This window comes from Pseudochaenichthys georgianus, chromosome 24 (genome assembly GCF_902827115.2).
Source record: "Pseudochaenichthys georgianus chromosome 24, fPseGeo1.2, whole genome shotgun sequence".
In the NCBI taxonomy this organism is placed as follows: domain Eukaryota; kingdom Metazoa; phylum Chordata; class Actinopteri; order Perciformes; family Channichthyidae; genus Pseudochaenichthys; species Pseudochaenichthys georgianus.
In genome coordinates this window covers 23,835,552-24,052,918 of record NC_047526.1, presented here as the reverse complement: position 1 = coordinate 24,052,918, position 217,367 = coordinate 23,835,552, and the positions used below count along the sequence as shown (strand labels likewise).

Genomic DNA, 217,367 nt, shown 5'->3' with positions numbered 1-217,367 from the left:
TAAAAAAAAAATGAAGTTGCTGTCAATGGTTTAGTTGGCTTTACTTTTTGTTGAGGCTTTTCCTCATGATTAACAATAGAGTTAAAGATGCATGCAGCTGGAAATATGTGCTAAACACTATGCAGTATTGGAGATTTAGTGCCATCAATTATTGTTTTTGTGGGAATGGGAAAACAATCAGAGCAAATGAGCCACTGTGTGAGAGATTGTATTATTGCATTGATCCTGTTTGTATTAATTGCTGTTTGTTGTGTGTACAAGCTCCTGCAGGCTCACGCACAGTGCAGTGTGTGTGTGTATCTGTATGTGCACAGCATAGTGGATAGACTAAGCGGCAGAAAATAGAAAAGCTAATCCCCAGAGAAGCTGACTGAATAGATGAAGTCTATTCCTTGATGTGGACAGTCAATTCCTCAGCCTGCTATACATTTGTGGCAATACAACTGGCATTAATTACAACTGGCGTTGTTAACATTTGGCAAATTAAAATGTGCAATAATTGTTTTCTTATCTTATCACTGCTCTCACTTTGCAGCAGATATCAACATGTATCCAGTCTTTTCCCCTTCCTAGAAGTCAAATCATGTGGGTGTATTTTATTTCTAGTGTTTCATAAGCTGTTAAACAGTGTATCACTGTGTGGCAAAGTCACACGTCCCTGACTGACAGGATCAGATTAATGATACTTGCAAAGTAGCAGGAAAGTCAGGTGACACCAGAGCTTGGATCCAATATGGCTGCTCCCTGTGTGGCTTCTGAGGTGGCAGTTTCTGTGGAGGCAGAGAACAGCATCACCGGCCACGTGGCTCCACTGCATCACTGTGTGTGCAGGTGTGTGGGGGCACACTTTGAATCACAATTGAACTCTGAGTTATCTAATTTTAGAAGCTTCCTCTTTAGTCTCTCCAGTGCAGGGACCTGTGATGTATTAGTAGATATTTAAAAAACAGAATTGCTGCATTGTGTATGTTTAAGGAAACAATTAATTTCTCAAATAAATACTTGTTTTTGGAAGATGACTAATATTGTATTTATCGACACTAAAGAATTGGCACTTTAAAAATATGTAGCTATTAGGGACTTGTTGCTGTAGCTACATTTAGGACTCTTATTTAACACTTCAAGGCAGTAATGACATGAGCTGTAAATAATGCAGCTTTGTCCAAAGTGTGGCTTGCTCCAAAAATACTCTTCTGACAGGATCCTGGGGTTGGGGGTGTATCTACATTATCTAATTACACCAAACAGTCCTTTTACCAACAATACTTTATTGTTGATGTATCGTTGCTTGCAATCATCTCAGATAAGATGGGTCTGTGGCTATCCCTTTAAATAGACTGAGGCTTTGTGGAAACAATACTACCTTAACCTTGGCCCTAACCACAGAAACACACATATTGTGAATGGATCCTGAACTACCCAGTGTGTCGACTGGAACTGGAAAGATGAATCCATCAGTTGTCAACTAATTAATTGATTATTGATTATTCTGTTGAAGAATGATAAGTCACATTTCTTTAAATCTTTAATCTTACCCATTGTGGAAATTGTACTCTTAAATTGAGTTGAAGACGCCATCTTTGGGAGATTTGCATTTTTATCATTGGTTGACGCCCTTGTGTCTTCAACAAAATGATATGCTATACATGTTCTCTCCTCATGAGTATACAACCATAATAGCTTATTTAAAGGGGGCACGTGGAATCTCATTTGACGCGACATTTTATTTGATGTTTTCTGGATGGGATCAATCTCCTGGGAGACGAGCTGAATCTGTGATGATATCATCAAGAGGTTTTGAAAGAATCAAAGAGGAGCACTTTATTAGTCTGAACTCTGAACATAAAACAGCTCAACCCATAAGCATGGGTTCATTGTCTTTGGTATTATGCAGTTTTTCTATAGGTAGAGTCCCATATTACAGGTCTAAATGAAATCAATGTAACCTTGGTTCAGGCCTTTCTTTTCATTTCTCAAGGTTGCAGCAATTGTGTCTCTTCAGTGGGATAAGTGTTCACATATTGGCTTTATTGATATGTGATGTTCTCATGTTACTGGCAAAAACTTGATTGATTTGTTTGCCACCTGAGAGTTAAATATAGCTAATCCAATACAATGTGTATGCCTTTTTAATCATAGTTAAATTAACACATTTTATTTCTCCTCTCAAGAGAAGACAATGTTCTCAAATTAGCCGTTCCCCAATCACCAGATACCATGAAATTAACTATAGTCCCTTTAGGCTCAATTTGGAAGCTTTTAGTAACCACATCAAAACTATCGAAACTTTTGCCCCAGTTTTGGGTCTGTGTTTTCCTTCTTTCAACCGTCTCTTTTGGTGTACCTCTCTGTCGCAGTGAAAAATCAGCAATTAGTGACACCATATGGCAGCGAACGGTGAGTCCGCTTTGAACACCTCCCAGCCTGAACTCCTCCATATGCTGTGGAATTTGCCTGTTTGTTGTCTTTCGTTAATGAGAAATGCGATGCACTGTTTTTCCTATTTGAATTTCTCACCTGTTTCCTCCGTCGTGGGTGGCAGAGGCCGGCATTCCTGCCTACGCCTCCAGGTTTTACCGTCTGCTAGATTATCAAGCGGACAAGTTTGCGAAGTCTCTTTGTGCTGGGAGCACCTGGAGTTTTCTGTGCGTGGGCTGTGTGTTATCCTCAACTGGCAGTTTGTTTGTGATCAGATAATACAGAAGGAGATGCTGCAGATTAGGTTTCTCAATCAAACGCCTGCTAATGTCATTTTATAGAGGACAATGTGAGCTAGAAGAAAAATGAAGATTGGGGTAAAGGTCAAAGGCAACAGAGGTCAGCATGTGTGGAAGACACTAAGCCACACTAAGCCACACTAAGCGTGTCTGACGGATGAAATAAGGTCGAGAAAGGCAGCGGGGAAAACAAGAAAATGAGGCTGGACAAGCAGTAGGGAAGAGAGAGAGAGACGCACACACACCAGTTTTTAAGCTCCTGATTGCTGGTGGGACTGGCACAGATCCTCCGGTTGGCACAGGGCCAGGGTGACATCCTGTTGCCAGGGGCGACATTATGGCTCGGCCGCAGCCAAGGAAGGAGCAAGCAGACGGTCACCTTGAGCCATGCCAGCCTCCTGTTTAGTTCTGACACCAACATTTATCGTCTGCACGCTCTGGATACCACGGCTTCACACACACATGTGCCCACGCTCCCACACTGAGTCCGAAACACACACTTGCTGTTAAAAATAGCTGTGGTGCATCTTTTTTTCACACCACTGACAGTCAGCAGTTTAGAGTGGTAAGACAGACACAGAATGAATCTTCAAGGCCATGAACCATTACTCTGTAGTGGCCTGCATACTGTGGCAGTAAGGCCAGTGTGGGATAAGGCTGCAGCGTGAGTTGTTATTTATTCGGCTGATCCTTCTACTTGTCTTTCCAGATTGTGTTTATGACTCCTTGCCATAGCAGCAGTCACATGACAGCCAGCACAGGGTTTTATGCCCTGTGGGCTTATTGGCCATGTCTTGTTCAGCTTCTGCTTCTGTAACAAGACATTATGTTTGACAAAATGGAAATGTGTGTGTTTGGTCTCTGTTTGTGTGTCTGTTTACTAAGAGGTATTTAGCATGTCAAGTCCATGCTGGTTTCTCAGTGACAGGTTCTATTGCAGATCAGATTATAATCTATTTTGACCTGACAGTCAGTGAGGGTTTGAGTGACATATCACAAGATTAGGTCACTGGGAGTCACACCCATACAATATGAAGGCGCCCTCTTTCATCTACTCTAAAACCTCTTTCAAAGATCACACTGTCGTGAGGGTCGCAGTGTATTACATTACATAAGTTAATAAGTTCAAACCAGGAGGGAAGAAACTGATAAAATCTCTGGTAGTATTGATACAAAGAATTCTACACATGCTTTTGGCATTTCTGTGTCAGTGTTAGCAAACAAAGCAGCATTTAAACAAAGATGACCATACAAGACTCTCCACAGATGTTATGAAAAGAACATTGACTTGCATTCCACACTGATTCACTGATATAGTTCCTTTAGCATTTCTAAAACATCTCTGATTCAGTCAGATTGAGGAATCAGATAGCTTTGATGGACGTACAGAACAATGTCCTTACAGATAAAATCCTGGGGCCTCAGCTTGTGCCCTCAAGACACATTCGGCCACTTTCATACTTTGAGTCTCCTGCATGCTCTTATCTTTTACCCACAGACTCCTCTGTCCCTTTTTTTCACCTGTCACAATGTGATTGGATAGTGAAAAATGTGGCCTCTGGCAGTCCATTTAGCACTCAAAGGTGTTAAAACAGAGGTCAGATAGTGATGTCTTGACCTCTAAAAGGTCAAATGCCCAGTTAATGTGATGATTCCCGCTTACCCAAGTTAATAGTAATAACTAAATCCAAGCTTTTATTCTAATCTGCTTGGAGCACCGGATGTGTCTATCACAGCAGTAGATATTTCAAATAGCCTTTCTCCTACAGTAAAGGGCATCAACATTCAAGACCAAAGCTAACCTGAAGCTTTAAACACATATTCTATTATTGTGTTTACCAAGTCTATTTCTGTCCCTGTTTTCCTGCTTTTCATAATTCAGGAATGCTAAGTGAGAATTCAGGCAATATTAAGGGAATTTGAAGGTAAAGAATAATACCTGAACAGAATGACATTACTAGCTGGACAGAGAGTTGTAAAACAAAAGGAATACATCTGCTGCATTCACTTTCAATAAGAAAGAAAACGTCCCCAGCTGGATGAGAATAATTACGCTCAAGTGGTTGTTTGTGACAGGATTTTGTCGATGGTTCTGGCTCTGTTCCAGTTAATGTTTTTATTTCACAGCAAAGATGGGACTTATAACTGAATTTACTGCTCTGTCCACAGAGATTTATTTAGTGTGCTGACGCCAGTGCTTTCACTTTACTCGTCCATGTAATGTGTGGCGGGCACTGAACCTGGATAAAGAGCTTAGACTGTCTGACCCACTCCTGCACACACACACACACACACACACACACACACACACACACACACACACACACACACACACACACACACACACACACACACACACACACACACACACACACACACACACACACCACACACACCCACACAAACAAAACCAACACACATACAGTCATAGAGAGCCACATAGTAACATCAAGCAGAAATATATTTTTCAAAGCCAAATTGAGTCTTTCTAATGCTCTTAGTGCCACTGAGTGGCTTTTCAATATGACCCCTGGAGCCTCCAGTGGAAAAGATGCTTTGAATCAGCTGTGTGTTCATTCTGTTTGTGTATAGTGTTAAAATGTGGTTTTGTTCAGCTGAATGCATTTGCCTTATTTAAGAGCCCCTGCAAAATCGGAAAACATTTGTAGCTCAAATCAATTAAGGCACAGTGTCACACATACACAATGCATAGTATTTGATTTCCTGCAGAATCCCTGTCAAAACTAAATCAATATGACTAATTTCTTCATTTATTGGTTTCAACTTTATATTATATTTTTGTAAGAATTTTAACTTACAATTTTGAAATACCTTTACTGTTCCACTTGATTCTTTGGCATGCTAATTTGTTTCATGTGTGTGTGTGTGTGTGTGTGTGTGTGTGTGTGTGTGTGTGTGTGTGTGTGTGTGTGTGTGTGTGTGTGTGTGTGTGTGTGTGTGTGTGTGTGTGTGTGTGTGTGTGTGTGTGTGTGTGTGTGTGTGTGTGTGTGTGTGTGTGTGTGTGTGTGTGTGTGTGTGTGTGTGTGTGTGTGTGTGTGTGTGTGTGTGTGTGTGTGTGTGTGTGTGTGTGTGTGTGTGTGTGTGGGGGTTGCAGGTGCAGTAATTACTGTATCAATGGCCTGGCTTTAATGAACACTGTGATATTTGGACTTTTTTGTTAGCGACAAAGTGCCTTTTCTGCGCATCTGGTGCTGAAAAGGGAGTGATGGTGCTTGAAAGAGGAAAGGGGTTGTTTTGATAATCACTTTGACTTGTTCCCCCTTCTTTCTCTCTTTAATGTGGTGTCATTATTGCTGAAACGTAATTAGCTATGCTAATAGATGGCATTTGGACTTCCGTCTCAGCACTTATGTTGTGGCTGGTAAAAATGTGCTATAAATGAAGTGGGATGGCGAATGGAGAGGCTGAATGGGCATGTGAGGGTTGAGTGGATGTGTTGAGGGTGTGATCGAGGGTGTTATTGAATGTGAGGGCGAAAGTACTCCGGCGGAAGTGAAGAGAAGGGTTTTTTTTATTAGGAATTGTTGGGTTGAAAGAGAAGAGCTGGATCAGGAAGTGGATAAAGAAGCTGGTGGGAGGGGGCAGAAAAACCACCAAAAACTATTAAATCACTTAGTGTGGTGGATTATAAATGTGTGTGTTTTAGCATGTGTGTGTGGGTAGTAATGAGCAATTACAGGCTCCTCTCGTATTACACCACAAAGCCATCCTTTTAGCACATTAAAGCTTTAACAGGCATGTTCCATTAATGTGCACTGCTGAAGAAAATGGATTATCTCTATAGAATTCAAACAGACTCCTGTACGGCAGCATGGTATCAACAATGTCATTGTGACAATCACTAGAGCTTTTCATGCTCCACTGCTTCATTCAAAGTCCACCAGCTTGAATGATATTATGATATTATAATTAAATGAATGCATTACTTGATTAATACCAGAGTGTGTAACCTTTTTCAGTGAGTGTGGAGCGCCTGTCCATATCTGACAGACCATAATCTTATTCCCTAACAGAGTCATTAATAGATTAAGAGAGATCAGAGATGCTCAGAGCAGGGTCATCCCGGAGGCTGCATTTAAAACGCTGAGCTTATGCCGACACTTTTCTTCTTTTTCCTATAATGTCTTTTCTTTGTACTGCACTTCTTCAGACCAGACAAGTACAAAGAGAACTTCAAGCTTCAATGGTCCACTAGGTGGCGCTGTGTCTCTTTAATACTCCTGATACGGCTAAACAAGAAGCCTTGGCTGCTTAGAGAGGAAACCCAAATATCCCTGGGGTGAATAGATTACAATATGAGCAGAATCAGACAATCCCCCCCCCCCCCCCCCGCGGGAGGATGTTTGTTTTTCCTTTAATGGCTGAAAAGAGGCTGTTCCTTCTCTCCTCAGGAAGCCTTGCAGCCCGCAGACATACCTGTGTGAGCGCCGGGCGATGACCCACGCCCGACCTCCACAACCTCAGAGAGGGATCTGGTGTTTCTGTATAGGGCTGCCAGGGGCAACGTCAGGGATGCAGACCAGCTGAGGTTCAGTCTGTTTTACCCCTCCCTCCACACCCCCCTCCACACCCTTCTCTCTCTAGGAACACTCCTGAGGTCTGCAGCCTAAAGGAGTCTCTAGGTTTATTCCTACACATACAGTAGACGAGAAAATTATTCTGTCTCCATTTAGCTTATTTGATCGTGTGTGTGTGTGTGTGTGTGTGTGTGTGTGTGTGTGTGTGTGTGTGTGTGTGTGTGTGTGTGTGTGTGTGTGTGTGTGTGTGTGTGTGTGTGTGTGTGTGTGTGTGTGTGTGTGTGTGTGTGATTGCACCTGCTCGCCCTGTCTTTCTTTGAACTCCCATGGTGAAACATAATAAGTCCCATGATTCCTCACCGTCTTGTTTTGATTTTGTCCCGGGGTTGTTTTTTTTAAACAGTTTAACTCTCCAGGGAAGTTCAGCGCTCTCATTTTCTGCCATACGGCGGATAACTGGAAGAATTCTTTGAAAACATACCGACAAAATTAAACATTTTGTGATTTAATAGAGAGTTTTGAGTTTCATCATGTGTATAATTGGTACTTATTTTATGTTGTTTCCTTGTTCATTCATTGTCAGGATATAAGGATTCTCATTGACACATTCAGCACCTTGGATAGTTCCATTACGGTTCTGAATTGAAGTGTAGCTCGCTGAGACTGATTTATCGGACACCAAAACACATTGAAATTGGCAGACAGACATAAATAAAAACAAATTGTGCTGGGCTTAACAGTCAATAAAGTCTGCTCCATTATTTACATCATTGCTATTGTGTGGGTTGCAGAAACTACAGTAAGAACAATAGATTTCTTTCTGTCTGGCTGCAGTTTGGGTCTTGCAGTCATATTATGGAGTAGGGATTGTTAGTGTTGCTATGTAAATGTCTCCTTTGGATTCTGCTTTCCACTGGCGTAAAATTCAGTTTTTATAGTACAAACGTAAAGGCACTGTATATGTAAATAGGTATTACTGTCTAGCTACAGTATAATACCTCTTTGCACATAAACACACTCAGGAAAATGCACCGTAATTGTACTGTATATAAAATAATGTAAAACAGGCACTCTTTTCAAAGGCAGGTCTGTGGAATAGGCTCATGATGTGCTCATGATGGCACTGTGACGGCCAGTTTCAGGGCTGTTAATGGAGGAGTGTCAGCAGTGTGATTATCAGCAGACAGATAGCGGATGACAGCTGTCATTGGTTATTGATGACTTTCATAATTAAAATCCCTTATGGGGGGAATCCAAAGAACAAAAGGGAAAATCACACAAGTGATGAATGGTCCTTTAATCTTTAAGGCTGATATAAGACCCACCAGGCTATTCTGCATGGATATTGCTTTCCAAAAAAACTCTCTGAATATGGTTTCAAAGAAGAGCCTAGTGTCTTTAATATTGCCAGAGCTGTGTGTGTGTGTGAGTGTGTGTGAGAGAGAGAGAATGTAATAAGAGACCAAATATAAGGAAAATAGAGTAGTAGAGAGCACAGGTCAGACAGACACAGAGATTTAAATCAGTGAAAAGGAGAAGAGGTCAACGTACTGCAACATTTGTATTTTATGCTTTCATTTTACAGCAGCAGTCGAGGGGGTTCGGGTAATTTTGGCTCTACAACACATAATATTGCTTCTGATCCAGTTCCTAGTATCAGCTCTAGTCACCCCTGCTGTTGGAGAGTGTCTCTTTAAAGCCTGAATTCAGAATAGTTGAACAACACTAACATTTTCTGCAGTGTTGCTTGTTTTTCCCTGGTTTAATGCTGGCATTTTTTATTTCCACTGCAATACAGATAACAGAGTGAATGTTTAAAACAAGCTTGTTTCCTTTGTTCTGGACTAATGTAAAACTGAGATTCGTATTCTGCTAAATATAGTACCCCCTCCCTGGGCAGAGCAAACAGACAGATGTACTGTGTGTGACTGTGGTTTAGATGCAAGCTGATCCTGTTTGAAGGTGGTGCAGCTGCAGATCAGATCAGACAGGACGACTGCCAGTGATAGTCTGCTTCAGGCTGCATCCTCACTACTGCATGGTGAGAGAGAGAGAGAGAGAGAGAGGAGAGAGAGAGAGAGAAGAGAGAGAGAGAGAGAGAGAGAGAGAGAGGAGAGAGAGAGATGAGAGAGAGAGAGAGAGAGAGAGAAACACACACAAACACACACACAAACACACACACACAGGAAATTCCTGCACATCTGTCCTGGTGCTGTGTTTGAACATGTGTTGGATGCTGTCAGAGTAAAGCTCACACCTCCTACCCTCCTACCCTGCTAAACTGTCTCCCTACTACACCCTCCTATCCACTCACTTCTCCCTCTACAGGGCTGCTGTGACATCACTCATTCCCACGCACTCCGATTGGCTGGCCGGTGGATTGTTCTCGCAGCCTACAGGGAGAAATTAAGAGGGAGAGAGAACGTGGGAGGGAAAGACAGAGGTGCAGAGTGTGAGAGGGAAAGAGAGAGAGAGAGAGAGTGAGGGAGAAAGAGACTGAGCAAGAAAGATTGATGCTGAGGCAAGCCGACACTGCACTGCTCTAACTCTAGACATGCACACACAGACACACACACACACACACACACACACACACACACACACACACACACACACACACACACACACACACACACACACACACACACACACACACACACACACACACACACACACACACACACACACACACACACACACACACACACACACACACACACAACCAAGCTGCTTAACAGGCAGGAAAAACACCGAGTCTGCAGCCGGGCAGCTACTGCAGGACAGGACAGAGGACAGCAAGACGAGGAGAGAACAGGAGGGTCAAACCTTCTCCCTGCTTTGCCACAGAGCAACAGTTTCACCACGCTGTCATCTCTGGAGGTAAAGTGCTCCAGGGAGCTCTTTAAAGACACCTCCCCAAAAAAGGGAGAAAGGCAGCAAGGGCAGGAGCAAGGGCAAGTGTAGCCCTACCGGGTTGCCGTGGATGTCCTCTCATCAGCCCCATGACAACAGGCTGGATTCAAGGTGTAGTCTGGGGTACAATATGGCACGACGAGCAGGGGGCGAAGGCTCCCCGAAAAAGAACACATCGCTCAACCTGGTGACGGGCTTCTTCCACTACCTCCGTGGTAAGTGGGACAGAGTTTGTATGAATGTGAGTCGAGAGTGTGAGAAAAAGAAGTACGTACTGGCAGTGTGTGTTTCTATTGCATGTGTGGTAGGGTATACTGTGTGTGTTTTAGCATGGCACTGCAGTATGGACTGTGTGTGCGTGCTGTATGTGAGCTTTTGCATTTTGCAGTGTTATTTCATTACTATGTGTTCCCTGCAGGGGAGATTTTGTTAGCTGTGTACAGGGTTTGTGTTAAGCAAAATGTGCAGACATTTCAAGGGGGCGTTTCCACTATGGCAGAGTGTGTGTCTGTCTGTCTGTGTGTGTACGGAGGTCGCTGAGCTCTGAGCCTACAGCAGGTGAAGCAGACATACCCAGCAGACGAGTACCAGTTCACTGCGTGTGTCACAGCTCAGCGGGCAGACTGTCATAACGTTAGATTTCTTATCTCTCTGCTTGACCCTGTGGCAGTGCGCCTGTCTGCCCATCTGTACATGGATACCTTGCATTTAGCATTCTCTCTCAATGCCTCACTGTCATGATAGATTAGATTGCACTAGATATTACCATAATGTGTCTTTGAATTTTGCTCCTGTCACATAAGCTATCTATTCTATGAGCAAAACTGTGAATGCCTTAGAATGGTTGCTTTATGTCTTGGCACAGCCTCTGAGATAACAAACTAGATTTTAATGATATTTCATTATGGTCATCTTCACTGTGGGGGGTCAAAGTGGGAACTCCGGGGCTGCGGATGAGACTAATGATGATACAGGCCAACAGTAGTCAAGTGTGTTAAAATGCTGTTGCGAGGCTCGGTTTTTGAGGACGGCTGTTTCCCCCTTTGTGATATTGAAAGAATGTGAAAGTGTGTGTGCTTAAGTGCGATTGTGTGTGTGTGGTTCAAAGTCACCTCGTCCCTGAGACTGAGAGACTGGCACCACACTCCTGCAGACATGATCACCGTCACACACACATGCTCCTGCTCCAGGATGTCGGGGCTAAATCTTTCTCATTCTCATCCAATATCACCTCCCATCAATATTTGATACCTCCTGGACCCAATCAAAAGATTAATTTATCGAGCCGGGATCTGCTCAGTGGCACGTATGACTTTGCGTGAATGTATCTGCATTATGTATGAAACCCCCCCCTCACACACCTCTCTGTTGCACCCCCTCCCTCACTGTTCACATCTGCCCACAGTACCTAGTGGCACACTAACCAACTTGCGTGCAATCAGAACGTCAGCATATTTCATTAAGGTGGAGGAAAGCACTGCGTCAGACGTCCTCTCTCGCTGATAACATGCTTATCTCGAGGATATTGCTCTGTTGCGCAGATGGGTCAGAAAAAAACACATTGTCACACGGGCCAGTCACTGTAAATGATTGGATCCTTGGAGTCCCAGGCAGACTATACATTTTGTCCGTGCACATGCTAATGGGATTCATGTGGCAGCTGCACATCAATTTGTTGATTACATATGTAACCGTTGCAGAAGTCCCAATTGTTATTGCATGGGTTGCAAGCAACAATATATCTCGCTGTCAAAAGGGAATCAGGAAGAAAATATTACAGCAGTAAAGCAGTGGTTGCTTCTAAAAAACCTGCAGAACATATACAATATTAAAACTATCTCTATACTGTGTTTGCCTTTGTGTGTTTGTATGAACCAAATGTTTGCTTGAGCACATGTGCGAGACAAGGTTTGATTTATATCTAGTCCTCATTTAAGTTAAGTGGCTTTTTAGGGAACATGGTCAGCAGATATCTATGTTATTGATTGTGCCTTAGCTAAATGGGCTTTATCGCTGTAGCGACCACAAACAATGTCCTTCCACCAATGTAGGTTAACCAGTACATTTGGGTAGACATTATATAAACTGATTCCATGTTTGAACTGTAGAGCAGAAATTGAATATACCCTCTTGTAGATCGTGGCAGAGGTACATGTCATCATATGTGATGGAGCACAGCCCTTTTATCATCTAAAGGGCACTTTTGAGAGCCGGATTTTGTTTCCACTGTAAAAGGAGTCCAGCTAGCAGAAATGTCATCTTTAAATGTCAAATGCCTTCTCTTACCATATCTTTGTATGGTATGATGCGGTGCGACTAGGTTCAGACACATTAGACGGACTGTAAAATTATCAAAGTTAATTAGAGTCACCATCCAGCGCTGCAAACCCAAAATGAACTGTAAACAATAGACAATGAGAAGATTGTGTTCTAATCCCGTCTTTGTTTATTATTGCATGTGACTGATAGTGATGCTCTGGGCTCTGATTTACAGATGAGCAGGAGGCTGTGCAGAAAAGGACATTCACAAAATGGATCAATTCCCACTTGGCAAAGGTAAGAGAGTCTGGTTTATTCCCACTGCTGCTGCCAGCATTGTGTGTCCCTTTACCCAAACACTGGGGCTGGAGTGTGGATTGAAAACATCTCATTGCTTTTCCACTTCCACTCACTTTGCTCTTCTCTTCTCTGTCCACTGTTCTCGCTGTGACATTTGCTCCATGTTCCCATAACACGCATTGGAGCTGGTCATGGGACTGACTGTGCTAAGACCACACACACACACACACACACACACACACACACACACACACACACACACACACACACACACACACACACACACACACACACACACACACACACACACACACACACACACACACACACACACACACACACACACACACACACACACACACACACACACACACACACACACTCACACACCCCACTCTCACTTGCATGCCTTTCATATTTCTTTTTATTCCTCCAATCTCTTGTAGCTTGTAGCAAGGATTTACTCTCACTCTAATTACCACTTTCACATGACAGCATTTCATACCCGGCATATCTTTTTTTCCTTCAAGCTACTGTCAATAATTTCAGTCTTCGTAACCTGTAAGCTCTCTATCTCAATATGGGCTAATTTAGATGGTTCAGGATAAGGGTTTTTAGTCAAAGACTGTCCTTCATTTGCCTCTTCAATGAGCGTAGATAGCACTATATCTGTCACTTTTACTAAACAATTACACTTGATGCAGCTGGATGCCGAGGGCCCACCGCACGCGTGTAATTATTGTATTATACTGCATTAGGCTCCTCAATTTAACCCATTACTGCTTGAATAGTGTGTCAGGAACGGGTGGACAAGGCAAATATGGCACAGTGCAACACAATTAGGTGCTATTTTAATCTGCAACGCTCCTTTCAAGGCTTCCTATTTGATTACGACAGCCATGGAGGCCTTGGACCGCGGTGACGTGGAGCAGAACATTCATTTGAAATGCACTCTGGAGGGAATAAACCTTGACGTAATATTAAATATCAAGTCCCAAAACCGTGCCGGCAGAAAATTACAAACAGTCCAATACTTGAATTTTTTATAGCGTTGAGGTAAGCACATAGTTTATTTATTGTATCATTTTTACGCAATAGAGAAGAGCCAAAGTCCAATTGCATGGTTGTTGAACATGTTGGGATTTGAGTGATTAGGGGATGACAGTATTCAGAGGGACACCAGGCAGTGGGATCTCCAAACTGTCTGGATTAAAAAGTGTTGAGGAATATTCCAACATTTAGCAAAATGCACCTAATTGCTACTGCCCAGAGTTTAATGAGGAGATTATCACCACTCTTACTTTTAATGGTAAATATAAAGATGGCTTCTGGGTCGTAGTTTAGCATATTAAGACAAATTTAACAGATTACATCTTAATGAATCCACCCAAAAGCAGAAGTGGAAAATACGACAATTTATAGAAGAGGTTATCGGCCAAACTATTTATTTGCTGTGATTGGTGACCTCCCGGAGTCACATGCTGTAGAATATCGAAATGTTAAATTTGCACATACGTTTTTTAAACTTGTTAAACAAACAGGAACGTGTGTGTGTTATTGTTTCAGCTTAAGAAGTGCAGGGGATTGTGTTACCTTCAGCTCCCCATCCTGTTTCTAGTGTGTGTGCTAACCATACAATCTACTCGTCTCAGCTTCATATTGACCTGACAGACATTGGCATCGATCCTCTCAACTAATTCTCAGCAAGAAAGCAAAACAGCATACTACTGAATGTCCAACGCTTCTATTATTTTAACCTGAAGTTTTGTAGGACCAGTAGACCTTAGACTGAAGCCCAACTCCTGCAACAAAGTCCCTATAAGCTGGTTTGACAAAGATTCGGCAAATTACATTTAAATGTCCTAAAATGAACAGATTCAGCTAATCAATAGATTACTGATACTATCACACTGGCCAATCAGAGGAGATAACAGTATTTGTTCCCCTCTTCTCCCTCTGATCAAATTAGTCGCTCTCCTCCTCCCCACCATTATGAAACTGCTTACCCTTTCACCTGATGCCTGATGTTGCCATAGTGACACTGATTGGCCCACATTTGTCTTAAAAAATGTCTGGGTAGTCACAGCAGCTTGGTAAATGTTCGGAGAGCTTTGTGATGAGTAGCGGTTAAAAGTCAAATCGGCAGGTGCGGAGGATCTGCTGAAATAAGAAGCTGCATTCTTTAACATTTATTTTTGTTAACCAATACAGATGAAATGGCATCTTTTGGGCTTGTCTCACATGTGTTGCTTATCTACAAAGACCCATTTAAAGAGAGCGAAACTGTGTGAGAGAGACAGACAGAAGCTTTAACAGTTGGTTTTGCTTTGCTCTCAGAAGGATAGATCATGCCCTCGGCTATGTAGATGATTAGGCCACTCCAGTTATCACAGGTCTTTTAATTCAGCGCCTAAAGGTATGTGATTAATCGTTAGGTGAGTTGAGACGTGGCATGAGGGGCTTCCTTTCACTTTCACTCCCCTCCCCCTTACGTTTCCACTCCACAGGTATAACAAAAGAAATATTTTGAGCTCTGACAAAGAGTTTCTATGAGAGGACATATTGGAGCTGGTAATTTATACAGAAGATTAATGACTCTCATTACCCGGGAGTAGTTCATCAGATTAAGCCACCAGTTTTAGACCAAATATATAAGCTCTAAAAGAGCAGCACTACATTTGAAGGTTTTTTATTTCGTTTTAAATAGAAGGTGAAGCTGTTAGACCCCGCAATTGAACAGTTTATTAAATAATACTGCTTCAATATTGCCCAGAATGGTAGAATTTTGGTTCACTGGCTTTAAAGTCACATTCTGCACTGTAGTAAAGTGACAAAGGGGGTGAATTCAGAGAGAAGGCCCCCAAGTTTTCATTTTGACAAATCCTTTCTGAGAAGGTGAAAGCTTAATTACTGAGTGACCGGTGTGAGCGGCTGAGGTCTCATCTGCACCCACTCGTTTTCCACCAGTAGAGTAATCAGTGAACCAAGTGTTCTTAGAGATTACCGCAGCAGTAAAGTAAAGCTCCCCGCTCCTCTATCACTATTTACTTCCCTGCTCCCCTTTTTTTCTTTGGTGAGGGAAGAGGGGGATTGAGTGGCTGACATACTCTGTGCTCACTCAATTCAAGCCCAACTCGTCATGATACATGGTGTGTGCCTCAGCCAATTTACTGTAGCTGCATGGATGTTTTCCATAATTGTTTCATTCTCCACCTGCAAACTATCCTTTCAGCCTCTTTTTATTTTGATGGGTAAAAATGTGGTACAGACATTCATGGTTCCCAGATGGTTCCCAATCCTAATGACTTTAAAGATCATCTGGCTTTTGTTCTAGCATCACCATGAAGGAGACATTTCTTATGAATGATATTTCTCCACTGTTGTGACATTTTGTACGGAAATGAATGTTCCCATCATGATGAAATGCAATAACTCCAACCTTTTGGTTTATTACTAAATAAAAAACATTCCCATCAGTGTCATCTGTATATTGTGTTTAGGGCTAATTACCACTAAACTAAAAGACTAATATCGCTGTGTTTTATTACCCATCAAAAACAAGAAATTATGTCAAATTGGATGTAGGACCCATAATGGTAATTATAGAATAACTTATATATTGTTTTGCATATTGGTAGGAGTGGTCTTTTAATGACATATGTATTATGAAATAGCTGTTAGGCTGTGTGTTACACCACTCGGACTGCAAAAGCATTTTAGGTGTAGAAAAACCTTCATTTATTTACTTTGCGAAAAGACACATAGGCATCTACAGCAGCATACAACACACTCCTTCTTTTGTCCTCAATAACTTGTTTATTGAGGACAAAAGAAGGAGCATGACCTACCCCCCTTGTAGAATAAACAGTCATGTTCAGGTTGACAATTAAACTTATGGATGCAACATATGTTTTGTACATTTTCCAGTATTTTCCACATGGCTTGTATCTAAATCTTAAAGTAAAGGTACATTTTTTTTTCATAAAATGTTTTTGTTGTTGACATTTTGAGTCTAGTCATCCCTTGCTGCAGCATTTGACTGCAGCCATTTCCACAGGATGGCTTTCTTGTTAAATGCCAAAGTATTGTAAAGATCCATTCATCCTGTGCAAAAAGTTTATATGGGTTTTTTTCCCCAAAGGATAATGTCACTATGATTCTTAAAGTTATAATTAGTTTTTTGCTTTTGCATTCATATAATGCCATTTGAGAAGCTGGCAAATACATTACCCATACATTCAAGATAATTGGACGATAGGGAGCTGGTGTCAATACTCCTTTCAAATTGTATGTATTGCAGTTCAGAGTGAAACCCTTCAGTCTCTCTTTGTGTCTGAACCATGCTGTTGATCTTTTGGAATCCACTGAGTCCGTCGTACCAGGGGAACAACATGAGAGCGCAGACAGACGTCCTGAAACTCCTCTCCTCACGATCAATTATGGCCCAGACACACACATATGTAATTAGCTCATTAAGGCCTTGATTCATTTTTTTTTAGCTCATGTGGCTGAGCAGAGGAAATGGATATTACTTTCTTATTTTGTAATTAGTCCGAAATTTCCTCATTAGCTTTGGGATTATAATGAACAAATAGGTACATTTAACTTCAATTAGCTCATGGTATAATCTATCCCTTTGAAGGAGTCTTTGTAAGTGTTTCTTCTGACAGTTTATGATATGGGCACAAGTGCTGTCTGCATATTCTAATATCCAAATCCATGAAATGACATTAGACGAGGAATTAGCGAGAAAAGCTACTGTATTTGCTAATTAATTTTGAAAGACGTGAGGTTAGTGTCTCTTCTTTCTTTGGCTTCCATCATTTTTCTCGCTGCCACTCTTTTCTACTCAATTATTCCCCCTTCGCGGACCCACGTTGGGGGTTATATATTTTTCTCCACTCGTTCATCTCTGCTTTAGCCGTTTCTCTCTTTCTCCTTTGCTGTTAATCTCCCTGTGAAGGGCTCACTCGTCTGAACGCCCCCCCCCCCCCTAAACCTCTCCTCAGCCCCGGCATGTGACTGTACTTTAAGAGAAATCCTTGATGTGGCGCCTGCAAGAAACAGAGATATGTGGATTTCCCCGAGTCTAGAAGTCTGTGTCAGGTCAGGGAGGAAGTCAATGAGCAGGATGCAGTTTGAAATCATCAGCATATTTTAGGATTTGAGGACCCCATTCAGAGCCTGCTGAGCCCCTGCTTTACGCTTGAGTATAGCTGTCAGTAATACTCGGCACAGCCAAACTCTTTTGGGGCTTCGAGTACATTTCATGAGGATTTCCTTTATCCATGTTTCACAAGTTCAAATGAATGTCTTACAATGTAATATATTTATGGTATTCTGGTTTATTTATGCGCTGTGCCATTTAGGATCATGTTCGGAAAAACACTTCTTGCCTCATAGTTTCATGTACATTGCGAGAGCTATTAAGTTTTAAATCCCAGATTTTAGCATTCCTGGAAAACTGAGAAACCTTTCTTTGGGTTTATGCCATGCAATGTTTACATAAACAACAAAAACAGTTTAACTTGTTAAGCCCGGGCAGCAGACCTTTTATTTATAACTGTCTATTGCAAACATAAACATTGTTTTTTTCTTCTTTTATAGCTTTTAAATGTAAAAAACCAAAACCTCGAACATTACCCCAGGCATTACATCATTATCGTATTTGTTGTTTTAGCATATTGTTTGAACAGATTAAAGTAAAAAACGTTTTTACAATAAAGTCTCATGGGTATGCTTGTTTTGTGATGCAGCGTGTCCCGCCTCTGGTGGTGACGGACCTGTTTGATGACATAAAGGATGGCGTGATGCTGCTGGCCCTGCTGGAAGTCCTCTCTGGACAAACACTGGTGAGTCTCACAATCATTTCTACAGCATGTGATTTGGCCACAGAATTATAACACTTCATTTCCACTGATCTCCTTGGATTACTGTTAATGTGAGCTGATATAACACGGAACAGATTATATTTGATTGTTTTTCCTAAAATAATGAAAGTCAGGGCACCTGCTATATTGCACACGGCATCTCTTGCACGTCTGTCCGTCCTGGGAGAGGGATCCCTCCTCTGTTGCTCTCCCTGAGGTTTCTCCCATTTTCCCCTTTAAACTGTGGGTTTTCTCCGGAAGTTTTTCCTTCATTTCATTTCATTTCAAACCTTTATTTATACAGATAAAATCCCATTGAGATCATTGATCTCTTTTCCAAGGGAGACCTGGAGTCCTTGTACGATGTGAGGGTCTAAGGACAGAGGGTGTCGTATTGTCATACTGATATTCTGTACAAACTGTGAAGTCCACTGAGACAAATGTAACATTTGTGATATTGGGCTATATAAATAAACATTGATTGATTGATTGCAAGTGTTTTAAACAAAGCCACATACTGAATGCAGTGCATGTGAACTGGCCACAATAACATGGAAATGTCCATTGATCGGCTTTTATTAGTTTGAATTGAATAGAAAAACCCAGATTAACAAGGACGGATCAGAGTTCACAGCACAGACAAATACACACACACACACACACACACACACACACACACACACACACACACACACACACACACACACACACACACACACACACACACACACACACACACACACACACACACACACACACACACACCGCCTGAGGATTTTACCCGACCAATATTGCCTAAGGTCTAAGCCGTCTGTCGTATTGATCCGAATCTTTATAGTCAAACACTGCTCTGATTGAAACTCTTGTTCCTTCTCATTGTCTTAGCAAACACAAATAAAAGAATTAATGAGAAAATCTGGAATAATGTCTGTGCTTCCCAACCGTTATTCCCACTGAGCTTATCTTCTTTCATCCGCACAATATCATTTTTTTTTCTTTCCCTCTCTGTTTCTCTATTTCCAATTCCCATTGTTCTCCTTTTTCCTTCCAGCCATGCGAGCCAGGCAAGAAGCTGAAGAGGATCCACTGGGTCGCCAACATCGGTACAGCGCTAAACTTCCTCGAGGGTAGGAAGGTAAGAGTTCAGGGTCTCTTTTTATGTTTTTTTCTTCTTCAATGCTTCCCCCCTCCTGCTCAGCTGTTGCCCTGTGGATGCAAACACTGCATCCTGACCCTGTGTGACCCGTTTCCCCTTCATCCCCGCTTCTTCGTTTCTCCATCTTACCACAGCCCGCATTTATCCCGAAAGCAACATTCTCTGTTTTTCAAGGTTTTAAAATGTAAATAAATAAGCAGAATTCTGAAACTCAAACAAAGACCTTGCTATATTATGGCTGTTAATAATTTGTCATGTATTTGCTTGGCTGCCTTAATAAAATATATAAAAAAAGGAATTATTGGACTTTTTAATCCACATATTTTGCTAGACATCCCACACTGCTTTGATTTAAGTATTTTCAGAGCCTTACTTACAGAATTACTTTCCTAAATGCTCAATATGGTTTTGGATGTAATCATTTAACTGCATCTACTGCCCCTCTGTGAGATTAGGGACATATTTTCCAAGCTCTCACCAGCTATTCCTTAAATATGCATAAATAAAGCCATAAGTATGAGCTGCTGCAGGGATATTGATTTGTCTTCCTCAAGTGTGACAGGGTTAAAACCGTAAATCCTACACCATTAATCTGCAGTCTGGAGATGAGACGTCAGTGGGCACTCTGTGTGTGTTTGACTGTCTAATTCTCTGTGTGTAGAAAAAATGAAATGTAAATATGCTCAGTATAAATCTGATGTATGTCTAGACCATATTTACATTTTGCTTTAGAGGGCGAATCACTTTACTGCCTTGTTGACTGTAATATAATCTGGGAGTTTTAAACACCTAAGAATAATGTTTATTGGAGATGAACGTATTTTGGATTAATATGTAAACCATAAAATCTCAGAAAATACTGAAAAATCTATATTTTGTCTGACTACTTTCTCTTTCTCCTGATATAAACCAAAGAAAATCAGACCAATTCTGGTCTAAATCTTCATCTTTGAGAAGCGCGGACCATCAAATGGTTTGCATCTTAGTTTTACAATCGACTCAAACCATTCGTTAGCATAAATGTTTGTAAATAAAGTCAACTATCCGACTTCCATTCATTCATAAGCCACAAACTGTAACAATAAGAGCTGCATGCTGTGACGTCAACTGGATGTTTTTTTGTGTTGTTGGTGCAGATGTTTTCGAAAATGCTCTGCATGTGTTGTCAAGAGATTACAGAGCTGCAGTATGTCCACCAGAGCAGCTTCAATTATACGGGTTCACTCTGCAAAACTGCTTTTGCTTAGACAGCTTTTTCCTGTGAGAGGAATTTGCTGATCACTTGACATTTGGTCCAAACTTCCACATTTTAAAGACAGTTACCAAATCCACTTTAATTTAGCTACAAACCTGTACTTGTGCCTGAAAATGAATCTCCTCGCTGTTTCAGTATCTTTTCATAAAATCCCTTCTAAGGACTGGGGTTGCAAAAAAGCATTGGCTGTAAACACTGTGATACTGGCTTCAGATAGCTGTTTGTAGTTACCATGTATAGTCTATGTGTCCCTATTGAATAAACCTTGAGTAGATAAATCAGTTGGTGAAGATGTTTTTTGAATTATTCACATGCGTTGTCTAAATGGTAAAGATGTTTAACAAACAGTTTGTTTGCATGTGCATTTTATTTTGTATTGAGCTTTCAGGGCCACCATACAAACACTTCTATTAACCATTCCACTTCACATTGCTGTGTCGAGGTGCTGGGATGACCTGCTGTGTTTTCTAATATAACATCATGTATTGCATGTATTCTTATCAGCCACTATCCCACGCTGCCCTTTCTGCCCCCAATCTCCTCTCCCATGTCTGTCCACATATACACGGAGGGGCTTGCATTACCACATGATGACCTGTTGTGCTGCACGACACAGTAATACAACCCTCAGTATGATCATATAGAATAATTCATCATATCAGTAGATACAGCCCTCTCTTTCTCCCTTTTCTTGCCTCTCTCTATGTCAATCTCTGCTGGATATAATCCCTGTTGCCTGCGTAGGGGCGATATATCTCTCCTCCCAGCTAACCACTCAAGTTATCTCACCTCAGAGATGCTCTGTATGTTTTGAATCAAATGCATCTAAATAATCTCTCTCTCTTTCCATCTTCCCCTTTCCTTATCTGCCCTCCAGTCTGCCTACAGAGGATCTCCGGTCAGTGTTCATTACATTACTGCACTGGTTTGTTCAGGACATGGCATAGATAGGGTTAAGATAATAAAAGTTACCAGATAGATAGGGCAATGTTGTGTAATGAATCCTTATGTATGAGATTAAAGTAAAATGTAAGCAGATATACTGGAATTGATTACAATCTGTAATTAAAAAGGTCCTGTTGTGAGATATTGAACTATTGGATATCTTGTTTTGACACAGATCAAGCTTGTGAACATCAACTCTACAGACATTGTCGATGGACGGCCGTCAATTGTATTGGGGTTGATGTGGACAATCATCCTCTATTTCCAGGTAAAATAGACTTTTAGTTAGTTATGTTATAAATCAGATAATTGAATGCAATGTATATCATTTAGGATTACACAAAATGAAAGAATAAGACAAAACAAGGAGAAGGAAAGTGTTGGTAGCCACATTTTGTGTTGTGAATGTCTATTTGAAATCACCACAAAAAGCTCTAGAACTTCATTACTGCCAATATTTAATGGGCATGTTAATGGAACATCCTCAAACCACCATCCAATATAAAATATGCAGAAAATGTAATTAGTTTTGTAAACTGGTAGTGCTTATTAGGAAAGCAGGCTGCATGCCATCTTTTCCTATCAAGTTATATGTATAAATGTTATTTATCCATCAAGACATTTAAGATGAGAAAATCAATCTTCTGAAGCTCCACTGAAATCGAGCAGTTGCTACCTCAGGCATTACAGACATGATCAGATCAACAAAAACGTAATCACAACACGACAGTCACTAAGCAGCATCAGCACAGAGCTCTCTGCTGTACCAGCTAACATACAGATATTAAATAAAGGAAATGTACAACTGTCGAAAATGACCTACTGACATGTTGATGTATTTCATTTCCTACTGATGTTTATGGATTTTCTAAGTTACGAGCAGCCTCAGTTTTGGCAGTGTGAGAGAAGCTGAGAAGTAGATTATGTGTGGAAAGCAATACATCTTTACCAATTGAACGTCTGGCTAGGCTGAAGTTTAATAATACCCTTTGTGTTTGTTGTCCCATTTTACACGTGTTTAGTAATGTTTTTTTGCCACACATGGATGGTACCATCAAGGATGTTGGTTATTATGTCATTATTTGTCAACCAAATTGATATTCTGTTCAATAATAGCTACATCAAATAAGAAGCCACTTGATGACTAATGTGTATGTTTATACATGCTGTGTATTATTGAAGGACGTGAGCTGCATGAATTGCTTAAACCAAACAAAGACAATAATTACGTCCCTGCAATCACAATAATTGAGCTTAAGTGTGCCTTAGGCAGGCATTATAATGAATAAACTAAAGATATAAAATGATTCTGGAGAAATTGTGCACTTATGTTGGCCTGATTTCTGTACGGTTTCCCATCTTTTCAGATTGAGGAGCTAACCTGTAGCTTACCAGCATTACAGGCCGTGTCCAGCAGCACTTCTTCAATGGACAGCTCCACCAGCAGCACTGAGACCCACAGCCCACCGGTCAAAAGAAAACCCCTCCCACCTGTGCAGGGCGGAGTCAGAAAGGCCCTGCTAAAATGGGTCCAGCACACAGCCACCAAGTATGTCACCTCCCTTATTTAAGTGTCCTATTTTCAGAACTAAATATGCAAAAGAACCATTTTGTGCTTTTTTCCATCTGCTTTCATGTTGTGATTCTCTGCTCTTTGTAGACGTTTGGGCTTGGAGGTGAAGGACTTCGGGCCAAGTTGGCGCACAGGGTTAGCATTTTTTGCCGTTATCAATGCCCTTCGACCCAATCTAGTCGACATGGAGCACGTATGGAGGAGGCCCAACCGAGAAAATCTACAGGAAGCTTTCTCATTGGCTGAGAAAGAGCTGGGTGTCCCTCAACTTCTCGACCCAGAGGGTAAATTAATCGCATTTCTTACTAACTTTGTCTTTGGAAATGAACTGAACAGCTAACAATATGTCCACAGCATCATGGGGTTAAATACATTGAAGTAATTTGCCTATATTGCCTTTTCCTTTGTCTTTGCTATGTTGTATTTATAGGAAAACAACGTCATAATTTGTGTTACCTACTCAAATAATAAGACCGTACTTATCTTACACATCATTTCAATCCCTGCCTTTTCATCATATAGAGCTGTTTGTCCCCCAGACTACAGAAATACATTAGCAGGCATGTATCACAGGATCAGATGTGCACCTCAGTTTACTTCCAAACACCAGCTGTGCCCCGCCACGCCTGCCCTTCAGAATGAACTCTAACAAATCAAGCTTGACATCAATATAATTAAGGTCCATTTGGCCATGACATTCAGCATGGTGGGAAACCTACAAACATTACTTGGCCGCTGATCTCATGCTCAAGGTTGTTTTCATTTGAGGTGGCAGCTATTTGTGAAGAGATGTCTGTGAAACATATTTTAATCAATTACAGTTATTTTCCCCTTTGAGAAAAACTGTGGAATGAATGAATGAACAGCTGGCCTTAGCTTGATATGACTTCTGATGAAATGAATTTGGTTCCCTCCTTAGATGTTGACGTAGACAAGCCAGATGAGAAGTCCATTATGACATACGTAGCTCAGTTCCTGAAGCATCATCCTGACAGAGAGCAGAGCGACGCAGACGGACAGCCAGACGAAGAGGTAACCAGCTGTCACATTTATCTCAGTCTGAATACGTCTTTCATTCTTATCCTTCATACTGCATCCTGTTTGTTTTGTCTTTCCCTTCAGATGTCACAGTTAGTGTAGAAAACTAGGATTATACTGTTTACTATCAACTGTTAGTGTTGGCGTCACAATCTGCAATGAAAATACTATATCCTCCCATCCATAAATGATGGTAAGGCTTTTTTATAGTAACATTTCAGAAAGTGAATTACACTTTGGTATAGTTACTTAATATTTTCTACAATGCAGGAACCAGGACTTATCTGCTTTTTACAGAAGGTTAAAACTAATAGTAATTTGACTTGTCATGTGACTCAGGTCAGGCAGTGTCTAGCCTATTTTGTGTCTTTCCGTGTTGCACATCTCTCTCTTCGTGTCTCTCCTTGTCTTTGTCTCTCTGGTGTTTTTGTGTGGTGACTTATTTCCTGTGGTTGTTGTGCGGGCCTCTGTCCTACAGCAGGGTCTTGCTCCTCGCGATATAGAGGATATGTTGCAGGTAGGTTAAAAGAGTAACTTCGAGGTCCCAGGGGCAGGTTTTCCATCATATTATGCAGCTCAAGGCAATTAGCACCCATGCCCGTTCATGGTTTCCATATAAACGTGATTATGGTTTATTTCTTTGGCTCTGCTATTGGATTACAGTATCACTGCCTACTGTACAGTTTATGGATGAGATTAAACATTGTTTTTTCCCCATGTCAAAGCAGAGCCTTTGTAGCTAATATCGGCTCTTTATCTTACCTGATGTGATATTCCTGCTGAGGGGTTTCCGTGCCCTGATAACAAAAGGAAGTCCGGTATAATAAGACATGATATTACCATTTATTAATGTTACCTCCCGCTATGGCTCCTGGTTCCCATTAGCATGACAATGAAAGCCTCTGGCATTGGCAGTGTGCATTGATACAGCATATTTGATGGAAAGCTTGCGAAAAGAGGTTGCCTCTTTTAAGGTGCTGGGAACAGTGATGCCACTAACCACTCACTTTCTGTGTTACAATGTGTTTTGTTGTTTTTCATCACTGTTTATGCTTTTTGTGGTTGTTGTGTCTCACACCTGCTTTGGTATTTGTTGGCAGTTTTTGCTAACATGCTAATATGTGTCCTGAATATTCTCTTGTATTGAATGAAGGTCAACTGGCTCTTGTGATATAAAAACGACAAAATTGAAGATAAACAAACCTGGTTGTAAAATGATTTGCATAAATTGAAAAAAATGTACCAGAAAAAAGTCTGTTACCCTTAAGTATCAGCTTGATTATTTCAATGCTGTCCAAAAGAATAACGTTTGATATCCTTACAGCAGCAAGTATTATACCTGAATAGAGTGAAAAGGAAAAGCTCTCACACTCAATAGACAATCTGGCAAGCTTTTGAGCAGCATAGTATTATCGTCATGGTAACTTAAAATCCAATGAAATGTTGGTAGGGGGTCTCCGACAAAGTACCCTGTTTAAGCTGAGTGTTTTTGGCAGCTGTGGACTTTTGACATTTTGTCCTACAGGGAGAAGCAGAGGATTAGGAGAACATGTTTAACAGCACATGCCCTCTCTTTTACCCTCTTCCTTTCATCAATCCCTCAAAAATCTATTTGGTTTACTACTTTTGCCACTCCATCTTTCTGGTTTACCCTCCGTCTTTTTTTGGTTTTCATTTCCCCTTTGCACTTCCTAATTTCCATGTGTATCTTTCCACCCGTTGTTCACCCAACCACCCCTCACCCATCCCGGCCTCCTAGAGAGAGCAGCGAAAGAGCCTGAGGGAGCTCAAAATGTGGCTCAACCAGCTGGAGAGAGACGCTATACAGGCTCAGGAGACTGAGGGCAATCTCGCTCAACAGTACCAGGTTAGTGTGTGTGTGTGTGTGTGTGTGTGTGTGTGTGTGTGTGTGTGTGTGTGTGTGTGTGTGTGTGTGTGTGTGTGTGTGTGTGTGTGTGTGTGTGTGTGTGTGTGTGTGTGTGTGTGTGTGTGTGTGTGTGTGTGTGTGTGTGTGTGTGTGTGTGTGTGTGTGTGTGTGTGTGTGTGTGTGTGTCTGTGTGTGCATGTCTGTGTGTGCATGTCTGTGTGTGCACTGTTTAAACTGGGCACACTGGGCACAGACGCTCCTATTATTAGCTTAATCAGTGGCATTACACTGTGGGGATCAGACGGCAGCCGTCATATTTTCAGTCAATCTGGCTTATGCCGCCAAGCCTCGGGATACTTTCCATATTGAGCAGCATGTGGGATACCCCCATTTTCATTGCACATTATTCAGAGGAGTCTGGCAACCTGAAGCCAGCAAGAAGGACAAACAGAGGCAGTTAGCCACATATTTTATGAGGGTCTGAAGCCAATGTGACTCCTATAGGAAGCACTTAGTTTCGATGTCTGTATTCTGTAACATAAATATTTGTGGATCTGCAAATCAAACACAGACTACACTTTTACTTTTTTTCAGTTGTTCAAGAGTCTGCATGTCCAGGTGGAGATGAGGAGGAAGCAGGTGGAGGGGGCTCTGCAGTCCACTCAGAAGGATGGGATGCTGACTGTGGATCAGGCTCTGGTCAAACAGGCCTGGGAAAGAGCCTCTAATAGGGTGAGAGCAGCCGGAGAGTACAAACCTCCTCAAAAGTTTCCAGCCAGAACTGAACCAAGAATGTCACTGCTGCATGTGTTTTATCATGTTGTTATTGTTGTGCCATGAACTGTACATTCGCAATCCACTCAGTGTTCCTCTGATTGTATCTTCAACTCCTTATTTCAGCTCTTGGACTGGCACCTGCAGCTGGACAGGTCTCTGCCGGCTCCTCTGGATTCGGTGGGGGCGTGGCTGCATGAGGCGGAGGGAGCTCTGCGACAAGAGATCATCGTCCATCAGGCGCACGACGTGACAGCTGCCACTGTCCACAGGGCTCTGGAGCAGCACAAGGTTAGCATGCAGACATAGACAGAGGCCAAATGCAACACAAACAAATGATAGGTTCCCTGTTCATTTCATATTTTATGTTCACTCTTGTGAGCAGTACACCACTAGCTTCTAAAATGTACTTATCAGAAACCTTTTTGTTTAGTCTCTATAAGTATTTGTTATTCAGTGTGCATGTGTATTTACACTGTGCAGGATGTGTTGAAGAGCCTGGAAACACACCAGCAGGTATTTCAGAGGATCCATAAAGACAGAAGTGTTGATGGAGTCCCTATTTCCCCAGACCAGCTCCAAGACATGGCCGAGAGGTAATTAAGACGCCTGTCGATCTTATTTGGTATGGTTTTACAGTCTGTAGTGTAAAGTAGAATTTGAGGGTCAAGCCATAGGTCTAATATCTTTGTGAATATTGTCTTTTTTAGGATGAACTTTGTTTCTACATCTTCTAGCATCCACTTGTCTCAAATGGAGTTCCTGGAGAACAAACACCACATGCAGGGCTTCCTCATTCTAACCGAGTCCAAGCTCAAGTCCTGGATCATCAAATATGGCCGACAAGAGTCCGTGGCAGTGATGCTCCACAACTACATCGTAAGCTCCGGCTTTGGTTCACTCTATACATTTTGTGCTGACATTTTAAATGACTCTTTAGGGTTCTTATGCTGATCTTTAAAGTTAAGAAAATCATGAAAAGTATATTCCTCTATTGTGTAATTGTAATATATTATTGGATAAAAGTCAAATGTGAAAACAATATTTCATGCTAAATAACTTTCCCTGCTACAGTGTATAATGTATGATTACCAGTTATGCTGTATATCTATTATGTTGTTACTGTCGGCTGTGTCTCCTCATATGTATTTATATAGATGTTCTATTTGTTTCTGTCTTCATCAGTCATTTGTGGAGAAGCAACATTTCTTTGAAAATTATGAGGCATTGTTCCAGTCCCTCAAACTGTCTGCTGAGGCCTTTGTCAATGCTGACAGCTCAGGTGAGAAATCACCACTGATACATACATTATTTTTAACAGCTAGCTTTCTCTTTTTTTTAACTTATAACTGTTAAATATTTTCCTTTTAGGAACTGCTGATATCTATTATGATCGAGCTATATTTTAATAATAATTTTTTCTTTATATCTTGATCTTGAATGCATCAAAATGAAACTTAAACTCCTTTTCATGCACTAGATACAGGAATGTCTGTGACTGGCTTGCAAATTAAATACTTGGCAAGTGAAGGTATTTAATCATTTCGATGCCAAATTTACTTATAAATCCAATATTTCAGTGAAACAGTGCTGCTCAGTGATGCAGTGATTAAAGGCACGTGATTGCCCACATTGGTGCAATGCAATTAGAGATATAGCAGGGATAGATATCACAGTATGAATGTTATGGTTGTTCTACACAATCTAGATAAATGTCAACTTTATTCTCCCTTGTCAACTACTCAAACACCAGTGAAGCTTTCTCTTCCAGCAGCTCGGTCTGCCCCTGTCTGGTTTTTCAGCTCGGTAGAGGGGGAGAGTGTGCAGGCTACAGCTAAATGAGGTTCCTCCACTCGCAGCTCTCAGTGGGGAATACGACCCCATTTGCTAGTTAGGGGCTGCTCCACTTCTGCAGGTCTCTGGGCGCAAACTGAGCTTGCCTGTTGGTTTATTAAGTTTCAGGGTTGTGCTGCTTTAGGGTATGCAGAGCGGAGAAGTGAGGTATGGAGAGAAATCAGGACATCTGAGGCTTGATTGGTCAACCCCCACACATGAAGCGCCCCCCACCAACAGCATACCCGCAAGAGCCCTGCTGGTAGTTTGCAATTTCTGCTCTGATTGGCTGGATAACAGATCATTCAGATATTTTAAAGGGGCCCGGTTTGAGGTTAAAGCAAACTGATGCAGGAGAGCAGGATAAGGGGATTTGTATATAACGGCTTAAAGGTGTGAACATATCTGATTCATGTGTACTTGAAACTGGATATCTATATTTGGTGAAGTGATTCATTTTCACCACACTGGCTGATGATATTTTGTGGTAAAGATCTTGTACTACTTTAATGTGTCTAGTGTACCTTGAAATGGAAAGACATCTCCCTAAAGAGGAAGTTTTTGAGGTCAGCGATTTGTCTGCATGTAGCTCCATCAGTCTTCATGTGCTTTTTCCCTGAATGTGTACCATATGTTTGACGCTCCGTACCATATGCCCCCAAATCTCAAAGTTATAGTATATAGTCGTGTGAGCTTAACAGAAGTGACCACAAGTCATCAAATTAACTTCATTAAAACAGTTACACAGCAATATCTATAAACATAAGCTACTGTATATTAGCCTTCATGTACCACTTATCAAACCAGGGTTATAAAAAAGAACCGTATTGAAAGAAAAGAAGTCACTGATATATGAAGATGCTAGATTATGCAAAATTTAGGAAATTAGTTTGTTTTGAGATTCGGGGTGATGTGAACTCTACTTTCTGTATTGGTCAACATCTGGTCCACAGTATTCTAAATGAACTGTAATTCTCAAAAATACTTTTTAGGGAGTTAGAACAGCAACAATCTGAACTGTTTGTAATAAAAAAACATGCATCTGAATGTCAGCATTGTCTTGAACAAATAGAACATTTGATTTGATGTCATTGTTGACATTGTAGTTGATGTTTTATCTCTCCTCCAGTGGATGAGGGTGAGATGGGAGTGCGCAGGTTCATGCGGGAGGTGGTGGCGCAGTGGAGGAGTCTGTCCATGGAGGTGCGCAGCGTGAGGAGCATGCTGGAGGAGGTGCTGTCCAACTGGGAGAGGTACAGCTCCACCGTGGCCTCCTTACAGGCCTGGCTTGAGGACGCAGAGGCAGCCCTGAGCCAGCCGGAAAACACTAAACGGGTATGAGATTCACTCTGAATGATGTAGGAAACCCCACCACTCTTAAAGTTTTTTTTTTAAAGAGATTAGGGGTCCTGTCAGACTATATATTAATTTATTAGATGGGCTCAGAGTAGTAGCAATCACATCCACGTCAGCCCAATTTCAAGCATTTGGCCTTCTAAGTGGAATCCTATTAGCAGTCTCCACTCGAGTATCAAATGATCTCCTTGACTTACAACAAGCCACTAAGGATATACCAGTTGTCGCATCACCATGGTTACCTCAGATTCCCATCCCCACCAAGGATTAGACGGCTAATTACCCCAGTTTTTCTTTATTGTCCTTTTGTGTTTCTCCTTATGAATTCATTTCTTTGTCCATTTCTTTGATTAGCTTTCTTTGTTTCCTCTCTGACACTCGTTTTTTGTGTGGTTCTTTGTTCCTCTTAGTCTCAGTTTCTTTTTTGTCTTTCTAACGAGTCTGTCTCTCATCCAGGAGTTTTTTAGGGATCTCAGCCACTGGATGGATCAACATGCAGCCATGAACGACGCGGGGAATTTTCTCATTGAAACATGTGATGAGACCGTATCACTGGATCTCAAGCAGCAGCTTCTTCTTTTGAATGGACGATGGAGAGACCTCTTCCTCAAAGTCCAACAAGTAACAAACAACAACAATTCAACAACACAACTTTAAATACTGTTTATCAGATAACAAACTAAACTTGGTTAAATAACATTTCTAGGTGGATTTAATGTTTTACATAAATTACAAGTTGGCAGTTTGAAGAGTTACATTTTTTCCCAGGTCTGATAAACAAAGATACTTCTCTTGATAAAATCAATCCTACAGGTTGTATTTTCTCTCCTTTGTTGCAGTATGCCCATGCAGACGAGTTGGAGAAGTGGAGAAAAGACCACCTAAAGGCCGTGTTGGCCCTCAAAGAGCTGCTGGACACAGCCGAGGTCAAGCTCAATGTTCCTGTCCAGATATCTTTCCTCAACGTTAGAGCCTTTCTGCAGGACGTGGAGGTGAGAAAAGCAAGAACCGTCAGAATAGCGCAATAATAAGAAAATAGCACTAATAAGCAGGGATTGTGGTTGATTCAGCTTATACGATTACATTATAACTATTACATTTTCTAAAAGCGTGTTTTATGTGCATAGACTATCAGTATATGATCCCAACTTCCTAACTTGTTTCCTAACTGTGATTTGTACTGTCTAAGTCTAATCCGTAGTCAGCTCTTTAGTGACAACTGAGATGATTTAGGATAATTTCCTCATCCTCCCCAGTCAACTTCCTTGTGAACTTGCTTTCTGAAGCTGTTGCTGAAGAGTTACTGCTTGCTTTATGTCCCTGCTGTTTTTAAACTAAGATCTTCAGACAACCTCGTTGCAGGTTGTTATTGTTATTGCCAAAAGCTGTTTTGATGAAATCGCATTCAATTTAAGGATGTCTAAGTTGACCCTTTGCCTCCACGTCTCATCTCAGAATACCAAGCAAAAGGTAGTTGCCATGGAGACACAATATAAATTGGCTGCCCGCAGTGCTCAGCTCCTTGCCAAGGATGCGCCACAGGATGAGGCTGCCAGGGTCATGGCAATTATGGCAACAGCCAAAAGTCAGCTGAGTAAGGTTGGTATCATTTACGTCAAAAAAACGTATTTATTTCAAAGGAATTCAATTACCCTTACTCCTCCTTTAACATTCTCAACACCCCTTGTTGTCACTTTTCGTGTCACTATTTAAAGGCCCTAATTGTTTTTTTTGCCTCCAGGTGAGAGAGCGGTGTCCTTCCCTTGTGAGGGAGTGTCATGTTCTCCTGCCATTGTTGGAGGAGATGGAGAAACACATCACCGCTTTTTACCAAGCTCTGGAGCGGGCCAGTCGCATCACCTCTGCCGACAGAGAAGCAGACACACAGACCCAGCAAAAACAAAAGTGGCAGGTAAGATATGATGACAATGAAAGGATTTACTTTAAATGGTTACCAGGTAAAAGCCTGACTGGTATGTAGGAAGATTAGGTTTTTCTTATTTTAGTAGTTTTGCATCAGTTTAATAGTTAAACAACATAAATCATGGATACATATTTCTGGTACATTTATAATCATTTATTTTATCCAGCAAGTGGTTAAAATAATCAGTTTATAGGTGTCTTCTGACTTGTGGCTAAAATGTGTGTGTGTATTAAAAGGAATGAAGGCAACATATAGAAAGAGAGCCTGGCTGTAAAAATGTACAATGAAATATAATCATCTATTTTAGCCATTACATTACCATTTCCCAGTTATTTCTATCACATTTATCTTACAACTTTACAACCTTGTTTTACTGTAACCTTTTTGTCCAATTAAAATACAATTGTTGATTTAAAAGAAGATCTTTTAATATTTAAATACACCGTTATTGACGCATATCCATATTTTTCCTTTCCACATTTCCTTCAGGATTTGTTAAACCAGCAGCAGAGCTGTAAACGCTGTCTGTCGGTGATCGAGAGGAACCACCACGCTCTGCAGAGGGCGCTCTCCTCCAGTAAGGTGCTCCGAAATTTCGACCTGTCCCTGCTTCAGAAGAGAGTGTCTGAAATACAGAACTCGACGCAGGTAAATGTGAAACAGACATGTTCGCACACCAGAGTGCCACACAGACACTGCATTACCCACAATGCTGATTACATTAATGAGATTACAAGAACATCAAAACACCCAGGAGGCAACAGTGCAGATATGACTTACTCATGTGTCTCACTGCGACATAAGACAAATAATGTAATTACACTGTATTACCGAAGAGACCCGTTACAATCACCTACTGTCCATCCTCCCAGGCTTTGCTGAAGGAGGTGGGGGAATGGAGGAGGCAGGAGGAGGCCAACAACTGCCTGAGGAGGAGGTTTGAGGAATCGAGACAAGAGTTGGAGAGAGTGTTGAAAAAAGCTCAGGGCTGCCTGAGAGAGACTGGAGATGCTGAGGAATTACTGAAGAAGCACAGCGTAAGATCAAAACATCTGCTGTAAATAAAGGCAAACATGAAGCTAATATGTACAAAAACAATATTGGCTGCTAAATCTTCTCTGGACCACAAAGACGCACAGTTACAGTAGCAAAACGTACAGAAAATACTCTGCAAGTCACTCTGTTTTTAGACCTAGCAAACAATAGAAACTTAATGAATGCTTCTCTCTCTTTTATCTTTTTTTGTTTTCTGGACAGGACTTCTTTGGGCAGCTGGACCAGCGGTTGCTGAGCATGTTCTTGAAGGCGTGTGATGAGCTGACGGACATCCTTCCACAGGAGGAGCAACAGGGTCTGCAAGAAACTGTCCGCAGGCTGCACAAACACTGGAAGGTCAGGGGTCACCGTGCTTTAACACTCTCACTAATTACTGTACATCTCTGGAGGCGCTTAGCCGATACTTCATTAACTTAACCAGGAAGACCTTTGGCTTTGATAGAGTTCCCTCCAGTCTGTTTCCAATTAACCTGTACTAGTTAGATTAAAATGCAACCCTCTCAGTCTCTCTGGAGGATATCTTGTGTCTGAAGAGGATACAATATGAGACTGAAACTCATGTTTATTATACTGTATATCTTATCTACCATGTCTGTCCTACTCTGTCTTTTCCACAGGACATCCAGAGCGAGGTACCGTCTCATCTGCTCCGTCTAAAAGTGGAAGTGGAGTGGAGCAGAGTGGCTGTGATTATAAAAGACTGCAGATCAGAGCTGGACAGAGAAATGCAAGCTCTGTCAGGCACCTGCACCAGTGAGCGAGTGATCAAAGAGCACAGAGTGAGCCTTGGATTTAAAACTTAAAGTAGATTAAACCAGGAGTGAAATGAAACAAAGATAAAATCACTTAACGTCAGCTTCACCATCACTTTGGAGCCTCCTACATGTAACATTCCCTTCTCTCTTATCTCCAGACTTTTTTCAGGGAACGCAAACCTGTGACTCTGTGTGAGAAGAGGATTAGAAACATGGAGGATCTGTGTCACAAGTTACCTGACAACGACCCAGTTTATCGAACGCTAGACTCCACCAGGAGGACTGTAGAGGAGGTTACAGAACAAATCAAGAGCACCTATCTCAAACTGGAGCATCACCCTGATAAATGGAAAGAGTGGAATGATAGGTAAAGCTCGACAAAAACTCAAAGACATGACGGTATCTGCAACATTTTAAAGTCTGACATTTTGATTACTGGAGGTGCTTTAAAGTAGTTCCTTTCTCTAGGTTTTGTGAGATCTCTGATTGGCTCTCATCCCAGAGGAGGCAGGTGAGGCTTTTGAGAGAAACAGCAAGGAATTCCAGCCATCAGGAACAAGTGGATGCTGCTGTTCAGGTTAGGAAGCACATTATATATCCTGCTGTCGGCACAGAGATGATGTGATGATTCATTAGTGCTCAGTCTTAGTAAACCTGCATTCCCTTAACTATTTTCAGACTCTGCAGGAAGCAGTAGATGCCCGAGAGGAGAGCCTGTTGTGGCTTGAGAGCCGTCTTGCTGGGCTTTCTGAGGTTAGCTCTGATCTGGAGGTCCAGAGACAGAGAACAACCTTGGCTAAACTCTCAACTGACCTGCGGGCACTCTTTTCTTCACTCTGCCAGGTATTCTGAGATATTCTGAGATATTCCAAATACTAAGATGTATCTCTTGTATTTCCTTCTTTCTGTCTGATCCTCTGTTTCCCCCATTCACAGTGGGGTGAGGAGGGCTCTGCTATGTTCCAGTACGAGGAGCTGAGGGAGGAGGTGTGTGGCGCTCTCGAGGAGGTCCTGAGGGTGAGAAGGGAGGCTGAGGAGCAGATCAGCAGCATCCTGGATGCTGAGGGGCTGGAGGAGGCCAAACAACTTTATCTTATTCACCAGGTGTGTGTAATGTGGAGGCAGTAAAGTGGTGATGTGTAAAGATATTTTTAAAACAATACTTAAACTTCACTCCCCACTGCTTCAAAACTATTTGTTTTCTCCTCTGACATTTTGTTTTATGTTTATTATAGCACCACCTTAAGCGCCTGCATACTAACAGGAGAGAGGCGGAGCTTCTGGTGGCCCACTGCCGCCAGCTGCAGAAAGGCGAGGGTCTCAGTCAGTCTCTACATCAGCTGGAGGGAGCTTTCAGAGATGTCGACCACAAATCAGGGGCAAAGGAGCACAACCTGCAGGTATATTGAGCCTGGTGTTTTCTATCGTGTAAGTCTGCTAATGTTAGCATGTGTGAGAGTCCAACACTCCCCTGCAGTCATCATTGATTGGTCCAAGTATTGATTTTTAAATTGCATGCTAATTTGTTAATGTGTATTTTATCGTCATTTGTTTAAACACTTCTATCACTGTCCTCAAATTGATTAGAAAATCAACACGTGTATCCAAAAACATATGTGTCTGCAAGATACCTGGAGTAGAAACTTTTATGAAGAAAACATGTAAAAAACGTAAAATAAATACTCCAAACATCACAGATAAATGTTAAATGTTTGTGTGTCTAAAATATTCACAATTAAACTCTTGAGTTAAGTTAGATTTTGAAATGGAGCTATGTTCATTACATAGAGAGAGATTTATGATTTACCCAGTGATTTTATTCTGATATTTCTTCATAACCTCAAGGAAACTCTGAGCACCTGGCAGCATTTTGAAGCAGAGAGAGAAACAGTATGGAGGTTTATCAGTAACACCAACAATGAGCTGCACAAAGAACTTATTTTCAACAGCGTGGACAGCCTGAAAGCTGAACTGGAGCATACCAAGGTGTGTATGTGCAGTACATGTGTATTTGCATGCATCGTGTTTGTTCTGCATTCACTCATATAAGACATTGGCTTCTCTCATCCGTAGGAGCTCCTCACAAAGGTTGAGGAGTGTTCTGTGCGAGCGGATCTCCTCCTGGAAAAGGCAGCAGACATTCAGCTCGGTCCAAAAAACCAAACTCTTCTTCTGCAGCACGCCCAGACCACCAGAGAAGCAGTCGCACAACTTCAAGACCACCTCAACAAGAAGTATGTCCCATCCTTATCCAAAGCCTCCCACCCCCTTAAATGATATGGACTACGCTGTATTCTCCTCAAACATATTTTCAACATTCTCTTGCACTATTTTATTTCTATTCTGTTATTTGTTGCGCTATTTTATTTGTTTTATTTGTTTTATATCCTATATATATAATGTTGCATTGTTGGAGGGGCTTAAATATTTCATTGCCTACACTGCTACTGTGCACATGACAATAAAGCCTTGAAATTGAAAATGTAAATTGAACTTAGATAAAGACAAGATTAATTGATTACAAATTCACGATGCTCAATTGTTGTGTGCTTGTCTGTTTTCAGCCCTCTATGTATACAACATGTCTTATCTTTTGTCTGCCAGTGTTGTCCAGGTGGAGATGGTGTGTATGTGGTGGGAGCGCTTCAGCAGTGAATCAGAGAGTTTCTCTCAGTGGATCAATGAGACAGAGAAAGAGCTTGAGGCTGTCAGCTCCACCTCCTCCTTAGATCCTCTGGACAAACACATCATCACAGTGGAGGTAGGACTGACTGCAGCCTTTAGAGCCCCTTATTTTTCACTACTTCTTCGATCATCTTCTGGTATTTGCAAAAAAAAAATCAAAACACTTTTTAGTACCTCACGGGTTACCACTTTATTATAAGACTACCCTTATAAAGGATTCATAAAGGGTTTATAATTAGGTTATTAATTAGGTTGTAAACACTTTATTAATCATTAAGAACCATTTATAAACCAGTTCTAACGTAGTTTTCATACATCAACACAGGCTCACTATTTGGCAAGATGACTAAGCCTTATAGAAAAAGACGAAGTAAGCTAGGTAGCCAATATAAGGCTAAGCAGTACAGATAAATGTGGGCTCACTATTTGGCAAGCAACCGGTCACAGTTGCCCTGTTTATCTCATGTCTTATAAAAGCTTATTAATGATTTATAAAGTGTTCACAACCTAATTAATAAACGAATTACAAACTATTCGTAAACCCTTTTATAAGGGTAGTCTTATTATAAAGTGGTACGCATCACGGTAAAAAAGATAGCTTTCTGGCCGTGTGCATAGTGTTTTGGGGTGCCCTGAGGGTTATTAAGATTAAGATAAAATACGATTTTATTTTAATGAAACCCTAGGGGAAAATTGGGTCAGAGCTGCAGTGAAGACTAAGATACAGAAAATAAAGTGATCATATTGAATGAAATATAATCTAATTTGACAGACCACAGCCTTGTCTTTCTCCCGGAAAACATTATAGATAACAGGATTTAAGAAGTCCTGCAGCTGCTATTTGGTTATTTGTGAGTAAAAAACTCATGCATCCAGAAACAGCACTGTTGGTTATTTTTTGTTCCATCACCTTGAATTTTTCTGGAACTTTACGAACCTGACACATTTTGTATTGGTGAAAGACACAGGAATCTGTTGAGATAAAACATAGCAAAGTCTCATCACATGTTTTTTCTCCTACTGTTTTTCGGTGTATCTTGTTTATTGTATTTCTCCCAAAACAAGCCTCTTTTACTTCCTTCCTGATCAGCATTCCTCTGCCGTTGCATCCCTACAGGCTGTGGCAGACGGTTTAGAGGAGAGGAGGGCAGCTCTGGCCCACATGGAGGCAGACTGTGAGGCTCTCTCTAGGTTTGTGACCCCTGGAGAGGCCGGACGTATCCGGACACGACTCGCACAGATGAGGCGCTGCTGGGAAGAGTTGAAGGGGAGAGCAGAGCAGCTGGGAGGGCAGCTCATCCAGAGCGCCTCCTACTGGCAGAGATACAATGATAACTTTGAGCAGGTATGCAGCAGCACAATAGAGAGGTGCAGAAATTGTGAATTAAGGTACATTTTTGAGTAAGTGCATTTTTTGTCATTGTCAGTGCAAGAAGGCAACGAGTGACCTTAAAGAGAAGCTCGACTGTCCTCTCACATACTGTTCATCATCATCTGAGACATACAAAAGCCTCCAGGATCATATGGTGAGATGAAACTTAATGTATGCCTGAATGTGAATATTTGGAATTATTTGTGTTAAATGTGAGGTTGACTAACAACTAACTAACTAATCTGAAGGGATTACATTTTCTTTATTTTTTTTTTTTTTTTCAAACCTAAACTATATTAACATTTCTTACCTGTAATCTATAGTTTGAAACTGTATTCAAGAGTTTACTTGTTAGTCCGCAGAGCTGATGACAAGCACATATCTGTTTCCTCCAGGATGTCTGCCAGGCGGTTGAGCAGCTGAACCCCAGGCTGATGGCTCTGTGTTCAGCCATGAAGAGGCTTGCAGAGGGCAGCCAGCTGGAGGGAGAGGTGGCTAACCTCCAGAAGCAACAGGGAGAATTTTTGGAAAAGGCAGCAGAAAAGCAATCTACATTAGAGAGCCTTCTGTCATTGTGGCAAAGGTAGGGCAAACAGTTATGTGAGCCTATGTTAATGCATTTTTTAGAAGGTTGGGGAAGTTGCCAAAAAAACGATGTTACTAAAATTATGAAAAAAAAACCTTCACATGCATATTTATCTGAAAGTGTCTCTTATTGTGTAACAAGTCCTCTGTTTAGTCGTCATGAGCTTACCTAAGACTGTATCCAGGATGTTTTGCCAGCTGCTGCGATGCCTAGCTGTGCGGACAGTCGTGCTCTCTACCTCGTGTGTGTCCCTTAAACACTTACAAGAGGAGTGTTTGACAATTGAGGAGTTTGTCACATTGCACAAACAAATGTTATCTGGCTCAAAAAGGATTTCATTTTGATAAAATAATGTCTGTCAGGTTTTGTTTCTTTAACACATGTATCTTATTCTGATTGTATAAACATTGCGGTTTCCCTTTTATTGTGCCTCTGCTCTTTTTGCTGAATTCGACTTTCTATGCCAATTTCCTCTTTTATTCCCTTATCTTCGTGTGGTGTAGGGAAGCGAGATCCTGTCTTTGACTCAATCTGTCTGTCTCAGTCAGCCTTTCTATTCTAATAATATGCTTCTCTCATCGCTTTTTTTGATCAGACAATAGACTTGGAGAATAGATTGGAGCAATTGTTTCTCTCTCTTCTGTCTCAGCAGTCACGTTGTAGCTGTTTAGAGAGTTAAAGCTTGGTGCTTGTTTTATTTTATTAAGTCAGTGACTTTTGTTATAATAACCATTTACATGTTTGCTGCTTAACTTCAGCTGAGTGTATACAGTATGTGTCTGTGTGTGTATCTGGGTGATCCTCAATCTTCTCCCCTGCAGGTGTTTTTATGAGGGATTACTTACAGCTCTGGGTGCTCTGGCAAGATATGGTTGCCCTATTATGACCCTGTCAATGATACTGAGGCTTGGTCAGATAATAACAGAAAAACCACACACTGTACTGTGTGTGTGCACGTGTGTAAACAGAATGCTACTATCAATCTATTGTTAGATCAGCTTTTATTATAATAATTTTCAAAATGGTGCTGCATAAATTGTATTTGATTTGAATTCATTTGTCTGTTATGTATTGTCTCTGCAGATTTGAAAAGGAGAGTTCGTCCATGAAAAACTGGCTGAACAGGTGTGAGTCTGTCTGCTGTCCAGACACTGACCTGCTTTCTGCAGACAAAGAAAAACTCAGGAATGAACTACTCAACGTGCAGGTGAATCATTTTTATATTTCTTGCTTGTTATTCACTGAACATTAAATGAGCATTTTGCATTTGTGTTTTTTCTTCCCTTTTTTCAGTTTTGCTAATTCAGAGTGTTTCCTGCTGTTTTTGTGTTTCCTCATCTTTGAATAATGATTCACCCATCCAGGAAATGCAGGGGGAGACGGCATCGTATGAGGCTCTTCTGCAGGGGCTTGTGAATCTCGCTCTGTGTCTGTACCCCACAGCATCTGAAACTCGTGTGGAAGTGCTCAGCTACGATCTCACTCAACTGGAGGAAAGATGCACTTCTGTGAAGAACAGCATATCACATCGGTATCTCTCGTTTAACTTTTCATACAAATGTTTTATTATTTTACTTTATCCCTCCATAATTCGACCTGCGAAATGTTGTGGTTCAATGTTGTTTGTTTTGTTAAGATAAACTACTATTGTAACAAAAGTAATTATCTTAATCTAAACTGCCTGTCTCCACTCTATTAGACTTGAGCTGCTGCAGTGTCAGTTGTCAAAGCTGGAACAATTTGATCAGGCACTGCTGACTCTGACCCAAAGGAGTGAACACTTCCTGTCTGGCTTGAGAAGCTCTTCCCAGGTTGATATTGCTGATCTTGAGGCTGCAATTAGTCAGCTGAAGGTGAGAAATCAATACTTTGCTGTCAACAAAGATGTTCTTCATAGGTTTTGTATATGAGAGTAGTTAGAGTAAGCACGTTTGTATTGGATCAGGGAGTCACAGGTTCAAACCCCACTGCAGTCAGCATGTCGTTGTGTCCCTGGGCAAGACACTTCACCCCAAATTGCTCCTGTGGGGATTGCCCACAGTATTGAGTATGTAAGTCGCTTTGGATAAAAGCGTCTAACAAGTGACATTGAATGTAATGTAATGTATTGATTGCTGTAGGAGCTAATGCAAATGTGTCTAATTGAACCATCTTGTTGCAGGAGCATGAGGTGCAGCTACAGGCACATGCATCACTGAGAGAGACTCTTCAGCAAAGAGAGTCCTCCCTGCTTCACTGCTCCACCTCGGAGGCCCAACAGCAGCTCCAAGGCTGGAGAGAGGACTGCCTGCAGCCCCTCAGTGAATCCCAGCGCCTCCTGCTCCTCCGTAAAGAGTGCCTGAATCAGTTGAAGACTTTCCTTGAGAAGCATAAAGCTGCAGTTCGTACTGTGCGCTGCCTTCATGAGGCAGTGGAGGGCCGGGGCAGCTGGGACCGCGCCAAAGCTGAAGAGCTGCACCGTGGAATAGGGGAAGTGGCTAAAGACGTGGCCAGGCTAGAGGCGGAGGCAGTCGGGTTGGATGGGCAGCTGAGCAAGGCACACCTTCACCTGAGTGGGGCAGAGTGGCAGGCTCACAGAGACCTGAGCCACCCTCAGGGAAGAACCTCCTGCAGGGGACAGGCAGTGGCCCTGATGATGGCTCTAGAGGAGGTGCAGAGGGGGGTGGGGTGGAGGCAGAGCGAAGCAGACGCTTTAGGAGCATTATGGACCTCTTTCAGGGAGAGGAAGGAGGAGGTGATGAAGAATTTGAACAAACTGGACAATGAAGCGAGGCAAGAGGGGGCCAGAGAGATCACTGTACATGCCTTTCAAAAAAGGTTTGTAAATGGTTATCAACACAATTCAGGCCCCTAAATATATATATATATATATTGTTGTAGCAAATAATGATCATAACTTTAAGTTTACCAACAACTTAAAGAGTTTTTGTAAGTCATCCATATTGTTGAATATACTTTGTCATTTTCAAGTGCACCCTCTAAGCCAGTGGTTCTCAACTGGTGGGTCGCGACCCAAAAGTGGGTCGCGGACCCGTTTGGAGTGGGTCGCGGATGTGTGAGTGAAGAAAAAAAAATTTGGGGGGAAAAAGTCAAACTTTTATTTTGAAGGCCCGATTTTCTAACGCTGTGCATGCGGTTGGCGTTGGACTGGAAGTACTGGAGACCATAAACGGTTTTGAAAATTTCTGTCACGTAGTGATCATCTTCTCAATAAGTATCTTTGCTGATGTTTTTTCGAGTCTTCTGGCCAATCAGAATCAAGATTGTTGCCGGAAGTCCCCACGGAGAATAACTTGCGGTAGGACTCTTCTTTATACATCCATGGGTACAACTTCAGATACAAATGGACACATAATGAAATATGAACCCCGGTTTGATGATTGACAGGTCACAGAACAATGGGAGCTATCTCCACAATTTAAAGTAATTCACACAGACTCTCTCCTCTTTGCTCTTCTCTCTGTGAGGAGCAGCAAGCTGTCAGAACAAAGTGAAAAACAAATAATGGCATAAAATATTATTAATATGTCGGGTAGTAATAGATTTATTTATTTTCTTCTCAGAGTGTACCAGAATGCATAGTTTGTTAGTATTTCTAAAAATCTCCTGGGGGAGAATCCCCCCAGACCCCCCTGCTGGGGTTGGGTTTTCAGCATGTGTGCCTTTTTTTATAGTTCAGCTTTGATTCCATCATCTCATTAAACCTTTTTTAAAAGCATACTTTAGTTTTGTGAAGGGATATAAGGGATACAGTATATGCACTATACTTCACTTTTATTAATATTGTATGCTGAAAAGCGTATATATTACAGCACGTTTTTTTGTTGAATAGATTTGAGTGCTTCAAAATGTTGGGTCGCGATGTATTGACCAAGTAAAAAGTGGGTCCCGAGGCCTGACCAGTTGAGAACCACTGCTCTAAGCTATTCATTCACACACCTACTGTAAGCCAAACTGCGAATATTCCTTTATATAAATGGAGCCAAAATATCATTTTAAATGTGAAAAAATGTGTATAATATGTTGGAATCAGGGTAGTAATCCCCATTGTTGTGTCCTGCATCTATTTCTCCCAGGCTGCGTTTTTTCGTCCAGCTGGAGGATGAGCTCCAGTCCCTGCAGCATTCCCAGCGGTGGTTAGAGGAGAAGGGAAGCCAGCTGGCCCTCAGAGACAGTGAGATGGCTGGGGAGGCTCTCAGGGAGGTAGCGCTGGTGAAGACTGCCTGGGAGGACGTCAGGACTCTGATCAACAATGGGTGAGGACGGGGGAAGGCAGAGAGGGATTTTAACTCATACTGTACATCTTGTCTATGTTTGTTTTTGGTCCTACTGTGCAGAATATTTTATAATTTAAATATAGAAACACAATAGTTAAACAGCAGTTGCAAAGTATGTTGTATTTTCCTTTTATATCTAGTACAAATTGTTATGTTAAGTAATAGTCTTGACCTTATTACTCTCTTTTCTAATGCAGTCAGGAACAGAGTGGAGTTGTGGTTGATCTTCTACGCCAGTTCCACCACCTGAAGTCAATCCTCACCACTGTGGTGGAGAATGCTCAGGCTGTTGCTCACAATCTGCCCGACCACAACCACAATGCTCAGGAGGCCAAAAGGACTTTTACACGAGTTAGTACTTTTTTTCATGAGAAAATTATGAATTGTTTTGGATATTTCTTTCAGATTATGCAGTTATTGCACAAGATGTATAGATATGATTCATACATCAAAACAAATGGGTGTCAAGGTCAACCAAGGTATGTCAGGACAGATATTCCAATCTTCAAATCTTTGTTATATTGTGTATAACTAGTCTATATCTTTCCTGACATACCAACTGAGCATTAACAATTCGTTTTTTCCCAAACGTCTGCACTATGTAATTATGCAGTTATTGATTTAGACGTCTCAGAATGTAATATGCAGATTTTTCCTGCAAACTCTCATCAATAGAACTGCATTTCAACAACAAACCCCTTATACTGTACCCTCCCTGTTCATACAGTATCTCTCCCTCTAGTGGCGGCCTGTTGTCATTCCCTCTGCACTCTTCCCTGTCTCTTTAGCATGACACGGTGCAAGCCGAGCTGAGAGAAAAACAGGAAGACATGGACCAGCTCATCTGCACAGTGGAGGACCTGCAGAGAGAGCTGGAGAAGGTTCCCAACTCTGATGCAAGCTCCCTCCAGAGAGACATGGAGATGTTAAGGGACCAGTGGCTGGAGGTGAGTGGCAGTCAATAACACATGCACCTGTTTGAGGAAAGAGGGCCTGACAGCGGAAGTCACTGGGCTGTTTTTTTATTGAGGGAAAGCATGATACATCCTCTATCTACCTGGTCAGTCATGGTGAAATAATACTTTTTGACATTAATGAATTCTCCTCATCCACACACTTGGTCCTTCATGAATTCTCCCTGTGCCGAAACATGATAATGACTATGAAGAGTATAAAGAGATTTGTGGTGTTGTTTTGATTTGACTATAGAGGGGGGAAATCAATTATGTCTTCCAGATTACAGCTCTGCCAAACACTTGTGCTTCGCTTCTTTAAATGATATTTATTTCAGTTTTTCTCTTTTTCCATGTTCTCCTCTTGAGGGATTTAGTTTAAGGGGCTGCTCAGCTGTCACAAATGAGACAGAAATACAAACACGTCTAGGCGTGTTATCTGCCTTTCTGTCTCCCCCTCTCTCCCTTTCTCTCTCTCACTTCTCATCACCACATCTGTCAAACCAATTAGGCCTTGTTTTCCTTCCATCTCCCAGTAAAGCATACCGTCCCTTGTTAAAGAGAGGGTAAACTAAACACAAGAGGGAGGGAGATCTTACCTCTCCTGTTGATTGAGACGTGTTCTGTGCTGTACTCAGATACAATTCTGGTCTCTGTTCCTTTAGGTCTCAGAGAAAATACAAACCAACACAGAGAGACTGGGCTACTGTGTATCTCTGTGGGACGACCTGAAATCCATGGAGCAGGATATTAACCAATGGGCCGCCAACTCCATCGCTGATCTCAATGACAGTGTGACCAATCTCAGTGATAAAGAGCAGACAGAGACCCATCTTGCCACCTTTCAGGTCAGAGCCCACTGGACAGAATGCATAAAAGGATGATGGTGTGATAATATTCAGAATGAGTTCTTAGCAGGCGTGATTTAATTGAATTCTTTGGTAATTTGATCTGAAGGCTGAGGTTGAGAAGAGGGAGCAGAGGCTGGACACCCTGCAGGAGAGAGTGGCAGAGCTGAAGGAGTGGGCCAAACTGCAGGAAACCCCGTTACAAATGCAGGTATGGAAGACACATTTGGGAGGATTTTTCTGACATTTTTACGAGAAATAATTCTTTTCCAATTGTCTACTAAGCCTGATGTGGAAATACAAACACAAATACTAATTACATGTACCTAAAATGAATATAGAAATATATTTATATGGATTTTTGGTTTTGTAACCAGGTCCTGGAGTCAGACCTGAGGAAGAAGATGGCCCATGCACATGAAGTGTACAACCAGGCCAAACACACTTTGACCTACTTCAGTTTCCAAAAGCAGCGACTGGAGGACCTCATGTCCCAGATGTCCGAGCGGCTGGTGGCGGTCGAGGGTTCCTTATCTGACCTCACTGAAGCTACTTCTCCTGAAGACATTGGTACAGTTAAGGTATGACACCTTCAATGTGATACAAGAACACAATAATTCCAGACCTATCCATATTATACAGTATATAGAAAAGTAATACTTCTGATAAAAAAGTGACAACACAGTCTCCCTCTATGTTTAACTATTTCTATCGCTATCCCTGTAACTTCACACTACTATCGACCATCCATTAACAAGGCAGAGATGGTTTATAATAATCATAACTATGTTTTTTATGAGTGTATTATCACATGAAACTAAGTATTGTAGTTTTTTGTTAACATATCTACAGTACATAGGGGGCGAGTTCTTTCCCACTAAGAACCCATGTTGCACCACCATGTTACTACAGTAGCCCATAATGAATAAACCAAACACTAGCTGTCGTCAGGCACTTCAGGTTTTTACATAACCTGAAGACCCTAGTAGGTTCCCCGAAAGATTTGTGAGGGGAGATGGATTAAGTTAGTTGCGATCTTCCACCTTTTCATGTACAGGACCTGCAGAGCGTGGTGCAGCAACAGAGGGCAGACATGGACTCGGCTAGAGATTCTCTGAGTGCCCTGTGCAGATCTCACCCCTCTCAGGAGCTCTCATTCCTCTCCTCTGACCTCACCTCCATCGCCAAGCGAACAGAGGCTGTCGCCCAGCGCTGTGCCAAGACCAGAGGCAGCCTGCAGGACGGGCTACAGCTCCACTTCAACGGTAAGAGATAGGAATGTGGAATTATGGGGACACTGATGTATTTAAACAATAAAAAGAGGAGACAAAATATTATAGACTGTTATTTTCTTTTGTTTTCTGTGCTTCAAGACATATAAGTACTACCGCAACATCACACAATGAGCACAGTCAGGACTGGGAGTAACTTACTTATTTCAGTTACATTTATCTGACTATAAGAAATGAGTTGATACTTTGGCTCGACTATATAAGTGTTTCATATTATGAAACATTAAAAAAAACTGTTTTTCCTCCAAGTAGGAGTACACATTTTTAATAGCACTTAAAATCTCATAATCATCCATTGAAATAGTGCACAACTCATGATGCATTGTCATTCGTTCATGTTAGTGGTGCAACAGATTTAGTGTTGATTATCCTACATCTTTCCCCAGGGCTCACTCAATCCGCCCACTACACTCACACTCATTGACACACACTGTCTGGTACGCTCCCATTGCTCAGACACACACCTGTGCCACGGAGAGTAATGTTGCTCTCGTCACATCTGCTCTCGAGGGACTCATTTTGGGCTTGTTGCCAAGGTAACCCAGCGCTGCACAGCGTAGACACACCCACACTTCCCATCTGCCTCAACACATCGCCTCTCCTCACTCTCCTCCCTTCTTTGCTGTTAAATACTTAACCATACATCAGTTTTTCTCAACTTGTCACCATTTTTATTTAGCTTTAAGCTTACCTGTTGTTTCTGTTCCTCCGAGCAGAGCTCGTCCAAGACTTCCACTCCCGGCTCACATATGTGAAGTCGGAGCTGAAAGACTGCTCTAACCAATCAGGAGATGATGCCATCCTTCATGCCAAGTTGCAAAGACTAAAGGTAACGTTGAACTTTAATGTCATACTTTTAAATGTATTTTTCTTGGAGCAGTAAACCAAAAGCATATACAGGGCAGGCCTCTTAGGTTTAAATAACTTCTTGATGTTATCAGGTGATGTCAAACTTTGACACACCTAATAAAGTTGTATTGTCAGTTAACAGATATAAGTAATTAATGTAACAATGAATTTCGTATCCTCAACATTATTTACCATGTGTCGTTAATGCTTCATTGGGTGAAACTTAATCTGGGCTTGAATTTAACAAACATTTGGGAATTTATGGGAGTTGAAATGGAAGTACAAATACTCCCATAGTCAGACTTGAGAGTTATAACTCTGTGTAGCTTCTTAGGGAGGTATGTGTTACCTACTCAAAGATTGTTATACATCTATTTCTGATGGCTCTTTCTTTAATTGAAATGTGCAGGGACATACACGTTTTTATCAGCTACATATTCCTCCTCCTACATCCACAGGGGTCAGTGGAGCGGGCATCAGAGGGTGAGGAGCATCTCTCTAAGGTCTGTGAGGAGGCCGGGAGGCTCCAGCTCCACCTGCCTAAAGCTGGAGCGGCACAGATCCAGGATCATCTCGCCTCCTGTCAGAGGGAGTGGAGAAACTACCTGGACAGCTGCTCTCAGAGCCGACGTGACTTGGAAGAGAGCATTGACCTTCTCAAACAGTAAGTCATCACTCTTGTTGTGTTGTGTGTCAAAGTAAAGGAATTTGAATTAAATAGAAAATGCATCCACTCCTTTTCAGCTTTAATGACTATGTGGAGGGTGTAAGAGACTGGCTGAAGCAGATGGATCTCAGCCTCAAGAGAGAGCGTGTTTTTGGAGTGGAGTGTCAGCAAGGAACCCCAGACACCGCAGAAGAGCTGGAGAGGATGGAAAACCTCCATAAGGAGCTGCATGCAAGAAGGTATGTATATAGTATGTGGGTGTTTGAGGCCAAATGTTATACATGCCATAGCGTGGGCTGTTAAATGTTCTTCATAAAATATCACTGTCTCTTGCAAGGGAGTCCATGGAGCGTCTCTGCCAGGAGGCCCAGTCTCTGTCTGAAGCAGGCCGCGGGTCAGGAGGAGAGGTCAGAGTGACAGGCCAGCTCCAGATGGAGCACCAGGCCCTCCTAAAGACATCCAGGGAGAAGCTGCGGGGCTGCCAAGAGAGCCAGGCCTTCGCAGAGACCCTCCAAGCGGTTTGGGCCTGGCTGGAGGAGATCCAAGAGAGGCTGGGGACAGTAGACAGCACCATGGGGACCAAAGAGGAGTTAGAGCAGAGGCTGGAGACTGTGCAGGTGAGAGGTGTTGTTTTCTTGCTAGTAGACTATTTCATATCTGTAATTTCCATGGAATATTTAATATATTAAAATGCGTGAAGTTGTTGGAGTCTTTCTTTCCCTAATTAATCCATTTGAAATGTATTTCGGTGTATTGATTTCTTGTTTCTGGTAAAGGATATACAACTACAACAAATTAACAATACAACATAAAAAAATACCACAATCGTATTTTTTAACTAATAATTTCACAAATAATCACACGTCAGCTTTAAAACTGAACAAATTATTCTTTGTTGACCAGAATTGATCTAATCTTTAAAACGAAAAGTAACGTAACAAGGCTGCACTGCATCCTCTTAAAGCTTTTTCATGCTTTTACTATTAGTATGATGGGAATAATTTGGAGGACTTAGCTGTTGAATCATACCTATTATTTCAAAAGTGGATGACATGCTCAGCTGTAATATAATGTTACGTTTCTTTTTTTAGTTTGCTATTACAGTCTACAGTTGTTCTGGTTAACACAAGAGGGGGCTGTTTGCTTGAGAAAGTTTCCAAACAACTGATTTCTTAATCAAGTCCAATCTGACCCCGCTTTGTTTGCACAGGACATCCTGCTTTTGAAGGGGGAGGGGGAGGTCAAGCTGAATATGGCGATGGGTAAGGGTGAGTTGGCCCTGCGCAGCTATGGAGCCCCTGGACAGGAAGTGGTCCGCTCTCAGCTACAGGAAGTGGAGGATGCTTGGGCCACGCTGCTTGTGACTGCCATGAGCTGCCACAGGTAGACGGCTCCTTTTGTTTCCTCACCGAGAGTTCAATGTGATAGCCTGCTCTGTGTGTGTGTGCAATAAAAGCCATTTACACATTCTAAAGAAGTGGGCTCGCCTTTAACGTAATAGTCTGTCACCAATACATTTTATAATTGCACTAACAGAAACTGGAGAAAACTGTGAAACACATTTTTATCAACCACTTTTTATTCTTTACTTTTTAAATATGCTATTAAAATGCACCCCTGGACATTTCAGAAGCCATTTACATGTGTGCCAAAAAATCCTCTCTATCAGGATCAGGTCATTTTAATCACGATAGATTGATGTCTCTGTCATTAATTACCATTAGGTTAAATTCATAATGAGAAGTATTTGTCTCTTTTTGTAACTCTGATTGATGTATCTGATTTAGAAGGTTATTTTCCGTGTGTATATGGGAGAGTTAGTGTGTGTGAGTCTGTGTGTGTGTGTGGGGGGGGGGGTGTGTGTGTGGGGGGGGGGGGGGGTGTGTATCTGCATACTGTATAGCTCACAGATAAGAGTATTCAGATCAACAAAAGTTCAGCAGTCTCAAAATTGTTTTAGGGTTATAAAAAAACAACTCTCCAGATGTTGGGTACTCCTCATATTTATTCATATGTTCTCTGTTTATTCAAAAACTCTAATTCCCATATGTGGCAGTTACACACTAACACAGAGATCTGTTGTCTTTCCTCCAGTCGCCTAGAGTGGACCGTGACGCAGTGGGGGGGTTACCTGGAGGGTGCTTCCCAGCTGCGCTGCTGGATGGAGGCTGTAGAGAGGGAGGTGCGCGCCCCTCTCACCCCCCAGCCAGGGCCCAGAGAGAAGGCCTCGCAGCTGGAGAGACTCAGAGCCCTGCTGGCTGACCTGGAGGACCATCAGGTGGCGCTGTCCAGCCTGGAAGAAAAAGCCAGAGAACTGTTCAAAAAGACTGGCGATGCTAGTTTTAATCATGGCGCCCGCACCCAACTGCAGATGCAGTTTGATGACCTCACAGCGTTGGTGGAGGTGCGATGTTACTTCATATTATATTGCATTTTTCAAAAAAGCTGAATCTCCTAAGTTAACCTATACTTTTAATAATACTAATAAGTGCATTGATAACTGTTTCTGTCTTTGTTTGTAGGAGAGAGTACGTCTAGCACAGGCCGTGGTGTTGGAACACCAAGCGTACCTGGAGGCTGTGAGGGAGCTCACTGATTGGCTGATGACTGCCGGCGAGGAGCTGCATCACTGGTCTGATACATCAGGAGACTCTGCCTCCATCAAAAAGAAGCTGTCAGAAGTGAGGGTAAGGCATGGTGTCTGTCCACATACAAATAAATCCCCTTGTGGATGCCGGCTGACGCTCCTTTTGTTTGCTTTGTATGCGCTATTGTCAAGGGAAAAAAAGTAAATAAAACAATCCTGAAAATGTTTTTCTGATCCACATGTTGACAGATAATAGTATGCCAAATCTGACAGGAGACAAGCCTATTGTGCTTCAGAGTGGACATAGATGAGCTGTAATTTCATTACTTTGACGTTGTTGTCAAACAAAGGAGACTGTTTTATTTGAACTTAATGTATTTTAAATCAAATGTGTCTCTCCGTGTAAAAATTGTTTGGACCATTTGAGTAAACAGTCTCATCTCAAGGTCTATTGAGTGGAGGTTTTAATCGTTTCACAAAAAAATATATATAATCAGAAGGATCTTGCACAGTTGTCATGGAATTGCAGATGTTCAGATAAAAAAAAAGAGCAAACACTTCAAGGTCTAAAGTTTTTGTGATTACTCTAGCAATTTAAGCAGTCGCTAATTACTTGTGTAATTATAATAGTCTTACCCTCAGTATTCTACACAAGGGTACATAATGTAATAATCCAACCCAGTGATTTGTACAGCATTGTTTTATTTTATTGTCTTTAAATGGAGAAAGAAATGTTTTTTCTGAATTGAAACTGCTATCAGGATAAGTCTTCCACATGCTTCAAGTATATGTTCTAGTAGAAAACTTCACCCTGTTAGAAGGTATAGTCTGTTGCTAAGGTAACTAATTGCTGAATTATCTGAACCCATCTAATCTTAATGGACTCCCGCTATGACGGAAGGCAAACTATGTAGGGAATTGGAATTGGTTTTCAATTTGTTCCCATATCACAGCCAAGTATCTCAATCTCTCTCGGCACATTTTACAGACACTGAGTCGGTCTATTACCATGTAAAACGGTACAACGGAAGAGCAGTGCAATTAATGCCTAAGCTTCTCCCTGTTCTATAATTCTGCAATTACGGAGGTGAGAAAATATGTGAGGAGATATTGATTTTCATATCAATTTCACACAGGGGCCCTAATTATCACATTATATATATATATCTGTGTTTGTAAAGCCGCGGTGTGAAGCATTTCAGTAGAAGAGCAAATATAATTTGTTGTCTATATAAGCTAGTTGTGCCGTTTGCATTTTCCATTCATGGTCTCAAGGTTAATGTTTTTTATTTCTTCTCACACACAAAAATGATCAGCTGCTGTTTTTTTCCCTCCCTTTTAATCCATCAGTTCAATGCTATCACATCACACTCAAGTGTTTTCTCTTCCCACCCTCTTCCTCTGAAGTGCTACCTTTCACACAGAATGAGAGACGGGGAGGGAGTGTGATACAGGCGTTGGATGAAATTAGTTATTGTGAGAGAATACTCTGATGGCAAATAAAAATACAGGACATCAGAAGTGAAGCTTCAAAGGCACTTTCAAAGAGCAGAAAGGGATGGAGCAGGAGATATGTGAAGTCTATGTAGGCAGTTTTAAATAGAATCGGAGGTTGCTGTTTCCGTAGCCACAGTTTCCGTAGCAACTTTGTCTCATATCTCCCATCTCCTCAGGAGCGCGTTGAGTGTCGGCTGCTGGAGGGCCGAGAGCGCCTCAGCCGGGTTCGTAGGAGTGCTGCGTCCACGGCGGAGCACACGGCGGCGGGCGGCTGCGAGGCCATGGACCGCCAACTGGGGGCGCTGTCCCAGGCTCTGGAACAGTGGGAGGGGGCCGCTCTGAGGGCCAGGGATGGCCTGGAGGGGGCCCTGGCCTCTGCTGCAGCCTCAGAGGAGGAATATGAGCGTCTGACCGCCCAGCTGGAGGAAGAGCTGAAGGAACTGGATGGACGTCTGGGGGGGTGGAGCCAGGAGCTGATCACAGCTGAGGGGCGGAGCAACGGAGAGGAGGCAGTGGAGGGATGGCGGCTGGCTAAGGTATGGTAACATGAGATTTAAATAAATGTCAGCTTAACGTTTTAATTATTCACTGTTGTTTACTCGTATTCACTGCTAACAATAGTTTATTAAAAAGTATTAATTATAAAAACTCTGTTCGACTGAGATTGGGGTTGGCGAGCTGTGATGTATAAAAAGCTGACAGTGTCCAATGTGCATGCACCGTACTATGTTAATTTTAGAGAAGGTGATTAGCATTGTTTAATGGAAAATACTCACAGGCAAACACATTTACACACACTTACACACTGCAGACATACATCCTCTGCATTTAGCTCTGCTTTCAGTAATTATCCATTCTATTTGTAAATCCTTAAAACAGATTAGTTTGTAAATCAGCTTTACTGGGATGACGAAAGAGTGACAGCTTCCCATCAATTTCCCTTGTTTTCTCCTCAATCTGTCTTCTGTCCTCTCTACCCCTCCCCCTTTTGTTTATTTTGTGCCATTATTTTCCACTATCTCTCCCTCCCAAGCATTCCCGCCTTTCAATTCCTTCCCTTTCCCCTTACTTGTTTGAAGTGTACAGTGATGTCTCTCTCGACCGCAGGGGTTATTTCTTAGATGCCCTCACTCCTCACCTCCCCTGCTGCTCTATTTCTAACCTCCACAGGATGTTTACAGTGGGACAATTTCTCTGTATTGTCAAGGCCATACCAGCATGCACACCCTCACTCTCCTCGGCGGGTTCCTTCAGCCATGCCTTTCTCTGGTTTCCCTCAATTTGGGGCTGTCAAAGAGCAGAGGAGGAGTCTCCCCCCTCCTCCGTTTCTCTCTCTCTCCTCCTCCTCCAGCCGGTTTCCTGTGTCCAGCCTTGTTTTCGTTACGCGCTCGTTTGTGTGCGTTTGAACCAATCGCGCATCTGTGACGGCTGACAGCTGAATTCCACTGGGAGAGAGCGTGAGAGAGTGAGAAGGAGGAAAAATGTGTGAGAGGCAATGAGTGCAAGGAGTGGGAGGAGGGAGCGAGAAAGAGGAGAGAGGAAGGAAGAGAAAGTAGAAGAGGAGGGAAGGAGAAGAGAGCAACGGTTACAGGAGAACAGGGGAGGAGGGAGAGTTGTGTGTATTGGTCATACGTCAGAAAGAGAACAAGCGAGCGAGAGTCATACACAGAGAGAGAGAGAGAGAGAGAGAGAGAGAGAGAGAGAGAGAGAGAGAGAGAGAGCTTTTACATATTTCATGGGACAGGATTTCATGACTGTGTGAGTGCAGAATGTGAGGCACGCTGAGGAGAGCGGGAGAACGTTATCCAAGGCTCCTTCCTGCCACACTGCGCGAAGAACAGAAATGCTATTGTACAAGCAACACTGTGAGTATGTGTTGGAGCGTGTGTGTGTGTGACAAGAGCTAAAAAGACGAAGACAGGGTATGAATAGGAATGCGAGTGCACTTATTGAAGGGTGTCATGCAGATCCGTTGGGTGCTTGTCTCTCCTTGTTACACACACACACACACACACACACACACACACACACACACACACACACACACACACACACACACTGAGCCAGCTGGTGTGTGTTTTGTGTTGTTTAGGATATACTGGAGGGCTTGCAGAGCGCCGAGCCGATGGCAGAGAAGTTGAAAGGACAACTCAACGACCTGGTGCGGTACTCCAGAGACCTGGGCTCACACTCTGACCGAGTCACTGCACTTATCAAACAGCACAACAGGTGAGAGGACATTTTTCTACTTAAGTGAACAGCGTGTTGTGGAAAATACTTTGGTGTTTGTTTTCCTTATGTGGATTTGAAATGAAACTGAGATGTGTTGGCTAAAGCTGGGTGATAACTTTATATTGCCATCTATGGAATGCATAACAGAAGAACATTGCTGCTTTGCATAAGGTTTTCACTTATATTTGCCATATCTTGCACGTAATGAGACCATGCATAACACATGTATTCATTCATTACCAAAACCACGGTAGAAGAAGCGCAGAGTCCTCCCCCAAAAAACACTGCTCACATGTCAGAGTGGGCAGGGCTTATTTGTATGAGAAGAGTGTGCTTGTGTGTGTGTGACCATCTCGCACAGAGAGTTGTTGTGACATGTATGTCAGCCAGACGAAGGCTAAAGGTGACAGAGAACAACCGAGCCACCAGTTGCTATGCGACATCCAAGCACCTTCCTTCACCTCTGCTTGTTCACGGTGTTTGTTAGTTTTTGTCCTTCTCCAGTTTAATTTTATGGAAGGCTGAGTGTAATTTGAGGGAAATATCATTTGGATGATTTTTTTCATGCCCTCTAATTGCCTGCTATTGTTCATTTGGTTTAACGCTTGCTTGTGAAACACGCCATGCCAAAAAAGACATGTGTGCACAAGTATAAACATGCTGTAGCATGAATTATTTATTTATTACATTTTCTCGAAATTTTGTAGATTACTGGGACAAAGCACTGTTACAAAAACATATTGGCAGACAACCTGAGTGAGGTCAACATGTTGGAGATGTTTTGGCGGGTAATTGGCTTTGGCTGCTGATTGGCAAAAACAGCACCCTTCCTCATTCAGACTTGGCCTGTGTGCTCTTAGCACCTGTCCTGCATTAAGCACTGTGGAAAGAAGAGCAAGGGGAAAGAGGTAGCACAAAAGTAGGGGGAAAGGAGATGGAGGTGGAAAAGGCAGTTTCAGAGCTCATGCCAGATTTTTGCCCATCACAGCAGAAAAAACTGCTTCTTCCAATCACATGCCAACCTCACTGTAATACCCTTTCGTGCTCTTATCGCATCATTAAAACTCAAGGGTGTTTGTGTGTGTTAGTGTGTTTAAATAGAAGGTTGTGTGGGTTTTTTCTTGTTTTTTTCATGCCTCCCTTGGGACAGTAACTCCTGCTCAAACAGCTGAGCACCTTGTAATCCTTTCCATCACTTCCAGACCCCCCCCCTTTAACCTTCACCCACTGCCCAATATGTATGAAACCCAACGACTCTTTTCCCTTTGTTGTCCTACTTGTGCAGATTTTGCATACTCTTAACAGTAAATACGTTTTGTTGGTGCAATTGAGGTTATATTTTTGCCTGTAGTATAAAGAAAAGGATGTTCCATATAGCGTCTGAGTTGTGGAGGTGGATGGATAGTAACGCATTTTATTGATGTCTTATCACAGACATTTCAAGCTTTCAATGTTTTCTAATAATTCCCTTACCTTTGCCATGCTGTAGTTGCCATGTACAAATAAAACAGCAAGTGAGAATTAAAACACTGACATGAGAAATGTTGCATTGAACTTAATAACAGGTTTGTCGCAAACGTCCAATATCAATGTTCTGTACTGTGTAGTTCTAGCTTTATACTCTGAGGGATATACTGTATAAACAATATAAATAATTCTGGACCCTGGTAACAACCAACTAAAATGTCAAAGTGTCCCTTTTAATATATAATTTTACTTCATTCTAACCTTTCCCTCACACACTGTATCCCTGCCATATCCCTTCATGCTCACCCTTTTTCTTAAAGCATCAATCTGTCAACCCCAGTTTTCTCTGTCTTGTCACCCCTGTGAACTCTTGCCCCACTCATATGTTGCCTCTCAACCACCTCCTACGCACCACCATCCCCCACCCCATTTGCCCCAATGCTCATTCCTTCCACTCCACCCGCTTTGCCATTTCTCCACCTGCCCGTTCTCAGCCCTGTTCATCTCCCAGGCTTCCCATTCGCCTCCTCCATGTACATGTACAGTATGTTAGCATCTGCACATGTCCTCTTTGTTTTGATGAGCACGTGGACAGTAGACGGCAAACACATCCTCTGGACCTAACCCCTTTCTTTCTTTGTTCATTTCTACTTGGACTTCAACTTGTGAACAACATGTTAAATCTTCTCTCTTGTCCTGCAGCCTCAGTCTACGGGCATCCAGGGAGTGTCAAAATAAGGAGCGTTTGTTGGAGCAGAGGTTCCGCGCAGCATTGAGAGACTTCCAACAGTGGCTGGTCAACGCCAAAATCAGCACCGCCAAATGCTTTGATGTTCCACAAAGTGTTGCCGAAGCCTCCACCGCTCTGCTCAGGATCCAAGTAAGAGATATATTTTTGTGGACATCTGTTCAATTCCTACTACGTTCTTAAAATAATGTTAACATAGAATTATGGTAAGGTGCCGTCCTTTTGGTCTGCACATTGCAGGTATCATTTTGAAGTCACACTGTTGTTCAGCCTGTGAGCTCCTACTGCTCTTCCCAGTTTTGATTCTCTTTATTGCTGCTTGAAATATAACGTGCATCACCTCCTGTTTCCCCAGGAAGGACAAACTAGACACAGAGCAGAAAATATACAAATTGAATCACATTTTGTATTCAGGGATAGAAAGTGGAAGACTTGATATTTATTTGCATGTCACTGAATATTGCTTGCAATCTATCCTTTAGAGAAAGACCTGCATTTTTAATAACTTGGGTTGCACAAAATATAATAAAACTCATTCATACTCGCATGTCTGACTGCCACCCAGAACCCAGAATGGCTTTATTGTCACACACTATTGCCCATTAGCTAGCTGAAATGAAGCAGTACGGATTTCAAATCAAGTTGCTGTATAGTGAATACGTTTAATTGATCCACTTACATAAACTAGTTGTTCTGTATTGATTGTTCACCTGTTGAAAGATATAAATCAACCCTTTTTTAATCAAAAATATTTGTGTTTGCTGCCACTGTTGCTTGTGAAGCTTTAAATCCTCAGTTCGGTTTACTCTAAATCGACTGTGACAAACCAGGGTTCATTTTAGTATCCTAGCATGGATTGAGCAGGCTTAGTAAAGATTGCTACTACAAAGGAGATTGCTGAAAGTGAAATGATGTAATAGTTAAAAAATCAATCCACTTTCAAGGGGGATTGCTCAAGGGGATGTCTGTATTGACATGCCCACTGTTGAGTGTCCTCTGGTGGGCTTGTCGGAGTGGCAGGACCTGCCAAAGGCTGCATAAGCTAAAAGTGGGCACAAAGCCAAGAGGGATAAGAGAAAGCTCCACAGCGGGGTCTCTGTGCCATTCTCTTTAAAATATCTGTGTGTTTCTCGTTCTGAGAAGACTGTGTCTTTCTATGAGAAGCTGGCAGGTGTATCAGTCTGGCAGACTCTTAAGAGCACCCCAGGGTCCTGGCCACGAGTCAGGTGCTGTCGTTTAAGGTGGTCCCCACATCCCTGCACCAGACCGTTAATTACCTCTCACACACCTGACCATGTACATCACTACATCACCACTAAGGAATTATGGTTATTGCTTTGAGCTGAGCTTAAATAGTAAGAGTAATTCAACATTAATAATGTGCAGAAACTGATTTAATTGCAACATATGTTATTCAGTGTGAGCAGTACTTTATCATGTAATCAACAGTCACACAAAGAGGGAGTTCAGAATGTCAAAATAACATACGGTTACTTTTAGAAATAATTTGACAAAAGCATATGTGCTCCTTCAGAAGTTTCTTGTGTAGCCTTAAGGATGAGCGGGAATGTCATAGGGTACATGGCAGTGAAGGAGAGAGGAATATTGAAGCGGAGCATGTTTTATTTATTATTGACTTGGAGAGGAATGTGGAACAATGTTTCCACATGGCTGACCTCCAGGAGGGCAAGCATGGGAGGGGCGGGGGCATCCATTGTGTCACTCTTAATTGGTAGTATACAGATACATTGGCAAGGGGAGAATGGTAAGTGTGAAGAAAACTGAATGAAAAGAGAAGAGAGAATGAAAATAAAGGGAAAGAGAGATAAAGAAATTGACTTTCTATGCCTGTTTTTGGCTGCACTGTACTAAGTGTGTGTGTGTGTGTGTGTGTGTGTGTGTGTGTGTGTGTGTGTGTGTGTGTGTGTGTGTGTGTGTGTGTGTGTGTGTGTGTGTGTGTGTGTGTGTGTGTGTGTGTGTGTGTGTGTGTGTGTGTGTGTGTGTGTGTGTGTGTGTGTGTGTGTGTGTGTGTGTGTGTGTGTGTGTGTGTGTGTGTGTGTGTGTGTGTGTGTGTGTGTGTGTGTGTGTGTGTGTGTGTGTGCGTGCGGAGTGCACAGATGGTGGAGTGGTCCCTGCTGCGCTACTGTCATCGACTCAGCTCTGAAGGAGGGGGTGTGTGTGTGGGTGTGTGTGTACATTTTATGTGGGTGGGTACAAGGAGCTATGCAAAAACCAACACATTTCAGCCTGGCTGTACTGTCCTAATCTGTGATAGCCTCCCCGGGTCAGCCCCCTCCTTCTGCCCACGCATATGGCTCAGTCTAATTACTGCTTTTGACAGTGTAAAGTGAGATCCCAGGACACAGGGGAAACAAATCTATTGGCCATGTAGAAAATGGCCATATTGATTTCAGTTAGCCATCAACTGTAGCATCAAAAGCGGAAGAAAAAACAAGTTGTCATTCAGTCCATTTTTCCCCTTTCACTGTCACACTCTCCTCCCTTTGTGTGTGTGTGTTTGTGTTAAATAGTCACAGTTCCTTTGTCTTTGTCTGTGTATCCCCACAGGAGTTTCTGAGTGACAGGGAGCATGGCCAGGCCAGGCTGAGTACAGTGGGGGCCAGCGGGGAGCTGCTGATGGCTGTGGTGTCCAAAGACAGGGTGGAGGGAATCAAGGCCAAGGTGGCAAACACCAGAGAAGACTGGACGAGCCTGATGAATAACCTGCAGCTGAGGGAGGATGCACTCAAGGTTAGTTCAAATGCAGCTTTGTTTGCATGCTGCTTTTTTGTCTCGTCTACTTTAAAAAAAGAAAAGACAATCTGCATCTCAAGGTTTCTATATCTTTAAGTATTGGTTAACAGTACAGAATTGGTGATGTAATGCATACAGATTGAACAATGTCTACATATTTGTTTACAGTTTGTGTCTTCTTCCTGTTGACCTTTTTACTCACTTTTTTTTATTTTGACTATCCACATAGAGAGATTTGGCTTGATATCGTATATCTATTGTCAGAGGACATACACACTAAACAAATGTCAACATGCTTTCTTGAATGGAGTTGTTTCAGTCTGTGTACAGGTAGTTTATTTAAGAAATTCTCTAGTAGTTTTTGACAACTTATGTGTACCATTTGTAGAACCTGCAGTCCCAGATGACGGAGTTTGAGGCCAGTGCTGAGCCTCTGCAGGACTGGCTGAACAGCACAGAGGTCAGAGTTCAGGAGAGCAGCGCCCGGCTACACGACCTTCCAGCCAAGAAACAGGAGCTCAGCAAACTGCAGGTATTGTGGAGCCAGAAGGCATGCAGTCACACTAGACTTGACGCCGTCTAGGCTCTTTAAACAGCAGATATCCTCACAATATTCTTCACAGCTGATCATTGCAGCCCTCTTAAAATGATATTACCCCTGTAATTATAGTGTAAATGAATGGGTCTATCTCCTACAGTAGCTTTACAGTTTTATTATAGCCACTCCTTAAAGCAATATATTTTTATGATGTATGATCGAATTCTGTTAAAATGCATTATGTCACACTGAGAGTGTGCCTTTTACACATTCCCAGTGTAATTTCTCTAATTTCCTCTCGTCACTGAAGTAAACCATTATTACACCAGAAATTGAATATTAAGTAGATTTCCCCAGGATGCTAAATAGTTGTAGTTCTCCATCAGATATGCATCCCTAAAGTGCAATCTCAAATCAGCTGGGAAAAGAGAAAGACCTAATTACATTTGTCGAGCACCACTGGATCAAAATAGAGCCTCGTCTTGACACAATAGTCGGAGGAAAAGTCCAGAAATCTAATTAATTCTCCGCCTGTCACAGCTGAAGCGCTGCGTGGCTAAAAGGCCCTTTTCAGGATGCGATAACAGTCTCTTCCATGTCTGGCAGAGACAAAAAAAAGAGAAACACGGAGCGTTCAAAAGATAAAACTGACAATAGAGAAAAAAACATATCAAGCCCATCTCAGAGCTCTGCCCTTATCTTTGTTGCTATTTTTGTATTTACTCGTCCCCCACTGTAGCACTTCTCCTTGCTGTCTTTTGTCAGGCCCTGCAAGCAATTACATTTTTCCCTCAGCACCTGAAGTGCAATACAATACAATACACGCAGGCTTCATTGTCTGAACCTGTGTTGGCCAAATCCTCCTTACCTTTTTCATATAAATACCCCATTTCCTTTTCAGTATTTTATCAGCCTTGTCCGCTTCCCCTCTGTTCTGAGCTGAAGTGTCTCACCAGATTACAGCATTTTCTTTTCAAAGATGAACATCAAGAGAAATACTTCTTTATCCATGTATTCCGATGTGTTCTTGTTTCTCTGTCTTTTCTTGTGACATGTTAACTGAACCATGTGTCCCTCCTCTGTGCCTCTCCCACCTCCCTGTCATCGCTTTCATGGTTTTTGTTGTTTTATTTTGTCCTTGACTTTATGCGGCCAACACACAACCATCCTCTCCTGTGTGCTCCATTTCGTCTCCCTCCAAACTGTGCTTACCCACATCCTATTGCTCCTTCATCTTTATTTCTCCAATTCCACCATCTCTTTTTCTCCTCCCGCTTCCTGCTGGTCCAGTGTGTTCTGGAGGAGAAGGCGGGTCGGGAGGCAGAGCTGGGCGGTCTCAGGGAAAGAGCTCATCGTCTCTGGGAGGGACAAGCAGCTGGAAAGGGCTTCGTCCACCGTGTATCCCAGCTGTCAGCACAGTACCTAGCCCTCAGCAACTTAACCAAGGTAACTCCTGGCCTTTACACTCCTTCCTTGTCGTTATACTGAGCTTCGGTCTAAAAAGAATGCTGCAGCATGCCGAAATGTGCTTGGCTTGATTCATGTGCTAAAAAACGATGGATCTTTCTGTCCAGCCACGTTGTTTACTGTTCTCTGCTATTTGCTGTGTCATGCATTATTCCCAGGTTTCTCATCAGTCACATATTCTGTAATCAGCTTGCCTTGGGGTAAAATATTGCACCCAGGAAAGTCATGGCATCTTCGGTAATTTACCTGAGCAGGACAATCCATTTTTCAACTCCGAAAGGTCCTCACAGCCTCATCAACATAAAAAAGACTAAGACTGTGGAGCTCGCCTTTTATCCACTGAAGCACTTTTAAAATGCCAGGGCTGAAATGTGTCAGTGCTTCAGAATCTGACCTTTTCACTTTTCACTGTCTTTTCTATAATTGTATACCGTGTAGTACAAAACATAACGGACCGCAGAGCACCATTGTCCTTCCTGAGGAAAATGGTGCTCTGTGGTCAGAAAATGAGAGTGCTCCATGATGAATGAGATGTATTTACTTTTCCAGCTAGCTAGAGTGGGGCTATTGTTAGGTCCTCTTCTCTGCCTGACATGGAAACAGGAATGAAATCTGTTTAAATTGCCACTTGTAGATTGTTATTGCCCCACTTTACGGATGTTAAAGATTTATGAGTGATTACTTCGAGCAAAATACATTGTGTTGATGCTGTAATTTTGGGGTGGGGAAGTCTCTGGAGATTTCAGTGAGTAAAAATAAGAGTGTAATCCCAAAAGCAAACAGAAATATATGAACACACTGTCGCAAATCAATTGTTTGTTTTCAACTTACCCGTTTCTCAGAACAGTTATTAGAAGAGTGTGTTTACAGTATTGTGCTCTGGTCTCTGAAGGATAAGGCCTCCAGGATTGAACGTATTGTCGGAGAGCACCGCCTCTTCTCTCAGGGCCTCAAAGAGCTCCAGGATTGGGTGTGTGAAGCCCAGAGGGTCCTCCACACCTGCAACACCACCACCACCACGGACAAGAGTGTGTTAGAGGACCGGATGTTACAGCTGGAAGTAAGGAGGGACAAGAAGGGTGGGGGAATATAACTCAGTTTTTAGAGATTAGACTATTGTTAAAATGTACAGCCCATAAAGACTGTTGATGTTTCCCCAGCAATACGCTTCCTTCAGAACATTTTCAGTGATGAAACATTTCAATTCCAAGCCCCAACTAGCTTTCCCAAGTGGTGTGATTGTTAGTATCGCTGTTGCAAACACAACATATTGCTTTCTGTTTTCCTTCAAGCCTAGGGACTTCTAACAATACAGGACACTGAAATTGGTTTTACTATACTTTGGTTTTCCCACTGACTGCCATTTCAACAACTGGGGACAGAAACTACAAAAAAAGTTTCATTGATTTTCTTCTTTTTTGGTTTAATGATGAGAGCTATCGATAGTTTCTGGGGAAAACAAAAGTGCTATCCCTTCCCTGTTTTATTCACACCATGGTTGCATTTAATTTGTGAGTTTAATCGGGCCTTCATCTTTCTGTGAAATCGTCCCAGTGGCAGATCAAATTGCATGGTGATATGAAAGGTTTACAGGGTACAAATCTAAACACTAATCATTTCGTCATTCTATTGCCGTTACATTGTGCATCAACATGAACAGATTTACCACTTGATACCAGGATTATCATTCCACTAGTATCTTGACACAGATAATTCAGTTTGAGACCGATGCATCAGACTAAATGATGTCAAGGATTCGTGCTGAGATTATAACTACTTGAAAATCCTCTTGCAATGCTTTGATGGTAAAAAGGTTTAGACTATAGATAGTTATTTTCTGTCTGATCACTCCCCTCTTTCTGCAGGCCTTGCTGGCTGCTCGTCAGGAGAGGGAGATCCAGCTAAAGATGCTCCTGACGCGGGGAGAAGCAGTCCAGAGGAACACTTCGGCTGAGGGGGTCCCGGTGATTCGCAAACAGATCCAGGACCTCAAAGACTCCTGGGACTCCCTGCTCTCTGCCTCCATTCAGTGTAAAAGGTTGTGATCATAAAGCAATCAACCTCTCAGTCAGTTGATAAATGGGACTGGGAACTGTCTAGTTTCACTTGATTGATTTCAGTTAGTTGAAAGGTTACGGGACAATTAGATTTAAATGCATGTGCATGTTTTGTGTTATGTTTGTTCCCTGTGTGTTAACTGCATTATGTTGATTTAACAGCCAGCTGGAGGGCGCTTTGTCGCAGTGGACCAGCTATCAGGAGGACGTGGGTCAGTTTGTGCTGTGGATGGACCGAGTCGAGGAAACACTTAGCTGCTCTGATAGACAGTACTCTGAGATGAGAGACAAGACCGCTAACCTGGGAAAGACCAAGGTATCCCATCGTGCTTTTAATGCCTAGCCTTAAAAAGCCAATTCTAGCAACAAGTCTGTTGTCCTGTTCTGTTTGTTCCTGGGCTTTCAAATTTCTTATTTTATCATATCTTGTTTTTATTCAGTCTTATGTGTGTGCAAATAAATGAAAAAACGTTTAACTCTACGAAACATTCACTACATCAGCAACTGTTTCGCCTGTTTCTTCAATTTTCAGCAGGATATTTTATTGTATAGAGCAGATGTAATGTTTGTTTCTAGTTAATATTTTTTCGGATAATTCGAAATGTGAAAAATCACTTTTATTTATTGAACTTCCTCCTCTAAACTCATGCAGTTACACCTATCATTCTCCAGAGCCTCCCGATGGAATTTCATGTAGTAAACTGAGTGTATTTTTGTGTTCTCATTTCATTCCAGCTTCTCTATGAAGAAGTACTGAGTCACAGCAGTCCTCTGGAGACCATTGCCACGAAGGGATCCAATATGGCTGAACACTACACTACCAAGCAGGAGGTGCAGCAGCTGCAATGTAGATACAATGCCCTCAAAGAAAAGGCCAAGGTACTCACGAAACAAAACAAATCATTATTTTTATTTTCCTCTGAAGGCATTTGAATAATATATTGATCCTGTTGTTTCATAAATATCAATAACATTCCCACAAATGACTTAGTTCAATCATTGAGTTTCAAAAAATTAAAGCCAGTAGTCATGGAATTATTCTTACAAATATCTACTATTGCTGTGTTTGAACAGATGTAACTCTTCTTTCCACCAATTTCTTCAACCTGTTTTGCAGAATGCAGTCGGTAAGGCCAAAGGGCTGGTGCTGGTCCATCAGGAATATCAGAGGGGCTTACATGTGTTTGAGGACTGGCTGGAGCAGGAACAGGCCACTCTGGCCTCGTTGTCCCACCCTGAGGGAAACGTGGAAACACTAGAGAAGACACTGCGAGAGCTACGGGTACAGACATCATGGAGTGTTGTGCAAGACCCTTGACCTTTAATGTCAAACTCTTCAATCACACTGTTTCTTACCTTTTTTATTTCTCATGTAGCTCCTGCAGGAACACTGCTCAAACGGCCAGTCTTTGCTCTCCTCTGTGCTGAGCAGCAGAGAGAGGGTAATCCCCTGGGGTATACCTCAGATCGAGGACCGAGCGCTGGACACCGCTCAGAGGGAGTGGGGGGCCTACCAGGGTCGCCTGGAGGAGACCCAGACCCAGCTGAGCTCCACGCTGACCAGACTGAGGCAGATGGGCCAAAGGTTCCTGAGCCTGGCCCAGTGGCTGCAGGAGATGGAGAAGGTGGCAAACCTCAGAGGTCATCGGAGGTCAGACAGAGGCACCAAAGAGACTCAGCTGAAGAAACTCAAGGTCAGAGAAAGATTTCAAGTCCATGCTATGTGATATGCTGTTTTTAATAATTTGTGCAATTGTCAGTGGTTTAATTATATTTTAACAAAGCACTTTCAGTTGATGTATTGTTTCACGCCAACTTTTTAGTCTTTATTTTTTTACTTTGAAGCCCTTTCCTCATAAAGGCACAATATGTAGGAATTCACCCTAGAAACAATGTATATACAACACGTACAATGTTCTAGCTTGTATCTGGTGTTTCTGCAGAGATCTTGCCTGCATTTTTGTCTTTTCATTCATTGCTAAAAAATTGTTTCAGATTTTTCTTTGACTAGCAGTGACACCATGTCAGTTCATTCAACATTACATCAATTTATTCTACAAAAAATCTCTAAAAGATAGGATCTTGCCTTTCAAAATCCCAGGGCCTTCCAGTAATATACATCACATTTCCTGCTTAGACACACACTCCACTGACAACAACATTTGAAAGAAAAGAAAACAGCAGGGGGGGAATATTTCCCTACAGGGTCACCTCCCTTTGGAGCTTCCTGTCTGTCAGGATTTTCCTGCCCTGCATTTAGTGGACACACACACACACACACACACACACACACACACACACACACACACGCACGCACACACACACACACACACACACACACACACACACACACACACACACACACACACACACACACACACACACACACTCACACAACAACATCACACGCACGCACACACATACCCCTTGACCCCATGTCTTTTTTGGGGTGTGATGTGTTATTTCTTGTTTGCCCTTTTATTTCACTCAAAAAAACCTAATTTACATTTAAATCATGAATATTGTTGTCTGTATTTCACTATTATCACACTAATTATATATTGTTCTCCTTGTCCCATTTGAACAGGGGAGTCTTGAGGCGGTGCTTTCGCGGCAGGGAGAAGTCGACGGCCTCTCCTCTCTGGCTCAGCAGGTTCTGGAGGAAACCTACATCAGTAGTCGTGTCAGCGTTACTGCCACCCAGCTCACTGCCCGCTACCATTCCCTGCTGTTCAACATACAGGTTAGGCATCGTCTGTTGTCTATAAATTGTGCGTATTTAAGTATATATTTATACATCATATATATACTCTGTAGAGTTTGAAAAAAATCATCTTTTTCCTGAGAATATTAATATAGAAGTTTGACTTTCTGTCCAGTTCTTCCTTGTTATTTCAACGCGACTATGATTTAGCAGTGATATGTAGTTGTACAATGTGATTTATGGTATGTAAGGCAATATCTATAAGTCACTGTGACCTATATCAACAGCTTATATCAACACCCTTATAGAATACATGATGATTACTATTTTCTTTTAATACCCTTTTATTATTAACAATGACTGTATATTGGGTCTTAAAAATGAACTGGTGGACAGGAAGTCCAAACTTGTGCAATCTTTAATTTCCTGTCCACAAGAACTTTTTCCTGGAAGATACTACCTGCCATTATAAGTAAAAAATAGCTAAACATAAAGCCAACATATAGTCATTATGGGCTGGGTATAGGTTTAATCCCTTTTGCAATATACTCTCTCAATGGTAAAGATAAGAGGAATGTGAGCTGTGTGTGTTGCCACTGGGGTCTCTGCCCACAGTGGGATCTCACACATGGTTATCTCTCACCATGGAACTTGCTCCAGTGAGGGTATGGAGTCTTTGTTTCTGTAACACCCTATTGAAGTAGCTTTGAGAGTTATGCCTCTGAGCCCAGCCTGTGTTGCTCTGTATACTCAGATCCGGCCTCTCTATTTGTCTGCTCCTCTGGGGGGGGGGGGGCTAAAGGAAAATCAATGGGGCTTCTCTGGTCTGGGGCTAAGGCTGTAATCAAACGCTACAGAAGGCAATCTCACACTTGGCACCAGGAGTGGAAAAGCTTTGCCTTCACTCCATCGATTTTTACACCTTCACTAACACATCTGAGTTTTGGGGTGTGTGTGTGTCTCCCCCCTCACTCTGTGATACCCACACCCCTTCCTTCCTCTCTCAAAATTGACTCAAGCATGCATATACTTACATTCAGTGCCAGTGTATGCAGACACATGACATCCCTCTCATACCAAGGATGCTTGTAATTATCCTCTGTGAAGTGGGGGGCAGATAGGCTTGAGGTAGGAAGCTGTTACCTCTGTCTATTCAGAAAAGGTGTGCACTCAGCACTATATGCTAATTGGGGCTTCTCGCCACAGGATTTGCAAGTTGAGTGAATAATGTGTCAAACCTGCTAGAAACCCTCTCCGTTCTCATGCTGCTATTGACTCAACATCTCAGTCAAGTGGATAATATGTCAAAAACATAAAAACCCCTCTTCACCTTGTATGGATGCTATTGACATTCTGCAGATGAATGGAGAGAGAAGTGGATATTTTCTGTTTTGATAGAGGATCAGAGAGCTTTTGGTCCTTTGTGGCCAAGATAAAACAGCCCACAACTTAAAAGAAAGAAACTCAGACCATGTTTCCTGAATTTCCCCCTGACCAAATACAGTCTGAAGAGTCTCACAAACAATTCTAACGTGTGAAACAAAATGCGAAATACTTTCTAAGGGTATCAAACTATGTCTATTCAATTGTTCTAAAAAAAATGTATTGGTGTTGTCTCTTTTTTTTTTTTTTACATTTGTTACGCTTTATTTCTGACTTCTCATCAAATGTATTTCAGGACACCATCAAGCAGCTTCAGGAGGAGCTGAAGAGCATCGAAGAGGCTGAAAATCTCTGCATATCCTTCACTGACTGGCTCAGCTCCACGCAGAACAGCTTCACAGCGTTAACTAACAGTTCTGAATCTCTGGACCGGGTCGCCATGGACAAGAAGATGAAAAAAATAGAGGTATTGATAAACCCACATCTGTTCTTGCGTGGATACAGTAGAGTGTTTCATTGTCACAGTTCTGAAACCTGATATGCCAGTTAAGTATTTGGATACAATGTGCAGAGTAGTGCTTAATACACCTCCCTGAACAGGTTGCAATAAATCAGCACAGACGTTGGATGATAAATTGATGAGTTAGCAAGACTCCAGGCTGTAGTGGAGAATTTGAGCACCAACTCATATGAGTCGATTATCCAAGCCAGCAAAAATGTCCTTGTGCAATCTTGTTTTCTGCCAAGCAACATACGGTACCTGTTAGAGTCATCAAGGGTCCAGATTTCTTTGGCAGATCAAATGTGCTTACCCAGTAAAAATATGCATGAAGCTCTCAAAGCATTCAGTATACCTATAATATGTGGGTAGATCTCTAGAAACTCACTCTAGTGGCATCATTTTAACAGTTTGTCTTTGTGCTCTTTTTGTGGCATAGCCAGTGGTGGAGAGTAGCCCTGCACAAACATGCAATAAATAGAAAATCCACACTATGGTTTTGCTTGGCATAGTTCCTATCGAGTGTGTAAAGGATTGGAAGAGTATGTGTGTATCGATCCGCTCTTTATGAAGACAAAGCGAGTGCCGCTTTAGAGGAAGTGTGGTAGCAGGGAAGAGACCTCCCACGGTGAAGAAGAGGAAGAAGAAGCGCCAGTGTCAGGAGCCTGCTGGCACAGACACTGTAATTGATGCAGGGCCCTTACCGCTTCACATAACACACACACACGCACACATCACCAAACCTATCCAAAGTGCTAACTAACAAGCTGCAGCAAACTCTGAAACCCGTGAATCCTCAGTGATTTCACACGTTTTTCCACTGCTTTTCTTCTACATCTCATCTCTCTTTGTCTTCTTCACACGCATACACACACATCAGAAACACATCAATACACATTTACAATACATCATCTGGTATGGGCTTTGCAGTGATCCTTGTCTGGGATCGATGCTCTGTCTCTGCAGAGGGACTGAAGACATGCTGTCGCCACATGTGTCCATCCAGCACTGCAGATAATGCGCCGGTGCTTCATCACTTACTCATTCGCCCGTGGTGAGAGCTTTTCAGAGAGCTGCCTGTGATGATTATACATTGACTCAAAGACCAGTAGTCAATAGCTGTGTTAAGGACCATTGGCTGGATTTAGACTCTGAGTTGCAAAAATATGAATCATATAGTATTGTTGCCCACTGCTTGGCTCTGAAAATGAACATGTAATGATATAGTATATATATATATTAGGGCTGTCAAACGATTACAATTTTTTAATCAGATTAATCACAGCTTAAAAATTAATTAATCATGATTAATCACCATTCGAACTATGTCCAAAATATGCCATTTATTTATGTATATTGTTGTGGGAATGGAAAGATAAATGAAAGAAGGCGGATATATCCATTTAACATACAGTAGGCCTATCTATCTGCATGTCAAAATGAAAGACAACCCACACACCTATCAATCATCAAACCGTGGGGTCTTAATTCATTACGTGTTGATTTCTATCAACGGGGGAGTACTTCAGGAAAGTCGACAGGGGGGGGGGGTCTAGTGGAGTACTTCGTGACCACAGAGTGTGAACGTTGTGATCAGCTGTTTTAGCGCAGTTCTCCAGTAAAGGGGGGAGTCTCCCTCCGCAGCCGGTTGGCGTAGTTTTGGCACAGTTCCGTTGTACAGACCGACGTTAACAGCAGCCCTGTCTGTGCACACGGAGACCGACTCTGTCGTCCGGTGATCTAACCGCCTTCTGGAAAAGCTTCACAAGTACGTCGGTACGCAAATGCGCTTTGTGACACAAGTGACGGTACGCATTTCAGATTACGCACATAACCTGCGTACCAGTTATGTGCACCCCTGTACTCCAGAGCCATTTAATAGAAGAGTTACGACATCTCCGTTCACTCCAATGGACCACTTTTTTACAGCAATGGCGGATCGTGGAGCCTCTCAATCGTTCCCCGGAAGTTAGCGCCAAGGCTGGCAGAGCTGTGGAGTTGCTGCATAATAGACCGTTCGTGACGGACTTTTAAAGGTAAGAAGAAGTTTAAAGATTTATATTGCGGATATTATCAGTACATCTGATTCAAATGAACATGTGTATTAAAGGATGTCAGTGGATTATCCCTAAATTAGTAGATTTAGGGAACGTTTACAGATAACAGATCAAGCTAGCATACCGAAGCAAGTTAGCAACACACGTTGAACAGCCTTTTAATTGTAAATTCCGTTCTCTCTGTCATTTCGTCCAACATGTTGAATTAGAGAAGAGGGGCTTCTAAACGGGATTGTATGCGGGGGTGGAGGGAGTTAAATATTAGATAAATATAACTTTGGTGCGTGTAAGAGTGAGTGTTTTTAGCAGAGCCATATTGTGTCCTTGTGATTCTGTTGATTATTACCTGTCTGTATAATGTTACAGCACAGCTGATTTTGGATTGATGGCAAAGGGAGAGGGACTTAAGTGAGAGTGAAAACACAAGGTACGTTTAATACTACTGTTTTATATAAGTAAACACGTTATCTCCCCAAGGCAATAGGTGTGCTATATAGGTGTGTATAACCCTTTCTCCTGTCTGTTACTCCCTCTCTCAGCACAATAACCAGAGGGGGGTTCAATGGAGCCTGAATACCTGCACTGAGACCCTCACCCTGCACCCTGAGTCTCAACTCTCAGTGTTTTTCAAGCCTTTCCCTGTTTTTTTGTATTAAACAAAACATTAAGCTTTCCCAATGGTGTGGTTTTCGTTTTGTGAAAAAGTGCAAATGCAGTGTTTGTATATAAATCACATATTTTGGTGCTGTTGGTCGTGAAATTGCTCCTGCTGACTTGAGCCAGCCATTTTTTCCTCCGCTCTGTGTCAGTGGGGAAGCCGTACATTCGTACTCCTTTCTCTGAGCGATTTGAGCATCCCCAGGCAGCACAGCAAACCATGGTGGCGACTAGGAGGCAGCACAGCAAACCAGGTCAACACGGAGGAAAAGGCACCGACAAACTGCATGATATGCTATTCAATGTTTATTGAATTCCATGTATTTGCAATGGATGTTCCTAAAGCAACACATTTAACATCATCATCATATCCTGTCGGTCTCCTGTCCTTTCTGAAAGCCATAAAGACGACATTAGTCATTTAGATAACTTGTGTCCTCAATTACCAGGGGATTACTGAAACTACCATGAATTTAAGAAAATGGTAGAAATGAATCCAATCTGAATTTTAAAGCATTACTTTAGATCCCCTCCCTCTAAATGTATCAATAAACATTAGAAAGTGATCCTCCTGACTACCATACAAGTTTAAGAAGATAATATTGGTTTGAAAGAATTCAAAGCTATAAATAAACAGCAACAGGCTCTTTAACCAAGGCACTGTTAGTAACATGTAAACTAGTTGTTCACACTAATCCTAATATTATCACTTAATATTAGCAAATTCGATTTTATTTTTGAAAACATATTGATGTAAATACATACACATATCGATTTGTTGTATAAATATTGCAAATCAAAACCTTTATTCACTAATAATTAACAAAAATCGTAGTTCTATCTCCTGTTTTCAATGCATTCACATTGCCCGCCATGAACTTCCGGGGATCGATCCTCGTCTACATGAACCACGTGACGATAACCGTTTTTGGACTTCCGGTGTCGTAACTCTTCTATTAAATAGCTCTGGCTACACCCATACCAAGAAATGGCTTAGCCCCACCATGAAAAATGATGTTAAAGTAAGCAAAATAAAGTCTGCCAACTCGCGCGGAGTAAATTGCACAGACAGCAGTTAGTAAGATTGATTTCAGTAGCCACGGTTTTGAAAACTTTTGTCACGTAGTGATCGTCTTCTCAATAGAACATCTTTGGCGTGGTGTTGTTGCAGGAAGTCCCGACGGAGAATACTTTTGCTGGAGTACAGCAGCGCCATATAGATAGAAGAGTTATGACACCGGAAGTCCAAAAACGGTTATCGTCACGTGGTTCATGTAGAGCAATGTGAATGCATTGATAACAGGAGATAGAACTACGATTTTTGTTAATTATTAGTGAATAAAGGTTTTGATTTGCAATATTTATACAACAAATCGATATGTGTATGTATTTACATCAATATGTTTTAAAAAATAAAATCGAATTTGCTAATATTAAGTGATAATATTAGGATTAGTGTGAACAACTAGTTTACATGTTACTAACAGTGCCTTGTTAAAGAGCCTGTTGCTGTTTATTTATAGCTTTGAATTCTTTCAAACCAATATTATCTTCTTAAACTTGTATGGTAGTCAGGAGCATCACTTTCTAATGTTTATTGATACATTTAGAGGGAGGGGATCTAAAGTAATGCTTTAAAATCCAGATTGGATTCATTTCTACCATTTTCTTAAATTCATGGTAGTTTCAGTAATCCCCTGGTAATTGAGGACACAAGTTATCTAAATGACTAATGTCATCTTTATGGCTTTCAGAATGGACAGGAGACCGACAGGTGACTATCAAAGGACTAGCAGCAGCAGCATGATGATGATGATGATGTTAAATGTGTTGTTTTAGGAACATCCATTGCAAATACATGGAATTCAATAAACATTGAATAGCATATCATGCAGTTTGTCGGTGCCTTTTCCTCCGTGTTGTCCTGGTTTGCTGTGCTGCCTCCTAGTAGCCACCATGGTTTGCTGTGCTGCCTGGGGATGCTCAAATCGCTCAGAGAAAGGAGTACGAATGTACGGCTTCCCCACTGACACAGAGCGGAGGAAGAAATGGCTGGCTCAAGTCAGCAGGAGCAATTTCACGACCAACAGCAACAAAATATGTGATGTAATTATATACAAACACTGCATTTGCACTTTTTCACCAAACGAAAACCACACCATTGGGAAAGCTTAATGTTTTGTTTAATACAAAAAAACAGGGAAAGGCTTGAAAAACACTGAGAGTTGAGACTCATGGTGCGGGGTGAGGGTCTCAGTGCAGGTATTCAGGCTCCATTGAATCCCCCTCTGGTTCTTGTGCTGAAAGAGGGAGTAACAGACAGGAGAAAGGGTTATACACACACAGCACACCTATTGGATGGGAAATGCCTTGGGGAGATAAGGTGTTTACTTATATAAAACAGTATTAAACTTACCTTGTGTTTTCACTCTCACTTAAGTCCCTCTCCCTTTGCCACCAATCCAGAATCAGCTGAGCTGCAACATTATACAGACAGGTAATAATCAACAGAATCACAAGGACACAATATGGCTCTGCTAAAAACACTCACTCTTACACGCACCAAAGTTATATTTATCTAATATTTAACTCCCTCCACCCCCCCGCATACAATCCCGTTTAGAAGCCCCTCTTCTCTAATTCAACATGTTGGACGAAATGACATAGAGAGAACGGAATTTACAATTGAAAGGCTGTTCAACGTGTGTTGCTAACTTGCTTCGGTATGCTAGCTTAATCTGTTATCTGTAAACGTTCCCTAAATCTACTAATTTAGGGATAATCCACTGACATCCTTTAATACACATGTTCATTTGAATCAGATGTACTGATAATATCCGCAATATAAATCTTTAAACTTCTTCTTACCTTTAAAAGTCCGTCACGAACGGTCTATTATGCTGCAACTCCACAGCTCTGCCAGCCATGGCGCTAACTTCCGGGGAACGATTGAGAGGCTCCACGATCCGCCATTGCTGTAGAAAAGTGGTCCATTGGAGTGAACGGAGATGTCGTAACTCTTCTATTAAATAGCTCTGGGTGTAGCCAGCGCCAGCGCCATATAGATAGAAGAGTTACGACACCGGAAGTCCAAAAACGGTTATCGTCACGTGGTTCATGTAGAGCAATGTGAATGCATTGATAACAGGAGATAGAACTACGATTTTTGTTAATTATTAGTGAATAAAGGTTTTGATTTGCAATATTTATACAACAAATCGATATGTGTATGTATTTACATCAATATGTTTTAAAAAATAAAATCGAATTTGCTAATATTAAGTGATAATATTAGGATTAGTGTGAACAACTAGTTTACATGTTACTAACAGTGCCTTGTTAAAGAGCCTGTTGCTGTTTATTTATAGCTTTGAATTCTTTCAAACCAATATTATCTTCTTAAACTTGTATGGTAGTCAGGAGCATCACTTTCTAATGTTTATTGATACATTTAGAGGGAGGGGATCTAAAGTAATGCTTTAAAATTCAGATTGGATTCATTTCTACCATTTTCTTAAATTCATGGTAGTTTCAGTAATCCCCTGGTAACTGAGGACACAATCTAAATGACTAATGTCATCTTTATGGCTTTCAGAATGGACAGGAGACCGACAGGTGACTATCAAAGGACTAGCAGCAGCATATGATGATAATGATGATGTTAAATGTGTTGTTTTAGGAACATCCATTGCAAATACATGGAATTCAATAAACATTGAATAGCATATCATGCAGTTTGTCGGTGCCTTTTCCTCCGTGTTGTCCTGGTTTGCTGTGCTGCCTCCTAGTAGCCACCATGGTTTGATGCGCTGCCTCCTAGTAGCCACCATGGTTTGCTGTGCTGCCTGGGGATGCTCAAATCGCTCAGAGAAAGGAGTACGAATGTACGGCTTCCCCACTGACACAGAGCGGAGGAAAAAATGGCTGGCTCAAGTCAGCAGGAGCAATTTCACGACCAACAGCAACAAAATATGTGATGTAATTATATACAAACACTGCATTTGCACTTTTTCACAAAACGAAAACCACACCATTGGGAAAGCTTAATGTTTTGTTTAATACAAAAAAACAGGGAAAGGCTTGAAAAACACTGAGAGTTGAGACTCATGGTGCAGGGTGAGGGTCTCAGTGCAGGTATTCAGGCTCCATTGAATCCCCCTCTGGTTCTTGTGCTGAAAGAGGGAGTAACAGACAGGAGAAAGGGTTATACACACACAGCACACCTATTGGATGGGAAATGCCTTGGGGAGATAAGGTGTTTACTTATATAAAACAGTATTAAACTTACCTTGTGTTTTCACTCTAGCCTACCCCAGCCATACCCTGGCGCTGCCACTGGTGGCACGTATGGGTCGGGCCATTCTGCACATGCGTTAAATGCGTTAAATATTTTAACGCAATTAATTCAAAAAAATAATTACCGCCGTTAACGCGATCATTTTGACAGCACTAATATATATATATAGTAGTAGATTTTTCAGAAGGCTGAACAGAATCATGTTTCAACTTGAAGAGGGCAATATTGTAGTTTTGTGCATTTTAATTGCAACATTGTTACGTATTTCCCATATTCTGTGCCAACTCATTGAATATTCATATTTTCACTTTTTTTCAATGTAGTTGTTTTATTTTTTGCTTTATAGAGTAGTTTCTTCCCTAGAGTGCTCCGTAGAGCGTCCTACACTCACTGTCTTCTACAGAAATTGTGCACAGGGCAAAATGCAAAAAAGGGTGTCTCTTCCTAATTAAGCCCCCCTGACGCCTTCCCCTTTCATATTTTTCATAAATGTTCAAGGTCATTTCCCCCTTAAGATTTCTGCCTTATGCATAATACAATATTCTCTGTGCTGCATACAGTACCATACATTCAAAACAGAGACACAGTGACAGCAGAGCTAAATGCTGCTCACAGGGTCACCTTAGTAATGTTTTTCCTCTGTTAATATTAGAGTGTTTACTGATGAGCATGGTTGTCAGTGCCAAAGTATATGTATTACAGTAGATAATGAAGCCTGAGAACTGATGCAGAATAAGAAACAGAATCACTATCGCTCATCATTTACACCGAGTGCAAGAGACACTTGACATAAATAATTGGTGGTGACAGTTTACAGCATTAAGGGCACACACTGTTCAGGATCTCAGTTCACCAGATCTACAGTCGACTGCTGTATCATAGTATTATCACCGTTCAATTAGTATGAGTTTAAGCAGCTTTCCAGCTTATGTTTGTAGAAAATTGATAAATATTTCTTGAATATTTAACATTTTAAAGGAAGATTTTGCGCAACCTACATTTTAAAACATTAATTTCAATAGTCAACTTAGAAAACCCATACATATGCAGGAAATGAGTAAAATTAGATTTCTCTGCAGCATGCATCGTGCATGCTCCGGTCACATGTGCAGCCAATGTACCTGCCAACACTACTGCACTGTCTGAGCCTAAGGACTACATCCATTCAGGGAAGTTTTGGTTTTATTACTTTAGTGAACATCTAACTAAATCTATGATATCATTTAGTTAATAAGGAGATTATAGCCAAGAGACAAGTACACTCTTTATATCTTCTAAACATCTACTGCTAGTTTTTGTTAGCTGTTAGCATGTGGGGTGTAGCTTGATTGAGCATGCTAACTAAGGAGTTTTAAATAATTTAAAGATTTGAATTAATTAATTATTATAAAAAAGTTCTCTTTATAACTTAGGTGGTGTATTCTAATTGAAAAATTCCTTACAACCCATATTTAAATGTTTAAAGTTCGCACAGACATTTTCAGCTAAAAGTGCTTCTCCCCTTATGGGTAGTGGTTGTTGATGGTTAGCTAACCATGGATTTATTTAGCAAATTATGGAATTGTGTCTATTTGATATGGTAGTTATTTCGTGCTGAAATATGACATGGTTAATAGAGCCTGAGCAGATAACCCCTTTATTTCCATTGAATTCCTTTAAAGTTTTTCCATTTATTATTTCCCGGATTGTGCAACTATATTAAGGTGACCAGATTTTCAGAATTAAAACCGGGGACATTTTGAGTTTTGTGGTCAATAACATATCCAATTTTCTTCACTGTTAAAGAAAAAAGGGGGATAATTCTGGTTCAAAGTAATTCGAACATTTGAACTGTTGGATACAAACAGAAGGAAGATAGCTCATATGAGACTTCAAAGGTCTTTTATTTTGAAACTATACATCAGATTGTCCAGATTCTCTCTGAGTGACTAGATGGGGTGTCCTGCTATCACCCTGGAGTGAAATAAGTCTTTGATACTGGATAGATTTTGTTTTATTCTTATCTAAAAACAGAGGGATGATAGCTAATATATGAGACTTCAAAGGTCTTTTATTTTGAAACTCTACATCAGATTGTCCTGATTCTCTCTGAGTGACTAGATGGGGTGTCCTGCTATCACCCTGGAGTGAAATAAGTCTTTGATAATTTGACAGTTTTTTATTTATTCTTGTACAAAAACAGAAGGAAGTTAAATAAGTATTTTATTGAAGTGAAATAAGTATTTTATTGAATTCGAATGACTCTTTGATTATGGACGATTTACATTAAATAATAATCAAAATATAGATGGACAATAGATCTAATTTGATATTTTAAACAGCATACATTTTAAATTGTGCTTCAGAAAGTAATGTTATTTTAGGAGTGTTGTGAGATGGTGTCAACATCAATTGAAATTAGTCACCCAGTGGAAATGTCAGATATGTCTTCATAACTGTATCCTTACATTAATTACATTCACTCAGTTATAATGTGGTAGTTTATACGTAGTTTTTTTTTATTATTATTGATCACATTATATAGTACATATTTCTTAATTTAAGCTCCAGTATATATTAATATGTTTGGTGTGTTTTTTAGGTATATTTGTTATTGACCGAGTAAACGCTTACATTTTCAAGGCCTCTACCGTAATGCATCGGATATTCGCGCACCGCAATACAACGTGCGGGCTGGCTTGAGTGTGTTTTCCGAAGTGGGGGCTGGCTCGACCACAGTCTGTTTACCCAGTGTTTCCTGACATGACACGTTTTATTTCACCTTGCGATGTGTTTTTAACGTATATTAAAAAACGGGGACATTTCCGGGGACAGTTTCAACCGGGGACAGGCCAATACAAACGGGGACTGTCCCCGGAAAACGGGGACGTCTGGTCACCCTAAACTATATTGCAGCTTCCTTCAGTTTCTTTTTTCATCCAAAGACAGATGGTGAGAACAAGCTGTGAAAGGTATTTTAAGCCAAGTAAATTATTATTTTGTCCTTTCTGGGAAAGTTATATTTGTTGATGATTCCTCAAACATACTTGGATTTTAATGCAGAGTATTGTCACTAAAAAGGATTCTTGATGAGAGCAGTGGTTTCAATATAATGTGGAGGTAATGAGTCAAACAGAGTTAAATCTACTATAAGTGGCAATTACCGCCGACTTCCTTGTTTAAGCTCACATGCATAATTGTGAGATAATATTGAGTCTCTCCTATTAAGGTCAAATATTAAGCAAGCGATATCGGTGACTAGAAATATGAACATGCCTGGAGCTTCATATTAAGCAGCAAACATGGACGTGCGTGTGCAGACGAAGGTCTTGTTATATCGTATTATCTTCGTCAGTAGCTGAAGGTCTGGGGCGGTTGCAGTGGGAAGCTACTCAAGCAATAATAGACTGATGATGAAAGCTAGATGGCGTCCCATTGAGTGGAGGTGTGTGTGTGTGTGTGTGTGTGTGTGTGTGTGTGTGTGTGTGTGTGTGTGTGTGTGTGTGTGTGTGTGTGTGTGTGTGTGTGTGTGTGTGTGTGTGTGTGTGTGTGTGTGTGTGTGTGTGTGTGTGTGTGTGTGTGTGGTGTGTTGTGGTTGCCCTGGAAACCCCTGCAGCTACTGCTGCCTGTTAAGGGTCCTTATAATTGGGTCCTCCTTTCATATTATTCACTGTGGTTTCTCCACAACATGAACTCCAAGTCTTCACATTTCCCTGTGCAGGTGTCAGCCTACCTGATGGGTTCAAAGCATTTCAAACACACTGCGGGCTGGTCTGAGAGACTGGTGCAGCTCTATAGGTGAAGGACAAAGACATCGGTGATATTGTGTTTGAATGTTGAACTCAAAGTAGTCCTAGAGCATAACCTGTATGCTACAATTTTGGTATACCATTACAGAAAAGCAGTATTTTTTAAGTCCACAGTATGTAAAATGCCCAGGTTGAATGTGTTTTTGCAGTATTGCTGTTAAAACTATAGCAGCAGCCATGCTGAGATGTATTTCTCCTCATTTTCACCCAGACTCTCCAGTCTGAACTCCAACATGGTCACCGTGTCCTGAAATCACTGAGGGAGCGAGCGGAGAAGGCAGCAGGCTTCCTGGACGAGGCGGGCGCTGAGAGTTTAGGAGGGGAGGTGGAGGCTCGCCTTGCCCAGCTGGAGGAGCTCGCCGGTGGGCTGAGGACGGAGCACAGCTTCCTGCAGCGGTCGCTACTGCTGGCGAAGGAGTTCCAGGACCGCTATAAGGCTCAGGCCCAGTGGCTGCTGGAGACCAGGGCTATGCTCAGCTCCCCTGTGGAGCCCAAAGCTGAGCTGTACCAACGGAGAGCACTGCTGGCTAAGTATAAGGTAAAGCAGTAACTACTGTATGGACTCATTTCAGTCAAACTGTATTTGAATTGAAATCATGAGTATAATATGTAAATGTGTCCTTGTGGGGCCAAATTGCAGCAAGACCTTGAATATATAATTAGTGTAATGGGCCACATTAATGTTTCTCCATAACTGCTGACCATGTTTTCTCAGTATAGCAAGGATTTAATAATGATTAATGCCTATGGTATGTTTCAGAAAATGATTTTCCGTAGACTAGAACCCATTGGTATTCTATGAGCTAAGAAATGCAAGAAAAGCTGGTGGGATCCTTTCAATATTGAGCAATGATCCAATACAACAATGTTAGCTCCACATAAGATACTCACATGTTTTGAATTAGTTCTTTACTGTATATTAGACTAGGATACTAAAGAAGATTCATCATGTCTGTCTGTGTCCCCAGGCTCTGTTGCAAACGGTTCAGTCCCGTGACGGATCCATCAGGTCGGTGGTGGAGAAAGGAGACGCTCTGCTGTCTTCCGTCCACTACCCCTCCATCAGAGAGAAAATGAACAGAATGCAAAGGGACTACACTGAACACTGTCATTCTGCCATGGTGAGAACCGGTCTTCAGACAAAAGTAGTTTTCATGTACATTGAATCCATTCCTACACCCATCAATTACATGCATTCACATCTCGATGGAGACAGGATTGAGAAGGATCTTTCCTCTTTAGAGCACTTCTGACAATGAAAGAGGGCCTGAACTCAGTCTTTAAGAAGGTGGTTGTGATGATTTGTTGCATATGCTTTTTGTAATCATTATAATTTGTCTGTGTTTCCAGGCGCATGTGGAGAATCTAGAGGTCCAGGTGAAGGAACAGGAGGCTTACCACAACGAGCTCCAAGATGTGGAGCGCTGGCTGCTCCAGATGTCCAGCCGGATGGTGACTCCTGATCCAGCTGTGGGCGGCAGCCTGGATGCAGCAACGCAACAGCTGTCCAGGCACAAGGTGACCAATCACATGTCTTGATTTTGTTGTTGTCGTTTGTCGGGTTTGTAGCATATGATTGGAAAGCATTCGCTCTTTTTAGGAAACTCCAAATATTCAGACTTCAGCTATTTGGTATTTTCTGAACAATTGGGGTCAAAGTATCCTCTTGGTGTTCTTTTAAGGAATGAACACCTCTTAAATCTAGTCAAACTTAACTTTGCTTCTAATGTGAGAATGCTATAGTTTTTTTGCTCATTAAACATTTCTGTATGACCAACTCGGAGCTGAAATCATACAGTATGAGTGTCATCATTACCAATTGTATCATTTCTGCTGCTGAATTGAATAATGTACTTCCATATAATTCTGTTACACACAGCCAGGGTCGTTGATGAGTGGACCGTCTCCACTTGAGACTCTTCGTAACATGATCCAATATTGTTACTTTGTCCTCCACAGGCCATCATGGAGGAAATAGCACGCTTTGAGGATCGCTTGGTGGGCCTGAAGGAGCGAGGAGACCACCTGGTACAAGGCTGCAGCGATCGTGTGCAGAGCAGGCTGAGACAGCAGGTCCAGGCTCACCAGCAAGGCGCCAAAGACAGCTACTCTGCCATCTGTAGCACAGCACAGAGAGTGAGTGAGGAGGAGGAGAGGGAAAGAGGGAGGGAGGGGAAGCTGAGATGTAATCTGTATTTGAATTAATGAAATGTTCTCACACATTTATAATGTATGACAAATTGGTGCATTGGATGCATGCTTATTTGCACATGCATCCCTGGATGATTCCACATGCGGCCACTGAGAACAATTATATCAACATCATGCGCATTATTACTTTCAATATCATGCGCAATAATCCTCTATTGTATTTTACTAAATGGATTTTGCTTTATTGTTCTTTCTATTTGGCAATGGTATTACTTTTTATTCACTTTATATTAATTGCTTATTGTTTTTCATGCTTATGTTGCATTCTCTGGCTCAAGACTTTCCTTCAGGATTAATAAAGTCCTATCTAATTTTATCTAACCTTATCTTATATGCATGAACAGACACACACGTTCTTCATATCAGTGAGTTTAATATTCCAACAGCCTAGGCATCCACTTAATCCTAACCCATTCTGACACTTAAACCCATCTCTCAAGACAGCCCTTCACTGCCAGTGTAGAGGGCATGACCAATTAAGGCTGCCAAAGTGGCGCCCAGCAGCAGCCATATTCAGCCAAATCACTAACTCAATCTCACCATATTAATCTCTGAATATCCCCTGTCAACTCCACTTTTTCATGGCTAAACCAAAAATGGTCACACACCACTATTCAGTAGATCTGGCAAGCCCCCTAATCCAGGCCCACTCTGTCATTTTGGCAACCTCTACTCTGTCATCATAGCTCACCTCCCAAGACACCACCTCCACCAGCACTCGCAGATCCAATCTGGCATTGTGTGATCCAGCCACACTTAACCACAACGCTGCTGGCTTCTCTACAACTGCGCCTCCAGTGTTACAATGGCTGCCAACTGTGTCCCAGCACAACACTGCTCTAATATCCCGCCTGCCACTTGCCACCATGCCAGCTTTCTAGCCTTTGCCAAATACACTGGGCGGTTTGCCAATAAATGCCCCCCTTCTTTCCCGCTTTCGGACTCTCATATTAACACTGTCAATCAGACCTGGCTGTTTCGCTCTCCCCTGGGGGGCATGGACGCCTCCACATTCAACACCTGTCGATTTCAACACTGCTTAACTGCCTACTTGTTCAGCTTTTATCATTTAATTTGTCTTTTGGTTTGGCCATGCTATGCTGGCTTCAAAGCTACTTTTACCTACAGCATTTACAGTTTATATTTGTTTTATTGCACAATTGAGTTTTAGTTTTTTCTTTTTTTTTTAAGTTTTAGTTCTTGCTTGATTTCCTGAAGGCTTCTACAATATGAGAGTGTTCACTCCAGGCGTATAGTATTGACATATTTGTCCGTGTCTTATAGGTGTATCAAAGCCTGGATCATGAGTTACAGAGACATGTGAGTCTCCATGACACTCTGCTGCAGTGCCAGGCCTGGTTGACTACAGTCTCAGAGGAACCAGAACCTCCTGCACACCCCCCTCTCAGCCTGGAGATGGCCCTACAGCAGGTCAGTGAGCCACTTCCTAAGAGTTTGTTATTTTAATAAGACTTGAATTAATAACTTCAAAGATCTTTATGAATATAAATGTCTTTGGTTTTTACATTGTGATCAGTCAATAAAACCTTATAATCATTAACATACTCTAAACTTTTGTGGCAGGTGAAGCATGAGCGGGCTCTCCAGGAACAGGCCGGCACTTACCTCCAGCTTCTGTGCTCAGCATGTGACCTGTCTGAGCTGAGGGTCAGAGGAACAGCTGCAGCTATCCAGCAGGTCAAACTGCAGGTCAGTTAGCTTCAGCAAACCTCTAAAGGGGACATGTCATGAAAAACCTCATTTCCAGTGATGTGTATATACTGTACATTTGTGTGGCTCAACATCCAATAAACTGTAAAATAAGATACATGCTCACTTTTTGTAGGCTGCCTCAGTCAGATAAAATGTGATTCAACAACCAAGTCAGATTTGTATTCCCTTTCTATTTCACTTTCTATTTCATTGAAATAATTTGAATAACTCATCTGGGTCCCACGCCTTTCGGATCCACCTTTGCAAAGGTTTGCCATACTATTCTCTGAATTTATTCAAAGCATGCAAGACTGAGCCTTTTTGTTAGGGTGGCTTGAATAGAAAAGAAGAAAACATGTCCTAGTAGAAGCCATAATAGAAGTATAAACATGAAAATGAGCATCATTTGTCCAATTTAATTGAAAAATATAATATATTATTTTGAAAAATACTTGGTCTCAAATAGATTTCTTTGTGTTTTTGTGTCTAGATTGAGGAGCGTATGCTGCTTTGTGAGGAGGTGGCCGACAGCTGGAGGGACATTGAGGAGCAGAAGGCAGATCTGGATGTCCAGCTGAGAGAGACAGAGCAGCATCTTCAGAACCTCATCAGGAGACCCGCAGAGCTGGAGCCTAAGATCGCACAGAACCAGCTGGACAAGGCACAGGTCTGTGATTGGCCTGTTTGTGTGATTCTCAAAGATTCTTGTTACATACGTTTATTTTCCAACAACAATGTATGTCATTGTCTATGCAAACTTTTAGACTTATAAAGTAATCAAACTGTGAAAATCAATTATCTTTCCAACAGGAATTCCTCCAGCAGATTAGGGAGAAACAGTCTGAGGTAACGCATCTGAGTGAAGTGGTTGGTCGGCTGTCAGACGGACAGGTCTCTTCTGCCCTGGAGGAGATAAGGAGACTGAGGAGGAGCTGGATGGATCTGGGCCAGCAGGCAGAAGAACTGGAGTCCCAGCGCGGGGAGGACATGCAGCGCAGCGTGGAGTACCAGGAGATTGTTGTCACTGTGGAGGAACTCTTCCACCAAGTCTCCAGGGAATGGGACTATCTCGCCAGGTATCCAGCTGTGATGTTTCAGTTTTGTGAACGTTTAAACATATTGTACTTATATTTCCGAGTGGTGTATTTATTTATTGACACCGCTAGTATTTACTATATGTACAGTAGTATTATTTGTGCGAGAAATGCTTTTTTATTCTAAGTGCTGTGTCAAATGTCCTTGTTAGTTTCTATACTATTTAGTTAACCTTATTGATTTAATTTCCCCAAGGTTTATTTGCCTAAAGTTGTGTCCATTGTAGGCTTATGTTAATCAACAAAAGTGTTATTCAAAACAATAAAAAACTTTTTTTTTTTTTTTATCATCAAATTATATTGAATATTGAATTAAATGCATATTATATATATGTAAACGACTATACTACTGTATAGACTGGATGTCTTTCAACCCATGCCTGTGTGTACGTAGGGCTGACACGGAGAGTACAAGTGAGCATCTAGAGGCTTTGAGGAAACTCTCCAGTGACCTCGAGGAGCAGAGAGCAACTCTAGAAGACCTCAGAGAACAGAGACAAGCCATTCTGCCTCGACTCAGCCTGCTAGACAAGGAGCTGGTCAAGCAACAGGTGGAGCTCCTTTCTCATTCTCCTTCTTCAGACCGAAACATATGATAGTGTTATAATTAGGTCCCTATTTATACCACATTTTCCTTTCACTAGGTTGGTCATCTGGAGCAGCGCTGGTCCCAGCTTGAAACCCTGATTCAGCAAAAGATCCAGGACTCTGCTCAGACACTAGAGGATCTGTCGCGGGTTGAAACCCAGCTGAGGGATGCCCGGGAGTGGGTGGAGGAGCAGCGGCCTGCTTTTACCTCTGTGCTGAAAACCAGCCCACCCCCCGACCAGGCCCAGAGTTTCCTGTTTGACCACCTGAGTGTGTGCGTGGAGCTGGAGGCCCGTCAGCAGCTGCTGGGCCAGGCAGTGAGTGAGGCCCAGGCTGTGGCTTCCAGGCTGGGGCTGAGTGAGAAGAGGTTCCTGCAGGAGCTCGTTGAACAAGCCCAGACTGAGGTGGAGGCTCTGGGGGCTCGAGTGGCCCAGAGGAGGAAGTACCTCAGCAAGGTAAACAGCTGGATTTTGGTATTATATATTGGATGCAAGTGGAATTTGTATTATCTCCTAAAGGATCTAAGTTTCCTCTGATCTGTTGAAGACATATTTATCCAACATGTTAAACTGAGGGTATACAGTCAGCACAAAATGGTAAATTCCGTTTCTCCTGAATTGATTTTTAAGAAGGGGAAAAATAAAAAGGGGTCAAATAGAGGATGTAAGTAAAGAGAAGGTAAACGTAGAATGAGGATCATAGTAGGTTTAAAAGAAGTTGGAAAATTATTTATAATAATCCGTGATACTTTTTTTTTTGGAGGAGTTAGCTAAAATGTTCTCTTCGTAGGTGCTCCTCTGTATTCATATATTTTTGAAATTGAAATTCATTCCATATCACTATGTTCTAAGTAAATTAATTTGCATATATAATGCATAATTGATTACCTTAGTGAATAGATGTATATGTGTTATGCACAATATTTCTTGATATATGTATATGGTCTCCTCTATAAGGAATGCAAAAGGGGGGAAATGTATAACAATGTAAATTTGATCAGTTGATAATTAAATGTTTGATATTTCCCTTATAGGCCTTCACAGAGAGGACACAGTTTCTTCAAGGCCTGGGCCGAGCCCTGTCTTGGGTGCAGCAGCAGGAGAGGAGGGCTTTGATAGATGACCACATTGCTCTTCTCCCTGAGGACCTAGCTAAACAGGTCGCTGCCTGTCGGGGCGTCCAGAGTGGTTTACGAGCATACCAGAGAGAGCTGGCATCTCTGTGGGTACAAGGGCGGGAGTTAGAGAGAGATGCCAGTGACAAAGAGAGATCGGAAACCCTGTCGACACTTGAGAAGCTGCAGGCAGTGTTTGAAACCGCCCTCCAGAGGACAACCCAGCGTGTCACAGGCTTGGAGAAAGCCTTGACCTCCAGGAAGTACTTCCAGGTCGACCTGGATAAGATTTGCCACTGGTTGAGACGAGCAGATGTCGTCACTTTCCCTGAAATCAATTTAAGCAACATTGAAGAAAACTCGGAGTTGCAAACACAACTGTCGAGCTTTCAGAATGTCCTCGAACAAGCTTCAGAGTACGAAAACCTTCTTCTAATCGTCCAAAGAATAGGCCAGGAGATCCTCCCTACTCTGAACGGGATCGATCATTGCTACCTAGATGAGAGGCTCAACGCTCTGCCTCAGCAGTACAACGCCATCCTAGCTCTAGCCAAAGAGAAAAAAGACAGAGTCCAGCAGATAATCTTAGAGCGAAAAGAGTTCAGCACTTTCTTCGATATCACTGGTAATGCACTGGAGGAGCTTCAGGAGCAGTTTGACAATCTGGAGAAGCAGACTATCAGTATTAGAGAGGAGAAACTTGTCTTACGTCTCATTAATGAATACAGGAACATTAATGAGAGTATGTTCCATATTACCCCTGCTGTGAGAGAGCTTCATGGTAAATGTGAGGGGTTTCTCAGCAGGGGTCAGCAATACAGAGCTGAAGAGACATTGCACCTGGTCAGTCTCCACAACAAACTAAAACGGATGATTGAAGAGAAACTTAAACACTTTGATGATTGCTTGAAACCACTCGTTGAACACAACAGAGTATCAAACAAGATGGAATCAGAGTTTGAATCTGTGAAAGAGAAGCTGGAAGGCCTTAAGTCAGACGAAGAACTAGGTGCCATGGATCAAATCACAAGCCTTTATTCGCTGCTTGAATGTCTGGATCATGTGAGATATCAGGCCGAAGAATGTAACCAACAAACTAAAGACCTCGGAGGTCTGACGTTTGATCCTGTTGCCTTTCAGGAAACTACACTGCAGCTTGAATCATTGCAGTCCTTACGGAGTGGAGTAAAGAGTTGTGTGGATGAAAGTGAAACGAAGGTCAGAAAGAATGACGGTTTTAAAAAGGAGACGGAGAAAATGTTGGATTGGCTGAGGACTACCAAGGACAAATTGGAAGAGCCTTTGACTCTATCAGAAGTTAGAATTGAGAAAGTACATGAGGAAGTGTGGAAAATGAAGAGCGTAGAAGAGCAAGTGAAAAGTAAAAGTAGGATAATAGATGCCTTAGGTAGCAGAGAGAAGCAAAGTTATAGTAGTAGAAAGAACCCCGTTCCTGCCCACATAGAAGAGAAACTACAGGAGCTGGAAAATCTGGGAGCTGAAGTTCATCAAGGAATTAATAAAAAACAGGTTTGTGTGTTTAAATGACTCAATCATAGGGACATTTTATATCCCTTTATTTTTCCTATTTATACAAATCCAACCACTTAATGCCCCAGCCAAGGTAATATCCTGAACTCCTCATTCAAGACTGGAACCTGCTAAATATTATTTTTCATCTCCTGTTCGCCCATACTATCAATATTAATAAGCCCAGGGAAGCTACAATATTTAAAATATTCAAGAAAGTTTTAATAAGTACTTTAGTTATTATTAATGCATTACTCTTGTGCTAACCTTTACAATTTAGAGAAAAAACTGTTAAATTCCTGGCAACTTGAATATCTAAATTGGACATCCAACATGAGACCATAACTTTTATTGGACAATTAAACATGTAAACATTTGCAGGTTTTGACTCATCTTCAGACAATGTATGCACACACAGGTCCATGCTTGTTGTAGCGATTAAGGCCTGTATTTCTAACTTCACTTGTGTGTAGAAACTCATGTAGAAAGAAGTAAAAACTGAATGTAATGACATATCCTTCTTCTTATTGTAGCTGGCTGTGGATCAAGCTCTCTCCCTCGTCCAGAGGCACGCCTTATCTCTGCAGTCCATGCAGAAATGCCTGGACTCTGCTGCAGATTTGCTCCAGAAGGCCAGCGTGGGGGTGGATCTTGAGAACCAGACAGACTGTGTTCGGGACCTGGAAGACCTTTCAGCCCAGGAAAATAACTTCACAGCTGGTCTAGAGGAGCTGGGGACTTTGGATCCTCTGCTGGAGGATATTATCGAAGCAGAGGCCATGGGTGATCTTCGAGAAAAAGTTGAGGGAATGCAGCTGAGAAACACAGAATTCAAACAACACCTGGATGCTTACAGAGAGGTCCTGCAGAGGTGTGTGTTACTGTTAAAGCCAAGTAATATAAACATCTGGCATGTGCAGTCCATGTGATGCATATTTGAATAATAAATCACACTAAATCTCGGTTTGTAATTTTCGATAATTTTTTCAGTTGTGAAGCTCTATGGGCCTCCTTCCAACATGAGAAGGAAACACTAGTTGAACAGATGAATGACGCAGAGAGCAAGCTGGCCATGTTCACAACAGCCAAAGCTGTTAGTATCCAGCAGGCGGAGGAAAAGTGCCAGAGATACAAGGTGGGACACTTTCTTACAAAACTGAGAAAATATAGAAAAGATCATCTGATGTTTACGTGCTGTTTCCAACATGACTGTTATATTATATTCCAACATTTGCTCTTGTCACGGCAGCAGATGCACATTAATATTTATAACAGTGAAATGTTTGTGCATTGTTCCTTGTTTCCTTGTACATCTGCATGTTTTGTGTCTTTTTTGTACCTCTGTTGTGAATGTTTCAGTAGAAGGCATTAATGGAATGACTTTTGTGCATGTTTTGTCATCTTTGGTCCGTAGTCCCTCGCTGCTCACATCGACCTGCTAGAGCTGCCTCTGAATGCTATGAGAGAGAACGCATCAGAGTTGGAACAGATCATCTCCGAGTCCTGCAAAGCCGTCATCAGCCACTCTGTATCGTCACTGTGGCAACGGTGGACCCGGCTCCGCAGTGTGGCCCGAGCTCAGGAGAGGGCACTGGAGGACACGGCGAGGGAGTGGAGGAACTTCACTGACAAGGTAAGAGGAGATAAGGCACACGTTGTTTCCAATAGTTAAAACCTCATACAAAACTTTGACATTCAAAATTCTGTGCAGATTCTTAAGAAATTAGTTTGACACTTGCAACTTGTGCTTGTGGAAAAAGTTGTTAAGACATGGTTGGTATTAAGTTATTTTTTTGGCAGACAAAGCTTGATTCAAACACTAGCTTGTTTGGCCCTCAGTCCACAGTAGCTATTTATAGCCTCATAACTTGCTGTACAGTGAACAAACACTTAACGTGTTCTTGCTCCTGCAGATTTAGGTCAAACTCAGAAACTGAATATCAGTTGGTGTGCCGTGATGTAACTCCAGGCTTCAGGCCAGTTGTTTCCTTCTTCCAAAACACGGTGTCATGAACCGTTTTCCCACCTTCCAACCTATTTCAAGTGTGAACGCTGTCAGCTCCCAAGAATTCACACAAAGCAGTGCTCCAAAAAAGGGAATCAGGTCAAACTGAGAGTAATGGCAGTCACTTCCTTATACAGTATGTGGCATATTTCCTGTTGTCCGTTGGTTTTCTATGGCCCCTTTGTTCAACTGGACATGATGTCATTCTCTGCACTTGAATCACCAGACTCTTTTATACGCCTTTCACTGTCACAGGGAATACTTTGTACAGTGGGAAAATGTACCACAAAGATTATTTGTTAAAGAAGTAATCTCACAGGTGGGTAGGTCTGAAGATCCAGTATTTCCAGTATTCATTATCCAAATATAAATGATTTATTTCTAAGATGTATGTGTCTAAAGGTTTCTTGTCGTTTTACACTATAATTCATGAAACATTATGTATTCTTATAAACTGGCTCACTGGTCCATGGAGAATACAAAGCTATGTTCAAGTTCTGTGTGTCTCATCAAACACATTTTCTGTACATTTAGAACAAGTAATGAATGCGTTTACTTATGGTTTACCTCCTCTTAAAGCATTTGAGAAGCTAATCCATCTGTTATTTGTTCCATTCAACATTGCTTACATCCATGGTCCCTAGCTAGTCAAAAGTGAATTTTTAACACTAAGTCTGCTGCATCAACTTAATCCGAATCTTTGCACATAAACTTCCCTCAGATGGAGAAGGTGCGCTCTGTGTCCCAAGACCTCCACAGCCGAGTCCCAGACGGCACAGTTGAGAAAGCTGCCACCAGGGCGGCGCTGCAGAGCCTGCTGGAGTACCACGACTCCTTCAGCCTGGAGGTGGAGAGGGAGCAGTCCATCCTGGCCCTGCTGGGGCAACACACCCGCAGCCTCAGAGGAGAGGAGGAGGCCACGGAGAAAAAGACAGAGAACGGACACGAAGAGACACCCTGCCTGCAAGAGATCAGAAGCATGCAGGAGCAATATGACAGGTGAGAGACCCAGTAAAAAACTGGATTAACCAGCATGCAAAAATGCATGATAGACTCCTGGAAAAATACCTGGAAAGCAGTTTTTGATGCAAGTTACAGATCATTTAGTAAAAGCAGTGATTAAGATTTAAATATTTCCCCCCCACTGTGTCTTGTCCAGTCTCGTGTGTCGGGTACGAGGCAGCAGGGCTCAGGTACACCAGGAGTTGAGGGAGAGGGAGGAGGTTGAGAAGGAGCTGGGTTTGGTCAAAGGCTGGATCCAAGATACTCGGGGCTTACTGCTGAGTCCCACTGCAGACCTGGACTCACTGCTGCAGGAGCTAGAGGTAGGCTGCTGTTTGTACACCAACACCTTACACAAATGGACATATTTGTACACCTTTAATATTCTTAGACCTTTATGGAACAGAGGGCATGAGTGGTAAGTCTTAGTTTTTTGTGTGATAATTGTTTGATTTTAGGTCTATTTGTTTTACACTAATTGTAGGAGCTGTCATGTTAGACTTTAGCGCAGCTTTCGATGTAATCGATCATAGTCTGCTGCTGAACAAACTCAAATGGGAACTTTTTTGAAAGTAAGGTGTTGCAGTGTGGGGTCCCACAGGGGAGTTCGCTTGGGCCTTTGTTGTATTCTATATTCACAAATGACCTTCCTTACGTATTAAATAAGTCCAGAGTAATAATGTATGCTGATGATTCCACAATGTACAGTACAGCATCAACATGCAGTGAGTTAAACAATCTGGCTGCCAGTGGAACAGGTAAACGAGACTAAGTTGCTTGGCATTGTTCTTGATTCTGGTTTACAGTGGTCAAAGCAAATAGACAGTATCGTAACTAAAATGGGAAGGAGCATAGCTGTGACGAGAAAATGTACAAAATATGTAACACCAACCACTTTGAAACAAGTCATTCAGTCTCTGGTTTTGTCACATCTTGAGTACTGTCCGGTCATATGGTCATCAGCAGCAAAAACACATATACAGAAATTACAAACAGCTCAAAACAAGGCTGCCAGACTAGCTCTCCACTGTTCGAAGCGCACTCATATTGGAGTTATGCATAGAAACCTATCATGGCTTCCGGTTGAGAAACGTCTGCAATCTCGTGTTATCACTTTTCTAAAAAAAATCCAATTTAGCAAAAGACCACTGTATTTTTATGATCAAATAGTTTACACAAGAGATGAGCATGACCATAAGACTAGACAAGCTACATCAGGCCATCTACTGGCACCTAAACCCAGGACACATCTTCTGAAATCTTCTGTGACTTATAGAGTTATAATGGAATGGAACTCATTGCCAAACTACCTTGCTGAAATAGAGTCCAGAGCCTCTTTCAAGAAGAGATTGAAGGGCCCTAATTTAATTGTATCTCATGCTTTGTACTGGTGGGTGTCGAGTGCACTCATCCTTGGCTGAAATTGATATTGAAAGTGGATGAGATTGTTGATGATGTTGGAAATTGTTAATGATATTGGTGATGTTGTTAATGATGTCAGGAATTATTAGGGATGGGTATCGTTAAGGTTTTAACGGTACTATTACTTTTATCGATACCGCTTATCGGTCCGGTCTTTTAACGATACTCTTATCGGTTCTTTTGGAGAAAAAAAAAGGTAAACTAACTAAACAAATTGTGAACAAAACTAACATGGCTTTTTATTTAAATTAAATACAAAATATTTCACATCAAAAGAAACAACAACGTTTTAACAAATCGTATTAAATAATCTGATGACAGAACAGAATAGCTGAAACTTTAACATAATAAATAACTCAGTTACCTCTAATCATTAACCCATGTTTGTATCATTGAGTTAACTCCGTGTGTTGCTGCTAGCATACATAACACCTGACGTGGAAACGTTACTCATGGATGGGGTTACAGAGCTACTAGAAAGACAGTCGAACCCGGTGCATTCCTCCGTCTGAATGTGGAGCACTTTTGCTAAATGTTTAGACAAATTGCTCGTGTTACCGCCCTTACATGCTAAACTCTTATTGCACTTTAGGCAACGAGCATCGAGACGGGTAAAGTTTAACCAAACCTCACAGCGCGTTCGCTCCGCCATCTCCTCCGTGTGTGTGTGTTGCTGCATGTAGCAGCTGCGTGTGTGTAAACTGCCCCACCCCATCGCAAGCAGGCGGGGGAGAGAGATCGAAAATACTAAAAATAATCATAGAAGCATTTTGTAGTCTTTTTGCATATTAGAAACGGAGTTGGTGACACTAAAACTGCAATATAATGTTTGTGTAGCAATAATACATATGACATATATTTTGTACATGTCTCCAGTACCGATAAAAAGACCGCTAACGTCGGAGCTTAACGGTACCTCGGTCTTTAATAATTCAGCCCCGGGGCCCGTTTAATACCGGGGCTCGGTACCCATCCCTAGGAATTATGTCTTGAATGTTGTTGTATTATTGTTGTATTATTGTTGTATTGTTTTAAGTGTCGGACCCCAGGAAGAGTAGCTTTTGTCAAGAGCAAAAGCTAATGGGGATCCTTAATAAACATAAACATAGGCATTTTAAAGTTTGATGGCATAAAAAATGGCTTGAAATTATTTTCCAGAAAATCCTTAAAATCCTTATGAAAGACTCTCTGAAATACTTATATATTGATTGGTCTATGTATTACATATATATTGGGTTATGAATTGATAATAACTATAAAGTTGTAATTATTATTTTTGGTTTGTTTTCATCTTATATTAAAATAATTCTTAGACTTTTTGTTAGATATGTTAAACAATGATAATGCTTGTCTTTTGAAGCTGTTTAATAAATATAAAGAATATATATACTGTAACAAAAGACACTGTGATAAGCATAAGCAGTCTGTCATGTGATGTTGTTTGCGTTGCAGACCGCACATGGTGAGGTCATCAGCAGGCGACAGAGTGTGGAGCGCATGACAGAGCTGCAGCAGTCCAAATACCAGGACCTGCAGGCCGGGCTGCCCTCTGAGCTCAGCATGCAGCTGGCCGAGGTGGCGCTGGCTCTGGGCTCCGCTGAAGACCAGGTGACCTCTCTCGGCTGGAGTTGAACATTTTATTACTGTTGTCATTTCATTAGCTGATTAGCGCTGTCCGATTGGTTAATAGGTTAATTGTGTGACTGTACTACTCTTCTGTTCTTCTGCAGATTTATTCTTGACCACTTACCATTATTAAAAGGCGTTTATTTATTTGTGACAGTTAAGTGAAATGTTTCTCTGTCATCTTTAGGTCCAGGCGAGAGAAAGGGAAGTGCAGCAGACCAGAGATGTGAAAGAAGACTTTAGCTTCAGACTCCAGGACATCGAGGCGAAGCTGAAGTCCATCGCTCTGAAGTTGGAAGACAAGGCTGCCGACCTGGAGGAGGCCAAAGAAGAGACCAAAGTAATCAACCTGACAGATTGACTAATTAACAAGCAATTAACCCCTGTTAAATTGGCTATTCATTGTGCAGCTGTTGGGGTTAATGAGTGTATTAGAGTTGGTATGGCATGAACTGAATTCTGCCTTCAAGAGTGACCCACTTCTGAGAGAAGTGTCCCCAATGGGAGTCTAAGCCCCTTCCCTCCTGTTCTCTTTCTTGTTGCCCCAACTTTATTCCTTCTCTTACGGCCCGTCCACACTACAGCTTCAAAAAAAGCTTGGAGCTGGGCGTGTCTGAAGCTCGACCAACAACCAATCACATGAATCTCCCGCCCCTGACACACAAGCAGCGGTTTGATTGGCTCGAGCTTATACTGGCATATGATTTGATTGGCTGACGCTTCCACCGAAAGCTTCAGAAGCTTCAAAAGTTGAACATTGCTCAACTTTTGCAGCCTGAAACACCAGGAAAGCTCCGCTCTGCTTCCCACAATGCAGTTCGGCGAAAAGTGACGTCACCCCATTCAAAGTGAATGGGCAGACGCGTTGGAAACCGTTTTTGAAGCTGTCGAAGCTGTAGTGTGGACGGGCCGTAACTCCTCTTCCCATCCGTAGATCCACAAGCCATGTGTAGTGAAAGGATTAGTTTGTCTTTTCTTTTTTGAACTATTCTGCTTACCAGCACCTACAGTTTGAGGCTAGCTATTTAATCACTACTTTATTTTAAGCTTGTCAACCCTAAAACGTGTTTTTTGCACATTTTACAAACAAGATATTATGTGTTTAATTAGGGAGCCTTAGAGATGCTGGTAGGCCGATGTGTTACCTATGGACAGAGCCATTCTACTCCTAATGCTAAATACACCTGCTGCTGACTGTTGATTTGTATTTATCATACAAATATAAGAATGGTATCAATTGTCTTATCTTCCATGTGCCTATAATGTGATTTCTTTGCTCACCTTATTATCATGTCTTTTCCTAAACAGGCTAGTTGTGAAGAGTGTGAATGCTGCGGGCGCTCTCTGGCAGAGCTAGGAGCAGCGGTGCAGGAGTTTGGGGAGCAGAACCCTCTGCTGTGTAAGCAGCTGGGCGATGCTGTGGCCAAACTTTCAGAGGTGCAGCGCAACACAGCGCAGCAGGTCCAGGACAGAGCCAACAGACTGAAGAAGGTGAAGTGTGCATTAAGTTCAGCATGTCATGTAGACCTCCCTAAAGAGAAACAGAGAAAATGTCAAAGAATTGGTCTGGTGTTTCTTAGATATCGAGAAAAAACTGGACAAACAGGAAGAAGATCAAGGCATTCCAAAATATAAGAACAAGTGACAGAGGGGACTGACATTTTAAAAAAGTCTTAATTGTTGTGGCTATTTAATAAAACAAACAAAACATGTTCTTCAAGGCTGATATCAAAACCTTCAGTGGTTGAAATGTGTTTTTCTAAGGATTAATCCACTACAAGTTGTCCATTATCAGGTCATTCTCTTTGATAATACAATTTTGATTGATTGATTCATTTTGCTATCTTGTATTTCTCATGTGAGCAGGCACAGAGACAGGTGGAGGAATATCACAGTATGAAGGCGTTCATTTTGGGCTGGACAAAAAAGGCAGAAGATCTGGTCACCGGCTGTATCATCTGGGGCTCTGCGTCTCAGCTGCAGGAGCAAATTCGAGCTCACCAGGTGAGTCGAGCAGCAGGGAGAGGGTCTGAATACTGTTGCAACAGAAATTGGATTCTAATGTTTTCCACAAAAATAAATATTATTATTGCCTGTATTAAAGGTAGGATATGCAAGTTTGAGAAACCGGCTCGAGATCGCTAGAATTTGAAAATACACGACCGGAGAAAATCTGCCACTTCCTTACAGAGCCCCTCCTCCAACACACACAAATGCGCACATGACCAATGAGGGCACGAGGTAAGTTTGTGCACAGATGGAAGGCTGACAGGCAGGTAGGCCATCCAGTTATTTTTGCCGGGCCGGCTCAAATGATTGGTCGTACTTTTTACAGCGCTACAGCTTCCACAGATGACATTTTTTGTCAAAGCACTTAAGATATTCATTGCTATCGGGATGTTAAGAGCATTCCATGGAATATAACAAAAAGTGTATCTCGAGCCGGTTTCTCAAATTTACATACCCTACCTTTAACATACTAAATCTGAAGAGACCAGACAGATTAACAGCTAATTAATTTCTCCCTCTGGATTTTCACCGACATGTCATGTACTGTACAGTGTGTTGGCCGGCCTTAATTAGTATAATTGCTCAGCACAAAAGGCTCCTCTCTTTGACTTGTAATTTATTTTCCTATGGTGACAGGCATTGCTGCGGGAATGTCGGGGTCTCCATGGTGACTTGGAGGCAATGGGGGAGAGGGAGAGGCAGCTGGGGGAGGTGTTGCAGACGGAGGGGTGGATCCAGCAGGTGAAACAGCTCAGCAGGCGCACAGAGGAGCTGCAGCAACATGCCAAGACCCGCCTCCAGAGTCTGCAGGATGCTGCAAAGGTAAACGAAACATCACAGGAATCAGATATCAATAATACTTTATCCCTTAACTGTTTATGAAGATTAAAATAAATCCATTAACAAGTGTAGCATCCAAACAGTATTTACAGAAATTGAAAAAGATGTGTACTTCATACCTGTTGTGACAGATCTTATAGATAATAGTGTATATTAAACTAACAAAACATATTTAATACACGTTTTTTATGAAAAATACATTGGATTTCTTTATCATTGCCCAAATTTCACAGGCATCACAACCACACATTTTGGTGCTCATCCCTTTGGAGTGGGTCAAATAAACCAGATCTTCAATCCAACAGCGCACCCCTATGGTCATGAGAAATACTACACTATCATTATGGAATGCAATGTTTAGGTAATCTGTCAGCTGATCTGATCCAAACATCTGGTACCCAGATGACAGTGTGGTGCTTATGATTGCTAATAACGTTGTCTGTTTGGGAATTATTTTACAAATCCAAGTTTGGAGTTTTTTTTTTAAAGAGATATTTATTTCAGAGCGGTATTATAGAGCTACAATGATTAGTAGATTAAAAGAAAAATATTGCCAATTATTTTGATGATCGAAGTCATTTCTTATTCAAAAATTGACATTAACATCAGCAATAATATATATATTTTTTAAATCCAGGTTTATATTCTACATAAGCTACATTAAAAGTGTACAACACATAGCATGAGCTGCTCCTTTACCCGTATGTGCAGTACTCTAGATTGTGTCTCTCCTCAGGACATGTTGCGTTTGGAGGCGGAGGTGAAGATCCTCCATGCTGCTGTGGACCAGATCCAGATCACCCTCGCCTCCCCAGACCTCAACAGGCTCAGCCTCAGAGAGCAGCTCACACAGAGACAGGTAAACACACACACATTTAAAATGTTTAATTATTATGAAAACATAAAGAGAATACTGCAAATGCTTGCCAACGGTTGCAATAGGACATCTTCAAACCATCTACAGTTCCTCCCGACTCTCTAACAACCCTTCATTTCTTCATAAAAGCGTCTGTTGGTGGAAATGGAGGGCTTCAAGCAGCAGGTGGCGGCAGTGCAGCAGTGTCAGAGCGCCCTCCGGCTGCCAGAGGAGGCGGTGGCCAGCCTGCCCGTCTGCCGCACAGCTCAGACTCTGCAGCAGGAGGCCAGCCAACTGCAGCACACCACCATCCAGCAGTGCAACATCCTGCAGGTAGAGGGCAGGCCTCATACTGCAAATGATAGAGAAGTGTTTGTATAACATTTAGCTTTTTAGTTTTTCCCCCTTAAGACCACCAAGGTATCTGTCAATATACAGACTGTCGAACTCAAATGTGGCAAAGCAAGTGTGTAGTTGGTCATTTGTTGCCCTGTTAGAAGAGTTTTGTATTTCTATCTCTATTTACTGCTCTGAAATATGCTGCAGTGTCCCAACAGGCCGTCTCAGGAATGTGTGTGTTTTTCTTTAGCCCCCATCACACCAGTATTATCCTCCAATCACTTGGTTCTGGGCTGGTTGTAGTTTTAAGCTCATTGTAGTGAAGAATAGCGTTTAGAAGAGGTGAGTGTCCATTTGGTGACTATCTGAAGGACAAACACCCACATTTGAACCAAATACACCAAGATTTAAAACAATCCTGATTTAGGATCATAATTGAAATAAACTGTTTATTGGGGCTGCAACTAACGATCATTTTCATTATCAATGGATCTGCAGATTACTTTCTAAATCAATCAATTTACTATTCGTTCTATGATATTGTCAGAAAACATGAACAGAAGAGGTGTTTAAAATAGCCCATTGTTTTTAAAGCAGTATATGTCAGATTACTTCTTACTAGGACTTTGTATATTTTCTTTTTTTGCCATTCGAATAAATGCCACACTGGTACATGTCAACATACTCAGTGGCAGCGACTGTGCTTATAGGAGTTGATATCATTGAGGCTTTGTGACATAGAGAATGAGAGACATTTTGCCTCTAAGATGATATCTGTAGATGACACGTTTGACCTTCCTTCTCCTCAGAGATCAATAATATCTACCTCATGTTATGATTGTTTTACACAAAGGGCATCTTCAAGCTGACCATATTATGTTCCTCTTTCAAAGGAGGCTGTGGTGCAGTACGAGCAGTACGAACAGGAAGTGAAGAACCTCCAGAGATTAATAGAAGAGGCTCACCGCATCATTCAGGACCGGCCCGTCTCCACCAGCAACATTCAGGAACTTCAGGCTCAAATACACCACCATGAGGTCAGAAAGCCACACTTACTCCAGCATTACACCCATATGTGAATATATCATCGTTTACTGATATCACAGGTTTTTTGTGACCTTTTCAAAAAGATGTTGCAACCTGGCTGCAGGGATTGGACTTTCAGCCAAAAATGGTATTAATGGATTGGGCCACTGATGTTGGGCCATAAAGTCTGGTTTCACATTAAGCACGGCTGGTCCTTCAAAATGTAGAGAGATCCTTTTCTCTATGGAATCAGCTTTGGTGCTTTGTTGTGTTGAAACAAGAAAGGACCTTCCCTAATCTGTTGCAACAGAGTTGGAAGCATGCTAGTGTCTAAATAAAAGATCATTGTTTGTTGAAGATTTCCTTTGATGGAAGCCAAGGAGCCTAGTCTGCAACAACAACAACAACAACAACAACAACAACAGCCTCAGAGGATGCACTTTAACATTTGTTTGTTTCACAGAAATATTCTTTATTTAAGTAATGCACAGCTTGTTGTGAACAAATAACTGTGAGAGAACAGCAAAGCAACATGACTTAAAGAGCTCTTGATGACACTGCTTTTTGTTTTAGAGGTCCTACAACATTCTTGCCTCAAAGGGCCTTTCATGTGACATTTAAATCAGAGAATATGCTGATATCTAAAAATTGCTTTTTAATGAGGCCGACGTCAACATCAAGGAAGTTGAGTCACTGTATAATTCCTGTTCTAACCGTGTTAAACATCTTAAAAAAAGGTTGAGGCAGCAGTACATATACAAGGTGACAGAGAGAATTTGAGGGCAACCCTTTTGACTGAGTGAGTCAGACTGAACGACTGTAATTTAGTCATTAAGCTAGTATTAAATCATAAGGCATAATTTTCATCCGTTTAGCATCACTTTTATGCTATTTATATGCATTTTCTACATATGAGTTTTCCCCTAATGTCTTGATTTGAAATGCATACGACGGACAATGAATTGATTATTTACCTAGAAAACGACCAGAAATGAAAAAAACCTGCTTATGAAACCCCCTTTTTAACTTGGTTTCAGAGCAGTGCTGCGAGAATATTGTGTTGTGCCTCAACAAGCCCAGCTAAAGCGCATTCCCCTTTTATCTGATGGTGCATGTAAATATAATCTGCATACTGTACATTCCTGTTTGATGCAGTGTAGCTGTTGTTTACCTGTGTTACTTAAGGCCTGTACTTTTGGTTGCAGTTGTACTTTGCTGTATTTGCTCCCCAATGCGGAGAGAGAGATATTGAAAAGGAGGGGGGTTGCAGACTGAGAGAGGAACAGATCTGCAGAGAAACAGATCAAATCTCTCCGGGGACATTTTTATTTCCCCTGCATTGTTCTGAAAGATCTTTATCTACTTACAGAACTTGACAGAGTATTCATGAAACTCGTATATTTTGTTGTTACTGCAATATCTCCATTGCTGCAGAGGCACTTGGCATGACAGTGTGTTTATGTCTGAGTTTGATCTCTAAGCTGAGCAGATAGCTGCAACTCCACTGGCCCAGATAGTCACATGACCTGATTATCAGTGCATTGGCCATCTGCGGGACAGGGAGGAAGAGGGGGAGGAAGAGGAGGGGGGTGGGAGGAGGAGCTGGACCCGGCCTGCCGGCTCATTCCATAGCTGTAATTTGACACCATCTTTGTCATTCTTCCTGACTTAAACACTCCCTCTCTCCTTCCCACTCGCTTTTGTTGAAAGCAATCGGCCCCGGGGATTGGTGGAGGGGGGAAGCGGCATGCAGTGACATCACTTCCTGTTGTTCCTCTCGGTTTGTGTATGTGTACGAGAAGGAGGGTCTGAGGGATTTTGAACTATTTCTGCTAGGGTCTGTTTCTCTCTACCAAACATCCTGTCTGTTGGTTTTGCTGCTGCTCTGAGTCACCCGCCTCTGTGGTGCTGTGATTGGCTCAAAGATACAGAGGAGAGAGAGAGAAACTGGAAAACTAGAGAGGGAGAGAGAGAGGCAGTGCTATTCTCTTGCTAGGCTTACACAAGCCAAAGCGAGAGACCGGGGAGAGAGGAGAGAATGCACACACACCGGCACTACATTCAGCGCTGAACCAACTTCACCTCCCTCCTTTACCAGGATCCTATTTGACCAGGAACTATTGATCTTGCATTGTGGACTGAGCCACACTCTCCTGACCCTGGGGGTGCTGGTTGTTTTCTGTTTGTTGGGGGATGTTTTGACAGGAGCTAGCCAAGAAGATCCGTGGCTACCAGGAGCAGATCGCCTCGCTCCACTCCAAGTGTAAGATGCTGACAGTGAAAGCCAAACACGCCACCATGCTGCTGACGGTGAACGAGGTGGAGGGACTGTCGGACGGCGTGGACGAGCTGAGTGATGAGGAGCTGCCCAGCTCAGTGGCAACCACCAATGGCAACGCCAACAAGCAGCTTCCAGCACACCCCTCTGTCGTCATGGTGAGTGGTGCAGCCTTTTATGGACTTATACACAGAGATTCACACATGCACAAACTGCATGGCTGTATGCATTGTGTATGTGTATGCATGTGAGGCTTGTATTCCTTCTCTCTTTCTGTGCAGACCATTGGTTCTCAACAGGGAACCTCAGGGATCCTTTCAGAGTTTCTAGTGGGCGTTTACAGTTCATTTCACAATAATGTAATTAGATTAAAGTCATCCCTAATAAGGTTTAACACCAGTACTTAAAGTCACAGCAACAGTGCACCAAGTTTAAAGTGTACACTTACAAACGAAACTTAAATTGGGCTACAGGGTGTCATGAGCATCTTTATAAAAAAACGTTTTTAAATAGGCCTTTCATCTCTATGTTGGTATCCGGTTCCTCTTCCTCTTCTATTTATTTCTGTGGTTTTATTGCACAGAAATAAAAGCTAACCTTCTTTTCCTCCCACCTTAAGTGTTACCATTCTGGCTCTGTCTCCTCTTGTGTATTACTGCACTGATTTTCTGCTGTGTCACTTCACTTTGCTTCGTATTAGCCTGATTCTGTCAGCCTGCTACTACAGTATGTCATCCTCAGCCTCACTGCCTCTTCCTCTGTGTCGTTCATTCAGATTCAGATTTCTTAGCTTCCTTGCTCTGTTACTGCTCTTTGTGTTGTGTTGGTCTCAGCAGGCCAGGAAACAGGATATTACTGCGTGTTTGTGTGTGTTTGTGTGTGAGCAGAGTATGATACATTACATTACATTTAGCTGACGCTTTTATCCAAAGCGACTTACAATAAGTACATTCGACCAGGAAGACACAACCTTGAAGAAAACAGAATCATATAAGAACATCAGGTTTCATAGAGCCAAGTACGTTTGTGTGTATGGCATAAGAGGGTTGCTAGGGCTGCTGTTATCTTTCATTTGTTATTGCTAAGCATTTTAAGTACTGTGTCATTGTCGTCTAAGTTTGGGAGAGTACTTCCCAGGTTCTAACTAATCTCAATATGTGAAACCACTTTGTTTCCCACACATGCTATTGGGCTGATTCTCTTAAGTTGCGTTGCATTGCATCATAAAGCCCGGGAACAAAGTTTTCCGAGTATCACAAGGTCCCGAGACAGTCGGCCAAGTTGTCTCCAAAACCTGCCAACCACATCCCAGTAGGGCTTGGCTCACATTGCTGCTCTGCCTCTCCACTGAAGCATGCAGCCACACAGACAACTGGGATACTGCTAGGACAGCTGCTGCTGTATGCATTAATCCAGTCTCAGATAACTATGCAATCTTTTAGCTATGCTTTTGGCCTTGATCTTACTCTTAAGTTGTCTTTGCTATTCTATTATCGTGTTGTTTTTAACGTGCTCATACATCAGACTGTATGAGTTGTTCCTTAATGTCTAAATGATCGTTACAAGCCACTGCGTCTTTGATGGAAAGGAAATCACTGTGGTTCTGAAACTGCAACTGTGTGTGTGTGTGTGTGTGTGTGTGTGTGTGTGTGTGTGTGTGTGTGTGTGTGTGTGTGTGTGTGTGTGTGTGTGTGTGTGTGTGTGTGTGTGTGTGTGTGTGTGTGTGTGTGTGTGTGTGTGTGTGTGTGTGTGTGTGTGTGTGTGTGTGTGTGTGTGTGTGTGTGTGTGTGTGTGTGTGTGTGTGTGTGTGTGTGTGTGTGTGTGTGTGTGTGTGTGTGTGTGTGTGTACTGGATGATTCTCTACTTCCTGGTAATGGCCATTCCTTTCCCCTGATGTATCCTGTAAAAGTCTGAGTGGCTCATTCATTGCCGGTGAAATCCAGTGTGTCCATTTTCTCTCAGAGCAATATAAAATGATGTCTCCTAATGATATGCTATGGCAAAATCATTACAGTGTTTGATGTCAATAGCAGTAATGACATCTTACTAGTCTTCTCTCAGTGTTATTTGATTACTCGCTGTCTTTTTAATCATCAATGTGCTTACTGCCTAACCTGCACTCCCCCATTAATTTTTATTTTCTCTCTTCTTCTCTCTCTTCGTTTTACTCTCTCTGTCTCCTCACTCCTTTGATCTGGGCGTTTCCCTCCCGTTTCCTCCTCCTGCTTCTTTTGATGTGTGTGTTTGATGTGGGGTGTGTATGTGGGGTCAGATGACAGCAGGCCGCTGCCACACACTCCTCTCCCCTGTGACGGAGGAGTCAGGGGAGGAGGGCACCAACAGCGAGGTCTCCTCTCCCCCTGCCTGCCGCTCCCCCTCCCCAGGGGCTAACGCTGAAACACCTTTTAACCAGGTACTGCAACCCCCCCCCTGGTTACCTCCAGCACTACCTGACCTGCCCAGCCTCCATACCACCACCGTCCAAATGACATACTACCATCGTCCGATTTTACATTTTTTATCTCAATTTATATCATCTTAAACTTTCCCCCGGATGGGATTATTTTACTGTATTCTGAAGGAAGATTGATATTCCCAATGACACTATGATATTAAAATAAAGCGGCTAGTGAGTTTGCATTGTTATTATGATAATTGTAATCTGTTGCAGAGGCCAGAGTTGGTTTAGTTTAATTTAATATAAGATTGTTTGAATAAATATTGATTATGTGACTTTACGCACTATTCCATACCATCGCCATCGTCTGATTCCCACCATCAAAAATGTCACTTCCCCATCATCACCACTATCAACAGAATGGATGTTTGAAACAGATGGAGAGTTTCTGTGCTGCCCTGCTTTTTCTGTTTATCAGCATTATGTGTTACTTTGCTGCAGAAAGTTTGTTTATCACCTGCTTTTTTGCTGAGATGAGAAAGTGTCAATTTATTATTCATTTCATTTCTAACCGAGCAAACGTGGCATAAATCGGCTTTTATGTGTAATCTATTATTTAAAATGATGCAGCGGTAAAACAGAAGTGTTGTTGGAGGGACATCAAAGTTCAGAATTGTTGTTTTTTGTAGCTTTTATTGTGAAATGTAAATATAGTATGTTTATCTTGAGATGTGTCATGTAAGCTTAACTGAAATCAATAAGGCAGTTGGAAAGTGACTGAAAAGGAGTCAAAACTAATCTGATAGGACCTCAGCCAGCTGCTGCTGAAGTAAAAACATCTCACAGGTCATAGATAGTGATACTTCTCTTAGGTTTTGATTGATTTAAAAGAGCTGCCATAACCATTAACCCATGGCATAATGAGTTGCCATTTCAATTAAATCTCAACATGTCCTTTAAAGTGTGAACTAGAACAGGTTGAAGATCTATATTAGTTTATCTTGAAGTGAATAGTGTGTTAGCAGGAGGCACAAATGTACAGTATTACTATATATCATTTGGTCATATTTCCTCTGAATATGGCAATTCAAATTTCAATTCAGTATGTTTGAGAGCAGAAGGACATTTCAGACCCAGCACATCCTCTCAACCATATATTATACAGCACTCTCACACACTACTGAGACCCACACTCACTGTGCTGTTGTGCCACAGGGTCGAGGTGCCTTGAGTCGAGCGCCCCTCCAGGAGCTGTACGACCCGTCAATGGAGACCAGTGCTGCGAACCTGGACGACCTGCAGAGATCCTGGGAAACACTCAAGAACGTGGTACGTCACATCATCAGCTACACTAAATTAGATTAATTCACATATAAAAAACGACAGAGCTGCCATCTCTATTGTACCAGCATTCATTTCTTTATTTTTCTTTCCCTCCCCTCTCCCCTACCACAGATCAGTGAGAAGCAGAAGAGTCTGTACGAGGCTCTGGAGCGGCAGCAGCATTATCAGGAGTCCCTCCAGTCCATTTCCACTAAGATGGAGTCCATCGAGGCGGCGCTCAATGAAGGCCTGGACCCTACCAAAACCCCAGAGAGCCAGATGGCTGCACACCAGGTGAGAGAGAGGGGGGACAGAGATGGCTGGAGATGTGGGGTTGTGTGTGATAGAGAAAGGAGTAAAGTACAGATAACATTCAAAGTAGTAGTATACATGTTAAGTGTAAATTAAAAGGCACACAGAAAACCTCTCTTGTGGGAGAGACAAAGCTGATAAAAGACAAGTCTGATTTGAGAACACAGAGAATGATTGAGGAGTTTGATATTGCACAAGCCCATGCAATGGTTGCACAAACTTCATAGCACTGTTCTCAGTTGCTATGCCAACTTCAGAGCGACGGCCAATACAGCTCCTTTTTGTAACGCTTCTGTCAGACTATTGGGAAAAACCCTCTGTTACTCCTGTCTCTCGCCATCTATTCAGGCTTTTCTCCCTTTGCTACGACTTCTTTCTCTTCAAATCTCTCTTTATTTCAGAATTCATATCACTTAATTTCACCTATCCCACTTTTTTGTCCAGGCTCAGATGGATGAGATCATGATGCTGCAGGAGGAGATTGGCGAGTTACAGATGTGCTTCTCTGAGGAGTTGGCAGACAGCGACAGTGACGGGGAGCCAGGAGACCAACTGGCTCTGCAGTCTACCCTCACTGTGCTGGGAGAGAGGATGGCCACCATTCGAATGAAGGCTTCTGGGAAACGGCAGCTGCTGGAGGTGCGCACTTTGAGATGTTCTTTTAACATCTCCCATATCTGAATGCTGTCATTCTACTTAACATTTAAGTATACTATAGTGTCAGAGCTGTCTCACCTGCAGATTCTTAACATGAGTGTCACCTTCGCCCCAACAGGAGAGACTGAGTGAACAGCTGGAGGAGCAGAGACAGGAACAGGCACTGCAGCGGTACCACAGTGAGGCCGAGGAGCTCGACCATTGGCTGCTCAGCACTCGTGCCACTATAAGGTCAGCACTTCAACCGCTGAACGAGGACTTGGACATGGAGGAGCAGCTCATCGACTGTCAGGTAAGAACTACTTTTATACTTTATTTAAAGGCTGAAGCACGGAACGTTTTTGAGCTTGATTTTCATGGATGACAATGTTGCTGACAGTCGATGGTTTGATGTATCCTTAAAAAGCTGAAACAATCCACAGAACCAACAGTGAGTCAAAACGCAGAATAAGAGACTTATTCTTTCCAATTAAGTTAAGGACTTTTTTAGGGATAGTTGTTGGTTTTTTGTCATTTCTGCCATACCAGAAATTGATGAGAGAGGACTCCTTTCTTTTTAGATTTGGGTGTCCTTAAACACAGTTGAGCTTTTTTGACTTAATGTGCACCTTTAAATCAATATGTGTGACATGCAGCAATCGTCCTAAAGCTGTAATTGAACACATGATGATGCAGTTATTTGGCACGTGGGTTTGACCCTGTGATGACCCTCATCACTTGACCTCAAACATTCCTCCACAAGCCCGAGTGTGGTTTCCCTACTCATTATGTTTCTTCGGTAACATCTCCTTTATCTGTGGGGTAATTAGCATCCATGGCTGATGGTAGAAGTAGTCACTAATCCAACTGTGTCCTTTTAAGGGTTTTTCAGTGACAGTGTGTAACTTGTGCAGTGTAATTAGAAAGGCTTTTTGTAAACAGTGCCACTGCTTTTCATTACCTCATTTCCTTTCCTGTTTTTATCTCTGACAAAGGTTCCGTTGTGTATTTACCTTGACTGTTATTTCACCAAAGTATCCATTTGAAGCTAGTTTGTGTGCGTGTGTGTGTGTGTGTGTGTGTGTGTGTGTGTGTGTGTGTGTGTGTGTGTGTGTGTGTGTGTGTGTGTGTGTGTGTGTGTGTGTGTGTGTGTGTGTGTGTGTGTGTGTGTGTGTGTGTGTGTGTGTGTGTGTGTGTGTGTGTGTGTGTGTGTGTGTGTGTGTGTGTGTGTGTGTTTGGAGCAGCTTCGAGACAGTAAGCTGATTAAAGCTCACATATGGCCCCTGCGGAGTTCAGGTCTAAAGGTCTGGCTCCATGCGGGTTCTCATCTCCAGGGGGTTTAAACTGTATGCAACGTAGATTATTACAGTATCGACCCTAGAGAAAGGGCACAATGTGAGAAAGGATATGAGGTGGGTGAGATGAAGCGGGCATAAAGGCAAGAGAAAGGGAAGAAATTGAAGTGGAGCAACTCAGGCAAATAGGGAGCAGTAAAAATCAAGGAATAAACAGAGGGAAAAGGCGATATAAAGGCATACTTAATGTCTGTTAATGTCCAAATGAATCAGGTCTCTGTGTTACAATAGTTGTTTTTATTCTTTTATAGCCTCAGTTTGGTGTGACCGATTCTGATTTGGGTTTATTTAAAAATGTACACAGTTCTGGAAAATCCCTACACTGTAAGCGGCTCAGTACCCACTTAAGCGTAGCCTCTCACGGGTCAGCGCTTAATCAAATACTTTACGAGTCTGAACTTTCAGCCCAACATTGTCTCAACCTTTATTATATATATATATATACCTTTATGTATATACTAAACTCCACCTTGTGATGTAGCTGTGTCAATCCAAGCAACAACATTTAAGGTGTTGTGCTTAGGCAAGGCAAGTTTATTTATATAGCACCTTTCAACACAAGGCAATTCAAGGTGCTTTACAAAAATGAAAGGCATTCAGACAAAGGCATTTAAAAACAGTCATTAAAAAGAAAAGATAAAGGCTTAGGCCAAAGGAGAGGAATTTGAGTTGCAATAAAGAGGCTTTTTGTGGTGAGAAAGAGAGACAACAGGTTCCACACTTTCCCAGTGATCCACACAGCGGCAGCTCTGGGTAGAAGCACAAGAGTTGTATGTTTCTCTGTATTCAGGAAAAAATCTCTGGTGAATTCCCTCCTCATCTCTGCCAAGGGCCCTTGTAACCTCGTGTGAAAGAGGAGGGTTAGGGTTGAATCTGCCCTTCTGCCATACAATTACACCAGTTGACAGAGAGTCTGGACGTATGAAGGGAGGGTCTTTTTTTCTTTTGCTTCTCTGATTAGAAAATGTAAGAGAGGGTTTAGTAGAATAGGTCTAAAAATAAGAGAAACAGAGTAAGATTAAAAAAGAATAAGAGAACTGATGAAAAACATATTGTATCCTTAAACATTTGAGGCAAGGAGAGGCAGAAATAAAAAGCATGCAACTGAAATATGCTGCATGTTATGTTAATGTAAGCCTCTAAACCACAGGAATTACTGTAACATTTTACCTTCTCATCCAAAAATATAATAAATCGCCCTTTGGTTCTTCTGGTTGCAATTTGTGGTGAAGGCTTTCATATAAACATTGCTTCTTTTTATTGGGCCACAAGCAACAAGGTTTAGGAATGATTTTTCCTTCCAAGAAAACCTTTAATGCTGAAAAACATTTGCTAACACATCTTAATGCCGAGATAATACTTTTTGTAAAGCTCTGTGAAATAAAGTCATAGCAGTGATAGATACATTTGGCATGTAGAACCTGTAGAAGATAATAACTGCTGCTTTATTATGTATGCATAAGATGATATGATGTTTATTATGAGACTAGGAAAGTTAATGTAAAGGATTTTGAGCTTTTGAACAGTTTAGCTTGATTCTCAACTATAACTCTTGCCTTTCCAGAATATGCTGTTTGAGATCGAGCAGAAGGTGTCGTATCTCTCCGAGCTGTCCATCCACAGCGAGAGCTTGCTGTTAGAGGGCCGGGCTGAGACCAAGGGAGAGGCGGAGCAACTCGCTTTCAAGCTGCGCTCCCTCAAAGACAGCCTGATGGAGCTGCAGCAGATGTTGCAGGACAAACAAGTTGGCATACAGGTGAGCTCAGAGGTCACGTGAGGTCGTCCGTCCTCTCCTTTTTCACAACATAAATTCTCTTCCCCTCCACATTCCCACACATTTTTCCTTCCTCTGTGTCATTTTTGTTCTGCTGGCTGCATTATGGGACACTGTCTAACTGTATCAATGGTAGTATTGTACAAATACTAAAGGTCATGTCATGCTCCTTCATAAAAGTCCACTGTATTCCACTACGGAACAACAAGAGCCTGTGTGTCCCACAATGGGCCTCAAACAACAGACAAAAGGATGCTACCTCATCACATGCTCACACTAATGTACTGCAGCAGGTGTGTTTCTGATGACTCAACAGTTTGGCTTTGTCCCTTTGTGAAAAATCTACTCAAATGTCTTCTTCAATCTCCACATTTTAACTGAAAATGGGCCATTGTTGCTGGCTTCCCTTAATGTGATAATATAGCAATGTGTAATTGTAGAAAATAATTATATTAATTAAAGTCACCCTATAACACATCTACAAAGTATTTTGTCTGAGTTCACTTTAACTTATTTTTTTAAATATAGGACTTAATTAAATTGATTTTAAATATAGATTTATTCTAGAAGTGTTGAAATCTCAGTTTTAGTACAGTTAAGTGAACTTACATCAAGAAGTTGATTACTTAATCCAGGGGTGTCAAACTCAAGGCCCGGGGGCCAAATCCGGCCCGCGACTTCATTTAAAGTGGCCCGCAAGAGCTTTCAAAGAATATAATACGTTTATTATACGGTTACATGCCACTTTACTACATGTAAGTATGTTGCCCATAAACTACATGTCCCACAATGCATCTCGTTTTGTGACATGCGCACTGAAGAGACTTGCAATTATTTGCCCTGGACTTCTGCTTTCAAACGTAGTTAGTTATTACCCTATCTGATAATAATCCAATTCAGAGGCTATAATATAATACATTATTTTATATATATATTATATATTTATATATATGTATATTTATATAGTTACAACCGGCCCTTTGAGTGCAACCATAATGCTAATGTGGCCCGTGATGAAATAGAGTTTGACACCCCTGACTTAATCCATGCACATACAGTATGGACCAAATTTAGCGGGAACAAACTTAATCGCCTCTTCCCCAGAGAGAAAATCAGATTCCCCGTCCTCTTCTCTCCTGTTAAAGTGTTTGAGCATTTAATCAAATTCTGAAGTTTCCTGTTTTTTCTCCCAGGGTTCATTGCAGGAGCAGGAGGATAGTGAGCCAGACTCATCTCTGTCTCAGAGTCCCAATGTTCAGGAATGGCTTTCCCAGGCTCGAACAACACGCACACAGCAGCATCACAACAACCTTCTTCGACAGAGGGTAAGAGGAAGATGAACTTTAGTTTAGTTTTTACATTTAATAAACCTGAGCTGAGCCTATTTTAAGCACTGTACTTTGAGTGCCAAAATGGATAACATGTTTAGTGCAAATCTATTTAGTTTAATAATATTTTTTAGATTCATCTGATATAACTCTGAGATTTTGTGGCCTTCTAGGAGCTGCAGCAGCAAGTAGCTGAGCAGAGGAGGCTGCTGCAGTCTGTAGCCAGCGCTGGAGAGGAGTTACTCAGCCAACAGACCACACCCAATGGGGACAGGTACTTCACTTCTGTCTATTCAGGTTTCTGTGATTTGATGTGATTTGTTTATTATAATATTTAGCATTTATTATGGCCATATATTCCTATCTGGGAGAGTTATTATATGAATGAATAATGTGTTAAAAGTATCTTATACAACCCACCTCTCTTCCTCCCACAGTGAGATGTCCATCCCAGGAGGAGTGTTGTTGGAGTCTGAGACTTTGTCTCCTCTGGAGCAGATGAGGCAGCGCTGGGAAAACCTGAATAAAGACCAGAGCACGAAGCTGCAGCTCTCCCTCAACTCCCTGGAACAGGACCAGCTTAGCCCGGTACACATGCCATGCGTCATGGATTGTGATGTGTTTCAATACAAGTTTACTGCCATGTAATTTGACACTTTTATTGTAATTTTTCCCTCTTGTTCTCAGGTGCTCCACCGGTCCCGTCTGTCCAGCCCCAGCGTTGTGTTCAGAGGTGTTTGTGCCAGCCAGGACTCTCGCTCTCCCAGAGCTTTGTTTGAGGCCTGCAGTCAGACTCTGGAAATAATCGCCCTTGAGGTAAGGCACATATTTCTTCCTTATGATAACTTCTCATTACTTATTGTTCCCAGTGAAAATGTTTTATGTGAAAAATATTCTTACTGAAAGCTTTTAATGCACTGAGATAATATTTTGTCTTCTTCCTTACAGACGGCAGATGGTGACAGGAAACGTAAATCTTCTTCTGGAGAAACAACAATCCAGCAGGATCTGTATGCTGCAGTTTCAGCAGCCTCCTCCTGGTTAGATGCTGCGGAGAATCAGCTGCTCTCTGGTCCTGTGCTGCTGTCTGAAGATACATCGACACAACTCACAAACCTCGAGGTATTAAATTAGATGTTGCTACCCTGGCTGGCACCAGAAATACAACATAAACATCACTAATCAACAGACAACACGATCAAAATGCTACTAGATGGAAAAGAATCACCTCATAACGGACCTCTGCTCTTGTGTCTAGGGTCTGAATAAACAGCTAAAGGAGATGACCGGGGAAGTGAACCAGTGCAGAGAACTTCTGGGCGGAGGAGCAGGTCGGCTCTGTGGAGGAGAGGAGCAAGAACTGATGGAGGACACACTGGAAGGCCTGCAGGAGAGGATGGGGCTACTGGACGCCACTCTGGACCAGCACTGTGACTCCATGAGGGACAGGCTGCATGAACACTCAACCTATCAGGTACATAACAAGACTGCTGAACCACCAGTCTGATTTTGATGAAACTTAGAGTATGGAGCATGTTTTCTTAAAGTTAATCTGCCTCTCGCTTGGTCTGAGCTACGGTCTTTTCTGTTGTCCTTGCCAGAATGAACTGAGGATGCTGTTCACAGCTCTGAGTGAGAATAAACACCAGCTGCTTCAGAAGATGGCTGGAACTGTGGACAGACCTGCATCCAAACAGATAGAGGTATGATACAGACGAAGGGCAGATACATAAAAGATAAAACATATAGGGACAGTATTGGAATTGGCAATAGCCTCTCAATGGATTAAATGTGTTGCATCTTTTGTAGACATTATCAGAGGTGGATGATAGTCTGAGGGAGTTTGAGCAGAGAGTGACGGCGATGAAGACAAGGGCAGAGGGACTACAATCTGACCAAATCGCTCACCAAGAACTTCTCAAACTACAGGTAATATCTCCTTCCTAAGGACCTTATTTCTGTTTCTCTTGTGGTCATTACCTCCAGGAACTTTAATACTTCATCACTGACATATTGATATATTTGTAGGATGCCTATGAGGAGCTGGTGCTGATGGTGGGCTCCAGACGTAGCAGCCTGAACCACGGCTTGTCTCTCAAGGCTCAGTATGAAGCTGCACTCCATGACCTCACAGACCTGGTGGACACCGCCCAGGACAAGATGGCTGCCGACCAGAAGATGACAGTGGCTTCTGTTATCGAAGTCCAGATTTTGCTGGACAAACACAAAGTAAAGACAATGAGTAAAATGGATACTGTTTTTCACTGAATTGATTGTTGTTGATTAAGAGACCAATTTATTTTACGTTCTAACAACTATGTTTTTCCTTAAATCTAGGACTTTTTCCAGGGTCTGGAATGCCATATGATCCTCACCCAGACGTTCTACGGCAAAGTGTCCGGTCTCGTGGCTCAACGGGAAAGCCAGGCCATGGAGGAGATAATGGCCTCAGCCCACAGTGTGCTCAAACAGGCCCACAGGAGGGGAGTGGAGCTGGAGGGCATACTAGAGGTGAGGAAAAGTTACTTATAAAAGAATAGAAGTTAGCAACAGTACAATTTAGTTAAATGAAACAACATGCAGAATGAATTAAGTAAACTATTTTCTTTCTCCTCTGTTTGGCAGTCATGGAGCAGGCTTGTGGAAGACTACCAGGCTCTGTGTAGACAGCTGGAGGCGGTGGAGTGTAGCATACCCACTGTAGGTCTAGTGGAGGAGACGGAGGAAAGACTTGTTGAAAGGATCGCTCTCTTCCAGGTAAACATCTTTATACGAACAAAAGTATATTTTTATGATTGAGAAAAAGATGACGATGAAGACAGCACCAATGTCATTAAACACTTATTGTGACTACATCAACCCGCAATATTTTTAACGCAAATACAAAACTAAAAATATACAAAAATGTCTCTATCGTAGTTGACAAAAAGAGGAGTACCAATGTTATAGGCTGTTTTTTTTTTTTCATTGCAGCATTTCTATCTATATAAATCTGTTAAAATAAAAAAACGAACAAGTCTAATACGGCAGGACTCGCACTAAATTAAAGGTGGGGTAGGTAAGTTTGAGAAACCCGGTCGAGATACACTTTTTGTTATAATCCATGGAATGCTCTTAACATCCCGATAGCAATGACTATCTTAAGTGCTTTGACAAAAACCCATACAAAAATGTCATCTGTGGAAGCCGTACTGTAAAAAGCACGACCAATCATTTTACCTGGATGGCCTACCTGCCTGTCAGCCTTCCATCTGTGCACAAACTTATCTTGTGCCCTCATTGGTCATGTGCGCGTTCGCAGATTTTTTTCCGGCTGTGTATTTTCAAATTCTAGCACACTCGAGCTGGTTTCTCCAAAATGACCTACCCCACCTTTAAGCAAATGGGATTACAAGATTAACACTTTGAATTGTTAATTAATCAGTCACCCTTATCCTATCTTAGCGCCTAAAGGCCAGCCTGACGGAGCATCAGCCCCAGCTGTACCAGTTCCTGGAGGAGGGCAGACGGCTCCTCCTCTCTGTTGGCTGCTCAGACCTGGAGAACCAGCTGACCCAGCTGGGAGACCACTGGCTCTCCTCGACAACCAAGGTCAACAAGGAGCTGCACCGCCTCGATTCCACGCTGAAACACTGGAGCAGGTCAGCTTCTAACAATAGTCTGTGCTATTTGCCAGTGTGGTTATACGTAGAGGCTGAATACAGAAATAAATATGCCTTTAATCTTTTAGAAGCTGTCGGTACTGAAATATAATTGTGTCCTCTGTATGAATGTCAGGTACCAGAGTGAGTCGGCACAGTTGAGCCACTGGTTGCGGTCTGCTCTGGATCAGCTGGAGTTCTGGACGACTCAGTCAGTCACCGTGCCTCAGGAGCTGGAGACCGTCAGAGACCACCTCTACGCCTTCCTGGTTAGTTTGGTTATCACATAAGCATCCAAAATGTACCACACAACTAACAATATAATTTATAGTATTCATTAACACATGGCTGGATTCCAACTTATCTCGCTGTCGTGTTTCTGACAGGAGTTTTCCAAAGAGGTGGATGCCAAGTCGTCCTTGCGCTCCTCTGTGCTGAGTACAGGCAACCAGCTCCTGCGATTGAAGAGAGTCGACACAGCTGGTCTCAGGACGATGCTCGGCCAAATCGACACTCAGTGGGCTGAGCTGCTGACTCGTATCCCAGTAGTACAAGAGAAGCTACACCAGGTCTGAGAACAGCAGCTGTTACACTTAAATGGTTGATTATTGTCGCACAATTTGCTTCTCAAGGGGTTTTGTCCTAGCAGAGGAAACTTCGTTAACCCCTCTGCTTTCGTCCCTTAGTTGCAGATGGAGAAGCTGGCATCCCGGCATGCCATCACAGAGCTGATGAGCTGGATCTCTCTCATGGAGAACATCATACAGGAGGACAAGGACAGAATAATGGCAGCTGTAGGCTCAGAAGTGGTCCAGGACTTTTTGCAGAAGTATAAGGTAGAATACAGTTTTTTCTCTTCATCCCAAAAGGGCTCCCAAGTTGTACCTCTCAGGTCAAGCTGCCAAAGAACTTCACATATTATAAGTCAAGGAGTGTATTAACAGACCCTTTTATTCCCTCCTCCTCATGTCTCATTTGTATTTCAGGGTTTCCGCATAGATCTGACCTGTAAGCAGTTGACCGTGGACTTTGTAAACCAGTCGGTGCTGCAGATCAGCAGCCAGGATGTGGAGGGGAAGCGCAGCGACAAAACAGACTTCGCTGAGAAGCTGGGAGCTATGAACAGACGGTGGCAAATTCTACAAGGGCTCATCGCCGAAAAGGTAATTTCAGTCTGTGTAAAATTAGACTTGACTGTTTCCGTCTGACATTTTTCGTATGCTGTTGGGTTTTCAACTTGTTTTAATTCTGTTTTTATTTTAGATTCAGCTTTTAGAAGGAGTTTTGGAAGGTTGGTTGGAGCATGAAAATGGAGTTCAGGCCTTGAAAACCTGGCTCACTGTACAGGAGGAGAAACTGAAGAAGAGACACAGGATAGAGGATGTAGCATCGGTGCAGACTGCACTTAAAGACTGTCAGGTACACATACAGTACATAAAGCACTGCTCTCAATGCCTAACACACTTTTGTAGAATGTCTATATTTATAAAAATACAATTTATTTATTTCAGGAGTTGGAGGAATTGGTGAAGGAAAAAGAGAAGGATCTAGAGAAAGCAGAAGAAAGAGGAAATGCTCTTATACAGGATAAGAAAGAAGCAGCATGCTCTGTTGTCAAAGAGACCCTCAAAGGTCTGAACCAATCCTGGGCTCATTTGGACCACAAGGTGAGCTTTTTGGAGCACTTGCCATCCTTGCCTACACTTTCCTATTGAACCCCAGAACTTAAGACACTTACAAGGTTTTGTATACCTTCCTTTTCTCATCAGATAAGTGAGATGAAGATGAGCCTGCGGTCGTTACTGGAGCAGTGGACGCTATACCGCCGAGCTTCGGAGGAGATAAATGGTTACCTGATGGAGGGGAGGTACTCTGTGTCCAGGCTGCGCCTCCTTAACGGGTCTCTGGAGGCGGTGCAGCAGCAGATGGAGGGTCTGGAGGTAAGGAGTTTATTAAAAAGACTGTAGATGGAGCATAAAGTCATGCTTAACATATTTGTCTGCACCATGTTTAAAAGAAAATCAACAGTGATTTATTCTTCAAATAAAAATGTTTTAAGCAAATTTAACAAACATTAAAGATGAAATTGACTTTTGTTGGGTGTCTATTTTTAAAGAACATGCAGGAGGAGATGGATAAGCAGGAGAGCAGCCTGAGGAAATTTGGCTCGGTAACACACCAGCTACTCACACAGTGCCACCCGTCTGTGGCTGAAACACTCAACACAGCGCTCCGAGACTTCAACATTAGGTACGGGTCACACAAATACATCCCTGAGTGACTTTACAGGAAATAGAAGCAACATCTGAGCTGAGGTCAATTTGTTTCGCCTCCTCTGTTTTAGGTGGAACAGTCTCCTGGAGCAGATCTCAGAGCAGCTGAGGAGCAGTAAGGCTCTGCTGGGGTTGTGGCAGCGCTACAGGTCATCGTGTGGCCAGTGTGTGACGGCAGTGCAGAAACAGGAAGCACGTGCCGACCGTCTGCTGAAGAGCGCCACCGACAGTGAGATCACAGAGGAGGAGAGCAGTGCCTGGATAATGGACTGCGATGTGAGTAGAGATAGGACAGTGTAACAAAGCAGTTCACTATGTGGTTATGTTCAAACTTGAAAGTACTTTGAAAATGTTGAAAGCACTTTCATCGTGATCATTATATGTATAATGCAGTAGCATGAGGATTTTGTGTTCACATGTTTACTAAATTGGAATTAATTCAATGTAATGTAATTCTCAATCTGAGACCTAATACTAGAACCTATTACATTCGGTGGAAGTGGTAGTGTTTATTTGATAAACAATATTTGTTATGATCGGTATTACATTTACTGATACAGTCATGTAAAGTTAATCTAGTTCACAGTGTTTACTACATATTGATTGGGTATGTAGTATGTAGTATGCAGTAACCTAGTATGCCATTTGAAGCACATGATATGATTATTTAAAAAATGTTTTGACAGCATTGGGAGCTTACCCTCTGGCTCCTTTCTAAGACTTTGTGAATAAGCTCTGGAACGGCTTGTCAGTCCACTATGAGGATCCACAAAGCCTCGCTCCCCTCTGCAGAATACCAAATGGCACCCTGCCCTTTTGTCTGCGTGAATGTAGATTCACAGCACAATTTAACAAAGGCCTTTTGAAAAAGCGACTGCAAAGGGAAAGACAGGCCGATGATTTACACTACAGGGGTCTCCCGGTGTCACGCTGGGCTTATAGGGCCATGCTGGTCGATGTCTGAAGACGCAGACGGCACATTTTGGATGCAGACTGTTGCTAGACACTGTGTGGTTCTACACTGTTGTTGGTGAATGGGCTGTCTCTTCTGCAAAGCATTTTACAAGCAAATCAAGCCTTTTTTTTAATCCAAAAAATACAACAAATTATTTTTAATTTTTAATGTTGAGGGTTCCCTTCAGGTGTTTAAGAGGAACTGCCTTCCATGTACTTCAATGTATTCTTGCAATGTCAAACATTCAGTTCAAACATTTCAGCCTGCTGGCCTTTGTGCTCTAATGAAGGCGATCAGGCCAAAAAACACTTTTTAATTTTGGCCATTTAACGTGAAACGTCTTTGTCTTTCCTTCGCATTTAAACCACAGTCCTGTCGTTCCTATGCCATTAAACATGTATATGTAGATATTATAAATGTGTATAATATCATAACTCTCAATCACTCAATAGTTAGTGTTTCTGGTTCTAACCTGCTTCTCTCTGCTGACATACTTGTTGTAGGCGTGCATCGCAGACCAAGCCTCCGTGCATCAGTCCCTCCGGCAGCTGCAGGCTTTAGGGGAGCAGCTGAAGATCCAAGTTGACGCCTCGTCCTCAGCAGCCTTACAGTCCGACCATCTGTCACTCACACATCGCCTAGCAACACTTGAGCACGCCCTTAACAGGCAGCAGGAAGTACTGCAGGTAGGATAGTGGGGATTTGTGGGCATGGACCGAATGAAAAACATATCTCTGTTCCCTATACACAACCTCAATATATCAGTAAGGTAAGCCATTCATTTGTATTCTAACTGTCTGTCTGACTGTTTCAGTGTGGATCTCAGGCCTGTGAGGGTTTCAGAGAGCAGATGGACGCACTGATCCGTAAGGCTGAGGAGGCCGATGAGGTGCTGAAGGAGTCGGACCCGGTCGGCTCCCCAGAGCTCACTGTGGTGCAGACGCGTATGGAACAACTGAAGGTATGAAAAACATTGCTGTCTGAGTTATTGTGTATTAATTGAGTTTAAACATCTGGTGCTTTTTCAACAAAAACATCCTGTATAGCAAATCACTCGACCATACACTAAAAGTTAATTAAATTCATTAGATTTGCTTTCATTTGATAGCATTGAAAGCATATTTTGCACATAGTTGCACTTGTTAGACTGTCATACTAAAAAATGTGTATTTATTTGTTCCTAGGTTCCCTTACTGAAGCTGAGCAGTTTGTCTCCGGACCTGGAGCGTGTGAATGAGTTGATGTACAGACTGCCGGTCAGCGACAGAGACGTTAAACGGCTGCAAAGTCTCAACAGAGCCTGGGCCACTCACTCTGCTCACCTCACCGAGAGATTCAGGTACCCTTTAAACTTCACCTTTTTATGTAAATACAAGAAATAGCAGTTATTATTTGTATTTATTCATTTGTATAAATTAACAATGACATACTTTAAGAAAGTGTTGGTAATTTGACAACATTAATGTTGACTAAGACTTTCATTGAGAATTTTTTTTGCCACTTTAATGAACAAATTACAAAAACTAACTAATTATGAATTAACATTTTGCGTGCCAGTGTAAGTTTTAGTGGTTAATTAATTAAAGGTTTTATGCTTTAAAACTCATAATTAGCCTCCAAACAGGAAGATATAACAGATTGTTTATGTTGGAAACAACTATCCTCTGTCCCTCTCCAGTAAACTGCAGGCAGTGTTGCTGCAGCAGCAGAGTTTCCTGCAGAAGTGTGAGGCGTGGATGGACTTCCTGTCTCAGACTGAACAGAAGCTGGCTGCTGAGATCTCAGGAAACTACCAGAGTCTGCTGGAGCAGCAGAGAGACCATGAGGTCAGAGAAGCATTTCAAGGACATGTGCACCAAATGCAGTTTTAAAGTGTTGTTATTAATATAGATTTGTTTTGACTTTCAGTTGTTCCAGGCAGAGATGTTCAGCAGACAACAGATCCTCTACTCCATCATCAGTGATGGTCATCAGATGTTGGACCAGGGACAAATGGATGACAGGTAAACACACTACATTTTAAAAACAAGTCAGATTTTATGAATACATTTATCCAGTTATGTGGAGAAAATAAGTAATTCTTGATGTATTCTCTCATACAGGGATGACTTCAGTGTGAAGCTGGCCCTGCTGAGCCACCAGTGGCAGGGTGTGGTGAGGCGGGCCCAGCAGAGAAGAGGCATCATTGACAGTCTGGTCCGACAGTGGCAGAACTACCGGGAGATGTCAGAGAAGCTGCTGCAATGGCTTCAAGAAGTGACTCGTGATCCAGATGTGCATCAGCCAGGAGAACCCGTCGCCCTGCAGCAGGCCAGAGACCTGTTGGATCAGATTCAGGTAGGGGACGACACTATGGAGGAGCCTCACTCCTTAACTTATCCCCCTATTCAAATGTATTCTCTGAAATTAATAATCCAAAGTATTTATGTTTGATAATAATTATATTGAATTTATAATTAGTTACAAGTGTAGAGCAGGTGCAGGAGGTCGGTCACTGAAAATCCCAGTGAGTCTGGAAGTAATTATTTCTTATAAAACGTATTCAAAAGGTTTGCATATTAATGAGGTCACTGGGAGAGAGTGTTTTAAGCTCATTTTCATATGGCAGACCTTTTTCATTTAAAATGTCTAGTCCATGTCTTGAAATCTTTACAATCATGTATCCTGCCTAAAAAATACTCATACATCTTGTCAATCTTTAAATGTAATGTCATTTAACTAAAAAATGTAAGCAGATCTAAACCTCCCAATACTAAACCCTCACCCCTTGCCCAACCGTAGTCTCTCGTAGTTAACCTGCCCCCCCTCCGCCCCCTGTCCCTGTCTCTGCTCCTCCAGCTGAGGGAGCGTGTGCTGCAGCGGCAGCAGGGGTGCTACATCCTGGCGGTGGAGGCCGGCCGCAGCCTGCTGCTGTCGGCTGACTCCCGGGCCGAGTCCACCCTGCAGACTGAGCTGATGGACATTCAGGAGAGGTGGAGGCACGCTCACCACCGCCTGGACCAGCAGAGGAGGGAGCTGCACGGCATGCTCAAGGTGAGACAAAACTACAGCTGGAGCAATAGTGAACATGTTTCTTGGTTTGATTTTTTCTAGGTCCTTTCTGTCTAAGCTACGGTTAAAAGGGACAACAAAAAACATAACTGACTGTCTTACTATTTCCACTCCCCGTTCAATGCTGAAGTTCCTATACTCATTGGGATGCATCATGCAACATTATAACAGTTTAACAACTATAGAGCTTTTAGCAAAAGCAGTTTTAAGGGTGAAAATGTTCCCTTTCAGTGCTGTATTATGTTATTATGACACATATGAAGCGTCATTTGAGCAGAGTGGGTGTTGAAGGCTAAGCTTGGAGCTGTGTCTCTCTCGTGCTGCAGTGTGAAGGGGCTGAAGGTCATCTGTACCTGTTGTACATGCATCTTAAGTCCTGAATAGAAGTGAAGGACAGCGATAGAGCAGCCCCTCTACCATCTTCAGATAAATTGCTGAGCACACTCACTCGTGTTCAAGCGTTATCAAAATGCCAGCCCAGTTCACACATATTCACACACACATGCAGAGAGTAGACACTGTGCAGTGAGCTGACATGATTTGAACCCTGCGAGGAAGATTTCACAGGCTGTGCCTTTGCCCTGTTTAGAACGGGACATAATGACGCAGCTTTAAAGATGCATCCCCAGATTTTTTTCTTTTTTGGTGAACATAGTTCCCTCCTCTCTTGATCTTATTTTCCTTAGGACTACTCCTACTCTCTCTCTCTCTGTCCTTCTTGGTTTGCACTTAGAGAGCAGCTACTGTAGCTATTCTAGTCCTCTTTTACCATGACTCTAACTTTAGGTATGCTATTTTGTTGCAGCAGTTCTTACCAAATATTACCCAGTTTTTCCTGAACTTGACCCTGTTAAGGCTCTGACAATAGCTTTTGGAGCAGAACCTTTTCATGAAGCTGTGTTAAATCCCTTCTTTGTCTGTTGGATTTTTGCTGCATCAGTCTTTTTAAAGGGGAGGTTCAGAGCTGAGTGGCCTGTCTACTGCATGATCATTGATGTTGACTGTCAGTTTATGGTTGTGTATTCTGCAGTTAACACATACTGACGCTGCCGCTACAGGAAGAATTTATAGCAACTTCCCTGAGTAATAGAAGATCTACAGCCTGTGTTGGAATGCATGTGTTTGTGTTTCTTTTATGCTCTATTTCTTACTGTGCATGTTTGTGTGTGTATCCAGAACTGGGAGAGATGTGAGAAGGGCATAAATGCATCACTCGAGAAACTGAGGGCCTTCAAGAAGAAGCTGTCTGTGCCACTGCCCGACCTCCACGAGGAGCTGCACTCAGAGCAGATCAGATGCAAGGTGAGGAGAATCTATGCAGTATAAACATATATGCATGCACGCTCGGTTTGTCTCTGAACACATTCACAGACACTGATCTGTCCGTCCTCTACCCCTTAATCTGGCTACGGGGACAAACAGATAAACAGACAGACCAAACAAAAAAGTCTTTATCTGTTAGCCGCCGTCCCAATGTATGACCTTGTTTTTTTGGATTGTTGTTTATTCTCCTGCTGGCTGTGATAATTGTTTTGAGTCGTTTAAGTTTTTATATAATATAAAAATAACTATTCTTGTTTTTATTTAAGTCTTGAAAATAATTGACTTCCTGTGTTAATTGATCAAAAACACATTATTATTATAGCTGAAATGATGCTGGGCTGCTGCTTGAACGAATGTGTCAAAATTCACATCATTTGCAATTTACGACTGGACTCTGCAGTCATGCACGACATGCACTGAGCTCCTTAGGGGGAGGAGGGCTTTGAGAGTAGCTGCACATTGTTAACATCAGCTGAGGGAGAGAGAGGGTGGGGAGAGAGAGAAAGGGAGAGTCAGAGCATCGGTGCTTGCAGTGGGGGATATTTATATATGTGTGCGCGCTTTCTTTTGTGCGTGTTGCATAATGGAGACATGCTCGGCGTCCACAAATGATTACGCCGCAGCAAAACCGTCACAGTGACGGAGGAGGAGATACAAGGTTTGATGTGTCTGTTACTTTATCTTGCCTTTAACCTAGAATGGAGCTGTTTTATTTTATGAATGTAATATGTATGTCAGTGTACACTTAGCTTTTCCTCATCCCTGTATCTGAGGTTGTAGCAGCTGCAGTGGAGCTTCAGTAGTTCTGTTCTGTGGTTTTTCTGCTAGATTTGACAATAGCTGTTGTCAAAACCAGCAGAAAATCAGTCTTAACCGGCTGGTGCGAATGAATCTATGCATTCAAGTCTATGGGTCACCTCAGTGTGTTTTAAATCAATCTTGTCTTGTGGATGCAGGAGTTGGAGAGCAGTGTTGATGGCTGGACTGATGACCTCACTTCCTTGTTCCTGCTGAGGGACTCCCTGGAGGGTTTGGTTAGTGCAGATGACATCACAGTCCTACAGGAACGCCTCCTGCTGCTCCAACGTCAGTGGGGGGAGGTCAGCCACCAGGTACAGTCACACAGTGCAGCCTTTTCTCGGGGGTTTTGAAAAGCTGCCCCAATCAAAACTCAAAGGGCTTGTTTGTGTGTGCTAACAGCTGAGATACATTTGACAGAGTAAGATTACAGCTGTTGCGCACTTTTTACTCCACAGGGCAACAGTGTTATGCTGAGTTTGGTGCGACTGTGAAGTGTGTTTTGATAAACAGAGCATTAGAAGAATTAAAGTGACTCAGCATATTCTGGTTGCTGCTTGAGTAGGTTTCTTTTTTATAGCATTAACTGTTCAATGAAACCCTTTAATTTGTTGTAACAAATGAATTTGTTAACTTGCACAAATGTAGTTATTTCCTTAAATGTTTCACATAGCTTAACCAACCTTTGTTCTTATCATCCCATCCTCCCCCCCCATCTGTCCTTTGTCCCCTCAGCTGACCCTACGCAGGCAGCAGGTGAGCGAGAAGTTGAACGAGTGGGCCGTGTTCAATGAGAAGAACAAGGAGCTATGTGAATGGCTCACACAGATGGAGAGCAAAGTCTCTCAGAATGGAGACATCAGCATTGAGGAGATGATCGAAAAGCTGCGAAAGGTGATTATAGCACAAAGACAAACAGAAAGAAAATACCGTTAGCACATACTGTATGTAGACGTTAAAAAACACAGCACAGCGACATTTACACATGCCAATCAGAGGCCCGATTGTTTCAACATTTCTAGAATTTGGTAAATGTTTTACATATTTATTTAGCATCATACAATATTTACTACCCAAATCGTACTAAAACCTAAATGTTTACTGATACTGGCATGTTTGGAACAGTCATGTTTGCATGTTTACAAAACAGTATCTTTTGAATTCAGATTCATTCCAATAAGTATTTAGTGCACAGTGCATTGCCCTACTCATCATTTCAACTTAATAATGTGGTCTCATCTCTAGTTTAAAGCACAGTTCTATAGACACACTGTACACACACACACACACACACACACACACACACACACACACACACACACACACACACACACACACACACACACACACACACACACATACACACACACACACACACACACACACACACACACACACACACACACACACACACTCACACTCACTCTCCCTGTGTTAACCTGCTTGCTGTCTCTCTCCCAGGACTACCAGGAGGAGATCAGTGTGTCTCAGGAGAACAAGCAGCAGCTGCAGGTTATGGGCGAGCGCCTGTCCAGGGCCAGCCAAGACAGCAAGGCGGCCGAGATCCAACACAAACTGAGCAAAGTCAGCGAGCGCTGGCAGCACCTGCTGGACCTCATCGCTGCCAGGTGGGTGTGCGAGGCTCTCAGGAGCAGAGTGTGGTCTGATAGTAGAGTTCGGACTTATACTTCTATTGCTTTAGAGATGGGGTTTGGCTCGAGTCGTTAATAGCACAGATCATTGATGATAAAGAGTAACAACTACTAACAAGTTAACATTCAAAACATTTAGTTTGGCTTTAGTTTGTGGTCTGATCAATTATGCATAATTATATTATAATTATGCATAATTATGATTTATATTAAAAGAGAACCGTTTCTTCTCCCCAAAGCATACTCTTCAGCCTACACATCGCCCATGCATCACTCCTTCCAATGGAGTAGAGGTTTTCTTAGTGAAGGAATGTAGGGAATTAATTTTCCCACAATGCTTCTGGGGAATTTCCTGAGCTCCTTCCGTTGTCAGAGGGGATTCCACTTGGTGAAGCCGCCAAGCAAGCAGAGAAAGGTCACATTCCTCCTCTCACCTCGACTCTCCCTCTTTGTCTTCATCTACCTTTATGCTCACCAGACACCTCTACCTAACTGAGTGTGAACCCGTCTCATTAAAATATCGGTATGCTGGGAATTGAACGTGGCCTGACCCAAATGTTGACTCGAACTACCCCAGCTGCCCCCCGACAGTCTTCCGGCTGCTCCCCTCTGAGACTGTTGTGGATGAAGGAGGACAGGGGAGGACAGAGTCTGACCTCATGCAGACAGCTGCACTCTCTTTGTTCCTTATATCCGTCCTTCACTAAAACACAACAGGACAGACACCTTGTCGCTGTCACAGAGTGAAGAATACTGTCGTTAGGATTTCTATCTTGTGGACTTTTGTGGTTTCTGGATATTTTTTTCTAGTCAAACACCTTTTTCTTGTTTTTCATTATTCATTAAGGTTTACTCACATGCATGGAGCCTCCAGCTTCTGTTTACAATCCCCTTTGTGCGTCTTTGGTTTATGAAACTCCGACACAGGCAAGCTCTGCAGCACATGCCTCTGACTGTAAGTCTCTTTTTAGAAACAGCAGCACTTGTCACTCTCAGGCACTCACACTCAGAAACAGACACACACACACATACATAACACACACACACACACTCACGCCTGTTCGGGGTTCTCTTTTTTTAACTTTGGAGAGCAACAGTTGATAAGTCACAGTTGTGCCCCCCCACCATCGCCTGTTCCCCCTCCCCTTAATGCACAGACAGAGTTTAGAGAAAGTCCCATGTGGAGCTCGCAGACGAAAGAGAAGATTGTTTGGAACGACACCGTTACGCTTCTCGACGTGAACGTTGTCTTTGGAAATCTCGCACCCCCATGGTTTTGGATTTAGGGATGGATAATATGGCAGGAGGCCCGAGCGAGGATCTGCCGGAGTGTGATTGTGATGTCAACAGGCAGGACAAACTTATTTTGAACAGTTTACAATGTTGAAAAAGAGTGCAATGTTTCATGTCTCATGCAATGTTTCTTGTGCACTCAAAATAGATTCTGATATGTTGTTTTTTTTATCCGACTCCTGCAATGTACAGTCATCCTTTCTGTGGATAGTTAGAGCGAGATAAGTATGTTTCTGCTGCACAAAGGTTTAGAGGGCTCAATCTTCTTTCTCTTCTTCTGCTTCAGCTTCTTTGTGAAGTGGAGATCTGGCTCGTTCAACTAGTGTTCACATATCATTTGTTTGTTATTTTAGTTAGTCTGGGTTTCCAACTGTAGGGTGGAGGTTACCACACAGGACATTATAATACGTTCCAGGCGGTTCAGACAATAACAGGAGTTTGATTATCGCATCAGTGTTTGACTGACTTCCAAGTTAACCTGACCCATGATGTGTGCAACCTTATACAGAGTGCAAAGTATACAGTTTGCAGTTTGTTTTGGCTAAGGACTGGTGTATGCAGTGGATCATGTGATGCTCTGCAATATATTGCCCTATAATGTGAACAGTTAAACTAGTTAATCCTGCAGTATGGTGCATTATAAGATGCAGATTAAGGAATGTTCTGAATGTTGTATGCAGCTGTAACCATGCAACACAGCACATGAGAGCTGCAGAGATAGTAGAGTGCACTTACTAAAGGTGTCTATTGTTATCAGAGTTAGTTCTTTAGGTAACATTAAAGGGCCAACGCCTTCATTCTCATCAAGTCTGTTTGGTTAGACAGAGAGAGTTTCATTGCTTTGCAGGGTGTGGAGTTGAGCATTGGCTGAATGCTGGCTAATTTAAACTTGTTTCACATCTCTTTTATTGCAGTGTTAAGGGTTTGGAAATGTTTGGCATTTGCAGACCCAAAATGGTTCACAGTTGTTCTCTAGGGTCAAATAAGAGTTCATTACTTCCCAACAAAGATATCTGTGCAGATCTGTTACTCTTACTCTGGCACCCAGTTACTCTTTATTTTGTGTGAGCTGTCTTTTTATTCTTACTTTAAAAGTCACAACCAGATCCATATATGTGTTCAGTTAGTTTCAACAGTGGATGAAACATGTTTTCTGTTGCTTCATCGTTTTTGGTTATGTGTTTTTTTTATCGCCAAAAATTAAAACAGGAATAAGCTGTATTTGTCTTGTGTCCATCCCACACTGTCGGCCTGAGTGGTTACAGTTGTCCCTGTGCTGACTCTGACTCCCTCTCTGTTTCTCTACCAGGGTGAAGAAGTTGAGGGAGACCCTGGTGGCGGTGCAGCAGTTAGATAAAAACATGAGCAGCCTGCGTTCATGGCTCTCTCACATCGAGACGGAGCTGTCCAGGCCCATCGTCTACGACACCTGTGACGACCAGGAGATTCAGAGGAAACTCAAACAGCAACAGGCAAGTGGGACAGAAGGCCACAACAACTTAAAACAGAATGATTGATCTGAAAAGTAATACAAAATGTGTCGGTGCCAATGTTGGCAGCGTTTGTCCAGTATGTGTTAGTGACATCCTGGCTCGCACACAAACTAGAAGACATATGCTCACTCATATGCCCAAGCACCTACACAGACACAAACAATCCCACATGTACTTTTCTGTTTATACGCCAGAACAGCATGACTCAAACTGAGTTGGTGGAAAATGAGTGACACTGAATCACAGCATGACTCATGCTTACGTCTCGATCAGTTTAAAGCTAGCCTAAAGTCAGTATCAGTATCCTTCCTGTTGACCAAGCTGCAGCTCTAAATGTGGAGCGGATTCTGAAAACCCACTGACCCCCTTCCTGCAGCAGATTAGACTCACACATGAATTTACTGCACTTAAGCAGGCTAACTGTGTTCCTCTACACTATTGCTGATTTAATGTATAGCATGAAAGACACGTGTGGAGCAAAGCCAAGTAGGAAGCTCAAGACACAACAAGCTACATTAAACAACATTGTGAGACACCTACAATCTTTTTAAAAGCTGCATAAATAACTAAATCATTCTGACTAATTTGCAGACGCTGCAGAGGGACATAGAGAAACACAGCACCGGTGTGGCATCAGTGTTGAACCTTTGTGAAGTCCTGCTCCACGACTGTGACGCCTGCTCCACGGAGACGGAGTGTGACTCCATCCAGCAGGCCACCAGAGGGCTGGACCGACGCTGGAGGAACATCTGTGCCATGTCCATGGAGAGGAGGCTCAAGTCAGTGCCTCTTGCATACATTCAGTTCTCCATATACCTGCATTCATATGAATACACTGGTGTTAACATTGCAAAATTGTTAGCCAGTGCCATCTTTGTGTTGAGATTAAATGTTGCAATTAATCCTATATAGTGAGAAGTCTTCATGGCCAACTGTGTTCTGAGTGATCTATTTAGTATATTATATGTATAAGTATAGCCATGGCGTTACCAAGGATGTTGTCTCTGTGCAGGATTGAGGAGACGTGGCGGTTGTGGCAGAGGTTTCTGGATGACTACTTCAGGTTTGAGGATTGGCTGAAGACTTCGGAAAGAACAGCGGCTCTGCCTAACTCCTCTGGAGTTCTGTATACTGTCGCTAAAGAAGAGCTGAAAAAGTTCGAGGTGAGTTTATTTCACTTTTGTTATCAGAATGTGAAGTTGGCTGCATTTCAAGATAGAGAGTCATTGCAGGGTAGTGGAAACATAGAAAAAAAGATAAACGAGTGTCATGTTGCTCAAACTCGTCTGCACTGGTCTGCTCAGCTGCTGCTGTCAATCACTGCGAACGTGCAAATCCCTGCACGCTGTCTGTCTGCCTGCACCATTAGGATCTGATTGGAATGCTCCTTTTTACTTAAACATAGATGTACCCTGCATATTTCATCATGTGGAGGGTTTCATGCATTTATTGACCTTCTTTACTACAATTTTTTGTACTTATTTACTTTTGTAATCTCTTTCTTACTGCAGTAAAAATGTAATGTTTTCAGATTTGATGGGACATCTGTAGTCCTTTCAAATAGTTTGTTTTCTTTGTGCATGCACATAACCCTTTTTTAAAGACGTTATAATAAAGCATGTATGTTCGTAAATTCTGTGTCCTATTCAGAGTTTTAATCTGTGTGTGTTTTTGTTGCAGGCCTTCCAGCGCCAGGTGCAGGAGTGCCTGACCCAGCTGGAGCTCATCAACAAACAGTACCGCCGTCTGGCCCGGGAGAACCGCACCGACTCCTCCCTCAGACTCAGGGAAATGGTGCATGATGGGAACAGAAGATGGGATAACCTGCAGAAGAGGGTGGCCGCCATCCTACGCAGACTCAAGGTAATACAGGCTGAGATTGTTACTTGAGTTACTAATGCGACCGCTGAAGTCCTCTCCATTAGTTCTCACAGCTGTTTTTCAATTATTCTATTTCGGCCCAGTTATGGTAAATAACGTGCATAACCATTAACCAGTAACATCCCCCTACTTCACTTCTTGTGTTGTTCAGAAAAATCCCAGTGAATTAAAAAAGATAAAGAAAACAATTAATGATTGTTGTCTGTCTCCTTCTTTTCATTCAGCACTTCATCGGGCAGAGGGAGGAGTTTGAAACGGCGCGAGACAGCATCCTCGTGTGGCTGACAGAGATGGACCTGCAGCTCACCAACATAGAGCATTTCTCCGAGTGTGACGTACAGGCCAAGATCAAACAGCTCAAGGTAAGACAGAAATGTTGGTGCTGCACACAGCAATCCAACATGAAACACAACTCAACCAAGATGCAACACCAGTGGATTAATCATAGATATAAATGAACATTTCGGGGCGGTGGTGGCGAAGTCGATAGAGACTTGGCTTGGCAACTGGAAAGTCACCAGTTCAGGTCCCGGCAAGACCAAGTGCTACCGAGGTGTCCCTGAGCAAGGCACCGTTCCCTACACTGCTCCCCGGGCGCCGTTCAAAATGGCAGCACACTGCTCCTAACACAGGATGGGTCAAATGCAGAGAAACAATTTCCCCACGGGGATTAATAAAGTATATCAAAAAATCTATTTGCATTACTGTATATCAAACTTTTTTTTTACTTTTGTCCAGATTTGAATTTGAGTGAGAAAGCCTTACTTTGAAACTCAAATTCTGAGCTTGGCTAAACTGTGATGGGAATTTTCTGTTTTTTAAATATTTATTTCAAAAGATTTGAAATGCATTGCTAGATGGTCTTCTTATTGTTGGATGTTGTGTGTGTGTTTGTCAGGCGTTCCAGCAGGAGATCTATCTGAACACGGGGAAGATCGAGCTGGTGTTCAGGCAGGGTGAAGCTCTGATTGAGAAGAGTGAACCTCTGGACGCAGCCGTCATCGAGGAAGAGCTGGAGGAGCTGCAGAGATACTGCCAGGAGGTGTTCGGACGAGTGGACAGATACTACAAGAAACTCACCCGCCTGCCTGTGAGTAACAACACAGACGACACACATCGTGCAGTAAATACTATATCATCTTACAAAAAACAATATTCCTCAGACGGAAATAAGCTTGAATAAGTGAATATGAGAGATTCTTGTCTAATGCTTGCAAAGAAGATTGAGAATCTGACTTCCTGCTAAAGCATATGGGCCACTCGTTAAACACATGACACCATTTACACTACAGCTGTCCCCCTTCACCACCACCTTGCGAAAACATGTGTGCAACATAGTTTTACCCTGACAGCTGGTAAGGAACAGAATTCACACATGTTATATTTGCATGTCAACATGGAGTAAAGAACACATGCTCACCTTACAGTACCTCACAAAAAGCACTCTTCTTAGGGGTACATATTTTGAAATGATAGCTGACCCTTGATTTCCTCTCGTACTTGCATTATATTGTCCCTCCCACTATCTTGCTGTCCTTCTTCTCTTAACATGTTCCTGTCCTTGTCCCCCAGATGGCCGATGATGAGCTGGATGGCTCAGACAGAGAGCTGGACATGGAGGAGGGGGGCGAGCTCTCTGACCTGCAGTGGGCCGACCCCTCTCTGCCTCGGACGTCCAGCCGCCAAGCCTCTGGTACGACCGCCCTCATACGGGCAGACCGCTCGGGACGAGACACCCCCGCAAGCGTGGACTCCATCCCACTGGAGTGGGACCACGACTACGACCTGAGCCGAGGACTGGACAGCCCGGGAGGACGAGGCCTGGTGGAGAGCAGCCGAGGGCCGGAGGAGGAGGACGAGTACCTGAGGACGGCTGCCGCAGTGCTGTCAGGTTGGTCAACGTTCTCCATAGATGATGGATATTGGCTTAATGGATGCTTGCTGATTGCCTGTGGATGTAATCATAAATGTTTTCCTAATGTGCTATTTTAGAGCTCTGCAATTTCCTCAATTTCCCAAAAAGTTTCCTAAAAAATAACTATCATTTAGATTTATTATAGGAAAAACAGCTATGGTGTGTTAAAATATATATGTTATAAACATTTCCAAAAGAAAATGAATAAGAAATAGTTTAAAAAAAAGTTATTTTCAGGAAAGTTCTTATGTCATATAAGGAAATTAGAGACACATCAAATGAGTTGATTCCAATGTTTGATATCAAATGGTAACACGTGTTATGATATGGCAACAACAGTCATGTGATGAATTGCTGTGTTAGGATTGAGGCTTATTAGAACTGATGGTTAGAGAGGATTTCATGGTGAAGAAATTGTTCAGTTTTCGCTGTTTTAAAAACCAGGCACCCGTTGTATCTTTTCCAATAAGGGTATTCATGTCAAGTCCAGTCATTTTTCCAGTAAGAGCTTTGAGGTGAACGTCCAGATCCGTGCCAAATGATTATAGATTAGCACAGATGTCATATTTACACCATGCCCACATTGTAAGTAGTATGTTGTATGTCTTTTTCCCCAGATGTAGTTATTCCAGAGAGCCCAGAGGCCTATATAAAACTGACTGAGAACACATTGAAATCGTCCTCTGGTAGGAAACAGCATGACATATGACAGCATGCCATAAACTAAAACTTTAACTTTATTTTGATACTATCATACAAGGAAGCATGTCCCACCATTCAGAGAAGCGTACTAAAAGTGTCAAAATAACATCATTGCATGCAATCCACATCACTAAATGCTAATCTCACCCATTGCCTTTTGACTTGTGTGTTAACATGTCATTGTTAACTAAATCTGACTTTCGTGTTCTTTTCTTCCATGGCTTTCTGTTCATTTGCATTCCAGACTAATGCATGCCATCCAAGCCTCAGCCGTCACCAACAGCATGCTAAACCTTTTCATGCAAAGCGCGTCCTCTCTAGTGTTCTTGACTCTGTCCTAACCTCTTTCAGGTGATCCGGGTCAGCTGGAGGCCAGCCTCAGGCAGCTGGACCAGGCTCTGGATGCCGGGCGGTTCCACCTCCAGCAGAGAGAGGCCACCGCCAGCAGCTCCAGCCCCGACAGGGACTCCACCTACATGGGCTACGTGAGTGCTGATCACTTGCAGAGATATGTGCTCGCTGTGGGGCGGAAATAACTGTAGAAACTGTATCTATCTTCAACTGTATGCATATTATTATAATCTTTCTTTCATTGTTGTTTCTTTCAAAATGCTGTTGTTACCTGCATACGCAATACAAATGCAAATATAATTAAATCTCAACCTTATTATCATTTAAGAAAAACAATTTATTTTCATTTCAAGGGAAAGCAAACTTTGTTATGTAAAAATCTAAAAATTGTATTTGTATTTACTTGCACATCTCAAAACATTATCTTGCACTATTTTATTTGTTTTATCTGTTTTATGTCCTATATATATTCATGTTGCATTGGTCGAGGAGCCTGTGACAAGTCTGTCATTGCCATATCTGCACTGTAGCTACTGTGCACATGACAATAAAGCCTTGGATCGAAAACATATTTCTCATATCATCCCTCTAGATGCGTCTGATGGGAGAGTGTCGCGGCAGTATAGACGCAGTGAAGAGAGCAGAGGGAGAGCTGACTGAAGACGAGGACGACATGCCGGGACTCATCAACCCCACCAGCACCGACACTCAGAGTGCAGGTCAGTCACACACACACACACACACACACACACACACACACACACACACACACACACACACACACACACACACACACACACATATATAACCTTCTCCTTTAAATAGTGTGCGAGCTGTGTTAAATAATTCTAATCTGTTTCCCTCCAGGTGTGATCGAGCGCTGGGAACTGATCCAAGCTCAGTCTCTGAGAGAGAAGCACAGGCACAAGCAGAACCTGCAGCAGTGGCAGCAGCTGATCTCAGATCTGCAGAGCATGAGGGCCTGGCTGGGTCAGTCTGAGGCCGAACTCAACCAGCTGCGAGGACTCCAGCTCAGCACCGACATACTCACCATCCAGCAGAGAATCAAGAAACTCAAGGTTTGTTGACACGTCTGTTTCTGTCTTTTTCAGTTCCTGTTTCAGCAAATGTTGAAAAATGCAAATGAATTTGTCGGCTGAAATTGGACTGATGTAAACTCTATTTAAATTACAATTTTGGCTTCCAACAATGATTTAAACAAGATAATAAAGCTTCAACAATTGTGCCATATTGCTATGTATCTATGTATTTAATATTTTGACCTTCCACTCACCCTTCCACTCACACACACACACACACACACACACACACACACACACACACACACACACACACACACACACACACACACACACACACACACACACACACACACACACACACACACACACACACACACACACACACACACACACACACACGCCTCAATATCTAGTCCAGCTGCTGCTGCCTGTAAAGCATTAGGTGAGATATCACTCTGCTATAAATACACACCCCTCTGGAGCCTAATAATCAAACTCAGCTTACTCCGGCTGCACTCCTCTCTGCTGACACCTCCTACATCCTGTCTCTAGGAGCCACCTACAGTCTGACCCGGTTTATGGTTCAGAGCTTTCATAAATACTCTTTTCTTTGACTCTTCCCCTCAGGAGCTTCTGAAGGGAGTGGACGCCCACAAGTCAGAGGTGCTGTCCATCAACCTGAGCAGTGCAGACTTCCTCCAGTCAGAGCCCGACTCTGAGGAGGCGTGGGAGTTGAGGGAGGGGCTGAAGGAGATGAACGCCCGCTGGGACCGTCTGGGCTCCTCCCTGGAGGACTGGAGGGGGGAGCTGCAGAGGGCGCTGATGCAGTGCCAGGTATGGAAACACACACTCTCCAGGAATGAATAATAACTGATATGCATCCTTAATTTGGTCCTCTGTTATGTTGCATGATTTTTGGATGATTCTTTTTGGAAATATAGTCTTGTGACTTTTTTCAATGTTCCATTATGTTTTTAGACATGCTATACTTGACTTATTCCATTTTTCCACATACTATACTATGACTTCTTCTGACTTTTTTCCACATACTATATTATTATTGATTTCTTTGAAAAATGTTCGACATACTATCCTATATATATATCCATTATTTAACCAGGTAAAAAGTCTCATTGAGATTAAAATCTTTTTTTCAAGCGCGACCTGGCCAAGAAGGACACATGAACAAAGTTACAACAGATAAAACACAGACAATCCAGGCAGACGAATACAGCGGTCGTAAAACACAGATTAAATGGCACATTAACTAGTCAATATGCAAATATATGACTTTCTTTTCACTTTCCTATACTTTTTCAAGTCATACTTTACTGTGCAATTGTATTGACCTTTCGTAGCATACTATACAATGACATTTTTAAACAAAGGTATAACTTGAGGATAAACCCTGCAATATGAGAAACTACAACCCAAAGCTAATGTCAGTGATGTTTCCTGCAGGAGTTCCATGAGACGAGCCACGGCCTGCTGCTGTGGCTGGAGAACATCGACCGCAGGAGGAACCAGGTGGTGCCCATCCCCCCAAATCTGGACCGTGAAGCGTTACGAGCCCACCACAAAACACTGACGGTATGTCTCTGTGATGTATGCTTTGTGTACAGCAGACTTTGCATTTAGTTGTATTTACCTTAAGTAAGTGGGAAAAGGTGCAGTCCCTGAAATGTGGTTTATTCCCACAGGAGGTCTTTAAATGTAGTTATTTAACTTGGTTCTCTCTGGCGGCAGGTCCAAGTCTTTTATTTAATGTGATATGGTCTGGTGGTCTTTTTTGTTCTGTACACATTTTGTTAACCTCTGCTCAAAAGAAAAGAAATGTTAGTAATGTATTAACCTTACAAAAAGGTTAGAAAGAGGGACAACTCTTTTATAGAACAACTAGAACAAAGAAGCAGAAACATTAATAAAAAGGTCATCCATCAGGAAAAAATAAAACCTTTACATTGTGCATAACAAAGGATGAACATTAATATATTCAAATATCAAAATCAAGGCGGGGATAAAAATGTCATAAAAAAGTAATTGTAATCTGCCATAAAAAAAAAGTAGAGTTAAAGATAAGCCATAAAAAGTGTCTTGTTCTAAAATGTTCAAGTCTTTTAAAAGTCTTGAAAAATGGCAGAAAGAAAATTCAAAACTTAAACAAAAAATAAATACAAATATTCATAATAATATGCCCTAAAGAAGTAATAGTATCTTATCCTAAAGGCCCTGGCATAATAAAGATGACGTAAAACATTCATAGTATTCCAAGTCATAAACATCTTTTATTTTCCCGCAGCAAATCAAGCGTGAGCTGCTGGACTCGCAGCAGAAGGCCTCGTCTCTGCAGGAGCTGTCCTCTCAGCTGCTGGTGGACACTAAAGCCTCGGAGCAGATCCAGAGTCAGGGCAGCGAGTGTCTGGAGGCGCAGGAGAAGGTGCACGTGATCCTGAACCGACTGAGGCTGCTGCTGAGGGAGGTCAGCGGCGACCTGCAGGGGCTGGAGAGGAGGCTGCAGACCCCCGCCACGCGGCAGGTGAGGGAATGAATGAGGGGGTTGTTTGTTATAAAACGACATCTTCCTTACCGTAAATACTAGCCAAGAGAGTTAGCCAAGAGTCTATGTTCATCTGTGGAACCTAAACAAAATGAATTGTAGTAGAATAAACAAGTACAGTTTGGGTAAATGTACTTTTCATCAATGTCCATTAATAGCATCATTTTAATAAAACATAACGAATGTTGTTTTTATCCTTTTTTCAGGATTGCCTCTCTTTGCCTGTTGGTCCATCAGAGATGTGCGGATCAGCTGCTGAGTCAGAGGTGACCGTGCACAGTCACAAACGCTCGGTAATGTTTCCCCTCCGCGCTCCCTTTGATCCGCCAGTAGACATCTCATCTTCCAAATAATTATTTTTATAAAATATAAATGATTTTCCTTTTTTTTTTATTGCTGTGCTGACATGTAGATAGAAAAACAATTGTTGCTGCCCCCTCGTTTGTTTTGGGGATGTTTTTGCTGCCCCATGTTGATCTGCCAAAAATATTCAAGAGAACCTGGCTTTTCTTTTCTGTAATGACTCGTATCTCATTTAAGAAGTAATGTATACAATTCATTATCTGTTTCTGTATTTGTAATTGATTTTGTCAGTCTTTTGTACCTCTGCAGGATTAATTCTTGAGAAGCCAGATTGCTTGGTTCTGGAAGTCGATCAGCGTCATTGATTTTGTTGCTGATGTTATGGCTCCTTATGTTATTTGATTTTCTCTCATCTGAGGCTTTGTCTTCATTTGCCCTTGACTGAAACATTCTTTTCTTTCTTTTACCCCTCCCTGCTCATTGCGTGGTACAGCCCCGAGGCAAAAGTAGTCAGGCCCGCCCCGGACCCCCTGAGAGCGGCCCGCGCCACAGGTACCTCTCTCCTGGACTCTGGAAACACGGAGGATGATGGAACCACAGCTACGCCTGACTAGAAACTTGATTTTTATAAACTCAACCCATGAGAAAAATCAATGATTCAAATCAGACTGATTGTAAAAGATATTAGTAGATGATTTAGCCTTTGATTGATTAGTTTTGAGGCTTTAACCCTGCGTTCCATGATCCTTCCTCATTCTAGAGACGTTTTACCAGCTCTTAAACGAGGGGGGACTCGCCTTCATCAGGCCGCTCCCTTCCTCCTTTAAATGTTTTATTTCACTGCTTCTCTTTGCCCTGCTGCTTTTTGAATGGCATCATGGAATATGGCCTTGTCATACGTTTTGCTTCTCCTCTCTGAGTGACTGCAGCCCTCTCCTCGCCCACTAGATGGCGCTATCTGACCCCCCCTCAGCTCAGCTCTGTTTATCTGTCTTTGTTTCTCGTCAGAGTTGAAAGCAGGATGTGATGCAATAACTCCTGCGTCTTTCCCCCTCTACCTTAACTCCCACTTTATTTCCTGTTTCCTTTCCAGACCTCTTAAATGACCCACCTCTGTCATTTCTGATTTCTATCATTTCCATTACATACCAACAACAACAACAACAACAACACAGGCCTGGTGAAGACTCAGCCTAAACTAGTCTCGCCTTATTGTGGCAGGAATAATCTCTTTGTTCCCCCTGGTAGTATCCTTCATATAAGGGTTATCACGTATGAATGGGCTGCAGAAACTAGAACTCGCCACACAGACACATCGTGCTCACAGCAGCCGTGTTTTCGCATCTAGCAGACTAAATGGAGTTGGCAGAGTGCGAGGCTGGAGGAGTGTCGGCGTGTCTGACCTCCTGCAGCCTCCTGGAGGATGAGCCGCTCTGAGAACATGATGTTCCTCCCCTCGAGTCTTGGCTCGAAACGTGGAAATCTCCAGAGAGGCATTTGGCATTTCTCCTGCGTCTGTTTGGACGAGACGTGGCATTGAACTCTCACACACTCGGTTCTAAATCCAGAGTGTTTCTTCCAGTGAGACACAGCATATCTGCGAGTGATAGCTGTTTTTTAAAGTGTGCCTGTGTTGTGTGTGCGTGTGCGCGTGCGTGCGTGTGTCTCTCTGTTCAACTGTGTGACTGTCAATCTCTCTAACGGTTGGATCTATTTTCTGCATTTTCCTTCCTGTCGAGTGTTTCTTCAGTCCTTATTTTTTTGTCGGACATGGGTTAAATAGTTTTTTCAAACATGTTTCTTTAAACCCACTTGAAAGTCAGAACTACTATTAATGTGAATACAAATTATTTTCCCTAACAAGTCATTATTACAATATTTTCTCAGTTAACTTTTAGTCGATAGATTGACTGGAATTTGTAAAATAAATCAAAAAGATTGACTGAAAAAGTCTTAGTTTGATCATCGTGCGCTTCAGATTCGAGTGTTCTTCAGAATTAATGCGAGCACACAAACCTTGAATTTTAACTAAATTTAAAAAGCTATCCAGTGTTTTTTTACGAACCATGATTTGCAAACACTAGTGGACTCAGGTCTGTTCTCGGCTGTGTTTAACTTAACTCTGTGTCTCCCTACAGCCGAAGCAAATCCCCCGGCGCCGCTGGCTGCGTTTCCTCCCGTTCTGACCTCCAGGATGGCGTCTCCTCTTCCTCCTCCTCCTCCTCTAAAGGCCAGTCCTTCCTGCTGCGGGTCCTCAGGGCTGCACTTCCCGTCCAGCTGCTCCTCCTCTTCATCATCGGCCTGGCCTGCTTGGTGCCCATGACGCAGGAGGACTACAGCTGTCACCATGCCAACAACTTTGCCCGCTCCTTCCATCCAATGCTGCGCTACACCAACGGACCTCCGCCCATATGAGAAGCAGCCAATCATCTACCTGCTGCTTTGCCAAGCACTCCTGAATGTCTCCTCTTCACCCCGTGCCCTAAAGCAACAAACTCTTCTTTGCATCATGAAGTGACTCAGAGGTGATATGAAGACTTCCCAATCTAACATTGCACACTCACCTCAACCCTTTAAACCCCCTGCAGAATACATGGAGCTTCATCTGGAGACCCCATCTCCAAATAACACTTTTAACTTAAATGTGTACATTATTTTATAAAGTTTTCTGAACAAACCTGAGAGATCAATGAAAACAAAGCACTATTTATATACTGTATGTATGTTGGGAGCCAAAGTCCACCGTGCTTTTTGTCCATGATATCCAGAGCTGCTACTATTTATTTAGTGTTCAATCAATTATTAGATTGTACGTTTTGATGAAGCACCACCCTGAGAGTGGGGTATTGTACCTTTTAAATTGTACAGTGGACCTGCAGCTTGAGCAGCAATCACTCACAGCCTCGGAAGTTTGTTTCAAAAGACACATTTGAAGACAATGCAACAACGGAAACAGGAGTGCTTTCTGAAGGATGATCCGAAGTTTCTGCTTGAATTTGGAAAAGAAGTCGACGTAAATGACGTTAAAGCAAAACATCTGAACCTACAGCACTGATGAAGGTACTGCACTGAAGCCGTCCAGCCAAGATGGCCGACTTCTTTCTCCAAAAGCCAACGCTTAAATTCCTGTTTTTAATTTCAATATTTAATCAAGGAGGGCAAATATTTTAAACGAGTTATGAGCTCTCAACTGATTTGTATATTTTTGTTAAAATGCCTTCATAAAGGCAGTTATTTTTGTATCTTTCTGCTTGAGCATGCACTTCAAAGTCCCTGCTTTTAAGAAAGCCAAACAATCACTGGTAGTTTTAGTAGACGGCTGCGACAGGAAACAGTGAGCTTTGTAATAACTGCGATAATTGTTCTGCGGTGATGACGAGACATTGCAATCACTGCGTTGGTAAAACAGAATCTGTAAAAACTGATCAAATATTAAAATGGTTATTTATGTATGTACAGTTTGCTAATGCTGACTTCATGAAGAATACTCTTTGCAAATAATAAAACATAAAATATTTACTGCTGTGTGTTCTTGGGCTTTACTTTGAGATTCCAACCATGACAAACAATATTTTCCCATTTAAAGCTTTTATTTGTATGCATAGTAAACAAATGACAGACAAGTTTGACTGGATTTACACTTCACAGCTAAAGAGTCCATCTTTTGTAATACTGTATCGAGGCTTTTCATCAAGATTTAAAAACACAACTACACTGTAACAGATCCTGGTAACATGATTTTTAACAGCTAAAACAAAACAAATAGATTAGGCGATCAACAGGAAATGAATCCACAACATATTTCTTAAGCAAAAATGCTGAACTAACACATTTCAGAACAGACGATTGGATGCTTATTCGCCATTTGAGCAGCATATTTTCAGTTTAGGATGCACCCCTAGCCACAACATAAGCCTATGGATGTGTTGCATAACGTTCATAGACAATTCAAATTGTTGGAGGAACAGAAAAACCTATTTGAATAAGTACATTTGGGCACATTTTGCACACTTTTTAAAAATGTTATAATGACACAAGCAGTTGATAAAAATGTGAACATTTCTTTTTTGAAGTGTGTAAATCCAGCCAAATGCAACATGTAATCAATGAATAGCTGATGAGCAATAACCAGTGGTAGCTTAAGTGTATGAAAATGTTGAACAACTGCACCAAGACAAAATGCATCATATCAGCTCAGTCTCTCTGCCCCCACACACACCCCCACACGCCACACGCCACACACCACACACCACACACCACACACACACTTACACCCTAAGCACACAGAACAAACATTAAGTCTTCACATTAAAAGCTTGGTAAGGGCGTTTCCCAGCAATGAATTTGGCTTCCTTCAAATTTGTATAACTATTTTATCATGCATTTTTTGTTATTCCTAACCACTGGCAGTGGCGACTGAATTGGATGTATTTTTCCCAAATATATCAAAGTTTAACATTTTGTGTGAAATCACAATACCTGATAGTCCTCAAAATATTTGAATTTAAAAACACAATAAATTACACATTTTCCCTCTTATCATAGTTTAGTTAGTGTGTCATCATCTTAATATTTCAAAGTAAAAATAATGCCGGATAGCCCCTTAATCCCCAGAGGAAGTGCACTTTGGTCAAATGAAAAATAAAATTAGCTGCCCGTCATTTTAAAGCTAACAGAGTGCCAATAAGCTGCACTGTAAAGCTGTTAGAGACTAAATCACAGATGCTGCATTGAGCTCATAAGTTGGTGAATTGCAGCAGTGCAAAGGAGAGTTTTCTCCCTAAACAGCTACAACTCATTTCATTTATAAATAAACCCTTTTTTTGTTCCCGATCCACAACGCGCCTCTCACTCTGTTTTACAGTCATCACCCATCAGAATGACCTCAGACCTTCAGGCGGTGTTCTCTCTCATAGGATGGGGGTGCAGTCCGAGCGGGAGCCCCCATACTGCAGGACTGTCGGGGCTCTGCTGGCGCTCTCATTGTAGATTCGTGGTCCTCCTCCACTGCCGCTGGGGGGGGGCTCTCCGTCAGCCGGGGTCCAGGGCTGGCCTGGCCTGTCGGGGCGGTGCAGGCGGTGAGCGTCCAGCATCTCCAGCAGCAGGTCGTACAGCGGCACCTTGTTCTTGCACTTCATGCTGTAGAGGTGCTCCATCCCTTTATTGCTGCGGGGGGGGGGGGGGGGGGGGTAAACAAACGGGAGACGAGGAATAAGAGAATCAGTACGACAATCTGGGAAGCTCCGTTCCATTTTACATTACATGTTACTCGTTAGACGCTTTTATCCAAAGCGACTTACATACTCAATACTGTGGGCAATCCCCACAGGAGCAATTTGGGGTGAAGTGTCTTGCCCAGGGACACAACGACAGGCTGACTGCAGTGGGGTCTGAACCTGTGCTCCCCTGATCCAAACACCAACGCACTAGTCTAACTAACCGTATGTGTTAATACCTCCTGGAAAACCTACGTCTGTTGTTGAGATTTTTGCCCTTAAAGGTGGGGTAGGTAAGTTCGAGAAACCGGCTCGAGATACACTTTTTGTTATATTCCATGGAATGCTCTTAACATCCCGATAGCAATGAATATCTTAAGTGCTTTGACAAAAAATCTATAAAAAACTTTCATCTGTGGAAGCCGTGGCGCTGTAAAAAGCACGACCAATGACCTATCTGCCTGTCAGCCTTCCATCTGTGCACAAACTTATCTCGTGCCCTCATTGGTCATGTGCGCGTCCGTGTGTGTTGGAGGAGGGGCTCTGTAAGGAAGTAGCAGATTTCTTCCGGTTGTGTATTTTCAAATTCTAGCGCACTCGAGCTGGTTTCTCCAAAATGACCTACCCCACCTTTAAGTTGCTTTTTGATGAATAATTTATGGTTTTGGGTTTAATTTATGACTCTCTTATGACTGAGAATTATCTTGCAAAGCAAATGCATGCAATGAGGCTGGTGTATTTCTTCCTGTCTACAAATCAGCTATTTGTTAGTTTTTATGACTATATGACTACCGTACTTTTCGGACTATAAGCCGCGACTTATTTCCCCCATTTGTTTTGTACAGCTAACGGCCACTAGGGAACCTCCTAAATCTATGGATTTTACAGGTAAAATTAACCACCTTTAACCCTATGGGCTCTATGACCGGTCCGCGCCCGCCACCTTTAAGCGGCGGGCTCCAGCAGGAAAAGCTGGAGGCCGGAAAAGAGTGAGACAGGTAGCGCGCCAAAGTAAAAGTGGAACCGAGAGACAGAACGAGAGCAAGACAGACGGACAATTTAGCTGCTGCGGCTTATATGCAGGTGCGCTTTATAGTCCGAAAAGTACTATGAATTTTTTTTATACTTTTGACGAAATACTATACTATGCCTTTTTTTCAACTTACTAAACTATGAAGTCTTTACATAAGTGTTCCTATCACCTCAAAGAAACGTTGTGGATATCTGAATCCTGATTCTCAACAGAACATGTCGAAAACTAAAGATGTTTTATATGGTAAAAAAAGCCCACTTTTCTTATTGAATCCCACCTCATGTGCCTGATGTGTGAGAGCAGGAGGAGCAGCTGGGCCTGTCGTCTGGACTGCTGTTGCACCGAGCCTCCTGATTGGCTGATGTGATGTATGAGAGCGTCTGTGATGGTGTCGAGCATGATCTGCACCGCCGCCGTGTCGTGGAAGGCCTCCATGGAGCCGGTGCAGAAAGAGAAGGCCCCTGACGGAGAGAACAACATAAGATAACTGCAGTTTGTCAAGTTGCACACATGCGCTCACTGCAGAAGCATTCCGCCCACTCAGCAATCAGACGCTGGTCCGGCTCAGGCAGCTGGGCCAGGTCATCCTGGCTGGTCTACCTGCATGTGCCATCCGACCTCTGCAGCTCATCCAGAATGCAGCGGCTCGTCTGGTCTTCAACCTTCCAAAATTTTCCCACACCACGCCGCTCCTCCGCTCCCTTCACTGGCTTCCGGTAACTGCTAGAATCCACTTCAAGACACTGGTACTTGCGTACCATGCTGCGAATGGATCTGGCCCTTCCTACATCCAGGACATGGTTAAACCGTACACCCCAGCACGTGCTCTACGCTCTGCATCAGCCAAACGGCTCGCTGCACCCTCGCTGCGAGGGGGACCCAAGTTCCCATCAGCAAAAACACGTGGGTTTGCTATCCTGGCTCCTAAATGGTGGAATGAGCTCCCCATTGAAATTAGGACCGCAGAAAGCTTACACACCTTCCGGCGCAGACTGAAAACTCATCTCTTTCGACTCCACTTCGAGCGATAGAATGACTAACAAAGAACTGCTAACAGAGCACTTATATACTAATAAAGGACTGGCTTATCTAAAGCCAGTTGAGTAGCACTTGAAACGATTGGCTCTCTGAAACCTGATGTTCTTATATGATTCTGTTTTCTTCAAGGTTGTGTCTTCCTGGTCGAATGTACTTATTGTAAGTCGCTTTGGATAAAAGCGTCAGCTAAATGCAATGTAATGTAATGTAATGTAATGTAATGTATTTCAGTCTGCTCTGTTTCTCTTGTAAAACATCTCAATCTCTGGGACAAACAGAACGATAGTTATGGCTGTAACTACGGTTCTATGAGTCCCGGATGACCGCCAGAGGCGGTGCTTTAGCACTGGATATGTCCATCGCGCGCATGCGCAGCTCGAGTACCAATAACAACAAAGTCACCTGTGACCCACGTGACACCGGCTACATCAGCCGGTGTCGACAGAGGATCTGTTCCCAGAATCTTCTCGCGAGCACACAAGAATTCTGAGTGACAGGAAACTCTGGCGGTCATCCGGGACTCATAGAACCGTAGTTACAGCCGTAACTATCGTTCTATTTCGTCCCTACTGACCGCCAGAGGCGGTGCTTTAGCACTGGATGACCTATACCAACCATGTCATGAAGAATCCAAGCACTTACTCACCTAGTTGGAAGCAGCGGAGCTTGGCCACAAGACCACCCCCAGGGGGTGAGGAGTGGCGACATTGACCCGGTAGAACCTGGAGAATGTGCCAGAAGACGCCCATGACGCCGCGGCGCAGATGGTCTCCAGGGGCACCCCTCTTAGGGCAGCCCACGATGTTGAGACGCCTCTTGTAGAGTGGCATCTGGCCCCTGATGGCGGGGGGCGGCCACTGGCCCCATAGGCACATGTGATGGTATCCACCACCCAGTGGGACAGCCGCTGCTTCGAGAGAGCACGCCCCTTCCTAGTGCCGCCATGGCAAATCGAAGAGCTGCTCTGACTGTCGTATACAGGCCGTAGCATCAATATACGCCCTCAGGGCACGCACAGGGCACAGCAACTCAGGTGTGCCGTTCTCCTGTGGAATGTTAAAGCGTGCCAGCTGGATAGGCCGATTGGAGTGGGCTAGTGGAAGCACCTTGGGCAAGAACGCCACATTCGGCCAGAGAGTGACACCCGAGCCATCGGAGTTCCACCTCAGGCATGTACTGCTTACGGAGAGGGCATGAAGCTCTCCGACTCGCTTCCCTGAGGTTATGGCAAGCAGAAATGCTGCCTTCAGGGACAGCCATTTAAGCCCGACCTGGGCCAAGGGTTCGAAGGGAGGAGATGATAGTGCATCCAACACTAGGGGCAGGTCCCAAGCCGGGGCCCTTGGGGTGCTAGGGGGGCGCTGCCGTAGAGCCCCTCTTAGAAAGAGGGACACCAACCTGTGGCGCCCCACTGTGGCGCCATCGACTCCGACATGTCGGGCAGAGATAGCAGCCATATACACCTTCAAAGTGGAGTGAGAACGTCCACTATCCAGAAGGGACTGCAGAAACTCTAAAATGGTGGCCACGGAGCAATGTCCCGGATTCTCCGCCTTACTCACACACCAGTGGGAGAAGAGCCTCCATTTGCACTCATACTGTGCCCGAGTGGATGGAGCTCTGGCATTCAGGATAGTTTCCCTGACAGATGCCGTGACACCGCTCAACAGTGGGTTGGGCCCTGCAGAGGCCAAACCCAGAGCTGAAGGCGGCGAGGGTCGGGATGCCAGATCTGACCCTTGAGCTGTGACAGAAGGTCCTTCCTGTCGGGGAGACGCCACGGTGGGCTGCCGCAGAGACTGCGTAGCAGTGGGAACCAGACTCTCCCCGGCCAGCGGGGGGCGACTAGAAGGAGCCTGTGCCCCTGGGTAAGGACCCTCTGAAGCGTCTGAAGTATCAGAGGCAACGGCGGGAAGGCATACAGGAGAGTGTCCGGCCAGTCGTGCGCCAGGGCATCCTGACCCAATGGGCTGGTCACCTACGACCAGGAGAACCAGAGGGGGCAGTGCCTCGACTCTTCCGAGGCAAAGAGGTCCACCTCGGCCCTGCCGAAGAGGCTCCAAATTATCTCCACCACCTCCGGGTGAAGCCTCCACTCCCCCGGTGGAGGCTTGCGCCGTGAGAGGAAATCTGCGACCTGATTCCGGTCCCCTGGCAGAAAAACTGCCCGCAGACTGGTGAGGCGGGGGAGCGCCCAAGGCAAGAGGCTCTGCGAAACGCGGAGCAGCTGTGCGGACCTGGCGCCCCCTTGGTGGTTGATTTGGGCAACTGCGGACATGTTGTCCGAACGAACGAGCACATGCCTGCCCGCCAGTTGGGGTAAAAAGTGCATGAGTGCGAGCAACACCGCTCGAAGCTCCAGCACATTGATATGGCGTGCACCTTCCTGGGCAGACCACTGACCCTGCACGGTCCTGCCCTGCCACACCGCACCCCACCCCGAGAGACACGCATCCACAGTGACAGTCTCCCGGCGGGATGGGATGGTGCCCATGGGCACACCCCTCAGGAGATAGGCCCTGTCCCTCCAGCGGGACAAAGAGTGGAGGCACCGCTGAGACACCCTGACCCTCTTGTGCCTGTGCCGGAGGAACTGTATGTAAGGCACCCTCTTGCCTAGTCTGAAGATGCGAAGATGGTGGGAAATGTCGTCCACACGACGAGGTGTCAAGTAGGCCCTCATGGTGACCGAATCTAGGACCATCCCCAGATAAGTGACCTGCTGGGAAGGGTCCAGGCAACTCTTCCCGGTGTTCACTGTCAGGCCCAACCGGGCAACGTGGGATGAAAGGCGCGCCGTATCCTGGGCCCCTTGGGCCCGGGACGGCGTGCAAACCAGCCAGTCGTCCAGGTATGGCAGGACCTTCATGCCCTGTGCCTGCAGGGGAGCGAGCACTGCCGCAACAACCCTGGTGAACACCCTTGGGGAGAGGGAGAGACCAAAGGGAAGCACCCGAAACTGATAATGTCGACCCTGAAAGGCGAACCTCAAGAACTTCCGGTGATGGGATGCAATTGGCACGTGGAAGTAGGCGTCCCTCAAGTCCACGGTTGTGAACCACTCCCCCTGTGTGACAACACGAAGGGTGTCTGCTGTGGTTAGCATATGGAAGGGTAGTACCCTCAGGAATCTGTTGATTCCTCTGAGGTCCAGAACTGGACGGAATCCGCCAACTTTCTTGCTCACAAGAAAGTACGCCGAGTAGAACCCCCCGCCCTGGCGCAGGGGGTCCACTGGCTCGATTGCGCCTTTGGCCAAGAGGACGGACAACTCTTGGGCTAGCGCTAAGGCCTTCGCCGGGTCCTTGACAACTGTCATTCTGACCCGGCCGAAGGCTAGGGGCCGGCGTCGGAACTGCAACTCGTAGCCCTGGGTTAGTGTGGAAACCACCCAGGGGTCGGAAATACAGGCAGCCCAGTAGCTGAGCTGCTGCTGGGAAAAACAGCCGACGACCGGAGCCCCCCGGCCCCTGGAGCCCCTCGGGGGGCGCCGGTAAGGCTCTGAAGCGCGAGGCCGCCTGGAAGCCAGGCGACCTGGGGCACGAAAGTCATTGGCCGGTTGAGTGGGCCGCTGGGAACTCTGCCGACCACCCCAGTAAGCCGGTGGCTGAGCGCGGCTGCTAGAGCGGCCCCTGGGCCTGGCGGGAGCGGCCGTGGGACTGCGAAGACCCGAGAGCTGCTGCCTGGTCTGCCTCGCTTGGGCAGCGCGCTCCAGTGTCTCCAGGGCAGCTGACCCAAACAGCTCCCCTGGCTCGACTGGCACGCTACGTAGGACTCTCCTACATGTCTCCGTTAGTGGTGACTGGGCCAGCCAAACCTGGCGACGAGTCTGTACCAGAAAAGACATAACTCGTCCCAATTCCCTAGTCATTAGGGCAAAGGCCTGCAGTGATGCATCGCTGAGGCCCAGCAAAGAAGGCTCGGCCGGAGCCTGCTGCAGCGAGGCGGAGACGGCCAGCATTAGATGGGAGAGGGAGTTCCCGATACGACCCATGCGTGCCGCTGCGTCGTAGGCCCTACAGAGCAGCCCATCCGTGACCCTGCACTGAGGCTGAGGGCACCTGACCTCAGGCCTTAAAGCCTCGTCAGGAGCCAGAATCAGGGAGGCGATGGCAGGCTCAATGGGTGGCATGCCACCCAGCCCCACCCTCGCCGGGTCCTGCATGGCAGCCAAGGTCCGGGCATCGGAACCAGTGCGGCTAAAGGCCCTGGTGTCCCTCCAGCATGCCTGGAGCTCCCTCAGGTACTCCTCTGAAGGAGGAACGGTGAGGGGGACACGGGCTGGGTTACGCCTGAAGAAGGCACTAGCCGGAGCCAAGTTGGCCTGCGGAACCGGAATCTGCAGGTGCGCCAAGGCTGTACGAATGATGGCCGCCATGGAGCCGTCCTCCCCGTCCTGCAGAGACCCCTGAGCAGAGGAGAGGGAAAACTCCTCGAGCGGGACCTCGTCCTCCGTCTCTTCATTGAAGAGGTTAGCCGAAGCCGCTAGCGACAAGGCATCCTCATACAGAGGTGCGGCAACCGAAGGAGGGGCGGCAACCGAAGGAGGGGCAGCAACCGAAGGAGGGGCAGGCGGCCCGCTAGCAGCCCTTATACCGGGCCCCGGCTGAAGGGCCACGAGGAGCGACTTCATCGTGTCCATGTCGGTAGCTAGCTGATCCACTTTAGAGGACAGCCTGTTCCTAGTCCTCTTATTGGGGGGTGCACCCATGGCCATCGCTCCCTCAAGTCGCCAGGGACGGTCGAACTGATCTGGGGGAGGATGTGACCAAGAGAGGTGTCCGTTGGCTGCCGCCAGACGTTCCACCTCAGTGATTCTAGCCACTCTGAGTGCCCGGGGCATGCAGCTACAGTTCATGCAGGCCCCTACTGTGAGAGCTTCCCTTAGATGCTCGAGGCCGAGGCAAGAGGGGCAACGGTCGTGGCCGTCCTCGGGCTCGAGAGAAGCCATACAGGCGCTACATGAATGAGCCATTCTGTAGGTAGCCAGATGCAGAGAAGCCGGGAGCGGGTGCGGGAACACAGCCTTCACCAGCTACCTGCCCTTCACTGGCTGAGCTCGAGGCGAGTGCCAGATGCAGCGTAACCGGGAGCGGGTGCGGGAACGCAGCCTTCACCAGCTACCTGCTTAAACCAAAACACAAGGCAGTTAGCGTCTACCAGGAGCGGGGGCGAGAACACTGCCTTCACTGGTTAATTTACAGACGAATGCCTGATGCAGCGTAACCGGGAGCGGGTGCGGGAACACAGCCTTCACCAGCTACCTGCTAAACAGAAAACACAAGGCAGTTTAGCGTCTACCAGGAGCGGGGGCGAGAACACTGCCTTCACTGGTTAATTTACAGACGAATGCCAGACGCAGCGTAACCGGGAGCGGGTGCGGGAACACAGCCTTCACCAGCTACCTGCTTAACGGAAAAAAAAAAAGGCCGTTTAGCGCCTACCAGGAGCGGGGGCGCAAACACTGCCTTCACTGGTTAAACTGAAGACGAACGCCAGATGCAGCGTAACCGGGAGCGGGTGTGGGAACACAGACTTCACCAGCTACTTGTTTAACAGGATAAACACGGCAACTTTAGCGTTAAATCAAAGGCGAATGCCAGCTGTAGCTAAAGAAAAAAGAACGGCACGGGAAACTCCGGTGCTCAACCCGGCGTCAGCCGAGTGGCTGCAGCCGCTACTGCTAACTAGCCAGTACAGCTCAATGCCAATGAAGTTTAGCTCAATGCTAATGAAGTTTAGCTCAATGCTAATGAAGTTTAGCTCAATGCTAATGAGGTTTAGCTCAATGCTAATGAAGTTTGGCCCAGCGCCGCGGCCAAAACAGTACAAAAGCACAGCAATACTCCTGGGAGAGGGAGCGAAAACACCTCCGTCACCAAAAGACTCAGCAAACAGACAGAAATCAGGACAACTAGGCTGGGAGAGGGAGTAGAAACACTGCCGTCGCCAACCAAGCCGACACCAACCTGTCCGAACGAAGTCTCTGCGCAGCCAGCCGCAGCTCCTGGAGGACGGGTAATCCCGCGGCCCCGACTGGATGAGTCGCGAAGCTACACGCAGCCAGCTGTTTGCAGAGAATCCTTAACAAATGTTCCGAACGAACGAACGCTGTAGGCTACAAAAAATGTAGCCAAGGTACTCTCGCGCAGCGAGAAGATGAAAAGGAACAGATCCTCTGTCGACACCGGCTGATGTAGCCGGTGTCACGTGGGTCACAGGTGACTTTGTTGTTATTGGTACTCGAGCTGCGCATGCGCGCGATGGACATATCCAGTGCTAAAGCACCGCCTCTGGCGGTCAGTAGGGACGAAATAGAACCCTGTGTGCTGCATCATGTTGTCATGGGAACAGTTATCGGGCATGTTGAGGGTACACGGTGCTGCCTAATGCGTCTGAGTAGCGCTCAGAGCTTCACTTGGTGGGTGTTCAATATTTGCTGTCGGGAATACAAATGGAAACCTGTGACAAAACTGTGGGAGGAAAAATGAAAGCTTATGAGTATATTTTAATTAGAGAATTGACTCTAAAGCCAGTTGAGTAGCATTGAAATGTCTTTGCTCTATGAAACCTGATGTACTTATATGATTCTGTTTTCCTCAAGTTTGTATCTTGTTGGTCGAACGCACTTATTGTAAGTCGCTTTGGATAAAAGCGTCAGCTAAATGCAATGTGATGTAATGGGAATGGAAATATATAAACAAATCATCTCATCCAGGATCAAATGCTTAAAAACCACAAAACTACCGTGATCATCTTCATAATATGCTCCAAACCCTAGAATTGGCACTGAAAGAGAAATCGTTTCCAGTATGTTGAGAAACAAATGTGTGTATTGCATCACAGATAGGAGGCATCATAAAGCAATATAACCATCAGCAGACAGCACTTTTAAGGCCCTTGTGAAGATATTTAAAATTATCCGAATGTTGGAAATTCTCCCAAAACAACCAATTTGTAGTGTTTCTTCCCATTAAATCCTATATCGTTCCATCCCTACTGTCAGTGTTTCCAGGCATTAGCTGACATTCAATTCCTTTCCAAATGTTTTAGAAAGAGGTCACTGAACCTAAAACACACACACGCTCCTGTTGCCTCACCAGAGTTGAGCAAGATGATGGCTTTGAGACAGACAAACTCCTCGGGTTTGAGTTTGAGCAAGCGGAAGCGTGAAGCCGTCGCTAGCAGCATGTCGAAGATCTCCGCCATGCCTTCAACACAGTTTCCTTCGTTCCTGGGGAGAAGAAGGACACAAAATTAGAGAGTTTTATTCGGAGTTTAGAATGTCCCTTTTCTTCTGCATTTAAAAATCCTACAAACTGAGCTTAGTTCTGAGCAGCGACAGAAGAAAACCTGACTTCATCTGCCGCCATTAAGCTATATAAAATGATACTCCAGCAATGGCCCAAATCATTGCAACACTCCAGTTGTAAGGACAGTTGAAAAGTGACAGAAAGATGGATAATATCCAGCGGTTGGAGTGCAAGATAAACCTGGACAGCACAGAGCCGAGGGACATCATCCACTCTGACCCATTAGGTCATCATGTCCAATTGGTGAGGACACTCACACAGGGACCAGGTTTTAGACTGTCTCCCTCGCCCCTCTCTGTCTCCCTCACCCCTCTCTGTCTCCCTCGCCCCTCTCTGTCTCACCCCTCTCTGTCTCACCCCTCTCTGTCTCCCTCGCCCCTCTCTGTCTCCCTCGTCCCTATCTATCTCGTCCCTCTCTGTCTCCCTCGCCCCTCTCTGTCTCCCTCTCTGTCTCCCTCGCCCCTCTCTGTCTCCCTCGTCCCTATCTATCTCGTCCCTCTCTGTCTCCCTCGTCCCTCTCTGTCTCCCTCGCCCCTCTCTGTCTCACCCCTCTCTGTCTCCCTCGCCCCTCTCTGTGTCCCTCGCCCCTCTCTGTCTCCCTCGTCCCTATCTATCTCGTCCCTCTCTGTCTCCCTCGTCCCTCTCTGTCTCCCTCGCCCCTCTCTGTCTCCCTCGCCCCTCTCTGTCTCCCTCGCCCCTCTCTGTCTCCCTCGTCCCTATCTATCTCGTCCCTCTCTGTCTCCCTCGTCCCTCTCTGTCTCCCTCGCCCCTCTCTGTCTCCCTCGCCCCTCTCTGTCTCCCTCGCCCCTCTCTGTCTCCCTCGCAGAAATCCATGTCTCATGCCTCACTGCATCTCTATTTTTTCTCTATTCTCTGATCGTCATTTGGCTTTTTCTCCTCTGCCTCCTCCTTACTAGTGATCTCTCTCTCCCTTCATCCTCTTCCATCATCTCCTGCATTGACTCTTTGATTACATCTCCATCGTGTTGGCCTCTGGTGTAATGATGAGTATTTCCTTTGAGAGAGAGGCTGCTCTCCTCTCTGTGGGGAGCATGTCATTAGTATTTCACTCTATAGCGGGCGTGTTGGGTGGGCACAATGGCTGCCACGGTGTGAGATGGAGAATCTACAATGCTGAGATCTGTGTGAGAGTGAGCAGAGAAATAGGGAGGAAAAGTGCAGCAAGATGAAAAGTAAAGAGAGGAGCAGCAGAGAAGAGGTGAGAGTGTTCCTGATACCTGTCCAGTATGAGGTCCTGAGCAAAGATGAGCTTCCCGGGGCAGTGGATGGACCTCCAGACGAGCCCGATCATCAGAACCTCCAGCCAGGAGCTCTCCAGCAGCTGCACCTGGTCATGGAGCCCCAGCTGCAGGAAGCCTTCACACACACACACACACACACACACACACACACACACACACACACACACACACACACACACACACACACACACACACACACACACACACACACACACACACACACACACACACACACACACACACACACACACACACACACACACACACACACACACACACACACACACACACACAATAATGAGGCTCTGTTTGAAAGCGAAGTGGCCCACAGCCAGAGTAGATTTAAAGATCACCTATTATGCAAAATCCACTTGTTCATGTCTTTTATACATAAACATGTGTTTATTATTTATTCTGGAAGTTTCAGGAAAAAAGATTCTCTCTTTCTGTCCTGATCCATTTATATAAAAACCTGTCTGAAAATGAGCTGATCAGATTGTGGCCACTTTGTGATGTCATAACGATTTTGTTGGCTTGTGTAACCATTAGCCAATCACCAACCAAGGTGACCCCCCCACCTTATCACCTGAATCTCCTCCAAATGTCTCAGAGGGGCGTGGGGAGGGGCTCCTTATTTTCATCTAAAGTAACAGACAGAGAATCAGCACTTTTGAAACAGGGCTGAAACAGAGGGGATTATGGGTTTGGTATTGAGACCTATGATATATTGATAAAAACAGTATAATAGGGGACCTTTAACACCTTTTTTTACTTTCTAATAATGAACATTTCTACATATTTAATAACAGTGAATACCTCAAAAGTAAACCAACGGTAAACAAATATAAGGTCATGGTAATATCTGTTAATGTAGGGAAATGATGTAACCCTTTATAATGCACATTATCAACACATGGTTTGTCAAGAGTTAATTAAGTGTCTAACAAACAATTAAAATGATAAAGAATGTTTAATAATAACAACTATCATTTATGGTTTTTTAACTGTTTATTTTTTGCATACATTATAACACTTAATATGCAACATTAAGTGTGTGTTCATGATACCAAACCTTTACTGGATAAGTAAAGGTTAGTAGTTATAAAGCAGATATTTGTAACACTAAGTTTATTGTTTTGAAATCTTATAATATATAATGTATCGTATTACATATAATTACTAAACTGTATGAACTGTTAAGAGTAAAATAACTTTCAACAAAAGATGAATCAATCAATTCATTGTTGATTGATATTATAAAGTGGTTGATGGAACTATTATAGTTCTATTATCTATTATCTGTCTCTGGTTAAATAAGCACACCATATTTCTCACAGTATTTCATTTTGGAGCCGTGTGGAGTTCTTCATCTGTTCTACAAGCGTCTTTGAGCACTATGAAAATTCAATGTATTATTATTACAAGATGTGTTTTACAATATTGACAATGAGGGCGGACTGGGACAGTTTTTCAGAAGCCTGTATCTTGTTATTCCCTTTTTACTTGCTGCCATCAAGATCTTACCTCGTAAGAGATTTAACACTTTTTATAGTCACTCAACTTCGTAAAATTGTCCTCGAAGAATCTGGACAATATGTTTTTAATCCCGAGCACTTTATAGCAATTATAATGAACAAAGACCAGATCCAAACAAACACAATCTGGTGCTGAAAGGTGTTATCAGTGCTAATTACTTTGAGCGGTGGGCGTCGACTGTGGTACGGTTTAGAATACTAACACTGGCAGAGTTTAATGTTTTCTGTGCACCTTCAGCCCACTCAGAAAAAAGACATGCATCATGCATGCGCTTGTTTTTCTAGCACTTAAAAGAAACCATCTGCAATCTCGCTGCTCTTTTTCGTAGCCTTATCACTGGCACTCAGCTGTCTCAATTCATATGTAATTACTTCCAATTCCCTCCCATTGTCCCCCCGGTACCCTGTTTAGGACCCCTCACAATTCAAACTGTGTGCCTTTGGGCTTTTAGTGACGCACAAGGTTGTAATACCTCAAAATCAGCTGTGTGTGTGTGTGTGTGTGTGTGTGTGTGTGTGTGTGTGTGTGTGTGTGTGTGTGTGTGTGTGTGTGTGTGTGTGTGTGTGTGTGTGTGTGTGTGTGTGTGCTGCATTTAGGCTCTATGGCATGCCTTGGCCAAACAATCCTTTCAAAAGTGATGACTGATAACCATCGCTGTAATTGCTCTGCATTTGTGCGTGTGTGTGTGTGTGTGTTTGCTTCGACTATAAAGGTCTGCCTTCACCATGCTGTTGCTCCAACCATCAAGAGCAACAACCTGTACTTCTGTACATTTGAATGTTTAAGAAAGGCAATGATTCCAAGCTTTTGAAACATTTCCCAATTTGTCAGGACATGTCACGGTGCTCCAGCAGAGCCTGACTCACATGCTGCGCACCTGCTTTCACCTTAGTACTTACAGAGACATTGTTCTCTGAACAAATCCATTCAAAGCTACTAGCGAAAAGCAGAAATGTCATTAAACTTGAAGTTATCTTTTTTGGTTGAAGACAGATGATGTCACTGAGCAAGGAGAAAATAAAGTTTGCACTGAGGGGCTTTTAGCCTACTCCTACAATCCTACACTTTTAAAATAGGAATAGTCTTGCCAGCATTTTGTGAAGGGCTGTAGTGGGCTCTGTTTTAGGAATCCATTGGTATATACACACAACGTCATGCTAGCTTGTTGAAAGGAGGCCAAATAACGCAGCAAAGTCAAAAATAATGGTGAGGGGAAAATGGCCATGGCTCTATCCATGGGGCTCTTTTGATTTAAGAGATTTCTGAATGGAAGGGGGTTCTATGGATACCCACAAATATATTCCTTAACAGACATGTCAAATGTTAACCAATCCCATGCAGTTTTTTGCATCATATTTTCCCTAGTGGTAGCCGTTTCCTTGTAAAGAGACGATTTTTTCCAACTTGGCCTTATGGCATAAAATGACCTGTTGTGACCTTTAGTATAATACCAGCCATATAAAACTTGGCAACCACCAAGGGGGGTACCACAGTAAGGGGGGTTTGAGCAGGTTCCCTAGCAGATGTTCTCACCACACAATCGCCGAAACATGCAATTCTTGCACAAATCTCAATATGTTAAACGTTTCTGAAAAAGATACGAAAGTCTCACTTTTTACAAACTTGGAACAATTTGGTATCCATTAACAGCAGTTGTACCAGATGTTTTTGCTCAAAACCCACAGACACAATCGTTTAGACATCACTTCTATCAAGGAATTTGATGAATGTGAAAACATGATGTGGAAAGGATAGTTTGTGAATTTTGGAGAACAATCAAAAAAGTGTGCAACCAACTGTTATATTTCCTACAGACCACATTACAGACAGGAATGTCACGGACTCCTAGAAATCTCAGGAGAGTCTTAACAGTTCCAGAAAGTCATAGGTATTTGCTCCAACACCGAATTCAGGCCATAATCATTTAAGCCACATTCCAATATCTGTAGTGAGCTAGTATCTGTCGTGTCAAATCCTAAAAGAAAACTATATCTTAAAGAATGGATCTTAAGACTACACTGCATTATATAGTCAATATTAAAGTTATTTTTGTAATTGTTTTAATATAATTAAAAGGATTTACTGGAGCAGTACCTGGAAGCTTCTTGGCCCAGGCAATCATGTGGACCAGCTCCTTATCGGCCATGCTGGTGAGCAGCGTCATCACGGTGACCTCGGAGTAGGGTCTGCTCAGCTTCTGACGGGAGCACAGTGTTGGGGGCTCTGCACCCTGGAGCAGGAGGAGCACCTGAGGAAACAGCAGAGAAACTATACATCTGAACACCCACTGGCCAATAATATTCAGACGATGCTTTATATTACTTCTCCTTGGCAACAACAAATGTCTCTACATGAATAAGCACCTGGTCAGGAGGCATGCCATTCAGTGTTGATCGTACTCCTCCACCAAAAGCACTGCTGCGCCTCCTCCCGTCCACAGGGGGCACTGTCCTCTGCTCCAGGTCCTTAGGGGCCTTAACTCTATCAGTGGTGTCCGTCCGCGCTTTGTCACGTCGCAAAACACGGCCGCGGTCCTTACGAACACCTTGAGCAACCAACAAGGGATTAACGCAAAATAACATGGACATACAGATACAAAAAACACATGCACAACTCATTGGGCTGTTTTTCTTGCAAATGCTCGAACATAACCTCCTGATTTTACTACTAGGTCGAGAAGTACAGATTTTATGGATGCCTGTGTAATACAAGAAGTATGAAAACAAAATGTGGGTGGGTTTTAATCAGTGGTTGTACTCCTTAAGAGGAAATCACTTCAAGGTCATGTTAAAGTTAGCCTGAAGCTTATCTGCATCCACCAGCGTGCTCATATTTGTGGCCATCCTTTCAAAACTTGAGGGCAATCAAAGTATTTTATTTTGCTGACAATTCAACAATATACAGAGAAGCTAAATTGCGGTGGAAAAACAAATCATTACATTTACATACAGAGAATGTAACCAAATATCTAGTTAAAAACAACAGACTAAGCCAAAAGTAAAGCTACAATTATAAGCAACAGAGAGCAGACTGCACATAAATAAAAATAAAATAGAAAATAAAGATAGAAACTCTGCTGTATGCTGGTGTTTCTACCTACCTCCCTTCATCATGCCCACTTCGTAGCACTTCCTAAGACGGCAAGCCTGGCAGCTCTTCCTCCGATTCCTGTCGATAGTACACTGATTGGTTGCTGGGCACATATAGTCATTGTGACCTGGAAGGAAAGAAAATCTATTACTTCAAGCCCCCCACTCCACTGTTCAGTTCAGATGTAGGTTATTTAGTAGTCAGGGACACGCTATTCCCATTTTAAATGGATCTGAGATAGAGAAAATGTTAAAACGTGGCACCTAGGCTTGTTCATCGCCATGGAGACTATTGGTTTCTTTATGACAGTCCTCCTTTGAAAGACTTCACAACATGCCGAAGCATTATATCACAGCATGACCAGGCAAGTAAATTACATTTCTTTCTATCTGCACAGGCAACAGTACATTTAGGTTGTTCACAATGATCTGTGAAAGACATGACATGCAAACAGAGGAACATTTGTTTGTCTTTCTGCACTACGCTGAATTAAGCGTGATATCTCCTCTGATGTAACCGTCTTTTGTCATAGTTTTGGGGGGAAGTGTATCTTTTAATATTTTATTCTTAAGGAAATTAAAAGAAATGTGATTTCTTTTTGTTTGAATCCTTCCAAAACAATGTTCTTGCAAAAAATGAAACACAAAAATCTATAAGAAACGATATAAAAAAGAACAAACTTATGATAACAAATGATTGAATATCTCTCCGTTTCACAATATCTCGATTAAGGACAGACATTTCCCCTGTTTTCTGCTTCCGAAAGCTGCAGTTTAACCATTGATGTCCATGTTGAAGTTACAGGCGGTTCACTTTATTACCATGAGCCTAGTCAGTAATAAGTATAATAAATCACTATCATTTCAAATCCAAACTTCTGTTTTCCCTATTGTGGATGTTTTTTAATTCCAAGATGTGCCTGAATAAACAACATTAAATATTCATTTGTTGGCTGACAGCAAAACGTATTTTTTTATTAGGCACAGTGCTCCATTTATAAAGTTGTACTCTTCTATCATATGGTTTTATCTTTTATATATATATATATGTTATTATTATAAGCCCCCTCATGTAAAATTGTCGCCCACTCTTGAAGCTTTTAAGTCCCGCCTAAAGACCCACCTCTTTTCCCTCGCTTACCAGTCAGTCTGAGCTATGTCATACCTATTTGTATGCTTTTACTGTCTGTCCATAGCCTTTATGTGCCTTGTATTTATTATTATGTGTGCCTTTTATCTATTCGTGTAATATTATATTTTATTATAATGTTATGTTCATTGTGAAGCACTTTGGCAAACCCTCTGTTTTTAAACTGTGCTATATAAATAAAGTGGATTGGATTGGATAAGTTTGAGAACAACAGGTGCAGATCACACGTGTATGAAGCAGACAGAGTACCTACCCTGGATGCTCCTCTTGAAGAAGGCCTTGCAGCCCTCACAGGACCACACCCCGTAGTGATACCCAGAAGCATAGTCGCTGCACACGGCACAGAACCGCGTTTCTTTGACCATCTCAAACCCCCCGGCCCCGGCCCCCGACTCCCCCACGCTGAACGACTCTTCGCTGGTGCCGCACAGGTCCTCTCTGGAAACTGACGGCAGACTGGACCTGCCACAGGATTTCAGCTCAATTGAATGATTTCAAATGTTGAACTTTGTAAGTGATTTAATAAAAGCTAATGACAATAAAGTCAGATGGAGGTTGAATAAAATATCAAATGTGTTTCTTTCCATTACATATTCCTGGACATTTAGTCAAAAAAAATGCTCTAACAAATGTCTTTAATCATAAAATAATTGGCTGGCAACGACTTACTTTCAATCCTTCCACTTTTACGATACCATCTTGAACTGACTGGCTTATAGCATAAAAAAGATTTAGTACTATTTTCCACCTGAGGCAGGAAGCAATCTGTATGTGCACTTACGTATTGTTCTGTTTTCAAGGTCTTAGACCAAGTCCTTAATCTCTTGAAATAGAAACCAGGACAAAGCTTGATCCTTTCTATGGAGATAGGGGCAATGTTTTGTATAAAGCTAAATGTAAAAAAAAACAATGCAGTTATATAATTTGGTTTTGTTTACAACTGTGAGGACTGAACAGAATGCCAATGCCATAATATGTGAGTGAAAGATATTAAAGCTAGTTATGTGGCAAGATACCATACAACCACTTAATAGGAGACTACCTGTAAAATAGGAAAGAAATGTAATTAATAAAAAAAAAAGAACAAAATTAGAATTTAGAGAAAATAGAAGAATGGGAGGGATGACATCCTCTTTAATGGTCACACATGCAGAGCACACAGCACACACAGTGAAAGTTGGCCTCTGCATTTAACCCATCCTAGTACCAGGAGTCTAGTACTAGGAGCAGTGGGCAGTTATTGTACAGCGCCCGGGGAGCAATGGGAGTGGGGGGGAAGGGGGGTGTCCGGTGCCTTGCTCAAGGGCACCACGGCAGGGCAAGAGGTGAACTGGGACCTCTCCAAGTAGCAGTCCACACTCCATATTTAGGTCTGTTCGGGGACTTGAACCGGCGACCCTATGTTTTGCACTTCTCTTTTTTTGTTTTCATTAATTGGTTGGATTTAATAAAACCACTAATGAAAACTTAAGAGGTTGTCGCCAAAAATAAACCAACTTCACCTAATGATACAAAAAAAACAACAACAGCAGTGATTCATACAGACCTGTTGCTTCAGAGTCTATAAATATAACTTTTTCCAAGTGCACAACATTACCCTTTTTTTCTCCAATATGGTTATAAAGAAAACTTGAATTCCCTCACCTGTACACAGGAGTTGAGGTGGTTTCCAAATAGTGATGGCTGGGGGGGTGCATAAAGGGGCTGAGTCGGGGGCTGCAGGGCACGAACACTAGAGGACTAGCTGGCCCACTCCCCAGGGACTGAAGGCTGCCATCCGAGGGCTGTCCGTGGGCGTCCAGAGGAGGAGAGTAGAAGCCCGCCGTGGAGTGGCTGTAGAGAGGGGTCGGGGCAGGGGTGGGCGCCGCATAGTCGTAGGTCCCTTCAAGGAAGTCCACAGTGGCTCCAGACCCCCGGCTCTCTTCAGGGTACATGTCACTGAAGGGGACCCGCGGTGGAGGCGAGGGTCGCTGCGGGGAGAGGGTCTCCAGCTCTGGGAAGGCTGGGCTGATCCTGGGTCTGAGTGCTGGTCCACACGGGTGCCTGCTCTGCGCCGGGCTCTGCCTGAGCAACATCACAGCACAACAGCACTGATATGCAACATGATTTAGACTTGCTCTCCCCTTTGCTGGGAGGGGGAGTGGAGACGAGTGCTGCTCTCCCTCTCTCTCTCTCTCTCTCTCTCGCTTCTTTCTAATAAAGCCAACAAGCAACTTGAAGAGTCCGCTATTCTTCCAGTCCCTTTTGCCCTATTCGTCTTGAGCTTCAGCCCACCAAACTAAAAAAAAAGGAAATCAGAAAGACTCCTCCCAATCTCCTTCCAGGTTTCTTTTTGTCAACAAAACTCTTCCCTATATCCCTCGAGTAATTCTCCACTAATGTGTGCAGGGAGGGGTAAATAAACAGAAAGCTGCACAGAGTAATAGCCCTACATCTCTCACACCATTTTAAAATGCTCTCTTCTAACTGTATTCTAACATTGTAAAGCTGTTGCTGGTTGAAGCTGGATAAAACACATCTGTAAAGAATACATAAAGCAGTTTAATTGATCTGATACTCGGCAAGCGATCAGCATGACGTATGACCGGTCTATTTGTAGCCAGACTATTGAATACACCTGGGACTCTGCGGTAAAACAAATCACTGTGGAAATGAGAAACAGTAGGACAAAGGTTTTAAACAAAAGGTGGCTTAAAGAAGCCAACATCTACCTCCGTGCACTACTCACCTCTCACACGTGAATCATCCTCATCTCTGCTGTGCAGCACTGGGACTTCTCTCTCCCTCTCTCAGAAATCTAGCTGGTATCATTGGACACAATGGGATCAGTGGGAAGGTTAAAAAAAAAGAGGATAAACAAATTAGAGACTGCTAAATCGATAATAAAATCACAGCATGTTTTAGTGCCAGGTCACTTTAACACAGCAAACAAAGCAGGTCAAATCTCATACCAACAGCCAACTATTACACAATCATTCCCCAATGAGTGCATTCATGATTTTTTTTAATCACATATTCAAATACTTGAATTAACACCAACCAAAACATTTACAGAATACTTTTTTTCTATTTTTCTAGTGGCACTTTATTTAAAAAGGAAGATGCAATATTGCGTAGGAACAGAATATGTACAAGTTAATCATTACTCTATTATCAGGTAATGATTACAAGTCAGGGATGAGATAGAACACTATAAACAAATTAAAGCAAAGGAGCAGTGTGTGCAGTATAGATTTAAGGATTCAATGTTGATAGAAATTTGAATAATACAGGGCTTGAAAAACAATACACTAATTTTCTAGTGAAACTTTCAGATGACAGTCAATAAGGCAGGAAATGCATAAGATAAATAAGATCAGCAGCCTCCCCCTCGGAGGACAACGTGAACATTTGGCACAGTGACCAAAAATTCCCCTTCTGTGCAACATCTTTCTTGAATAAACAGCCCAATTTTCAGAACATGTCAGGTCAAGTGTTAAACAAGTAGCCCCAATACATATTTCTTTGAATTTCCCCCAGGATAAAATGGAGACACTGTTGCATTAGAAAACAGGAAAATAAAAGCGTGAGATTGGAAACAGCTAATTCACCTACATGGCCCGAGAAGCTGGGTTGCTTCTTGCCATAATTGACTTGATATTTATGACAGACCAAATTCACAACGCATGTGAGCAGCCTGAATTATGCCTAAAATGAATGTAGCAGCATTACCAGCTGTTTGCTAGGTCGACCCTAACTAATATCAAGGACAAATGTCAAACTACTGATGAAAAATGTAACTAATGGATTCTCTCATATATATATATATATATATATATATATATATATATATATATATATATATACACACATTAGTCCCAACATAAGGTTATTTTGTTCAAAATAATTGCTGAAATGAACAAACCATCTTGAGTCACGAACTAGATAACAAAAAGCCATCTGATGGATTATTCTGATAGTGTCATTATTTCCCACATCTTGTGTCCCTCAGCCTGTAAAGTATGACATTGGGAAAAACAACAGTCAGTCAATTACCTTTATTAAATCAAATCCATTCGAGAAACTGATCATTTACCCCAGCAGTATTGAGAAGAATCCAGGTAACATGACCTCTGAGGTAATGACACCACGACAAAGATCATTTGATGACATAACAGTGTGCACAGAGACATCAATTTTAATCCATTTTATACAGAAATCTTGGTTGCCATTTTAAACTAAACAAGTTCACATGCTTACTGTTATTCTGCCCAAATAACACTAACATCTTTATAATTGAATGAGTCATAAAGTTATGTGAGAACCTGGTTTAGGTGAATATAAAATGGCTGCATGTTTTTATGCATGCAAATTAACGAGTTAATCAACCTAAATGAATTAAAATCAAACAAAAGATTACTTTAATCATCACTGAAAGGAGATGTATTATCAATCAATTTAAAATGTTATAATTAATTGTTAATAGCATCTACATTAACCTGTAAACATCATGACTTAAGTGCTAACATTGCAAGTATGACATGGTACAAATATGTTATGAAAATAAAAACTAAGGATATTTCTGTTACTGTGCACATCTAACACGATGAAGTATTAGCTTTCGAAAAGAAAAACAAAACACCCTTTTACAACCTCAATGACTCAATGGTCTTATGGCTTGAAGGTAACTCCTTAAGGTACTTCTTACTGTAATGTTCTTATGAATCCAGGTGTGCGCAGGGAGATCCTGAGCTCAGTCTTTCTGTTCCGCCTTTGAGCTGTAGAACTGAATGACAGCGTATTTGCCGCAGGTCATCCAGTCTGGTTCATGGGAGGTGAGCTTCTCCGCTTGGCCAGGCTGCAGACCGACCTGTACGTTGGCCTTGAGAGTCCTCAGGCTACACAGCGGCGCAGGCCCAAAACCTTGTAATGCAGTACCAAAGCCCACTGTGTGATCCCAGTCTCTGTCCCCCACCAGCTTCCTGTAGTTGAGATCCCCTTTAAACAGCACCAGGTCTGCCCCCTGCAGGTTAGCATACAGGTCGGGTGCATCAGCGGCCATGTCACAGAACTCATGGGGCTGTGTCCAGAAGGGATGATCGTGATAGGACCACACGCCGTCCTTCAGGTGGCTCTTCCACTGGTATCCAATCTTTGACATGCACTTGTAATTGGCCGCCATGGTCTGCTGGATGGTCCACTGAAAATCGTGAGCTGTGACATCAGAGACGAACCAAGGTATGGATTTGCCGTGGAAATGGACCTCATGAGCAAGGCCAGAGGAAACCAGGAAATCGGCTAAGACCAAGTCAGTGACAAGCTCGAAGCCAGCGTTGTCTAGAACAATGTCCACTCTGACTGTGGTTTTCTCTGACCGTGCGTGCGTCTGGGCAGAAATAAGAGTTGACCATACCGTGTTGGAGTCATTCACCAAGATCAAGGGTTGTAGGCTGACGAGGGAATCTATTGGACTGGTCTTCTGGGAGTTGTCTTGGCCAGCAGAGATAGAGAGATCACACTTGTTCCCCCATAAGGAAACCTAGAAAAGAGTCAAATCAAATGTTTTACACCTGAAACTATTGTAATGTATTTCAATATGATCCCGAATAGGGTAAATGATAGAGAAAATTAATTGAATGGACAGTTCATGTTAATGGACCGAGAAGAGGTCCATGAGATAATTGATACTTAAGTTGCAACAATTCAAGTTGCAGCTTTAACATTTTAAGTAGCTGGTTCAGAAGGTATTACCTGTAGCAGTTTGTTGAAATGCTCAAACAGCTGATTCTTGGAGAGATTCTCAATATTGCTGTTGATGCCCTCCAAGTGTGTACATATGGTCATCACTGCCTGCTGAGACTCAAAAAAGCCCTGAGTCTTTCCTTCATTGAAGACGTCATAGTCACTGATGGGAGGACTGAAGTAAAAGCACAAATAACAACATGAAGAGCAAAAGAACACAACATAAACAAACAATGAAAATCTGTATTTACTTCCCCAAAGGCTGCAATATTTCAATGCAAACGTTTTTGTTTTTAATCATTGAGCAACCATTGTTATTTATAATGGTGTAATATTCTCAATGTGTTTTTCTATTGAACTGAGATTAAAATAAATTGACATCTTAAATTTCCATTGTTTGTTCGAATTTAGTGATGTCATGCATAGCCCAAGATATATGTGCACTTAATAGCAGGAGAAAAAGCAGCAATAGTTCCCATTTAAAGACGCAAATGCTACTCACTTCAGCCAGAGGGCCTCATGTATCCTGCGGTACATGTAGCACTCCACATACAGCCATGGGGACTTGAACCAGCTGACAGACTCCTGGTCTCCATGCAGTTTCTGATGTTTCTGCAGATACTGGTTCCAACACTCCGCATCTTGCAAGCTGTCTGTCAGTGGTATTACTGGCTTATCAGTTTGCAGCTCATTCCTCATCTTAGACAGCAGACCTATTGTTTGCTTCTCTGCCTGGATACCCTCCTGTAAACACAGTAAACACACGCAGAGCCTTATAGTTAAAGATGAAGTTAAAGAAAATAACTCGAATTTAATTGATCAATGGCAATTCTTACCTCTCCATATTCTTCGAAAAACTTGTTTTTGTTGCGATGTATTGTGTCAATAACTTTAGTCAGGATGGTTGGCAATCTGTCTCTCACAGTCAAATAGGCAAATGACCTGCAAAGAAACGATGGCCATTAACTGATGTGAAACTGGCAGCTCGTGATAATGCAGCAGGTGTGTGTACTAGCAAGCCAGCAAGCTAATTCACCTAGCAAGATGTCAAGGTAACATTAGCCCTTAATTTGTAGACATTTCGACTGCAATAATGATACTTGTTGGTACAATGAAGCTGTAAACATATGTATTAAAGCTGACTGAGTCAACGTCATTGTGTCACCTGTGATAAGTCAGTTATTACCAGCTTAATTAATGTGTTAGCAAAAAGCTAATGCTACTGCTGGTTCAAAAACACGACACTCCTACAGTGATGTAGCCATTTTCATTGATCATTGTAGTTAGCCAATTAATCTAACATTGTGGGAAAGAAAAACTGTCAACATACCCAACCACTTTAGCAGACAGGGAAGGAGGAACTCCGTGAACAGTTTGATCAGCCGCCATCATGTTAGCAGTGGTATGCGGTTCAAATTCAAACTTTATCGATACAAATGTCCAGGACAGACACAACGTTTAGTGGTCTGCGTAGACTTAAACGCTACAAGCAGCCAAACGTTAATCTTTTTTAGGAGACGTTACGAGGCTAAACAGTTTGTATCAGGCTTGACGTCCTCTGTTTCTGGTACCAAACATTGTAGATTTAAATAATTATTTCCTGGTTTGTTTGTTGATTTGGGTTTTATTTAGGATACGATGCTACCATCTAGCGGTGTAAATTGCAAGTCGTGTGACGTTCACGTCCCTCCCATGCATGTAGAACTGCGAATGTATGTTAAGGGTTTGCCTGGTCTAATTTATTGTCACTTATTAACCATGCCACATATCAGCTACAGTTTTAGAATCTAGATTCTTTTTTTCTCTTGTTGATGGATACAATCAAAGACTTTATTTTTATATCAAAGAGTGGAAAGTGCTGCCGCATTGCGCATGGCTTTCTGTTGCACCCCGAGCATCCCTTGTTTTCCAGAGCAACGGTAGTCATGGAGACATCCGTCCGCTCAACCAGAGGACAGCCCCCTAGGCGTTTTTGGCGGGAAAAGAAGCAGGGGTTGTCGAGTATGATATTGGTGGGAGAAAGCATTAGGCTATTCTATTGAGTCATTGCTGGAGACCCTGACTAATAGGCTATTGAGGATAGTAAACGTGAATATTTGCAGTTTTTCACACAGTAGTCTACATTAAAGCGAGTTAAGAGTTTTAAAATAACCTATGTTTGTCTGGGTGATCTATAGTGACCTTATATTGTATTTAAAAAAATACATAAAGGTAGCCTATATGTTCTGTTGTAAATGTAATCACTCAGCTTAGTAATGTATCACAAATGTGTGTACAACCGAACCTTGATAGTCTTATTTTGTTCTTTTGGCCTATGTGTGAACTACAGTGAGAGTAGCCTAGCTGAAGTAGCTGCATCAAATAATGGGGTATCCTAATAAATATAAATCGAGAATGCTTTTTGTCGTGGGATCCCCCTTCCCACATCGTGGCCTCCCTTTGACAAAACATGATCATGGGCAACAAAGTAACCTACTCACAAACTGATTTATAGTCAATCTTAAAGTTGGGAAATGGTAAGGTTCTCTATTCTTGGTTCTCTCTTTTGAGAAACATGACCAATTGATTGGCTGCACCCATGATAACTAGGCGGGGAAAGTATGCATATCAATTCATTCTGATGCTGGTGGTGGTGGGTTTTCCCCTCTCTCAGATCAGCCCCGGTCACTATGGGAACACGGCGGGCCGTTGTCAGGATGTGGGGTCCTTGGGAGTGGGAGTCCAGCTGCGTCCACCTCCGGTGTTCATCCACCGCCGGCCTCCCATCCCCCCACCGGGCCCCAGCCTGGCCGGATCTGTTTTTCTAAACCGAAAGAGAGGAGTGACTCACCACTCCGGTTTCAAAACAGGCCATGAACGGGAGGGGGAGGGCGGCAGCTAACGTTAAAAGCCCTGTTTAAACAGGTGTTTCAGCTCACCACACAGGCGTCTCATGCAAAAGTAGGCTTGTGGAGTATTTCAGTTGAGCGACTAGATGTGTTGTGGGTAAATAGTGCCCTGGTGTCAGCATTGGTCTAATCGGACGGAAAATGTTGTTTCACTTTTTACGTTTAAAGCGATTTCATGCAGATTGTGTGGTATTTTTTTTTAATGCATTATTGCAGGAAAAATCCATTAGTGGAAATCAGTGGAATGGCAGCCATGTGAAATTCCAGTATCTTCTGAATGAGCTTTGAAGGCATAGAAAAAGCCATAAGAAAAGACGCAGGCAGGAGTAGGCCCACATTACTTTTCCTAATGGTACAGTATTATCATTAAAAACTATTGATTAGATTGTAATGATCTTAATGATTTAAAAACAATAAGCCAGTGTGGTAACAGTTGATCTGCTTCTTTCAATCAACCCCTGCTGTGGAAACTTCAACAAAGTAAACATGCTTTTGTTCTGCCTTCATTACCATCAACTACTGCTCTGCCAGTGGTCTCAATTCATGTTTTTTTAGTAAAACATTTGTTACCCCTGCAGGCCAATATTTGTATTTGCTAACTAGTTTCAGTAAAGTTGTGGACAAGATCAGATCTAAGTCTGTTGTTTGTTGTTTTGTCCTCAGGCTCTGCTTCATAGACATTTCTTAACCGCCCCAAGTCTCCCGTCCCCCCTCTGTTTTAACAAACTCTCCACCCATTCTCTTTCAGCTGTGCAGGCGTTTTCAGAGTTACAACTTGCCTGGTCTGGTACTCATGTGGACTCCCTGTCCTAAGGCCAAAAGGCAACTCGGTAATGAGAGGTCTGGAAAAAAATTGGTGTTTACACTTGGGCAACATCTGATGACAAAATATTGACGTGACTCCAAAGTGCGTTAGTGCGAAGGTCCTCCTACACTTCCTGTGCTATGCAATGTGTGGTTTAGTTGAACTCTATTTCCAGACCTCCACTGCTTCCCTCTTCTAGGACTTATTTCTATAAAAAAATAAATTGACTTGATTAATTCCCAGGCTTTTTGGCATTAACTCTTTTTTTGGGAGCATAAAATAACAGCTGCAAATACCCCAGTGTAGGGGCTACAAGAAACAGGGGTAATAACTATTTTAACACACACACAACAACTGGTTGCTATGTGTGTGATTTTAAGGTAATTTTAGTTTAAGTAGGTTTATGAAACCGTTTACAACTAGGCATAGGTTTCATCAAGTAAACTCACATGTTATGCTGTTCATAACAGAGAAACAAAAAAACAATAGTACTTTTTCCTATATAGAATTTACCATCAGATTAGGTGTGCTTGGTATTAATTGTATCCTTAAAGTGGACCTATTATGCTATATTGGAAAAATATATTGTAGGGCCATACCTATACAAAACATGTTTTTTGCTTAAAATACCAAACAGTTCACCCATTGTAGCCATGCCTCATACTGCTCAAACCCCTCTTTTGCAGCCCTGTTAGAGAAACACGGATTTTGGGTCCTTAGTTTAAAAAAAAAAAAAGAGGAGATGGTAGCGTTAAAATAATATAATTATAAAAAATACATAAAAGTGGAATAATATGTGTTCAGAGCCACATTTTTTTGATAAAGCTTGTTTAACAGTATTTAAATGACATTTTGGTTCTATAGGGACCATCTATTTTTTTTCTTTTTTTTTAAATAACCTTGTAATATTCATGATCAAAATGTGTGTTATTATTACTCATTAGTTATGTAAGGTCAAAAATGGCAAAGGTCAATGGATTTTGGTAAACTGTGTGAATATGTTTGTAACCAAGACTGCATCCATGCTTTGATACGGGCACGATAGGCTACAAAATACATATATTTGTCTTGTTATCTTATAAACGTGGTGTCGGTTTTGCCAAAAAAAAACTGATGCAAATGTGAAGCAACTATGGGCAAAATATGGTTGCGTTATTTCAGTGACAGATGGTGAGGGTCAACAACACACACACTTCGGTTGAATGTGTATCGTGCGGTTAACGGAAGAGGCAGACTACCATACGGTGAGTCAGCGTAACTCTGTTAGCTGTTAATGTTCAAACTCACCGGCTGTCAAAAAGCTCGCGGGGGTTGATCCACGGCGGTTAGACAGAGCAGGAAATTAACGTTAACTCAACCGCCCCCTTGCTCAACGGATTTTACAACGGGTGTTTTTTACCCAGTCATGTGATTGTAACGTAAAACCCCTAACCGGAAAACAGCGACGGACGACCCTCTCCGCCGCCAACGAATGCAGCGTTTGCGAGGAACAGTAGAAGCCGCTGCGAGCCCAGAGAGGACGGACCCGGTAACAAACAAACAACGGCGACACGGCAAACTCCACGGATTTACGCAGAGTGCAGGTACGACTGTTTGTAGCTACACACTCAGCCGTTCGTTTACTGCAAATGTTTCGTTATTTGGCTACGTGTGTGCGCTTCGGTTAACTGTATTTGTTACGGGAAGTTAAAAGAAACGCATTCGTGACCAACCCCATCCCCCTGCGTCTCTCCCTTTCCCCCCCATGTGTGTGTGTTGCGTGCTTGTCCGTTTTCTCGCGCTAGCAATAGCAACCGAGATAGACCCAAGGCAGTGAGTCTATGTACTTTAGCTGCTATTTACGGTTCGCATTATTGAACGGTTTTATTCCGGTTGCGTGTTTACCTTCCTGACGTGCTCTCCTCGCGGGCAATTTTAACAGTGTATTTTCAGGATAACAGCAAATTTCACTACGGAAGTAACTGTTCCACGTGTCTATATCACATCATGGGCGGTGCTTTATTGTTGCAAACAAGTTAGTATTGATTAACTCATGTTGCTGTGGCTAACTAACTGGATTGTATGAATACCAGCTTAATTCACATCATCAATAGATCAATAGTTGTACTGTTAATCAATATATATCAATCAAACATATATGTATACTCCTTTTTACAGGGTTTAGGCTGAAGCAAACCATAGTCATGTTTTCTCGAGTTTTACTACCACTGCTAAACTAAGTAAAAGCCTTTCTGGGACAATCATCAAACATAAAACTACTATAAAAGTCCGTAGCTACCCTAAAATACACTAGCCCATGTTTTATGCAATCCTAAACCATTTGGAAATAATCCAAACTATGCAGGGAAGAGATAGATGCTTGGAAGTGGCTCTGTAAACCAGAGATTGTTATAGAAATATATTTAATGGGGGAAACGCATGTATCTTTTTTCAAGTTAATGGGAATAATGGCAGCATTGTATTGAGGTGCAGGTCAGAATTAGAATCAGAATCAATTTTATTACCAAGTAGGTTTACACATACAACGAATATGCTTTGTGGTGCATAGAAAGACAGAGATAGAAGAATACTTAGCAAAACAATGTTATATCAAGTCCTATTGACAACAAATTGCATTATAATGAATGCCATCAATTATATCTGCTTTTTACCTTTTTTAAATGGTAAAAAACACATGCTACTACAGTGTTTTTGGTAAGATGTTTACTCAACATTGAAATATATAGCACTTAAAAGTCAGCCTCCTTTAGTTTAGGCTCACTGATAAATGAAGTCAATAAATTATTAAAAACCACCCTCAGTAAGTAGAACATAGAAATCATTGCAGGATTTTTTAAATTAGCTTTATTTGTAACTAGGGCAACCTAATAAACAGTATTTATATTGAAGTAAGTGTGGCGAGTTCGGTTGAGGGGTATTTTACGTCTTGGTGAATGCTGTTGCTGTATCCCCTTGCAAAAGATACGGAAACCGAGCCTTTTCCTGGAGTGCTGCAGTGCCAACATCTTTGCACTCTGACCTCTCTGCTGAAATACACATGTGCAGGGGGCTTTTTCTAGTAATTTTGCAACAAACCGGGGACATGCAGAGTTATACATTTCTTATTATCTGAGGCCAATTGGCTGATGATTTTGTATCCATCATCTTGCGTCTTCGTAGCTTCATACCTTAGGCTGTGTGGTGTGGCGAAAGTGTTGGAGAAGGAGATTCGCCATGCCCACAGGCTGTTTTCATTCTCCTCTGGGAGGGGGGTAGAACCAGTTCTGCTTGAGGAATGTGTGTCAACAGCCATAACCCTGATCATGTGATGCCCTGAAGCCCTTGTAGCCCTCTAGTGACCTTTTAGGGTCAGCAACTACCACCCCATTGGTCAGCAGAACGTGCATAGCTCTGAAATGTCCCTTGAGGATGAGTCTGGGGACGGTTGAGGCTCCAGCTGAACCAAGGATGTTTCCTCCAATTTCTGACCAGAGATGAGAGCTCTAGTAACAAAAAAGCTACTTGTTGTCTCTAAATGATAAGTGGGTGCTACAAAGTGGGTTTAATGATGTACATTAAGGGGTCATACAGAAAAGGTTTACCCTTTTTTCACTGGTACCTATAACAGAACAAAATTTGACAATATTTTGTTATCAGCATTCATGCTTAGTCCTGACCATACCACCATCCAAAGACATTGACCAATTATGGGAGAATTCTTGAAATTGTCAATATGGAACCCTTTCTGCTGATGTACACAGCTGGTTTACTTACTTTTTTCTACGAGAAACACTGTGGTTATCATTGATTTACCATTGTGCTGACCCACTTGTACATACAATTAACAAATAAGACCTTTTTGTTTTGCTGAGCCACGCAATTAATTAGCAATACTTTCTCTGACATTAGTGCTAGGCAAATGGTCTCCAGTGTCACAAAGTGATTCTTCACTGTTGTGTTGAGACGGCCTTTACAAGGTCGTTAGATCACCCCCGTCAGCCTGACACTCTGTGGTCACAATAAACTCTGGGCTCCTTCCAGACAGGAAACTCATTGCTGCTTGTGTGTCTCTGTGTGCCTTTTGTGCAGGTTGAAGAATGGAGTTGGCCAACCATGGTCTTATCCTGCTGCAGCAGCTTAACGCTCAGAGGGAGTTTGGCTTCCTGTGCGACTGCACTGTGGCTATTGGAGATGTCTTCTTCAAGGCCCACAAAGCTGTCCTCGCTGCGTTCTCAAACTACTTCAGAATGCTCTTCATTCATCAGGACAGGTACAGCAGGAGTGTATTAAAACCATAGACTGTATGACTAAAACTAGCTAAATACCAAGATACTTTTTGTCCCATTCCAAATTCTGCTGCCAAAACACTCAGATACGTGGTCAAAATAAAGCTCCCTCATGTGGTCAAACATTGAAAGACTTTTGTCTCTGTAGTTGAGCACTGGACTGTATCTAAATCTGTTGAGTGTGATGACCCATCAATAATGTCATTGTTTGATCATTGGAACAGATTGAGGGGACAAATTGGAGGGTCTGTAAGGGCATCAAGATCAAAACATGGTATCTACTGCCCTAGTATCAATGATTAACTGAGCATATCAGACATACTTACATGCCAGTTTTCACGAACTTTGACCAGTCACTTCAGCAGATTTGATCTCATATCAAAAATAAATAATCAGTCACTCCTCTTATAATGGATTCTAATATCTATCACTACCATGATCTCACTTGTCATTAGTCACTAGCTTAATGTAACTTTTTTTGTCTTTCAGTGACTGTGTGCGCTTGAAGGCCGCGGACATACAGCCAGATATCTTCAGCTACCTCCTCAACCTGATGTACACAGGCAAGCTAGCCCCCCAGCTGATAGACCCTGCACGCCTGGAGCAGGGGGTCAGATTCCTGCATGCCTACCCACTACTGCAGGAGGCCAGCCAGTCTGTGTATGCACACTCTGAGCAGCACAACATCAACCTGTCCACCTCCCTCTACGGCATCCAGATATCGGACCAGCAGGTTGGTCTGTCGGCTCGAATGCCCACTCGACGGCAGCTCTCTTCTCCCTTCGACATGGAGCAGCTCAGCTCGGAGGGGAAGTTTCCGTCCATTCCAGCCGCCACAACTTCATTCGCAAACTCCTTACTGTCCAAGCTTAATTCCTCATCCCAGGACATGGAGGCCTCGACCAGTGGCACTAAGCCTGCATTGGAGGAGGGGGGAATGGACTTGCTAAGTGCAGATGGTTCCTCAGCCAGCGCCATCCTCAATGTAAAGCCCAGCATCATGAAGAGGAATTCCTCCTTCAGGAAGCACTACTCCTGTCATCTGTGCAGGAGTCGATTCAACCAGAGGAGCCTGCTGAGAGAACATCTCTTCCAACACACCCAGACTCTACACCAGGCACCGGGCGAGCCCAGCAACGCTCTCTCGCCCACCATGAGCCGAAATAATAGCATGCTCGAGTTAGAGGGGATCCTGAAGGGATGCAAGTCGGGGTTCAGTGCCTCGGCTGCCACTACAGCAGTAGAGGTGATCAGCGACAGCGAGCAAACGCCTGTTTCAGGGACCAACTCAGACTCTCCCCGGGCCGAGGTGTCCACCTCCAGCTGGGGGGTGGGGGGAATGAACTCTCAGGCTGACACACCGCCTCCGTCAGACATTGCAGACATCGACAACCTGGAGAGCGCCGACCTGGACAGGGAAGTGAAGCGGCGGAAGTACGAATGCTCCACCTGCGGGCGTAAGTTTATTCAAAAGAGCCACTGGCGCGAACACATGTACATCCACACGGGGAAGCCCTTTAAATGCAGCGCATGTGGCAAGAGCTTCTGCCGGGCCAACCAGGCGGCCCGCCATGTGTGCCTGAACCAGGGGGTGGACTCCTACACCATGGTGGACCGGCAGAGCATGGAGCTGTGCGCTGCCGGCGACGACAGCAGCCAGATGGAGGCCATGTTCATGGGCTCGTCGAAGCCTTACAAGTGTAACATTTGTGCGACCACCTTCTCCAGTCCCAACGAGGTGATCAAACACTTGTGCTTTACTCAAGGGGGGCTAGTGGGGCTGCAGGGGGCCGCCGACGCAGGGATGCTGCTGCAGCGCGAAGAGTTCTCCAAAGATGAAGGCTCGGATTTGTCCAACTCTGGCACCCCACTGGAACCCATAAAGACTGAGGAAATCCTCGTAGAGTAGTGCCAAAACTGTGTGTTGGTCCTTTTTAACATGTGTGTTTACTTTCTAAATTATGGTTAATAGGTAAGCTAAAGGTGAAGTTAGTCAGGGTATGTATGTTTGAGGTTCTCAATCTACTAAAACTGTCTTTTTCCTTTCTTTTCTTTTCTTTTGGGACAGTATTTTTGGAATTTTTTTACCCTAAATATGACTAAAAGTGAATTAATTGTAAAGTGCATTGCCTTTAGCGCTCTGGAAGTCAGGCATCTCTAGAAAAGTAAATATTAACATTTGACTCAAGGCTAAGTTGAACACAAATGAGGGAGATGAAGTAATTGTTACTTTATTTCTTCTCATCATTTTATTGTTATTGATATAATCCATTGATATGTCAGGCTGTTACAAATGAAATGTTCTTAACAGATTAAGCTGTGGTAAGGCTGCACACGCAGATGTTGAGTACAAGAGGAAGAGGAAGCTCAGTTCCGGAAACGGCATGCTGTGAGAGGGGTTTTCTGTGCTAGCTTTTTGAGGAGAAAGAGTTGCAATTAAAGAACCGTCTGGAGCTGCGCAGAAGAGTTGTTTCTTCATGGTCATACATTTTGAGGCTTATTCTGCAGATCAGGTATAAATTATAAGTCTATCTTAAAGCACAAAACATATTCAGACCTGAGACAATCCGTGCTCTTTTTTTTTAGTAGAAGCCCGATATGCAGGAAAGTAAATGTGTCTTCCATTCATGTTTTGGTTGGCTTTATGGCCCAGAAAAACTGATAACTTGAAATGTTTATTTATGACCATTGTATGCATCCTTCTCTGCAAACATGTAGTTGTTTTAATCTGTGTTTTGTTCACTGTGCTAAGTGTGATTATGTTTCCCATGTCCTTACATCTTATTAAAGCACAATTGCTTTTCATAATTTGGGTTTGGCCACAGAAAATTGATAACGACAAGTAAGAGCATTCCTTGTGTTTACAGCTGAGCCACTTTGATTCTTTTTCTAAATGTACACACCTTGATGGGAAGCTGTCCTGTAAAAGATTTGACATCTTGTCTTTGTATAATTTGCCTTAATCTTAAAGTCCTTACATTTTGGTTTGACATGCTTTTATACAATGCTATATTTACAAAGATTACTTTATATTGCAAAGGTTTCTATTAGTAGACATATAGTTTTACATAGACTACAGATTACATTTCGTTTAGCAAAAATGTATGTATTAAGGATGGGCATGATACATGTATGTTTTAACTTCTTAAAGAGATCCATTAGAATTAAAAACGTTATTTTGTGTTTTAAGCCTCGCCCCCTTGCCAAATGTGTGCCAAATGGTAAGCTTCTTGACCATTGTGTGCTAAGAGAAATGTTTTAATCTTACCGTCTGACATTTTTATAATTTAAGAAATCAGAAGAAAAGTATTAATTATAAGTCATTTATTAAAAACGTTTATTTATTTTTTTAGATCAACATGATGATGAACTGTGATGAGTTGATGTGCTCCATCTGTTGGTGTGGAAGTCGTATAAACTCAGGCGGTAGCTTAAATATGTTGTAGGACTATCAAATATGGTATAATAATTATTACATCAAATGTCGCTGATGAACAAAACAATAAACAGGAACTACCGATTACTTGAAAATGCTAAAATCTATACAAACATGTCCAGTAATGTGATTTGTCACGATGAAACATGTCATAGTCAAAAAGCAAAATTCAGGTTATTCAGGAACATCATTCAAAAGGCCCCTTTGAACTGAGATTATGTTTTTTTGCATATCAAGATGAACAATATTTTAGGGAGACTTGTTAAAACCTTTATTGTTATTGTTTTTTTAAATGAAAAATAAATTCTACATTGTATCGTTATTGCAATTACTTTTTTGCTGCAAAAACGAACCAACACTTAAGGCTACAAAAACCAAAACACATTTCTTAGTCCGGCATTTGTCTTCCTAATCTTACTGCCAGAGTTGTCACGAGAGCTAGTTATCCTAGAGACCAAATTAACAATTCAGAAGACTTATTGTGCCATGGAGAAGCTCAATCATATGTAAAGTAGAAGGTATTTTGAATGTAGAAATATGCCCATCCCTAGTATGTTTCATATTCATAGATTTTTTTTCTTTTATGCCAATTGGATTCAGCTTGTGACAGTGGGGGATGAAGCCCATTTTCAATAAAAAATCCAACTATATTAGGTATTGAATAGCAGGAGCTGCTGTGATACAATGAGCCCGGTGGTCAGCTAGGTGGAGCTGTTTGTCTTATTGGTCTACTCAGGTTTAGTGAGGCTGTCCAATTTGAAGTAATATCTTTACAAATGTTTTTGTGATTTGTTGGCCACATATATGACCATATTTGCCATGTTTCATTAGTCCTTACCATAAAAGAAACCCACACATGTCTGTGAATTTATTCTTAAGTGTTTAGTGTTGACCAATAAAAAGGATTCTTGTTTGTTTCTTTTATTCAAGCTTGTTTTGTTGAGGCAACTGAACGCTGGACTACTGACATTAATTTATCAGAGTTTAATTGAAACACATACATATGCACAGCTTTATGAAAGGTTTAAACCCTTCTGTTCTCCTGCCACACCAGTCTTGTAATGTAATGGTTTGTGTTAAACATCTCCGTGTCTCAGGAAGACACCGAGTTTGACATTGTGGTTTCTGTCCAAACTATTATTTCAAACCCATATCCGTGCTCCCCGATGGCCAACTGACATGTACTGTGATCAGTCTGTGTTCTCAGGGATGTGAGGTATTTTCTGTATAAACAATTGTCATGTTTTGTTTTCTTGAATGAACAATAAAAACATATCTTTTTTTATCATTGTGGACCTTCATCATTGTCCTCATCTTTACCCCAACTCATCCGCTTCAAGAGATAATCACTATTCTTTTTGTCCATCCATTTATAGTCAATTAAAATAGTATTCAAACAATCTGTTCGATAGTACACAAATGAGAAGTAAAACGCACATTCAAGTGTCTAATGTAACAAATATCACTGCTGCAATGAGGAGATGCTTTATAAATCATTACACATGATTTATAATAGGGTATGTTCATAGTCGTATGGCTCAAAGAGGTTATCATTGGCAAATACAGTTACTGCCTATCTGCCTAATAATAAATAAAATAACGCATTAATTCAATGTTTTGTATGCTGCTTAGAAATGCTATATTGGGTTGGTAGGGATTGGTCAGATTTCTGTCTTTGCACCAGTGGTAATTCATGTCTTTAAATTGGCATATTATGTGATAAAAGAACCAGGGATGAATAAAAGCACAATCACTCAATACATTTTCTCTACCTTTATTGAATGAAATATAGACACGTTTCTGTATCCTTACTATTAACAGCTTGGGAAATATAAAAGACCAGTAAGACCATGCTACATGAATATTAAGCTAAATGCCTGCAGGTTAATATAACAACAATATGATTTTTAAGTACATACAATAAGTATACAATCTGTACAAATGTTAACAGGTTCACAGTTAAGTGTTACAAAAAGCAGGGGAGGACTAGAGTGGGCGCGTGGCCCAACTAAATGCTTTACATTATGCAACAATAGCAAAAGTCGTAAGCTCACATTGTGATTTCTCTAATCATTTATTTTACATAAAGCAAGTATGGACGTGGCACACCCTCTAGAGTCAAAATAAAGGGAAGTGGTGACCTAACAAGGGCTCATACTTCCTGACCTTTCTCTTGTTTGGTCATAAAGCTGAGTGAAACGTGAGCGTCTAGAGCTGCTCGTGTCAAATTTGTATCAGTGGATTATAGAAGAATGTTCATTCTCATGATGTCTGAAGGATTGACACAGTGCAAGTTTGCCAATTTGGTAACACATAAACAAATACCAGTGTAACCTTTGCTTTGGTGGTCAAACTGGAACCAAGGAGTTTACCCTAATCGTCTCACTTTGCCAAAGCACAAGAAAGCCTGACCATGTGACTTAGGTTTGATGAGTAACTAGCAATAGCAGCTCCTTAGATGCTTTAGGATTTTAATTGGATGCAACTGATGTCTTATCCTGTGAGCAATGGAAAGTCCATGACTCCCTGATTGATCCTAACTCAATTTGGCTTTTAAAGGAGATTTTATTTTCACTTCTGGTACCATGCAGTCAGTGTCCGTGCCTCTAAATCCCCAACCTATGCCTGAGTCATCATGCTGAGTAAAGAACATGGACTTTATCATTCTGTTAAAACATTGTTTAAGCCAAAGTGAAACAAATGACAGAGGACTAAAGGGTGCGCTACTTTCTGTGGGCAACAGAGGGCATCAACATACTGTCTTTTCATAAAGAAGAATACATAGTGTAGTAAGGAAGGTGTTAAACTTTACAAATATTACATACAGTATGACACATAACTTCAGAAACATAGCCTTAAAATATTGTGATATATTTGTGTTTCTAACAGATACATGTCAATGCAGTGTGACAGTGTAAAAATAAGTATTTTTAATCTCTCTGCATGTCACTGTTAACCACATATATCTCTGTCACAGGATCACATGAGGGTGTTATAATAGTATTTTATTGTATTATTACATAAAACAATGTATTTTTCACAGTAAATCAGGCAGTGATTGTTGGTCTTATCTACATGAAGCTTATTAAGTATTTTGTTGGGTGCAGAGTGAGAACACATTGTGACAAGAGAATAGAGTGTTTCCGGTGGATGATAATAAACTCTCTGTTATCACTTACTGTCAGTGGAATCACACTTGTACCATGGTTTAGCTATTCTGCTACTGAAATCATTATTGAACAAATATGACCATTAAAACCTGTGATGCATCAGCTACTTATAGGCAGTCACATTTATTTGCGGAAATTATACTTTATTGATGTTTCTATTCACTACCCTTTCATCATAATGTTGCTCAAACAAATACCTGATGTATCACAGTATCATTTGGGGATTTTAAAAACAACAAGGTAACAATGTTCAGACAAAAAAAAAATAGGGGTGAATGAAAGAATATTCAAGATATAAATACAATATACAAGATAATAATCCTCCATCTCATCACCTTCTGACACCAGCCTACTCTCCGTACTATACACATACAACACACATATGAACAGATACACACTCGACCAGGTTGCAGACTCTCGTCTTACGCAGCAAGGGCAATGGAAAGTCACTGAACACACATCACACTGATGACAAGCCAGGACATGCTTTAGTGTGTGCGTGTGTATGAGAGCGGGTGAAGGGTGAGGACATAGCGGTGGGACGTCACGTTTAGCGGTGACTGGGCTGCAGGATGGGGTTGGAGTACAGTTGGTTGGGAGGTGGAGAGAATGGCGGAGCTGTTGCTCAGTCACTCAGTCTCTCTAGGTGGGATGGGAGGAGCCCGGTCCCAGCCTCTTTCATTCTCTCTCTCTCTTTCTCTTTCTCTCTCGTTCCCTCATCACTCACTTCCTGGTCCAGACAGTGTGTCTCCCAGGCATCAGTAATGTATCTCCAGCTGTAATGGAGGAACAAAAACATGATATTAGGAATAAGCAAATACTTGATCTTCCGCTTTTGAGAATAAACCATCTGAGATTGACATCACATTTATAAATATCTTTATCCGTTGGTATGCTAGGTTGCAGGACCAGAATATCCTTTAAAAGCTTAATTTAAAGGTTATATTAACACTAGAGGTGGTGAGAGGTATGGATGGAAACATCATATAGTGATTCAGGATGTTCAAGCCTTTTTTGTAACCTGCTATGTTCACCACCAATGTGTTCATTTTTCATGGGATGGACTGCTATATTCGGCTGCGTTGATAAATAATATATGCCATGAAAAGTAATTTATAAACTGTACATATATATTACTGCATAATATTTTTGAGTTCCCTGCAAAATTATTTAGCCCTCTTTTTAGCTTTTCCTTTCTTTTTTTTGTTGCTTCAAGGTTTATTTATATGAATCGGTAAACATTAAGTGTTGCGATCACACTGCTGTAACACATCAAGCTATTTTCTCTCCCTGCTGTATCCCTCTTCAGCCGCTGCAAAGCTGCTGACTGCCTAATAAATATTAGAGTGTAGGACGCCCGGTTTTTCCCTCCTCCACATTGGTGAGATCAGATTACATTAGTGACACTGAAACGTTATTACACATCCAGATAATTTAAGCAAAACAACTGAAACAACAACAGCTTGAGCCCTTTGAGGCTTTGTAATTGAAACTAACAAATGCATGCTCCGACATGGTTTCTTGACTCCATACTGAGCCTGTTATAGAAGGAAACCAGGAGGAGGGAGCGGAGGAATCATAATCAGTCTTTCAGCACAAGTTCATCTGCCCCTCACACACCGCTTCCCTTTAAGAGCCCAGTCTACAAAGAAGGGGTCAACGGCGGCATTCCTGCTTTGATATCAAAGGTCCCCTGGTTACTCATACCCCAAACAAAAGCTTTTTCATCTGGTCAGTGGGCAAACCCCCTCCCCTACTCCCTAATAAAAGTAGGGCCCATTGATGTTTAAAAAAAAGCCACTATGAGAAGATTGCTTGATAGGCCAACAAAGGAATTAGAAAAAATAACGACCTTTTTTTCTTTCTTTACTGTTTGTTAACTCATTGCCCATTTCATTTACTTTAATTTGTTCTTAGCTCCAATTTATTCATTACTATTATTTGTTTTAGCCAAGTTCAATATTTTTTTCAAGCACTTAAAGGAGCATTTAAGCTTTTCCAGCCGCTTACATCTGTAGTAAAAGAATAATGTATCGACAGTAATTACAATTCACCACTTATTTAAGTTCCTCATCGCAATTATAGGATTTCAATAGGAACCCTAAATAAATAACAGTTGTCATTCGAATGTAATATCACTGTTGTAAGATCGGTCTCACCTGCTCATGATGCTGCTGTGATCTCTGTGGACACAGGCTCGATCTCCTTCACAGCCTCCTCGATCACCTCCATCACCTGCGCCATCACCTCTGCACACTTCCCCGACGGTGCTCCCGGTGCCTCTGCCTCTGTGTCCTGGCTGGGAGTGGAAATCTCTGCTGCAGCTGGCACCTGGGGCTCTTCTGACAGCGTTGAGAGTTGGTGTTCTTCTTCAGCCTTCTTTGGTTTTACGCTGGTGTCTTCAGCCACAGGGCCGTCGCTGTCAAATTCCACCGCGGCCTCTTCTTCCACCGATGGTTCCTCGAACACCTGCGCCGTCTGCAGAACCACTTGGACTGGCATGTGAATCTCAAGCACGTTCTCTTTGTTCTCTTCTGAAGGGGAATCTGACTTTTCTTCCTCTGATTGTGGTTCCACTTCCTCAGCTTTCTCTTCGACCTCTACTTCCTTAACCTCTGCTTCTTCTTTGCTCTGTTCTTCTTTGACCTCTTCAAGCTCCTCCTCCGTCTGACTCTCTGACTTTATCTCAACCACTTCTTCCAATACGATCGTTTCTTCACCTACTTTTACCTCCACATCTTTCTTCAACTCTTCTTCTGGTGTGTTCTCTTCTACAGAGGCATCAAGGCTCCCTGTAACTTCTATGATGGTTGTGTCAATGACCTCCATGGCAACATGAAGCAGCTTGGGTGACTTTGGGGCTTTGCACTCAACAGCAACAGGGGTCTCTGTAATAACAGGGCTCTCGGTTGAGATCTCAATCTCTTCCTCTGTTGTTGCGATGGCCTTGTCTGGTGCTGGGGTGTCGAAATCTTCGGATTCAGGCTTGTCTTCTGAAACTTTATCCACGGCATCCTGAATGACATTATGGGCAATGACCATACTCTGAGCTTCAATTTCGCTGGTCTGCTCGATGATTTCCTCCACCTTTTCCACGACTGTCTCAGGTGCATTTTCAATTTCTGATGCGTCTTCATTGGTTGGGGCCACAAGCACCAGTGTTTCGGCAATAACAACCTCCTCACTTGGTACGATGAGGTGGGTGGCTGGCTCGGTCTCCTCTGTGATGCTGGTCTCTACTCTTTCACAAATGGTTTCACAAATGGTAGCAGCAATCTCTTCAGTCACACTCTGAACTACCTCTTTTCCAGTGTTGTCTTCAGTGGCAGCAAGCTGCTCCACATCCAAATTGATTTCCTTGGTCTCCACAGTTGGCTCAGTGACTGCTACGCTCTGAGTGCAAACAGCTGTTTCAGATGTTGGTGTAATGGGATCCGCCACAAAAACGTTAGGAGAGTTCCCGGTCAATGAAGCAGGCCTGATGATTTCAGACTCCTGAACACTGACAATTCCAACCTGATCCAGCCCTGGTTCCAGGCTCACACTGGCCGCCTGAAGGTCGGACGAATCACTCTGTGGACTTTCAATCATAGGCTCGAGCTCGGTAGCCTCTACTTGGTGCACTTGGGCAATGAGCACGGCATCTTCTGAATCAATGGCTTCTTCTGCACTTGGTGGCTTCTGCATCGCTGCCATTTCTGTGCTTACACTATCATGGATCACGGCCACACACTCTGCGATGGGCATTGCTGGTGTCTCCATAGGCACTTTGGCGATCTCCTTGGTTCCTAGGCCAGTGCAGATAGCCATGGCCTCGTCACAAGCGTGTGGCTGCAGGATAGTACATGTGCTGGTCTCAACCTTCTCAGTTGGTGGTTCATACTCAGTTTTCTCAGAGGCTTCCTCAGTTAGTACATCTTCAACAGTCACATCTACCTGGGGTGGAATTTCGGTAACTTGAGCCTTAATGCCCTCCAAAACCGCTACAGCACTTTCTGCGTTGGGACCCTGAGGAACAGGAGTGGTTTCCGCCGTTAGAGCTGGAGCGAAAGGCATTACCTCAGCCGTGGAGAGTCTGCGCCCAGCACGCCTGGGGGGTTTAGGGGATGACTCCTTGTCTTCATCCTCTGCGATGTCAGTGTCAACAGATTTAGGCGTGGCAGCGTTCTCAGCCTCCTCTGGTATGTCACTCAGCTGATCGTGTGTGTCATCACCTTCCTCGACGGCGGCTGCGATCCATGAAGGGGATCTATCTTCAGCGGTTACTTTAATCTGGACCTCAGTAGGTTCTGCTGGGGCTTCCTCTTCTTGTGCTTCCTGTTCAGCTTCAACTTGGTCTTCATACTCTGAGAGGGGAACCACAGCTGGGGTGTCAGAGTCCTCCTCACCCTGTTCAGTGGAGGCCTGTTTTTCAGCCTTCTTCTTCCTGCGTCCAGGGAAGAGCTTCCTCAACGAGAAAGATGACTCGTCTTTTGGCGCTTCACTGTCTGACAGGACTTGTTCTGCAGCCTCCTCAGGCTTCTCCTCAACTTTGGCCTTATTCTTTGGCATAACCATGCGCTTCAGTGTGTCCCAGGTGGACTCTCTCTCAAGGGTGGGGCATGAAGGTTCAGGGGAAGAAGCAACTTCAGCATCACTTTCAGAGTTTTGGGAAGTGACAATGGCAGCCTCAGCTTCTACCTCCTGCTCCTCTCCTTCTACCGCTGCCTCTGCTGCAGGTTCCTCTTCAACCTTGGTCTCCTCATCGTCAGAATCAGAGGTCTTCCTTGTCCTCTTCTTGGGTCCACCCATACACATTAGGGCCTCCCAGGAGACAGAGGTGTCCATTTTCCTTTTCGGCTCCTCCGTGCTGCTGACCAGTTTCTCTGTGTTTTCGGTTTTTGGCTCTTCCTCAGTTGGCTTATCCTCCTGAGCCTCCTCTTCAACACTTGTATCTGCTAACGGGGCACTCTCAGAAGAGGACAGGGTGGCTGACTTTGCTGGTTTCTCACCTGTGGCTTCATCATCGCTTTCAGAAGTCCTTTTTACAAGCTTCTTGGGTGTCACTAGTTTCTTGAATGAGGACCAGGCGATGATACCATCTTTTTTCTTCTCTCCATCGGAGGCAACTTCGCCGTCAGTCTCTTGGCTGGATTCAATCTGTGTCACCTCCACAGACTCTTCGGGGGATGTGGGCCCACTGTCAGTCTTTGGTGCCTCTCCTGACTCAGTGGAGGATTGAAGCTGCTCACCTGCCTGCTCCCCAGACTCAGTGAGCTTCTTCTCAGCTTCCCTCTTGGCCCTCTGTTTCTTAGTTGAGAGCTTCTTCAAGCCAGCTCCAGTGAAAAGCTTCTTCAGGGGGCTTCCCTGGGATTTCACCTTCTCCTGTGATGACAGCAGCTCAGCCTCAGAAGTCACCTCTGCTTCAGCCTTTTCCTCTTCTTGTTTGGTGTCATCAGTAGTTTCAGCAGCATTAGTTTCATCTGTGGCCTCTGGGGACGTCTCTGTTTTCTCTTCCTCTGGAGCTGCTGGTGCCTCCTCATTAGTTTCTTGCTTCGCCTCATCTTTCTCTTCTTTGTCCTCCACAGCATCAGCCGTTTCTTCCGTCTTTGTTGCCTCCTCCTCAACAGCTGCCTCCTTGTCTTCCTCCTCTTTCGTCTTCTTGACACTGGCTTTCTTTCTCAGGTTAGAGAAGAGTCCTGTACTAAAGAGCTTCCTGAAGGGGGACAAAGTGATCTCGCCTTCCTTCTCAGCTGCTCCCTCCTTGACTGCTTCATCAGTAGCTTCAGCGGCAGTGCCCTCAGCTGGGGCATCGCTAGATTCAGCTTTATCATCTTTAATGACCTCCGCCTCAGCAGTAGATACATCTGTGTCAGCCTCCTTTTCTTCTGTGGTGCTCTTCTCCTCTTCCTGCTCCTTTGTAGGTTCATCAGTCCCACTCACCTCCTCCTCCTTATCTTTGACTGTGAGAAGCTTCACAGGATCCTTGTCCTCACTCTTGTCCTTCTTCAGTGTGAACTTAAAGCCCACAAAGCGGAAGATCTTCTTGAAGCCGACTTCATTGGCATCACCAGGTTTCTCCTCCGCTGCTTTCTCCTCAACAGCAGAGATGTCATTGGCATCGGGAGACTCTTTCTCCACTTTCTCGCCGTTCACTTGAGGAACCACTTCTCCCTGAATGGTGTCCATGGTCTCAGGCGCCTCCTCCTTCTGAACCACACCATCCGGCTGGCCGACTGAAATTACAAGAAAATAAGGAACTTTAGTTAAGATCAGTTTCACGACTTTAGTTTGATTAACATCTATACAGCTCCCTCTGTGCAACATGGATTAGAACACTAACAACAATCACGTTATTCGCATACACATGTTTTGTCCATTTGTAACTTGCAATTAAACATATTTAAGTGATGATTAGGACATCAATCTGTTGTGAATTAAATTCTGTATGGCATTACTCAAAGGACACAGAACAAGAGGATATCTCATCTGAATTTAATCAGAGACCATTTTAAGAAAGTATTCTCTGAGATCATGACTCTTGAGTGGATTTTATCAAGCATATGACTATTTATTTACAATTAGATTGCAATTTGGCCCAGCTAATCCTGTGGTATGTAAAAACGCCTAAAAAAGACCTTGACAAAATGTAATTAATCCCCAGAGAAAGAAATGTTGAACTAAGTGAAATAGTTAAGAAATGTGTGGATTATTAGCCGACCCACAACCTTGCAACAGTGCATTAGGTTAACTACGTGTTTCATTATTCTGAGTAGTTCCTTGGTTGTTAAACTAATAAGACACATGTCAGATGTGATAAGAGACAAACACACACATGCAAAACATACACACAGTGTATAACTGCCATGTCTATCTGTGTTTTGACACAGGGAGGCGGGGGGGGGGGGGGGGGTGATGAACTGCCAGTGTTTAAAGCTTTCCTTCCTTTTTTTCGTACTTTTCTACTCAGATCTCACTACAGTCTGGAAAAACCTAACATCTGATACCTCTGGATTCTAAAAACAACTTCCCAGTACTTCTAATGCCTAGCTATCAGCTTACCTGACTACACACACTGGGAAAGTGAGTACTCACTAAAATCACATATTGTGGGAAATACCTCTTTCACAAAATGTGAAGGAAATTGTAAAAAGAAATAAGGTGTTTGATACACTATTTTCATTTTGGTATCAACATTGGATCAAGTTTGTAAATAATTCTGTGAAAGATGACTCTAATTTCTTGTCTCCCACAAACATGTACAAATATGTGCCCACATACTTTTTCCTAAATTATAGGCATGAAGTTTTTCTGAGTAGTACTGCATTCCTAGAATATTTTAGCTTAAAAATAGACTATAACTACTATAACTATTATTTGACAAAATTATGTAAAAAGCTCACAAAACACTGCATCACTTTACAATTAGCATGTATGATAAAATAAAGAAGTGCTTTTATAAACTAATGGTATAAGTATCTTTGTATTTGACGACAGCTATGCGTGAGCTATGCTGTTCAAAAATAAATTAGGATGCTCTAAACATAATCTGAATTTAAATGGCAGGGTACGTTCACAATGTTTAATTGTTTTGGGTTGAAATGTCTGGACTGTGCCCATGTAGGATTCAAACCCAGACAATACAGTCCTCCACCACAAACCCTCCTTAAAACCGACCAATCTCCTTGACCCAAATTCCACCACAGGATGGATGGGACCCACCCCCATCCAAAGGCACACAAAATGCAAACACAATAGCCTTCTAACCCTCTCTGGCCTCTGAAAATAAAGGAAGGGGGGTGGTCAACTTTTCTATTATAAAGACACACTGCAGCTTGGGGGAACTTTGCTGACTTTCTCAATATGGTGTAAAGACGAATAAAGAAAGGCCTGGGTGACTTCTATAAATACAACTGTGTCACATGGCAGCTCTCACATACACGTTGTTTTAAACACACTTGGAGAGCATTTAAATCACATGGTTGTTAAACAAGCCAGTAAAACCAAATCAACAAACCATATAAAAACATAGAGGTGTTCAAACCTGAGTAAACATTAATTAATCTCAAAGGCATATATTCACCAGGTTTTTGTGCAGTAAGGTGCAACTATAGGCATGTGTACTGTGTAGGAAGGACAATAAAACAGGACCCATGTTGATTTAACAGACTACTGGCATCTCTCCCTTCTTTTTGATCTTTGTTTTCCAGCTCAACTTGTTGTCTTTTACAGGCACACAACTGTTACCGTCCTTAGTTTGATTTGGTTAATGTGGTGGGGGGGGTTAATGTGTGTCGGGGGGGGGGGGGGGCTGTTTTGAATACAGACTGTACCAGAAAGAATGTGAGACTTTGATGAAGGGACGGCCTTGAGGGGGAAGGGGGTCTGCCCTGGGGCCGGAGCCCACACACTTTAGAGGGTGTTACATATCTGACACACACATATTCATAGTTGAAATGCTTCTCTCTGCTGGAGACAAGCTTTGTTTATGTGTGAGAGCATGAGGTAAGATGATGCTCTCATATTAAATGTCATTTCCGCAGCCCAAAAAAAAAAATGATTGTAGTAAATCTACACCAGTGAGATCAGATAATGTTTCTGTTGTGGTTGTTCCAGCCCTAGTATGTGTTTGTGTATTTGAAAAGGGGGGGAAGATGAATGCAGCTATTCTTTAAGCCATTATTTACAAACTTTGTCAAATATATGCAAATCCTTGCACTGTCTGGAGCACAGGGTCAGTAAACAAAAGAAGTCAGTTAAAATGAGGGCACGGAGACACCACCACACCCTCCCCCAACAGTCCCCCTAGCGTCCCCTCTATCAAAGGTGTGGTCAAAGTGTCTCCAAAGCTCCGGGGGACGCGACACATCCATAGCACTAACAACACCCACTGTGGCACCACTTTTCCCATTAACATCAAGACAGTGTGATGTGAATAACCAACAGCAAAATACAAAAACTAAATATCTATATATTCCATATTGCATTTATGTGCAAAAACCTTGAGGTAACCACAGAGCAACAATATTTTAGACCAGCTTTGTTTGAGCCATCACTCCCAGTTATGAACTAAAGACGAATTGGTTCTGGCAAGCAATTAATTTCATACACCCCTTTCTCCTCCCTCCATAACCTCTGCGGCTAAACTCAATAAACCTACTGGGAATTAGGATCCCACTCTAATCTAATGAAATGCTTCACATGACGGGAGACGGGGGACTGGCTCCGACAGAGAAGTGAGCTTAAAGCAGGGTTTGAAAAAGTTTTCTAAATGCATCTTCATATATGTCTGCTGCCAGCTGTCCCGGTGTGAAAAATTATTTTCCCACCAAGACGTTTGGCAGTGGTAGGAAAAGTACACTTCAGAGATCAGGGCACTCAGCAGTTGGCTTTGGCAAATAACTGAATAGTCGATAAACAGGTTTTAACTAGAGGGCTACTGTAAAGGGGATTAAAAGGGGGGATGTTTTCTTGTTTGCATTGTAAATCTACAGGTGATAAATGAAAGAATGATGTACGCTAAAATATACATTTTACTGATAAACAGGATAACATAAAGTTATTGAAATAAGAATTGTACAGCATTTAAACATCATATAACTGTAAACATGATGAGGCTCTGCAGAAACCAAAGCAAACACCCACAAAGCCGAGACATCTACGAACCACAATGCTAACTAACCACACCCTCAGGACAACAATGCCTTCAGCTATCTAAGGAGAAACCCCTACTTTGGGTTTTAGACAAATCCTCAAAAATGCTTTTTAACAAATCACATTAGTACCTCACAGTAAAACAGCCACATCTTTGAGAAGAGTACAAAACAAAACCCTCAAATAAAGTAAATGATCTTACCTGTTAAAGTTATTGTTCCCAGCATTTGTAAAAATCCAAAATGTCTTTCTTCAAAAAAGTTAATAAAAAAAACAAGAGGATAAAAGTATATTTTGGAAAAGCGTATAAAGTAATTAAGTTTTCCTTTACTTCTGTGCTCACTCAGTAAAATAAGATTTGCTTGTTGGCTCCGTCCTCTCTGGTGAACTCAGCCTGAGTGCAGAAGTTGTGTCTCTCCCTCCCAGCTCTTCTCAGCCAGTATGAACAGAAGAGAGGGCTCTACACACATTTTAACAGACTGACACACATGTCATGTTAGGACCACCCCTCCCTCCCTCTTCCTGCCACCTCCCTCTCCTTTCTTCAGCTGTTCTGAATGAGCCCCCCCTCCTCCATGTGTTCCCCCTATCCCTCCCCCTCCTTTTTCACCACTCATCCTCCCTCAGACTTCCAACGTCCAGCCGGGATGACTGGAGCTCATCATGTGATCTTTCAAGGAAGCATTTGGCACTCATCCCTAAACAAAAAACCCCAGTAACTATTGTACAGTTGTAAACTACATATAACCCCCCCCCCCCTCCCACTCCTTTAATTCCTCATGCATTGTTTGGGGGGGGGGGGGGGGGTTCAGTCACCTTCTATGGCCTTAATACCCTTCTGTGTCCTCAAAATGCAGTAACTCACACATTAAAAACTGAAAAACAGTCTTAAGCACACGCCACACGCCACACATTCTCTCCCCCCTTTTACAAGGAGGCAACACACTCTCCCCCGTATCTCATGGCTCATGTCACTAGTGGTGTGGAGGAATGTTGACAGAGGTACACCAGAGTGAATTCCAGGACTTTACTTTGGAAATTGGGATTTTTCATTCTCCATTTCCGGATTTTTTTAAGGTCATTTTTGAATTCCCAATCTCAATTCTTTAAAGTTCAATAGATTAACAACACAGCCCCAAAACTCCCCAACAGATCACTGTTTCTGAGGCAAAGTTCATACTGTGAGCTTAAACCCAAAACTAACATGAACGGGAGTGCCATTGAGTTGCTGCCTGCCCCCTGTGAATGTTAATAGGCCCCTCTCAATTACGCCAATACAGACACATTTAATTCAGCTTTTGTCTAGGGGGGGGGGGGGGGGGGGAGACTAAAAGGAATGCAGATAAATCCTCAGGTAAATACCAGCATAATCAGATCTGTCACACATCAGCATTGTCCCAGAGGAATGTGTGAATTCCATCCAGAAGACTCCCAAATGGGTGATAAGCAGTAATCAAGTATCGTCTGAAAGCCCACCTCAACCAAAGTCTGACTGCTTTCAAATGTGCACTCATACTGCAGAAAATTATTGATAAAAAGCATGGATCCAATAATAATGCTAGAAACAGCACAATGTGCTAGATTCAAGAAGTGTCAGCAGTCTCTTTGAAAACAATAGGAAAACGTGAGTACAATCGGTACAGTGTTATTTTTCGAGAAAGTCTCAAACTAAACAGACTTAAATCAAATTAGGCCAAAACTAGACAAAAAAGAAAAGCTCTGGGACAAAATGTTAACGAAACAAATAATTGTATTTACTCTTTTATCAGAAACATCTTTCTGAGCGTTTCTTCAGACCTATTAAATTAAATTCAGAGTTCAATGCCCATTACCGGAATACTTCATGTTTTTTATTACAGCTGGGAAAAGTGAGAAAAAAAAGGGGGGGGGGGAAGAAAGATAACAGCCAGAGGTCTTTTATATTTTCAGGAGAAAGTTAGAGGTTGATTAAATTAATCTTCATAAGATTACTGATAAACTCACGCTTTTCTTTTTCAAAGGCAAAAGGTTGTTAGACATTCTGCTCTTTTATCTAGCCCTAGTAACTAAGTTACATGTTTCAGGTCTAAGTATATAATTAAATTCCATCCATGAATTAATAGGTAGCAGCAAGTTAGGAGTGGAATCCTATGGGTTTAACATCCAAAACCCTTTCAATGGATCACAGTAATTTACCAAGAATGTATTCTGACACAACAGTGAAGCTGTCTGATATTGCAGTGACTCATCTGGTCGATATTTCACTATCAGTAGTATAATGACCACTATGACTTTATGTTATGCTGAGTGGACAGTGAGTCAGAATCGGGAATTGAAAGCATAATGGGAGTATCTCTGTTGGGGGAGCACACATCTTCCTTTCCCCCTCCCAACTTCCTTCATATGACTCACACCATTCACATTCCTAGACTTCCATACATACTGAAAGATTTTAATTTAGGGACAGCTTCAGGCTAGGCTGAGCTGTATGGAAAAAATGTCGTGAGGAATTCATGCGCTTCATCATGACAAGGCTGGCCATTTTGTAGAAGCTTTATAATCAACAAATCCTATGAGCATATTACCCAGCTTCGACTTCATCCTGCTGACTAATGTTTCTAGAAGTTGCCTTGGACAGATTTCACTGATGCCAACTTTATTATCCATAAACTCTTTAAACATATTAAAGAACCACATGTTTGTACTGAATACTCCTTTATTATTATGAAGTTAGAAAGATGAGATATAAACCACTAATACAGTACATTCACATAAATGTTGTTCTCCCTCTTTTGTCTCAGGGCTAATTTAATAACCACTTGAACCTTACGATCTTGATCTGTCCTGCCAAACTAATCTGCAGCCGGACACATACCCACAGCCATTTTTAACTTTAGCTTAGTCTAGTCAACATTTCCTAGCCCAAAGATATCAATTTAACAATTACATATTGATGTCTGACAAGCTGGACTCTATGAATTTTGCCATCTTCTGTTTTAGGTAGGTAGATTAAAGCTCATTTAATTCTAATAGGTTTCTATCACACCACTAAATAAACTGGAGTGTATTCTGTATTAAACCGCAGTTAAATCAGGATAACACAGGACCAGGCCTGGGAGGGTGACACCCAAAATATCTCGATAAATCAGAAAACGTGCCTGAATTCAGGAATGTTTGAGGAGGGGTTTTCAATGGTCTGTTGGGTGGGGGGTTGGGGTGCCGGGTGGAGCAGGTTTTTGTTGCCTGTTAAAGAATGAATGACATCACCGGACAGCGCAGAAAAAAAGCCCTCCTACTCTCTTCCAAGAACTGGATAGGATGATGTTGAAATAATTGGAAGAAAGGGAAACGAGGGCCGTGAGTGTGTGTGAAACTGCCCGAGATCAGAGATTTTTCATTCAGTACGTCTCCTTTCTTCTCCATTTTTATTCACTATTGCTCCTTTCACACCTTTGTTTTTATCTCCCGAATCCACACCCCAGTCCTCTTTAATCCTTATCCACAACTTTCCCCTCTGTCTCTTCTAACCCTTTGAGACCCCATCACACCCCTCCTCCTGGTTTGTGTGTGGGCCGGAGGGATGGATAAAGAATGTCGGACAGGAAACGCAGTCATTTCTTGACATCACTGTTTCCTCTTCCTTTCGCCTGTTTCCTCGAAATACACTTCATTCTGTACTCGGCACAGTCCGTCCAACAACCTTTCCGCCTTTTCTTGCTGACATTGTGTCTGTCCATAACATGATGTAGCGTAATGAGATTAAGATTGAAGATGTGACATCCAAAATGTGCATGTTTTGTAACAGTTTATTCTGAAAAATGTTGCTGTAAAACAATGGAGAACATGTTTACAGCAATCAGCATTGAGACGGAAGGTGTTGCTTCCATAAAATCAATCTTATCTTGCACGCAACAGGAAACAATTTCAGATCAAGAATGTGTGCTTCTGTTAGTATTGGTCATCCTAACACTCATTTTCAAGTCCTATAAGCAGCACTGTTATTTTAAATTTAGTGAAGAGCAACATTTCTTCCAGAGAGGTATGTTTACCCAGTTTCACCATCTGTTATATTTGCATTCCTGGAATATCTGCCCCAGCAATTTGGCATTCCAGTTGTTGTTATGAATCGTCTTGTCTGCCAGTAGACAGTATTGTGAAAAATAGGGAAGGGTCGATCTAAAGACGCCCCTCCCAAAGTTTGAAAAGGTCATGGAAATAGACAACATTTACAAACGAGTGTGAAAGTTGAGTGAAAAGGACTTATCAGCTTGTCGACTTGCTCGTTCAACAAGATCCACAGAAATGTCAAAGTGTGTATATGTGGAGACAGGCTGGTAAAATGCATTAGTTAAACTCAAAAAGTGTCTCATCTTGTTTTTGAGCCAAAGAAGAGGGTTCCCACTCCCTACCCAGCTGTACTTCATGAAAACAATTACTCTTAACCTTCATGCTCTTCTTGGCTTTTAGTTCCTTTTCCTTACCTCAGTGTCTGCTTGATATTGGGATTTGGCAGCAATCCATTCATGTGTTCTTCATCTACACTTAAAACTACCCAAAGACATCTTTACAAGTAAACTGATCCCAACTGAGTGTTGAAATAATTTTTTTCTCGCAACTGTCATAACTCGATGGAGTGATTAATTGCACTTGTTGACACAACAGTTATACTTATTTTGAGACTTTTCTTGAAACAAATGTGGGTAACTGAAGGCAGGGCGGAGGAAGATCGCTGAAGTATCACATATCCAGCACCAAGAGGATTACACTTGACCTCACTGTCACGTTCCTGGCACATATTTAAAGAAGATTTTGTATCATTAATTGCAAGGTAAAACGGAATTATTATGGCATATGGATAATTGCTACAATGTAGCAGAGGCCATAACTCTATTAAAGAAGGAGGAGAAGGAGGAGAAGGAGGAGAAGGAGGGGTTAGTCACATTCCTGGTCCATTCTCTCAGTCCTCCATGTGCCTGGGGGAGGTTACGGGTTGAGGAGGGCTATTAGGTTCCCTGATGCCGGGAAAGATGAGAGAGCAGTGCCTGCGGAGACGAGAGGGTCCGGGGGGGGTCTGAGAGCCCTGATGGGAGTCTACCATGAGTTTGACCTTATTACTGAATTGTAGGCCCTCTTTACCTGGGACACTACTCCTAAAACTCCTAAAGCTCAAGTTTACTTGAAATTATTTGGTTGGGCTGCACTCCCTGCTAAATATATTAGCATGCCGAGTCAGCGTTTAACTCAAAGCACGATGTGTCACAGAGCTGCTAGTTTGTCTTGATACAGAAAATCCCAGCTGTGCAATTTGGTTCTTTGATAATATGATATGCTGATCAAACTAATGATGGGGGGTTGGACAAATATGTTAGCAAGTTGTTGTTTTGGTGCGGTAACTTTTTTTTGCTAATTTAATGGTCTGCCTCTGAAGTGCAATTAGAAGCTGCAACTCAGCAAAATATACGTCGTAGGTGTAGGATTATTTTCTTTAAGTCATTTTGTGAGTTGTTTTTATTTATCGGACTTCACAAAGCTAAGAAGACTAGCTGCTGGGACAAATCTCACTGCTGTAACTATAGTGGAGAAGGGCACCATACACACACCTACTCCAATAGATCAGCAATAACTGGCTGTTATGCGCATTGGTGTCCGGTTAGAACAGTTGAACCTAATCCAAAATCCAAGTTAAACCATGACAACAGTTAAACCATGACAAACGCTTAAGAAGTCGAAGGAAGCTGGGTGTTAAGTCCGTAGAGACACCAACCAAAAGCAAATTGAGTAATTGGCTGTGGAGGTTAATCTTCTCTGGTTAGAGCCGATATTGTGACCTATCAGAAGTTACTCAAGCTTCATTTAGGTTGCTTCTGTTATTTGCAAACCTTAGAGCTGCACCTTGTTTGGATCAGGAGGAAAAATAACTTTCGGTCTGATCATTTTAAAGGCTGACTAAGTGATGACTAACAGCTTTCTAATAGAGTTCTCCTATCCTCTCTTGCCCTGCAGTAAAGTACCCACTTCATAACAAATAACTGAATAAAACATGCTGCACTGATGAACATAATTTAACTAGTGACAGGACAATGATGGATCTTGAGGGATTGTGGGGGCCTTTTAGGCACTCCAATCTAAAAACTCTCCCTCCCTAACCCTTTCCTCTGGGATCACTTCCTTTCTCTGAGGGGAAGAAATCATTCTGACGTCTTGCAGCCAGTTGATGGATCAGCATCTGCGCAAATACAAACCAAGAACAAAATAATTCCTCCCAGTTGTGCGAGTACAGTAGAAAAAGACGCACACGAACATTTTAATAAAATCTGTAATGAGTGTTGTCAGCTGGAATGTAAAAGGAATACGGGCAAAAATCTAACAGGAACAATCTGGCGGCTGGATTGTGTTAAGATGACTGTACAGCCTTATTGGCAGAGATCAGACAGAACTTAAGTGAAGGGAGAGGTCCCTTCCACAGGCATGATGCACGTTCTGGCACCACTATGATTTCCCCCAAGCCGAGTCTAAGTGAGTCCACCCTGGAATTAAATCATAACCACACGCACGCACGCACGCAGTTTGTTCGCCTCGTAAAAGTTAACACCTGCAACCAAAAAGACATACAACTGTAGCAGAGACCGGGACTGGTGAATCATTCCTGACAGTTCATAACACCCCTAGTAATAGTCGGACTTCTTGACACACTTAGATTGCTGCAGTTTGTAGTATAATATGACACATTCAAGTGGATGGCAACTTCTCCTTGCTTTCATTATTGATTAATATGTCTGCGATTAAAACATTTAGTTTAGTCTATAACATTCATAAAGCTGCCCATCACAGGCTCCCATAACCTAAAGTGATTTCCAGTTGCTCAGTTTTTCTGTTCCGAGAAACAGCTGAAAAACCTAAAGGAATTTTCAATAATATGACAAAGAAAAATTGCAAAACCCACCCTGGAGTACTTGGACAAATCCATAAAAATGTGTTTTCTGTCAAATCAACTGTGTTTGATTAATTGTTCAAGTAAAATGAGTGACAGATGTTCTCTGTTTCTCTTTTGGCCAAACAACTTAAAAGTATCTGAAATTAATTTGTACACAAACTTTAACACAATTAACTAATGAAATGTAGTGGAGAGCAACCATCAGGTCCTGTGAGTAAGATGAAACAAACACACATGCAGGATTTGATTTCCAGCATTCCTACAAATAAACACAAGCTGTCAGCATTCTCTCTCCCTCCAAGCTTTCAAGAAACTTCCTCAGTCCTCTCTTGGAGCCTGTAAACCATCTGGGAGGGACCGTCAACGCATCGGCCAGTGAATTACGTCAGCCATGATGTCAGTCTTTGGGCCAGCACCCCTTAAACTAGCAACCCAAACACACATGCCGGCCGGAGTATGCATCTCTACACGGACACACAACACGTCTTACTGTGACTAATGTGATTAACATGTGAATGGTACAGCATGGTTTCTTTAAAAACACATGATTTATTTCTGTACACACAAAGACATCTAAGGTCACATTTTGACTCAATTAGTAGGAATGATGCACTTCGTTACAGTCTGACATCATTCATGGATGTGAATTACTGTCTTTCTCTCTTTATCCTCCTGGCTCTAGCTCTTCGCTTTCTATTGAAAAAAACGTTATCTAAAAAGCTCTGCTGCCATGTAATATGTATTTAGTTCCTTTTTGTGTGAAAACTTGGAGCAAACTCTGCATTCCTAAACCTCAGTCAGAGAGTAAACAAAGAGAGTTGAAAATGTCTTTAAGAGAGATTTTCAACAGCATCTTAGCCCGTAAGTCGCTTTTATTCAAAACAGGCAGGCAGAAGATTAAGAGTTTGTTTTCACAGAAAGGTCCACTACTGACGGGAATGCTGGATGATGCAACCACACACACCATCCTTGTACTTTGATACCATTTTAAATACATGTTTACTGTTAATTCAACATTCAATGAGGATTAGACTCATTTACTTCTCTTTTTATTGGACTTTTTCCAGTGAATTCCCAGATATCAAAAAATAAAAAAATATCACAGAACTAAGAGTTATTGGGTTTTTGTTGCCTCATGTTGTCTTCATTCGCTACAATACATTAAACAACACTGTCCGTCGTCATGTTATCCAGATTGATGTGTGATGTGTTTGTTGGTTCACCGGGCTGCTCCCTAAACTGTAAACACTCTGGTGTACCCGATAGAGAGAGATGTGTGTTTTTATGTGTGCGTGTGTTTATGGGTGTGTGTTGTTGCTCATGCATCAGCATTTTGATCTGCCGCCTGTCTTATGTTGTTTTCCGTTGTTATCAGAGAGAGTCCTCTTCTCTTCCTGTCTCCCATAATGCACTGCTGTCTTTATCAGGCTTCACAAGAGGTACAGAAGTGATTGGATGTGAAACCCCTCCATAACTTCCACTCCTGTATCTTTTCACTTTTCCACATAGCGACTCCCTTCCTTTCACTCCCTCTGCTCTTCTTCAATCTGTAGCCTTGAAAGTCTTTCACAACGTTTTCTGTTGTTTGTCTCCCGTTTTTTTAGTCCCGATTGGTGAGAGAAACAGTCTCTCCGAGGACAATATTAGTCAGCTGGCTGGTTCACTGGTAGGTCAGGTTAGATTTACAGGTTCCACTCTGTTCCGAGTTGTATCAGGTTTATTAGCATCCTGTTGCTCATGGGTAAGTATCACTGATGGGAAATGTGGCATATTTGCAACCAGTACTTTCAGGCCTGCTTTTCAAAGCCTCTAAAAGTATCATCGCAGCTTGTGAAAGATGTTGGTAACGCGCAATGAGTGCATCGAGGGCCACAGGAAGGTTATTGTTCTAATCATTCAATCTGGGCTGAAATTCATAATTGGATGAACTCACTACAGTTCTGCAACAGTAACCCATATCAGAAGAAACAAGGTTATATTTTGGTAGGAATAGATTGACTGTTTGGTTCAATATAAACAACAGCATTTCACACGAGTAAGACTGATCTCTTGTAGAATATCAGCTCAGAAAAAGTGCGTGTGAACGAAAAGTTACATGTTTTGCTTTTTGTGTTCAAAAGGTTTTCATTGTATTAACCTTTGGGTTAAAAGCCAATGGTCTGCAGCTTCTATTTGTGTATGCATGAGTGCACAAGATCTAAGAATTGGAGACATGGCAAATATGTGGCTCCCCTCTTTTCTGTCCTACATCTTTCCACGTTACTAATTAACTTACAGTACATGACCAAAGAGACCATTTAAAAACCCAAATACTCCCCTTCATTCTACTTGCCACATCAACTGATACACTCTGTATCTCTGCTCTGAAGAGGGTATTGGGTTTCTCTATAAACGGACAGAATCGCTTCATTAAATAGCTTATTAAATAGGTCATTTGACAGAGTGGTATGTGACATATCTCTGTGTTTTAAGTAGTATAGGGTTACCCTTTCCCCTGGGCCATAACATATTATGAAGTGCGCAGGTTGCATTGTGCGGGGCCTGGGTCACGGCCTGCTAAATATTTAGGGTGGGAGCACAGGCCCCTGCAGCCCGCCCAGATTGAGGGAGACACGATAGACATGGCAAAGAAAATAAACAAACGCAGCTCTGGTGAGAGGAGGGGCTGCAGGAGATGGACAGAGCAGGTTGGTGCACATATTAAGGTAGCAGAAATCTATTTGGCCCAGGTTATTACTAGTTAATGATTATCTCAGATTACTGACTTTAAAATGTGCATTGTGCCCTTCAGAGACCCTCTAAATGCTAACATCTTTAAATTGCCAATAAACTGTGAGAAAACGTACTCTTGTGTTCATTTGCTTTTAGTAGAAAAAATACGTATTTTAAAAACTATTTGAAAGGTAGTGGAAGATTATTTTTGGCCAAATGTTAAGTGATTTTTTTTTTTAAACCACTAACAAACCGAATGTTCATTGAGTACAAAAAGGATATAAAATGGCGGTATGCATGAGAGTGTACATTGACGTCCATTCGTTTTCCATTTGAATGGTTAAAGGAATACACAGGATAGAGAACAGTATTTGGGTGTGTTGTAGTGTGTGTGGCTCCTATGAGAAAAGGTGTCCCCCATGTGTTGACAAAAGGATTATTAAAGGATCAAGTAAATCTCCCAGAGCCACGAAGACATCTGCAGAGGGAAAACTGACCCCACACAAACAAGCTTACCTTTGACCACTGCTGAAGAAACTACAAAATCCCAGACACAAACAAATACAAACATCGCCGCTTCTTATCCCACCGACCGCAAGAACATTACCCAAAGTCACACACTGTAAATACACATTGTTGACGGGACATACGCACACACAGAAAACACACCTTCTGCCAGGGTGTTGTCCTCCGAGTGACCATTCAGACTCGTCATGCTGGAGATTTGTCCATTTTTCGCCAGAGGCTGAAAAAGACAAAGAGAAGAATTGTAATAAAAACATAATTATTTTGCATTAGTGTACATACTTTAAGCCACATGGGTGATTAGGTTGTTCCTCTGGAGGGATAGTTTGACATCATGAAAAAGACAAGTATTCATATTTTAACATGTGACGATTGGTACCACTTAACTATTCTTTACAATAAAGTTAATAAGGCTATTTAAAAAAATATATTTTACTTAAAAAGCACCAAGCCTTCACTACAGCATTAAAATGGCAAATATGTTGATTGACATTGTTCTGTACAATAACTGTAATGCTTTTTGCACTTATGGTTGAATCACAAACGGCCTATTATAGTATAATTTGTATTTTATTATACATGTTGCATCGTTAGAGGATCTCGGGTCATAAGATTTTCATTGCCATTTCTACACTGTATCTTAAGTGCATATGACAATAAAACCTTTGAAAGTAGTATCTGTATAACTCTACTTATAATGTATTCTGAAAGGACAATAAAGTTTAATCTAATCTATCATTTCGAACAGCAGCAAATTGACACTCACAATACATACACTCTATAAAAGTTTTCAAAGATTGCCAACCACCAAATATTTTCCATTCTCCCAACTGATCCATAATGTTTTATGATCATTGACCCAGGATGCTATTAGATCCTTATATGATGACACTATGATACACATCTTGAACTATTTTAATAGAAGGTAATAAAATGCATGATTAAACGACAGAAAGATAAGAGACAGACATGCGATAAATCCCCTAATTGAAGTAAGTATTTTACAAACTAATCTAATATACCACCAAAAATGAAAGTTTGCAGCCGTTATGGACTGTGTGTAATTTACTTGTTAACACACAGTCTGGCTCACAGCTTCTTATCAGAGGATAATCAGCTTCTTATTCCTCACAGAGTTTTTTCTGGTATTGACCAGATCCGACTGACAGCCGTACAATGGCAGGCAGAGCAGAGCTTTGTCTGTCCCGGCCAGGGGAGAGGGAACCAGAGCCTCCCCATAGAGCTGCTAATCTAACTAATGGACAACTCAGGCTCCACTCCCATCAGCACAAACTCCTCCAGGAAAGCCCTGAAAAATGACACCACTGAGGAGACACTCTTACAAAAAAGATGAGAAAAAGAAAGTGAGAGCTAAAGGCTGTCCTACATGGTGTTGTAACAAAGGTTCAATGTGACTGTGGTCTGGCAAACAGGCAAAGACTATCACTTTAGATTAGTTTGTAAAGTGGAAATATGTTCCCATTTCAGTCCAAATGATTAAGACACATTTTCAAGTATGATTAAGGAAATTCCCTGAAATATTTTTCGTACAGAGACTGTTTTGTGAATGCTTTTTTTGACAGATGCTCCATTTTATTTCCAACAGTCTGATGAGGTGGTATGGATAATATTGTGGTCATAATTGATTGCAGATGCACTTAGAAATCATATAGCAAATATACTGCAAAAACATAATACAGCCACACTCTTTACGCCTGTTTGCTTGCTTCCATGTGCTCAAACCAAGCAAACAGAAATCATAACATGCAAGCTGTAATTTGCAAGATGAGATCACTTCCCCTCCTTTCAATCAATTTCAGAAGTCAATTCTGTCCTTTTAAAGCCATCAGGACCCGATCAGATTTGGGTGTGAGAGCCATCAGCTGACCTCCAGACCTGCATGGTCCTGCCCTCCTGGCCCACCTCGTGAGCGGCATTCCTAACATTCCTTGTCATCTTCTCCAAAAATTCCACAAATCCCTCCTTAACACCTGAAACTGCCCTAACTCCTCTAAATAGACACCCTTTGACCACTTCTGTCCTTAAGTTACCTTACCCCTCTGACCCTATCAAATGCCACTCCTTCCTCTGGGCGTCAGAATGCTGCTTCTACTTTCTCAGTGTTGGACTCAGGAAGAATTCTTCAAGAGCAATGGCAGAGTGTGTTTCCGGATCAGGATGAATGAGCCTCCTGGGTCATAATATAGACCAGGAAACCCAACCCAGTACCCTGGGAACTGTGTCCATATTGGAAGTGTGAAGTCCAATAAATTGCCTCAAATGATGTCACTTGCGGCAAAAGACTATGAGTTTTAAAGTGACAGAAAGCTGGTGGGACTTTAATAATTGAGGGTAAAAGGCTTCAGTGGCCTGCTCCTCAGTTGTCAGGATATTTTAAGCTGATCCAAACACATCTAAATCTCTAAACCTGTCAATGGACAAAGTGCACTGTGGGTAATGTAAGGTAAGGTTTTGACAAGGATGAAGAAGGCTAAGAATACGAAAGGCAATATGTCTGAATATGCTGCATGGTATTTGACACCATTTTATCTACATGCAAGTGTTGACATATAGCATTATGGATTATATAGACAATGATTATGACAACAATCAGCACCGTCAGGAGGACTCAGAGTGATTCACCTAACCTATATTTCAAAGTAAAAAATTACAGAAACAGAGCTTGGGGAAAAAAAAGATTATATATTGTCTAGAATAGATTGACTAAAATGTTCAATATAAATCGGCCTGTGAATACTTAAAATTCTTATGTAACCGGGTAAAGAAGGAGGATTTTCCTCATAGGGAGGATCTGGTAACCCACACATATAGAAATGATTGAGAGTGAAGGCCGTGATTATCATCCCAGTGAACTGATCTGACCCAAAATCTGAAAGGTATTGCGTCGCCTGAAATGCCTTGAATTCCTTTGGGAGTTCCCAGAAGGAAAATGTTGAAGCTTCGCTGCCAGTTGTGCATTTTTTAATGTCTGTCTGGTCAACATGGTCTGCCACAAAAACAGACTTAGACCTGCTGGTCACAAAACAAAACATCCGCTAAACAAAACAACAGCAGGGAAAAAAGAATTTGTTTTCTGTCTGTGTAATGTGATCTGATTTAATGTATCTTACTGGGGGAAAAACACTTGAGAAGACTCATCCTTAATCAGGAAAATATGTCATTTTTCAATCTTGCTGCATTATATTATATATGTATTGAATTAACAGAAGGCACTGTAGTCTTTTTACATGTCCATCCTCTCTTATTAACCATTTCAACCCTTTTCATTGGTTCTTGGTCTCATTTTGATTTATACGCTAAAGAAAGAACAATTTTATCTCCCTTGTTCTCTTTCTGAACCTTTTCCCTTCTGTGTTTGAACACCTTTTAGGCACATCTATCTGTCTCCCAGCAGACCTGTGTGGCACTTACACTAATTGCTGAGCCACTATGCAGACTTATAAATAACCATTGTTTGTTAAATCCAACTTAAATCCAATTGTTTAAACAGGTAATTACAGTGAGTGGCAGACAGGTAAAGTTAACCTGGACAAGGAAATACACTTTAAAACAGTTGAACCACAAATCACTGATTCAAACTTTAAACATTAAATGTCACATATCATGCTATTTTTAGGCAATAGCATAGGTATCAGATATTTAAAAAAATATAAAAAACATGTCTATGAAGTGTTTTGCTCAAAATACCGAACAGGTCACCCATTTTAGCCATGCCTCATATCCCTCTACTTCACTTCCTGTTTCAAAAGTGCTGATATTGGGTATAAAGCTTTAAAAAAATAAAAAGATTGATAAAAAATAAAAAAGGAGGGGGCTGAGCTCAATCAGGACCCGGCAGCTACTGTCTAAACTAAATGCTGCGGTGATGAAACGCCATATCATGGATTATCAAGGATTATTTCTGAAACAGTATGGAGCTCAAAGGCTTTCTCTCTTGCCGGTTATACCACAAGGTGAGTTCCTTTGTATTTCCTGCTTCTTCACACACATGCTCTGTGTAGTACAGGTTAGCTCTGAGTGTTAGCGATGCTAATGTAAACACCGACCATATTACGTCCAAAACAGTCGGGCATTGTTTCTGATAGCAACTTTCTGATGGGGCCGTGGGTCCACATTTCCGATATTACGTCATATCGGACGCAAATCTGGATCAGCTCCGTGGTACCCCCGTTTCTAGAGATTTGGGTACGGAGGAAAAGAGAGAGGGTTTTATTTTCTGACGCTGCGTGAGTTCCCCGACACACCGGGGACACATATTTATGTATAAAAGACATAAAAAAGTGCATTTTTCATGATAGGTCCCCTTTAAGGCTGGTGGTATCTCTTTTTGACAACAAATCACTTCAAAATTGACCATTTATTTTGTGCCATAGCGATCCATTGTTGTCCAAAAACTATAAAAAAAACTCATCAATGAGCCGCAATGCTGCAGTGGCTGACTTCATATTCCTTCATTAGGATGAACATGTTCACTGAAGTTTATTTTAAAGGTAATACTAGACCCATGTATCTTAAAATATTAAACCCCATCTTTTGTATTAATCCACCACTGAAAAAAGTCCCACATGAATGTTCTTCTTACATTTGCTAAAAGCTGTTTTAGGAAATAACGTAACCTTTTTTTTTTTTAAAAGATGAAATATTTCTGACCCTTATTTACATCTTCAGTTGTAGAGTAGAAATGTCAAAAGACACAGGTTTCACAGTGTCTTCTGTTCAAGTCTGATATATCTGCATTTATTTGGTCATCGTTTCTGTTTTGTTTACATTGAAGACTCGAAAATGTTCTTACTCAGAAAAAGATTTTTCCAAGACAGGAAAGCTTGGGTGCCGTTAAACTTTAACAAACTTAAAATCACTGGTCAGATCTGCCTTATAGTTAACTCTATGTGAGAAACTTTCTTTTTGAGCTCCTTATTGACAAAGAATACTCCAAAGTCGAATTAGTCAGTCAACTGTGTTCAATAAAGCCCTCGGATAAACTTGAAATCCTTCCTATCGGATTATCAACAATGAGAATGACCTACATTTTCAGGATCAGCACTGGAGGAAAGATTAGATTATCTCCTTAGCCTTGATCTTTTCACTGACTTCACTCTTTCTGCTATCACTTTTATCCTGAATTTATCTATGATTCTTATTTTCCCCTATGTTCCTCTCTCTGATTTAACTATTGGCTGCTGTTCTTTACTCAGCGGCTCCACGAGGGAGACAACCCGCTGTCTCCTAAATCACTCTGTGGAGGCCAGCCGAGGAGATTTATATCCCTAAACCAAACACAGAGCACCGGAGGAGGGGGTTAATGGAAAAGAAGAGGGTGACGCAGCTGGCGGATGACATCCCAAACTCAGGTATCTTGTCTCAGAATAGGCAGTAGGCAACAAAGAGCTTTGTTGACCTTTGTTTGGATCTGATCCACTTAAATGAAACAGAAGAGGCTCATATAATAGGCCGCAGGAATACCAAATAACACAAATTGATTTAGGAGTCCTTATGTACCTAAACAGTAGGTCTATGCACACGAATGGTAGATCAATGTAGCCTTAATGGATTGAATACGTTTGATAATCCTTGTAGAAATAAGCAGATATAAGATGCAGTGGGCTAATATTTTCCTGCTCACCAGGAAACTAGCTGTCCTTGTCAATCACAAAGCGGAGCACAATAACTTTGAGGTGGAAACAGCGGCCGTGTATGTTGCCAGTGACTCAGCGAGGTGCAGCTGAAAATGCACCAGGAGAAAATCTGCTGCTTAAAAGTTATTAAAATGTTTCTTTTGCACAAAAATAAAAGTAAAAAGTGACGTGACACTTACATTCAGATTCTGCTGTGTCAGTGAATGACTGTTATAGTTTAGAAAAACAAGCCATCTCATTTAGAGTTCTCCCCAGTGAACATATGCACACACGAGCAAAGTCGCAGCAGGAGATAACAGGCTTAAAGACTCTCTGTGGGGTCGTAGTTTGTATGTGGAAGTTAACCTTGCGACCTCTGAGGTGTGGACAGAGTCTCGCAGCAGACGAAAGGAGGATGATGCCGTTGGAGGGGGCGACCGGGAGAATGGTGTGCGAAGAGATAAAGATGGAGAAGAGGAGGTTGAAGCAGAGATGTGGAGATAGAAAGAGAGAGGTGATGAGAAACAGAGAGCCCCAGAAATTGGAGTGCAAGTAGTCCAAGGTAGTTTTTATTTTAACGGCATATTATGTTCAGTTAATTATCAAGTTAGAGTATTAAACTAGGAATAATTGTTCCGATTTTTTAAAGAGGAAGACTCAAACAATGTTTACCCAGATGTCACATCATTGTTGTGAGAGAAAAGGTCCTCTTTGTCCTCGGAAAGGAGAAGGAAATGGTCAGACATTTTGGGAATAAGTCTAATTCACCTTCTGGCCAACAGTTGGATAAGACGATTTAATGTCTGTATAAAAAATATGTAGCTATGGCCAGCAGTCAGTTAGCTTAGCTTAGCATAGTCGCAGTTCCAAGCTAAGAAATTATCTTAACCTGTCCCAACTTATTGCTTATCTATTTCAATTCTTCTACAGAATAAATAAACAATTGTCTCAAAATAAAGCAATAAAGCAAGCTTTATCTACAAATTAAGAAGAACATTTAAAAGTGAGTTTGAACATTTTCCTTGTGGATAAAGTTTGGTCATTAGTAGCTCCCCAAATGCCTTAAAGAGGTGAATCAAACTGCACCAAGAAAATATTCCAAACGGGTCAAAACGAGATGCGAGAGGTATTTGCCAAAAAACATTCACCTCAGTCTACCAGCAGGATCCAGGGCCGGTGTGACCAGCATGTCTGTCTCCCTCTCTCTTCATGTCTCTTCATGTCTCTTCATCCCTGCCAGCCCCCAATCTATTATCCCTGACCCCCACATTCAGTACATACCAAAGATCAAAGCCTGACAAGACCCCTAAAGAGCACTCTCACTCTTTCCACTATCCTTTAATGTTGCTCAGGTGCTCAGACAGGGAGTACCTGTGCTTCAGTGTGTGTGTGTGTGTGTGTGTGTGTGTGTGTGTGTGTGTGTGTGTGTGTGTGTGTGTGTGTGTGTGTGTGTGTGTGTGTGTGTGTGTGTGTGTGTGTGTGTGTGTGTGTGTGTGTGTGTGTGTGTGTGTGTGTGTGTGTGTGTGTGTGTGTGTGTGTGTGTGTGTGTGTGTGTGTGTGTGTGTGTGTTGCTTCCTAAATAAAAGGATTTTTCTTAGTAATCCCTCAAACATTTGGACGAGGCCAGATCGGACAACCTCAAGTCATATCCAGATGTGTTATACGTTTACAAGAATAATAATAAGAGTCTCTTCTTTCCTTTTCCTCTCTTTATCTTTCCCCCCTTTTATTCCAGTTGTCTCCTCCACCACCGCTTCATAAAGAGAGCAGGTTTGACTGCGTGATTGTATTCATGGCGGTTTTCAGGAAGGCATCCTTCACAATAAATATGTCAACTTTTCACTCGCCAACTCAAAGTCACAAGCTGAATGTGGAAAATCCCCCGTACGCTCTGTTTGTGGCCAAGGTGAGGTTGCCAGATATTGTATTAGTTTATCTATTGATCCAGTCTGATGTTGGCTAAAAGTTCAAAAACAATTTGTTTTAATTTTGCATTTGGCCCCTTGGAAGTCACAAGAGGAACAGTCAGGGGATCAACAGAGTTATCATTTGGGAACATTTGAAAATGTCACTGCAACAGTTTATGAGATGTATCAGAATGTGCTAATCCCAAAGGAGCGGTGCTTTAGACTTTGAATATTTAAACATTGGGCCTTTGCATTGAAAGGCCTCCCTCTCAGTTATATAAAACACTGTGCTGTAATAGGTCTCAACATGTCGTTCGTATAGATGACGCGAGAAGAGAACCTGAGGCGGACTGAATTAGATAAATAAAGCAGTAGACGGATAATAAGACTCACATATGTGTATATTTAGGAGAACTAGAGAAGACAAAAAGAAATGCAAACCAAAAGACTCAGTGACCCCATAGAGTCACACACCTGTTAGCTGCCATTTTAGCCCAACAGATGAAACCAGGTTTTCCTCCTCTACCTCCATCTGTGCATCACTAACCCCTTAACCCACAGTCTCTATACCTCCCACAAGTTGTCTGTTTTTCATCACCCCCGTCCCTTCATCTGTGCGGCTGCTACACTTGAACAGCAAACGGAGCCAAACAACAACAACAGCCTGCATTGGTTGCAGGAAAGACCCCCCAGGACACGATCATAATCAGGCCACACTGGCCAGCGTATGACCCCACAGCCTGGCTCTCTAGCTGGGTTGAAATAACAAATCCACCCCCTTTGCTGACCCTCCTGTCATGAATCTCTAAATATCTCTGAGCCCCGATAAGCATCTGAGCTCCAGAGTCATATGTGAGAAAAGAAGATGACTGGTGAGAGAGGGTGTCTGGAACGCACACAAACGCTTTAAACATGGCTTTAATTAGTGAGATATTTAAACCAGACTGTTGTTTCTGGATTTAGGCCTCAAATTACTTTTAGATTATTGCCCTACTAATGTCTATACATTCTGAGTTTTGGCACAGAATCAACATGAGGGGTCAAATGCGTAACTCTGAGCTATCCAAATAGTCTGAAGAAAAGTTTCCAAACTCAGGTATTTTTGGACATTTGGTGCATGTGATTGAGGAGAACCACAGCATGAGGTGAAATCAAGTTCACAATACAATAAATACAGGGAAACCATAACCTGAGCATAAGAGGATTTGGGGTAAATGATCTTAATCAATTATTTATTAGCACAGACAATGAATTCTTGCAATGCTGCATACTTTGCTGGAATTGTTGCAACATTTGTTAAATTTAAGTCAATAAACAAGCTAACTTGAAGTTCATGTTGAACATTCAGAGCTGCTTTTGTTCTCTCGGATTAATGTAATTACTGAATAGAAAACAGACGTGTCACAGAAACACAGTTAATAGAATAAAAAAAAACACATTACAAACACCAGCCTAAATATACATAAGCAAAGTATTCACACAGATGTGTCATTCAACGACATAAAGACGGCTGCTTTCAGTTGTATGTTTTGTGCAAAATGTTGTCAAAATAATACAAAAAGGTCTCTATTTTAAACCGCCTTCATTAGCAATGTCAATCTGAACAGGGGAACCATACAAGCTGGACGTTTTACAACAGCTGTTTTTTACAAGCTTAACTATAGTGGTGGGCTATATTAAATAGAAAAAACATGCATAAAGTAGCTTGGACAACCATATAATCGGTTTAACCCGTTAAGTTAAAGCTGCATTAACTGATGTTTCGACTAGTTTGGGAAATTAAAAAAACGTGCAGACACAACACATTAGCAGACAGTATATAAGTCTATTTTAAAGCACACTGAGTTTCGATGTAATAAAATGCACTATTTAGATAAAGCTGCCCTGCCACATGTTGTTGGGTACCATTGGACTTTAAACGCAGTAAAACAGAAACATGTGAAATAAATTAGCTTTATATAGAGGTCAGTTTTCTTGCCACAACACAACCCTTTAGTGTTTTCTGATTGGCTGATTACTATAATTTCATCTGCTGAGTGGAGCAAGCCAAGAACACTATGTGTTTTAGTCCTCTAACGCAATTACATGATCTAAAAAAAAGAGTAGGATTGGCTTAATCAAAAACAAGCACATGTTAAGTCATGGCTTCTTGTTGTCTCAATACATCATGCAGATGTTTGAGAGGTGCACTGTATGTTAGTAATTATGCTGAGACAGCAGTGGGCATCATAAGACACCACTTACAGAGTCAATGCCACAGTATTCTGAGTTAAAGGTCCCCTATACTCTTTTTCAACAATACATTATAGGTCTAAGATATAAAAAAAACATGTGTCTGAAGTGTTTGGCTCTAAATCCCTACAGATCATTGTAGCATCCCATAACCCCCTCTGTTTCAGCCCTGTTTCAAAAGTACTGATTTTGTGTTTGTAGCTTTAAATGCAAATGAACTGCCAAACTCCATGACGCCTCTCAGAGGCGTCATGGAGTCATGGAGGCCTTTACACAGAAGGGACACATATTTATGTATAAAAGACATGAAAAAGTGGATTTGGCGTAGGAGGTGACTATAGAATGTGGTATGTGACAAAAGCACTTCTTCAGACCAGTCACGACTCCTCCCATTGTGTTTGAATCTGTTCAGTTGTTGGAGGAAGTGACATGTTTTGCGTTTTTGGAAATCTGCCTCCCTTAGTTAGTGCTGTAACGCTTGGTCTGGTCCATAGCACTACTATGTCAATCAAATGTCTTAATATGAATTAAAACTATTTAAATATTAGGAGGACAAATGTGAGTATTCAAGGTAAAGGCTCTGTATTATAATGTTTTCAGTATTTTAATGCATTTGCAAATAAACAGCACTTTCTGGTTGAATCTGAATCTCTTAAGTGGGTGTAATTTAAACAAGTTTTTAATATACCGTCTGTTAGTTCATTTTTCTTTGTCACACAGCGTCATATTCTGTATCTTTTATTACTTTATATGATTATTAGCTGGCAGACAAATGTAGATTAGAACAAATTGTTTCCTCCAATGCGTTGAAGAAGATGTATGAATGAAATTGAAAACTGTGTATACAGGCTTTACCACTGCAGGTCAATGTTTTACTGTTCTGATATACAAGTCTTGTGTTTGGTCAATACGGTAAATCTCAGCTGTAGAGATAAGAGCGGCTACACCGTCCTGCAGCTGCACACAGGCGATGATTCACAGTTTGTCCTTCAAAAGCTCCCACTCCCACCAGCACTGTAGACACACAGGTACAAAACTCACACACATATGCATACACACACCCTTTCCACTGTGCTGGCTGAAGCAGTTAGTGCTGCGTCAGGACCAAAGCTGATGAAAAATGGATGTTCCAAAAATAGCAACAGAAGGAAGCAAGAGAGGAGAATGAGTTCACTATGAGAGGACGAGCATACCTCTTACAGCCGTAAATAAAAAACTTAATGCAAAGCTGAAAACCCCCAATTCAAGGAGAAGGCTCTATATCTGAATGTTTTCCTTCCCAGTGTCCTTTAGAGTCCAGAAAATAATAACTGTTCTTTTTCAGTGTCAGTAACACGTTGTAAAACCTGTCTCGGTAAATATCAAATGTCTCAAACCCGGGTAAAAAAGGTGCAATTTAATACACTTCATCCCACGTCTGGATTTTGAATACTTGCAAATAAGAGTAGGTCATACTCCAGTCAAGATGCACAGTTTGATAATGGCCTGTCTCCTGCACCGTCAGTATATTCAAGCCAGTTGAACAACTACACTGTATACTTGAAACTGGTTGTATCTGCTTTGCATGAGCAATGTGGGGTCATGGAAGAGTCATTTGTTTCAGAAAGTGTAAGAAGTGATGCCATGCAAAAAAGGCAAAAACCCAGCAGATTTTCATGCATGTTTTTACAGAGTGAAGAGCAAAGAACTAACAGGTGCTTCTTCGTACGATAAAAAAATGATGAATCATGGGACTAAAATAGAAGAGGGCGTTAGAAAGTCCAGGCAAGATGGAGGAGCTCGTGATGTAATGGAGGAAAGAGTTATTTTGAGCAGTGTCGCAGTGAGGAGCCAGCGCAGACTTAGATAAAAGTGGAGATCTGTGCTTAAATTCAGAACATGCAAAAAAACACAAGACTCTTCGTCAGTTGTAATTTACAGACATTGCTTCAGGGAGTGAATATATAAAAGTCTTGAATCTGTCAAACCTTCTGTTTTATAGCCAGGACGATGGGGCAGAGAGGAGTAGCTCATTTCTATATTATTACGAGAAGTCATTATGAGACACAAAGTAATTATACTGTGATCAGATTGTGTGCATGATCACAATCTCTATAATGCAAGGAGACATTTCCTTGTTTATTATTCTGTTCTGAGGGCCTTCAAACCTCCTTTGACACAACTAACTGAAGCAGGTGAAGCCATAAAGAAAGGCAGTGCATTGAGGATGCTCATGTGGCAGAATCTCCCGATCATAATGATGGATTAGGACAGAGCAGCGTCCTCCCATATTCAATAACAAATCTTTACTGTAGGACAATGCTTCCAGGGAGGAAATCCCCTCCTGACACCTCCACCATCAACACGGGAGGGGGGCCCTTGCACAGGATGGTCATGTGTGTTTGTGTAACGTGGAAGTTCATCTTACTGGTAACTTCTAAATTGAATTAAAAGCAAACTTTCCAATTTGTGTTAACGCAATTCCGGACAAATCTTCAATTTAACTGGGGACCAACAACAAACACGTCAATATGTGAAACAGTCTTGCTTTCTTTAATCTCTAAGGCAATATACAAAATAAAAACATACTTTAGATTTGTTGTTCTCTAAATCATTTCAACACCCCTCAGATTTATGTTGCCAACATGACCCACAGGACCTTCTGCCCTAAATCACAGGAATGAAGATGAAATATGGCAATTTATGGTCTCAATGCATCTACAAAATGGATGTCATGCGGAGTCATGGGTTAAAATAACATTTGTGGGACTTTTGAGACATCAAAGTGGAAAATAATTAGATTTGGACAGCATTCTCTAATGCGGTTGTACAAACTGACAACAACAACAACAACAACCAGGTTTCAAAGCAAAACAGCAACATGTATATGTAGTAAATATATTAAACGTCATGGTTTTTAGTGTGGTCAGTCTTCTCGTTTTTATTATTTGTGAGAAGAATGAAAAAAAAAACCTGCAGTTTAGAAAAATAATGGGTAACAGCAGAAACAATTATCTGGGAACCGCTCACAGACACAGTAAACACAACAAACAAAACCCTCTAAGATTATGTAACATTTTGATGTTGTTGCCATTTGGGGATTTGATATTGCCATGTGAACTCATTATTAGATCCAAGTATTGGAGTGAAGTCTAATTTGTAGGGGCAAAGAGGGGAGAGGAACAAAGGATTTCCTTTTATTCACATCCTCAAACCCACGTCTGTTTTTTACTGGCAGTGAATTTGAGAGATAGGAAGCAGCATTAGAGGGATTAATTCACAAAAAAAACGATTTCCTGTTACTCTTCAAAAGGACAATACATTTGATTTGATTTCGCAGACAAAAATAATCATCATGGGAAGTTCATTATCCGATGTTTATAATAGTTTACTATAGACTTAGCTTTTATTTTCCGCAATAAGCAAAGATTTGACGATAACAAATGCTTCTATGCAGATATTTTGTCCCATCATTTTCTCTTCCCTTATAACAACTCCTCAATAAACAAACTTTAAGGTTAATGTAATTGTTGTTCTTTACGTACGAAACATGGTATAAATGTAGTCAAGATTCCACCGACTCAGCGGAGTTGAGCAGAGTTTGGGGTTTTTTGTTTACATTTTGATAAGAGGAGTTCCCATACCTCCACCTTTAACACACATTCAAAAACACTACTGCCTATACTGATGCTTTTTTTTGGTACCTGGGCCCATTTTCAACCCAACTTCTGTCATCAGGGTCCTTTTAAAATCAGGCAGGAGGGAGGACTGGGGGAACAATCGGCTGATTCATCTCTTCATGTCACTCTGGCAGGTTCCTCTCTCACTCTCTCTCTTGCTCATTCTTTTTTCCCTCTCTCTGGGCTCTACACTTCTTTCCCTGCCCACCCAAAACGCTGCTCCCCCCGCTCCCCTGTTGGTTCCTTCCTCTTGCACACAGGGGCCCCCGGCTTGTCCCCGTCCCGGGCCATCCTCAATGGATTCTCTGTTTGACCCCTCCCGCCTCTCTCTCTCTCTCTCTCTCTCTCTCTCTCTCTCTCTCTCTCTGTGCTAACAGTGCTTGACAAGATAATCAAAGCCACAGCAGCATCTGATCAGCTGCGGCTCATTATCCAGGAACGCACCAGCCTTAATCAGCACACATGACATTACATAACATGCTGTGGGATCATTGGAGTCATGTGATGCATGTCTCATGTTCAGGTGGATATTTGTGCTGTGTGTTTGTTCGTTTGTGGAGGTAATGGGAAACAATGATTCCTACTATTCTGCACAGTTTCTATCATATTCTGTTTCTATTATATTCTATTTACTTGTACTATGTTATCTGTTTTATTGTGTTGCACTGTTGGGGGAGCCTGTGACCTAAGATTTCCATTGTCATAACAACACTGTAGCTATGCACACATGACAATAAATGCCTCGAAACTTGAAACCTACCGTAGTGTCATAACACAGTGTCCAGTTGCAGGTAATAATAATGGTCCCAATAGACTTCTTTAGCCAGTTTTGTCTTAAGGTGTTTAGGGTGCTGTGGATGGGGAATCACGTTTTTAATTGAACAACATAAATCTTTGGAGAGGACAACATAATCCCAACTAAATGCATGATCAAATCAATCTGCAGCAAAAATCTATAATTTATAAACCATTTGTCTCAAGACAACAATGTCTACATTTACCTTTTAATGCGACAATGATCGCAAAATCTGTTTTCATCTTAAATATAAGTGTATCATTTACAGAGAGAACATGGCACAGTTTAATCTGCATTTGTCTGTTCCCCTTCTCTTTCTCAGTACTCAATCTGCAGAAAATGCCCCCTGCGAGTGATTTGCTATTGCATAAGTAAATATAAGATGGTTAATTATTTATTAAAAGGGTCACAAGCCAAACAGGTTGAGAGCCAATGGTTTAATCTCTGGTGAGTTTAATTATGAAGGAGTAGATGGTCTCTGCATGGATGTGGAATCATTTTGTTTACTGGTTAGGAGGACTGGCGTATTTATCGTACAAATTAAGCTAATGAATTAAATCTACCCGAGAAATCCCGAGCATTTGCGTCAACAACCGTTTTGTATTGCTTTAATTAAAAAAAGGAAATTCCAGTATGTGCAACAATAAAATATGACAGTGGCTGTTAGTTAAGCCGGGATCAGGCGAGGACAGCACAGTCATTGTTTAACAACCTCACAATCATTAACAGCTACATGCTACCTGGAGAGACACAGTTTCAGTGGCAGAAACGTGGGTCTCCACAAACTGTATGTATCCATTTCAGCTGAAATCTCAAGGCACGAACTCGCAGATTAAAACATTTAATATCACACATTCCAGCGCCAGTGGTCAAATATGAGAGCAAACACTGCCTCTGCGATGATACCTGCGATAACAGCTCAAAGCTTAACAAAACATACACACAGTGGAGTCAATTCAATAAAAAACCAGCATGCCAGCATGTAAAAACACAAGCAAAATCACATCTTTAAGAAAGAAAAAGGGTGAACAGATGTAGCTTTGATTCAACTCTTGACCTAATGTTAAAACCCTCTGGGCTTTCTGTCTCACTTTATGTCTCCCTCAGTGTCATTCAACCTTTCTGCTGACCTTTAAGATCAGAGATGAGCCACCAAATCTGACCTGGTGACCTATGGCCCACAAAAAGTCAATAAAGCCAATAATTTATATGAGGCATGAACAGAGCAGGTGGCAAGACATGCATATTCATTAGTATGCTCTTTCCAAACATTCATTCACACAACGCTGAGCAAATGTGCACCAAGGTAACAGTGCAGTCGGCAAGGTGCTCAGATGATGGCAGCTGCACCACAACATGGTGCAGAGCACAGGAAACGAAAGGGCAAATGTACTCTTACAAGTATGATTTCAGTTGTTGCATCATTCCAAATAAGCATTAAAGAAGTTTATAATCTGGTATTCTTTATAATCTCAGTGTCCTGTGCTGCTACTGGGACTGGTTGACAGCTGTTTATGGTGTCAGGTCACACATATAGGCTGGAAATGTGCCTATTTTAATCTATTATTCATTCATTGTTTGTCAAACTCTGGTGGTATGAGGTCAAAATGCTCAACTTTAATTTATTTTATGTAAATAAATGAGGTTGGGTCTACCGACTGGTAGCAGAGGATGCGATGTATTATTATATAGATGAAAGTGTTAGAGAGGAAGTAGGTGGTTATTGTGATGCAATGAGGTTTTAAATTATTCATATTTATGGGACTTTTATAATATCAACTTGATATCACACAGGGTATAAAATTGTTGTTTATTTGCACACGTTACTTTCATGTTTTTTTTAATGATTTCAATATGTTTTTTGCAATTTTCATGACTCTTCAACTTAAGCCGAATGTAACCATTTTCTTCTTTTTTAATCCTTCAAAACATCGTTAAAATGTCTACCTTGTTTTATACTAGGCCTACAAATATATGAAAATGTCAACAATTTCCTCTTCATATTTATTTAAAAAGTAAAATATGTCTATATATAAAATATTTAAAAAATATATGTTTTTGATTTAGTGGGGAAAATATTGTTAAACCATTATTCTTTGATCAACCAAAACATAAACTATAATGCATGATGATAAAATAAATGCAATCAGCAGTCACATGAACACTTGTCAATGTGTTGCCGCGTCGAACTGCTTCACTGCTCATGTGCTTGGCCCAAAAGCTCCAAAACTATAAAAAATGAAATACAAGACTGTTCATGCCTCAGACTGAGCCCAGGTGACCTTTCTGCGCCGGGCTGAGCTGCTTTCGTTTTATTACTGCGGGACTGCAGACAACACGACCCATTACTCAGCAAAAAAACCGCGTCAGGCGCACATGGAGGCTGCAGCAAGTTGCTGATGCGCAGGGGGAAGGGGGGGGGGAGGGGGATGACGACAGATGTTTGCAAACAAAGACGTAAACTATAAAAAATAACTTACAACAGATACCAGGAAACAGAATAAACAGAATTGAACACTTTGCACGAAGGTTTAGGAAACACCCACAGGGATATGATTAGAAAAATACAAATAAAAGCCTTTGCGCTCTACCTTGCTGTCGGTGACGCTGCTCCTTTCCTGGAGCACAGACCCCTCCGCACTGAGATCCCCGCCGGAGGCTGAGGCTGAAGCTGGGGCATCTTCCTGGCTCTTCCCATCCCGCGGCACTGAGCTCTCTGCTCCCATGGCGCACAATCACAAGAAGGTGAAATTAGGTCTCTAAAAAACAAACAGCAGCCGTCCAAGATGGCACGACTGTGTTACAGCAAGCAGCGAGTATCCAAAGCGTCCAAATTACGAGCTCTACAGTGCAGCTCCGCCCCGGGGTGGCCTTGATCTGGAGAGATGTGAAGTATGAGGACCAGCTAACTCTGTCAGGACGCCCGCACCTCCCCTCAGTATCACATGGCACGCCTTGCAGCATCAGAGACGGTGCTGATGGAGGACAGAGTGAGAGAAGAGGAAGGCGGTTCATAAAGAAAATGAAACATTTAACGCCTGAAGCATCGTGTATTCGCGATAACAGGAATAATATGTATCTTGAGGGATTCAACTGAGCTGTTATACAGTGAATACAGTGAGTGGAGGAAGAAAGCCTGCACATTTTAGAGGGATCCCTTGCCAACATAAAAACATGTAATGCCAGATTGGAGTAATAAAAGGCATTGCACGTGAGAGACATGCTCTGTGTATTAAAAGAGTATAAAATACAAGTCATTATATGGGATTTGGTAGCAGGTATATCCAGGTAAAAGTCCTGCAGTTGTATAACTTATTTTGAGTGTTTGCAGACTTGTACTTAACTTTACTTAATTTAAAATGGGAATCAGATGATGTGTGTATGTATTCTTAGCAGAATAAAGGTTTTTTGAACAAAATAATAAGCTGCAAAAAGGTCTAAAAATATAAAGATGGCCTTGCAGTGCATTGCATAATTAGTTGTGGTCATTAGACCACAGGACACAGGTAAAACAATAAGGATATTTCATACAAAATGATCACCATGGATCAAGACTTGTATCAAGACTTTTTTATTCAAAATAAAATCACATTAAGCCAATTTCTTAGCCTAATAAAATGTTATTCAATTATGGTAAAGATACTTTTATATTAATTTTTGATCACTTTCATCACCCCCTCTTTCCACGCAACACAGACTCAAAACATTGTTGTTGGTATATAGCTGTGGTGTCTCTGCTGCTCATATGGAGATGATGTTTAGGTTTAGTTAATTGCACGGTGACCCACGTACCATTTTGTTTGGAATTTTAAAAACGCACAAATTACAACCTCAGTGTTCAAAGCCAAGTTGAAACAGGCCCATACTCTGAGGGTCTCTGCAGAAAAACACACTGAGACAACACTAACAAACATTATATCACATTATAGGAGGTGAGGTGGTAATGTTGTGAATCGGTGCATTGACCTGAAAGTCACTATAAAAACATTGTTTACATATGTTGGGGAGAAAAAGTTATCTTGAGTCAGACTTAAATCATAATTCATCGTTATGGCCTAGTATGCACTCTCAGAATCAGGTGTATTGCCAAGTTGTCTTTCACATGAAAGGAATTTTCTAGTGGTACACAACATTAACATAGATAAATAAAAGCAAGTATTACAAAAATAAAGAAACATAGGCTAGTAATAAATAACATAACAATAATAAATATATATATAGTAAGATATGTCAGCTTTTTAATGAAAGAACTCTGCAGTTGATCTCAATCTCAATCTGTATTTATAGCACATTTAAAACAACCTCAGTTGACCAAAGTGCTCTGCAGGGAACAAATATAAAATAACACAATAGGAGTAAAATAATAAAACAATAATTAAAAACAAGATACAAAGCACAATAACTAGAAACATATAAAAACACAAATATCAAAATGTTATGTTCAACTAGTATTAAAAGCCAGTGCAAAGAGGTGAGTTTATAGTTGGTAGTACAGAATCTATAAACTTCCAAAGAAGTGCATTGATGTGACACATTCGTCTCTGGCCACTGTTTGTATAGAAATGTTGACAAGTAATGTATGTGCAGTTCACAAAAATGGACATAACTCTTTGACTGCCATGTTGTGATCTGGACAGAGTTGATTTAGCTAGCCTACTTGAGACTTAATTACTAAAGACTTTACTTGACTTGTCTTGAAAAAATAAATATTCTTGAATTTTTGTTTATGACAGGTAAAACCGCGGAAACTAAAACATTAGCAGGACAGTGTCACACATTGTACACATCAGTGCGTTTACCGTTACAGGTGTTAGGGAGTGCATAATGTGGGAAACCTAGTGTAAAGTCTTTGTGACTCCAGAGAGAGCTGCATGCCTATACCAAATCTGATACATCGTAACGTGAGTTGGGTTTAAAGATAACACGTTTTAACAACGTTAAAGTTTAAAAAGCAGTGAGTTTACCAGTGTGTGCCCCACTCCAAGGCGCGATTAGCTTGCTAGCATAGCTTCCTAGAGGCGAAGTCCCTCCCTTTCCGGTGGACCTCCATGGGACCTTATTTCGGAAGAATTATGTATTGAAGTCAATGGCGAGAGAAAAGTTATCTTTCGATTCCGTTTGAATTGTGCCACGAATTACACATATGATGTTTGTCAATTTAAAAGATAATCTTTTTTAAATGTGAAGAAAGACTTTTTTTTTTGTGAAACCGCTCAATGAACTACACCTCTGGTCTCGCACAACAACACACCAAGATGGCCGTCACTACTGTCTTGCCAAACAAGGGATTGAGTAGCCTACCCTCACCACAATGACTGACACGTCCAGAAGAATGTCATGCAAAGCTGCCTGCCTTCCTTCGATTCTCCCTGAACTGCCTGATCTTTTTAATGTTCAATGTTAACCATTTATGCAGATAGCATGAAGTAGAAAAGATCCCCGATACTAATGTAGCGTTAGCATGTCTCCCCCGGGGGCATCCGGGCTTAAACGGTGTATTCTAGAATGATCACACTGGTGTGACAGTACTCTTCAAAGGGTTCACGAAATATAAACTACTACTCTTACTGTTTAACATTTTAGTTACTTCATGTTAAGGCTAATACAAATGACAAGGCTAAGGCTGTAATGCTAACTAACGTGCTTGCTACTAGCTAGTTAGCTAACTTGATCCAGCCACTCTTAGTCCTTTCATCAGAGGGGAAGCGAAAGAACGAGCAAGACTCATTGCTGGTATGATGATAACCAGAGTTGGGTGTAACGCGTTACTGTAATAATATTACTTTTGTCGGTAACGGAGTAGTGTAACGCGCTACTTTTATAATTCAGTAATCACACTACAGTTACTAACATTGCCCCGACACGCGTTACTTCGTTACTTACTAAAATCAGTCATAATCAAACATCTGCAAAGAACACATGCTAAGGTGAAGCTAACGCACAGCTATTTGTTGTTTGTTTATATCACGTAGCCTGTTCTTCTTCTCTGTTTTCCGGTTGTTGCCTCTTTTGAATGACGAATACACACTACCGCCGCCTGCTGGTAAGGAGAGTTATTGCCACTCACGCATGCGCAGTTTGTACGTGCTCGGCTGAAGTCTTGTGTTCCAGTGCAACACATGGCCAACACGCAGGAGAACACGCTGACGCAACAGCGTGAGCAGAGATATACTGCGCAAAATACAGATAGCAGGAGAGAGAGGACAGCCATGGTCAGATAGGAAAACATTCAGGAGCTATCTGGATCAGTCTTATGCGACAATGGAAACTGAACTAAAGAGAACATTTGAAACTTTAGCAGTCTGCGTGATCTGCCTGCAGGGAGGGGCGGGCCGGCCCTGCGAGTAAAGTAACGAGTAAAGTAACGAGTTACTTTATGTAGAGAGTAACGAAGTAGTGTAATATATTACTTTTTTTAAAGTAATATGTAATATATTGCTTTTTTTTTAGTAACGACCCCATCTCTGATGATAACCTGGTACAAAGCAAACAGGCATATTGTTAAAGTTATCTTATCTTAGCTATCTCTTATATTTAGTGGAGGAAAACAATTATGACATCACTTACACAACTCTGGGATTTGTAGTCTTTCTAGTTGTGTATTTTTCATAGTCTTATATTTCAACAGTTTTACTATGAACGACTTACATGGAAATGATTTAAGATTGACAAACATTACTGTGTAATTCGTGGCACAATTCAAACGGGATCGAAAGATACGTTTTCTCTCGCCATTGACTTCAATATATAATTTTTCCGAAATAAGGTCCCATCAGCGCCATATAGATAGAATCAGCGCCATATATATGCTGGATAGAATATCTATATCTGGCGCTGGGTCCCATGAGGTCCACCGGAAAGGGAGGGACTTCGCCTCTCTCCGATTTAAAAAAAACGGTCAACTGTTGGGGTGCATTGTGGGTAATGTAGGCGGTGGGTGGGTGTCCCCTTTTATTTTGGTGAATGTAAGTTAAAGGTTGGGTAGGTAATTCACTTCAGAAACACTTGTTGTTATATTCCATGGAATGCTC

General features: G+C 42.3%; 6 protein-coding genes and 2 long non-coding RNA genes across 12 annotated transcripts; 4 read left to right on the top strand and 4 right to left on the bottom strand.

Moving 5' to 3' along the window:
• The first annotated feature begins 10,298 nt into the window (after nt 1-10,298).
• On the top strand, nt 10,299-33,853 carry LOC139433049 (nesprin-1-like). The gene is made up of 24 exons (XM_071201917.1): nt 10,299-10,383; nt 12,663-12,724; nt 18,484-18,579; nt 19,649-19,732; nt 21,886-21,906; nt 22,129-22,221; nt 23,321-23,502; nt 23,614-23,810; nt 24,446-24,558; nt 26,324-26,431; nt 27,026-27,163; nt 27,332-27,496; nt 27,689-27,801; nt 27,916-28,084; nt 28,391-28,487; nt 30,168-30,373; nt 30,851-31,015; nt 31,234-31,386; nt 31,850-31,993; nt 32,136-32,306; nt 32,808-32,966; nt 33,191-33,355; nt 33,576-33,710; nt 33,764-33,853. The coding sequence occupies exons 1-24, from the start codon at nt 10,299-10,301 to the stop codon at nt 33,851-33,853; spliced, it is 3,111 nt and encodes a 1,036-aa protein (XP_071058018.1).
• Nucleotides 33,854-34,050: 197 nt separating this feature from the next.
• Nucleotides 34,051-137,408, top strand: LOC117440197 (nesprin-1-like). 2 transcript variants are annotated; one of them, XM_034076490.2, is made up of 124 exons: nt 34,051-34,153; nt 34,288-34,496; nt 34,598-34,706; nt 34,808-34,972; nt 35,066-35,233; nt 35,365-35,529; nt 35,975-36,115; nt 36,203-36,363; nt 36,734-36,890; nt 37,932-38,159; nt 38,242-38,340; nt 38,582-38,769; nt 39,856-39,979; nt 40,137-40,303; nt 40,472-40,625; nt 40,934-41,589; nt 42,849-43,028; nt 43,247-43,400; nt 43,838-43,996; nt 44,668-44,850; nt 44,960-45,061; nt 45,228-45,431; nt 45,908-46,115; nt 46,859-46,971; nt 47,450-47,655; nt 47,736-47,897; nt 47,996-48,275; nt 48,869-49,041; nt 49,753-50,062; nt 50,181-50,345; nt 51,919-52,278; nt 53,835-53,971; nt 56,144-56,321; nt 58,758-58,940; nt 59,332-59,475; nt 60,772-60,927; nt 61,841-62,008; nt 62,814-62,986; nt 63,168-63,321; nt 63,741-63,884; nt 64,123-64,287; nt 64,382-64,699; nt 65,593-65,748; nt 67,388-67,558; nt 78,602-78,928; nt 79,359-79,511; nt 79,741-79,908; nt 80,350-80,526; nt 81,886-82,032; nt 82,186-82,311; nt 82,805-82,981; nt 83,125-83,390; nt 83,803-83,959; nt 84,053-84,451; nt 85,030-86,640; nt 87,174-87,511; nt 87,631-87,775; nt 88,055-88,273; nt 89,367-89,644; nt 89,805-89,970; nt 92,522-92,677; nt 92,883-93,035; nt 94,004-94,186; nt 94,562-94,699; nt 95,342-95,527; nt 96,282-96,404; nt 96,552-96,734; nt 97,634-97,777; nt 99,972-100,202; nt 102,317-102,457; nt 103,658-103,771; nt 103,898-104,059; nt 104,522-104,716; nt 104,853-105,026; nt 107,633-107,824; nt 109,036-109,167; nt 109,344-109,444; nt 109,608-109,758; nt 109,858-109,986; nt 110,119-110,292; nt 110,429-110,644; nt 110,772-110,873; nt 110,980-111,099; nt 111,199-111,399; nt 111,508-111,681; nt 111,796-111,927; nt 112,615-112,811; nt 112,948-113,080; nt 113,198-113,380; nt 113,498-113,647; nt 113,798-113,974; nt 114,075-114,230; nt 114,323-114,478; nt 114,581-114,751; nt 114,928-115,061; nt 115,156-115,360; nt 116,543-116,725; nt 116,854-117,000; nt 117,224-117,378; nt 117,718-117,865; nt 117,948-118,042; nt 118,142-118,376; nt 118,878-119,072; nt 120,267-120,392; nt 121,370-121,525; nt 121,947-122,105; nt 122,673-122,839; nt 125,466-125,628; nt 126,241-126,428; nt 126,662-126,812; nt 127,330-127,512; nt 127,755-127,892; nt 128,429-128,620; nt 129,103-129,421; nt 130,063-130,131; nt 130,499-130,632; nt 131,091-131,217; nt 131,366-131,577; nt 132,169-132,375; nt 133,003-133,131; nt 133,841-134,077; nt 134,305-134,391; nt 134,895-134,953; nt 136,540-137,408. In XM_034076490.2, exons 1-124 carry the CDS (start codon nt 34,100-34,102, stop codon nt 136,814-136,816), a joined length of 23,412 nt encoding a protein of 7,803 aa, XP_033932381.2. In that variant the 5' UTR covers nt 34,051-34,099; the 3' UTR covers nt 136,817-137,408. The 2 variants fall into 2 exon arrangements, with proteins under 2 accessions (XP_033932381.2, XP_033932380.1); XM_034076489.2 differs by lacking the exons at nt 34,051-34,153; nt 34,288-34,496; nt 34,598-34,706; ... (26 more) ...; nt 50,181-50,345; nt 51,919-52,278 and adding an exon at nt 53,200-53,607.
• Nucleotides 69,497-70,321, top strand: LOC139433019 (uncharacterized). Its single transcript, XR_011642583.1, has 3 exons — nt 69,497-69,627; nt 70,015-70,075; nt 70,188-70,321. It is a non-coding gene; the product is annotated as an uncharacterized lncRNA (long non-coding RNA).
• On the bottom strand, nt 72,548-73,229 carry LOC139433018 (uncharacterized). The gene is made up of 3 exons (XR_011642582.1): nt 73,174-73,229; nt 72,722-72,782; nt 72,548-72,605 (listed from the first exon to the last, which is right to left on the bottom strand). It is a non-coding gene; the product is annotated as an uncharacterized lncRNA (long non-coding RNA).
• A 564-nt stretch (nt 137,409-137,972) lies between the features above and the next one.
• On the bottom strand, nt 137,973-158,845 carry esr1 (estrogen receptor 1). Of its 2 annotated transcripts, none has more exons than XM_071201861.1 (10): nt 158,767-158,845; nt 157,683-158,102; nt 156,292-156,500; nt 154,900-155,016; nt 154,163-154,344; nt 153,894-154,047; nt 150,240-150,378; nt 148,789-148,922; nt 140,928-141,111; nt 137,973-139,567 (listed from the first exon to the last, which is right to left on the bottom strand). In XM_071201861.1, the coding sequence occupies exons 2-10, from the start codon at nt 157,970-157,972 to the stop codon at nt 139,312-139,314; spliced, it is 1,665 nt and encodes a 554-aa protein (XP_071057962.1). In that variant the 5' UTR covers nt 157,973-158,102; nt 158,767-158,845; the 3' UTR covers nt 137,973-139,311. The 2 variants fall into 2 exon arrangements, with proteins under 2 accessions (XP_071057962.1, XP_033932382.1); XM_034076491.2 differs by having other exon boundaries at nt 157,683-158,128; nt 158,767-158,835.
• A 1,215-nt stretch (nt 158,846-160,060) lies between these two features.
• On the bottom strand, nt 160,061-166,827 carry armt1 (acidic residue methyltransferase 1). The gene is made up of 6 exons (XM_034076495.1): nt 166,740-166,827; nt 163,090-164,562; nt 162,596-162,701; nt 162,262-162,503; nt 161,769-161,934; nt 160,061-161,556 (listed from the first exon to the last, which is right to left on the bottom strand). Exons 2-6 carry the CDS (start codon nt 163,149-163,151, stop codon nt 160,771-160,773), a joined length of 1,362 nt encoding a protein of 453 aa, XP_033932386.1. The 5' UTR covers nt 163,152-164,562; nt 166,740-166,827; the 3' UTR covers nt 160,061-160,770.
• On the top strand, nt 164,580-174,436 carry zbtb2b (zinc finger and BTB domain containing 2b). 2 transcript variants are annotated; one of them, XM_034076493.2, is made up of 3 exons: nt 164,580-166,696; nt 169,521-169,701; nt 170,207-174,436. In XM_034076493.2, the coding sequence occupies exons 2-3, from the start codon at nt 169,529-169,531 to the stop codon at nt 171,624-171,626; spliced, it is 1,593 nt and encodes a 530-aa protein (XP_033932384.1). In that variant the 5' UTR covers nt 164,580-166,696; nt 169,521-169,528; the 3' UTR covers nt 171,627-174,436. The 2 variants fall into 2 exon arrangements, with proteins under 2 accessions (XP_033932384.1, XP_033932383.1); XM_034076492.2 differs by lacking the exon at nt 164,580-166,696 and adding an exon at nt 166,945-167,035.
• Nucleotides 174,437-174,913: 477 nt separating this feature from the next.
• akap12b (A kinase (PRKA) anchor protein 12b) lies at nt 174,914-213,249 on the bottom strand. Of its 2 annotated transcripts, XM_034076586.2 has the most exons (4): nt 212,928-213,249; nt 196,251-196,326; nt 178,483-182,538; nt 174,914-177,099 (listed from the first exon to the last, which is right to left on the bottom strand). In XM_034076586.2, the coding sequence occupies exons 1-3, from the start codon at nt 213,060-213,062 to the stop codon at nt 178,487-178,489; spliced, it is 4,263 nt and encodes a 1,420-aa protein (XP_033932477.1). In that variant the 5' UTR covers nt 213,063-213,249; the 3' UTR covers nt 174,914-177,099; nt 178,483-178,486. The 2 variants fall into 2 exon arrangements, with proteins under 2 accessions (XP_033932477.1, XP_033932478.1); XM_034076587.2 differs by lacking the exons at nt 196,251-196,326; nt 212,928-213,249 and adding an exon at nt 186,159-186,405.
• Between the last annotated feature and the right edge of the window lie 4,118 nt (nt 213,250-217,367).

Excerpts from the sequence above, each read along its gene's own strand:
- LOC139433049 (XM_071201917.1), top strand. The coding sequence starts at position 10,299 with ATGGCACGACGAGCAGGGGGCGAAGGCTCCCCGAAAAAGAACACATCG. Across the intron at positions 18,580-19,648 it reads TCCTCTCTGGACAAACACTG|CCATGCGAGCCAGGCAAGAA; the intron begins GTGAGTCTCACA and ends TTTTCCTTCCAG. Across the intron at positions 28,488-30,167 it reads TGTCAATGCTGACAGCTCAG|TGGATGAGGGTGAGATGGGA; the intron begins GTGAGAAATCAC and ends TCTCTCCTCCAG.
- LOC117440197 (XM_034076490.2), top strand. The coding sequence starts at position 34,100 with ATGCAAGCTCTGTCAGGCACCTGCACCAGTGAGCGAGTGATCAAAGAG. Across the intron at positions 97,778-99,971 it reads CTCAAATACACCACCATGAG|GAGCTAGCCAAGAAGATCCG; the intron begins GTCAGAAAGCCA and ends ATGTTTTGACAG. Across the intron at positions 127,513-127,754 it reads CCATCCTACGCAGACTCAAG|CACTTCATCGGGCAGAGGGA; the intron begins GTAATACAGGCT and ends CTTTTCATTCAG.
- esr1 (XM_034076491.2), bottom strand. The coding sequence starts at position 158,113 with ATGTTGCTCAGGCAGAGCCCGGCGCAGAGCAGGCACCCGTGTGGACCA. Across the intron at positions 156,501-157,682 it reads ACCTCAACTCCTGTGTACAG|GTCCAGTCTGCCGTCAGTTT; the intron begins GTGAGGGAATTC and ends ATCCTGTGGCAG. Across the intron at positions 150,379-153,893 it reads CTGGGCCAAGAAGCTTCCAG|GCTTCCTGCAGCTGGGGCTC; the intron begins GTACTGCTCCAG and ends GTGTGTGTGAAG.
- armt1 (XM_034076495.1), bottom strand. The coding sequence starts at position 163,151 with ATGATGGCGGCTGATCAAACTGTTCACGGAGTTCCTCCTTCCCTGTCT. Across the intron at positions 162,702-163,089 it reads CTGTCTGCTAAAGTGGTTGG|GTCATTTGCCTATTTGACTG; the intron begins GTATGTTGACAG and ends GTTTCTTTGCAG. Across the intron at positions 161,935-162,261 it reads CATGAGGCCCTCTGGCTGAA|TCCTCCCATCAGTGACTATG; the intron begins GTGAGTAGCATT and ends CTTTTACTTCAG.
- zbtb2b (XM_034076493.2), top strand. The coding sequence starts at position 169,529 with ATGGAGTTGGCCAACCATGGTCTTATCCTGCTGCAGCAGCTTAACGCT. Across the intron at positions 169,702-170,206 it reads CTCTTCATTCATCAGGACAG|TGACTGTGTGCGCTTGAAGG; the intron begins GTACAGCAGGAG and ends TTTGTCTTTCAG.
- akap12b (XM_034076586.2), bottom strand. The coding sequence starts at position 213,062 with ATGGGAGCAGAGAGCTCAGTGCCGCGGGATGGGAAGAGCCAGGAAGAT. Across the intron at positions 196,327-212,927 it reads GCAGCGTCACCGACAGCAAG|CCTCTGGCGAAAAATGGACA; the intron begins GTAGAGCGCAAA and ends TGTCTTTTTCAG. Across the intron at positions 182,539-196,250 it reads GGACAACACCCTGGCAGAAG|TCGGCCAGCCGGATGGTGTG; the intron begins GTGTGTTTTCTG and ends TTGTAATTTCAG.